Source organism: Battus philenor, unplaced genomic scaffold, assembly GCF_028537555.1.
Source record: "Battus philenor isolate CCGP_79_NKW_IND1 unplaced genomic scaffold, ilBatPhil1.0.hap1 SCAF_16, whole genome shotgun sequence".
Taxonomy (NCBI): domain Eukaryota; kingdom Metazoa; phylum Arthropoda; class Insecta; order Lepidoptera; family Papilionidae; genus Battus; species Battus philenor.
In genome coordinates, this window is record NW_027181678.1 from 13,789,615 (window position 1) to 14,077,972 (window position 288,358).

General features: G+C 34.2%; 1 protein-coding gene across 1 annotated transcript; it reads right to left on the reverse strand.

Moving 5' to 3' along the window:
- Window positions 1-7,722: 7,722 nt before the first annotated feature.
- LOC137919116 (netrin-3-like) lies at window positions 7,723-221,553 on the reverse strand. Its single transcript, XM_068762076.1, has 7 exons — window positions 220,542-221,553; window positions 19,912-20,100; window positions 14,905-15,054; window positions 14,071-14,133; window positions 10,443-10,517; window positions 9,278-9,470; window positions 7,723-8,938 (listed from the first exon to the last, which is right to left on the reverse strand). The coding sequence occupies exons 1-7, from the start codon at window positions 221,551-221,553 to the stop codon at window positions 8,788-8,790; spliced, it is 1,833 nt and encodes a 610-aa protein (XP_068618177.1). The 3' UTR covers window positions 7,723-8,787.
- Between the last annotated feature and the right edge of the window lie 66,805 nt (window positions 221,554-288,358).

The window sequence follows — 288,358 nt, forward strand, 5'->3', positions numbered from 1 at the left end:
TAAGTTTCCGGCTTTAAAGTTAGTATTGACTTAATAACCTTTTTGTTTCTATGCGCCACCTTAGCCTTTCTAAAATTATTACGAGTTCTTTCGAATTGTCTCCCTTAACAATCCTTGCGTTGTGGGGCGTGGGCCCAACGCTGGGAAACACTGGTCTATAATGATTTTTGTAAAGTTAACAATAATTGATATTTCAAAAGTGTGTGTAAAATAAAAAATAGTCGATTGGATATGTAAATAATTAAAATTAACAATAAAGGTCGCGAGGGATGGAAGGTGATACGTGAATTTAATATAAACGAATGCCTAGAAAATTATAGAAAATATGAAAAATGGAAGAAGGCAAAAGGAGAGGAGTTGTGATGGATGACAGAGAGAGGAACATTTTTAAAAAACGACTCTGTCAATGAAAAAAAATTCGTGTAGAAAAAATATGTCAAGTGTGCAGTCACCTTTAGTTGTACTATCCAATATGAACACGGAGCAGATGAATTGAAAACAGAATCGTGAACCGCTCGGGTGCTCCCGCCAGACCTGGCGCATCGTGTTATAATCTAGAATTCTCATGTATTATTCATTTGCCGGTGTTCTTTTGAATCAGACCGAAAGGTTTCTCAAATGTCATAAAACGTTATATAGTCTTGCATGATATCGCGATGAAAAATTATTGTAATTATTCAGTTATTTTTTATATCCTTGTTCGATATTGTATCCGAACGTAACACTTTTTATTATTGAACTCGAGTGCGTGTATCGGAACGAACGGCGTCTTTTACCGGCTTCTGTCAAAGGCAATTTTTGCAACGTCATCCATCAACGGACATTACAAGTGTAACATATTTGATTTCTTTACATTAAAAAAATTAACTAAATGTGCTTGTTTTATATCGATACCCAACATCAAATTCTGGTCCTTCGAGCCACATTTGAACCAGCGACTTATGGATTATTATTATTATAAGCAAAATCTTTGACATCTATCGCAGCTGATGTAAAGCGATGAGGTCCACGAAGCTATATGCTTGCCTAAAAAAAATCTGTTTACTCTTTTCTTAAAGACACATTAGATTATCTGTAAACAATGATACTGGTAGGTTGTTTCACTCCTTAAGTTTTCGCACTATAAACGTACTAGCAAAACGCTTAGTACTGGAAGGAATTTCAACAGTGTACGGATGTCGTGAATCCATGCGTCTTGTTCGATGAAAGAAAGATACACACTCTCCAAAGTTTAGTCTCTAGCAATAAACCATTTATAGTTAAGTGTACGGATATATAATAAAGTTTTAAAAGAAATTATTTTTCTGTTTTTAATCTAAAATTAAAACTATATTATTAAATAAATATTATTGTAGCATTCAATAGTTTTTAGTTGATCTAAATTTGTGATATTTAATGGAATCAGGCGTTACCTTGTGGAAGTCCATACTAAGTAAGAAAAGGACCAATATTTTGCCACTTCCGCATATGCAATGGCAGTCGTGCAACAAAGTGCAGTCTGTGTGTGACTCTGTGTTTGGCACTAATCGGTGTAATTAACTAAACTAATAAATAACTCCTAAAGATGCCCCGTGGAGGGGTGAAATACGTGTTGAGTGATTTGACTGTGGCAGTTGTTTGAATAGCATTGTTTGCCACATACGCATTGATCAGCGTGCTGGCGGACGGTGCACTATGTTGCACGACTGCCACTGCATGTGCGGAAGTGGCTAAATATTGGTCCTTTTCTTACTAAATGTGTGAAACTTGGTTTGTTGACTCATTTACATGGTTGATATTATAATGTACACATTAAAAATTGTTAGATTTTATTTAAAAGAGCAACAGTTGAATTTCTGGGGCGTTTTTTAACAGATCAGTATTATCCGGTGGTACCTTATTGCTTATAATGTTAAAATAATCGACAATTCAAAACCGCATGTAAATGTCTTCTTGAATAAGCATATTTTAAATTTGGAACTGTAGTTGTTGTTTTATTTTCCAATCAATTATTAGAATTTTATAGCTTTAATAATAATACGGAAGGTCAATTTGATTCTAGTTTCAATCAAATTGAACTCTTCTATCATTTTTATATACACGAATGATCAATGTAAATGATTCTAAACAGGGCTTATAATACTGAACTAAAATTTGTATACCGGAATTAAAATTAGTATTATTAATAAAAAAATTAATAGTTATGTTTTACTTACTTCAGTTGTTATATTAACTTGTTAACAAATAATATTTTATATGAAATCCAATTAATATTGTTTTGAAATGAGTAGATATTATTTATTTTACTACATAGACAGTAGGAGTAGATAGATACAAAAACACGTGCAAGTAAAAAAAAATACATATAAAATTCTATGTTACAATTTACATATAATAGGCTCGTCTGGCATTATATAATCAAAGAAGCAAAAAATATAATTAAATTGAAAGTGTTTATGAAATAATATTAATAACTTGAGTTTTGTATGTATAATGTGATATTAAAATACCGGTATTTTTACATAAATACCGGTTTTTAATAGCGTACTAAAATCGTCCATAATTCTAAGACAAATAGTATAAAAATTTTTGAAAAAATTCAGTGTGAAGATAGGTGTGTATTTTTATATAAGAGAGGGTCTAAGGGTGTGATGGAACGTTTGCGATAAAGATAAATAGTTTTATGTTCCTCCCACGTGTGACCCTCCGTCCGAGCACGGAGGGACCTCCTCGGGGAAATCATCGCGAAACGCCACCCGGTGATGTTACTTTTGTTTTATTGTCTTCTATGTGAAGTTATTTATCGTGTACGCTACGTGTCGGGAATGTCATCTACTTTTATCATTCGATGCACTACGTTGTCAATAAAAACGGTGATGATCTAAAAAAGTTTTAATCTTCGTCAAAGTGGAAGACCACGACATGCTCTGGGCAGATCAGGTTCAAATCACGATAGCACAGTAACCGAAGAAATACACACACCAAAGATGGAGTAATTTTGAGCGATATATTTGCAAAAATGATCGATATGCCCAGAATAAGGTAAGAAGGAAGAGAACGTATTATTTTAAAATATTAACGTCCATATGTAGATATCAATATATTTACTGTAGTCTGAGCAGATCATATGGTATCATATGGTACAGTGACCATATGCTAGAAAATAGCGCGTAACTAGTGTACAACTGTTCCATTTGGAATATTGAATTAACGAACTGTTTACATACAAAGTGGTCAGTTCTAGGTGTAAAAATTTTAAAGGAGTGAACATTCAGCATATCAGCAATACGTCTTAAAGTTTTTCCTTTTTTTTACAATTACTCTGTATAAAGGGATCACTTTGAAATCCTGCTGGAATTCGACAAGACAATTACTTCTGGCAATCCAAAGTCTTTAATATTTAATGGAATCAGGCGTTACCTCGCAGAAGTCCATCCTAAGTAAGAAAAGGATCAATATTTAGCCACTTCCGCACATGCAGTGGTAGTCGTGCAACAAAGTGCACCGCCCGCCAGCCTGCTGATAAATACGTATGCGGCAAACAATGCAGTGCTTGACTTTGTGTTTGGCACTAATCGGTGTAACATAACTCTTGAAGATGCCCCGTGGAGGGGTCAAACACGTGTTGAGTGATTTGTCGGTGGCAGTTGTGTAGTATGGCTAAATATTGGTCCTTTTCTTAATTAAAATGTGGTTCGGATAATATGTGGTAGGATTGGATCCTAAAATTAATGGATTTAGAAATAATAAATAAATTAATAATGATATACTAAAAAAAGGCATTATCAAAATTCGAATTATCAAAATTTTAGAAGACTGCAACTTGAAACCGTGGGTCAAGGATTCGATTCCCACGATGTAATCATAAGTAATTTACACTTTGATCATTATTTATAGTTTCTATAGATAGCTTAAAGAAGATTTTCAGTGTAGTATTATGGACAAGGGCGGCTCCAGCTCGTGTAGCGCCCGTGTGCAATGAAACCCTGGCGCCCCCTAGGCCTGGATCCCCCCCCCCCCCCCTGCGGCTATAACTATCAACTTTGCCGTCGTAACAAGAAAGTTTTTTCATATTCCAACAAGCTATTTTATAAGTAGGTATAACTTACAGTATAGTATTAGTTACGGCCTTTCTTCTTATGACGGCAGAATAACACTCATTGTTTTTAAGCCTGCAGCACATCTCTGTTGCAAAACTAAGCGGCGAACCGCGACAGTTCATGTTTTGTCTTGTGTTTTAAGTTTTATGTACAGTGAAGTAGAAGCGAAATGTATCTTGACAAAATGGTTGAAAAAGGTGCCGCTCGCGTTTTACACTTTGCTTTTAAACTTTAATTACGTGAAATAAGGTTTTTTTTCGAGTTGAAACAAACTGTTCGAAAAAGAAGCCGCCTATGGGGCGCTCGTGTTTGATAACTGCCGCCACCGCGCTGGCTGGCCGCTTCTGTCATATCATTGTTGTACCATGATGGTACAAGGCGATGCTCTTAGCTGTCTCAGAGAGCGCCGCGGCGCTTCTTGAGACGGCGGCGCCCGTGTGCATTGCACACCATGCACTATAGGTTAGGCCGCCCCTGATTATGGTACGCAGAGGACTTTAGGTACTATAATACTACACTTCAATCGCCAACCCGCCTATCAAGGGTGGCGATTATGTTATATCCCCCTGTAGATGTCTTTGGGGGAGGTCATGCCTTCCAGTAGGCGTCTATAGAATCAGAATTTATAGACCAGACATTTTAATTAAGAAAAAATTAACAATGTTTTTCAGAGTGATCCCTAAATACAAAATGATTGTAAATAGGCGTAATAGCTTTAAAAACTATTATTGCCAAATAAGTTGTACATTCTATATATCTTCTAATCCGTTATTATATATATAACTTATATATATATATATATATATATATATATATATATATATATATATATATATATATATATATATAACTTTTTGTGTTAATTGCATTTTATTTTTCTATATTTAGATTCGACATTTTGACGTGTTCTTCCTATGTAAATTGTATGTGACTATAATAATATTACTCGTATATTAAAAGGAGAGGCAGTCCAAAAAAGTTGAGAAACATTTGTTGTAAATCCATCGATCTTAATGTATGTAGTATATGGAATGACTATTAGATAGAGAAAGAGAAAATTTAAAATAAGGATTTGAAAATACGAAATATCTGGAAGGATAATTAAAACAATGTATTCCGTATATTAATGTAATTTTATTTTTAAATAAATATAACCAATAACATTTATTACATCACAGGAGTAGGGTATCATAAAAACACAATTCAAGTTCGTCGCGAATAAAAAAAACTGCGGCCATTTTATTATCTGACCATAAACTTGTATTTTTTTTTCTCCAAAGCCGCCATCATTCAGTTTATGGCCCGATGAAAAAAAAGTCCGCCATTTTATCAATTGACATCCCTTACGAAAATAAATTAGATTAAACTACAAAATATAGTAAAAATAGAATCAATTACCCCTATTTCGTTTTTTATTTTATGATTTTTTATATATCAGGGTTTAAGTTAATTAGGTTATTTAAAAAAATATTGTACACAATGTTTATGATGACAGTAAAAATGAGAATAAATAGAATGTCGTTTTAACAGACCGTTCGAAGTACAAAATGTTAATTTCTCAACATCGCATTGTGAAATTAAAATAAATTATTAATTAATGTAACTGATTAACATATTATTTATCTTATAGCGAAACTAAATAATATTCACATGTATTATACTTAGTAGAAATACAAATCCTCTATATATTTACGATCAGGCATTATTCTATTATTATACTCTGGGAATGCGTTTTGGCGCGCTTTACAAATGTCATTTTCATTTTTTTTAAATTCAAGTAACAAAACACTAGAGAGCGTATCCGAACGGAGCCCGCCAAAACGCATCCACAATACAGATTATGAAATCTAGAGATATGCGTAACTAGAAACAGGTTATTAAGTTCAATCTACAACTAAATACACTTTTTACAATCCGTATTAAGTTCAAGCGAAATCTAAGTCGTTCGTTTTTTTTTATATTTTAACTAAATGTTCATGTTGGATTTCGTTTTAAATGTGCATTCATTGTAACCGCCATTTTGTGTGAAAATATTGTTTTTAATTTGGCGTTTTATGTCAAATGGTTGACAATTGTGGATTTAAAAATGTAATGAAAATATAAAGTAATACTTCTTCCTACTATTAAACTATTTAGTAATTGTTTAGTTTTGAAAAGTAATATTTTATATTCAAATATTCCATTTTTTAATTCATAACTGATGTCAAATGAATAAAAATAAAGATTAGAGAGAAGAATTTTGCAAAATGAGATGCTTAGAAAAATAAATAATTGTAAATTCAATGCATTGATCACTCATAAATAGGTATTATGTTAGTAATAATACATTATGAGTGCTCGAAACAATTTTGTTTGACCGATGGCCCATCAGCTATTGCCAATAGGCAGATAGATTATCTTGGATTGTTCCAAGGCACTTTAAGGTGATTTGTGCCATTGAAAGCCGTGAGATTGTACATAAACATTTTGGTCTCGCTATTGTGAACGCCTACTTGAGTTGGTTCGAACTTTCGTAACATAGTATTATGTTTATGGTCGTAAATTGAGTCATTGTAAAAACACACAATGAATTTGAATAAGGCATTTCACATGGGAACTTTAAGAATTTATTCTATAGTGTACGTGCTAGGGTAGCAATCATGTTGTTTATACAAGAAACGAAAGTGTGAAGTAAAATTTCTAAAGAAAACACAGTGCTAAAAATATCTGTGGCAAGATATGTCAAAAGAAAATAATTACAGTTACAATTTATACACATTTATAACGACTAAATACTAATTAATACATTTTGAACTTAGTAAAGCTAATAATACTGTACACACCTCCATTTGGGCAATGACATCTAGTTCAAAAATTCAAGCGCAGTGTAAACTTTTTCTATATTCGGGAATATAGTCTATAAATGTCGATTTTCTGTACAGACCGAATAGGCAACGAAGGGGCTTTGGCAAGAAAACTTTCGATGTTGTATGGATCCAATATATCTAAATTTCAACTTAAAAGTACAAGAGTTTACCAGCTAATGTATAAATAAATCTGTAACTTCTACGGTATACGTTTTTTTTTCCTTAACAAATGAGGTATGTTAAACCATTGTGACTATTGCTCAAGATGTTGAGATTCCGTAAATATGGCCTATTTTATTATATGTACAAACATGGCAAAAATGTCAAAATATTTGTCAAAAAAAATGTTTCCCGCCAATTGTCATAACCTCAAATTTTGACAGATTGTTTACTAGCATAAAATTGGGAATAACTAAATAAAAATAACTAAGGGAATAACTAAGTTAAAATGTTTATTTTAGATAAAATTTATTATTAAAGGTGTAGCTATAGGCATTTAAAAATATGAAGAAATAATTGATTTTCATAAATATTTAAATTAAAAATTATAATACTCGAAGGAAGTTAATTGAAAAGCGGTTTTGTCGCAATGGCCATTTTAAGTATCTCAAATAATTTTATTTAATTTTTTTTATCAAGGTACAATGAATTATTCAAACATTTGCACCAAGGCAGATATTTAAGCCGCCATACTGTGTTATGTAAAACAATATGTTAGATTTTTTAATACTTTCTACTATTTACTTTCTACTTATTAATACAGCAGTATGATTTAGTTATAGAAAATACACCTGACATAAAGACATCAATGTTTTTGGCCATTGCATTGTATGAAAAGATTTTTTGTCTACTTTTTACTGTCATTTTAATACAAATCATTGGCAATAAATACCACAATAAACAATAGAATTATAATAAAAAAGTGAAGATAAATAATAATGTGTACAGTAAATTTGTGCGTGTTTACATTATAAATCTGTGGTAGTTGGAACACAGCGGCCTGCAAAAAATTGTTACGGATCTACACGAATTAAGTGTTGCATATAAATTATTTTATATTATCTGTGCATTGATAATTGAAACTTTTTGCGACGTCATCGTGTTCGAAGCTTTTTGACAAATATTTTGATTTAAAACCGGCTTGCACTTCAACGTTTAGTTTTACACGATGTATAATAATCTAACAATTATACAAAATGCTTCAAATGGAACAAAACTTAGTTATTCTAGTTAAATATTGATAGTTAATAAATAATTTTCTCAACGTACATTCGTCAACATTTTATTTGAATGCATTATTAAAAGTCATTAACAAAAATGTTAATATTACATATATATGTTGACGACTGTACGTAACTGCTAACAAAATCCTAGGAAGGAAATTTACTTACGTCACGATTTCAGTAATTTTTGGCATTCATTCGTGAAAAACGTTCAGAAAAAAATCGATAATTATCTATTGTTCGATTTAGTTACAGGTTAAATGAATGTATTTTTTAATTTAATCTATATCGATATTAAAGAGAGCTGTCATCATTTCCCGCCATTTTTGTGAACTGTCATGTTTTTGTTAAAGAGGTTATATTATGTAAAACTTATTGGCATTCAAAGTTAATATAATAAATTCTAAAGTTATTCTTACACACGACTAGTTTCACATTTAATTGAATTTATATAAGGGAAAAAATTCTATTTTTATTTTAGCATAAAACCAATGGCAGTAGCAACGGATCAATTCACATTTTGCACGGATCATAGACGGATAAATGCTTTCGAATTAGACCTGTTTGAGTTTTTTTTTTACAAAACATTGTTCTTCCAGCTCCATTGCTGACCAGCTGGTGATGGTTGATTGTGACCAGTTAGTGGCAGTTGATGGCGCGGCGTTGAAGACGGCGGATGCGTCTGTGCCAGTCGTCGCGCCACTCCAGCAGTAGGGTTCTCTCGCCAACTGCCAGACCTGGTAGACCAGATGACGCCCCCTCTTTTTCCACTCCTAGGATTAAGTAAGACCTATACGGAAACAGAAACAATGAAAATTAGACATAAAGAAAGATTTTTTTTAGATAAAAAAACCGATATATAAAAACAAGTAAAGTTTGTAATTCTCCGCTGGTGTTTCTATCTGTTGCTGTTTCGAAAGATTTATAGAACCGTGCACGGTGGTAGTTCACGCTGTACTCTGCGATAGTCCAGCGAGTAGGTGACGGTTCTATTGCTGTCTTACCGTTTATATTGCTAGCCAGTAATTATTAACTCTATTTAAAGACACAAGGAGAGGCCATTTGGGCAGCAATGCAAGCCATTTAAAGTTAGTTAGAGACACCGGGATTAGAGATGGGGGTTGCTCACTTGTTAATCTTGATCTTGGGGCACTTGCAGGCCAGGTCTGCGGCGCGCACGTACAGGTGGGCGGCGCCGCGGCGCAGGCGGCTGCGCGGCGCGCGCTTGTACACGGCCTGCACGGCCAGCGCCAGCCGCGCCCACGCCGCGCCCGCCGCGCCCGCCGCGCCCGCCTCGCGGCCCACCACCCGCGCCATCATGACTGCGGACCACAAACTGCGCTCAGAAACACTTACTCATATGCATCGCCCAAAAACACTTCTTCACCTGCATCGCACAGAAACACTTCCTCGCATGAATCGCTCAGAAACACTTCTTCTCATATACAGTTCAGAAACACTTTTACACATGCATCGCCCAGAAACTTTCTCATACGTACCACTAAGATACACTTTCTCACATGCATCATTTAAAAACACTTTCTAACATGCATAGTTCAAAAACACTTTGGTGTGCCTCAATTTGGACAGAAATAAACTATACACGGAATCCAGGTTGTTAATGATTGTTTATTACAAAAGTTGCTTGACTAGAATTCGTTACAGCGAATGTGACGGTAAGTGACAGTAGTTTCTCTCCTTCGCTCCTATTGCGCGCCCACTTGCATACTAGGTAAAGCCTGGGGACATATACCGATGGGTTCGCCAATTGTATGCGAAGTGCTATCAGTTGACATGTTTTCGTTGGCGATCCTTCCTAACATACATTGTTTTACTGTTCAAACAGGCATCGCTCAAAAACACTTTCTTACATGCATCGTTCGAAAACACTTCGAAAGGGTAACCCGTTGAGTATTCAAGTGACCCAGTTCAGCGTTCCTCTAATGCCCGAGAAGAATGAATCTCATTTTGCTAGGTTATATATAAAGCTGGTGATCCAAGGACTTCATTTGTAGGCTCAATAAGAAGTGATAAGTGGGCATGCCATATAACTTCTAGAATAGACATCTGCTGGGATCTTATGGTTGTGGAGAAGTAGAGACCGATAAGACCAGCGTAGAATATCTGCCCACAAGACAACCAGGTAGTTGGAAGACACCTCTTGGAAGAAATCTGTGAGTGGATCTATGTTCAACTGTCAACGTCACAACTCAGATGTACCAGACCAGAGTAAAATGACTTAATTTCACGCTGAGAGATAGCTTGTAATTTGAAAATGGAATAAGGGTAATTACCGTAGTCTCGGCTGCAGTACTTGTTGAGATTTAGAGTTCTGGCGCCGGCGCGACACCGGCCGCACTGCTCCGCCGCTGTTTAGAGAAACGTTTTATCATTCGATTTTTAAACAACACATCGATATGAGATTTTTCAACATGAACTCTATTTTTTTTTAATTTAAAATAAACTAATGAATTTATTGAATTGTTTTAATGTTACCATGTCTACTACCTGTAGATGTTGAATTTGACAGAAACGAAAAAAAACTGCTATAGCATAATACGGGGTTTATTCGATGGGGTCGACGATGTTAAAATACACTACCGCGTAATGTTTCTAAACTATACATATAGTAAATTTCAAAGTCACTTAAAGAGCAATGGAGAGAGAGCTGTGCTCAGATTTCACTAGTAGATCGAATCGGGAATGATGACATACGTATACGAATAAAAAAGCTTTACAGATTCTAATAAAAGCATAAATTATTTTAAATTTTAATCAAACTGACTGCTTTTTTATTATTCTTCTGTAATCACTGTAGTTTAGATCGATGTCGATAGATGGCGCTAGCTGTTCTTAAACGTATAAAAGGGACGTCGCGCGGTAGAATCGACATTAATAAAGACGACACCACAATGACACGACAATTCTTCCTTAGATTGACGAGAGGTTCATGCTGCCCTCCAATCCTTACTCCACACTCACTACACGAACAGCAATACAGCCTCGACCATGAAACCTTCGTCTCAGTTTGGTATAGTTCACGGACCCTTCCGTTTCGTGAACTTATCTCCAAGCTGTAAAAGCCTTAAATCTAACAACAAAAACATCTCGAAACTGTTCATATATGACACAACATATATATAAATCAACGAGATATATATGAATTGAAATACAGAGTTCACATTGAAAAACATTTACAGTGAAAATATATATATAGATGAGATAAAACAGTTTGATAATAAATAAGGTTTCTAATAGATTCAGGCGTTACCTTGCGGAAGTCCATCCTAAGAAAGGGACTAATAAATAGCTACTCCCGCTATGCAGCAGTAGTCGTGCAATGAAATGCACCGCTCGTCAGCATTTATCAGCGAGCGGGCGGTGCACTTCTTTGCACGACTACTGCTGCATAGTGGAAGTAACTATATATTAGTCCCTTTCTTAGTTATAAGGTTTACTGAATCTCAGAGCAATGGTAGCCAAGCGGTAGAGGAATAACATTTATTCGAATTCAAGGATACAATGTTATGTAATTTATATTTTGTGCATTCATTACCATCGCTTATTAGTTTCCAGAGGATGAACAGCAGCGACCTCTGCTTACCATTATTCATATATAAGGATACAGATATCTTTGAGGAACATACTATGTCTTGCAGAGGTTGTCTATAGAATGAAAAAACTACTGAATCCAATTGTAATAAAGATACTAATGTAATTGAATTATACCATAAAACAAATAATGATTAACATTCAATAAACGATAAACATTAAAAATTTCAAAACGATAAAGAAACTTCTGTAATTAAATCACATGTAGATGAATTTAAAGATAAAATCAATGAATAAGTTACATTTAAATCTACAATAGCATGCATAACGAAATAATAAAATTTACCTGATTCACATGAAACGTAATAAAACAGAAAACGATATAGTTAAATGTGTAAATGGTATGATGGATTTTTAAACAAGCCTGAAATAAAAACTTCTGAGTAGTTTTAGAATTTTGAAACATGTCTGAATTTTGATTAAAGTGCAAATAAATATATAATGAAGTGATATTACCTTATGATCGTAAACAATTAGTAAGAAAGCCTTCGAAGGCTTCGTTAGTGCTGGGATATTAGAACAATTAATAAATTGTTTTTTTCTGGATATAAATTAACACTGTATATTTAAAAATACTATACTGTCTGAAAGAAAATTCCTTATTGCTTCTATTTTTATTTCAACACTAGCGGCCACTTGAAAGTTAAAAAATGACAAATAAAAATTAAACTATTGATAGAAATCGATTCCAGAATATTTTTAATATAAGAATAATTAACTGAAATTGTATTCCAGTGAGAAATACAGGCATTATTATCTAATTAAAAAAAGAAAAAAATTAAATTCACTTGGGCGTGAATTAACATCCGCGGGCCGCAAAGGGTTAAACATGGATTTAGATCAGAATAGTCAGATAGAAGCCTGGTTTATTTTTAGTTTAGGATTTAATCCTAATCCTTAAAACATATCAATCTCATTGTACCATAATAAGTTTAAAGAATTAACAATCTTCGTGGACGCAAGACGTGAATCAATAAAATCTTCCAGTTGCCTCTAGCTCTGGTTCCGACAAAATGATTTAAACTTTAATTATGAAGACAATGGCTTAGTTCAAAAAATCAAGATCTCGTATTTTTATACAGATAATATATAAAACCATGTATTAATAATATAAGATATATAAACTCTTTATAATTAAATATAGCAACAATAAAAATATCATATACTTTTTTTTGTATTATCTGTATACATTTTTTTATGTTACTATTATATAAATATATAATTGAGAAACTTGATAATTAAAAAAAGGTATTTTTATGTCAAAGTAAATTATATTTTTTTACATCCTAGATTAAATCAATGAAATAAATTATTATTATTTCCGTAATTTGCCTCGATTGTTTCCTATCGTAAAATGCTATTGTATAATTTATTTATAGTTTTATATGTATAATTTATTTTTTGAATACAATTATTATATTAATTTATTGTTATAATATCATTTTATTATTATCAATGTCATGGCATTATCACTTCTGTAGCGGGCGCTCGTTCACATTTAAATAATTTGAATGTATTTTTAATTTGGTATGTAAAGGTAATTGGTTTTTATGTCAGTATCTGTATTTTAAATTTGTGTACCTGAGAAATAATTTTCAGATTATTCAGCTAATATGAAAAATTAAAGAAACTAAAAGAGTTTAAAATCATATTCGACTATACAAATCGTTATTTTTAATATATTAACTAGAAAATCACTATAATTATATTGTCAATGTAATCATCGATATAAATTATAACTGGCCATCACGAATTCCAAAAAAAAAACTATATTATAAATTTACAGAGAATACAAAAGATTTTTCGATATATTTCGATCGAAGGTTCTAGACCAGTGTTTCCCAACGTCGTATCCGCACCTCACAGGTGGGCATTTTGTTAGTTAAAGTGGTAATTTGAAAGTGAACTCGACACGATTTTAACCTTTTCGCTTTGATATAAAAATATGCATGTTACATAGGGAGGCGTGAATAGAAAGGCTAAAATACAAAAAAGGTTAGATAACACTATTTAGTTTAATTTAGATTTGAATGTAAAATTATCAATATTATTTTACATATTTATAACTATACAACTGCTGACATTAGTTTTACATATTTATGTATGAAACTGTAAAATGTATGAGAGGAAATTTTTGTATGAAGTTTAAAATGTGTGCGTTATTTGTGAATATGTGTGTGTAGGAGTTATGTATTTACACATGTAGAGCAACGCACACAGGGATATGAAGGTCAGGGGGTTGAGAACCAGCGCCCGCCGGCATGCGGTGTCATGAGGCGAGAGTGCAATGGAGTTCCACTTACTACTTACCGCGGCCCGGCTCAGCATCAACCGCCTCCATCGCCTGCACCGCCGTCACCACGCGTGGGATGCCTGGGATGGATTAGAACACATATTAGTATACATCAAACTCGATCGCCAACCCCCTTCCAAGCGTGGCGATTATGGTATATCCCTAATAAATATGTTTGGTGGCCCAGGCTTTGCAGTTGGCTTTTATGGGCTGAAATGATATATAGGGTGATTGGTTATGTGTAAAACTTTTAGAGTGGTGAATGTATAGATTGTTTACTGTATAATTATGTATGGAACATCCCATTCAAAAATAATGATTTCGGTACTAATAAATACCGTAATGTAGTCAGTCTATTGAGAAAAAGCTTTTTCAAATTTGATTTACCATATTAAACCTTTCACAGTTATTATTTTATATAGGGTGATTGGAATTAGATATAGAAGCTTAAAAACTTTTTGTTGACACTTTAGCTATATATTTATACATATATATATAACACAAATTAACAAAAATCAAATGGTTATTAACGACCTATATATACATACATATATACATGTTTATATGTGTATATATTTAATTAAAGCTGTTAATAATCATAATCTAAAATCAAGTAAAATAGTGTAATACGAAAAAGAATCAATATGAGGGAAAATATACATATATGTAAATATATATATAATATTATACATATGTATATATACATTAATTCAGGAATATTTTAAGCCTTTTGGTTAAGCCTAAATTTAGTATTTTATATTTAATCTCTAAGTCTGTATTTATTTTACATTTCGAAAATATTTGACACCCCTGGTGCCAGTAAACGGTACCATATAGGGTTGTCAACTCACGTATACAGGGTGCGATGTGACTCCGTGACTGCTGGTAGCCCTTAGCGCAGCGGTTACAGGTGGTGCCAGTCACGCCGTCCTTGCAGGGGCACTGTCCGCTGGTCTGATTGCAGGTCTTGCCGCTCGCCCCCACCGGGTGACAGTCGCATGCTGAACATAAACGTTATATATATATATATATATATATATATATATATATATATATATATATATATATGAATTAGCGCCAATAGATATTGCTAAGCAAATGTCGTAAATAAATACATTTAAAAAACTTTTAAGTTAAACGGTTTTTTGATACCCATATTGTGGTGGTTGTGGAAAAATTTTTACCTAGTGCGCCATATTGGAACGGCGTCCATCTTGAATTTTAAATTTTGACATAATCATCGTGTTTTACTAGTGTAGCCCTTTCATTTTTATACCCATATTGAGGGGGTTAAGGAAAAAAACGTAATCCGCCATTTTATATCGGCGGCCATCTTAGATTTATAATGATATTGATTTTATTATATTGTATTGTCATCTAAATTAAATGTTGAGCGGGAAGGTGCTTAAATTTCATTTTCTAATTTTGACCCAAACAAATAAATTCCGTACGGGTCGAACTAAATAACACCGTTTAAATAGAGAAGTTTCTTATGGAAGGTTAAAATTGAAAAAGGTGATGATCTGTCTTGCGTTTCCAGCTTACAGCGACTTTCTATGTCTGTAAGTATGCCGTCGCGAGATCATCACTCGAGTGCCTCACGGTCCCAACGGTGGTCTGTGTTCTCCTAACACTTCAGACGACCAATTATTCTACATATTTCGGCGACCTTAGTTCTTCGAATCTCCGCATTTATAAACGAAGGCACTTGAAAATATATATAAATATTTAAATATAGAATATAGATAATCATCTTAAAGCGCGGTAGTTAGGTTCCTAAATGGAAGGATGGTTATGCTCTAAATTCTAATTAAAACAAATAGTTCACTACAGCGTGCGGCGCAGAACACTATGCTATATATTCCGTTTTGAACACTGTGTCCAACATAACGAAAAACATTTGGATAACATAATTTTTACAAAATATAATCCGCATTTCTGTTCTAACATGTGATACTTTTTTTAAAAGTATATGTCTAATATTATATTTTTAATTTAAGTTTGAAAACATAAATCTGCCATCAGACACCCTGTAAAAACAAAAAACAACTACCTATGATACTTAAGGGAAATAGTTATAAAGACCTCTAGCGCCATCTATCGGTTTTAATCAAATTTATCGTCTCAACCGCCATCTTGTATCAAATAAAAGAAACTATTCGTTTTGATACAAATTGTATTTGAAAAAAGAAAAACGTATTGTCAAATTTCAGAAAGGTCGAACCCGATAATAGGTAAGGGAATAAAAAACTAAACAAGTTTCATAGAAAGGTTCAAACCGAAATAACAAGGGACAAATCAATTATGTCCAGTCGCTTTTTACCTTATAAAACAAATCGACTCGCCGGCACTTGGTCCTCGGAGACTATGCCCGTAGCAATAAAACCGAAAAAAAAAACAAACGATGTTACATTTCCACAGTCCATTTCTTACGTTTGGGTTGTGCGAAATAGTTTTCCCATAAAAATCTTGAGGCGGGAACATAACGAGACCCGAGGGAGAGGTGGTCGGCTTTACGTGGCCGAACGGAATCAGCTGACGTTGAATTGATCCAACCTCGGGGGAACACAAAAGGTGAAAGGACATGCTATTTTAGGTTTTTATATTTATTCTGAGTACAGGGAAAATGTCGTAATAAAAACAGGAAAGAAAATATACCCTATTTATCTACGTAACATGTATATATAAATGAATGGACATAAAAAACAAAGAAGACATCGATGATTTCATAAAATTAGTTAACTTCAGTTTTAAATAAACTTAAAATAGCTAAATTGAAAATGCAATTATTGAGTACACACAATACAATTTATACCTCATTGGAACGTGACGGCTTGCTGTGACTCGTAATTATTGTGGTGTGATATACAGAATACGCTGGATCTTTGATCCCTGTTTAGTAATGTTTTTATTTGTTTTATCATTGATTGACTATAAATCATTAAATGTTCTTAGTGAGATAATAATAAGGTAACAATTGTAACTAATTTTATATTTCTAAGTTTGTACTTTCTTACTGCCTTTTGTTACTGTTTATCTCCAAAAACGTAAATAAATAGTATTATTAATATAATTTTTTTTGGAAATCAAAACGTCACATATGTAGTGTGGAACAGAGATAGTTCTCTGCGAAGCAGAAACTAGCAGATTGTCTCTTTCCAAAGATCTATGTGCAATATTTATCGCCAGATACTGTAACACGTGCTCTAAAAAATAAATAATTATATATCTTTAAAACTTGTGTTTCTGTCTTTCTGGACCTTGGCATCCTACCATCGTCTGCAGACGTCATACGTTGTGTCAGATGACATTGGATTCAGGTGGCTTCCAGGTCTCATTGGAAATCTATATGAAAGGCTTTATTGTCCAGCCGTGGGCGTCCAAAGATTGGCTTATTTCAACGAGGAATTCTTTTGAATTATTTATATTACTTTAAACATGTCTATATCCAACGCCATAATAATTAAAGGTTTTATTTAGAGTTTTTTTTTTTAATTTAAACACAACTGCGCGTTGTTTACTGGAAGTGTACAGGTGTATAACATTTTTTATGGCTTGACTTTTATTTATTTTATCTGTGCTCCGGTGTTGCCTGCGTCCATAAAAAAGGTTACCCGAATTATTTTTACCTCGCGCGTCGGAATTACGTTTTGAATGTCAATAAAATTGTTATGTGAAAAGTATTTGACTAAACAAATCGAGCCCTAAAAAGATTCTTTTGGGAGTTTAATCGTTTTTCATGTATCTTTTTTATACCGTTTTTGGCATATTATTGAATAGATACATGAATAACATTTATTAGCTGAAATACATAAAGACAAACTTTGTTTGTTTGTTTAATATTCTTTATTGTACACGTTAAGATACATTTAATAAGTTTTACAATAACATACAAAAAAGTACAATGGGCGGTCTTATCACACAAGGCAATCTCTTTCAGACAACCATAGTATGGAAAAGGTAAAAGTACTAATAATGGGTAATTAACATAAACATACATAGACATACATACTTTAACATACATACATACGTAAATAACATATATACTTGTAATAAATAAGGTTTAATACATATTATAAATATAATACAATAACAAATAAAAACATCTAACTGACTTCGATCAGTATTGGTTCGATCGCGCTTGCCTCAGAAAGAAACAGAAGAAGAAAAAAAAATGAATTAACAGATAGATAACCACAGGTCTAGTAAATGGTTCTTAACCTTTTTCTTGAAAATAGGTAGTGAGTTAGCACGTCTTATATTCAGCGGTAAATCATACCACAATCGAACGGCCTGCGTTGTGAAAGATTTTGCCATAAACTTTGTATATCCTCTCGTTTCGTATACAATACTAGATCTTCACTAATTTAAATTTAGAACAGCGTTTTTCCAATGTACATCGTCCCATATATGGGCAATTTGATTATTAAGACTGGCAATGTTAAATCGACATTAGTTTAATAAAAAAATTATGCATAACGTATAGGCAAAGATATCGGGCCAAACACCAGGAGTGTTTCAACCACCCTATACACATATCACGGAGCATGTTCCTGTCAAGTACTAAGGTATCAATTACGGCAGATATCTTCATCGACAAGGCTGATTGTACGGAGCAATGAACTTGTATACCAGCCTGAATATTCTGTTATTTTGTACACATATAACTCGTCTTTATGACCGATCAGACGTTTTGATGCTTCCAGGACATTGTTCCACTGCAAGGCATATGCCTTCCTCCTTGTCCTGCGCATCCAGACTTCGCACTACTTTAACTATTTAATGGAATCAAGCGTTACCTTGCGGAAGTCCATTCTAAGTAAAGGACCAATATTTAGCCATTTCCGCTCATTTGTTTGTTGCACGACTACCAGTTGCGGAAGTGGCTAAATATTGGTCCTTTTCTTAACTACTTTAAGTATGTCATCGGTCTACCTAGTGAGGGGCATATCCACGCCGTGTCTACCGATGTGGTCGCTCAAGAACATTTCAGCCACTTCAGATGTGCAATTCATCGAGTTCGATGATCTTGTTTTCTTTTCTTTTCTTGGTGAAACTTTGAGTATAGATCTAGCGTATTGCTTCTTTGTTAATATTAAATACTAAAATGTAAGATTTAACTAAACTATGTTGTATTATAAGTGTGTTGTAACCACTAAAACCATTTCAATAATTTCATATTTACCGACATTTAAAATACCACTAATAACTTTCTCTGCTATATTTATATAATTATATATATACCGATACCCCACTTTGCGTCGTGGTTACGTTCCAAAAAAAAAAAAACACGACGCAAATTGAAACGCCGCAAAGTGAATTAAGATTTTCAATAGCAAACCATGTAATTATCGAAGATAGGTTCCAGGGTTACGAAAATACTACTTTTTATAAAGAAAATTTGACAAAGTACACATATAAAAAACAAAAATAATATAAATCTGCATATAAATAAATTGGAAAAATATATACCTTTTTTGTAACAACACGTAAAAATGTATATAAATTTATCATTCTCTTTCAAAAAAAGCACAACACACTACATTACAACACACTACGTAATTGAAACTTAACTCTAAAATAAGCAAAACAAAGTGAAAATAAAACTGTAATAAAATTGCGTTGATTTTTAGTTAGAAAGGTAATCCCAGAGTTTTGATGGCATGGCACTATTAGAAACAAAAGTGTTAGAAACAAAAATCTTTTGGAAAAAAAGTTAGACTCAAACCCAAAACAACGCAACCTCGAAAATCTAATGACGCACAGTGAAAATTAGTACTAATTAAGCAGCGACGCAACTTCGAATAAAACGCAAAACGAAACGACGCAAAGCGAGGTATTGGTGTAAGAGGTCTTACGTTTGCAGGCTTTCTTATGGGTGATCGGCTTCGTAGGGTCCCTGTAGTAACCTTCGCGGCAGTAATGGCAGTGCCGTCCGGCGGTGTAGTGCCTGCATTTGAGGCAAACACCTCCGCTAGCTCTTCCAGACAGCTTGTACAACTCCATGTTGAACCGGCATCGACGAGCATGGCCGTTGCAGTTGCATTCTGCAATAAATCAGACATTTTTAAACGGTTTCATTTAGTTCGACCCTTACGGAATTTATTTGGGTCAAAATTAGAAATTGAAATTTAAGCACCTTCCCGTTGTCAGATTGATCTGAAATTTGGTACACATATTTAATTTAGATGACAATACAATATAATAAAATCAATAACATTATAAATCTAAGATGGCCGCCGATACAAAATGGCGGATTACATATTTTTCCTTAACCCCCTCAATATGGGTATCAAATGAAAGGGCTACACTAGTAAAACACGATGATTGTGTCAAAATTTAAAATTCAAGATGGACGCCGTTCCAATATGGCGGACTAGGTACATATTTTTTCACAACCACCACAATATGGGTATCAAAAAACCGTTTAAATTAAAAGTTTTTTAAATGTATTTATTTAAGAGACAAACCTTGAAATCTCACCCGCCTAGTGGCAGCGACATTATATATAAGGTAAATTACTTATGCATACTATTGTCTTATTTTCCTTTCTCTATTAGATCCACCAACGCTAGCTTGTACATTTTTTCCCGTATTTTTGTCTTTATTGCTTATTATCAGTTAGTATTTATACATTAATTATCTGTTCTTATTTATCTATTCCTGATTTATATTTTATTATTGGTATTTTATATCCTATTATTTATACATAAACTTATTTGCTTATTCCACCTATAATCTTATTTAAAATTTTTGTGTATTAAATCTATTATTCAAATAGATATAACTCTGGGCGATTTTTGTCCGGTATTAAAAACCGTTATTTATGTAAAAACGCCGGTATTTTATTATTACATTATACATACAAAACCCAAGTTATCAATATTATTTTGTAGATGCCTTCAATTTTATATTTTTTGCTTCTTTACATATATAATGCTATACCTATTATATGTAAAATGTAACAGAATTAAACATGTACTTTTTTTAACTTGCACGTTTTTTTGTATATATCTACTCCTGCTGTCTATGTAATAAAATAAATAATATTTACTCATTTCAGAACAATATTTATTGGGCTTCATAAATTATTTGTTAACAAGTCCATATAACAACAAAAATAAGTAAAATATAGTTACTATTTTTTTATTAATGATTCATTATTTAAATTACAGATATATTATTATTACAGATATTATTGATTCTTAGATATACAATTAGCTATATGTTTACCCCTGTAAATCTTTCGAACATATATAGATTCATCCTGTACATTGTAGATATAATCAAAGAGAAATGAAAAAGTAACATTTTTAATGTAATAACAAAACTGGTTTACATCGCGTCAGCTAGCGCCTGCGCATAAAACCGTCAACTTTTATACATGTTTAGTTGTACAAAGGGCAGATGGCGCTGTTCGCCCCTTTGTACTGGTGTCAACTATAGATTGATTTATTACGAAAGAGAATTATAATGTTTTCTTTTTCTTTCTAAATGCGCTTCCTGAAATAACTTTGTGTGAAGTTATATTAAGTAATGTGTTCAAAATTTATGGAGAAATTCACAGAAAGCTCTAGAACAAATTTCGGAGCTTTCAACCGATCCTTTTGGACATCTAAGTATACCTACCTATGTTCAGCAGTGGGCATTCAGTTATTTAGTTCACGGGCCCTTCCGCTCCGTGAACTCAGTACCGATGAAGCTGTAAAAGCCTTAGGGCTAACTGCATTAACATCTTCAGAAACATTTAATGAAATCAGGCGTTACCTCGCGGAAGTTCATCCTAAGTAAGAAAAGGACCAATATTTAGCCACTTCCGCACATGCAGTGGTAGTCGTGCAATAAAATGCACCGCCCGCCAGCCCGCTGACAAATGCGTATGCTGCAAACAATGCGAATCACACAACCGCCACCGCCAAACTATTCAACACGTGTTTCACCCCTCCACGGGGCATCTTCAGGAGTTATGTTACACCGATTAGTGCCAAACACTGAGTCTGAATGACTCGCATACGCATTTGTCAGCGGGCTGGCGGGCGGTGCATTTTATTGCACGACTACCACTGCATGTGCGGCAGTGGCTAAATATTGGTCCTTTTCTTACATAGGATGGACTTCCGCAAGGTAACGCCTGATTCCATTAAATAGAAATAATTAATTTAAAATAATATTTTTTTTAAATAAATCTTTACTATTAATGACTTAGGTTATTCAGAGAGTAACGGAGAAGGCTATAGTTTAAAGTTTCGCTGCGAGGTTGAATCATAAATGTGATCTGAAGAATCATCACCGACGTAGCTTCAAAATTGCTCGTCGAAGTGGCTGAAATGTTCTTGAGCGACCACGACGGTAGACGCCGCGTGGATATGCCCCTCACTAGGTAGACCGATGACATAGTTAAAATAGTGCGAAGTCGCTGGATGTGAGCAGTGCAGGACCAGTCGTGTTGACCTTTGAGGAAGGCATATGCCTTGCAGCGGAACAATATCCTGGACGCATCAAAACGTCTGATTGGTCAAAATGATTCTTCGGGCTGGTATACGAGTCCGTAGCCGCTGGGGCCGAAAGGTTCAATGAGCACGAGCCGGTAGACGCAGCGTGGGCAAGCTTCCCACTAGGTGGACAACGAGAGTCAAGTCACAGGAAGTATTGGAAGTACCTACCTATGTTCAGCAGTGGGCATTCAGTTATTTAGTTCACGGGCCCTTCCGCTCCGTGAACTCAGTACCGATGAAGCTGTAAAAGCCTTAGGGCTAACTGCATTAACATCTTCAGAAACATTTAATGGAATCAGACGTTATCTCGCGGAAGTCCATCCTAAGTAAGAGTCACTCTGTGTTTGGCACTAATCGGTGTAACATAACTCCTGAAGATGCCCCGTGGAGGGGTGAAACACGTGTTGAGTGATTTAGCGGTGGCAGTTGTGTGATTCGCATTGTTTGCCGTATACGCATTTATCAGCGGGCTGGCGGGCGGTGCATTTCGTTGCACGAATACCACTGCATGTGCGGATGTGGCTAAATATTGATTCTATTCTTACTTGTCATGTAGGTATTAAAATTCGGATCACTAGTAGAGGTAGCTTGTTTGTTTTCACACGAAGGCAGGCAGGGGCGGTTTCTTAACCAATAGTGCAGGGTGTGCAATGCACACGGGCGCCCCAGTCTTAGGGGGCATCGTCTTGGACCATCATGGTACAACAATGATATGACAGAAGCGGCCAGCCAGCGCGGTGGCGGCAGTTATCAAACGCGAGAACTCTATAGGCGTCTTCTTTTGCGAACATCTTGTTTCAACTCGAAATAAACCTTATTTCAAGTTTAGAAACGGCCAGACAGCGCGGAGCAATGAGTGTTATTCTGCCGTCATAAGAAGAAATGCCGTAACTGATACCATATTGCAAGTTATACCTGCTTATAAAAAAGCTTGTTGGAATATGAAAAAAAATTTCTTTATACGACGGCGGGGGAGAGGGAGTCATGCCTAGGGGGCGCCAGGGTTTCATTGCACACGGGCGCTACACGAGCTAGAGCCGCCACTACCCGTAACCTTCGTCTGAAACATTAAAAACTCTAAAAATAGTAAATTCTCGAAGCCAGCCGACTGACCATAGTGAGAAATTTCAAAGTATGACTACATGAATAGAAACATGCAAGCTTATATACGAGTATAGTACGTACACACAGACAGCGGTTCAATGAATCTTTCAGACGAATTTATATATACGCTTTGGTAGTGTAGCCAAGGATATCACCCGAATTACCTTCAAAGGATTTTTAAAAATGCTACCTTAAAGAGAGATTACGATAAAAATCCATGAACTCTTGTGAATTTAATTAAAAATATCTATCTGCCAGATTTACTCCAGTGTGTGGCGTAGAAAAAAAGGCTTTATCTTGAATAATCTTTGCAATTCCACGGAAGATACTTCGACGATTTACACTCTAAAAAGATAGCTGCATTTCTGTTCCATTGTTCAATACCTTTATTAAAGATATGTGTTGAGTACTACAATATTTACTTAGAAAAAAAATATATTATCAACTATTAAATATTTCATGCTATTTTTAAATAGCATTATATCCATAAAATTAATAATCGTTGTAACGGCATAGCATTAACGTTCATTGGAGAAATAAAATGAAACGTCACTCCTACTGAACCACGGAGTTTATAATGCCTCATGCTACTAGAGACAGCTATAATAATTTTAACAACACTTATTCATTTTATGAATAACTATCAATAGTATGGTTATATGTCCACTATTGGGATACATTATTCGTCGCCTCCTGAGCCAGCGGCGCCCGTGTGTGTTGTACACCCTGCACTATAGGTTAAGCCGCCTCTGGTTACGAGTTCTTGGAGACTTGGCTATTTAAGTGAAAATAAGTCTCGTTGCTACTAAAAATAGGATTTACACTGCGAAAATGTTTCAAGATGATTAGAAATTTATGCGTGAAACAATGTCACTTGATTTTAGTTCTTGTACAGTGTTAAATTTAAAAACACGTAACTTCAAATCCTACTTAAAACTTCATAAATTTGACCTTGAAAGTTCAAGCGAAGTTTCTCTTTTCCGTATTTAAAGTCGTGAATTTTCACATAAACTGCTTTTAACTACTTCAATGTTTAAGTAAGTCCTTGAAGATTGATTGGACCCTGGGCGTAAGGTTTATTCACTCGATTCACCACTTAACCTTCGAATATAGAAGTGTGAAGAAAATTTTTGACGAGCGACGCCAGAATTTCTATTCAATATACCTTGACAACACACGTGCGATAATTTTATATACTTTAATATAATGACTAAAAATCCGCACGATCTGTTATTCTAACAACATTAATTATTTTTCATATTGTGTATTAATTTTTTAAATAATCACAATTAAAAACATAAATCTGCCACCAGACACCCTGTATAAATGTTCTTTCTATTTAAATCTTTGCATATCACCTAAAGACTTTCATATCTAACGTAGAGATAAAAACACAAATGACTTTTCAATTTCGCAAACCCCTTATTTATATTCATGTGGTGTTTAGAGGATTTAGTATTCAGAAACATAACCCGGGTATATCCGGACTTGTTACAAGCTCGGGTATATGTGATTTTGACCGGCATTATTCCAAATTTAAAAAATACTAATATTCTTTTTTCGAAATACGATAGATTAGCCAGGCATTGCTATAGTCCTGAGAAGTTCAGGTCTTTAGTTATAATAAATAAATGTTTTTTTTTTTTTTAATTAATATGCAATTAAATATTAACATTAACAATGTTGTGCCATGGGGTCTTTGACAGCATAAAAATTCTAAAGGAACAAATTTTTTTTGTACATTTTAAAAATTTTTGGTAACTTCTTGAGTAAGAAGCTTCCTGAAGAATATTAGGAATCGTCTTGTAAAAGCTTCCGGAAGTACAATCTGTCGCGACAGCCTGTAATTTTTTTTTGTGATTCATTTGACCTCTACAATGGTATATGCTTGCATAAAAGAAACCTACTCAATAAATTCGATTAAGATATAAACACATGAAGTAAATTTAATGCATCGAAATATATTTATTATTATAAATTTTGTTGCAAACCGTACTTTTGTACACTTTTGTGAAGTTTAAACTAAATATATTACTACGTTTTAAATTCTTATAGCAGAAGATTTCAATCAGTTTGCGTAGGTTTTCGTACAAATATGGCATTACAGGAGATAAAATATTATGTATTTAAACTGTCAAATGTCAGTTACTTTAAAAAATTCACAGATAATAAATAGATTTATTTATCATTAATGACATTTACGATTTAAAAGCTGTAAAGAGTGATGGTATCATCTGTTAGTAAAAAAAACTTTTAATCTTTCATACCAATTTTTAATCACCTGTATAAAATATTGACTGCAATATATTACTGCAAGCTGCGATGACCACCACCTGGGTGGTGTAGCCACGCTGCGTTACCGCTGCGATTTTTGGGCGGGGCTTATATCTAGCAGTTTGAATTTACATTTATTGGTTTACATTCTCCTTTTAAGTTGTCTTTTCATTTCTGAAGGTAGTGTCTGTCGTGAAATTCCTTGATGGAATCGATGCCAACCTTCACACCATTCCATCACCTGCTTCCCTCAAGGCAGTATTAATTTTTCATCATAAATATACAGTAATACCCCGCTTTACGCGACCCCGTTATACGCGGTTTCACTATAACGCGAATTGCAGATTTCGCGCTCAAATGCCTCGAATTACGCGAAAGAGTGCGTATAAATATAATGTAGTCATCAACTTCTCTATGGTGTCTTGACCATCTGTTAAACAATTAAAAACAGTGTTGGGTGTTATGAATGTATTTTACAAGAACGTAAACAAAACGTTACCCAAAAGACAATAGATGTATTTTTCCGTAAAAAATAAGAGTATGTATTTCATAAAGTGTTCCTAGAATTAAAGTGATTGATTAAAATGATTTGTATTTTTTTTTGTAATAATTTTTGACTTTGTTCAATCATAAACCTCGTTATACGCGAATTTCAGTTAACGCGATTTTTTTCGGAACGTATCCGTCGCGTAAAGCGGGGTATTACTGTATCTATATATGTTATTTATGTTGGGTAAGTTATTACGTATTTAATGTGTGTTTAAATATTAAATGGTAATTTCGTATTTCAACGTCTAGCCGTCTGAAGGCTGAGACGAGATGAATTTGAAAGTGTTAGTGTAATTGGCTGTCGGCGCCACGTGCCCGGATGGGTCGGCGGACGTGAGCACGCGTATCCGGCGCCTCTTTGCCGCACGTGAGCACAGACAAAACTCGGGGGTTCCCCGTCACTCTCTACAGCTTTCATTTTGACAAATTTATCGCCGTATACAGGATGTTGAAATAATACAAAATAAGTTTATTATATAATCCAATTAAAGCAACCGTCGTAGGCTCGACTCTTTCAGATACTCCGGATTGCCAAAAGCGATTTTAGTGACTGCCCACGAAGATAGCTTTCTTAGGCACCAAAGAGGCTAGACCAGTGTTTCCCAACGTGGGGCCCACACTCCACAAAGGGGGCAATTCGAATTCGCAAATGGAATCAATATGAGTTTAAGCCTTGCGCTCCGGACCATTTAAATGCAATGGCAGATGTCAAGTTTAAAGTTAAAAGCAAATTCTTAATTAAATATAAATGTATACAAAATAAATTTGAAATGCTGGGAATAAGAATTTTTAAAAAGCTAAGGTGGGGCATGGCATAAAAAAGGTTGGGAAACACTGTCCTAGATACTCCATGTAGCATCTAGATCTAGGTTTAGAATTTGGAAGCCTTCCACTCAAAATTCGGTGAATAAATAAAGTAATGCCCAGAGCTGAAATTCCTGAAGGACCTCTCAGGTATAATCACATTTTTTGTCACACAATATGTAAAATTTAATGAAAAATCAAGGGCTCGATAAAAAAATTTATCAGCGGGCTGGCGGTGCACTTTATTGCACGACTACTGCTACATAGCGGAAGTAGCTATATAGTAGTCCTTTTCTTACTTATGATTGACTTCCGTAAAGTAACGCCTGAATATATTAGATATTTAGAAAACCGTGTCAGATATGATATCTAAATATCTTCCAAAAAATCCGTGCAAAAGAGGCTATAATGAATTTCATTTTAAATAAGTATTTATTAAACTAAAACAATGAACATTTTTATTACAATAACATGAAGATGTAATAATATTTTTAATTTATTTTTTATTTTGGAAATCTATGCGTCTGTCTGTCAATGGATGCGTTTTTTAATACGCCTTTTCATATCTAATGTTAAATGGCAGACTTATAAATGTGGGTTAATATTTTTAAATGATCACTTAATATATTTTCTATTTTTTTCTTGGCTGTACTCTAACAATGGAAGCTTGAATAATCTTCATAATATAATGTTCAATTTAATCTGCCTCCCTCCAAACAACGGACTTTAAATACAATTAAGACGAAGTGAAGTGGAGCGGTGCTAAATCCTGTTGAGTAAAGTCTGCCGAAGAAGGCCAGGCGTCGTCAACCCTCGGTAACATTGTTAAATGAACGGAAGGGGACGTCGGATCGGCGCACTTGAGATAATCAGTTTATTAATTCAATTAATCCACGCTATAAATGGATGTATCAAGGCTTAATTACGGCGTGGGGTTTGAGAGCCTCTGACTTGTGCGACGTGCCGTATAACGTGTGTTAATTATCGAATATATGAAAGCGACCCCAACGTTCGGCACACCTGGTATCACAGTTAACATATAAAGCATTTTGTGACGTACTTTTATTTGATTCAGAAGTAAATTCGACTTCTTTTATACACGATTGTAACAAAGTAGTTTACCAGTCGGAATGTATACGTTTTTTTACACGAATCTTTTGTTCTATCCTTAAAATTCTTAATGATGACACAGGATTTTTGGTATAAATCGTAATAAACACACTCTTATTATCGACTAACAAAAAATTATAATAAAAATTGATTTTTATTCCAAGCCACCTGTGCCTGAACTTCCTCCGCAAGGAAATAAAAAAAAAATGTTAAGTTTTTTTTTTTCGTTCAAGAATTTTTCTAAAATAAAATTAAGTTACTCCTTCTCTTTCACCTAAGTTACTCCTTATTATATTAGCTATCTGCAAGTATAAGTCCAGTTAAAATCGGTCCCGCCATTTCAGAGTTTAGCCGAAACAAACATACGGATAGACATATTAATATTTTAAAAAAATGTTATTTATGTATATATATATATATATATATATACATGCGTGTGTGTGTGTTGGTATATATCAACAAAGAGATCTATAGAAGAAATAAAATCACCGACTTATCTCGAAGAATTACTCGTCTGAAACAACACCCTTGTGTGGCGTCCAAGAGATGGTAAACGTGCCGTGGGTAAATCTCCCACAGGTGAACCAAGGGTACAGTAAAGGTTGGGATAAGTCGCAGGATGTGGGCAGCGGATGACCAGTAAACGTGGAAATCTTTGGGAGTGGTCTGAACCTTACAATTGTCGTCTGATGATCTGTCAATTTAGGAAGATTTCGAAATAAATAATCAATCCATCCATATATAGAAGCATTTAATGAAGTACCAAAACATTGGACACTATTCAATAAATAAACTATACGCAGTCTTCAGAATACGTACTTCCGGAAGTGATTCAGTAGTGAATTGACAATTTAATTTGAATTTCGAACGTCGACAGGAAATCGTGTGAAAAAGCATTTTCGACGCGGAAACTCATTTGTCAAAATCGTAGCACCCGCTTCAGACTGATCGTGCATCAAGTACTGCCGCTATGATGAACTATATAAATATATATACGATATATATATGTATATATATATTTACACAAGATAGAGACATACCTTACTTTCATCACAATATCTTTCATTTTGTTCTTTCATTCCTTCTTGCTTTCATCGCCTTCCTTCCATCATCTTATTACTCTTAGGTGGCTAGGTACATATTTTATTATTATTATTATTATTATTATTATTCTTGATTTCATTATTTACATATTCCATTTTTTTATCACAGTTTTCTTTGGGTTGTGCTTTCTTAATACATTACTACACTTTTCTTATTCTATTTTTCCTATTATTACTAGTCAATTACTAGTTATTTTATGTGCAGTTTATTAGGTACATACAACCTGTCATTCTGCTATATGTCGGTTACTATATCTCCGGATCTCATTATTCCTGGACCCCAGAAATACAGCCATGTTCATAGGTCATGACTGTCGTGGTTTAGTCCAAAGATATCTATGGAGGAGTTTTATCATAATCTTTACGCTGGCAAGTGGTTTGGCGATCGCAGTGTGGTTTTACGATACGGAAAGAACGCTGCTGTCCATCCTTTTGAAACTTATTTATGAGCAGTGGTAATGCGAATAAGGTACTTAATAAACTCTGCGCAAAATAAATTGTTTACTAATAATAAGAAATAGAAAATGAAATGTGTAATAAAGAATTAAGAAAGTAAAATAAATGTGTAAATAAAGATAAAATAAATGTAAGATAAAATTAAAGAATAAAAATAAATAAAATGTACCTAGCCACCTTAGAGTAAGAAGATGATGGAAGAAAAGCGAGGAAAGAAAGAAGGTATAAAAGAGCAAAACGTAAGATATTGTGAAGGACAAAAGTAAAGAATGAAAGATATTGTGACGCTTGAAAGAGAGTGATAAATAAAGAAAAGACTGAAAAAAAATTATTGAACAATAAAGTCTCTAATCCCAAAAAGTTAGGAGTACGAGAGGCCCCCAATAGCAGGGCCATAAAAGAAACATAAATAATGCACAAATTTCGAATTATATAAGATTGTTTTTCCGGAATCGAACCCGTGATAAATGATCTAAATTGTAAAATAATACGCAGAAATGAAATATAAGATACCGTTAATTGTTGAGTTATAACTAACTACATTAAATCAATCGCTAATCCGATTCCAATGACTAAACTCCCTGAGCCACAGCCAACTAGGTGCCCCCACCTATAACTCATGAGTTGGACCAAAGCCAGGAGATTTCCGGACGGATCTAAAATACAATAGCCCAGTTAAATGCATTGTGGACTATTAGCAAGTGATATATCACGTATTTAAACAGCGACCGAAGCAAAAGCTGCAAACGAAGGTCGCAGTTTCAAACTCTTGGAAATTCAAAATTGTAATTAAAAGGTATATGTTAAAAATAGAACTAATTGAAATACTTTTGACTTGTGAAAACTTAATATATCTAAGAAAGGGACTAATATATAGTTACTTCTTGTATGCAGCAGTAGTCGTGCAATAAAGTGCACCGCCCTCCAAACCGCTGATAAATGAGCTATATATTAGTCCCTTTCTTAGTATGGACTTCCGTGAGGTAAAGCCTGAATCTATTAGATACGTAATATATCTATTTATTGTACAATATTAGAAAAACTTTACGAATAAATGTTAGATAATAAATCATTAAAACAGTATACATGTTTACTAATAATGTGGGTTTTTATTGGAACTTACATACGTGTTCATCACTATATCGTTGAAACTATAAGAAATAGAGTTTTAAAATTTGGTGCTAATATTCCTTTTATTAAATAGAAATCAGCTAAGAAAGGATTTTACGAAATACCACCCAGAAGGAGGGTTGAAGGGTTTGAATGAAAAAAGCATTTTTTAAAATTATACCTATATGTAAAACTTATCCGGAATATTTTTGGCATGATATATATTATCACTTGCAATCTTAGATCGTGGGTTCGATTCTTTATGTAATCCTACTTACTACAATAATTATATAAGATTGCCTGACAAGACTGTCTGACAAGTTTGTAGAGGATAGGATACAGCGGCTTCTGCCTACCATAATACCACACTATGATCGCTAATATGACAGCCTACAGTGTCGATTCAACGACAAGGAAGCAACACCAATGTTCCTAATAATGTGCAGAACGATTGCGGAAAATGTGATAAAAAGAAACAAGAGTTGAGCTAAAATTAAATATTGTAAATATAAGTGTAAAATAGCCAATTAAATAAATAAGTAAATAACATAATACACGTAAGAAAAGGACCAATATTTATACAGAGACTCTGTGTTTGGCACTAATCGGTGTAACATAACTCCTGATGATGCCCCGTGGAGGGGTGAAACACGTGTTGAGTGATTTAACGGTGGTAGTTGTGTAATTTGCATTGTTTGCCGCCTACGCATTTATCAGCGGGCTGGCGGGCGGTGCACTTTGTTGCACGACTACCACTGCATGTGCGGAAGTGGCTAAATATTGGTCCTTTTCTTACTTAGGATTAGGATTCCGCAAGGTAACGCCTGATTCCATTAAACATAATACACATTAAAATGTATATCTAGAATAGATAAAAAATGTGACATACAATAAAAACAAAGAAATTGTAATAGTTAAGGTATGAGGAGAAGAAATAATGGTATCAAATAAAAGGAAAAATGGATATGAAAGGGAAAGAAATAAGAATTGTAGAAAGAAAGAAAATAAAGGAATGAAAGATCATAGGAGGAGTAATAGAAGAGCGCGAAAATGAAAATACTACATGAAAAAATTAAAAAATAAAAACAAAGTCCCTGTCCCACAATAGATAGGGGTACGAGTGGTCACCATAGCGTGGGTCATTAAATGAAACGTGGCGATTATGGTAAATCCCAAAGGTACCTTTGGTTGAGGTCTATGTCTTGCAATGGAGGTCTATGAAATAAAAGGTCTTGAGAAGAGTAAAAGTATTCATAAATAAAATCTAAATTCTGAAAAATAATTACAGGATAATGTAAAATCATTGCCGTAAACATTTCAGGGTTTTAACGAAGGCCTCTACAAACGGGACCTTAAAAATAATTTCTCGACTTGCAATCACGAGCTGATAGACGCACCTTCAATAATTCCCCTAGTAGGGGGTATCAAGGTAGGAAATCGCTGGATGCAGGCATCTTTTTTTTTGGTTTCGAGGGGGGGGGTAATCTTCCGGACGTTCAAGATGCCCCGCCTCTGGGGGAAGGGCAGGGGTATATGGGATTCCTACCAACTAAAACCCCTCCCCGGTGATCGCCCTCTGCGCTATACGGGGGACCGCGGTATCTCCCGGTCAGGGATCGCCACGCGGTCTTCCCTCGAGCCGTGCCATTTTGGATACAGGCATCTGTACCAACGTCAACGCAGGTAACAGTTCAGTGCGATGGTGCCGTTATGGAAAAAACAGCTCTCAACTCCCACGAACTAGACGACGCCATCTCTTGGGCGAAATGAATAAAACATATTGGAATTGGACACTGCTGCGTCGCGTCATTCGTGTATGGTACAAGTCACAAGATGAGGCGTTACAAGTTTTTATTTACCCTGTCATATAATTTGGCATATACGAGTACAGTCGAAAGTTATTAACGAAATAATAAATATACATGATGATTGGAATAGGTATTAAAGTTATTTATAAAGGGAAAAATGTTTCTCATTTTTTAAGTTTATAATACCTAGAAGGCTTTTACACCTATTTCCAATCTATAAAGTGATCACTATGAGATACGTTATATATTATTATTTTTTTTTTAATTTTTTTATTATTTTTTTTCTAGTGGAATGTGACAAGATAATAGCTTCTATCAGTACAAAATCTACAGGGACAGATAATAAACAATTTTTTTTTATTTTTAAATGCATAGAAGCAAATTTTGAAAACCACTTTTTCTTACTATATAGTCTTTACATTATTTAATATTTCTAAAAACATTGATTTATGGATAGCGTGTACTTTAAATATATACTCCTGTTTTATGCTTTTAAACTTATTATCAATCATCCTGTATAATATAGTTTATATTAATTATTTGTTACAGTTTCAGAAAATAATTGGTAATTTTGTTATTTTCCGTATAACATTTATATACGACCACTCTCATCTCTTTATGTATCCATATCAAATCATAATTAAAGTATAATGAATAAATATATTAGATTCCGAATCGCGTCAGCGTATCACTTGGTCCACAGCTCGCCTTGTATGAAATGCATTGGCTCCTTATAAAACTAGTGTTCCGTGGTTATCTAGAGAGATAAATATTACATAAGGGTACAGAAGCTGGCTCCATACGGATGCGGGGTTGAGGCAATTGAAATGTCGTCAGATAGACGGTAAAGTAAAAAACGAGTCCATTTTTTTTTGTTAAAAATATATACGTGCATATAAATGTATGGGAACATGACAGATAATATATGGAGTTCTGTTATAACGCGTTGCTTTGTTATGTATGTAATTAAAAATCTGAGTCAAAAAAATTATGATTTTTTTTTAAATCTTGTCGTAGATATACGAAGATTCTGCGTATTTTTTTGCGACCAAATGAATTATAAATTAATTCTGCTATGACCAGGTAGTTACTTATTTAAAAGATTATAAAAAATGTATTGATTATTTCTGAGACCATGGGAATTTGGTTGCAATGGCTGTCTTATGTTAATTTTCTAAAAATAACACACGTCAATGCCCGAAGTCTCATTTCAATTTATATTCACTCACTGGTGAAACCCCGAGATAACCTGGTGACACCATGTATATAGTGTTACACGAACGCTCGGCGTTTATCACGCTTTTAAAAGGTGCTGGTAGAGAAATTATATTTGAACTTTTACTGCTACATATTTTTACGGATTTGAGGGGATATTTTGGGTGTGTGTAGATATATATATATATATATATATATATATATATATATACTGTCATAGCTCAGCTCCTTCGACTGAGAATAAGTAAGCGGAAGTAAGAAAAGGACCAATATTTAGCCACTTCCGCACATGCAGTGGTAGTCGTGCAACAAAGTGCACCGCCCGCCAGCGCGCTGATAAATGTGCATGCGGCAAACAATGAGAAGTACCAACTACCACCGTTAAATCACACAACACGTGTTTCACCTCTCCATGGGACATTGTCCACGTTTGCCGCATATGCATTTATCAGCGGGCTGGCGGGCGGCGCACTTTGTTGCACGACTACCACTGCATGTGCGGAAGTGGCTAAATATTGGTCCTTTTCTTACTAAGGATGGACTTCCGCAAGGTAACGCCTGATTCCATTAAATAAAAGGTAATTTATCGATTAGTAGATACTACCTTAGTCATGCGTGCAGCGATACCGGAGGGGGTAGGGATAATAGTATACTTTTTTCTCGCTCCCCTTCCATCTCGCCACGCTTTTCTAAGGAGCGGTACAGTGTTTTCGGTAGCAATATAGTACTTTTAGGTTCACATACGATGATTTGTTCATATGGAATATTTTCTTTTTCGTGTATTATTATTATTAAAAGTAAATAGATGTTTTATTACGCTTTTAACAGAAAAGAATTTCGGTTCGAAAATCGGAAACGCTTTGAAGGCATTTAGAATCTTGTTTTAAAATTAAATCTTACTAAAATTATTTATAATAACTATGGCCGCGTATAAATTAGACCCGAATCCGTTATGAGAGAATTTAATAAAACCTAAGTAATATTACCTTTATACGAGTCGTAATTAAAGTTTCATATGAAAACTCTTTTAATTTTAATATGTTTTACGTTACCTTACGAATCGTTAAATTATTTCACGGCCGCTGTACAGTCGCGCTCTTCAATATTTTGTTACGTTCAATTAATAAGTGAATAATAATTTTTTAATTTTGTTTTAATAGGTTTTTTTTTTAAATGAGTCCCACTTTTGAGAGTCTCTCGTTCTCAATGCTTTGTGTGGGGAACTTTATAAATTTGGGTGAAATGAGATTTGAAATTTTTTCTACATTCTCTTTCGTGCTTTAAATTATCTTTTATACATTCCTTTTACGCTTCACTTGATCTGTCGTTCCTCGCTTGCAGATCTTTCTTGCATCTCCTTCCTTTCTCCGTCTACATTCCCAGATCACAGTTTTTTATTTCATTTATTTACATTTCTTTTCTTATTTTACTATTAAACGCTAAGTTGCTACTTTTTTCTAAAACCTTACTCTTAATACCATTTTTTTCCAATGCCTGAATAGGACAGATTGGAGGAGGCCTGTATCTTTTGGGAAGATGTTCACCGTTGGGTTTGCCGGAGTTTGGTTGGTCTGCATTCCAGAATCCCACTTAAAAATCCTAGCGGTCATCTGTTCTGCGCGTTATGTGGCCATTGCCAAACTACAACACCAATCCACTGGAATATATCGCTTTCTTACATTTGTCTACGGATTACTTCATTTCTATCTTATGTGAGAACTTAAGAGAAAGTCTCATTGTTTGACTATAAATCATTATATGTTCTCAGTGAGATAGTTATAAGGTAACAACTGTAATTAATTTTATATTTCTAAGCTTCTAAGTTTGTACTTTCTTACTGCCTTTTGTTATTGTCTATCTCCAATAAAGTAAACAATTAAAAATAAAAAAAATAATGATAACGTTTTCGTGCGCGATAGTACCGTTTAACATATTGCTCCATAAAATCTCACCTTTCCCCGATACGAACTGTATAATTTGACGACTACGGTGTGACGGGAGGAATTCGTGATGGCGTCATGTTACAGCTATCTCACTTAGCGTTGGACGAAATCAACAAGTTAACACTTGCATTCGTTATTGATTTCTTTCATTTTTAATATGATTCGATTAATTTGATTACAGGATGCCCTGATTGATTTATCTAAAAGATATCATTGACCCCGAAAAAAAATTAAATGTACGAAATGTTTTTTTTTTTATAATTTAAACAAGATACTTCAATTAATTTTTAAAAAATCTAAATGGAAGAATTTAAAGTGTTTATAAAACTCTTTTTAATAAATTCTAATTAGTGTCACTAGTGTGTGAAGCCTTTTAATTTAAGCGTAATTCACATTTTATTTAATGCTTCACTATTTATTTTTTTCTTAAATTGTCTCTCTTGTAACAAATTGTGCTTTTCCGACATTGTAATCATGACGAACTTCAGTGGTGAAATGATTGTTTATCTTACCTGTTTTAAGAAACGTTCAATAAGGACAGACAGGAATCAAAACTATTATATATATGTAAAAAAAATATACTTAAAGACACATTAAGGTAAACAAATATTTACACCGATACAATAGTTGCAAGTTCAACATGTTCCGTGGCGCGGCAATTTTTGAAGATTTTCCATCCAGGCCGCGTGGGGCGTATACGACCCACACTTTAAAAATTAAAAAAGTAGTTTAAGACATACATTTTACACTTTTTCAATACTGCAAAGCTATAATTACCGGGAAAAGATATCAATTTTAATATGCATTACGTACGCGCATGCGTGATGTGAAGTTATATATATTCGAGCCTACAATTCATTTGTTTAAGAATCTTTTGTTTTTCAATAAGAACTGCAAATGGCCTGAACGGAAAGTGCAGCGGGGGTCGAATACGCCTCACATGGCATGGGATGTGTTAAAGGCCAGTGTTGTGTTTAACTGTTTGACGGTCTGAAATTTATTTTCACACTGAAGATTGTGTTGGACATCCTTTTTCCACACCATCCTATCTTTTTTTAAAGAAATTTAACTTCACAAATAATTTACAAGGAATTACGTATGTATTGTAACGCTCTTTACAATGTATATATATATATATATATATATATATATATATATATATATGTACACACACATATATATATGTATATGTATATATAACCAAGGCAATCCCAGTCCGAGGTGAACTAATCGAATGCAGATGAAGAGTTAACTTTCTTCACCTGTAATGACACCAATATCTGTCTCTTAAATAACAGAGACCAACATCTGTTGTTTTAAAACGCCATGTGTAGTGTAGTGAATTTATATACGGTGAAGGTAGAAGGGGGATTCCCCTTCTAGGTTGACCAACGACGTAAGTGCGCAACAAGGGAAGTCACAGGGTCCAGGCAACGCATTACCGGTCGTCCTGTCGATCTTTGGGAGATGATGACATTTAAAGCGTAAAGGTATCTTGTGTCCATCCAAAATAATTCCTCCTTGATACCAAAAAAGAATGGGAAAACCAAAGATGGAAGTCGCTGCATATAGGCAACTCAGAACTGGTAGATCTATGGGGTAGGCCTGTACTTTACAGGGGGCGTCTATCAGCTGAAAACAAGTAAAAGGTAGGAACGATATATGATATCGAAACTTATTTATATATTGACTAGCTGATCCCGCAAACGTTGTTTTGCAAAAAAAATTAAAGTTTTTAATTAACAAATGTAAGATAAGGGTTGATCGTAGAGGGGTGAAAATTTATGGTTGTATGTATTCTTGTATGCTGTATCATAAAAAAATAATAACAAAAAATTTCGTAAAAAAAAAAAAAAATTTTTTTAAGTGTGAACAACCTTTATCACTTAGAGGTATAGAAAATAGATAGTAGCCAATTTTCAGACCTACTGTAAAAATCAGTCAAGCCGTTTCAGAGGAGTTCAAGTTCGAACACCGTGACACGAGAATTTTGTATATTAGATAAAAGATCTACGATAATATATTGAAAATCAGCTCATAAAGGTTTGGTATGATCATTAATATTCAGGTTTGGGAACAGCTGGAGTTTCGTAGATGAAGGTGAACACCAAGGCATCATACCCGGCGTCTTTATAATGATATCGACTCATCACTCGCACGCTGAAATCTTATCACTTGTACATAATCTGTGATGTATTTAAAAAAAAAATAGAAAATCGTTTTACTATGTTTCCGCCTGAAAGACGTACTGAATTTACAAACCCGACATTTATTACGCCATATTTTTACTGTTTTTAATATATTAGTATTTATTAAACCTAATGAAGATTAATATATAGTGTTTCCTTACGATGGATGGTTGAAAGTCATCCAGAGAGCAATGGAGAAGAATATGCACGGAGTTTCGCTGCTAGATAGACTCCGTGTTTGGCACTAATCGGTGTAACATAACTCCTGAAGATGCCCCGTGGCGGGTTGAAACACGTGTTGAGTGATTTGGCGGTGGCAGTTATGTGATTCGCATTGTTTGCCGCATACGCATTTATCGGCGGGCTGGCGTGCGGTGCACTTTGTTGCACGACTACCACTGAATGTGCGGAAGTGGCTAAATATTGGTCCTTTTCTTTCGAAGGATGGACTTCCGCAAGGTAACGCCTGTTTCCATTAAATAGATGGAATCAGATATGAGAAGATCTAAGAACCCAGGGTAACTGTTGCTTGAAGAATTGCTTTCTCGTGCAACTAGTGGACTTTGAGGCCGAAAGGTAGACGCGGAGTGGGTAGTGAAGTCATGGGAAAACATTAGGGGAAGGCTTTTCTTGCAATGAAGATTTATGAGATAAAAATAAGGAAGGAAGAATGAAGAATTTTATTATATTGGATAGAAGGAAGAAAAAATGATCGATACAAAAATTTCATGTCATAAAAATTTACACTTTCGTTAAATTTTACGACGATTTCTAAACCTAGTGAAGAGGTACTTAGTGAATTCGTTTTTACATCTTACTATTTGATATAACATTACCAATTATAATTGTAACCTTTTATTATAAAATTTAAGTTTAAATTTAATATTAAAAAAAACAAATATAGCTTTTTGGTTTGAACATCAGATATCGTTCGTGCAATTATCGTAGATACATTAATAAAGAGAGAACATAATGAATCCCAAACAGGATATTTGATCTTTTTGGTGTATGGTACAAGTTATAAGAGAATGTTGTTAAAGAATTATCATTATTTAAATTAAAATATATATGTATTGTCGTTTCGGCACATTGCAAGGCATTGGCTTGCCCCAAACGTATCTATGGGGGGATATATCATAATCACCAAGGTTGGGAGGCGGGAATCAAAGTATGGTATTGTGTTACAGTACCCGGCGATAAAAATTGCACATCGATCTTTGGAAAGAGACAATCGGCTAATTTCGGAAAGCACTATCTCTTTCCCACAATACCTATGTGACGTTTTGTCAGTCGTATTTCGTGCGACAGAGATAACGCTCTATGAAGCCGAAATTAGCAGATTGTCTCTTTCCAACGGTCGACGTAGACCATACTAGTTGATAAGTGGTAACCCTATATAATTACTGCACAAAGTGTGAATTATATAAGATTGTATCCCGGGTATTGAAACAGCGATCTACATTCGGAAGTCTAAGTTCTCTACAACTGGGCTACCATTACTATTTATTTACTAATGTCATAATTCAATTAAAAGGTACGAGGAATCCAAACTCACTGTGATCTGAAAAGAGACCACAATAAACTCAGACGGACTTTTACCACTTTCATAATTGTTCTTAATATAGTTTTGGTCAATTTAAAGTAATTTAAAAATGCTTCTCACTGTAAAAATTTTTTTTAGGAGTATAGCGTTAATTAATGTTTTTAAATACAATAGGTGGCGCAGAAGTAATATCATAGTATGAATGTGTCTTAATTTTTACAAATGGCGTCAAATGTCACTGTCACTTTGACATTTATGATGTAGTTATATATAGAATTAGTTATCATTTATTGATGGTTCGGTACACATTTCTCTTGAGATTCTTACGTGGAATAATTGTTACTGCTTATTTGACAATTTTTTTTAAGTTTTCTTTGCTGTTTTTCTCGTTGTCGTGCTCCATGTCTGTGTGAAGCGTTGATTTAGCTATCAAAAATATCACATTTACTGCAACAAACCATGCACCTTATAAGCCTTGAAAGTATTGAAGATGGTATCATCAATTTGGTGCCAAAGGTTTTGCGGATGATAATTGAAAATGAGATTAAACTAGCGCAATTATTCATATACCTGGGAGGAGGGAGGTCACTTAAAAAATAATCTTAGAATTTAAAATCTTCTTTTTGAAATAGCAGACCTCTCTTTTTTAATTTATAACGAAATGGCTGCCGGTTTAAATTATGACGTTACTTTTGCACCACATGTTATTATATTTATATTGTGATTTCACTCGGAACTCTCGGGACTTTGTGTTTGGCACTAATCGGTGTAACATAACTCCTGAAGATGCCCCGTGGAGGGGTGAAACACGTGTTGAGTAATTTGGCGGTGGCGGTTGTGTGATTCGCATTATTTGCCGCATACGCATTTATCAGCGGGCTGGCGGGCGGTGCATTTCATTGCACGACTACCACTGCATGTGCGGAGGTGGCTAAATATTGGTCCTTTTCTTAACTTCCATTGTTGTAAGTAATATATGAAATCGTAGGATTTGGGGCTTTTAAGCAAACACATGGAAACAAAAAAAATTTGTGTTGTATAAGGCATAGACTGAATTTAAACATTTGTTCGTGTGAAGTATTATATTTTTATTAGCTCTGTTTTTGGAAGCATCTCATATATCCTGTATATTGAACACACGTGGAAATTATTTTTCTTAATAAGTAACATAATAATTTTATTTTTTCTTCTTAATATCTTTCACAAATCTTTCTTTTATTCGTCACACAATTTGTCATTCCTTTCCGTACTTTATTTTCCTTTATAGCATCGCATTCCTTACTCAACTTTCATCTCCAGAATACTACTTTTTAAGTTTTTAATCTTTGTTTTATTTTTCTATTCACTTTTGTTTATTTTTACATTCCAGTTTTTTTAATATTTTGGTTAGTTATATATTCCATAGTCATACAATTTGTATATTTCTATTCTGATTTTGCCAAGTTGGAGTACAATCGTTGAAAGCAGGCAGAGCAAGGAACGGTGATGATTTTCAAACCTCCCCGCCTATGCCTGGCATGGTAATGATGAAAGATAATTCATTGTGAAAAATAGCGGATGTCATTTTGTAATATTTTTTTTATTAATTCTAATTTGTACCGCTGGTGTCTTTTTTTTACAGTATTTATCTTTCGCTTTAACTAAACGCAGACAGTTGGGAGAGGGTTGCCGCTATTTGATACGGATCTTTCTTCTCCCAGCTGCGAGGCACGACAGCGTTTTATATTTTTTTTTTTTACATAATTTTCACTTACGGGTAAATACAGCTAAAATTTATACATATTAACAATACAATATGGAATATATAATTATATATTAGTTGCTACATTATTTTATTTAAGTCGCTGCCCAAGCGCTACAGACCGTAAAATGCCTTGAGATTTAGGACAATGTGCGGGGCCAACTCATCAAAAGATTCTGCTGTAGATTTTTTCTTGAGAAGGTCCGGTAAGCTGAACGGAGATATATTAAGGTTTTCACATAAGGTCACGTGGTTATGTCTTTTTTGTATAATATTAGAGCCGCCATTTTGTCGAAGCAATTACGTGTCCGCCATCTTGAAATATCAATATTGGAGATACCGCACTGTCCGCTCGTGCATTGGACCGCTAGATTTATTTAATTTCTGTTTCGGAGTGTTCCCTTTGATGTGCGAGAGGTTGCATATTAAATTCTCTTACTCCACAGCCTCCGATCAAAGCGCGCAATTATTTCAGAGGCGCAGTTTCGACAACGCCGCTCCACCGCGGCCATATTTATTATTAAATGTGTTCATTACGTAATCGTCCACGCGTCTCTCGCTTCCGCGGTATATATATTAAAAACGGAAACGGAATCTCCAAAGTTAATTTCACATTCGAATTCAGAAATGTTTCAATTTTAACGTGATTTCTTACTCGACTAGATTCGTAGGTGATGTTTTTTTGACCCTGTATTAATAATGCTGCGATCAAAATGTAATGCTGATTTGTTTATAAAATGTAGATTCTTTATTTATTCATCCGAATCAATTTCATCACCTACATAGTAATCTTAGTTCGATAGTCCAGATTCAGTCCAGATGTTCTTCTCAAAGATAGGGGTATGGGACACCTCCAATAGCGGAACCCATTTAAAAAAAAAAACAAATAAATACCTGTTGTGAAAGGTAGTCTAGCATTGTTGAGGATACAAAATTTATTATTAAAAACAATCATTCTCAACAATCAACACGCAGGCCGTTCGATTGTGGAATGATTTACCGCTGAATATAAGACGTGCCAACTCACTACCTATTTTCAAGAAAATGGTTAAGAACCATTTACTAGAGCTATGATTATCTATCTGTTAATTCATTTCTTTTTCTTCTTCTGTTTCTTTCTGAGGCAAGTACGATCAAAACAATACTGATCGAAGTCAGTTAGATGTTTTTATATATTATAGTATTATATTTATAATAAGTATTAAACCTTATTTATTATAAGTATATATGTTATATACGTATTTATGTATGTCTATGTTCGTTAGTTTGTAAATATATATTTAATGTACACGTAAACTACCCATTATTAGTACTTTTACCTTTTCCATACTACGGTTGTCTGTACGAGGTTACCTTGTGTGATAAGACCGCCCATTGTACTTTTCTGTATATTATTGTAAAACTTATTAAATGTAACTTAATGTGTACTATAAAGAATATTAAAAAAATCATTGTTTATTAAAAATAAAGTGTCATATATAAATAGTTTGATATATCTTATGTGTTCAATATTTAAGAAAATGTTGAAGGAATCGAAAAGCTTGTAAAGTTGGGAGGAAAGCTTTATCTGGAATAGATGTTAACACTTCGGTAGACAGAGGGACTGTAACTGGATTAGACCGGATTTAGCGGACTCGGATCACGCCGCTTCGTTATACGGGGTAAACAGAGACCCTGTCCGAAGTTAAGCTCTGCGATCCTGTTTGTATTGTTCGCAGGCTTGTGTTAGTTTCACGCCGTTTGATTTGTAGACGTAACGAAGTTAACTTTAACTTGACGGCCCGCTAACTTTCGGACGAACTTAACTCGAGTCGTAAGTTTAACTTGATTATTAGGTCACGGGTACACGTGATGTTTTTATTTTGATGAGATTTGAAGGATATATATATATATATATATATATATATATGTATGTATATAAATATATATATACATATATATCTAACGGTGGAACTTTCACTGCTGTACATATACTTGTATCAATCGCCTTCAGACAACCTAAATAAAGTCGTGGGCGCACCATGTGATTACATTCGTAAATGCGTTTGAACTTGCAATGTAACCATGCCTTTATAGTCTAGTCTTATATTATGTTACCTTCACAAAGTCATACAAAACCACAATATGCCGAAGTGATAGAAGCCTTTAATAGGGGGAGCCAATCTGTGACACTTTGATGGTTTATGCTTTGATTATTTGTCGAATTTTAAACCTTAATATAAATATATGATATAAATACATAAAAAAACATAATATAAGTATATAAACCATAATATTTGATCCCTGTTTAGTAATGTTTTTACTTGTTCTGTCATTGTTTGACTATAAATCATTAAATGTTCTCAGTGAGATAGTTATAAGGTAACAATTGTAATTAATTTTATATTTCTAAGCTTCTAAGTTTGTACTTTCTTACTACCTTTTGTTACTGTTTATCTCCAATAAATTAAATAAATAAATGAATTATTTAAATACACCGTACAACGGACAACGTGAATCATTTTATTCCATTTTTAAATTTCGATAAATACACATATCAGATTTAAATGACCAACTTCTGAAAGAACTACTGAAAATTACTGTTACTGTTTATTCATGAATAATTCAGAGTAACTCAAAACAGATATTTTTTAATTATCTGCCAATTAAGAAGTATGACCACCACTGGTCTACAATATGTGTAGTATCGTTACCCAACAGTGGGAAATTATAAAACTGATAAATCTATGTCCATCCCGGCAGTGTACTACGTTATTTGGCTCCGGCAAAACTTTGCGTCTTTACCAATGCTTCCTTAATAAAACTTTTGCGGTGGAGCCCAAAAAAGAACCTTTGAAATACTGCCTCTGACCGCTAGCGATGGAACACGATACGTTACTATTTAGAGCTGTTGTCCGACATGACGGCTTGCAGCGGATACAACGGCTATAGTGATGTGATATATTCTTTATCAATATCGATATCAGGTGTTTACTATGTACAACACTATCGAATAAGATACCTTTGGTCGGTTTTTTCCAACAAGAGAACAATTGTTAACTCTACACGAGTTTAACCATTTCGCTTTTATATAAAATTAGCTGATCCCGCAAACGTTGTTTTGCAAAAAAATTAAAGTTTTTAATTAACAAATGTAAGATAAGGGTTGATCATAGAGGGGTGAAAATTTAGGTTTGTATGTATTTTTGTATGCTGTATCATAATAAAATAAAAACCCAAAAAATTGTCTAAAAAATTAAAAATAAAATTTAGGGGTGGACCACCCTTATCACTTAGGGGTATGGAAAATAGATAGTAGCCGATTCTCAGACATACTGAAAACGCATGTGAAATTTGGTACTCGTAAAAATCGGTCAAGCCGTTTCGGAGGAGTTCAAGTTCGAAAACCGTGACACGAGAATTTTATATATTAGATTTATCTGTTACATATGGGGGCGTAAGAATTTTGCAAAGGCTTTTGGAGGGGCATGGCACAAAAGAGGTTGAGAAGCCTTAGATCAGTGATTCCCAATGTGGTCTATATCGACCCCTAGAGGTCTACGTCAGCGAAAAAAAATTTAGGTGTCCATGAAATGAAAATGGGGGTCCACGATAGCGGATCTCAACACATACACTGATAGTACCTATTTACTTACATCATACTATCTTATAATATCGAAACATTTACATTATTTATAAAAGTACCTATGAAGTAAAAAATTTGTTTATTTGTAACATTAAATAAACAAATTTTTTACATGACAGATACAAAATTTTATTTTGAGTAGTTTTAATTTAAATTCAATTAATAAATGTATAAATTAACATGTATTTTACTTTAAGTTTTTAACACTAAACTTTTTAACACTAAACTTCACTACAGTTAGAAATTTACAGGAAATCAATATCAGGTGAGTTGGGGGTCTACCCAACACGGAAAAACATGGCAAGGGGTCTACGACACAAAAAAGTTTGGGGAACTCTGGTGTAGTTGAAAGCAGTCAAAATGTCTTTCATTCCCGTAAATAACTTTAAGTGTAAGTGAATATAGCCTGTGCCCGTCCAAGATGAACAATACGTAAGATAATGACGGGCCGCCATTCTATGTAGATTACTATCCCAAACTACAAAAACAAGGGTGGCCACGATTTTTATGTATGTACACCAATACTCTGCCTTAGATAGTTATTAGATTAAATTCAAACGTCATCATCATCTTAGGTTGACAGGTAGAGAATGCCCATAGGAATTAACTCCGACTTTAAAATGTAATAAGAGTAAATAAATAAATAAATAATCGTTTCGTCAGTTCTCTTCTGTTTTCAGGCCTAAAATATCACCCACAGGTAGTTTACTGTACTTGACGGTTATAAAATATGTGTTATACAGTTTTTTTTTAAATAAAGTATTCTTGATTTTGAACATATTGTACCGGCTTTTAAGTTAATCAATACATACACTTGAACCACCGATCAAGTTTCATCTTGAACCTTAACTTTGATTTAACGAAATAGAAAATCGAGATGTCATGTTCACAGTAGTTGATAATAATGATAGGAATGCTTACGACAATAATATCGGTGTGCCTTTTGGCATATACCTTCCATATTTTTTTCCATGGCGTTTTTTTGAATTTGAAGTTGTCACGAAAGACACCATTCAATTCAAAACCAGATGCAATTTAATTTAGGTATCAATGTACAAAAAAAAACAAAATGACGAAGTTACAAGTACTTTTGAATTTAAAGGTTCCACAAAAAACATCATTCAATTCAAAACCAGATGCAATTTAATTTAGGTATAAATATACTAAAAAAAAAAATACAAAATGACGAAGTTACAAGTACTTTTGAATTTAAAGGTTCCACAAAAGACACCATTCAATTCAAAACCAGATGCAATTTATTTTAGGTATAAATATACTAAAAAAAAACATAATGACGAAGTTACAAGTACTTTTGAATTTAAAGGTTCCACAAAAGACACCATTCAATTCAAAACCAGATGCAATTTAATTTAGGTATAAATATACAAAAAAAAAACATAATGACGAAGTTACAAGTACTTTTGAATTTAAAGGTTCTACAAAAGACACCATCCAATTCAAAACCAGATGCAATTTAATTTAGGCGTGAATATACAAAAAAAAAATGACGAAGTTAAAAAATATCGATAGTAATATTTTTATAAAAGAGGCAACCCTAGCGCTGTCGCGTCCAGACGCGTGGGCAGGTGGCGGCGTAACATCGCGCGCGAAAGTGCTAACCGACTCGATTACACCGCCTTGGCGGAACAAGAACTGTATCGTCGCGCGCAAAAGTGTTACAGTTTTTTTTTTTATGACCCCCGCTATTGGGAGCATCTCGTACCCACTATCTAGTTTGGGACAGGGACTTTATTTACACATAATTTTTATCTTTATTCGACACTCACTTTCATACTTCTCAATTTCTTTTATTCTTTCCTTTTATCCTTCACAATATCTTGCAATTTTTGTTCGTTCATTTCTTCTTGCTTTCATAGCCTTCCTTTCCTCATCTTTTTATTCTAAGGTGGCTAGGTACATTTTTATTTTCCAATCTTTATCTTTATTATTTGATATCTCAGATTTGTTTGGATTTGATCTTTTTAATACATCGCTGGACTTGTCTTATATTCTATTATTATTTGATAAGTTCATTTTTGGTTCCAGTTTTGCTATTTGGTTTTGTTCCTTTTAATAGCATTACTTACCACCCTGCGAGCAAATATGAAACTTATACACACGTTGCTTAGAATTAAATATAAAAGATTCAAACTGGTGAGTGCATAGCTCATTTACTGTTCATTAATATGTGATACTGTCCCAAAATCAAAGATTTCAGAAATAACATATAAGGTAATGATAATATAATAAAATTGAATATTGTTTACTATCTATCCCTGCAAACTTAGTACTGTTGTTGCACATGTAACGAACTTATCAAATAATAATATAATATAAGACAAGTCTAGCAATGTATTAAAAAGTTCAAATCCAAATAAATCAAAATATAAAGAAAGATTGGAAAATAAAAATGTACCTAGAGTACCACCTAAGACTAAAAAAGATGAGGAAAGGAAGGCGATGAAAGCAAGAAGGAATGAAAGAACAAAAATTGGAAGATATTGTGAAGGATAAAAGGAAAGAATAAAAGAAATTGAGAAGTAAGCACTGTCAAAAATATGTGTGTGAAAAAAAATAATAATTGTAACATACATAAGCGATCACTTTATACATGGTGATTGAAAATAGGTGTTAAAGGTTTATAGTTGATTGCTGAAAATGAGGTACACATTTACTCTAGAAAACGTTGAGTACAGGTCGACTCCATTCGGTCATTTTGGAAATCTATGGCAAGGTTTTCGTTCAGCCGTGGGCATCCTACGGCTGAAATAATGATTACCATTAAAACCTCGTTTAGCTGTATACGAATAATGATAAATATAGAAAAAAATGGATAGATATATAAGAGCTGGTGACATCTATTTTAAAGCTCTATAAAACAAGTAATTTATATCTAGACAATTGTTCAAATATTTACTGTAATATCTCTTTTAACGCCTTGGAATAATCACACAATTAATGTAAAAAAATGAATGAAAATGTACAACAAAAAAATATATTTTTTTTTAATTGAGAGCCGTATGACTTTTGTTAGCGACTGTACTCGCGAGAATGCAGGTGAACATTTTACGAGCTCATAAAGCACTGGCAGGCGTGTTGCCTTTAAATAGAATTAGACTCGCGCCACACCCGATGGCTCCGCGGACGGGCGCTCGCGTGAGCCGACCTAACAGCGAATCAAGCCCCTGTCTACCTGACAGACAGTTCACATATGAGCCAGGGCTGCCACATGAAGAAACCATCCACTATATACTCAAATTACTGGCCTGTACTTCTGTACCTCTCAAGTAGAATCTAGCCTATAAGTAGATCTATAAAAGCTTGTCTGTATAGTTCATTTGCTAGAGAAAACGCTAAAATGAACTTTTCATTTAAAAACTAAAAAAAAAAATATTCACAGATAGCTAAAAAAATATAGTTTTCGCAGAGCATAAAAAATTTTAAATAGAAAATATATTCAAAATCTTACGAAATAACTGTGAATCGCCATCAATATTGGTATCAAATGAAAGGGCTACACTAGAAAAACACGACGATTATGTCAAAATTTAAAATTCAAGATGGACGCCGTTCCAATATGGCGGACTAGGTACATATTTTTCCACAACCACCACAATATGGGTATCAAAAAACCGTTTAACTTAAAAGTTTTTTGAATGTATTTATTAGTAAAAAAATAGACTGCATTTTGGAGAGTGTGCGACGGAATTATACCGACTCATGCTGCCATCTCCTTTCTTCTATCTGACGACAAGATGTACGGAATCATAATATCCGTATACGGTTGATATTCCTTCTCGCACTAAACGTTTCGCTAATACTTTTATAGTGTGAACAGATATACAAGACAAAAATAAATAGGTTTCTTGCATATAGCATCATAGACCACCTCATCGCTTAACATCAGGCGAGACAGAGATCAAATACTTCGCCTGTAAAGGATTTAAAAAAAACATTTTTCAGGTTATAGCACTAAGAAAAAATTATCACAGAGTATTTCATACGTGTTGTACTTCAGTGATCTGTGTACATTCGCGTACAAAAGAACATACAGACAACTAAGCGACGTCCACTCCGACGTAAATCACTAACGAGGAAACGAAAGTGTTCTTAATTGCATTAGAATTAAACTAATCACCTACAAGACACGCTTTGTGTACAGTCGCGAACATCAATGTCCTTGTTACGAATAATAAATGGTACAGTGAAGAAAATAGAAAACATCGAACTAATGTTTGTTTGAACGCAAGTGTACTTTTAGACATAGTACCTCGTTTAGAAACGAGGAAGAATTTAAGTTTTATTCAAGGATCGCAAATAGATTTACAATATTTAAGTAGTACTTGCATATATTTTGAATAAATCTTACGATATAGCTATATAACCTATATTCATAATAATAATTTTTAAATAAAACCTTGATTCGGCTATTCCACAAGGCTTTATTTTAGGATCTATATTATTTGTGATATACAGGATGTTTGGTTACATATGCAAAAGTTAGAAAGGGATGAAAGTATATCTCATTTGATGACAGCTAATATATGATACATTCTATCTAAAAATCAACGGTTTCAGAAATAATTACGTATAAAATAATGATATTAACAAAAAAAAAATGGTTTCAAAATTCAAATTTCTGTATATTAAATTTATTTGATGTTTATATATCTGTTCTTGCAGATTTTGTACTGCCATAAGGCATTTGCCTGTCGATTGTCAATATAAAAAAGGTAACATATTTCAGAGCAATCACATACAGAGCGATTTGATATAGGCGCAAAAGATTTTTATTATTTAATGCTTTTATACGTATTTCAAATCATCTCTTATAAATTATTTTAGAGAAGCTACACTGGCGCATATTAAGAGTGTGTTTTTGTTTAATCATACTGTTTTTATTTGAGAAAGAGAAAGAGTAAGAGTGAGAGTAAGAGTAAAAGTAAGAGAAAGAGAGAAAGAGAGAAAATGAGAAACAGAGAGAGAAAATGAATGAATAAAAATTAACATTTTCCGTTTGATTCCGATGTACAGTAATGTTCCAATTATTGGAATAACACATACTAACACAATATCATCGTAATTTAGTTGTTACCGGCACGGAGGGAATTGTCATTTATTTTATTCATAGCTTATTTATTAGCACATCTAACTTCAGCAGTGATTATAAAATTTGTTATAAAAATGTATGTAGTGTAGTGTTCGTTGAAAACACTTCGTATTGCTGGCCACTACGACCACATTAATTTATTAAAATATTTCTTGAGAGTTGAAATTTAAATTTAGAACGAGGATTTAAATTTGACAGCCTCCATTAATGCTACCGTCGTCTTTGTATTGGGACTAATTTTTATGAGCAAATACCAACTACCCGCTAAACGCGTATAGATGAAAAATAAACACATAGTGTAGATTTATACAGAGAGTCACTCTGTGTTTAGCACTAATCGGTGTAACATAACTCCTGAAGATGCCCCGTGAAGGGGTGAAACACGTGTTGAGTGATTTGACGGTGGTAGTTGTGTGATTCGCATTGTTTGCCGCATGCGCATTTATTAGCGGGCTAGCGGGCGGTGTACTTTGTTGCACGACTACCATTGCATGTGCGGAAGTGGCTAAATATTGGTCCTTTTCTTACTTTGGATGAACTTTCGCAAGCAAATTTAATAATTAAAATAATTATTAATAAATTTTATTTTTTATATTTATTTTAGTAGTCATTTCAGCAAAGAAAAGATCACTGCAAGGCGGTGCCCGCATTCATAACTCAATTTAGCACTTTGCGAGTATTTAAATACAACAGTATATCAAACAATAACAGAATAATAGACGCTATTATAAAGTAATCTAAACCCGGACATTGTGGCAAATGACCTACGGGGTCGAAGCGGGCGCTAGAGAAAGTGTCAGAATTATCGTTTGTACCGCACCATCGGGAGAGAGATAAACATACAAATTACACGGACATTAAACAAGGATGGAAGATTGTAGCTGATACGCGCCTCGTCTTGGTATCAAGATTGATTGTCACGATGTTAGAGATTCTAACAATGCAGCAGTGAAATATTGAACCACTGCGTAATCATTTCTCCTTGTGGCATCCACTAATAATTTAGAGATATCGGAAGATTTATTTGTTTATAACAATTTCATTTGTTGCTTATAAATTGTTTGTTGCGTCATTTTAAAAATTTCTCTCGCTTTTCAGTAAAATATTAAATTTCTTTAACATATTGTCGGATTAATCCAAGTGCAGTTAGTTTTTTAAGGTAATAACAACACTAAATCTAAAGTAGATGTGAGTGTATTGTATTGTTTCTGAGATATTTTTGCTATTAAACCTAAGGCTTTTACAGCTTCATCGGAAATGAGTTCACGTAACGGAAGGGTTTGTGAACTACTAAACACATATTGTATAAACCTTGCACGTATTATACCGATTCTTAAAACTATCGAAACAATAATTGACCAAAAAAACAATCGGCCAATCACAAGGCGAGAATTGGAGCGCTCTCTTTCGCACGACGTAAATATAGAGCGCTCTATCGTGGGATTCCCCTGTTTGATGCGCCGTTGACTATGACGTGATATAGCTCCTATAATATATTTTTTATCATCACCATTTCAGCTAAAGTACATTACCTGTACATTGATCTCCTTCAGAGATGCAGGATCTTCCACATTCGACATATACGTCTATCTACTTTGCCGTATCATAGTAGAGTGCTATGTGTTCTGTACTCTGCCAATAGCTATCAACAAACGACGTGCCATTCCACATGCCGACTGTAAGAATCTATTAAGACATTATTCTCCCTAGTAGATAGTTTCTTTCCTCTTTTGATTCCGAGTATCCTGTTAATTTCTGTGTTATGATAGAGAGTTTAATCTAAAGATCATAGACTTCTTAACAAAGTTGTCCCGGCAATAAACATTCACGATAACCCTTTGTTGCAGTCGCTTTTAACGCGAGTACCTTACAAACAGAGGCTTTCGAAGGAAAATTACCGAAACACACAATAGAAGCAAACGTTCAAAGATAAATAAACAAGATTACATACGAAAGGGTTTACGCCTAACTAGGATTTTGTACAAAAGATAGGAGAGTCGTTCGAATTGGAACAGGATGAAGATAAATTTAATTACACTGTCCCTTAAACAAGGGTAAACATCCTGTACTATATACAGGATGATTAGTACAAAATAAGGAACACAGATATCGAAAAAACGTGTATAAAAAATGCACTTACCTATTCCCTCCAGAGAAAGTGGAGTTGGGCAGGTCACATGGTTCGGTGATAACAGGTGGACACAAAGGGTTACAAAATGGATGGGACCACGCGGTACCAGAGCGAGAGACAGACCTAATGCCAGATGGGCTGACGAGATCGTGGCTATGGCAGATCACGGATGGTTCCAAGTTGCAAAAGATAGCGTAAAATTAAAGGCTTTGAAGGAGATTTTTACCCTGAGGGATCTATACAAACTTGATACGAAATCAACAAACTATTATTTAAAATTACTAATTTTAAGTCATTTGTGTGGAATGAAATAAAGCTTTATTATTATTATTTATTTATTTATATACCCGTATATATATATATATATATATATATATATATATATATATATACGGGTATTAAATATTATATATATATATATATATAGGATATACGTATACGTACATACGTACGGTATACGTATATATAGCATGATTGTTTATAGGTGTATTCGTTTTGTTACTTAAAAATGTCTATGATAGACCAAAATCGTCACGCTTGGCAGTCGTGTCAGCAATCGCAGTGTGATGTTTTGGTATGCAGAGAAAGCTGCTGCCCATCATCTGGAAACTTATTTATTAGCAGTGGTAATCCTATATAATTAATGAACACATTGGGATTTATATAACATTGTATCCAGGGAAGCGAAATCGCGACCTACTATCGCAAGTTTAGTCCTTATTATTCCTACCACTGCTTAGATTGGGTGGGGTAGCTCTCAATTTATAAGACACACCCTGTGCAAAAATCCCGTGCTACCATATTTTCTGCGCGCTATGTGACCACTGCCATTTCAATTTTCTAATCCGTTTTTTATATATTACTTTACACTTTATTGTACACTAAAAATCTATAACACGGATAATTATTAAAAATAGGACTAATCTTATATATAAAATTCTCGTGTCACGGTGTTCGAACTTGAACTCCTCCGAAACGGCTTGACCGATTTTTACCAAATTTTACATGCGTATTCAGTATGTCTGAGAATCGGCTACTATCTATTTTCCATACCCTAAGTGATAAGGGTGGTCCACCCCTAAATTTTATTTGTAATTTTTTAGACAATTTTTTTGGTTTTTATTTTATTATGATACAGCATACAAAAATACATACAAACCTAAATTTTCACCCCTCTACGATCAACCCTTATCTTACATTTGTTAATTAAAAACTTTAATTTTTTTTACAAAACAACGTTTGCGGGATCAGCTAGTTCATATATAGGTACAAGAGGCGGTCCTATCGCTCGAGGCGATCTCTACCAGACAACCTTTGGATGGAAATGAGAGACGTGAAGGAGAGGGCAGTTTAGGGTGTACATACGAATACATACATTACACATGCATATATATAAACATACTTGTATAAATATATATACATATATGTTTTTCGTGGAAATGGTATTACATAAATACGAATTGATAACAAATGCTATACAATATCCTATTTTAGATATGCTGTTTTACAATCTTTTTAAAAGCTGACAGCAATTTTTTTTATTTAATATTCTTTATTGTACACGATAAGATACATTTAATAAGTTTTACAATGATATACAAAAAAGTACAATGGGCGGTCTTATCACACAAGGCAATCTCTTACAGACAACGATGCGATTTAGTGCATCTTATTGCTTCTAGCTCATTCCATAATCTGACAGCGACAACAGATTTCTGTATATATAGCAGAATGCACAGGCATTGTCAATTTCTGTAAAATCCGTTTTACTATGTCTGTTATATTAGAATATGTATAAAAATAAGAAAATTACAATTATAAGAAGCAGGTGTGTGATACCCTGCCATATTTTTACAACTGATGATTAATAAAACCATCACCTGTTCCTATCGTTTACAAAGAAAACATTACGCCACGTATCACAAATCCAACACATTTGTACTGAGAAAAACCGCAATGCTCTTCTTTAAGATTTTACTGTTTCGTGTTTATGGTTTGATCTCAATTAGCTGTTTTATGGGTTCCTGGGTTATATCGAGTTGAAGGAGATTTAAAATTGAATTTGATTGTGAAATCTTTGTTAAAAATACGCTATTCTCGAAGACGCGTTACATTGTACCTTGTTAGTATCTGACTTGTACATGAAACTACAGCTGACTATATCCGGACGCCCGGCGTTGCTTGCTTGGCTTTATAAGGCTTTAATTTCGTCACACAGTACTATTATATATATATATATATATATATATATATATATATATATATATATATATATATATATATATATATATATATATATATATATATATATTTATTATACATATATTTTTTATACAAAATTGACTTACTCGCTACTCGCCGCAGTTTTCAAAGTATATGTTATGAACATGGTACAGTTTGATCACTTTATAACAGGTGATTGGAAATGGGTTGCTGATGAATGTGGAATAGATTCACCCCTTTAAAGATCTTATTAATCACCCTAAAAACAAGACGAGATATATAAAAATAGAATCTTTTTTTAATAGTTTTAATCTATTTGCAATTAGTAGCTGGCAATAATTTATTGCAATTAATAATAACGCGTTAAAAAACTAAATTTTGTATCTGCTATAGCTAAAGCTTTTAATTATAGCTTTTAGCAATAGCTTTTCGTTATAGCTTATAGCAATAGCTTTTAGTTATAGCTTTTAGCAATAGCTTTTAATAATAGCTTTTAGCAATGGCTTTTAATTGTAGCTTTTAGTTATAGCTTTTAGCAATAGCTTTTAGGAATAGCTTTTAGCAATAGCTTTTAATTATAGCTATATAGCTATAGCTAAACTTTTTTCTATATAAATAAAAATATTTCCTTATGTATGTTGCAAAGTGTAAAATTGAACAACAGTACAACGAATTCGGATAATTTTTGCTTGTACACTTTCGTTAACATAAAAAAAGATTCTTAAAAAATAATAAATTTTAATTTTATAACCACAATGCAAATTTTAATAAAAATTGCACTATGCATATGTTCGCCACTAGATAGCGTTGTAAAATGACTACAAGATAATAAGTTTTAGCGGGAAGATTAGTAAAATGAACTTTAATTAATAGCCTTATGAAGCTGCGTAATTGAGACGTAACAAAATGGGTTCGTTTAAAAGCTGAACCTTGCATAAGATTGTAATATGAGCATGTTTTATGTTCCGCATACGATAGTCCCAGGATAAGATGTGAGATGGAGATAGGAAGTAAAACAGATGACAATTTTTACAATTTCTGTGTCAATGTCTTTTTCAATTTTCACAATTTCTATTGATACATCTTCTTTTATTTATCACATTTTCTTTTTTTCTCTTCTTTTAATTCAAAATCCATGCATCGTCTCACTTCTTTCGACACATTCATTGATATAATATATTAATTGATCTGATATAATAATTTCAAATTCCTTATTCCAGTGTATTATTTTATTACATCTTACCCGATCCTTATATTTCTTAATTTAATATTTATGTTTGTTCATAATATTTTTGTTTAAGGAGGGTTCCTTGACGACAATCATGTAATATCTAGGAATTTGCGGCTGTGTTCTTTATCAATCATCAGGTAAGTGATGATGTCACATTCCACCCTTCAGCTTCACTTCACACTCAACTGGTTTTGGTCGAGAAGGTGATACGTAGCTTTTCCGAAAGCCTTTTAAGCTAAGTTACAATAAAGGTTTTTCGGTTAAGCCTCCCAAATCGTATGTTACCTGAAGTAAAACCTTTAACGTCAGAAAGAATCTCTGGTCAATAAATAACTGTAAGGGAATTTATCACTAATATATCACGCGAATAAAGGGAGCTATACACTGAATATATTGCACAAGAATAAAGCTGCCCACACACTCACTAGTAAGGAACTGTTAAGAATTAGTTCTTGGTTACTCGGACCGGTTCAGTCGGCGACGGACCGGAAGCGATCGGTCAAGTCGGCTTGATATGGAAACACGTGCGTCTGCGCATTGCGACACAGTGAATAGCCTTTTACTAGGCTAGTGCCTTTTACCGGCTACGAATCACAAAGGTGAAATGGCAGTCAATAGCAAGTTTTATTTAATAACGAAAAAAAATAATGTTAAATAAAACGTTGTTAAATAAAACATGTATATGGTAACAAATGGCACATGACCTGCATACACACAATGATAGATAAAAAATAAAAAGGTTGTCATATTAAAAAAATAATAATAATGTTGCAATGATTAAACCTAAAATAGTAGCATTACACGTGCAAATATAATTGAATAACTAATAATAGTTAAACCAACATTTGATGTAATCATTATAATTTTTGTCCCATTGTTGGGCAATTTTCAGAGTTTCCCAACAGGACCCGTCGGAACCCTACAATCAGCGTTTTCCAATGATCTTAAAGTAAGAACAAACCGTGCGTAAATATATATGTATATATATATATATATATATATATATATATATATATATATATATATATATATATATATATATAGAGAGAGAGAGAGAGAGAGAGAGAAGCAGTAAGAAACTCGACACTTGCTCTTTTCAAAAAGCCAAAAATATTACATTAAATTTTATTACAAGATGTATTATGTCTTGTAATCAGATGTAAGCGGAGCTGGTGGTCCCTATGAACCTTTAACACATATATTTTTCAAATATCTTTAATAAGTTCTTTGTTTCTTATATTATTTTTTAACTTATATACAGAACTTATAAGTTGTTCAAAATGTTTTGAACTTGGTTTGTTGAAACATCTGCAGGGTTGATATTATAATGTTTATATCAAATATTGTTAAAAATTTTTTTTAAAAGAGCAACTGTTGAGTTTTAGGTCGGCTCTTCTCAACAGATCAGCGTTCCGACCCAAGGTTAGCTTATCTACGGAATGACAATTTAAAATTTGAATTTAAATCTAGAACATGTTAACATGGGCTATTACATTTGACCTGAATAATAAACGATTTTTTTTTTTTTTTTTTATTTTTTTTTTTTATACCCCCGCTATTGGGGGCCTCTCGTACCCCTATTTATGTTGGGACAGGGACTTTGCAAGCATTGAATTTTTTCACTTAGTTATTTTATTTTCATTCTCTTTTCTTTCATTCTTCACATAATCTTTCTTTTTGTTCTAATCTTTCATGCCACAATTCGTCTGTCTTTCTCTTTTCCTCTGATCATCTATCATTCTTCCCTTGCTTTTTACATTTTCAATAGCTTTTTTTATTTTTATTTTACCTTTTTGTTTCTTATACAATTATTTTTATCACAGATTTTTTATATTTTAATAGTTAATAATTATATTTTCTACTTTTAATTTTTTAATATATATTTATTTATTTATTTCTTATATTTACGTTTTGTTTCTTTTCATTGCACTTTCCGCTATTTCTCTGCAAAGGGATAGAAATGATTGTTTATATTCTCCGCCTATCAGGGAGGCTATTGATTCCTCCTTGATTTGCACACCAGACCGGCATTCAAAGCCGAACCGGAGTCCCCCGAATGCGGGACACCGGGCCACAAGGTGGATCACGGTCTGGTCCACGCCCGGTTCACAGAAGCACGAGGGGTCCTCCTTGAGCTTAAACCTATGAAGGTACTCAGAGAACCCCCCGTGCCCCGTGAAGAGCTGGGCCGAGACCGCGTCCACCTCGATGCTGCGGAGCACGCGGTAGGCTGAGACGGCGTCCGGGAAAAACATCCTCGTTACCGAAGCCGTCGTTCCTTCCACATACCTCCTGTTCCATTCGTCGAGCGACTCCAGTCTCAGTTGCCGCTTGACGAATGAAACAGGGCATCTCTCGTACTCTGGTCGTCTTTTACTCTTCAGGGCCGCTTCCTTGGCCAGCTGGTCCGCCCTCTCGTTCCCCTCCATCCCCGCGTGCGCTTTCACCCAAAACAACCTTACATCCTTCCCTTTTTCTCTCGCTTTCATCACATTCTCTTATAATAAACGATTGGGTGACGAATTGTATAACAAGGTTTGCGAAAGAAAATGCAAAGTCATTAGGGCTTCGCCTCTCTAACTGGAGGTCTTCACGGTCCATGAGATGAAAATTCTAACCCACAGATAAACCAGTCAACGTATATCCGATGAATTGTCACTTGTTACTGGTACACAGTTCATTGAAATTGAAACTCTATGTATTTTAAATAAGAATCCATTTAGAATAATACATAACGAAAGTAGAATTTATTTTAATAAATTAGTTCCGGCATTATAAGGTTTTCTCGGAATGACAAATGAATAAATTCAAAGAGGAAATTCGGGAAAATATTTCACCCAAATAGACGTTATTTTTCATTAAAACCATTAGTGATGTAAGAATCTATATATATATATATATATATATATATATATATATATATATATATATATATATATATACGATTTTATAATGAACTACCTATGACTGGTAAATTTATACATTACCCGGTGATAAATATTGTACATCGATCTTTAGAAAGAGACAATTGGTTAATTAAGGATTCGTAAAGCGTTATCTCTGTCGAACAAAATACGACTGACAAACGTCATAGGTAGAGTGGGACAGAGATAGTGCTCTACGAAGCCGAAATTAGCCGATAGTCTCTTTCCAAAGGTTGATGTGCAATATCGCCGGGTATTATATCTTAGTGGCTTCAGGCTTTCAGAAAGGTCGCTGGTAAAAGGAAGGTTGGTAGGAGAAAGAAGTCGTGGCTTCGTAACAATAGAGAGTGGACTGGAATGGCCAGCGCTGCTGAGCTATTACGCAGAACCAAAAATAAGGAAGAGAGCAGGAAGCTGATAGCCAACCTCCATTAGTTAGAGAGGCACTTCAAGAAGAAGAAGAAGGCTTCAGTTTGTTAATAAGCATAGGCTCTGCCAAAAGGTTCGTTCGTGTTAAAGGTTCATCAGGCGTGGCCCGTGTAACTCCTGAACGAGTAGTCCTCGCTTCCCAAAGCTACACCACACAGTTATAACACTACACACCTACACTGGTATAGTCCCCCCGTGTGAAAGTCATCGATGTAACTGAAATACAATAGAATTAATTTTTAACTCAATATCTTCTGTTTCCATGAGCTCGATTTCGATACAGCTGCACAAAGTCTAAAACGGCTAGCACCATAACATTACATCAATCGTATCAAACGCGCGATATATATATATATATATATATATATATATTAGCTGATCCCGCAAACGTTGTTTTGCAAGAAAAAATTTATTATCAAATGAAAAATAAGGGTTCATCGTAGAGGGGTGAAAATTTAGGGTTGTATGTATTTTTGTATGTTGTATCATAATAAAATAAAAATCCAAAAATTTCTTAAAAGTTAAAAAATAATTTAGAGGTGGACCACCCTTATCACTTAGGGTATGGAAAATAGATTGTAGCCGATTCTCAGACATACTGAATACGCATATAAAATTTGGTAAAAATCGGTCAAGCCGTTTCGGTGGAATACGGTAACTAACATTGCGACATGGAAATTTTATATATTATATATAATATATATGATTGATTTATTTTCTTTTAGAATGCGACAAGTTAATATCTTTTGACTGCACAAAGTCTGTTAAGACTACAATTAATTTTAATTTGACGTAATTTGACTTTTTAAAAAGCTTTTTATTACTGTAATATGTTATTTATTATTTTTGTGTATGATGTACCATATATAATTTAACAACAAATGAGCTATACATTAAACTCTTTAAGGCTTTTAATCCTATAACCAGTTACCCTGTGTTTCACTATTACCTGTAATTGAATGTTTTAGTTACGGCTGCAATTACCTGAAACAATTAATCAAAAATAATTAAAAAAATAGTCGATTTATTTTTAATTTCAAGCAGCTTTAATAATGGCTACAGATTTTTTTTTTTTGGATGAAATAAAAAATTAAAAACAATGTTCAAGTGACCGACATTAATAGGTAAATAAAACAAAACATGTAACAAATGAAACATAGAAAACAATATGAAACAATAACATATGAAAAAAATATATAGACATTTTATAATATTTTTAATTTCATTTATGAAGGATTTATAATACATTTATACTTGTACCTACAATTAGAAAATATTTAAAAAAACATTGGATAAATTGCAATTTTATAACAACTGTACTTCGGTATACGATCGCAAGAAACCGATATAGCCCATCAATCGGATTGTCGAAGTGGAATTGGATATATATTTCCCCAAGGAGGTGGTGCATTTCTTGAGTAGGCGTCCTTACTCTGCGGAGAATATCCCGAAAGAGAGAAACACCCTGTATATAACTCACACCAAGCCAAACAGGTACAGACAGGCTCGATGACGCTCACCATCTTCGAGGCTCAGGGCTTCACTTTTCCTCACATCCTTCACAAATACTTTCATTCTTCACTTTCTGATCTTCTTCCACACTTCGCCTTTATTTCCTCGTCTAAATTCCTAATTACACTGGTTCATATTTCGCAGCATATACTTATTTATTTTATTTATTCACAATTTTTGCTTATAATTTTTATTTATTTATCTATTCAATGGCACATATAATTGACCTAAATTTTTTAAAATTTTTATTGCCATTTACGTTTCGTTTTGGACTCGAACTTTACCCGACCATTTATTGTAATCCTTGCTTTTGTTCCTTTCAATGATCTGCTGCGCCATCTCCTTGAGGCTATGAAGATACTCGGAGAATACCCCGTGCCCCGTGAAAATCTGGAGCACAACCATGTCCAGCTTAAAAGTGCCTTCCACGAGATGGACAGACGATCATATTAAAGTTGTCGGAAGACGCAGAATTGCAATCAAAAAACACTTCACTCCTCATGCAATCGTGTACTTAGATGTCCTTATATTTCCGACTTTACTCACTCCTTCGCAATACAATCTATTCTTCTCTGGAAGGCGCTCCCCCTCGATATTAGGATGATCAGAAATCGCGGTGTTTGGCACTAATCGGTGTAAAATTACTCCTGAGGATGCCCCGTGGCCCTTCCACGGTAATTATTTCCCAAAATCTTAACTAGATCACCAACTTTTTATTTAGGTGCTGGAACGCGATTAGCATTATGTCTACGTATATTAATATTCTGGTCCTTTTCTATATTTGTACTGTGTACTTCTTACACATTCCACATCTTGTCGTGTGCTTACAGTTCACATTTTATCTAATAGATTCAGGCGTTACTTTGCTATATACCTACTTATATACCTACTTCCGTCGGTCGACTCGATGTTTGGCACTAATCGATGTAACATTACTCATGAGGATGCCCCGTGGAGGGGTGAAACACGTGTTGAGTGAATTAACGGTGGTTGTTGTGCTTCGCATTGTTTGCCGCACGCGCATTTATCAGCGGGCTGGCGGGCGGTGCACTTTGTTGCACGACTACTGCTACATAGCGGAAGTAACTATATATTAGTCCTTTTCTTACATAGGATGGACTTCCGCAAAGTAACGCCTGAATCTATTATGTGATCAGAAATCGTTGCGCATTCAAAGGGAAGGTTCGACAGCTTTTGCTTGAAAAGCTTACGAAATCATTGCGATAATTAGATTTTATTATTTATTATATTTGTATAAATACTATGTGTCGATATTTAAATATATTGGTATATTTATATAAATGAAAAAATATTTGCATCCAAAGCTCGACACATGACCGAGGTCTAATGTTGTCTTATATTTCTAGGATTCTCAAAAAAGTAGTACAACATACCATAAAAGAGAATAAGACTCAGAAGTAAGTCAATAAGAGTCGAACAATATCCCAAGCTAATCATGAATAAAGCAAAAAAAATATTAGTAAATAAGAAAAGATAAAAAAATAAAAAAATTGAGTCAAAAAACTGTGATAATTTGGCAAACTGTGATCTAGGATTGAAGATGAAGGAAGAAAGGTGATGCACGGGTGATGATTTGAATGCGGATAAAGATAGAGATTGTGAATGACGAAAGGAGAAAGTGAAATAAAACAATTAAATGATCCCACACATGTCAGGAGGGAACGCGAGATACCCAATAAGGGGAGGGGGGAGGGTACTAGAAATAAAAACGTTCGGTGCAACGACATAACTCAACCTTACCTTACCGCCAAAAAACATATTCAGTACATCGCATTAAAGAAATAAACATGACATTTACCACAACATTAATCAACTGACCACAACTCGGATGCTGCGCGCGCAGCTGTCTCACGCAGCCAACATGGCGGCGATATCGATTTGCGTATAAAAATCGATTTATCAAAGTCTCACATGCATCTGTGCAAATTATTCACGAAGACGCTAATCTTGATAAAGCACAACCTGACCTGATTGTCAAGACATTTAAACATTGCGTAGGAGCAACAAAAATCTTTTTAAAGACTTTAAAATGTGTTTTAGTTACTGAGGAACATTTAAACTAACAAGACTTGTGTTACTCTGAACTGTTAAAATTGTTACGAAAATTGTTTATAATAATAAAAAATTTAAATTGTGAACTAATTTGGAAAGAGAATCGAAAAATAAAGCTATTGTTTCACTATTATAAATTAATTAAAAGTAAAAGATGACATTTCTCGTCTGTTTTTTTTATATCCACCCTGCTGTCACGACGTCAATGCCACAGACTATACAGAACCGTATACAGTCCGCAGATAGAAAATATATCGAAGCCGTTACGCGGCAAAATTCTAATAAGTGATATGTCACGCACTTTGTTTACATATTTATAAATTTGTGATTAATAATCTGTATTTTTTCATGTTGTTTACGTCCTCATATCAGATAGTTCCAGGTCATCCAGAGGAAAGGGCTATGCTAAGAGTTTCGCTGCGGAGTCGATTTTTTTAAATGATCTCAGTTTCAGATGACCTCTCGTTAATTTCTAGTTTTTAAAATTTTCATTTACATACTCCTTTCTTCTTTTACAATATCTTCGCTTTGTTCTTCACATGTACTATCTTTCCTCATTTGCAAATCTTCAACAATACTTCGCCTTTATTACCTTATCTATATTCCCTGGTCACAGTTCTACATTACTTTTAGTTTTAGTTTCACAATTAGAGTTAAAAATCATTCTTTTTTTAAATGTTAATTATTTTGCAACAGTTTTTTCTAATTCCTTTGAGTCTAATCAACCCTTCGTGTCTTGGATCGAGTCTTATCATGGAAACGATACTCCAGCTGAATCAATTTAGGAGATCCAAGGTCACAGATATAGCACGAAGATTTGTCACATTCAAAGGTACAGGTCCAGGATGTAGGGACTGGAAGGTTCTCGAGGGGCGACCACAAACTGGTAGACGTGGCGTAGATGGACCTTCCACTAGGTATAGAGGTCATTTTTGACGGAGGTCTTCCTTACAGCGGACGTCTAAAGCGTGACATGAAGGTGACCTTAAAATTAGATTTTTGATATTTTAAAAATGTAAGAAAAGGACCAATATTTAGCCACTTCCGCACATGCAGTGGTAATCGTGCAATACACAGAGTCTGTGTTTGGCACTAATTGGTGTAACATAACTCCTGAAGATGCCCCGTGGAGGGGTGAAACACGTGTTGAGTAATTGAATAATGAAAATCTAGTGTGGAACATGAGTCAAAACTAGAGTTTTAAAGCCATTTATGGAAATTATATCAATATTTAATAGGCTTTTTTTCTTATATGGTTACGTTTTTGGGATGTCTCGTTGAACCCCTTTTTCATCTTTCGTCTTTCTCAATGCCTTTCATTTTTTCCTCTAATTACCTTAACAATAACTTTCACGCTTTCCATGCTTTCATTCCATACTTCACCTCACTTCCTGCGCCCTCCTTCCAGAATTCTACAATTTTATATTTACTATTTTTATTTATTTATTCTTTAGCTTTAATACATTAGTTTAACAATTTATTTATTCATAACTATTATTTATTTTATTACTATCTATATAGCATTTAATTAAAAAAAAACGCTATGTAAAGATAGTATCAGAAAAATTGTTGTTGGGGCGTTGGATATAAAACTAAAGTGTGTATCGATTTCCACTTGTTACATCTAGAGCTATGAAGCGAAAGATCAAGTGTGATAGAATGTCATCGAATAGAGGGCGAATTCGCCCCTCGAACCACTTCAGACGTCGAGAGCAAAGGGGGCAAAATTACATAGATATAACAACCAAATAACATCACAGTTTGAAACACTATAATTGAATTTGAAATCAAAGTATAATGATCAAATATGTACCTTTACATATTAATAGGCGAAGCATTTGACTTATGTCTCACCTTATGTTAAGAGATGAACTACAATGGTATACGCATACCTAGAAAAAACATACACCTATCCCCCGATTTACACGGTACTTGTTTTACACGTTTTCGCTTTTACACGGTTTTCGAAATAAGTTTTTTTGTTGTTTTAATAACCGATTTTATTACCATCTCTCATAATGTAAATATTTCTGCTTCAAACATCGACACAAATAACTTCGAGCGATGAAAGTGAATTCGAACATTCGATTCCGAAAAAAAGAATGAGAGCAATTTCTGACAGTGATAAAGGATAAACCTTTCGTTTCATTTTTTGTTCTTCTATTTAATGTATATTGTAATTAAATAAAAAAACAGCGTTTCCGTAATATATTAAATATTTTAACTTGTCAATGCATTTTATTTTTATTTCTGTGTACACCTAAAAATATTTGAAAAGAATCACAACTGTTGAATAGCAAAATTATGCATTTTCTGCAAGCTTTTCGATTTACATGGTTTTGACTTGAAAATTTTTAATTTTCGATTTACACGTTTTTCTCAGGGACGTTTCTACCGTGTAAATCGGGGGATAGATGTATTCAATTTTGTCTCGAGAACTCCCAAGTTCCTTCCTTGAGTGTTCGGAGTATAAAAGTATTAGCAAAACACTTAGGAATTTCAACCGTGTACGGATATCGTGAATCCGTGCGTCTTTTTGTCAGGTGAAAGAAAGGAGATGGAGCAATTATTTGGTGTAAATTCGACACACACTCTCAAAACATATGATACAGTACCAGGCGATATATTGCACATCGAACTTTGGAAAGAGACAATCGACTAATTTGGGCTTCGTAGAGCGTTATCTCTGTCCCACACTACCTATGTGACTCAGTGCAAGCCAAAGGTCCATGTCCATATATATATATATACACATATATATATATATATATATATATATATATATACACAGTAATACCCCGCTTTACGCGAGGGATACGTTCCAAAAAAAATCGCGTTAACTGAAATTCGCGTATAACGAGGGTTTATGATTGAACACTGTCAAAAATTATTCCAAAACAAATCATTTTAATCAATCACTTTAATTATAGGAACACTTTATGCAACACATACCCTTATTTTTTACGGAAAAATACATCTATTGTCTTTTGGGTAACGTTTTGTTTACGTTCTTGTAAAATACGTTCATAACACCCAACACTGTTTTTAATTGTTTGACAGATGGCCAAGACACCATAGAGAAGTTGATGACTACATTATATTTATACGCACTCTTTCGCGTAATTCAAGGCATTTGAGCGCGAAATTTGCAATTCGCGTTATAGTGAAACCGCGTATAACGGGGTCGCGTAAAGCGGGGTATTACTTTATATATATATATATATATATATATATATATATTTATAGCAGATGACCGCCCACTGCAAGGCACAGACCTCCAAAGATCGCCACGATGACCTGTCCTGCGCTGCTTGCATGCAGCGACTTCCTGCAACCTCAACTATGTCGAGCTACGTCGATGGTCTTCATCGGTCTACCACCAGGTGACCCGACGATAAAGATCAATTTTTTAAACTTAGATTAAAGATTTTGGACTTATAAGACAATCTTCTATTATAACATTTTTCATTAAGATTAGACTTATAAGAGAATTTTCTATTATAACATTTTTCATTAAGATCACTTAATGTCAATAAATAGAATATGTTTATTAAATGTATCGATTGTATTTCAGATTGATATGAACACTTCTGACGTTATTCGCTTGAATATTGATGATATTGTTGTATCGACTTTTTATTTATTGTACTCCATTAACCATTCGCGTGGGAGTTGCATCTTCTTTGCCGTGTGATTTATTATGGTCATCTATAAAGGATTGAATATGTTAATTCATTTTCTAATGCGATATCATATCGTTGTATCTTTTTTGATTTGTATAAAAATGTTTCTTTAACAATAGATCTGTTGAATATATAAATAATATATACATACCGAATCGACATATATGTGCGATGAGGCTGAATGTTCGGTTTACTTTTGTCTTTTTTATTTTTACGCGCCCTTTTATGACAGATGTCAATTAAACGTCAAATGAGTAGTGAAAAATTAAGACGTATTGTTTTAGTGAATAACTTTTAAAGTAATAAACAACCGTGATCTTAACTATGTCTTCGGCGAATCCAGTGGAGGCTTATCCACGCCCATCCACCGGCACATGGTCACTTTTGGGAACCCATAAAAACCGGCTCCAAATGCTGTCAGTAGCACGAGCGATGTGCTTTGCCTTCTGAGAATTCTGATGAGAATTCATTTTGCTACGCTACTTAAGCTACAATTTTAGCTACAACTTTAAGCTACAATAGCCTTCTCCAATGCTCTCTAGACGACCTTGAGCTTTATAAGGCTGTTGTAATCCACCAAGTCTTTGATCCGTATGTCATCACTGGCAACACACATTGGTTAAAGATCTTCGTCTTCAGACATTACGATATTTTGATGAGGAAATGTGTCATATAGGGTCCAATCATATTATATTACTAATAAAGACATACTGAAGTAGGAGAATAAACATAAGTATAGAGATTTGAATATGGAATGAATAATTATAAAGTTGGTAGTAAAAATGTTATAATTTCAAATAAAATTAGTGAAAGTGAACCTTTATTTTCGCAAATACCTTTGTACTTAACAAACGAAATAAATAACAATTAACGCTCTCCCCGTATATCATGTATAGACAACGCATTCGTTATCAGCATACAGGTTCCCGCCCGCGGCGTTGCGTGCGTAAATCTTTCTTTAACAGCGTTTCTGTCGGTTCATTAGCATAGATCTAATTAGCATGTACTGTCGTATTGATATTGCGTTCATTATAATTTGTCTACATAATATTGTAGTTTATGTGTATTTAGATTTATTAAAGATATGGGATTATAGTTAAAAGAACATAAGTCGTCGAAAAAAAATCTTTCAAATTTTTAATATAGTTTACTAGCGTGCCTAAAACAGATATATAAATATGGGATGTGCTAGAAAGTAGTGCGTGTTTATATTTTACGTAACATTTTCCTCTCTCTTCAACAAATTTTAATAAGAAAGCGCGATATGTTGTACATGCAAAGAGTTATTAGCAATTGTATATAAAATGTTTAGTAGAAAAGACATCGCATCGAAAGACTTTTCGTGGCCTCTCCGGAGTTCAGAACTCACGCCATTTGATTTATTTGCTACGAGGATCTCACGTGCCAAGTTTATTACAAAAAAACAATGAGGATTGTCCTGCAAAAACAGTTTTCACGAAGAAATAAATGTTCCATAACCAAAAATGATATTGTTATGACATATGATTTCACGAATCTGAGATTTTTCTTACCCGTGTTCTAAAGTTAAGTGATGACGTCACCCGACAGTATCTCAAGGGTGCATTGAGTGAACTTTTCTCACGTGATCCAAAAATAGAACTGTGATGCAAAAATTTATTCAGTTCTAGGTGACGTCATAATTTATGCTTGAATATATTATGGTGACTTATAAATTTGAGATGTGATCGATTATAATGGGATTTATGAGAAGCTTGCCCATCGGGGAGAGAGTAATGGAAGTGGACTACGATTGGAGCTCCAGCAAATATAATCAGAAACTAGGAGATCTGTAGAAGGAGTCGAAGAAAAGTAAAGTAAAAGAAGAAGATGATGAAGTCTTTATCCAAAGAGACAGTGTGCGGGGCATCGTTCGTGGAAGCGATGGTCTTTGGGGATGAAAAGATATCCAGAAGCAACCATCAGCTCGTAAATTCCACGTAGATAGATTAAGAAGTCTCTACGAGTTAGTAGAAGTTGAATATATCTCTTCAGAGATATAGTTAAAAATTAAAATTTTAATTAAAGAGAGAACTAGGCTTTAGGTTTCATAATGTAAGCACATAAGTGTAAACGAATGCTTAATAATCTCCACCTTGATATGCATGAATGACTTAAGTAAGAAAACATATATAAATATGTCCGCATTTCATTTACAAAACTGTCCAATACATTTGTACGGATCGTCAGACATAAAATCAACTTGTTAATTAGTTGAAACGTTTTGATTAACCATTAAAACTAAGCTACAATTAAAATGTAATATCGTTGAATCGAATTCCCCCCGTATTTTACAATTACAACAAAATGGCCGCCTTGTGTAATGGCGCGTAAATTTAAATGAAGTGTCAGTTATGTTTATGTTATCTGTGTTGAGAACAATTAAATTTTATTATCAACCGTTATCTTTATTGAAAATTAGAAACCGGTTTTATATTCGTTTTAATAAATCATTAAATAAACAGAATATTTTAAAATAATTTATATTTTAATTTAAAAAAACACGTCAGAATTTTTTTACCGCCGACTAATTTGGCTTGTGGTTTCCGTAAATAGAATAAATATCAAAAGTTATGGAAATCGAATCGACACGTGATTATTATAAAATTCGGCTGTGTTTTTTTTTAAATTTTATTAGCTTGTTTAAAAATATATGCACGAAGGTTATATAGCTGCATATACATTGTTTGTCAGACAGAATTATTTTTAAAAAAAATTCTAAAGAATGTATAGTTTGATAGGGATCTTGGTGTGGCCAAAATTTTATGAAAATATTATTTTTTAAAAAATCTATAATATAAAAAAATGTTTATACCTAAAATTTGAATCGCGTCACATCTTAAGACTTAGGACTTCCATTGATGACTTTTCTAGAAGCTTTATAAAGTTAGTGACTCTTTTTTAAGCAAATGTTTACGTAATTTTATACACCCATGAAAGAGTCCCTAGAAGTTAATAAAACAAAAACTTATATAATCACAGAAACTGTTTAAGAAATCACTTCGTTAAATTTGAAAAAAAAAATTGTTACTTTGGTAATAAAAATAAATAAACTGTTACAATATTGCTAGCACATTAATTACGTTGCATGTTGCCAGTTATTAATTTTTACCATTATTTTTTGGTACATTAAAAATAATTTCAATTTATTTATTTCTGTATATGTATAAATAAGTAATACCATTACAATGTAAATGATTCTTTATATTATAATAACGCTTTAAAATATATTTTTATGACTAACCGTATTATAAGCGATCACAAAAAAACCGTCTGTGTTTGTTGTGAACTTTAATTTGAATATATATATATATATTATAGAGGAGTTTAATCTGGATTTAGTGTCTATCATATTAGGTTATTCTGGTATTTATGACGTATCAAAAAATCACTTTGAATTTTCCTGTTTGGTTAATAACATGAATAAATGGTAACTAGGCCCATAGATTTTAAATCGCACTGGTAGGTAGAAGGTTGAATATAGCTTCCACTAGTGTATATCTAGACAAAAATTTACAAGAAACATTGAAGTCCAAAATATCAGAATCACGGTATTGTTCCGTAAAGAAAGAAACTATGCCTAATTTTAGATCGACACAATATTCTTATTTCAAAATAAACTTGACCAACGAAAAAGTCACAAAAAAACTTTGAAAATCTCCGTAAAAATTATTTACTTTTACCCTCATTAGTTAAGCACGTTTTCGAATCCGTGACGACTGCGCATTGCCTTTCGTTCAACATAATCCGTTAAACAAGTAATAATCAAAATTAGTTTTTATTATACAGCCTTAAAGTTTATTTTTCATTAACAACAATGCTACCTTTACAGTCGATACCGTGGCGAATGAGGGCAGAATCGGAACTAATAAAACAATGACCCTTCATTCGGCCTTGACTTCGGTTGTGAATGCAGAATACAGTTTCTCATGACGGTGTTTATCAGAGGAGAGATGAGCGTAAAATAAACTTGTTACTTCATTGAGTTATACTAAAAAGAGTTTAAAAATAATAACACTAGATGGCGTTGCTTGTATTATACATTGCGATTATATATCACGATTACATTATCTATTTATTTATATAAATATACACGCAACAAGATACAGACAAAGTATAATATTAAACGAGTTTTTTTTTAAATAAGTAATGTATCTACATGTTCTTAGAAATTAATTTTATTCTCGGAATAAAACTTACTTTTAAGAAAACAGTCGGAATAACCTTTTTTCGACATAGCCTTCAGTAACTATGCTTCCGTTTTTATCTCCTCAATCGTGTTACAACAGCGTCGCCGCTTTGGCCATTTGAGTCTGCTGAATAGCCAGAAGTTAGTCAAATCAGGCTGATAATGTGGTTGCAGAAGGATATGAGTCGAGTTTAAGGCAATAAAAGTCGCTAAGAAAAAATGGAGTATGGCATCGACCTGTGTCTTGCAAAGGGATTCATCAGCCAAAAAGAAGATGGTGCTGAGGCCCAGGGTTAGGGTATAATTTCATTAACATTTCAACTCTGGCCATTGGTTAACTGGTAGAGAATGTCTTTGGTATTAAATTAGTTATTGTACATAGTATAAATAAGTTAAATAAAAATAAACTCATGTACAATATGCTGTTCGAAGTTATTCGATATTTTTTCTTTTTGAATTCAGAACACTGTCCGATTAATCACAGAGTATAAATTGCTCGGACACATTTTTCCTTTGCCTAATAAGTGGTAAATAAATGGCGGGAAACGAGTACGTATCGGCCGTAACTCTTGCCGCCATCTTAAGTGGCGTCGCTGTGTGTACGCGCCGCTTCGTTTTAATTTTTTTAAATAGTGACAAACGGCTTCGATGACATGCAGCCATTGAGGCTAAATGAATTATTGTTTAAATTTGATATTGTTTAATTGGATTTGACGTGGGGAATAAATACTAAAAATCTATTATGCAATGTTCTATATATTATAAACTTATGAATTATAAAATTATATTTGTAACTTTAAGTGGATATTTTATAGGCACAAGTTTTAAGGTTTCATCGAAATTATTTTAGGCATTTTAACATTCACTGCTGGATATATGTTTCTTTCAAATTCTGAAATTCTGAGGACCTAAATAAGGACATAAATTCTTCTTGGGTGTTCGTCTAACTCTGCGCATACTGATAGATGGTTTCCAGAAATTTAAAACCCCCACGATCATCTGTATTTTCCACTAGGTGCCCCGCCCACTGGCATTTCAACTTACCAATCTTTCCATTCCTGATTCATTCTTATACAAGGTCTAAAAAACTGTAATATAAAGGCTACAGACCTTTTAAAAAGAGATATTCCATCAACGTTATTTTAGCCGTAGAACGTTCACAGTTGGACAAATGTCTCCTATAGATTTTTTTTATATCTTTAGACATAATTTTTTGCATATGCAATCTGTGGAATAGCTGTCAGCGGTATTAAAGAAGAGATACGTAACGACTTCCACGGATCATTTGAACGCGAAACGGGCGTACAAAATTAGCATTGGCCTATTCATTCGACTCGTTATAAATACCGTTACAGAACGTTATAGCATATAGCATTCGTTTTGTTAATTTTATTTTTACAATGTTTGCTATTTTAAACGCTATATCGATCACTTAAAATGAATTGGTTTAGATTGCAATAACCTTTAGGGTTTACTGTGTTTTTATTTTGTTAGAGCTTTTCAAATTCGAGTTTTTACAATATTGCTAATCTTTTAGGTATTAAAACCGAGTCTATAGGTCAAACTTAGCTAGATTTTACTTACAATTTCATTTATAGCATTTGCGGTGATGTAAAGTCGCGTGCATAGTGTAAGAATTTATCACAAGCTGAACAATTTTGACAACCAAACGATTGTAAAGTTCCGCAAGTCACAAAGACTAAAATGAAATGGTCAGTTGGAAAGAATATCTGATACCAGGACTGTCAAGATGATCACCTAATGGACTCCATAATAATAAAGACACTAGGAGAAGTTCTCAGGAGTCTAAGGAGAATATTTTGACAAAGAATGGCGAAGAATAGAGAGAGATTGAAGATGATTTTTGGATAGATTGTATCTAAAAATGTCACAATATGTGACAGACGTATATTCATACACACATACATAAAGTATATAAACCTTTAACCAATAAAATTGTATTACTAGCAATACGAAAAGAATGTAAGTAAACATTCAAAAATATTAATTACTCTGTGAAACGTATTTCAAAATGTCGAGTATAATTTAAATTTATCGCAGCAACCGAATTGCAAAAAAAAGAACATTAAAGATTATTCTAGACGTTCATAAAACGTATTAATGTTTATTTTTAAATGACATCGGAGTCAGAAAAAGGAAACGTACAGTGTGGGTGTCATTTTGAAATACGAACGCGCTCATGGCGAACCGAGATTAAAGATTGCGACCTGATGGATGGAAATGAGCTCTGGAGAACTGGAAATAAAAGGATAACTGGCGTGAAAAATGATCTTAATGCACAGGTAGCCATGATAAACCGGATACAAGGAATCTCTACACATCCTTGCTACTCCCGTCGACATTTACGTCACATTTTTACAAGTAATAAACTACATAGAGATGACGACCAATATTTAGCCACTTCCGCACATGCAGTGGTAGTCGTGCAATAAAGTACACCGCCCGCTAGCCCGCTGATAAATGCGTATGCGGCAAACAATGCGAATCACACAACCGCCACCGCCAAATTACTCAACACGTGTTTCGCCTCTCCACCGGGCATCTTCAGGAGTTATGTTACACCGATCAGTGACAAACACAGAGTACTTTGGCGGCGGGCGGTGCATTTTACTGCACGACTACCACTGCATGTGCGGAAGTGGCTAAATATTGGTCCTTTTCTTACTTAGGATGGACTTCCGCGAGGTAACGCCTGATTCCATTAAATACATAGAGATGACCTTATAATTACAATATGTAACTCTATTTTTTTACAACAAACTTGCAGTTCTGTAGACACTAAAACTTCTATATGAAAGCTTATATAACACACTGTAAAAAAATTCAACAAATGTCATATGAAGTTAACATAATCTAAACTAGATGGCGCTAGTGGTATTTTAACATCGCGATATCGTTTTTACGCAAGTAATTTGGACAAATATTGATTTGATATTTATAGGAACATCTTGGTAGGTGCACCATGCAGGTGCATTAAAGGTTCTTTTTTAAGGCTTCCGTTTTTTACCAAGGTAAAGCAGGGACTACAAACAATAAATAATTTTTGCCCAAATATTGTAATTGTCATGCTTCTCTCCCATTATTTTAAATATTTTCTGTTGTTTTTATAGCTGTAACACATCTCTGTTGCGAAACTAAGCGAGTATGATGGTAGAAGGCGATGCTCTTAGGTGCACTATAGGTTAAGCCGCCCCTGTGTTGTTTAAAACACACTCTATCTAGAAAGATCATCGCAGGTATATACGCAGATTTATATTAGTACGCATGTGTACAAAAGGAAATTAACTGTCCAATATTCGCTCCAATCGATGCGTTTGTTCAACAAATATTTATCTCTGAAAATGTTTATACTCGAAATACATCCGACATCAAAAGCTTCGCAACAAGTTAGTAGATATAACATTTGCATTCATTATTTTATAATTAAATGTGTTCGAATTTCGAATCGCATTATCGCATATGCTTTAAAAGAATTGTGTAACAAATTTATGAAACCAATGTTGCCATGTTTCGTAATTTTACATGATTATATTATTGAGTTAATTATTATATAATTATGGTAACATTTGGTTAAAGATGACAACAGAGTGTAAAAAAGTCAGAGGTGGGTAAAGCGTGTCTGTGTCTAAGGATGATTATTTAATAAATATTTAAATGAGATTTGTTTCGAATTCTGTTTTCTAACTACATCCCATACACAAACACACACACACACACACGCACGCATACGCACACGCACACACACACGCACACACAAGCACACACGTAAATGTTTGTGCATGTGCGTGTGTGTGTCCTGTACAACACAAAATAAACAGTCAATACGCTTGGTGATTTTAACAATAAATTTATATAAACAAAATATTATTATTTATTCGAAGTACTTTATGTATTAACCATTTTATAAATGTCAATTATGTTATTATTTAATACACAAACCATAAAGTATAATTTTGTAAACAATAGCAAATAACAATTGTACACATGCCGACACAAAAGCGGTTATTACTCGAATATAAATCACCGCGAAAACGTAGTAGAATACGAGCGGAGTATGATAAAGTAAATTGTACACAATTTGTTGATAATTTCGCCCGCGCGGGGGCCCCGGGGTCTGAGTGTATAGCAAACAAAATAACAAAATGATTGCCGACCGAGATGATATGATTGCATGAAATACGTGCGCCGTGTACATCGGTGAGTCTAGGATACAGCCTAAAGGCACTACAAGAAATTTTACCGCATCTAATACACCGCTCGTACAGATACGGATACGAAAAATGTACTAGTTATTTTATATCTAATATATAAAATTCTCGTGTCACGGTGTTCGAACTTGAACTACTCCGAAACGGCTTGACCGATTTTTACCAAATTTTATATGCGTATTCAGTAGGTCTGAGAATCGGCTACTATCTATTTTCCATACCCCTAAGTGATAAGGGTGGTCCACCCCTAAATTTTATTTTTAATTTTTTAGACAATTTTTTTTGGTTTTTATTTTATTATGATACAGCATATAAAAATACATACAAACCTAAATTTTCACCCCTCTACGATCAACCCTTATCTTAATTTTGTTAATTAAAAACTTTAATTTTTTTTGCAAAACAACGTTTGTGGGATCAGCTAGTTTTATTATATACCTATCATTAAATACACTAATCAAGAATTTACTGAAAATTTCACGGTATTTATGTAAAAAAAAACCTAATTTTTGGATTATTTTCGTCCTCTGCGTATCATAATACCACACTGAAATCCAAAAGCCTTTCCAACATATTGATCATAGCATATACCCCCATAGATATCTTTTAGGAAGACCTGTTCCTTGCTTTAAAATTGCCAGAATACAATCATATATAATTAGCATTTTGTTCATTAATTATATAAGATATACTACTTTTTGAGAACTTTGAGAGAGGCATATGTAACGCTAGTACGAAATGGTTCCGACATTTCGTAATAGCATTCGTGACTATAGTATATTCCCCAATAGATACAGTAGGCGTCAATGGTCTACGAGGACTTCTACAAATATTAATTAAATGCAGGAGAGAAATTAATTAATATTTTATATTTAATGGAATCAGGCGTCACCTCACGGAAGTCTATCCTAAGTAAGAAAAGGACCAATATTTAGCCACTTCCGCACATGCAGTGGTAGTCGTGCAATAAAGTGCACCGCCCGCCAGCCCGCTGATAAATGCGTATGCGGCAAACAATGCGAATCACACAACCGCCACCGCCAAATTACTCAACACGTATTTCACCCCTCCACGGGGCATCTTCAGGAGTTATGTTACACCGATTAGTGCCAAACACAGAGTCACTCTGTGATATTCAGTATATAGTCTGAAATATATTTACATATACAGGGTGATTAGTTATATGTTTAATAATATTTCAGAGTGATTCTATAGCTCATTTGCTTTCCAATAATATATGGCACAACGTATTCAAGAATTAATCGTTTTAAAAATAATAAATGACTTTACATATTAAAAAAAAAGCATTGTTAAAATTATCTATGGCAGAGTTTGTACTGCTCGAATTTACTGGCCAGTAGCATTATAAAATAAAAAATAAAATAATTTTAAATATTTCAGAGTGATCACTTTATTATATAAGATACTTTAAATAGGTGCAAACATTTTAAAGTTTTTTTTTATATGACAAATAAATTATATATACAATTTTATAGCTTTTATATCTGTTATCAATGTTCCTATTTATAGTCTGTGGTTATGTGTGATAGCACATTTTTTAAATATACTAGCGATATATAAAGTTATGCTAGTGATTTTATTTTTTAAATAGATAATTCGAAATTTAAAATTCGTCTCTTATTTCCTTCTCAACATGCGTGTAATAGCGTATATATCAAAGTAACTGTAGATGAAATGGGAAACAATGAAGGCTTCTAGTCAAAGAGCATATTCAATGATCATCACAGTACACTTGAAAGATAAATTGTAAGTCAAAGGATTCAACACCGAGGGAAATAGCGTTTATGTAAACATACATTCACCTCCCGCTCTCTTCTTGACTGTGAACATACCTTTATTTTTAAATATAATTAAATATTTTTGTAATATTTTGTATCATAAACACATACTCGAAAGACTTTAATTAGTTTTATATCTAACACAGATAATGTATTTATAAATAAAATCAAAAAAGCATAGTACCATTTTAAATTTTACTATTTTTATTGCAATTAAAACAAAGTTGTACGGACATCGATTGAAAGAATAGTCACATAAACAACTAAAATAATAAATAAGATATTTATTTGATAATATACATAAAATATGATGTAAAACTTTTGTCTGTGTACAATGATTATAAATATATTAAACGTTTATATGATTTGAATATTAAAATAAAATATAAATTCTAAATAAATTACCAAAATACCATTTGAATTATGCTACATATATTTCTATAATATTATATATTAAAGAAAATACAATATTAAAAGTTATTAATTGTATAACAATTATTTTATAATAAAAATCACATAAATAAAAATTTTAGAACAGCAGCTTCGATTCCCAGGACGCAATTTTATATGATTTACACTTGAGTATTATTTATATATGATTAATAAGTTTATAGGAGATGGAAAGCAGTATCTTCTGCACACCATTACTGCACTGCGATCGCCAAATCGCCTTCCAAGCGTGGCGATTATGATATATCCTCCCATTGATATGTCGATGATCACAAATACATTATTATTATTAGCATTGTTATTATCATCATTATTATTATAGCCTTTTTATTTCTATAATTAATAATATTATAATTAATTATTTCATAATATGTGCATGTTAAAAATAAAATATTACTATTAATTTTCATTGAATTTAAATTACAATCATAATAAATAATTTCAATGTATATATATTACAAATAATCAAAATCAAAATTCATTTTTATAGATCATAAATCATTATGGATCTCTGTGCGGGTAAAGGCCTTCCCCATTTTGTTCCACATCTCTGTCTTTTGTGTGATCCAGTTTTCACAAGCTTTTCTTTTAATATCACCAATCAATTTTTCCTTTGGTCTACCCGTTAACCTTTTATTTGTTGGTCCTTCCCAGGTTACCTTTGGTGTCCATGCGTGCCATATGACCTGCCCAATTCCATTTTGTTTTGACAATATTCTAAGCGTCTATTATTTTTGTCGTTTTACCTTATTTCTGTATTTCTTTTCCGATCCTGTCTTTGTATGTTTAGTTGATAATTTAATATATGTATACATAGACACTACTGTAAAGTTCGTAATGTTGATTATATCAAGAAGAATCAAGAAACTGTATAGGTAACTCAACAACAACAACAACAATAACCACAACAACAACAGTAACAACAATTCCACAAATACATTTATAAATCGACTGATTACTATAAATAAATCAGCAAGATACTAAACCAAGTCATCTATATCTCCTACATTAATCTCTGCTCAAAATAAGCCAGAAAATTGATTCATGGTTTTTAATATAGCATCTTAAGCCTTGTAACGAAAGAACGAAAACTCTTGAAGAACATTCTAGAAAAATTATTTGATTCCATTATTATTAATTTAAATTGATCTTTATAAGCCATACGTTAAGATTTAAATTAGCATGCATGAATATAATGATAGATTACTGTTCACTGAACTTACTGGTTCTATAAAGTTTTAGTCGTAAAAATGGTTAGAACGAAATCCCAAAGCTGTTGTTCAAGTTAAATGCAACCACTATAAGTTACTTCGTATTACCAACCTTATGGAGGTACAAATAAGGTCTAATTTTATAAAAGGTAATAATTTATGACTAAACAACGGGTCTGCAGATGAGTAGTGTTGACCTTACTTGTTAAAGAAATAAAATATATTTTTAATAAATACTTCTTGGATCGAAAAGTAGTAAACGAACCAAAGTACCTGACATAGTACGGCGGAGAGTCAATTTGAAGTTACAGGGGGCCAGGCGACATTGTAAATCAGATAGCAGTTGGATCCTTAAAGTTCTGGACTGAAGCCTAGTGTAGAACGACAACTTAATATCTCGTTATGATTATTCTTATATCGGCAATGAATCGAGAGACAAAAATCGAATAAATCGAAATACAGACAGTTGAGTCACGAATCGATGCAAAAGTAAATATTGTTCACGATTTTTAGTATTTTAACCACCCCTTTTATTGATTTAAATTGTAGCATAGATTAAAAATATAAATAAATGTTAAAATTATAAAATAAGTTATATACTTAGTTAAAGTTTGAATAAGTGAAATCACTGGAAAGTGATCACACAGTGACCATGCACAGAGAAAATAAATAAAAAAGTAAATTTAGAACAAATGTATAATAATAAAGTAGAATTACAAAAGTGAGGTATAAAATTGAATAAAAAATAATAAAAAAAACTGAAAGAACATGAGTAATAAAAGAAGAAAGAGTAATTGGTATTAAGATAGAAGAAAGATGAGGATCTAAATAATAGAGTTATGTGAAGAAATTATTATTTTTACAATATCCCTGTGTACTCAAGACAGAGAGGTCTTTAAAAAATTATACACAGCCAAAGACCAGTACAGATGGTGTAATATAATGTACCACAAATTTAAAAAAACCACAAACCTCTGTGCAGCGACTTGAAATAAAATAATGTAGCAACTAATATATAATTGAGTATTCCAAATTGTATTGTTAATATGTATAAATTTTAGCTGTATTTAGCCATGAGAGAAAATGGTGCAAGAAAAATTGTAAAAAATTATAAAACGCTCTCGTACCTCGCAGCTGGGAGAAGAAAGATCCGTATCAAATAGCGGCAACCCTCTCCCAACTGTCTGCGTTTAGTTAAAACGAAAAATAAATACTGTAAAAAAACACTAGCGATACAAATTAGAATTAATAAAGAAAAACCTGATATACGATGCAAAGAATATGAAGAAGTGGTGATCACCTGTATCTTACATACATCAACAAATCATCACTTAAACTCAACCATCTATTGATCTTTCAAAGAGACTAAAGACATTTAAAGGCACCAAATATTTATTTCTTAAATAAGACAACATATCAATTAAAAGCAGTTATCACTTGTATCTAAAAGACGTCATCCACTCATCTATTAGAAGCATAAAACATTTATTGGTACCAACAAAGTAAAAGAAGCTACAAACTCACCTTTGAAAAGAACTTACCACTCATCTCTAAAAATACCACTTATTTTCTTAAAGCAAAATCAAATAAACTATAATTATATAGTTCCCTGCTACCACATTCCCACCAAACACCATGAATCGTGACAAACGAAATAAAAAAAAACAAAAAAGTTTTTTTTTTAATTTAAACCTTTCGTTACCAGAGCCGGAGTTAGACGGCATTCACCTTGTAAGGTGTGCTTATGTCTAGATCCCTGTTTTAAGATTAATCACAGCCAAATAAATTACTAACAATTATCCTAACTTCTATATTTAATTAATATACCAGTGAAATCTTTAAATATGTAACACAAATGAGAAAATTAAAACATCAACCTACTGCCATACAATGTGCACACTTCGCGGCACATGCCCGGTTCAGTAGCGTCATTTCGGTGGAACGGACTGCGATAAAGAAAGAGTTAAAAAAGAAACTACCACTGATTTTTAAACCAAATAAAATAAACTATGATTATATAGTTTCCACCTACGTAATTCTCACCAAACACGATGAATCGTGATAAACTAAATCATTTATTTAAAAAAACAAAAATATATTTTTAACTGCGAGCAAAGTTTCAGCCTCTGGCACTTAATGTTCTCACGATCCTATCTATACCACGTTTATTATCTGTTGTAGTTGACCTATAAATTGTTACATGTGCAAAGAAATATACGTCATTTCTGGGCCAGCGTCAACGTCCATTGTTGGACATCAGTCTTCCCCATAGATTACAAATAAGCTCGGAAAGAATAGAGCTAAGATATTTCCTGTCTATCGGAAGAGGAGATTAAAATGGCATCAGGTTCGCAGGCGTTGAGAGTCACTAAGAAGGGGAGCAATGCAAGTGGTCTTGTGTTACGTAACAGCGAGGATATCGGAGTAGGTACAGCTTCCTTCTAGACAGCTGCTATTTCCGTAGGAGATGGTTTATTGAGTAAGAATCCCTCATAATCCTATCCTTCTTTCAGAGAGCAGAGTACCTAGTATCCATGCTGAATATTTCTCCCCAGACACAAAAATTAAAGGTCCTTTTGCAGGCGACCTGCTTCCAGCGTCTTACAAATACCTTTATGAGTTCTGACCATATTGTGGATGGAAGTTCAACACTGCCTTGGCCGATTTGTGATCTTTTTCATAGAACTTTAAGACCCCAGTGGCCAACTGCTATGTGGTCTGCCCATCTGTAGATCGGTTATTTGAAGTCGCTTTCAGATTTCCACATTTCTAATTTTCTAATTCAATTTCGTATCAGAAAAATTATCCAAAAAAAAGGGTAAAAGAGTGACAAGAAATACATTTGCAAAGGGAAGAAGAAATTAGACGAGAATAAAAAATAAAGAGAAGTTATGTCAAGATAATGTGGTAGTAGCAGACCATATAATATGTAGAACAGATGGCCGATAGAGCCTTAAGGTTGTGTAATGGAGACCTGGTTTGGCAAGCGCAGAACGTCCTTTGATAAGCTACTGTCCACTTTGTTAAGAACATCGGAAGATGTTGTAATCAGGCCGCTTCCATCTTGTCCTATTGTATATACATGGAGGAGATCTATGTACAGCTGTGTACGTCTTACGTCTGAAATAATATTGATGATAAATATTTATTCCCTTAAAGAAATTCCTGAAGAATTTTTATTATTTATAAGGTTGTAATAATTTGCTATAATCGTTGTGTTGTGTAAATATAATAATAAAAAAATGCACGAGAAACATTTATTTGACATGTTGCAGCTTCCTGAAGATTGTTTTATTATTTATAAGGTTGTATTAATTTGCTATAATCGTGGTGTTATGTAAATAAATAAATAATATGTTACACAAGGTACATTTTATTTGACATATTGCATATAGCATATTATATATCATATACAGGATAATTAATTGTAAAAGTTTTAAAGGGAATATACACATTTCTTATTATATACATTCTATTGATTTTTTGTACACCATAGAGTAACGTTATTCATATTACTATATTCATCTGTGCCTGCAGAATTTATACTGCCAGAAGTTGAAAACTAGTTATAATACAAGAGAAAAAAATATATATTTATTAACACTTTTTTTGTACACCATAGACAATAAAAAGGAGGAAAAAAAGGAACTATTCATATGGTACAAGAGGTGGTGTTATCATTCAAGGGGATCTCTACCAGACAACCGGTAGATGGAGATGTATATATATATATATATACATATAAAGACTACATACAAATAATTACATATAAATAGATAGAAGAGAGAAATAGAGAATAGAGAAGATACATACAAATAATTAAGAGATGCTTCACAATATCCTATTTAGGGGGAATTAATATAATGTTACACAGATTTATTGGAAATAGGTAAAAAAGCTTTGAAAGATTTAAAAGAAATATAAAAAAAATATATCATCGAAAAAAGTATATTATTCTATTCAAGAATACTATACTGATGTTAATGCGTGGAATTAAATGTGGTTGGTGCTCAGGAAGGTAAATATTGTCGCGCGCTCTTTGTACAACTATATTTGTAAAGAGCAACTGTTGAGTTCCTCGCCGGCTCTCAGCAGAACTGCCTTCCGAGCTGATGGTAGCTTCCTGTAGGGACAACAATGCCGACATTTTATGTTGATTGAGGATTCGACAGTTTTTTTATAAACAACCACACTGTAGGCTTGACATTGAACTTTATCTGTCCATATTTTACTTTATCTGTAATAAAATCTAAAACACCATAATTAGCAAAAAGGATCTAAATCAGATATCTATCGGTGTTAGCCTGCTCGCCGCCACCTCGGGCAAGCGTGAAACCTCCAAATTGGCGGCCATTACGCGTATCTGATCTCCCCCTCCGCCTCACCTCCCCGCGGCCCGCTAGTACCGTTACCGGCCAGCTGCCACCCGACTGGTTGCCCGGACGTTCGAATTTTAAATCTCGTATATTTCGAATTCGGAATGTCGATAGAATTCCCATTTGACGTTTTGAATGCATCTTTGTCATTTGTAACTGGCGTTTGTTTTGGAAGGAATTTCGAAAATTTCTTTTCTTTCATTCATAGATGTGGTTCTTTTGATTATATTTCATAAACATATATATATATGTAGATATAAATAAAGATATTTATAATCTATGGTTTATTTGTCAGATTTGTACAACACCTATTACTTGCTAATTTTATTTGTATGATATGTCTATATCTTGGAAATTTTGTATAATAAAATTTCGTTGTATCCCAGCGGTAGATGGCTGAGAATTGCGATCGTAGATCGCAGGTTCAATTTGGAAGTAGTCTTATATAAATCACACTATGTGCATTAATTACATTGTCTTGTCATTGGATTTGTCATTGCTTACAAACAAGTTTTTATAAGATGGACAGCAGCGTCTTCTGCCTTCCATAATACCACAATGCAATCGCCAACCCGCCTGCCAAATGTGGCGATTGTGATTTATCTCCGTAATATATATATATGGAGATATAGGCCAGTTGTGAGCGCCTATTGCTGCCATACAATTGATGACCAAAGTGTGAATTGTATGAGATTGTATCTCGGAATCGAGCTCTTGACATCAACAATCTGTCTTCTACCACTGATGAGATTTTCTTCTTCTTTTCAGCCGATGGATGTCTACTACAAGACATAGGCTGCCCGAATCCACCTAGCATGCACCCCATACCCAGGCTGCGTCTGCTGACTCGTGATCTTGGTTCTGTGATTCCTCATTTCTGATTCGATCTCGCAGTGAAAATCTGCTGATTATGATGATGAAATAGAATTATCACACTGAAAAAGTTTTCTTTTTCCTATCGGACTGCGATAGGTCAATGACGTTTGAGGGTACGACGTCTTACAGAACTGTTTCAAATTCATTTGCAATAAACAACGATAAGCTTTCAAATAGCAGACTACATGCTTAAGCATCGTCGTCCAGTTACCACCAGCCCAGTTTATCGATTTTTTATAGGATACACTTTGGAGAGCGCTCGAAGGCTCTTTTCGAACTGATAAGCTATCCATTCCTTTATCAGACAACTAGGAAAAAGTTTCATACATACATTGTTGACATATCCAAAAGTCGAACTAAACGGTTTGACAGCTCGTTTTTGGTGATAATCGCCAAGATTTGGAACGACCTGCCTATGTATATTTTTCCTGATAATTTGAACTATGAAGCCTTCAAGAGTAGAGTGAACAGGTTTCTTTTTTAAGAAAAGAACCAACATTCAGCCACTTCCGCACATGCAGTGGAAGTCGTGCAACAAAGTGCCACAGAGTGCAACTCTGTGTTTGGCACTAATCGGTGTAATATAACTCTTGAAGATGCCCGTGGAGGGGTGAAACACATGTTGAGTAATTTGGCGGTGGCGGTTGTGTGATTTACATTGTTTGCCGCATGCGCATTTATCAGCGGGGTGGCGGGCGGTGCACTTTGTTGCACGACTAACACTGCATGTGCAGAAGTGGCTAAATTTTAATCCCTTTCTTACTTAGGATGGACTTCCGCAAGGTAACGCCTGATTCCATTAAATAGGTTTCTTTTGGATGGGCGTGTACCACCTTCGTCTTCATCTACACTTTCCATCAGGTGAGATGGAAGACAAACGCCTATGCCATTATATTAATGAAAAAAAATCTTTTTAAGAGTGTATATTACAGTCGGTGTCCCAACACGTACGGAGAACATTAATTACGTATTTAACGCAGGATATAAGCGCCTGGGTTCATTTCCGACAAGATAGCCGATCTTAATTACGACAAACATGGAGCAACAAATTGTTATGAGGTACTCAGGTTAGTCGATTGAAGTTTAGACTGTAATAAAGTGATAAAACTTCGAGTTTGCAATTCTTTTGTGAAATGGTCTATTTATGATCATGAGATGTTGATAAATTCTTATATCTTGACTTCAGAAAACTATCAAATAGAACTAATATCACAGATATAATATATAATAAGGCGTAAGAAAAGGACTTGTGAAGATTGTAGAGTGCTCCGATTAATAATAATAATATTTGCAGAACGCAATTAATTCGACCGATGCTTATTATGTCGTTGTCACACTGACGTTCTTATATCATTTCTCATTACACTTAAATTTAAATGACATTTGTGGGGTTGCCCACAGACTAATATATAGCTACTTCCGCTATTTAGCAGTAGTCGTGCAATGAAGTGCACCGCCTGCCAGCCCGCTGATATATGCACATGCGGCAAACAATTTATTTAAGACAGAAGGAACGACTCGAAATCAGTATACAGGTGATTTGATATATTATTTTAACAAATTTTAAAAAATTTACAATCTTTGTAAGAATACGCAAAACGGCTCACACACAGGCTCGCTTGGTGTTTGGCACTAATCGGTGTAACATTACTCCTGAGGATGCCCCGTGGAGGGGTGAAACACGTGTAGAGTATATTAACGGTAGTAGTTGTGTTTCGCATTGTTTACCGCACGCGCATTTATCAGCGGGCGTGCGGGCGGTGCACTTCATTGCACGACTACTGCTGCATAGCGGAAGTAGCTATATATTTGTCTCTTTCTTAAACGCACACGAGATATTTTAAAACGGCAGTCGAGATAGATAAACATTACTTCGTTTCAGATCACCCTGCAGTTAGTTCCGTTATGTGAGTAGTAGAATGGGAGACGAAGATCAACGCCGAGTTATCTGTCTCAATTATCTCGTGTGCATCTTGTTAATCAAGTCATTCCCACCGTTTACGCACTTTTGGTAGTACATCCGCACACTACATCTGCAAGATTCATCTCCCTGATTTGTTTGTTTGACTCCAAACCTTGATGTATTGGATTTGATCAATTCAGTTTGCTTTATAAATAAACGTATCATTAACGCGATTATTCAAGAAGCCGCAAGTTACGTCTGTAAGTATAAACATAGACTTGAAACTGCGTGATTGATCTGTAACTGATGTTCGCTATCCATTTAAGGCGATGTATTGACGTGTTACTGAAATAGTTAAAATAACGCAATGTATGTAGATTAAATTGTTTTTGTTTATTCTTTAAATATTCCTTCGTATATTTATATTTAAATTGGTATATTTTGGAAATAAGTAAGTAAAACCGCGGTGTTTTATAGCTCTATTGAATAAATACAAAACTGATAATGATTTTTTTTTGTTTATGACAAATATCAAGCTATATTAAATAAATTTATGCTATAGTCCAATGTAGAATATATAAAATTCGTAAACGAGAAAAAGTGATCGACATAGCCAAGAGGATTGGCAAGTTAAGTGGCAGTCTCAGTACTCTACGAAGCCGAAATTAGCCGATTGTCTCTTTCCAAATGTCGATGTGCAATATTTATCGCCGGGTACTGTACAATAAATCCAATCGCAATGTGGTATTACAGTATACAGAGGACGCTGCTGTCACTTCTCTGGAAACTTCATTATGAGCAGTGGCAATCCTATATATACGCACAAATTGTGAATCGTAAAGATAAAATTCATTTATTCAACATTGGAACTTTTAGCAGAACTCTTATTGATTGTCGTTTTTTTAATCTGTTTTATATTTAACTCTACTCTGCTTCGCAAGATGTTATAGTTGTGGAGAAGAAGCAGGAAGAAACTGCATAAATATGTAAGAGAGAGAGATGAGTCTCAATTCATGCCGCAGACCTATCACTGTTAAAAAACAGTAATGTATTTTAGATCGTAATATACCAAACAAAAAAAAAGTTTTTTCGAATTCAGAAACTAAATTAAATACAGCGTACCCGCAACAATTCGAATATCGAATTCTGTTGGTTTGCTATTGGCGTTTGATTCATAAAATCCGATTGGCAAATAACGCGTATCCGCGCCGTGGACAAAGGCTTCCGAGCCAATATGCGGGTAGAACAACAAAAGCAGAACCGAAGCGCGTTCCGTTACACGAAAGCGCACGCACGGACGGACAAACCAATATTATTGTTTGCCGAAACACCGCACTGTATTTGTTCTGGCTTCCACATTAACAGATCCGTAGCGCTTCACCGATCGAATTCCACACTGTCATTCATATTTGTTCTGTTTTGATTTTTCTTTTTATATAAGCCATACGTTTCGTAAAACTGAAGAGTGATGCAATATATAGTTTTCTTCTTCTTCTGACCAATATATTTATCCCAGGAATAAGTAATTACATTGAAATTTATTACTCAGTATTGTCGGTCTTCGAAATCAGCTCACGGTGTATTTTCAACTGCAAAACATATGCTATATAGCGTACAGAACAAATAGCGGCTGGTGATTGAAACAGACAATGAACCAAATCCAACGAAGGTCGTCCAACCATAACGAGGATTATAAGAGAAGATTATCACGATAAATCTTCGATCATACGTAACATTCTCTCTCAAAGTAATTACGAGGTTGTATGAGGGTGTGATTCGAAGGGTTTTCAAGAGGCGACTATGAGGTGGTAAAGGCAGCGAGAGTAGGCTTCCGCTAGATGGATGGCATATGTAGGTGTCGATCTTTTTTTTTTTTGTTTTTTTTTATGCCCCCTCTATTGGGAGCCTCTCGTACCCCCTATCTGGTGTGGGAAAGGGGCTTTTTGTTTTCATTTATTTAGTTTTTCACCGTCTTTTTTATTTTCTTACTCTACAGTGGCGATCTTTGAGAAAGATCTTTTGCCTTGCAGAAGACGTCCATCGGGTGATAAGAAGTAGAAGAAAGGGAGACAGATAATTATGCTTTGGACAGGTAAAGAAAAGAGAAATATTCAAAGATTATTTGACGATATTTCATTTTTCTTGAAGTTTGTATCTATGTATTATGTTGAGAAGGAAGGCGTAGTGTGTAATAGACATGAATAAGGAAAACAACAGCTTAAACTGGTAAAGGAATCGAAAGAAATCAGTCATTTTCGCCTATAGAAGCCCTCTGATATGCATACGCCTCCCTCAAAGATATCTATGGGAGGATATACTACAATCGCCACGCTTAGCAGGCGGGTTGGCGATTAGTGTTGTATTTAGGTACGCAGGTGACATGAGCAATGAGAATCCTATATAATTATTGTACATAGAGTGAATTAGATAAAAATTTATCACGAGAATTGAATTCCCGACCTAACATCGTAGGTTTTAGTCTTCTACCGCTGGAATATCACTGATAAGGAAGAACAATTTTTGCAAGTTGATGCACCTTGTATTTACAACAATAGAGCTTAACAAAATTAATAGAATGAGTAAAAATATATTCATGTAAAAATTAAACCATCGATAAATCCTGACTGTTTGAACGTGCAACGTGTTCGCGTATTAATTACCGCCAAAACGGCGGACATTTTGTAAACGCGGTCGGACATTTTGTAACGGCTATGATTTAATGTCATCGCGGATATCGCTCCACCTGTTCGCGTGAATTATTGTCAGCTTTACGGTTGCGGTGCAACCGCGTCGATTGTAATTTTATAGATAAACGTTCATTTTTAAAATGATTTATTAGTTTTGGTACACTCTGTGTATATTTTACGACACAGTAATGTGGTATCTCACTCTGACTCTTATTGGGAAGCTTGCAATTTCTCAAAGAGTTATGGCGAAGGCCATCCTTGAGGTTTCCTCTCGAGAAATCAGGAAATACGTTGATGAAAGAAATTAACCGATATAGTCTAGCAGAATTACAAGCTGAAGTGATGAAAGTGAAGTCGGAATTGGACCATGGTACGGCAACGGTAGCATTGGTTTTCTGAGGTCCGGTTCCGAGGTCAAGATGAGAAGGAGATTCAAAGAAGGCACCACAGCCTTCCTCATGGGCGACGAGAAATATCGCCTTATATTTCAAGAATTCCCCAAAAGAGTAGAATAATATGTAATAAAAACGTATAAGATTTGGTAGTAAGTCAAAAAGGTCGAACAAGATCCCAAGGCAGTCAAGAGTAAAGTTAATATAGGTTTATTTAATAACAAAAGATAATTAAATCGAAAAATTGATTAAAATATTATAATGTAGCAAACTGTGGTCTAGTAACAAAGATTAGGGTAGGAAGGTGATGCACGGTGATGAATGTGAACAAGGATAGAGACTGTGAAGAATGAAAGGAGAAAGTGATATAAAAGAATAAAAAGCCTTCCATATACGGGACAGCAAGTAATTGCACAACGGTTTAGTCTACCGCTGGGTCACATATGCACGGTGGATTACCTTTGAGATTAAATATATACAGGTACTCTGAGAATACTCTGTGCCCTTGAACATTTGGGCCAGACACGTGTCCAGATCCACTGTGCAGAGAGAGAGAGAAAGAGAGAGAGTTACCTTTGGTCGAAGATTTGACGTGACAATCACTCTTATCATCCTGATTATTTCAGCTGTACCGCAAGATATAGGCCTCCCTCATAGATTTAAAATAAAACCTGCTAGAATTCGTAAGATCGTTTGTTTAACTTATTGAACGACGCCGTTCTCTGTATGACATTTAATTCATATATTGATTCTTTTAAACTTTTATACATAATTCAAATCAATATTTATAGTATACTAGCTGATCCCGCAAACGTTGTTTTGCAAAAAAAATTAAAATTTTTAATTAACAAATAAAAAATAAGGGTTAATCGTAGAGGGGTGAAAATTTAGGGTTGTATGTATTTTGGTATGCTGTATCATAATAAAATAAAAAAAAATTGTTTAAAAAAAATAGGGGTGGACCACCCTTATCACTTAGGAGTATGGAAAATAGATAGTAGCCAATTCTCATACCTACTGAATACGCATATAAAATTTGGTAAAAATCGGTCGAGCTGTTTCAGAGGAGTTCAAGTTCGAACACCGTGACACGAGAATTTTATATATTAGAGATATTAATAGCAGTCTGTGTGTATTTCGCAAGAGATGCTAATGCCTTCTGACGTGCTCCGAATGGTTTCGAATGCGATGACAGGATGACAAATTAATACGCGCTACACGATCCCAAATTACACAGCGGACGGTGACCGTCGCATTAGACTGTCCCACGTGTCCGATGGTAGATCAGGTACTCGACCATTACACGCAGTGTTCGACCTGATTGTACCCATGGCTTAACCGGAATGTATTACGAACATGACACATTCTATTGTGCGTTAACCATTGCGTGTTTACTATTGCATACATTAGCAACCCACTGTTAAAACCAGCAGTGGATATCTTACTTATCGATATCTAAGTTATTATGTATTATATATTAATAGTGATGTAAAAGTCAGGTTTACTATAAGTCATATGATTGGCAGAGTACAGTCGATAAGAAAAGTGGTTATGTTACTTATATTTTTAACAGTATTTTTTTTTTTAATATAAAAAACTACGTCAATAAATCATTACATATGTAAAAAGTAACTATTTTACGTATGTGTGTATACTCGTATTTCTTTACAATTCTTAATACCATCTTTAGTCATTATCCCTTCGCTTATAAAAGTGCGGTTGAAATAGTTCGATTAACTTGGTATATGTTATATAGTGTTCGTAATAATTGTATGGTTATGAAAGTACATTCGAAATGAAAAGTGAACAACATCGTCGACCATTTAATGTACATGATAAATATGCTTAATGTAGTATCATTGTCGTCGATATTGCAGCATTTAGGCACCCACTGGAACACCGTAATCGCTTAGAAAGCGGGTTAGCGATTACAATTCTGTTTTATGTTACGCAAAGGACACTGCTGCCCATCCTCTGAAAACTTGTTTTGAGCTGTTTTAATTTTACACAATTAACGCATGAAGTGTGAATTAAAAAAGACTACATCCCGGGAATCAAATTTGCGACCTATAATTGCAAGTTTCAATCCTCTACTGTCAGGGTACCATTGCTCGAACTAAAAAAATATATAGAATATCGGTGTAAAACAGTGTTCTCAACGAATGTATAGTTAGTTAGACAAAAGTGAAAACTACCTTAGATCAATTGGTGAAGTACAGATGGGAAGAAAAGTGAATAACACTTGACCAGTAGTTGAAGTCTAACTCGGCGTGAAGCATGTACCAGGTAGTAAAATGACAGGACGAAAGAGCAGTAATATTAGTGAAAAACATTATTAAAACAATGCACAAACGTTGAGGATGTACAATCGAAAACAAAAGCGAAAAATAAATATAATATTAATTACTTTTTTACATGTATACATTTTTTAACTCCAAATAAATAGGCTTTACATTTGTTCAATTAAATAATGATTTAAAAATATTATTGAAAACACAACGTTATCTTTTTTAGATAGCAAGCTCAGGTACTGTTATCCAAGTTCTATTTTTAAAAACGTGGACAGCACATATTTCACTTAGACATGTTTTAATTGGCTGTCCAATCGGAAGGAAGTTGCACTTCGTATAAAATACCTCAGAACGTTTTGAGCATCAGAGTAACTTCGAGCTCCAGAGTCAAGGATCAGGATCGATAATAAATCTGTGTTTCTCAATCTTACATAATACGTAACATACATAACACGTGTTGAGTGATTTGACGGTGGCAGTCATGTAATTCGCATTGTTTGCCGCATGCGCATTTGTCAGCGGGCTGGCGGGCGGTGCACTTTATTGCACGACTACCACTGCATGTGCGGAAGTGGCTAAATATTGGTCCTTTTCTTGCGTAATATCTGGTATAAAAACGTGAAGTTTTAATTATTTTATAGACTTGAAAGTTACATAGAGATGTGGTATTAAAGTTTACGGTTTAGTATTAACATTAGATTTCTATAGACCATGGACTCTAACCGTGGATAGCAAAAAATATTTAAGTCAATAACTCCTTGTGGCTATCGACGCTGTTTCAGTCCATAAACGCCCACAGCAGGGCAAAAGCTTGCCCCATAGATATCTCTGGAGGTATATACCATAACTGGGCAGACAGGTTGGCGATCACAGCGTGGTAGTATAATATGCAGACGATGCTGCCCATCCTCTGGAAACTTCTTTCTGGGTAGTTGAAATCCCAAATAATTGATGTAAAAATTGTGAATAATGTACAATAGTATTCGGGGAATTGAACCTGGGATCTACCATTGTACGTCTCAATCCGTCACCGCTGGTATACCAGTGTATATCAGTCTACCCGTGTCTATAGTAAAAATTAACTTGGAAACTTGAAGTGGCAGATGACAAGCCTTAGCGCGCAGAACAGGAAGCCGTAGTAACTTCAAGGTTCTGAAGTGGAAGAACAAGAACTTCCGGCTACAAGGTGAAACTACAAAACGGGGAATGCAGGCTGCTTCCTCAGGATGCTTTTGAAGGTATATGAGGAGGCTTATATCTAGCACAGGATATCCTATGGGTAAAGCGACGATGACAATAGGCACTAGTAATATAGCCTTAATGATTACAGCCTTCAGCAGAAAAAGACACCATGAAAAGGTATTTTTCGTTAACAACTTTTTTTCGTGATTGTACTTTTGTTGGTATGTTTACGTGTTTATCACTTGTACACGTTCATCCGTGGGAAGGCGTTTCGTATCCTCACCAAAACCTACGCTTTATTCTGTAAGCTGTATCGTGGATCTCTATGGTTATTGTAATGTTCAGTGAATTGCTTCCAGTTTGGATACATTTTATTTGTTAGAACAACAATATTTTGTTTCTGTTTTACCTTCATCTGTGATACATACTATTACACGGGTATAGATGGCATTGTTGTTTGCGTCGACATATCTATTTCTCTCCTAACTGAACCCTATTCAAGTGAATCTGGAGCCTGATTATTCAGGTGAAGATAAGAGAAACCTACATAAGAAAAGGACCAATATTTAGCCACTTCCGCACATGCAGTGGTAGTCGTGCAACATAGTGCACCGCCCGCCAGCTCGCTGATAAATGCGTATGCGGCAAACAATACGAATTACACAACCGCCACCGTCAAATCACTCAACATGTGCTTCACCCCTCCACGGGGTATATTAAGGAGTTATGTTACACCGATTAGTGCCAAACAATTTCTTTAACAAATTCTTACTTAGGATGGACTTCCGCAAGGTAACGCCTGATTCCATTAAATAGAAACCTACATGACCAAATTGTAGTGTGAGTCTGGTCCAAAGTGGAAGTAGGTGGATTGTGAAGCAAATTGGGTTCATCTCTTTTTGTTTTCATAGCAGAGATGGAGTCACGGAGGAAAAAGAGTTTCGGTATTTTTTTTATTAAGCTCCCGTTGAACGGACCATTTCACTGAATGTTATCATAGCCATGTTCCTCTCTGATCTTTCTTTATATCTTCTATTCAATTTAAAAAAAAACTATCTCTTCAGATTTTGTACTGCAAGTTTTCGGCCTGTTTTATTTCAATAAACAAAATAAATTAATTTTAGAGTGATCACATAATATAAGGTGATTGGAAATAGATGTAAAAGCATATATATATGTAAAAAAAGTAGTATATAAGTAAACAAAATGACGTTCAATCATATAAGAGTATGACAGACAACAAAAATAATTTAATTCCCAACAGTATATACAAAGACGTGGGCATAGCTTATAGGTAAGAGTAATATAAAAGAATGTGTTATTAAACTGACTTTAAACGCATACTACGCACCGGTTTTTATTGATAAGGGTAATAGACTTTCATAGTTCTGATAGAGCAGCCAGGGGTGGCCAAGCTCCTTGATAGTTCACGCCATTGTTCGAAATTTGAAATATTTCTCGAGCCGCAATTTACTACGCAACCGAATATTTTCACAAAAATCATATATATTGAAATTATATGACAAAAGTACAAAGCATATGTATAGAAGTTAGATATATTCACACGTATATGCAGCACTAATAATACTTGAGATGCCGGTTAGTTAATTACGATCTGTGTTTGGATTTCGCTTATTCTATGGTGGAATAATAATAATAATTATTCACAACAGTAAATCGTTTCGTTTTCCTAGAAACTGACTTAGGTAATATAAATTTAATTGTTGAAATAATTCGACAATAAATCGGACTCAAAAATTTTCGTAAGAGACGCATGTTACTCGCGGGCCACAGTTTGGTCACCCCTGGCATATGACAATCGAAACTGGATATAGTTAAAAACACATATATGTGTATATCTTCTTCTCCAATATCCCTAATATGAGGAAAGCCTACGAATAATGGTCTGCCACTTGGGGCAGTAAACGCATTAGGAAATCAACTCGAAAAAGGAAAAATCTTGCTCGTACGAATGTAGCCTTAACAGCCCAGCGAATAGGCAAGTAGAAATAACAGTGGATAGGCCATATTCTGGGCATAATACACCGCTAGAGCCTTAAGGCTTTGGATAACACGATTACATACAAGAATAGACTTCCTAGTTTAGGTCATCGGAAGTAGCTATACGTAGGTGGCTTATGATCAGTCTTATTGAAGACATAAGTGGGAAGCCAAGGACCAGCTGTGGGCTTCGTATATACGTTGACCTAGAATATTTTGTATATTTATCCATCGCACAAAAGTGAATTATTTTTTATTTATTTTCAATATTACCTAACGGTTATCGGAACCTTTATATATAGCATGGATGCACAGACCGCGGCCCGCCGGTCGAATACTGGTGACCCGCCGACAGCAAAAATAATACATTCGAAAATATTGAATTCTATTCCAGAATAAAACAAAAAAATTAATTTGCCCGAGTGGCCACTAGTCCTAATAAGTCTGTGCAACCATGATATATAGGGTGATTGAATATACGCGTAAAAGATTGGGGTGAATATACAGAACATAGCACTTTAGCTGTCAATAAATGTATGCAAAACCTTTATCAATGGTATCGGAAATAATCGATAAATAATGCACAAAAATCGTTTCTAAACCTGTATTATTACAGTATATATTAAAATAATTATTGTTTACTATCCGTCTTGGACATTATACTGCTTGAAGATATTGGCCTATAACACTCCGAAAGAAAAACATATCTAGCTTTTTTTTAGAGTGATCACTTTATACAGTGTGATAAGAAGGGAAATAAGTGTAAAAGTCTTATAGCTTTTCCTGAGCAATGATTGGTACGTTCATCTCCTTAAAGCCTTCCAAATTCAAAACTTATTTTTTTTTATTTGGTTAAAGCACTAAGAAGTTTATTATATTACAAAAGAAAATGGAATGACTTTCATATCTCGTACGAACTAAAGGATAAAATAAAACCTTTTTTTAATTCATCCCTTTAAAGCCTTCAATTCAAAACTTAAAACTGTTTATTTTATTTCGTTAAAGCACTAAGAAGTTTCTTATAAAAGAAAATGGAATGACTTTCATATCTCGTACGAACTAAAGGATAAAATAAAACCTTTTTTAAACTGTCAAACATTTGACATCAACAGTGTTACAACAAGAATATCTTTTAATTGTCATGTAATTAATATAAAATGCCTATTACCACAGTTTTTAGATTATTAAGTGAATATGAAGCTTATATAGTAAGAAAAAGCGATTTCAAAATTGGAATCTCACTTTGTATTAGCAGAGAAATAATTTAATTGAAAATAATAAAACCTTTTTGCTGAATAATAATCTATACGTTTAACATTTTAAAGATTTTATATTTGTGTTCAATCAACGTGTTTACATATAAAAATTCTGGTGAAGAAACTCACAGGAAACTATATTCAAATATGTCTCGTTTTGTAATATAAATATATACATATATGTCTTGATATTATAATGTTAAATAAATGATATTTTCTTTCTTTTCTATTATCGATGTGTTGCGATGGAAAATCGCAAAGTTTACTCCATTCGTTTCAAGATAAAATAACAAACAACTCTAACCATAGACGCAAGTTACGTGTTGACTGTCACAATAAACACAGTAACAAAATGCGATACAATATTCCGATACATTTATTTATGTAAAATACAAAGCAAAACGCATCCGACTTTAGTTCTTGACTGTACTTTTAACGTGAGAATAAAACAGAATGATTTCGTCTATGACTATAATATAATGCAAATGGAATACAAAATTCATATAGATTTGATTTTCGGTGGTTTTTAACAATAAACCCTTAAAATTTAATTACATATATCCAAAACTAATACTAAGATCTTGTAAACGATCACCAACGAATTGGACAGACATCAAACCTGTCATTATTAAGTAAGTAAAAAAAAGCTCCGACTCTGCCAAACACAGAGCTGCATGGAGACGGTGAGTAAGAGAAGCAGGAGCACCAGAACCAACCGAAGCATGACCGCGACAACTCTGATGAGTGCACGAAAGAGAAAAAGGAGATAAAAATTAAAGCAACAGAAATAGTTTTTAACAGGTGGCGCATAAACAATGTCAGAATGCGAATGTGCCTTAATTTTTACAAATGGCGTCAAATATCACTGTGCTTTTAGATTTATGATGTAGATATATAGAGAATTTGTTATCAATAAGCAATGGAATATATGTATATATTTATACCATAAATATCAATGCACAATATGTAAAAATTTATGCATTTTCATATTGTGACATTACTTTTGCGCTACCTCATATTTAGCCATGTAGTGGATTAGCAAGTTGAAGGCATTGGTCTTTTTGGTTCTGGAATTGAGAGCATGGACCAGCTAACGCAGCGTGGCATGTTGACCCTGATTACCATGACAAGGTCTTGGAGAGACACTGGGTGCAGGCCGCTTCTAACCGGTGTTATTCTTGAACTATAGGGGAGGCCTATATCTAGCAGTAGACAGGAGTCTTACGGCTAAAATGATCGTGTTGATAACTTTATTATACGTCATACAAAATAACGACAAACAAAAAAAAGTTACTTGGAAATTTTTAAGAATTTACCTTTATCAACACGAAAAGTTTTTTTGAATGAAGTGTGTTATATATAGATAGTACTATGAATGGTATCCTCAAGGTACAGTCATGCACGAAAGCTTCTAGGCAAAAGAATAAAATATTTATTACATATGCAAGAATATGCATGAGTGACCGCACGTCACACCGTCATGCGACAAATCTTCAGAATCGTTTCCAACGCGCGTTCGTTCCTAATCGCACGACAAACAAACATCTAAGTCTACTAGTAGCGTCACTATCTAAGTAATTTATCGTCGTACGCACGTCTCTATCGGACTTCGCATCTCTGTGTAGTCACCGCTTTATGATCCACTGTGTTTTTGTGTATTACTCCTTCCAGAAACACTACACGTATTTCATATATAAAAACGTACAAGTGTATTTAATCTTTTTTAAAAGACAACATCGGTGTCGTGATTTCTAGGCATGTAAACACTATTTTGTAACATCAAAACGTATCATTGTGTTACAAAGTAATTATTATAAAACCCGTGTAACAACGTAAAGCGTAAATATATAGTAGAGTTACTACATCTTCCACGTTCTTGTTTTTTGTTCACTCTTCTTATATCTATATTTATATCATTTACTCATTCTTCTTTATTCCGACTCATATCTGATTTCCATTCATTCCTTTACCTTTCATACATCGCCTCTTTACATTCACCATTCCTTCCGGACTGCTACATTACAATAGTACTTATATCTATATAACATAATTTCTTATGTAATAATTTACTATCTAATAGATTCAGGCGAAAGTCCAACCTAAGTAAGAAAGGGACTAATATATAGCTACTTCCTCTATGCAGCAGTAGTCATGCAATGAAGTGTCAAACATCGAGTGAGGTTCACTCGATGTTTGACACTGGTCGGTCTATCATCTCCTGAGGATGCCCCGTGGAGGGGTGAAACACGTGTAGAGTAGATTAACGGTGGTAGTTGTGTTTCGCATTGTTTACCGCACGTGCATTTATCAGCGGGCTGGCGGGCGGTGCACTTCATTGCACGTCTACTGCTACATAGCGGAAGTAGCTATGTATTAGTTCTTTTCTTAGTTAATAATCTAATTTTTTTCCAACTATTGTGTTTTATTATTCTTGATTTATACTTCTATAACCTTTCAGTGGGAATACAGAAACATCTTTAGGCTTTACTCTTTCATCACTAATGAGGTGATGTATTTTTCTTCTATATTTACGCGCAACAGTGACTCGTATGCAACCCTTAACACACGAAATACGGTAAAACCTGGAGTAAATATGTAATACAAAATTATTAGAACACCGCGAGGTAATTGCATCTATCTACACATATACGCAAATATCACCGTGTTACACAATAACCGGAGTGATGACATTTATTGTTACAAATTGTAGAGTATATGTAACACTGCGTTAAGATTGTGTAGTATTGTTACACAATAATTTTAATATCATGGAATAATATTCCTGTGATAACCTGTATGCCTAGACCAGTGATTCCCAAAGTGGTCTATATCGACCCTTACGGGTCTATGACAACCTGCAAGGGGTCTACGTCAACTAAAAACAAATTTAGAGGTCCATGAAATGAAAATGGGGGTCCACGATAGTGGATCTCAACACATATACTGATAGTACCTATTTACTTACATCATACTATCTTATAATATCAAAACATTTACATTATTTATAAAAGTACCTATGAAGTAAAAAAATTATTATAAATGTTTATAAAATTGTGTAAGTTGTAGGATGTTGGTATTCGCTTTGTGGTCGCAATACATTTTGAACTGGTAAAAACCTGAGAGTCGCAGTCTCAGAGATTCGCTACCTTGCACTGATTTGTTCAATTCGTCACTCTATAAATACGAATGTGGGACGAATATATTTATTCGTTTCCTGAATCTATTAACTATTTTATTTAATGTTACGTATATTTTACATAACAGATACAAATTTTTTTTTAGTAGTTTTAATTTAAATTCAATTAATAAATGTATAAATTAACATGTGTTTTTACTTTAAGTTTTTAACACTAAACTTTACTACGGTTAGAAATTTACAGGAAATCAATATCAGGTTAATAAGGGGTCTACTCAACACTGAAAAACATGGCAAGGGGTCTACTACACAAAAAAGTTTGAGGAACTCTGGCCTAGACAATAAATCTAAATTTATATCTACATAATGACGCTAGATAAAAAGTCTGTCTGTTTATAATCAAGTTTTTATCCGTCTGGCTACATAAAGCTCTGTTATTATGGTTGACGAGCAACCTTGACGTGAGGTGTGTTCATTGGAAATCACACGCGGACTATAGTTATCTTGTATTTCTTGCGTTGGTGTAAATCAGAGTTCCCCAAACTTTTTTGTGTCGTAGACCCCTTGCCATGTTTTTCCGTGTTGGGTAGACCCCCTACTTACCTGATATTGATTTCCTGTAAATTTCTAACTGTAGTGAAGTTTAGTGTTAAAAACTAATAATTCTACAACTTACACAATTTTATAAACATATACAATATTTTTTTTACTTCGTAGATACTTTTATAAATATTGTAAATGTTTTGATAATATAAGATAGTATGATGTAAGTAAATAGGTACTACTAGTGTATGTGTTGAGATCCACTATCGTGGACCCCCATTTTCATTTCATGGACCCCCAAATTTTTTTTCGCTGACGTAGACCTATAGCAGGTTGTCATAGACCCCTAGGGGTTGATATAGACTACTTTGGGAATCACTGATGTAAATGTAAATGTTATTTATGTGTTATCGTTCAACGGACTATATCGACTCAACCTAGTGGATTAGCAAGTGGAATGGGTGATATAGTGAAGGAAGTCGATGGAAGCGGGCAGCGCAGGACCGGTCATCGTGATGATCTTTGGGGAAAGCTTATGCATAGGCGCCAACAGTTGGCCGCTGAAACCTTAAGGATCTAAACTGACACTACAGACGGGCAAATCAAGATGGATCTTGGAGGCTCCGAAAGAATGCCGAAATTGAGACTTTAGTAGCACAGCCGAATATCATTGGCGAATATAAAGCTCAACGAATCCGCTGGCTTGGTCACTTGGAGCGAATGGGATCGGATCGGAGCGTGAAGGTAGCGTACCTGGAAAAACCGGGGGTCGAAGACCAGTAGGTAGACCCAGGTATCGCTGGATTGACAGCGTTGAGGCAGACTTGCGCGAATTGAATGTCAACCAATGGCAGACGATGGCGCAAGATAGAGGAAAGTGGAAGTCTCTCGCTTCGGAGGCCAAGACCCACTTTGGGTCACTGAGCTAGCGGAGTAGTAGTAGTAGACGGGCAAAAACAATGCAGAACATTCATCCACAAGGTGGACATACAAACTTTTTAAAGTCGTCGAAAGACGCGGGAGGCTTGAGAATTGTTCGTGTGAAGTGGCAATATGCGGGTCATACTACTCGTGCAACTGATGGCCGTTGGGGTCAAAAGGCTCTCGATTGGCCGGTCTGGTACACGCAGTGTGGGAAGGGTCCCCACTAGTTGGACAGACTACATGGTTAAAAGTGGGAAGTCGCTTGAAACGGGCGGCGCGGGATCGGCCTCGACTGAAGAAGAAGATGGGAAGCCTTATGATGAAATTAAATTAATTATAAACAAAATAATGTTCAATTTAATAAAACGCAATGTAGCAACTTTCTTTAATAACACTATTAAATATAATTTTATTAAAAAATAAAGCGAAAGTAAACATTATTAAATATTACACTGTGAGAATAACCAAAAATGGTGATAAAATTATTTGCGTCTTCATTAAATAACAATTTAAAAATAAATTGTGAACACATAAAAGGCGAATGACGTTGCCATTGGCGGTCGAAAAAAAAAAGTTTACACCTTGACATTATTTATGGCGCGAAATAATGGATACTGACATGAAAAGGCTGATACAGACATTTTATGAAAGAAAAAACAAAATGGTGAAGCGATATAAGAATTAAAAACTGCACCGACCACACTAACCGAATGCATTGGAAACGGTGCACGCGAGCGAAATCGAATTTATCAAAATGAAAAATTGTTTTTTTTTTTTTTAACCATAAAAGTTTTTTACGCGCGCTCTCTCCGGCCTGCGCTTCATCAATCATAACGCATAAAAAGACCTTTTAAAAACAAACATACTACGCAATTTCGGTTTTACCTTTTCGTTATCGATGTTAAATAAATAATTTTGAAGCATTACAATTTTAAAATAAGATTTTTTGTTGTTGTTTTGACCCTTCTGTTCCCTGAACTAATGTCAGATGAAGCTATAAAAGCCTAAGCGCTAAAAGAATTACAGTACCCGGCGATTAATATTGCACATCGTCCTTTTGAAAGAGACAATCGGTTAATTTCGGCTTCGTAGAGCACTATCTCTGTCTCACACTACCTGTGTGACGTTTTGTCAGTCGTAAGACAGAGATAACGCTCTACGAAATTAGCCGTTGTCTCTTTCCAAAGTCGATATGCAATATTTATATCCGGGTACTGAATACTATTATATCTGACGTCAGTAACTTTGTTTAATTGGACGAAAAACCTACGAGACGTTAAAATAGGATTAAAATCGACCGGTGACTTATTTCAATTAAAATACAAATCGATAATAACGACTATATCATTACTTGTTAGATATTTTAAATGTTATCGATGTATTACAACATCTTATTTACAGCTGTTGTCCACTACAAGGAATATGTCTCTCCTAAATCGCCACGATGTCCAATCCTGTACTACCAGCGACTTATCTATCTAAGTACGTCAACGATCTACATATTTAATTAAAAAAGTACATTTATTACTTTAACAACAGATATCTATATATTATTATATTAGTATCATATTTAATAGTGTTATTAAAGAAAGTTACTACATTGCGTTTAATTAAATTGAACATTATTTTGTTTACTATTATATTCCATCTTAAGGCTTACAATCTTCTTCTTCAGTCGATGGACGCCTGAAAGGAATAGGCCTCTCCAAAGATCGCTACAGAGGCCGACTTCCCACGTTTAACTATGTCGTCTGTCCAACTAGTGGGGAACCTTCCTACGTTGCGTGTTCCGGACCGGTCACTCGAGAGCCTTTTGGCCCCAACGGCCGTTGCACGAGTAGTATGATCCGCATACTGCCACTTGAGACGAACAATTCTCAAGCCTCCCGTGTCTTTCGACTTTAAAAAGTTTGTATGTCCACCTTGTGGATGAATGTTCTGCATTGTCTTTGCCCGTCTGTAGTGTCAATTTAGAACCTTAGGGTTTCAGCGGCCATCTATTGGCTCCTGAAATGCATAGGCTTTCTCCAAAGATCGTCATGATGACTTAACGCGACTTTAAGTATGTCGTCGGTATACATATTTAATTAAAACAATACATTTATAACTTTAACAACAGATACCAATAATCAACGTTATTTTAGCTATATTAGTCATTAATGTACCGTGTCTCAACGAATGTGAAATAGCGTGTTAAAAATAACACAATTCACATTAACAAAAATAGCTGAATCGCGGCGCGGTCGCGTCTGGCTGCTTATTTACGTTATAAATTTATTAAAGAGCTTTATTAGGTGCTAACGACACGTCGCATGCCGCTTGTTTCGGCGGGAAACGCTCGTGCACAGACTATAAAACGAAAAAGATAAACTAAACCGCTTGATACGTAGAAAATGTATATTGTGTATGTTTTAGAGTAATAAAATTTAATAAAGTATTATTTGCTTACACAGATACGAAATACACTAAACAAATAGATGTTAGTGAATGTAAATATAGAGAAATGTAAACTAAAACATGGTTAATGACCTAAGGTGGATATTGTTTCTAAAACTATTAAAAAAACATATCTATCTTTATCAATATATTTAATATAAAAAATGCTACGTTGCAATATTAATAATTGTAATAAAAAACGGATTTTTTTGTTATTTTTCGTCGCGGTTTTAACCCATCACGCCTCTTGTCTCTGGACAATGTCATCACCAACCGACCACACATTATAGTTGATGATATGATGATAAGTGACTCTTCAGTGATGGAAGGGTGTTGGTATTCATACCTATCTTTTAACACTGTTAATAGAAACAAAACAGTATATATAAGTAGATACCAGTAGTAGTAAAGTAGAAATGTCGTGCGAATTTAATTTAATAAAGCGACGTTACTAGTGTGAATTATATAACTTTATGTTCTGGGAAACAAACCCGAAACTTACAATCATAAGTCAGAGTCGTCTAACCCTTCAACTGTTCTAAAATAAACATTTTAAAATTAAAAAAATAAAGAGGTACGTAATGTTATCATTGGCGTCCAATTTAAGACTAAATCTGTGGTGTTCGTTTTTTAAAACTTCGTAAAAAAATGTATATTTATAAAAGTTTCTTCACGACCAGCGACAATGACATTATACAAGTCCACCACCACAAGCTGGCAGTTGTATAAACTGGCTCAGCGATGACGGATATAATGACTTTAGAGTAAAGAGATATATTCCCTCGAGCTGCCACCAGATATATTTACATTTAAACGTGTTTATAAAAATACAGATGAATAATTTTTTATCTTACTTTCGTACGTTTAATATTTTTAAATAAATGTCCAATAAATTATACATGTTAAACGTATATTTAATCTCAGGTTATTAATAATCTCGATATCAAAATAACATTTTAAAATATCATTTCTATTGTTAAATTTATGATAATTTTATTTATGACAACACTGACAAAATAAATGTAATTTGATACGAATCTATTGTCTGTAATTACGTGGGTGTTTTAACAAGATATAATTTATAAGATACGCGGGCATTCAATGAATAATAACTTTGTAAATATCTTATTAAAGTATGCAGTGTTGTATCAACTCTTCAACTGTATTATGGATATTTAAAATTTTTTATTTCAAAACCTTATCTGAGTTTGTCGTGCGTTCTTTTCAGATAAATGCTGTGCTTGGAACCTTCATAGGTTTATCTGAAACGATATCAGAACACAATTTAATTTCAACATCTATCATGAAACTGGAATCTTCTCTTTAGCTGATAGACGAATCAGTTTTCACAAGCAACAATATAACAGTTTCCGTTTTCTATTGCGGAGTTCTTTATACTCCTGGATTGAACTGCTCTGCATTGTGAAGTCAAGGAAAATTGTCAAAGGCAGCAAGGAATTTCTCGACTGAAGTAACAGTAGGAGGAGCACATCGTGCAACCGATAGCCGTTGGGACCGGAAGGTTCTCGTGTGATACCCACGAGCAGGTAGACGGGTGGGCAAGTTGCCCACTAGTTGGGCAACATTGTTAAAGTCGTGGGAAGTCGATACGGGCAGCACAGAACTGATCATCTTGACAATCTTTGGAACAGTCTTATGCCCTGCAGTGGGCGTATATCGGCTGAAAATAAGAAAAAGTGAAGACTAATTTACAGATTTAATTAAAACACCAGAAACTGGAATAAACCATGTCACTTCGTATACTTAGAACACATTAAAGGTAAAGTAATAGGGATAAAGAAAGAGAAGGTAGGAGAACCACGTGTGATTGTACAACTACCAGCTGGTCTGGTGAAGTCAAATCGAATAATTGGATTCTTCATAACTACTTCTATCAGGTAAGCAGAAAATAAGATGGTGTAGCTTGTCATGTCTTGTCAAGCTGCTTAAAGAAGAATAAAGAAATGACTAACATAAATTAAGAACAATTGTTGGTTTTTCTTCTACGATTTCATGATTAAATCATCTGAAGAAGTAAAATTTTAATTTATTATCTATGAAATGTCTCAGCAAATATAAATATTTAGTCTAATGCAGTATTTTTCAATATTTTATGTGACATCCCTTACCTATATATATATACCTATTTATATATATATTGAGAATAAAGCGAAAGACAAGTCCACTGTAGAATTGTCCCAAATTGACCCCCCGTGGGCCGTGGGCCTTTTGGAAACACTTGTATGTCTTACCTGAGGTTTACTGTCTTATAAAATATTGAATGTACCTGTAACAAATTAAAAAAATATTATTATCACTATGTACATATTATTAATTAATTAAATAAATAGTTCATTAAACATATATTTAATTAAAAGTAATTACGAAAGTCTAGAAAATAATTGACTAAACATAAAGTATAAGCATATAATAAAGATAAAAGTGTAATAAGTCTCATAAGTCACGTTTTCTATTAGATGATAAAATTATGGTGATGATGTTGAAATCAATTAATCTTATATAACACATTACTTACGTCTCTACGGACGAAAAATTTCACCATCAAGATGGGAAATTTTTAAATTCAATAAAACAACCAAAATAGGATGAAATAGTTTCCTATGAAAGGAAAAATAAAACAAGCCATAAACATTACAAGTGGTTCATACTCTTCTATTATCTCTGGCACGTTTCGGCAGACACGAAAATATGTCGTTATAAAAATACCGACGGAAGAAAGCGTCTGTAAAAATGACACTTGTCAAAATATAACACTGCGATACCACGCGACTTAATTCATAGCAGTTAGCGGGAGCGATTATTGTGTTTATCTAATATATAAAATTCTCGTGTCACGGTGTTCGAACTTGAACTCCTCCGAAACGGCTTGACCGATTTTTACCAAATTTTACATGCGTATTCAGTATATCTGAGAATCGGCTACTATCTATTTTCCATACCCCTAAGTGATAAGGGTGGTCCACCCCTAAATTTTATTTTTAATTTTTTGGACCTTTTTTTGTTTTTATTTTATTATGATACAGCATACAAAAATACATACAAACCTAAATTTTCACCCCTCTACGATCAACCCTTATCTTATATTTGTTAATTAAAAACTTTAATTTTTTTTGCAAAACTACGTTTGCAGGATCAGCTAGTATTATATATATTTATATTCCGCTGTTAGCACAAGAGACTTGAGACTACAAGAATTTTCTAGATTATTCTTCTTTTTTATGTATCTGAATATTATGTTTAATACAAGTATATTACAATATATATCTCTATATATATATATCTTACTTGTTCACACTCTCTTTCCCTAATTTCTCAGTATTGACAAAAACTTAAATTCGTTCTTTATATATATATATATATATATATATATATATATATATATATATATATATATATATATATAAATATATATATATATATATATATATATATATAAATATATATATATATATAAATATATATATATATATATATAATCTAAAAAATTGTGTCATAATAATTTTATTCTGCAAGATACTGCATGGAAATACTTTTTTTGCATCTTTTAGTAATCCAATCCAAAAGATTGTATTAAAATCATTCCGATAGAAAATACGCGGAATTAAAACAATAAATTCTTTCTCTCTGTAATTTTTAAAATAGTTTTCCCCTTGTCTCTATTGAATTTTTATTATGTTTCTATTACTGAAATAAAAACGTAACATTTGATGTCTTCTGTTTTCATCCCGAAAGGCCTAAATCGTGACGATTGGTGATCGCGGTGCTGTATTATTGTACGCAGAGGATGATGCCCATCCTTTTGAAACTTGTCTGTGAGCAGTGGAAATCCTATATAATTAATCCACAAAGTGTGAGTTATATAAGATTTTGTCCCAGGAGTGTGTAATCGAACCCGTGACATACAATCTCAAGTCTCAGTCCTTTACCACTGGACTACTAGTAAAATAATTATGATGATGTTACACATTATTTCTTGTACCACAGACTATAACTGCATTCGATAGCATCTCGGCCAATGCGTCTGGCATGACGCCTCACGACACGCGCGCGGGAACAAATGACACTTGCTAATGCTTTTTATTTTAAAAAGAACATAGACAATCGCTTCTTTATGATAATGCCACTATTGAAATATGTTTAAAGTTTACATTTTACATTTGCGAAATTCCAGTGACTGGAATAATTATGTTTACAATTTTCAACTCTTTAAAATTTTTTTTCACATTAATGCCACATTGGACAATTTTGTTAGATTCTTCCTAGGGCTGGTACCTCTTGAGATAGTAAAAACACAAGTCCTAAATAGTGTGTATATTCCTTCGAACTTCGCCCTTATTTATATCGACTTTAATGAATATAGGATTTTTTTACATTATTACTAATCCTTTTTTTATTTGATAATCCGGTTTTTGACCTATTCTAAATTTTCTTGTGTCACAGTTTCAAAAACTAATAGATCCTAAGCGAAATTCTGAAGCAGAAATCTTTGTTTTCTGTAAATGCTGACCGGTTCGTACAAGGTGTTTGGCATGATCAGCGGGTTACTGGTGATGTAGCTAAACTAAAGTTCCGAGTTGAGGTCCCTGCGGTATCGCTAAGGATTTTTGTAGAATTCTAGATGAAGCGTCATGTTAGATATGAGACAATACTAAACTGTTTCATCTTTATCCTGGTGTAGATGTAAACGCCATAAATCCGTAAACGACAACGCCGTAAATTATTTCCAAGAAGATATTTACCAATCAAATATTGATAGAAATAATTTTCTAAGATCATATTTCTTAAAAGATAAAATGGAAGCATTGACGTTATTTCTACTATCATATTTTCTCCTAGCTGCCACTTTCTAAAGTGAGGCTTGGCACACATGGGCGCTTCTGTTTCCAAATTCTTAATGGTGAATAAGTGACATCTATAACAGTGGTCTCCTTGACTAAGATCATTTCGTGAAGTGCGAAACCCATCTAGGAGCTCATCATCCTCTCCATCAGGCTCAAGTCCTCGTGCTTCAGTACTGTAAAATGGATCTTAGACTATGCTCTCTGCGGCTTGCCATAAACCTGCATAATGAGAAAATGTAACTTGGATAGAAGTGTAAGTCTGGTAAAAAATTCACCTTGACACGGATATGCTATATATCTTATGATAGATATGTTTGTTAATGAGATAACAGTTTTTCTTTGAAATTATTTTAAATAACAAATAACTTCTAAAGATATTTCTGCATTAAAGTACGCATCCATAATTATTTACCGATGGTAGAATTAACGGTAAATGTTGTACAAGTTGGTCGTTTAACATTTGTCCATTGGTCACGATCGCTGGAACTCGACGGCGAGCGGCCATAGCGAATGCAAATTTATTTTCGTTCCTCAAAAGCTCGGATGCAGAACGCCTTTGTTTATTGTATCTGTGCGCGCGCGTGACAGAGCGCGGGAAACGTCAAACATAAAATGACGTTTGTTTACGGCACCGAGTAGATGAGTACGGGAGGGTCATTGACAGGTGTGCTATCTTGTGAATTATTAACCACTGTTATACAAGAAATGCGCAGAAATACATGTATCCACATTAGTATTACGAATATTTTAGTTTTTTTATCACAAATAATTGATTACTTAAAAAGAGTAAGTCTGAGTTTGTTGTGGAATATGTTTCTTCATTTTAGTTTCAATTAAATTGGGCTCTTTTGGAAAAGGCAAATAATCATGGGCGTTCTCTGCGTATCATAATAGCACACCGCGATTGACAATCTGCCTGCCAAGCGTGGTGATTATAGTATATCGCACCATAAATAACTCTGGAGGGGACCTATGTCTTGTTACAGTACGTTTTATAATTAAAGAATTGTCATTTGGAGCAATTTTAAAAAGTATATGAAAAAATCAAAATAATTTTTTTTTATCAACATTCAGATATTCATTATTCAGATATTCATTTCAGATAAGTGTACCGCCTGTTCGGATAATAAACGATGGACATTTAAAAAAAATATATTTTAGTATTAATATAAAAATAGCTTGAAGGCGAATAGATTACCAAGTGTGCTTTTATAAGTCATTTACATCTAGTGTTCCTCACTAGCACACGAACGTTCTTTGACATTTTTTAAAAAAACAGCAGTATTCTAAATTTAAATTTAAACTAGTGACGCCAGAACATCCAGGCTATCACTGTTGGATACACCAACCAGAAATTATATTTAGAAAAATTATATTAAAAAAAAAAGCAATTACTGCCATTTATTGCATAGAAACTCGGGATTCTGTATATATATATATATATACACACACACAAGGTATACGTGTGTACAATAAAATTCCACATTCAATTTCAGATCTGCCACTGGAGATTTAAAACCAATATTAAAAACGTATTATTCTAAAATATTATACTGATGTTAATGCGTGGCTTTAAAGGTTGTTGATGCGCAGGAAGCTAATTATTGTCGCGCGCTTCTTATAAAACTATATTTGTAAATAGCAACTGTTGACTTTCTCGCCGGCTGCAGCAGTACTGCCTTCCGAGCCGGTGGACTCTTCCTGTAGGGACAACAATGCCGACATTCTTTGTTGATTGATGATTTGAAAGTGCTTGTAACAGCTTTTTTAAATGTTTTGATTTTTAACTTATATTTACAGTTTTGCAAAGTTTTGTTAAATCTATAGCTTATAATTTATACTTTTAGACTCAAGAATTGTCGCTCGAACTATATAACAAAGGTAATGTAATTGTATCGAATAAAAATGCATTTGTTCACTAATATCTTTATCTTAATCAAATACTAAATTAATATGCAGCAGACAGATTAAAGAGCAAAGTTATTAATAATTGTTTAAATGTATTGAACACGAGCCATGCGTATTATTTCGTCTAAAAGTCGCATCGCATCGCTTCGACATTACCTCCGGGAGCACAACCGAAAAGCATTTCCGTCACGAATCGTTGCGATTGTTTCTCTTCATTCACAAAACAATGGGTTATTAGTGTTTTTGCCAATACAATAATAATGGACGGGTCCTCTGTCTTACCACAGACGTCGGTCGAGCGGAACTGTGTACGGTCAGAAAAAAAAACTCATAGACTAATTAAAAAAAATTGTTTTTTTTAATAATACTACTACTACTACTACTCCGCTGGCTCAGTGACCCAAAGTGGGTCTTGGCCTCCGAAGCGAGAGACTTCCACTTTCCTCTATCTTGCGCCATCGTCTGCCATTGGTTGACATTCATTTCGCGCAAGTCTGCCTCAACGCGATCGATCCATCGATATCTGGGTCTACCCACTGGTCTTCGACCCCTCGGTTTTTCCAGGTACGCTACCTTCACGCTCTGATCCGATCCCATTCGCTCCAAGTGACCAAGCTAGCGGATTCGTTGAGCTTTATATTCGCCAATGATATTTGGCTGTGCTACTAAAGTCTCAATTTCGGCATTCTTTCGGAGCCTCCAAGATCCGTCTTGATTTCTCGCTGGTCCCAAGATCTTCCGCATGATCATTTTTTATTAATAAAATAATATTTTATGACATCCACTTAGGAGATGGTAACACCTTGTTAAGGTCGGAAAACACTGGTACCAGGTCATCTACAACCGTTCCTGTTCCACCAGGTCCATTGCAGGTTAGAGTTGGATACGGTTCACGTTCAGGATCAGGAATACGATGCTGCATGCTTGCCCAGAAGAAAACCTATTCGCTTCTGTCTTGTGGAATCCTAAGTTATAATTGTCTAATAATAAGAAATAGAAAAAGAAATGTGTAATAAAGAATTAAGAAAGTAAAATAAATGTGTAAATAAAGATAAAATAAATGTAAGATAGAACCTTAGAGTAAGAAGATGATGGAAGAAAGGCGAAGAAAGAAAGAAGGTATAAAAGAGCAAAACGAAAGATATTGTGAAGGACAAAAGTAAAGAATGAAAGATATTGTGACGGGTGAAAGAGAGTGATAAATAAAGAAAAGACTGAAAAAATTATTGAACAATTAAGTCCCTGATCCCAAAAAGATAGGGGTATGAGATGCCCCAATAGCGGGGGCCATAAAAAAAAGTTATAATTGTCTGGCAAACAATGACGTCGACAGGTTGTCAATATTATTTTAGCAAATTTGTCTGCTGACGCTACATTATAAAGGTGTGGCCACAGACAAACCCATGTCATTAGAGCCAACGAGATTCAGACCGAACATAATGAAGGGGCTCGGTTCAACTGGCCAGATGGATCTTTGAAATTGGAGTACGTGTAACAGCTAAAGAATTGCATTATGACTTTCCCACAGCTGGGACAAAAGTTTTAAAGAGAGATTGGACGTTTATTAACTCCGTGGATACATTTAGAATTAGTATATGTCAGAAAAACTTTCGATTTTTTATTTTAAAACGTACTGATTTACGTAGTTTTGTGATGCGCATGGTTGTGTGATTCGCGATGTTGTTTGCCGCATACGCATTTATCAGCGGACTGGCGGGCGGTGCACTTTGTTGCACGACTGCCAATGCATATGCGAAAGTGGCTAAATATTGGTCCTTTTCTTACTTAGGATTGACTTCCGTAAGGTAACGCCTGATTCCATTAAAAAATTTTATTCTCTGTGTTTGCGCACTTACCGTGTTATACAGGATGATTAGTTATGAGTATAAAAAGTCTATAAGGGTAAATGTATAGTCAATGATTTAAGAAATAACAAATAGATTTCGTTAAACGTTTCCAAAATACCGATTTACATATATTACAGTAATCAAGTGGTAAAATGATACTTTGAATTTCAAGATACAATCTTATATAATTTACATATAATACAACACTTTGATCACCGATTCACCTGCAAAGCCTGTCGATTATGATATATCACCAATAGATATCTTTTAGGGAACCATATGCCTTTCAATAGGCGCCTATGGATTGAGTCGACGATATGTTAATATTAAATATTTTTTACTATGATTCCTTGCATTTTTAATGCGCATAGAAAATATTATGTCGCATTAAATCAATGTAACATATTACATAGTGATCATTATATACAGGCTGATTTGAAATAGACAAAAACTTTATAGCATTTGATTGACAAATGACCTACTCGCTCCTTTAAATCTTTTACACATGAAATTAATCAACCTATATATATTATCATTTTATATCTAATTACACTATGAAAGAATGTAGAATGAAATCTTTGCAAGTCAATCAATTTTTAAAAAAAAATAATTTAAAAGAGATTGCCTAAGATTTGATTTTAAATCATATTAATATAAGATAAATTCATTTATTTAATACTGATGGTCAACGTTTTTAACTCTATTTTATTTTGGATTTTACCCTGCTTCGTAAGGTGTTATAGTTGTGGAGAAGAAGCAGGAAGAAACTCAACAACAACACATGTTTTTAACATTACTTTAATGATATTTATTTATGTAGTTGCACATTCATTTCGTATTATAAATTTATATTATATTTTCTGTTAGATATAGCCTTTAATCTGAATAAATTAATTGATCAAAATAATTGAATATTAAACCTTTTTGGTTCTAAATTTAAAAAAGTGCGTTTATTAAAAATAAATAAGATATTTTGTTATTATTGAAATTGATGTCGTGTTAGTTCTCAGAAAATGACTAAATTCAATAATTACTCAACTGTCATGTGAAAGAGTCACTTGACCTTTTCCCCGATATAAATCATTACAACAAAACAACCAAAACATTGTCAACAAAACAACTATTAATCCACATGCAGACTCTAACGATGTGCTCCAAACATACAGACAATTATTTATCCATCACTCTTCCCCGCATAATTGAGCAGGAACAAGGGATTACATTATCTGAAGTGGTTACACCATTACAACCTTATTTCAAAAGTAACAAGTGCGGTTTTCAAATAGCCCGGTGATAAGGCAAAAGAGGTAGAGAGATACGGGTAAGATTTATGACCCTTAACTAGGGGTCGCTTCGGCAGATTTTTCTAAATCTCCCGAAACGTCCGACCCGTCCGGGACATCTTAACCCGTCTTACGAATGAAATTACTTTGTGATAAAATAAAAAAAGGGTCTAGTCTTGTAGCCGGGGAGTCAAGTGATATATAATCTTGCTTGAAGAAATGTTTTCGTATAAATAATTATAATAAAAATTATGGACCAATATTTAGCCACATAACAAGCTATATATATATGCGACGATGTACTGAGCTCACTCTGTGTTTGTCACTAATCGGTGTAACATAACTCCTGAAGATGCCACGTGGAGGGGCGAAACATATGTTGAGTGATTTGACGGTGGCGGTTGTGTAATTCACATTGTTTGCCGCATACGCATTTATCAGCGGGCTGGCGGGCGGTGCACTTTGTTGCACGACTACCACTGCATGTGCGGACGTGACTAAATATATGTCCTTTTCTTACTTAAGATGGATTTCCGCAAGGTAATGCCTGATTCCATTAAATATATACATCTAAACAAATGTCACATAAACACATTCATCTTTTCAGCTTACAGACGTCTAAAACTAAAAAGTTTGGAACTTAAAAATTGATGCATCATATTACTAAGAGATATAATATTATAATAATAACACAAAGCGGTGGTAGTCCAGCGGTAGAGGCCTGAAACTTGCGATGATAAGTCGCAGGTTTGATTCTCAGGATACAGCCTTATAATTTACACTTTTTGCATTCATCACATAGGATTGCTGTTCACAAGAAAGTTTCTAAAAGATGGGCAGAAGCGTCTTCTGCGAAATAATACGACATGCGGGCGGTGCACTTGGTTGCACGACTACCACTGCATGTGCGGAAGTGGCTAAATATTGGTCCTTTTCTTACTTAGGATCGACTTTCGCAAGGTAACGCTTGATTCCATTAACACGTTCGCCCGCGGTACGTCGGTGGGCGATAGAAGATAAAAAAACTAACGCGACACTACGTCGACAGGCGTTCAAGTTTGAAATCTAGTAATCCACCGTACGTCGACGGGCGGTATTATGATAGAAAGAAATCTGCCAGAACGCCCTAGGACGTGCGACGCCTGAAAACGTTCTGTCATTTGGTATGGTATTGATAAGCGGACCTACGCAAGTACGCCTATGGACTTAGTATGGAAAAAACGTGTGTCAAAATGCCAAAATTTGTCATGCATTACAGCGCGCGAACGTGTTAACTATTTATGTTGACGAAATTGAATTACCTGTAAAATTATATTTAAAAGAATTTTGATAAAAATAAAAGTTTAGACGGAACACTCAACAGCGTCATCCCTGAGCTTAATACAGATAAAAGCATCGTTGCGCTTAAAGCTCTCTGAATGCACGAAACAGAATAGTAACGGGAGACTAGGCGCCTTCACCTGAAGCTTTTCATTCACGCATCAACGGCTTTGAATCGACTCAACTCATACAGTATCACTTCGTCGAGTTCATGAACCCAAACTACTTTTCAAAACATCAAAGCGAATTGTATTGTAAACAATCTATTTTATTTCACTTTTAATTTTACAATAGTGCCTAATATAGTGACAGGTATTATCTCAATCGATATATGCGTCAACATCTTCTGCCCTTGGTTTAGCGTAGGGAGTTGGCAGATATCATGTATCCAGCCAAAATTCTAAACGCCTCTGTCGATTTCCTCGAGCTCATTAGATCTATATTTATACATGTTCCATCTTATAAGCAGAGAAATCCTAAGTCACTCTCTGTTCCTCCACGAAGGTTGCATGAATTATACGAAGAATTAAAATTTGACGTTTTTAGTGTCAATCCATATGCATTACGGTGCAAATAATTGAACGATTTCTTTGGTTCTCGAATTTAAAATAACAACTTTATTTTATTTATTTATTTGCAGATTTTATGCATGTGGATGCACATGCATATATGTATACATGCATGTATTTGTGAGTATATGTTTTTATGTATCTTGTAAGAGTTTATTCCTTATCCTATATGTGCTATAGAGTTTATTGAATAACTTTTGTATATGTAGTATTATGATCCTTTTGCACGTCGATTCAAGATTTATAAGTCGCCTGTTAAAATGTAACTAGTTTTAAATTTCCTGAAAGAGTAAAAATAAATAAAATGGAAAAATGATGTTTAATAACTTACAGAAGTGAAACATGATCTTTTGTGGTCGTCACTGCAAATTAGCTTATCAACTATCCTATTTTTTTATCCCCCACTATTGGAAATCTCTCGTTCCACCCCCTATTTTGTTAGGAACAGGGATTTAGTCAGGAGTCTTATCGACATTTAGTGTCTAGAATTGAGTTTTATTCCTGTTTATTGTAACTGCATCTCTATTTCACAATACTCAAGGGAGGCGATACTAACTCCCTCTATCATACAGAAAGAATTTTGAATACGGATTTTCAGCGTTTTCAAAACTCAGGAGATTTCTCATGTTTGTTGGTTAAGAGTTTAAAAGAGATATATTTATATAAAAAATCTTTCCGTGAATATCCAATTTCCTCTAACAAGGAGGCTGTGATCTTCATCAATATAATCGCCACCATTATTAACCCGCTCCACCAAAGCGGTCTCTGGACAGAAATACATCAACAAACATAAACACCTATCAAAGTCAACAATTCCATTGAGTACCGTCCCCGAGGCAAGTTCGTTTGATCGTTCTAAATTTAAATTGTCACAAAATTTGTGTAGACACGACTAGTCTGTGAAGTCATAGCCTATTAATGATCCGTATTTAAGTGTTGAAACACTGTAGAATTAGTTTCAGAGAGCATTAGATTAGTTTTAGTTTATATTGGTATCAACGCTTATTTTAATTTATTTAAAAGCAGTTCAACCAGTGATTTTTAAATCAATTACCGAATTGATTATAAATATTCCTCGATTAGAGTACTAGCTATAGATTTCTTAAATCAAAATTTTAAGCATTATTTATTTAAAAATGAATGATTGTATGTATATCCTTTATAGAATAGTATCCTATGCATTTGATCACGTGATAATCTTTAGCAAAGTTGTTGTGCATGTACCCACAAAGGTTTCTAAGTTAGTATGACCAATTTTCGACAGATGGCGCCACTGTCATACCAATGAATTACATATATAGCCGTGACAGTTCGTGTTGATATGAATTGAAACGAAAACATTGAACGAATGATAAAGCTTCGAGTTGTATACGGTGTAAGAATTTATGCAAATTTATTACCAATAAACTAAATGTTTTTCTATGTTAAATTTGATGCGGACGAAGTCACAGGCAATAACTAGTAAATAGTAAAATCCAAATATAGCGATGTCTCCGTCAGCTTGTCAAGAAATAGAATACAAACCTTTGTTTTAATTGTGCTTTGTTTGGATCAACATTTTATTGTAATTGGTCTAAAATTAATTTCGAAATAAGCCATGGTAATCGAACAAAAGGATGTTTGACTTGATTTCCCTTTTGTAAATCCATCGCGAATAAATCTCAAAAGCAGTCGACGTGTGAAACTAAGCAGAAATTCACTTGATTACTCATTTAAGATTATCCAGCGATGTTCGGTGGTCACGTTCAACGTCAGAGCTCATTGTTTTACTTTGAAGATCTGGATATGTTCTACCCGTAGATTAAGGCAGTATATTTTACGATTGTTTGACACATATGCTACTTACATTGTTTTCATTCTGATATCTGAAGTTACTTCTAGTGTTTCGAACTTATATTTAAAGAAACTAGTTTCATTAATAATTCTATTTGATACTGTGCCACGCGTTTTTAATGTCGGTAAAGCAGTGTCTATTTCACCTTGACACTTCATAGATGGCGCTGTTAACAATGGTGTTACGATAGCGCCTATTGCGGTCGCCGGTCGGTAAAGCAGTTGGTATTTGAGATGTTTGACATCTGTGATAATTTAAAATATTACAGAGTATACTTTTAAAATAAGAGAGCAGCAGGTAAATATTACTGCATACTTTGATTAACTAATAAAAACATATATGGTAAACATCTTTATTTTCCTTTTTTGTATACGTCTCAGCTTTTACAAAATTCATGCGTTCCCCTATGTAATATACATAATTTTTATATTAGAGCGAAAGGGTTAAACCTGTGTCTAAATTTTGAATTACCGCATCTTAACAAAAGTTGCCCCCTATACACGGTGATTGTTTTTAGGCGTAAAAAGTTTGAAAGGGTAAATGTATAGGTCATTTGCAAGAAATAATTTTTAAAATTTTTACACCTATTTTAAATCATCCTTTATAAAATGATATCTGTGAAATGGCTTATAGCTTCGGGCAGTAAAGTCACGGGAGACAGATAGTAAACAATAATTGATTTTAATATTTACTAATTCGAATTTTAAAAAAAAGTTTTTACACTACAATACGCTTTTTGTCATTTCTAAAAATATACACCGAACAGCACCAAGCCAATCACCCTGTATACCATGAAATGACTGTCTATATTCAATTTTGGCATTTACAGAAGAGAAAACAGTAGTTAATTAGCAATAAACAGCTCATAAATTCTCGCAATCTGCTTTCCGTTGTCGGAGCTACGTGTAATCAGATCAACAGGCGTGCTCTGCTTCTCGTCACAGAAACAAACAGAAAGACAAACAAACATTCGCAACTATGTTACGTGTGCCAACATCGCCTGTTTGCCGCCAACTGGTTAAGTATTAGCGCGCCAAACGCCATTGTTCCGTTTTGCTTCTAATTTTAAACATGTTTTCGGTCAGCATTTTTTTTAAAGTTTAGTTTCATTTTTCTTGTTTGCCAGTTAAAAAAAATATTCAGATAATACAAACGTTATAGATGTGTATGTGTGTATGGTGCTTAACACTCACACAGCTGCTGCTTTAGTGCAATAGGAATACATAGGTTCCAGGAATTTATTTTGGAAGTTCACGGAAGTTCCGATGAATCTGTAAAAGCCTTCCGGGCTAAAAAAAAAAACAACAACAGAAGAAATATATATATAAAGATTAAAATTAAGTATTTACCTAAAAGTTTTTTATTAAAAAAGTATAATTATAAAAATTAAAGTTTTAATAATAAATTCTCCTTACAATATGCTGAATAATATGCCGACTACGAGCATGAACAGAGACCTAAATACACGACCGTTCACCATTGTCAACCGATAAAAATTAAGTTTCACGGCACGTAATCGTTCCACGGATTCCATTTACAAATTCAAAAAATTATTTGTCCGACCACAAACAATTCTGTTAATGCTATTGACACATCAATGCACCCATAATCCACATCCTAAATAAACCGTTTCGAATAAAAGAAAGATATATTAAGTATTGATTCGAATAATTCAAAATCAACTTTATATTATGTAATATAGAGTTGAAATTTAATTATATATTGTACACGGATCGTTTAATAGCGAAAGAGAATTTAGGCAACTTTATGAATGGCCAGTCATGTTCGTATTTAAGAGAGAAAAAAAAAAGGTGCTTTTTGTTGCCACGAAGTCTGCCGTAAATCGTCTGCCATTGAGGAGCGACGAGCCGGATCGCGCCCGAGAAAAAATGGACGGCGCGCCAAGATGGCGTGCTAACTACCTGAATGTTAAACTAACTATGAAATTGTCAGAAGTCATCTTTAACGTTTCTCGAAGAAATAGCAGTAACGACGTCTTATTTATGTATTCAAATAATTATTTAATGTATTTTTACCTTGATTTATATAGTTAAAATAATCTCAAATAACTTATAATTACATATATGACGCAGTAGTTTTATACGAAGAATATGTAATTGGTTCATCACTAATACTATGTTTATATATATTTAAATATATATAACATCAATGTCTTGACTTGTCGATACTTAGCAAAGCATAATAAAGGATATATATCAGTTTCAATGTTGCAATTGATGATAGGATTTTATTTTTCACGTCATATTTTAGTATAGCTTTTGTATATGTAATTGTGTGTATTATTGTGGTGTTATTATTAAGATGAAACAAGTACAATTAACATAGGAACTATTAACAGAACTTTTGTTGATAGTCAACATATTATTTATTTATTTTTCTTTGCTTCGCAAGGTGTTATAATTGTGGAGAAGAAGCAGGAAGAAACACCACAACGACACATCTTTTAATAAAGTTTAACAACAGATTTATACATATACACTTTATCGGATATAGTCTAAATGAAGTCAGGCGACATCACTGCCAAGGATTCTTGTCATTTAAATATTCGTTTATTGAATATTATGCCTTTTCTGAAACTATTTTTAATATGCGTTTTAAATGTTATTAATAAATCTGACTCCGTTTATCACAAATAAGTAAGAGACTTTTTTCACCTTATAAATACATTATAGATGTCCCCTATTTTTATGATTTTTCATAATTATTGTAAATGTACAAAATATTATCATGAATATATTGTGAAGCCATTGTAATAATATTGGTATCTTTAAACCGATTTGTCAAAGAGATTCGCGAACATAACCCGTAAATAACTTTAAATGTTAACATATATCTATCTAAATTACTAAGAAAATTGACATGAACTCCCCGGTTGGATGTTTCAGAGGTAAAGATCGAAGAACTAATAGATTTTATTGCCTCCATATATTCAGTTTGTTTAAACACGCCGTCTGAACTCGCGTTGTAAATTTTCAAATTAATATATCTTCTTGTTCCACAGAGACAGCGTCGTGTTTTGAAATAATAACACGTTTAATTGCAGTGTCATTTTATTTTGTTTGTTTTCAGTACAATCGAAAATAACTCTCGTAATATAACTATAGTTGTGTGGTTTGAAGTAATTCATCTATAAACTAATTTATTGGTTTTGCTTACGTCATATATATATATATATATATATATATATATATATATGGCATGTAAAAATAAAAAGAACGAATGTAATTTTTGTCAAATCTAAGAAATGTGGGAAAAGGATGAGGCAGATCACAGCACAGATCGAATTGTGGTATGAAAGAATGGAATGATATACTGTGTGAAGAATGACAGCTGTGATTGAAAATAACAGAGACTGTGACAAACTAGTACAGATAATAAACAACCCTGTCCCAAACATCAAGAAATCGAGAAAAAAAACCCTGTCATATGTGGATAGGGTCTTTAATTACTTTGTAATCTTTTAAATAATTTCAATTAATCTCTATTCTCATCTTTCGTCCTTCTCAATTTCATTCTTTCCTGTAATTTTTTTCACAATTTCTCATTTCATTCCTTTCCATAATTTCCGTCCATACATCGACTACCGCTGTTTTTTATTACAGTTTCTATAAAACTAATCTGTTTTGGAATTTTTTTCTTGGTTTACTCAAGTGGTAACTGTAAAAGAAATATTTATGTATATATATATATATATATATATATATATATATATATATATATATATATATATATATATATATATATGTGTGTGTGTGTATATATACGAGTGCATACTAAAATTCCTCTGACTAATATTCACGCCTTAAAAAATATAACTTGTTTAATGTTCAATTTAAATTCATCATTACTTAATTTTTCAAACTTAATAGATGCTTTAAAAATGAAATCAATTTTATTCAAAATAAAATCTAAATTCAATTTAAAAATTCCTAACGAATTTCTGAACGATAATTCAAACTTCAAATTAATAATCGAACGCTTTATTAATTATCTGTTCAGGTAGCACCTGGCAGGCGAGAGGCGTAGCGGAGATAGTAAAAAAAAAGCAATATCCATCAAAACTGTAACACGTGTCAAAGATTAAGAGTGCTCATTTATCTTCTCGGCTATCGACGGATGCCGGGGCAGACTAAATTAATTACCTTGCCATCAATTAGCCATGATCTTGTGCAATAACATCTAACACGTCATCCTGTATATAGGACAAATGCATTTTCTCGCCACTTAAAGCAATTTTATACAATTATCAATTCAATCTGTCTATTAAATGTCGACTCTATTTGTACTACAACTTGTGTATTTTCTTGTGTGTCGCGTTTTACTCGGGTAAACTATCCCTTTTGTTCCTCCAGGTGGTGTTGGAGGAGCAGTCGTCGTTCCATAACTGCTGGTGAAGTTACCTTCTTATGTTTCTTCTTTCTGACGGCTCTCTTCTATCAGCGAGTCTAGTCCGTATCTCCTAGGAGACATCGCATGATTATTTTCGGAGTCAATCTAATAATCAATTCAACATACAGTGATAACGTTTTATTTGTAAATCATTTTTCACTTAGATTTACTATATATGTTCTATTAAATCGGGATGTAAATGTTGTTGATATTCTTCATATGGATAAGTTGAACCGTTAGAGAAATAAAGATTTGCTATTGACAGAACTAAGTAGGTAGTGCTACCTTCGTCTTTGACTAAGTTGATGTGACCAAAATGAATAAGCAATTTTTCAGGCTTCAGAGGAAGATATTAACATGAAAAATATTCATGAGAATACCACTCACAGGTCTAATCAAGAAGAAATGGAGAAAGAGAAAAGGAATCCTTCGGTATCAATACTTGAGATTCTTAGGCTATGCAAATTGTAACACAAATAATAAAAATTAAAAATATAAACAAAATAAAAATGATTGTAAATAATGGTGACATGTACATAAATTAAATTGTGTAAAATAAAATAAAAATAAATATTGTAAAACCTGAGGAATAAGGTGATAGATGAAAGGCATCAAAAGAGAAGGAAAATTAAATGAAAGATCTTAAGACGCATGGTAGAAGAGCGCGAAAATAAAATAATATATGTAAAGATAATAATTAAAAGAAAAATAAAAGTCCCTATCCCAAACTAGTTAGAGATACGAAAGACTGTAAAAAAATCAATACTCAATGAGAACAGAGCACCTACCGTTTGGTAGGTGCTCTGTTCTCATCGAGTATAATATATATATGGCACTAATATTCCTTATGTAAGATCATCAACATATACATATTAAAATTTAATTCAAAATATCTTTATTCAATAAGGCATTTGCATGCGCTTTTAGATCTTCGATTATTTTAAAATTATAAATAGTCAGCTACAATCGGCTCGGAACGTTGATCTGTTCAGAAGGGTCAAATATACATTAATACCAATAACATACATTATAATACCAAACATGTAAATGAGTCAAGAAACCAAGTTCCAGACATAGACTAAATATAAGTTCGGATTTTTTTTTTGGTTTTCCTTGATATTTTTCATTAGTGTTATTATTCATTACGTCAAATGGTTTATGTGAACATGACTTTCTAATCTCTAATCTCTTTGTTTGAGAAGCGCTGCTAAATTGAATAACAAAGATGAGTCATTTTTAAAGAGAGTAGTACGCTATAGTAACGTCTTTGACAATAGGATTGAATCTATCGACATCATTGCCTGCAATTTCCACGAATTAGCATTTAATGACGGTGTATTACGCAATTTCTAACTTGAAGACAGACCATTTATCCTTTGTTCGAAGGCTCCTTAAATATATAGAACCTTATTGTTATTTTGCAAACCTTACTCTGTTTTGTCTCACGAATTGTTTCGCAATCGATCAATGTTTTGAACTTCTAAAATGAAATGTTTATTTTTTTTAACAATACATTATACCATTGATCTCAAAGCTGTTAGAGGAAGAAGAAAGGCATCAAATCTTCTTGGAGTATTGTAAAAAGATAATGAAGTAAGGTGATCAAAAGCAACAAATTCCAGTCAGGTAAGACTAGAATGAGAAAACATGCTGTGATAGTATGCGATGCAGAATTTAATAAAAAAAAAGAAAAATGTCAAAAGTAAATGAATATGAAATAAAAAAAACATTTATGTACTCTTAGGTAAAGGTGAAGTACGAAAGGTGATAAGAAAGTAAAATAAAAAATGGAAAGAAATGGAAGATAATGTGACGTATAAAACAAGATGATAAACGTATAAAAAAAACAATGCAAAATTTATTAAGAACATATTGTCTCCGCGTACCTAAGACAGGGGAATATACGAAAGGGAATAACGGGGGCCAATTATATTCCGGACTGAGACTTCCGATCATAGGTCGTAGGAGGTCTAATAGTTTTTTTCCTAGATTGGTAGGACTGTCTATAACATTTTCCAAGCACGAAAAGAACCAATATTTAGCCACTTCCGCACATGCAGTGGTAGTCGTGCAACAAAGTGCACCACCCGCCAACCCGCTGATAAATGCGTATGCGGCAAACAATGCAAATCACACAACCACCACCGCCAAATTACTCAACACGTGTGTCACCCCTCCACGGGGCATCTTCAGGTGTTATGTTACACCGATTAGTGCCAAACACAGAGTTCTAGTTGGCACTAATCGGTGTAACATAACTCCTGAACGGGCGGTGCACGGAAGTGGCTAAATATTGGTACTTTTCTTACTTAGAATGGACTTCCGCAAGGTAACGCCTGATTCTATTAAATATTTTCTAAGCATCTGTTTGTCAAAAGATTTAATAATGTCTGAATTACACATATTTTTGACCAATATTTCAAAATTTTGACAAAGACGTCAAGTCCTCAAGAAAAAAGCGTCAATAACTCGACTGATATCGTTCCACAACCACCGTATTTGCCTGATTTGGCTCCGTACGACTTCTGGATATTCAGCAAAATCATAAGACCAACACTGGGATATCATTTTGACACTACTGATGAAGTAAAAGCCGAATGGAAGGTCTTAGAGGCTATTTCGGAAAAATAACTATTCCGTCTGTTGCGAGGACTGGGAAAAGCGTTGATAAAAGTGCATTTGCGATGGTGATAACTCTGATAGGTGATGAAATTGATATGAAAGAAGAAATAGATAATTAACGATTTATAAAGAAACTCACGTCACTTTTTAATCACTGTATTAACACAACAGTGTGTCATAATAAAACTGTAATGTTGGATTCGATCATTGGTTATTTGAAACCGAAATATGTGGTTAGGTTAAAAGGATACAGTTTAAATGTATTCGGCTTTGTTAAATAGGGTTAACCGCATAGCACAACAGCTTATTTGCGGTTTGTGGTTCCTCACTTTGTTACGCATAGGGATAACCACGAAAATGGATGCGTAGTATCAAGTTTCTATGCCCTTAGAACTGCAAATTAATACTGCTAAAACACATTGAAAATAGACCATTTATAGGTGCTCAATTAGAAATAAAGAGATCCGGAAAAGAACTGCATACACCGAGATAGATCGAAGAATTTTAATATCTACTTCTTGACCGTCAACTTATTATCTATTATTTTTTTAATCTATTTCATTTTTGACTCTACTCTGCTTCGCAAGGTGTTATAAATGTAGAGAAAAAGCAGGAAGAAACTCCTGAACAATACACCTTTAATAGTTTAACATAGTTTTATACATATACAGTTTCAGATATAGCCTAAATCAAAACAATCAGACGAAATCATTGCCAAGGATTCTTGTCATTTAAATATTCGTCTATTGGACAATAAGCTTTTTCCGTTAATTTATTTTTGATAAATGCAAATTTTGTAAATGCTAGTCCAATAATATTTTGCGGAATGTAATTTAAAATCTAATTACGTTTAAAACAAATAAATTAATTTCTTTCTTCTGCACTGCAAAGTTAATACAGATTATTGTGTTTCTAGTTGTGATACTGCGAATTGTATCAAAGTGAAACTGCACCATTCTGCAGTGGATGGGGTCAGTTCTCATGGCAACGGAGCGTGACAGCTAGCAAACCGTAACTGATATCAGATTTCAGAGACAACGTTTAATATACACTACTACGAATCTAAAACCACTTGTACTACATACGCACAATTTGTCTTGTCACTTACACCGTAGAGTATATATACGCGACAACTTTCGTTCATTGAAACCAAATAAGCTATAAAACACTATCTAATACAGGGGTGTCAAATTCGCAGCCCGCAAGATCTATGAGGCAGCCTTCGCACGGCTCCGTTCTGTATGGCAATCACGGATGCTAAGCTAGGAGAGTTAAGCTATAAATATTCCGTTCCAATATAAAAACCGTGTTGCTATATGGATGCGAGACGTGGAAGGTTACCAGAGATATCGGACTCGGTGTTTGGCACTAATCGGTGTAACATAACTCCTGAAGATGCCCCGTGGAGGGGTGAAACACGTGATGAGTAAATTAACGGTGGCGGTTGTGTAGTTCGCATTGTTTGCCGCATACGCATTTATCAGCGGGATGGCGGACGGTGCACTTTATTGCACGACTACCACTGCATGTGCGAAAGTGGCTAAATATTGGTCCTTTTCTTGCTTAGGGTGGACTTCTGCAACGTAATGTTTGATTCCATTAAATAGGAGAGTTAAGCTCTAAATATTCCGTTCTAATGTAAAAACCATGGTGCTACATGGATGCGAAACCTGGAAAATTACTAAAGATATCTGGCGTCGGCTCCAAGTCTTCGTTAACAACTGTCTTCCGCGTATTATCGGTATATACTGGCCTAAGAAAGTCTCATACGTATATCTCTGGAAACGCTGCGGTGAGATGCCGATCGGCCAGTAGATCAAACGCCGCAAGTGGAACTGGATAGGCCACACATTCCGAAGGCACCCTGATCACATATCAAGGCAAGCCTTAGAATGGAGTCCTCAATGCAAAGACGTGGCCGGCCAAAGCAAACCTGGCGACGGACGATCACTGCAGAAGTGAAGGCAGTTGGACAAGACTGCTAGGGATGGCGACGTACTGTGAACATCTTCTGCCACATCTTGGGGACATAGGAATAAATGATGATAAGGATTATTGCGTTAATTATATTATTCGTTAAGACAACGAGTTGGACAACGACATAATTAAGGTTGAGAGAAATCTCTGAATACGGACAGCGAAGGATCAATCATCGTTGGTTTTTTGGGAAGCTTATACCTTGCAGTGGGAGTCCACCACTGAAAAGAAGAAACAAGAAGTAGAAGAAAAATTATATGACCTACGGAGACCTCACATTGAGTCTCTTCCAGTCAGACTTAGTGCTGCAGCTTATGCCATTAGGACAACGCTAATCTGGTAATAATCTTGCTAGGTTAGCGTATTTTAATTATTTCCACAGCTTCATGTCCTATGAATTGATGTTTTTGGGTAGAGTTGCGGTTGTTGAAAATAAATTCAAAAGAGAGCCTTCGGTTTAAAGAGGTCAGTATTCTTACAGTGGCCTCAATGTATGATATATTTATGATAATATTTTGTACATTTACAATAAACATAATAATTTAAAAAAAAATATTGGACGTCTATAGTGTAATTACAAGGTAAAGTAAAACTGACTGTACCAAATTACGACTGCAAAATGTCGCTAATTCATTTGTAATAAACGTAATCCATTTTTTTAAATAAAATGTCGTGAATTGGACTAACATTAACAAAATTCAAAAAGCATATTAAAAATAAATTGATGGAAAAAGCTTATGGTTCAATAAACGAACAAGAATCCTTGACAGCAATGTCGCTTGATTGTTTTGATTTTATTTAGTTTATATCTGATAAAGTGTATATGTATAAATCTGTGTTAAACTTTATTAAAACATGTGTTGTTGTGGAGTTTCTTCCTAAGTAAGAAAAGGACCAATATTTAGTCACTCATTAGTGCCAAACACAGAGAGAGGCACTAATCGGTGTAACATAACTCCTGAAGATGCCCCGTGGAGGGGTGAAACACGTGTTGAGTGATTTGACGGTGGCAGTTGTGTAGTTCGCATTGTTTGCCGCATGCGCATTTGTCAGCGGGCTGGCGGGCGGTGCACTTTGTTGCACGACTACAACTGCATGTGCGGAAGTGGCTAAATAATTATAATTGGTCCTTTTCTTACTTAGGATGGACTTCCGCAAGGTAACGCCTTATTCCATTAAAAAGTTTCTTCCTGTGTCTTCTCCACAATTATAACACCTTGCGAAGCAGAGATTAAAAAATAAACATATAACAAGAGTTCCGTTTAAAGTTACTATGTCGAATAAAGTTATTTAACTTTATATCTAAATAAAGGTAAACGAAAATTAGCTAAATAAACAAAAAATTAAAAAAAAATTCTACCAAGAATATGGTAACATTAGAATCTAAAAGCAATAAACGTGTTAAACATAATATTTAGGTTAGATTTGCTGCGCTTTGTATGGAGTGGGCAGCTTTATTGCGGAAACATCGACGGTCAGCAAATTACGATACGATCTACCGGAAATACTAACATTGTTAACAGCCATGCTTATACAGGGTGTTCGGTTATACATACAAAAGTTTGAAAAGCTAATTTGCTGACAAATAATATATCGTTCACTCTATCTATAAATCAATGGATTCAGAAATAATAAACAACGTAAAACAAATACATTTAAAAAACTTTTAAGTAAAACGGTTTCTTGATACCCATATTTTGGTGGTTGTGGAAAAATATGTACCTAGTCCGCCATATTGGAACGGCGTCCATCTTGAATTTTAAATTTTGACATAATCATCGTGTTTTACTAGTGTAGCCCTTTCATTTGATACCTATATTGAGGGGGTTAAGAAAAAATATGTAATCCGCCATTGTGTATCGGCGGCCATCTTAGATTTATAATGTTATTGTTTTTATTATATTGTATTGTCATCTAAATTAAACGTGTGTACCAAATAACCAATTTCAGATCAATCTGACAACGGGAAGGTGCTTAAATTTCAATTTCAAATTTTGACCCAAACAAATTCCGTACGGGTCGAACTAAATAAAACCGTTTAATAAAAATATTTTGAATATTTCAAATTACATATTAAAATTAATATTTGTTTACTATCTTTTTTATAGACTTTTTACAGACGGAATCAGGTAACATGCTGTGATCTACCAGGCATAAGGAAGACAGGTTTTTATTTTCGTTCGTTAGTACAACTGTCATTTGCCTAACAAATTTAATACAGTATAAATATATAAATATAAAATAATTGGTTCTGTTCGCTGTTATGGTACAAATGTTCACGGGGCTAGGGGGATTCTTTTAGTACCTATATAGATATAAACTCAGGGAGAGTAACTCGTGTACTTTTGGCCCAGCTGTGGACCACGTTGCACGAAATAACGAGGATCCCGTATCCGCAACGCAAAAGTGGGACTGTGAAATGGAGGTTGAGGAAAATATAGAATATAAAATACATATTTATAAAATACTGCCACAAAATAAATAAAAAACATTAAGTTAGAAGAACTAAAATGTGATATTGAAAACAGAAAATTGTAAAATGAAAATTTTAATAAAGTTTAACACAGATTAATACATATACACTTTATCAGATATAGACTAAATGAAATCAAAACAATCAAGCGACATCGCTGCCTAAGGATTCTTGTTCGTTTATTGAACAATAAGCTTTTTACGTCAATTTATTGTATATTATTGTATTGTAAAACTAAAGATAATAGCGAAGAAAGAGAGGCGATATGAGTAAGAGTTGTAAACGAAGAAAAAGAGAATATAAGAGAATGTAATTTTTGAAAGAGAATAGAAGAAATTGTGATGGACGTGAGGAGAGAATGGTAATAAAGATTAAATAGAAAAATATTGCACAAATAGTCCCTGTTATTGCTATAAGTTGGGGTGAAAGGTAGGCATCCTAAATGGAGGCAAATTTTAAAAAATACAGTGTAATATAATATTATGTTTAAGTAGATATAAGTTACATCGATAAGGGAAGAGCTTTTACAACCGCTCATATATATACCGCACCGGAAATTAAATTTATACATTGTTAAGCGAGGAACTTTTGTTGCAGATTCTCAGCACATTGCGACCGCCCCATTAAACAGCTAACGGCTCATTCCAATCCGATTGGTCATTCTCACTGCAATGTGCGGAGATCGTAAAATTTGCTCATCTAAAATTAATCACGATTTATGAAGGAGTGAAGCGTTTAATGTTTCCATCGTATAAATCAGAGTTCCCCAAACTTTTTTGTGTCGTAGACCCCTTGCCATGTTTTTCCGTATTGGGTAGACCCCCTACTTACCTGATATTGAGTTCCTGTAAATTTCTAACTGTAGTGAAGTTTAGTGTTAAAAACTTAACGTAAATACATGTTAATTTATACATTTATGCCGCGAGTCTCAGGTTTTTACCAAGTTCAAAATGTATTGCGACCACAAAGCGAATACCAACATCCTACAACTTACACAATTTTATAAACATGTATAATATTTTTTTTACTTCATAGGTACTTTTATAAATAATGTAAATGTTTTGATATTATAAGACAGTATGATGTAAGTAAACAGGTACTATCAGTGTATGTGTTGAGATCCACTATCGAGGACCCCCATTTTCATTTCATGGACCCCCAAATTTTTTTTCGTTGACGTAGACTCCTTGCAGGTTGTTAAGACCCCTTGGGGTCGATATAGACCACTTTAGGAATCACTGGTATAGATGAACTAATAAAAAGAAATAAAAATTTTAATGTTCATAATCATTTCAGCCGTAAATTGACCACAGCTGGACATAGAGCTGTCCCACAGATTTCCAAAAAGACCGCTTGGAAACTGCCAGCATAGAGTAACAGTGTCACTGTCAAACTTGCTTAACGTTCTTCGTTACGCTTGTAAATTGAGACTTTAGTAAGAAAAAAAAAGGAAAGTGGCATCGCCTTACTAGCTATCCAAGATGGAGGACGCTAGAACATTCTGGAATACCGTAGAAGGATAGTATGAACAGTAATAAAAAGATATAAGACGTAAGTCAACAGAAGAGACATGAAGATTGCGAACTAATTGTAAAAAAACCATAAAGATAATTGTAATATACATAAGTATAAAAGTAAAGGATAGTAAAATAATTAGCTAATAAAAACATAGATAGATATATTTAATAAGCATCTTATAACATGACAAATGCGCCATCTTTAATTTGAAAAAATAAACTAAACTTTGACAGCTACCGCGACGCGTGCAATTGTCACAATTTTTTTTTTTTAAATTTCATATAGCAAAGGCAATGGAACCGCCGACAATGCGGCCAGGATCGCACAAAGGACACCGGTCTTTATTGTTCTGCGTTTTATGTGGCGGTGGGCGAGGAGATATCTTGATTGTTCCGCTCAACATGCTCACTTGTTACACGGGAATGTTTTTCAACGAAGTGCTGTCTTAATTTCTTATTTTTAATCTGTGGTTATCTGCGAATGGTTGTTGTAATCGAAAACTAGTTGACATGTCAAATTAAAAATCCAAAACGTTTTACTACAAGTTTTTTTAATAGGTGTTAAAATTATTCTACCGCCGAAACTAAAATAAAAGTAGTTTTATTTAGCAATATTTCTCTAGGAAAATCGGTGATATTATGACGAACTTAAAAAAATTTTTTTACGTAAATTGAGAAACAACAAACAATTATACAAATTGTTAAAATGTTGCTTTTAAATATCAAATACTGTACAATACTCATGTCTTATTTTGTTCATCTTTTAAAATTAGCTCTTAAAGAAATAACTAAAATTCAACCCCTCGTACTAAATTCTAATCCGCCATAATGAAATATTTAAGTTTAAATGAAGAATCACGTTACCCCCAATATAATCCAAATTCAAACATGAACGCGAGCAAACACGCCAAATAATAACTATGCAAATTTCAACAAACAAATCCGACAAGCGCAACTAGTGTAGAATTACGTTCGTGATTAAAGCTGGCAGTTAATGAAAAATCCCTCCGGCCCTCCGGCCCTCCGCCGGGAGGGTCCGGTGCGCGGCTCGGGTTGCAGCGGATCAGAGGGTTCGCAATAAAATGTCTAGATCACTGGACGCCGCGGGCGACTTGGTGAAGTACATTCGTGCACAGAAGTGACCGACATTTTAAATTTCAAATATTCACGAGCTGAATTTTAAATTGCAACAGACCCTGAGTAATTGAGAAATATATTCAAATAAAAAGAAAATAGACTGTGGACAGAATAATTTCTTTGCTTCTAGATATATATTTCAGCACAAAAACAACTTAGAACATATGTAGATTTCCAATAAGTTTAAGGTTCCTTGCGTCTAGTGTCTTCCGACAACCTTTACAAGGTTGTCTGTCTACCTTTTGATAATTAAATCAATTAAAGAGCTAGTTAATTTGTAGAATATACCGAAACACATAAAAATTTGACGCTGAAGGTCAGAACTTTATTGAGGATACACTAAGACTGAACCATGCTGGATAGGTGAACATTTTTCTTATATTGAATCTTCACGAAGAAATAAAATTTCCTTATTTTATTAAAGTTATGCATTTAGATCCGATCTCTTGCCATTTACAATGATAATAAATGTTGAAAAGAACACTAAATAATAATAAATATGGCGCGGCATAGTACAAGGAAATAAACAGAGATATCGTACGCAAATTTTAAGTACTCGTATTGACTTCAGCAAGTAAAAAGGCTCTGCAAGAAGATAAACAATTAATATTGATAATTTGCTGATTTCTGTAAGAAGAAAGACTACAGGACAAAGATATATAAAAAGAAATAAAAAAATCTGTAATGCTCTTACTTCAGTAAATAGAGAGATAGTTTTATAGAATCTTCTCTTCTTTATAGTCACTTTTCTTGTGAAAAAGATAAATAAAAAAAATTCTGATAATAATGTTAATATGAAATCGCATATAAAAATTAATATGAATGTCTGTATGACATTTGTCAGCGACTGTACATTGTTTGCAGTGATTGAAGCCACTCGTCCGCGGACTCATCGGGACCGCCTCTGACAGTTAACCGGGTCTTCCCCGCCGATCCGACACCCCGCCACCGGACACTTCACAACAACCAATTTATATTTCAAAGCGAAATCTCACTACATCTCCACTCCAACATATCGAGAGTGAAACGAGGAAAATATTTTAACATACTTGCTAATACATTTTATTTACAACTTCAAACTTTATGTTCCATATTCAAATTGTAAACGCATTGACAAAATATAGACTATATTAGGTAAAAATATATCAAAAACTGAAACTATTTCATCCACAACTAAACGTTTATCAGGTTCTTCAAGAATAAAAAAGGACAAAGGCTTATATGGGCAGGCCACTTATATTATAACACCCTACCATAAGTCTAGTAAATTCAAATACAAAATATATTTATTCAAGTAGGCATTTACAAGCACTTTTAAATCGTCGATTATTTCGATCGCCTATAAACTTTTGAATGCAAGAATAATTTTAAATTTAGATATGGCTTTCTATGTTCAAATTAAAAATATCTTTATTCATGTCGGCATTTACAAGCACTTAAATCGTCGATTATTTTAACATTATAAGTAGTAATCTACCACCGGCTCGGAACGCTCTTCTGCTGAGAAGACCCTGCTAGATATTTAAACAGTTTCTCTATTTAAATTAATTTTAGACAGAGTCTGAAGTACACATTATAATATCAACTATGTATATGAGTCAAAAAACCAAGTTCCACACATTTCGATCAACTATAAATTCTTGAATGCTACAATATTTAATGGAATCAGGCGTTACCTCGCGGAAGTCCATCCTAAGTAAGAAAAGGACTAATATCTAGCCACTTCCGCACATACAGTGGTAGTCGTGCAATAAAGTGCGCCAACTGCCACCGCCAAAGTCACAGAGTCTGTGTTTGGCACTAATCGGTGTAACATAACTCCTGAAGATGCCCCGTGGAGGGGTGAAACACGTGTTGAGTGAATTAACGGTAGCGGTTGTGTGATTCGCATTGTTTGCCGCATACGCATTTATCAGCGGGCTGGCGGGCGGTGCACTTTGTTGCACGACTACCACTGCATGTGCGGAAGTGGCTAAATATTGGTCCTTTTCTTACATAGATATTTAAACATATGTAGATATCGTTACAGAAGAACCACAGTAGGTAAGCAAATAATTTCAAGCAGATATAATATCAGCGTATTTCCGGAACATGAAAACAACGGAAGCATTTATTTTGATGTCAGTTTTACATTTACCTTTCGCTTTAAGACGTGAATCGATATAATTTATCAAGTAAACTTTGACCTGCAAATATAACTGGATTTTCTAAACGTACAACTGACGTGTGAATCGAAATGATTGATTTGACTTCGTTTGGCATATGTCTTAGGTAACTCGGTTTAATTTTTCGAAACCAAGTAGACTTTAAAGATGTGAATTTACAGTTCATTTTCTGTATTCCTTTTATTTTCTATATTAAATATAAAAAGTTTTAATATTTAGTTCACTATATATCTTATATAAATTTAATACTTTTTACTGTCTGTGCCTGCAGATTTACTACGAGAAGTTATTGACAGGTCGAATTCCTGATGAATAAAGAATAACATACATACATAAGCTACGACATAGTTATAGGCACGTGAATTCGCGTATAAGAGCGCAAGATTGGTCATTATAGAGGGCAACCTTCGGCTGAAAGGAAAGGAAGAGTAAATAAATTAATGTAACATACTTTATTCAATCCAGCTTCTTTCGAGTATCTTAACAAGGTCGTCTATCACCTTGTGGATGGGATGTTTTACACTGCGCTTAAAAGACGCCGGTCTCCACTGCGCTTAAGGCTCTCGCAGACATCTTTTCTGCGTGCTAAGCTACTTGCCTAAAGACACTTAAAGCTTTCAATCGTCTGGGCTATATCCCATGTTTTCGTTCTTCTAAGGATTGTCTCTCGATCTTCGATTATCGATCTTCGTTCCTTCATCGATATCATAGAAAAATCGAATCGAAACAGCTCTGTCCGTAACACACATTGCTCGCAGTATCGAGGTGGACGCGGTCTCGGCCCAGCTCTTCACGGGGCACGGTGGGTTCTCTGAGTACCTCCACAGGTTCAAGCTCAAGGAGGACTCCTCGTGCTTCTGTGAAGCAGGCGTGGACCAGACCGTGATCCATCTTGTCGCCCGGTGTTCCGCATTCGGGGGACTCACGGCTTCGAGTGCCGGTCTGGCGTTGAAATCAGGGAGGAGACAATACTCTCCTCCCTGATAGGCGGAAAAGAAACCATGAAAGAATTCCTCAGTTATTGCAAAAGAATTATACAATATGCAATAGAAAAAAATAAAAGTTAGGCATGAACAAACAAAAACAAAAACAAAAAAGATATGTAAAAATAAATAATATTAAACTGTGATAAAGATAAAGATAAAAATGTGATACAACAAAACTAGAAAATAAGAAAATGTAAAATGAAAAGAGGATGAAAGAATGGTAAAACAGAGCAAAAGGGAAAGAAAGCGGAATTGTGGTATAAAAGAACAGAATGAAAGATTATGTGAAGAATGAAAGAGAAGAGAATGAAAATAAAATAATTAAGTGAATAAATTAAATGCTAATAAAGTCCCTATCCCACCATAAATAGGGGTACGAGAGGCCCCCAATAGCGGGGGTCATTATAAAAAAAAACACACATTGCTCGTAGGTAAACATAAAAACTAAAAAAGTTTATAAACAAATATATATAATGGATCGCTAGTTCTCTTGGTCAACTCATAGCTTGAAAATGACTTATCAAAATTTATTTATGTTCTTTAAGGCTTTTTAGTTGGTACTTATGGGAACAAAAATTATCTAAAAACTTGAATATATTTATAATATATACCTATTATAGAAACATTGTCGCTTAAAAGATGAACTCGTCAATATCTGTAGATCAGATAATTGATTTATATAGGTCACATTAATAATTGAAGTGATCACTCTGAAATATGTCTTGACAGCTTTCACAAACAATAACGTTTGCAGAGCATAAGATGATTTGAAAGAGGTACAAAATTATACATAACAAACTGTAACATTTATAAACAATCACCTGTATAACATATGAAGCTAGCACGTCTAAATAATATAAATAAACAAATAGATAAAGGATATAATTTAAACTCGATGTCATATTAATCGTCCTTTAATCGCCGATTGATTGTTAATCAAAATTAACATCGTGTTCGATCGTTCCAATCGACTCAAATCGTGTTAAACAACGATTAACGGGTGATTAATGGTTGGTTAAAATTGACAAGGAAATTTAAGTTTAGTTTAATACTCCATGTATTTTCAATGTTGTTATTCCTCTTGTATATTTGCTTCATATGTATATTGAATTCACTTTTATTTTTTTCATTTGTAGATTCTGTGTTAAGAGGTTACAGAACGCGTTAGCGAACCTTGTGAAATGTCTATGCTTAGACCACTACATACTTCAGTTTTACCGGATTGGACGACAAAGGTCTTAAATCGCTTAGACGGGCTCCATAGAATGGTTGAATACAACAGGCTCTCTTGGAGACCTCGCCTCAGATTGACACCAGTCGATAACTTCCATTATTTCATAAAATTATTGTTATATAAATATGTAAATATTAGAACAAAATGTATACCCGTAATATTTTGGTAGGAAGGCGACTAAAGTGAGATTATGAAATAATGAAAGAATTTGTGAAGAAAGGGACTAATATATAGCTACTTCCGCTATGTAGCAGTAGTCGTGCAATAAAGTGCACCGTCCGCCAGCCCGCTGATAAATGCGCGTGCGGTAAACAATGCGAAACACAACTACCACTGTTAATTCTACTCTACACGTGTTTCACCCCTCCACGGGGCATCCTCAGGAGATGTTACACCGACCAGTGCAAAACACCGAGTGAGCCTGTGTGTGTGTATATATACTTACAAAGATTATTAATTTTTTTAAATTTGTTATAATTATATATGAAATCACCTGTAACCACTGATTTCGAGCCGTTCCTTAAATGTACTTACTACTTAGGTGGTACTGACACTTATGATCGTAAAACGCAGATTCGATTTTTTTATTTATATATCAGCCGATTCTGGCAGCACTATAATACCGTGATGGAAGTCTCCCAAAGATCGGCACAAGGATCAGTCCTGCACTCCTTTGCAGTTCCTCTCTTCCTTTGTCTTCTCTCCAGAACACTGTAATTGTAACTTTATTGCACGACTACTGCTGCATAGCGGAAGTAGCTATATATCAGTTCCTTAGTTACACTGTACAAGAGTTTGGAAGAAACTTAGATTTTTTTTTACTTACGTAAGGCTTGAATTTTTAAGTGCTATAGCTTAAACACTAAGCTTATCTAGTCCAACGTGAACAAGGCTCTGCATTATTAATGCGATATCGAGTCGTACGTGTCTACTCTCTTTATTGCACGACTACTGCTGCATAACGGAAGTAACTATATATCAGTTCCTTAGTTACACTGTACAAGAGATTGTAAGAAAATTGGAATATTTTTATTTTACTTACGTAAGGCTTGAATTTTCAAGTGATAAAGCTTAAACACTAAGCTTATCTAGTCCAAAGTGAACAAGGCTCTGCATTATTAATGCGATATCGATTCGAACGTGCCTACCCTCTTTATTGCACGACTACTGCTGCATAGCGGAAGTAGCTATATATCAGTTCAATAGTTACACTGTACAAGAGATTGTAAGAAAATTGGAATATTTTTATTTTACTTACGTAAGGCTTGAATTTTCAAGTGATAAAGCTTAAACACTAAGCTTATCTAGCCCAACGTGGATAAGGTTCTGCATTATTAATGCGATATCGATTCGAACGTGCCTACCCTCTTTATATATCCACTTTAAAAAGCGTACGCGACGAGTGGTGTTAGTTGAAAGGCTTCCGTTTCCCACATTTCAGCGATTTTCAACGCGGTTAGATGCAAATTTCCTTTTTTTTAATATAGGTTAGTAGTTTCAGACTACGATAGCAGGAGTAGAGAGTTCACAAACGATCCATAATTAAGTTTTTTTTTTTTATTAACTTCTTGCAACTCAAGTCACGGAGGTAGCTCGAAGAAATATTCGCCATGATATTAATTATAATATTGTTTCTTCTTCTTCTTCCTTCCCTTTTCCTTTTATTTGGGGTCGGGTCTCCTTATCAATTTGCGCCAGGCCAATCTATCCTGGGTTGTCTCTGCATCAAGTTGAAGGGTTTCCAGTTCCTTTTCGATATTAGACCACCACGTAGCTTTTGGACGCCCTCTCCCTCTTGGGAATTCTGGGAGGCTTAAGGCAGTTTTTACCACGTACGTGGTCGTCTGGTTTTCGTTAATTATAATATTGATTATTTTGATCACATTCTCTTTTTATTAACAAAGCCATTTTATATACTTTTTTATTTATTTATTAGACTTTAATTTAAGTCTAGCTTAATTATGGCCAGGGCTGTCAACGCCTACAATATGTGAATATTTTTAATTTTGCGCAAGATTTTTTTGTTTAATTCTGAATTACAGATCGAAACGGATGGTTGTTTAATGAAAATAATAATTAAACTTAATTGTTATAATAGAAATATACAATATTATAACTCAATATATATCCGTAGCGGTATATATATATACACACACACATATATATATATATATATATATATATATATATATATATATATATATATATATATACTTAGTGGCAATCCTATAAAATTAATGTACTAAGTGTGAATTATATAACATTGCATCCGGGGAATCAAAACTTCGATCTTCAACCACCTTTGCTTGTAATTTATTTTTTAATGCCTATATAAGAAATTAAACTTACAATGTTAAACTTGAACGTTTCGCACAAAACGCACGCTCCGTAGTTAAATTTAGACAACCAAGCACACTAGGTAACTTCCCTGTAATTAGAGACTTACCAGTTTAAGCAAGTCGGGTTAAACTTGACGGTGTGGCGTAGTTAAATGTAACTTTGCCAATATAGCCTATTTAATTAGGCTTTAGTATAATGCAAAGTTTATCGTCTGTCGGTTAGAGTTAAGGATTTTGATTTTTATGTTATACTACCTGATCCCGCAAACGTTGTTTTGCAAAAAAAATTAAAGTTTTTAATTAACAAATGTAAGATAAGGGTTGATCGTAGAGGGGTAAAAATTAAGGTTTGTATGTATTTTTGTATGCTGTATCATAATAGAGTAAAAACCAAAAAAATTGTCTAAAAAAATTAAAAATAAAATTTAGGGGTGGACCACCCTTATCACTTAGGGGTATGGAAAATAGATAGTAGCCGATTCTCAGATATACTGATTACGCATGTAAAATTTGGTAAAAATCGGTCAAGCCGTTTCGGAGGAGTTCAAGTTCGAACACCGTGACACGAGAATTTTATATATTAGATTATATTCATTTTTACACCAATTATAATAAGGTTTCTTATATGTAGAATATAGTAGAGATAATGGGACGCTTAGCTGGTTTTGTCAGGAACAGTTGCTAGGTAGATTCAGCTTTTCCTACCACGCTACTCGATACAGGTGAAACTAGCGACATTTTCCCGTTACATGTATAAAGACCAGTTTGATTTTCAGTAACAAAAGCAAAGGAGGACAGTGGAATGAAGGACAAACTTAGAAGTGAACTAACAAAGACTTTTGATTAAAAAAAGAGTGGCGACACGGTTCCAGCTTCATATGCAGCAGCTGAAGAAAGAAGCAGTAAGAAGAAACAGCTTCCTAAGGTGTTTAGTTAAAAGGTTTATTCTTATGCGGCCCCTGCTGTTGGAGGCCTCTGGTACCACTAACTTATTTATGGGTTAGGGAATTTTATTTCTTTTTAATATTATTGTGCTCTTCTTCCATGCATCTTAACATCTTTCAATATTTCTTTACATTTTACATTTCGTCTGTCTCACTCTTTCATTTCATTTTCCCTTTTTTCCGATGCCTTTTATCCATCACCTCGTTTCTCAGTTTTTTACATTTTTTTTATAACTCTTATTTCTTTTTATTACATTTATCACAATATTTCCACATAGCCTTAGAAACTCTGGTCGCATCTAATCATCCTCGATATGCGAAGCTATAGTGTCCTCGCAGATCTTAGTGCCTAACCGGCATTCGAAGTCGACTCGGAGTCCTCCGAACGCTGGACAATTGGCAACTAGGTAGACCACGGTCTGGTCCATGCCCGGTTCACAGAAGCCAGTGTAAAGTTTATAGCATTGGCTTACCAAGCTATAAGTTTTTGTCAATTTATACATGCAAATTAGTTACATATTCGATTCGAGGATTTTGATTTTTAGTAGCATTATATGCATTTTTACACCAATTATAATAAGGTTTCTTATATGTAGAATATAGTAGAGATAATAGAACGTTTAGCTGATTTTGTCAGGAACAGTTCCTAGGTAGATTCTTTATACATGAGAATTAGTTACATTTTCGATTCTTAATTGACACGGATACTTCACAATTGAATGCCTGTACTTATTTTCTATAATTTGATCTGTATCCCTTCTGTGGACACCTTATAAGGTTAGAGTGAAACTAACCGATGATTTAAATGACAATACAATATAATAAAATCAATAACATTATAAATCAAAGATGGCCGCCGATACAAAATGGCGGATTACATATTTTTCCTAAACCCCTTCAATATGGGTATCAAATGAAAGGGCAACACTAGTAAAACACGATGATTATGTCAAAATTTAAAATTCAAGGTGGACGCCGTTCCAATATGGCGGACTAGGTATGTATTTTTCCACAACCACCACAATATGGGTATGAAAAACCGTTTAACCAATACCACCAACCAAAATAACCAAAACCCAACCAAAATAATGTATTTATTTTCTTCTTAACTCTATATTTTTCTTCTCTAGTAATAAACGAAAGATTTTTTCTTCTTTTTCTTTCTTTTTTGCACGTGGACGTGGATTTGAAGTGGCAGGGTATAGATTGTCCCTAGCCAAGAACCTCTCATAAAGTAACAAAACTCAAGGTATCCCGGAAGAGCCTTACCTAGACTACATACTGCTATATATATTTTACTACTCTTAGATCGCTTCAGTGAACACTTGAAGTGACTAAGTTCAAGGGTCCCCACAAGGGGACCTCAGCTTGGAGTCATCGATAACACCCGTTTAGCAGTTACACAAGAGCGCCCAAGACCGTCGAACCTCATCTAGTCTCACTTAAGGCAGTTTTAGACTTAAACAATGTTTCTAAGTAACATTGTTATTACAAGTACATATAAGCAAATTGTTTTGTCTGGTTAATAAGCAATAGTATTGACGGTTTAACAAAATTGTTTTACGTCAGCTATTTTAGAACAACTAAAACAATGCACTCTCAGAATTCAATACAATAAACAATGTGTTAAGAAATTATGTTCTAGTAGAGAATTTAATGACTTTTCTTGCGAGGGTTTTATCAAGTATGGTAGCCTTCTCCTAATTATCATCATAATTTCATTATAAGTTGCCCACAGCTGGACATGAAACTACCCCATAGATTCTATAAGACCAGTTCGAAACGATGGCATTCAAAATCTTCCAATTACCTTAAGAAGGTTGTCTGTTTATAACAAGGTAGCCGTTCTACCTTTGGACACCGACCATGGATTCGGCGTAGCTTTAACTGGACCATGTCAATTACTTTAAATCCTAACCATAATGCTACCGTGACCGCTATACCGCTTCTTAGATATGCGCTATAGACGGAGGAGGCTGCTTCCTTCAGTCCACCCTCATTATTACCATAATTTCATCATTGACATTTCTATATATAGTATACGTTCTAATAAAAAAGGAGCTAAAGCGATAAGAAATAATTATAAAGTAAATAAAAACAAAACTATGTAACCTGTGATAAAATGTAAAACAACCAAATTATGAAATGTAAAATAAAAGATAAAATAATGTGATAGTAAGGAACGAGGCGAAGGAAGTGAGGCGACGAATGAACGGTAGAAAGTAAAAGAAAGATAGAAACTGTAGAACGTAAGTAGAAGAAAGATAGATCATGTGAAGTATGACAGAAGAGCATGGAAATATAAAAAAAAAGAAAGTGAATTATTAAAAGATTAAAACGTCCCTGTCCCATAAATAAAATAGGGGAACGATAGGCCCCAATCAATTTACTAAAGTTTAGTCAATCAATTTACTAAAGTTAGTGATTATTTCGGTGGACAAGACATGGATAGGTAGACCTATACCATAATTATGGTTGGTGGAAGTCAATGGAAGCTGGCAGCGGAAGCCTGTCTTGGCGACCTATAGGGGAGACCAATGCCTTGTAGTGTAAATTCATTCAGGAATAGGTATAAATAATTCCAAAGTTGTGTTATATATGAAGTCATTTAACCCTTAGTAGCCTAATTTACGAATGATTTTTTTTATATATTAGTGTTTGCCTGAGGGTCTAAATGAAGGGAAAGAAAGTTTTTTTTTTAATTTCGTTGTAAAGAATATTATACAACAGTAACATTCGTACAGCCAACCCATAAAAAAACTAATAGTAATGTGAACATTCGGTTTAAAAGATAGTTATCAAAATTGAAACTCTAGGTTATTAACCTTCTAACTGCCAAGCTGTTTTGGCATTGACTTCCCCAGGTGCCAAATGGAAATATCAAGTGTAGGCTTTCCTTATGTGAAAATTTGGGATCTTTACATTCTATGAATGAATATAACACATTATGTATATCATTATGAACTGAGACCGCCGGCGACCTTCATGGCACTTAAAGGCAACAGAGTACTCGGTGTACCATGAGGTCGTCGGCGGGTCACGTTTTTGTAACACAGAAAACACGATAGGTTTTCAAAGCCAGCTTTGAAATATGAATAAATTGTGAATTCAATACAAAAAAAAGCTTTCTATATACATATTCTAATGTAAAATTTATATAAAAAGTGAAGCCGCCCGCGGTCTCATTGGCACCCATTGTAACCGCTTCTAAAACATGCTGCAAATCGTATACCATCCCGTGATCCAGTTGCTAGGTGCCTAATGAAGCTAATAATTACCGGAGGGTCGAAAAAAAAATAATATTCCTTAGATGTACAGATGAAAAATTGTGAGGTAGCCGGCGGCCCTCACGGCACCTATTGTTGGGTATCGTGAGGTCGCCGGCGGTCCTCATGGCACTTAAAAGGTTAAGGGTTAAAGTGTAAATAGCCTTTGACACACAAAATTTCTTTATAAATCCAACAAACGGAAGATAACTGAACATTATCAGAAATCATTTATTTCTCGCGTCTCGCCCTGTCCCTTTCACCGTCGGTTTAAACGAGACAAATCGTCATTTCATTGGACGGAATTCGTTCGCGACAGAAGTGACATCACTCGTCTAGAAAACGACCACACTCTGTTCGCATTTGCATTGGCATTATAAATCAACAATTACGCAACAACACTTCGTATAGCTAAATTAAATTTTATCACCTATAACTTAAGAGAGTAAATGAAAGTAAATGTACATTTGTTAACGTAACAATCGTATCTAATCTTTGTTTTACATTTAAAATGGTGGCTTTGCAAAATATTATTATTGAATTATTAATAAAATAAACTTTATTGTTTTACGCAAGAGGATTTTATTTCATTGCACTGCCTTATATAATAATACGTAATGTTTAATACTATGTATATATATATATATATATATATAATATTCAAATCGCATCTTCACCAAGAAGATATTTATGAACTCTGAGATTTACCATGCCTCACCTACGGATGCCAAGCCAAAGAGTAGAATGGAGAGAAAATTTGGATATCAAATTAAAAGACAACATAAGGAACACAGACATTCGCAAAAAAACGTGTATAGCAGATGCACTTACCTATTCCCTTCAAAGAGTTGGGCAGGTCACGTGGCGAGGTTCGCTGATAACAGGTGGATACAAATGACTATAAAATGAGGGGACCATAAGGTACCAGAGCGAGAGGCAGACCTAATACCAGATGGGCTGACGAGATCGTGGCTACGGCAAGTCACGGGTGGCTCCAAGTTGACAAAGGTAGAGAAAAATGGAAAGCTTTGGAGAAGGCTTTTACCCTGAGGGTGTCCATACAAACAGTAGAAAATTATTATAAATTATATATGTATATATATATATATATATATATATATATATACACATAAATGGCTTGTTATGTGGCTAAATATTGTTCCTTTTCTTACTTAGATGTATATGTGTATAATTTTTATTATAATTATTTTTATGAAAATGTTTCTTCATTTTACGCAAGATTACATATCTCTTAACTCCCCGGCTACAAGACTGGACCCTTTTTTATTTTATCAAAATATATTTTATCATTATATATGCTATATGGCCACACTATATGCCATATTAACTTAGTTATCGATGTCATTTCTGCTCAAAACCGCCCACTGTAAGGCATAGACCTCCCCCAAAGATACCTACGGGAGCGGGGATATGCTATAATCGCCACACTTGGCAGTAGAGTTGGCGATCGCTGTGTGGTATTATAATACGCAAACGACATTTCTTTCGAACCTCTGGAAACCTTTTTGTGTGCAGTGGCAATCCTATGTTATTAATGAATAGTGTCTAATAAGGTTGTATCTCGGATATCGAATCCACAACCTATGATCTGGCTACCAATAAACTTTAATTCTGTATTTACTAACTTCGTTAAAAATAAATAAAAACTGTTTCAATGACACGATTACTCACATATTACATTTTAATTCAGAACACATTTCCTACTTTTAAAAGCCGTGCGTAAATTTCGCGGAATACGGATTGAAAATTATTTTAAATTCCTGTTACTCATTAACAACCTTCAACGGGAAATGAGATTAGCCGAGAAAAGTTCAAGGAAAACGAAGTGATTACACTCAGCGAGCAATTAGACTCATCCTTAAGCCTCGGCTCAGGGCGGGCGGGTAGGATTTATCGTCTCTTTGTCGAGTAACGAATGTCCTTTCTCAGGACGACGGATTATCTAGTGATTTATTTTCACAATATTTTCCAATAACAGAAAATTAAATCGGTTTTTATGAAAATAAAATAAAAATTATTTTACACGAAGATAATAACCTTTTTATTAATACATAATGGATGGGTGAATGTATACATCTTCTTTTCTGCAAATGGACGCCAACTGCATAGGCGCTGTCTGCATCTTGTAACTTCCTACGAACTTAATTGTGTCGTTGGTCCACCTAGTGGCACCTAGTGGCAGCTAGTGGCAGCCTGCCCACGCCTCGTCTGCCGGCTTTAGGTTGCCATACAATGGCTATCTGTTGAACGAGCAAAGTGCCCCGCCCACAGTCACTTACAAGCAATTCTTCGAGCAACGTCACTGATTGTAGTTCTTCTCCAGATCTCATTACTGATTTGATCTCGCAACGAAACGAGCATATCCCTCTCCACTGCTCTCTGGATATATAATGTATATCTCATTTGCAATCAAAGTATATTATAGCAATAGTAATGTAATGTATTGTTACGTACTGTGGGTTCTGACTAGAAAGAAACACTGATTCACAAGGAGTCCTTTATTCACAAACCAAATGTTCACCCTACTTTAACACAAAGTATACTTTCGCTTAGTCCAAACTACGCTTCCAAATCGCTCAAGAAATCACTGTTCAAATAACTAACCAAATAGTCACTTTGTATCACTGATCGTAGATCTTAATCTTATAACTAGAAAAAGAACACTGTACTGTCGAGATGGGTGTACACTTATTTATACTACGGATAAGGTTCTAGTAAGTTCGAGATAGTACTCGATTAGAATTTCCGAGAACCGTACACAAAAATCTATAAATAACTTCAAGGTCACGCGTGTTAACTACACTTCTTGATCCTAGGGTACATGTTTATTGTTTAGAGGGTTCTGTAACTCGTGCTTATATAATAATATTTTAAAGTGATCGCTTTATACATGGTGTACGATATCATTGTAACTTTTACACCTATCATACTGTATATATCTGAAATCTCTTTAATCAAATTTCTAGTAAAAAAGGAAACAAGCATCGGGATACGAATTCTTGATCAATTTTATATCGAATCACAAGAAGGAAGGATTGCATATGCAAGATATGCAAGCTTTGAAGTCACGACCAACAGATGTCTCGCATCCGAAACGCCGGAGACGCTTTTGGCGTACGGATACAGAAATACTTTCCGTATTTAGAACAAACTGATCCGATTTCAGCGCTGGGAAATATCTAATTGTTCTTTGGGCGAAAAGTTATCAATGTGACGTCATCTGTAATAGTCTTGTTTTTATATGCCCCTGGTCTTCGGTCTCTCGGGGAAGTACCCCTATCTTGGGTACAAAGGGGTTATATTTACAAAATATATACATTTTTTTAATATAATTTAAATTTATTTCGATATATACGTAATAATCACTAACAATGGAAGTTCATTTTTACACTTAGATAGATAGTGTCTTATTCAGAGTTCCCCAAACTTTTTTTGTGTCGTAGACCCCTTGCCATGTTTTTCCGTGTTGGATAGACCCCCTACTTACTTGATATTGATTTCCTGTAAATTTATTTGTTCGTCCCATATTCGTATTTATAGAGTGACGAATTGAACAAGTCAGTGCAAGGTAGCGAAGCTCTGTGACTGCGACTCTCAGGTTTTTACAAGTTCAAAATGTATTGCGACCACAAAGCGAATACTAACATCCTACAACTTACACAATTTTATAAACATATACAATAATTTTTTTACTTCGTAGGTACTTTTATAAATAATGAAAATGCTTTGATATTATAAGATAGTATGATGTAAGTAAATAGGTACTATCAGTGTATGTATTGAGATCCACTATTGTGGACCCCCATTTTCATTTCATGGACCCCCAAATTTTTTTTCACTGACGTAGACCCCTTGCAGGTTGTCATCCCTAGGGGTCGATATAGACCACTTTGGGAATCACTGGTCTAATTCAATAAAAAAATCTCAGTCGAACGAGAGGTTTGAAAACTAAATTAGTAATTTGACAGACCGTCACATCTGTCAAATTCGAATCTCGAACGGGCTCCTTGAGACTTATTTAATAAAATAAAAAACTCTAAGAAGTCACTTTGAGTTTTTGATTAAGATAGATTCAATTTGGACGAAGACATCGGATATAAAATTCACTCGCTTTAGTCCGGAGTAAAGTTTTTTCATAATGCGAAAGTAATATCAAAGTAATATTTTGCCGGTGTTGTCGATGAAAAAAACCGTTGCAGAGTGTATTTAAATTAAAAATATCTATATTCAAGTAAATAATTACACCCAAAACATTATACGTAGTAATTTACCACCAGCTCGGAATTTTGATCTGCTGAGAACTGAAAAGTAAATAGTTTGTTTATTTACTTTTGACAATCTTAAAAAACCAGCAAGTAGGTCAAGTTATCAAGTTTCAATGCATATTAAGTAAGAAAAGGACCAAAATTTGGCCACTTCCGATTAGTGCCAAACACCGAGTCATAAATCTAATTATCAATAATCGGTGTAACATAACTCCTGAAGATGAGGGGTAAAACACGTGTTGAGTGAATTAACGGTGGCAGTTGTGTAGTTCGCATTGTTTGCCGCATACGCATTTATGAGCGGGCTGGCGGGAGGCGCACTTTATTGCACGACTACCACTGCATGTGCGGAAGTGGCTAAATATTGGTCCTTTTCTTACTAAGGATGGACATCCGCAAGGTAACGCCTGATTCTATTAAATATCAATGCATATTATTTATTTATTATTAAGAAAGTAGTGTGGTAATTCCCGGCAAGTGATAGAAGACTAGGAACTGGAGGAGTCAGTAACCTTTTTAACACTTCCACACCCGTCTAGTCATATTGGTGTGTAGTTCCTCTGATTTGAGGAAGCAGCTAGCCATCGCAGCTTCCGAGCTGGTAATTTAAACCTGCAGCCGCATAGAGAACAAGGTGGAAGCGATGTTCTGCATCACGCGGGAAGCCAAAAAGGAATTAAATAAGTTTTTAAAAGATATGCATAAAGGTATTAAAAATACAGAACTCACATTGACTACATATAAATAAAGGTACGAATTATGTATATTCTTTCAAATATTAAAAATTGAACACGGTTTTATTTCTCACGACACTCATATGAATTTTAGTAAAAAAGGCAGCACTTATCTGTAATTTTTTCAGGTCAAAATCAACAGACTCTTTACCCAAATAGACTGTTACAGCCACTTTCGGATCCTCAATCAATATAAAATGTTGGCATTGTTGTCCTTACAGGAAGCTACCATCGGCTCAAAAGGCAGTTCTGCTGAGAGCCGGCGAGAAACTCAACAGTTGCTCTTTACAAATATAGTTTTTTAAAGAGTGCGCGACAATAATTAGCTTCCTGAGCATTAACAACATTTAATTCCACGCATTAACACCAGTATAGTATTCATGGATACATTAAAATACTGTTTTAATAGTGGCTTCTTGTATACAATAATATACTTTTTTTAATAGTGTAAAAGTAAAGTAAATACGATCATGTGATAGATATAGTATTACAAAAATATATAAGAAACTTGGTCACATTTATCGCGAGCCAAAAATATAATACAGAGCATGTGGCTAGCGAGCCGAAGGTTGACAACCCCTGAAATATAATAAAGACAAATACCGTTGGAAATTAAAAAATTGCAACGTCATTCATCTTTGTCACTATTTAATGATGAATTCATTCTGTCATTGATTTATTTAGATTTATTATAAACTATAGAGGAATGGGAATCGCTGAGACTTGCGATCATATGTCTTTGGTTCAATTCTTGTGATGCAATCTTATATAATTCACACTTTTTGCATTAATTTTTTTTTAGTGGCCCCCACTATTGAAGGCCTCTCGTACCCCTAATTTGTTGGGATCAGGGTCTTTGTTTACAAATAGGTTTTTCAAAATTTTATCTTTATTCTTCATTCTCTTTCATACTTTTCAATTTCTTTTATTCTTACCTTTTTTCCTTTACAATATCTTTCATTCCTTCTTGTTTTCATCGCTTTTCTTCCATAATCTTATTACTCTAAGGTGGCTAGGTACATTATATATTCTTTATTTTATTACTTATCCAATTTTTATATCATTTATATCAGTTTTCTTTTTTTTGGGTTACTTTTTTAATACATTGCATTAATTACATTGGATTACCACTGTTCACAAACAAGGTTCCGGAGGATGGCAACAGAGTCCTTTGCATAATAAAATACCATGCTTCGATCGCCAATCCGCCTGAATGGCGATCTTGACTTATCCCCCCCTGAAATTTTGGGGGAGACATATGCCTTGTGGTGTCTATGGACTGAAACGACAATTATCAACTAAATCAGAGTTCCCCAAACTTTTTGTGTCGTAGACCCCTTGCCATGTTTTTCCGTGTTGGGTAGACCCCCTACTTACCTGATATTGATTTCCTGTAAATTTCTAACTGCAGTGAAGTTTAGTGTATGTTCAAAATGTATTGCGACCACAAAGCGAATACCAACATCCTATAACTTACACAATTTTACAAACATATATAATAATTTTTTTACTTCATAGGTACTTTTATAAATAATGCAAATGTTTTGATATTATAAGATAGTATGATGTAAGTAAATAGGTACTATCAGTGTATGTGTTGAGATCCACTATCGTGGACCCCCATTTTCGTTTCATAGACCCCCAAATTTTTTTTCACTGGCGTAGACCCCTTGTAGGTTGTCATAGACCCCTAGGGGTCGATATAGACCACTTTGGGAATCACTGAACTGAATCATATTTTTTTTACTCGACTTTCACTGCTGTCATACTATTTGAAGATTCCATAGGTTTCCGTAGCAGTAGGGCTCAGATAGCGCCTAGCTCAAGACCTCTTTTAAAAAAGGAAGCCTTCGAGGTCTCCTAAAAGTGTTTCAGCCCAGGCCTTAGATCTCTTTACCTCTGTTTATATTACCATAATTATAGAGTTATTTAGACTCTTCCTAAATCAATTATCGAATTTAAAATGAATCTTTACAGGGTGTTTTCAAATTGATTATATGTAATAATTTTATTTAACTATACAGTAATACCCCGCTTTACGCGAGGGATACGTTCCAAAAAAAAATCGCGTTAACTGAAATTCGCGTATAACGAGGTTTATGATTAAACATAGTCAAAAATTATTACAAAAAAATACAAATCATTTTAATCAATTACTTTAATTCTAGGAACACTTTATGCAACACATACTCTTATTTTTTTACGGAAAAATACATCTATTGTCTTTTGGGTAACGTTTTGTTTACGTTCTTGTAAAATACGTTCATAACACCCAACACTGTTTTAATTGTTTGACAGATGGTCAAGACACTATAGAGAAGTTGATGACTACATTATATTTATACGCACTCTTTCGCGTAATTCGAGGCATTTGAGTGCGAAATTTGCAATTCGCGTTATAGTGAAACCGCGTATAACAAGGTCGCGTAAAGCGGGGTATTACTGTAATCTTTAATAAACTAACGATAAATTAATATTGGTGTTATAAATTAACACTATGTGGATTAAAATGATGACACAAACATTCTAAATATATAAATAGATCCACTTGACTTATAGACTCATTTCCAGACATGATATTATAATGTATTTGACATAGTTAACCCTTTCGCTAACGCCGGAGTTAGACGGCATCCACCTTGTAATGTGCGCTTATATGTAGATCCCTTTTTTAATATTTATCACAGCCAAATAAATTACTAACAATTATCCTAACTTCTATTTTTAATTAATCTAATATATAAAATTCTCATGTCACGGTGTTCGAACTTGAACTCCTCTGAAACGGCTCGACCGATTTTTACCAAATTTTATATGCGTATTCAGTAGGTATGAGAATCGGCTACTATCTATTTTCCATACTCCTAAGTGATAAGGGTGGTCCACCCCTAATTTTTTTTAACAAATTTTTTGGTTTTTATTTTTTTATGATACAGCATACAAGAATACATACAACCATAAATTTTCACCCCTCTACGATCAACCCGTATTTTTTATTTGTTAATTAAAAACTTTAATTTTTTGTGCAAAACAACGTTTGCGGGATCAGCTAGTATACCAGTAAAATCTTTAACCCTTAGTAGCCTGATTTACGAAAGTGATTTTTTTTAATATTACTGTGTTTGATTGAGGGTCTAGATGAAGGGAAAAATAGATTTTTATTTTAATTTCGTTGGAAAGAATATTATACAACAGTAATTACGTACAGCCAACCTATAAAAAAAAATAATAGTAATGTGAACATTCGGTTTAAAAGATTGGTATCAAAATTGAAACTCTAGGCTATTAAGGGTTAAAATTTGAATCTCTGGAACATCTCCGCTGTTGTGCCATACATCGGTATTAAAATTGTTTTGAATATTAAATGTTCGGTTTAAAAGATTAAAACTCTAGGCTATTAAGGGTTAAATATGTAACACAAATGAGAAAATTCGATCAGCATACCGCCATGCAATGTGCACATTTCGCGGCGCAAATGTTCAGTAGCGTCAATTCGACGGAACGTTCTGCGATAAGGAAAGGGTTAGATTTCATTTAAAAAGAACGACAGTGTCTTGCAGGATGTTCTTAATAGATCATCGACTTGAGCTGGAGACCATTTATATTGTTAAACTTGTGGGATTCTTCCTATGTCCGGTAAATTTTGAGGTAGTAACAACACGAAGTCTTAAGTAAGAGAGTGTATACATTCATTGCATTTGATATATTTAAAATTTTCTTGCTACAGGCGTTGTGCAGTTTTATCGAAATTGAGTCCGCGAAAACAGGAGGTCCGGGGACTAAAAATTTACGCTGTATGATCGTACTCCAGTTACATCCAAGACGCACGCAAGTAGAGAGACTGTACCCGTGTAGGTGTATAGTGTAGTGAATGACTATATAGTATATATATATATATATATATATATAACTATAGTGTAAGTTGTTCAAATTCAAGCTTCGCTTGTATTGATACCGATGTATCATTGTGCACTCTGTGTGTGGCACTAATCGGTGTAACATAACTCCTGAAGATGCCCCGTGGAGGGGTGAAACACGTGTTGAGTAATTTAACGGTGGCAATTGTGTAATTTGCATTGTTTGCGCATGCGCATTTATCAGCGGGCTGGCAGGCGGTGCACTTTGTTGCACGACTACCACTGCATGTGCGGAAGTGGCTAAATATTGGTCCTTTTCTTACTTACGATGTGTCATTGATAATTTGATTAATCTCATATAAACATTAATAAACACTAAACAAAAAATATACTAATATCTAATAATATATTAAATAAAGAAAACGAAGTATTTATGATATTCGTTAAAAATTACTTCTCTGTACTCATATTTTAAAATATTTAAATTTAAAAAAGGAATTAAAACTTCTATTTAACTATCGAAAATAAATTTACATCCGTTAAGAATAATGTTTTGAAAATCAATTTGAAATGTATGTTATACTAATATATATTTCTATTCCATCAAATACATAATAAAAAATAACAAATTATAATATATATTCTATTCGACGAAAATTAGTTTAAAACTAAATATATTAGATGTTTATAATCTATGCGAACGTAATGGCCGTCGGAGTTTCTGAAGTGTGTCATAGGAGAGAGAAAAAAAAAGTGAATTCCCGCGCTTTTCGCCGCCGCGTTCTATTTTCGAACCAATAACAAAGCGTAGAGCGCGTTCCGATTAATTTGTCATACTCTCACCGCGCCTGCAGCGCTGCTCTGGGTGGAATTATTTATTTATATTTTAAATGACGTACGCCTAATCTTTATCGCGTTGAAAGATAAACATCTAGCACCAGAATTGGTGCAGGGTTGTAGCATGAACGCACAAATACCGCGGCTCTCTTTAAAGTATTGCTCCGAACAACGGACTGAAGCGATATGCTAAAACTAGATATAACGTAAAATGTATAAATATAACAGTGAATACAAAATTCATTATATCAACTGCATTCATCTATTTATATCTGCTAAAACACGCTAAGAATGGCATAATTTGAAGTGAACCAATCAAGTCGTTCCTTATTAGAGAATCTATTCCACAAATTTTTTATCTGACTTGTTCTGTATACAGGGATGATTGATTATAAGTATATCTCCATACAGTAAGAAACTTTTACGCCTATTTTCAATCACCTGTATAAAGTGATCACTATGAAATTGGAGTAGCAGGAACACGACTCCAATAACTGGCAGTACAAAGTGTGCATGGACAGATAATAAACATTTAATAGATTCAGGTGTTACCTCACGGAAGTCCATCCTTACTAAGAAAGAGTCTAATATATAGCTATTTCAACTATGCAGCAGTAGTTGTGCAATAAAGTGCACCGCCCGCCAGTCCGCTGATAAATGTGCATGCGGTAAACGATGCGAATTACACAACTGCTACCGTTAAATCGCTTAACACGTGTTTCACCCCTCCACGGGGCATCTTCAGGAGTTAAATTTTTAGTCCCCGGACCTCCTGTTTTCGCGTACACAATTTCGATAAAGCTGCACAAAGCCTGTAGCAACAAAATTTCAAATACATCAAATGCAATGAATGTATACACTCCCTTACTTAGGACTTCGTGTTGTTACTACCTCAAAACTTACCGGACATGGGGAGAATCCCACAAGTTTAACAATATAAATGGTCTCCAGCTCAAATCGATGATCTATTAAGAACATCCTGCAAGACACTGTCGTTCTTTTTAAATGAAATTTAATGCGCGTGCGGTAAACAATGCGAAACACAACTACCACCGTTAATCTACTCTACACGTGTTTCACCCCTACACATCCTCAGGAGATGTAAGACCGACCAGTGCCAAACACCGAGTGAGACTCGATGTTGTGTCGCATTTATCAGCAAGGTGGCAGTTGCTATATATTAGTCCCTTTCTTAGATAATAAACAATAATGAATTCATATATATATAGATATACGAATGTTGGAAACGCTTTTTCTTTATCTACGATTGCAAGTGTCAGTCTTCTACAGCCAGGCTAGAACTGCCCAATGAAGAATATTATTTAAAATATTTTACTTAATTACATATGCCACATCTCCTGTCAACTAAATAAAAAAAAATATAGAAAAATATGGCCAACACTCCACGCCGAGAATCCGATGTGTTTTATGTTCGCTCCGTAATTTATAATTTCCGGCGACATACACTTTATGACGTTTCGCTGACAGTAAAATGTTGCCAGTATATTTTATATTTATTACCCGAATCATTTATTTAAATTAGTGATTTATAAACAACAATTTTTTAACCGCTTAGATGATATTACTTTAGAATCGATAAATTATGATTTTTTTGTTGTTCCTTTAAGAACAAGTATTTTTTTATGACCCCCGCTATTGGGGCCTCTCGTACCCCTATTTATGGTGGGATAGGGACTTTATTAACATTTAATTTATTCACTTAATTATTTTATTTTCATTCTCTTCTCTTTCAGTCTTCAGATAATCTTTCATTCTGTTCTTTTATACCACAATTCTGCTTTCTTTCCCTTTTGCTCTGTTTTACTATTCTTTCATCCTCTTTTCATTTTACATTTTCTTAATTTCTAGTTTTGTTGTATCACATTTTTATCTTTATCTTTATCACAGTTTAATATTATTTATTTTTACATATCTTTCTTGTTTTTGTTTTTGTTTGTTGATGCCTAACTTTTATTTTTTTCTATTGCATATTGTATAATTCTTTTGCAATAACTGAGGAATTCTTTCATGGTTTCTTTTCCGCCTATCAGGGAGGGTATTGTCTCCTCCCTGATTTCAACGCCAGACCGGCACTCGAAGCCGTAGAACAAGAATTTTAATAATTATTAAGTTTGTAAACCTTTAATGAATCTGAATATATATACACTGCATAATAAATCAGGTGTTTAAATATGGCGTCGCGTGCATTTGTGTAAACGAATATTAAACAGTGAATTAAAAGTCGACTGGCTGTATTTACATTTTTTATCTACGCCATGAATTGTCTTATATTTAAAATAAAAATAGTATATGTGTATTTTAATTATCGTATCATTATTGGAAATAGTATTGTATTCATCCGACAGAGTTAATAATTAAAAATTCATATTTATTTTGATTTTATTATAATGTTTTATTGTATTATTTGTTGTTTAAAAACTATTTGATGTGATATTTTTGCTATCTGACCCCGATTGCGTCTAAAGCAGAGTTCCTCAAACTTTTTTGTGTCGTAGACCCCTTGCCATATTTTTCCGTGTTGGCTAGACCCCATGCTTACCTGATATTGATTTCCTGTAAATTTCTAAGTGTAGTGAAGTTTAGTGTATGTTCAAAATGTATTGCGACTACAAAGCGAATACCAACATCCTACAACCCCTTGCAGGTTGTCATAGACCCCTAGGGGTCGATATAGACCACTTTGGGAATCACTGGTCTAGAGTGAGAAATCTTAACATGGTCTTTTTAACAAACATTTGTTTACTTCAGGAGTTACGGATTATTCTCTGTGCATAGCATGCATGAAAGAGGATGCGAAGGGTGCCCAATTTGAATCACCGAGCTGCCCCCCCCCCCCCCAAATCGCCAGCGATATAAAGAGGTTAGGTTAGCTTAAATAAGGCTCGACTCAAAATGAACGCAGTGCGGCTTGGTTGCGGTAACTGGTTCGTCAAAACTCAACACATACTTAGACTACATCAACAGGATACTCTACCCCTGTGTTTCCCAAAATGAAACCCACACCCAATAGGGGGCAATTTGATTGTTATCCCTTAAATCCATAATGATGTAAAACTGCAACATAACACTTAAACGTAAAATGAGTACTACACTTAAGAATAAATGCATAGTGTTGTATATCTGCGACAAAAGTTTTTTTTTTAAAAAGTAAGTAAATAAAATATTATATACATTTTATTTTATATTTATCCCTGCATTTTAGTGTACCCATCTGCATATATTTCTCAATATATTTTGTTTTTAAAAATATAAATAAAAGTCGTGCATTTAAGGGTTAAGAGGGAAAATTCATACTAGATACGATTTAAATTCTTTCGATTTAATTTAAGGGACGCAAGAATTATAGAAAGACAAAGGTGGGCCATGGATAAAAAACGGTTTGAAAATATTGTCTTACCCTGTGTGTAGCGTATAAATAGATAAATAAATAGATGGACTTCCTCTTGTCTATGGTCAAACCAACAAACTATTATATGTATTTTTAAACAGGAAAATACAATGACTTATTATCACATTTTATTGGGTTAAGGGAAATTAAATGTAATTTGTATTATGAAATTATTCACATGTAAAAGGATCTTTACAAATTATATACTTTTTAATGTACATTATTCCTTTATTATTACCTTAGTGCATATGTCACTGGCCTTACGTTTTATTTTACATTTATATTTAAAAAGAGTAAGAGTTTTACTGTTCCAAATTTAAATATGAATATTACGCAGTTCTGTCATTAATGTAGGCACTAGTTTGACAATTTGTTGCAATGTTTTTTAGTCTGTGTGTGTTATTGATTTGCATTATAAATATAATAAAATAATTGCTAATGCCATCTACAATGATTTGTTTCTTTCATTCAAGACGTGTGTAAATAAGAGCACTTTTATCTGTACATTTGGCTATATCTGATAAAGTTTATATGTATAAATCTGTGTTAAACTTTAAAAGATGTGTTGTTGTGAAGTTTCTTTCTGCGTCTTCTCCACTATTATAACATCTTGCGAAACAGAGTAGAGTCAAAAAGTAGTAGAGTAAGAGTTCTGTTAAAAGTTCCAGTGTTGTATAAACGACTTTTACCTTTATAAATAAATATTCGTTTAATTATTAGGGACATAGATCTATTACTAAATAGGTCTCACTATAGATATCCAATAGAACCGGTTGGTCAACCTGCGTAAATTATAACTCTACTAAATATTCCTGAGTGGAAGACAAAACAATAGAGTTTAATTGGTGAGGGTATATAATGTCGATAATGCCTTACGATGGTCAGACCCTGCGAGGCGGAGGTGTGATCCTGCCTTAGGCCAGATTATATGGTGCAAGTTAAAAGCGGTTATAATATTTAAAATATCAATGCGAGCAGTTGCAGCCTCACGTTATAAGAGGTCGCGAGTTCGATTCCCGGGATACAATCTTATATAAAACACTATTCATTAATAACATAGGATTTCTACTGCGCAAAAAAGGTTTCGAGGTTGGACAGGAGCATCGTTTGCGTAACATAATACCACACTGCGATCGCCAACCCAAGTGCAAAGTGTGGCGATTATAGTATATACCCGCTCCCGTAGGTATCTTTGGTAATTTTGGGCTGAAATGACAACGATGACGAAGTTAATGAAGACATAGAATTGCCACTGCTTATAAAGAAGTTTCCAGAGGATGGGCAGCATGCTCTGCGTACCATAATACTACACTACGGTCGCCATCACGCCTATCAAGCGTGGCGATTATGGTATATTCCTTCATAGATATCTTCGGGGAAGGACTATTTCTTGCAGAAGGCCTGTATATTCTATATTTGATAATGACCTCATTTTTATGGGTTTTTTCTTTGTGCAAATTTTTAATGTCCATTGCGGATTTTGTTGGTGCGTGGTTTTCGCCCTAGAACCTTAACGCTTCCTATGTAGCATACCATCTGCGACTTTAACTATAGATTAGGTATTTTAAATACTAACAAAATGTTAGTGACATTCATACCGTTTGGTAAACAAAGTTACTTGATGCAAACTCATTGGTGACAAACTTTTTTTATATTTATAGTGTTTTTGCTTTTTATATTGTTAGTTTTAATCAGAATGATATTTTGTTGTTCCAAATTTAAATGAATCTACATTTAAATTTGGAATCAATTTTAAGATTTACTGTGATCTAACAAATTACATCGATTTTCCAATGTTTATTAAAAAAAAAAAATTTAACGCTCGAAACTTTGACTCGGACCAAGCGTCAAATAAATAATTTGTACGACGGAGTCACGAAAGATGAGTTTTAATAGTTATTTGATGGGACCGGTGCCACTTAACCTTCGGTTATCTCGTCGACCGTTAACATCGACTGCCGACCTGCCCGACAACATTACCCTCCATTGTTAATCCCAACGATAATTTGGCCGCAGTATAGATTATACAAATTAGTTTCAATATAATCAATATAATAACTTTAGAGATGATAAATCAGAGTAGAAACGATCTATTGCTCAGTGGATAGGCACACAAACAAGGGTCCAAGTTTCTATTTTTTTTATTGCCCATATTTTATTTCATTTTTTGAGGCTTCTTGCGCTCCCCTATCAAGGAGATAAATTACAATTACGGAAATTTACCGGATGAGAGCAGCGAAAAACCGGACGATATTTTTATCGTTTATAAACAAAGCCTTTCACCACAGCCTCGCATGATATTAAGCGATGAGGTCTGCGATGCAACATGCTGGCGTGGAAGAAACCTATTCGCTCACGTTTTGCAGACTCCTAAGTTATAGATGGGAACAATAACGCCGATAGATTGTTTCAGTCCAGTTTTATTTAGTTCGACCCGTACGGAATTTGTTTATTTGGGTCAAAATTAGAAATTGAAATTTAAGCACCTTCCCGTTGTCAGATTGATCCGAAATTTGGTACACACATTTAATTTAGATGACAATACAATATAATAAAATCAATAACATTATAAATCTAAGATGGCCGCTGACACAAAATGGCGGATTACTTATTTTTCCTTAACCCCCTCAATATGGGTATCAAATGAAAGAGCTAGACTAGTAAAATACGATGATTATGTCAAAATTTAAAATTCAAGATGGACGCCGTTCGAATGTGGCGGACTAGGTACATATTTTTCCACAACCACCACAATATGGGTATCAAAAAACCGTTTAACTTAAAAAAAATCAAATGTATTTATTTTACTTAAGTTTAACTTTATTTTGCTTAAGGACATGTAACTTACAAATTTTTAATGAATTTTTTCACGTTCTCTATTTGTGTCTTTTCTTTTATTTTATTCTACTTATGATCATTTAGTTGTTCCACTCCTTATCTGTTCGCACTATAAGAGTATTAGCAAAACGCTTAGTGCTGGTGGAAGGAATTTCAGTCGTGGTGATCTTTGAGTGATTTGCAGTGGGAGTCAATCAGCTTACGTGATGATAATTAAATGATCAAGTTGGTGGAGTTAAGTGATCCTGCCAATGCTTTGGAAGTCTGTTACAGAATTCAGCTGAAATTTGATATGGACAGACCTAAATTCTTGTGCACAGGAAAGTTTTCACTGTAATACCTCTCACATTAGCTTTGAAGTCATTATGTACATTTATTTCTCAGACTAAGATCAATGTGCACGTATTAATGCTCTTGAATTTATAAATGAAACCCTTCTAGAAGAATTCACTGTCATATCTTCTGAGTAACAAATCTATAACATCAGATAGATTTTATATTTAAATCTTTTATACCTATAATCTTTAAAAGGAAGTATATAAATAGATAGATTAAAAATAATAAGAATATATAAAATAATAAACAGGAGTAATAAAATAGTTGCGATATTAGAAATGTAAGTGAAGTGCGATACAGTGAGAAAATGAACAGTTATTAAGAATAAATAAATGATAAGAATAATAAACGTAAAAGTTGTAGAATTCTGGACGAAATGCGAAGGAAGAGAGGCGATGTATAAAAAGGAATGAGAGATATCGTGAGGGAAGTTAGAGAAAAAATAAAAGACATTGAAAGGGACAAAAGATGAGTATTGAAATTAATTAAAATTACTTGCAACTTATTATGTTAATAAAGACAGTCTGCCCATAATAAAGGTTAAACGGGAGACGCCAAAAAATCAATCACCTTGTATATATATAACAAGAGACACAAAGAGATCGTGCAGCAATTGACAAAATATTTCGACTACAATGCGTTGACTTGAACAGAGTCACCGCATCTGATCTACATCTCAAGGTAGATAAGAATAGACACCACTTAGTTCTTATCTCCGATCAACAGATAACGTCACAGCGGCTCCCAGTCCGGCCTTAATTGTATTATTTACTACCTTTAATGGACTCAATTACTTATCGCCTTCGTAAATTGAAATGGAAGTCGGAATTGTTAAGTTATTTCAACTTAGAACGATTGTTAAGGTGACAGTTTAACATTTACACATAATTGTACTAGGCTTTACTTTAGATTGCGAAGAAATATTAATTTTATTTTACTAATAAAGTTCATGTAAATGCAAAGTTTCTGTAACATTGTTATATTGACATATATATTGTTTATTGCATCTTTATCGATATCAAACCAAAACGAGATTAGCATTAACTTTTAAATATTATGTCCCTTATTGGGACCCTTTGTACCTCTATCTATTGTGGGTCAGTGACTTTGTTTTTATTTAATAATTTTTTCATGTAACATTTTTGTTTTCGCGCTCTTCTATCGTTTATCCTATGAACTTTCATTCCTTTATTTCTTTCTTTCTACAGTTCTACTTTCTTTCCCTTCAAATTCATTTTTCCTTTTATTCGATACCATTACTTATTCTCCTTATACCTTAACAATTACAATTTCTTTTGATTGATTTAACGGTGGTAATTGTAATTCGCATTATTTGCCGCATTCGCATTTATCAGCGGGCTGGCGAGCGGTGCACTTTGCTGCACGACTACCACTGCATGTGCGGAAAGTGGCTAAATATTGGTCCTTTTCTTACTTAGAAATAAAACTGATACAGGACGGGTAAATAATCGAATTAACAGGAGATAGAGAAAAGAATATAAAACTAGAACTAAGAGAACTAGGAAGAAATAATAATAACCCAAATAATATTACGTAAATAAAATAAAAACTGTAAATTGTAATAAATTAGCATATTAAAAAATAATGTAAAATAGCACAAATAAAAACTCAAGGTAAATAAATGTGATATAGCCCTCATGTGTGCTATTTGAAAGAGGCAAAGGAAGCGAGGCAATGAATGAACGGAATAAAAATGGTATGAAAAAGAATGATAGATAATTGTAGAATGAAAGAAGAGGAAAAATAGATTATACGATGAATAATAGAAGAGTAGAGATATAATATGAAAAGAAAAGAGAAAATATCAGAATATCAAACCATGTATTACAAGATATGGAGTACTAGAAGTCCCCGGTGACGTAAGCCATAAAATAATTAAAATAATTAGTGTACTAGATAATTATTATTTGTAAACACTTTGATGCTCATGTTTTGAAGTTAAAACATTTTTGAAAAAAGAACAAATACATGAGAAAATAAATGTTTTAATTAAAAAAGTAATGCTAAGTTCATGTCTGTGGAATTAAAAAATAGATATGATTGAATGTTTAGAGTCACGTTCAGTAAAGTCTTTTACCGTATTGAAGTTAACAAACGCTCCGTGAATTTTATAGTCGTTTACCGTTATTTACAGCAGTCGTAAATGCTGGTGTAACGACCGTAAGGAGGGTCATCTGCGCTCGCGCATCCTCACATGGCCTGCACTTCCTTCGGACTCTAAACAACTGACATTGTTCTCAATGAATTGTTAGCCGTGAAGTCTTACACTTATAGAAATCGAGTAACATTTCTTGTAACGCATTTTAAGTGAATGGTAAAAAATATAGTACACCTATCCTTCGATTTACACAGTATATACGTTCCCGAGTAAAACATGTAAATCGAAAATTAAAAATTTTCAAGTCGAAACCGTGTAAATCGAAAAACTTGCAGAAAATGCATGATTTTGCTATTTAACAGCTGTTACTTTTATTTTCAATAATTTTGCATTGACAAGTTAAAACATTTAGTATATTACGGAAAAATTGTTTTTTTTTTATATTTAATTACAATATACATTAAAGAGAAGAACAAAAAAGAAATTATTCTCATTCTTTTTTCGGAATCGAAGGTTCGAATTCACTTTCATCACTCGAAATTATTTGTGCCGATTCGATGTTTGAAGCAGAAATATTTACATTATGAGAGATGGTAATAAAATCGGTTATTAAAATTAAAAAAAAAAAACTTTTTTGGAAAACCGTGTAAAAGCGAAAACGTGTAAAACGAGTACCGTGTAAATCGGGGGATAGGTGTATTCGACATTGATAATATATGTTGTAATATTTGGCGTGTGTACATCTTCCACTAGGTAGACTTATGGAGTAGTTAATATGGCAGGATTTCGGTAAATGAAGGTCATGGTGACGAATTTTGGGGACGCCTATGGAAACTTATGTGTCAGTGTGAATTATTTAATCGTATCCTGGAAATCGAACTCGCGACCTTTGATCCCAGACATCGACCACTGCACTACCACTGATAGTTTTCACTATATATTTTAATGTGGCAGGATTTCGGTAAATGAGGGTCATCGTGACAAATTTTGGGGACGCCTATGGAAACTTATGTGTCAGTGTGAATTATTTAATCGTATCCTGGAAATCGAACTCGCGACCAGACATTGACCACTGCGCTACGGATCGTTTTCACTATAAATTTTTCAAGTTTGTATTTCTTATATCCTTTACTTTTAGACCCCAACGGCCATAGGTTATACGAGCGATGTAACCACTGCGACTTCGGACGGGCAATTCTTCGTGATACATCAGTGACCTTGGTTCTTCCACGATCTCATTTCTGATTCGATCTCACAGTGAAACTACAAGCATAACTTTTTCCATTGCGTCGTAAGTAACCACCTCTCTGATCCGTATGTCATCACCGGCAACACACATTGGTCAAAAATCTTCATCTCTTTCTATTTTATATATCACGATTTCCAAATCAGTTTTTCAGGCAATGTTAATGATATTGGCAAAGCATGATATATATGTGATTCGCATTGTTTGCCGCATACGCATTTATCAGCGGGCTGGCGGGCGGTGCACTTTATTGCCCGACTACCACTGCATGTGCGGAAGTGGCTAAATATTGATCCTTTTCTTACTTAGGATGGACTTCCGCGAGGTAACGCTTGATTACATTAAATATGATACATATAAGAGCGCCATCGTAGATATTTTTTATACACGTTGATATGTACATATATAATAAATAAATACTTTAAATACCTTACTGTTTGATTCATATCTACTTAAAGCGATCACTCAGCATTTCATACCGTATATCACAGATACATTGAACAATACGGTATAATGATAACGTTTAAGATTTATCTATAATCAATTACTGACAAAACACCAGCGGCGAATGCCTTTGATATCTGACAGATAGAGTGGATCGTATTCAAGCTTTCTCTCGCATTGAACGCTTGACTCTAAGTAAGTTTCACTTTGTGTTAGTATCTACACATGCTTTGATACAATTATCTATATAAAACTAATTATATTTTTACACCCACTACCTGCGTTTAAAGTGTAATATATGAGACTATAAGTCCATTATAAATGGACAGAGAGTTTCGGACGCAGAAGAGAATAGAAGAAGAAAACATTGCCAAGCTGTTAGAGGATAAAGAAAGACGCTAAATCTTCTTTAAGTTTTGTAAAAAAAAGCAAACTGTAATAGTGTGTGACGTAGAATTTAACAAAAGCAAAAAGACAAATGTTATTTAAAAAAATTGTAAAGTATTTCAATAAACAAAGTTAAAAGTAAATAATAATTATAAAAAATGTAAAAGTATTGTTCTGATGGTGGAGGCAAGGTAAGGAAGGTGACTTAAGAAAGGAAAATAAATAATGGAGAGGAATGGAAAACGGAATCAATACATAATATGTGAGGTAGAATTGAACAAAGCAAAAGTAAATTGAAAAATTGAAATGTAAAACATTTTAACGAACAAAAGTAATTAAATAAAATTAAAAAGAAAATAAAAAATGTAAAGTAAAATAAATAATGGAAATGAATGGAAGAGAATGTGATAAATTAAAGAAAGATGTTGAGATGAAAGACTCTGTGTTTGGTACTAATCGGTGTAACATAACTCCTGAAGATGCCCCGTGGAGGGGTGAAACATGTGTTGAGTAATTTGGCGGTGGCGGTTGTGTGATTCGCATTGATTGCCGCATACGCGGGCTGGCGGGCGGTGCATTTCATTGTACGACTACCACTGCATGTGCGGAAGGGACTAAATATTGGTCCTTTTCTTACTTAGGATGGACTTCCGCGAGGTAACGCCTGATTCCATTAAATATTAAAGAAAGGTGTGTAGAAGACAACGTAAAAGATAAAAGATGTGGATGGAAATAAAAAAAAGTTAGTAAAATTTACTGAGAAAATATTGTCCACGTACCTAAAACAGGGGAACGTAATAAAGGCTCCAATAACGGGGACCAAAAAAAACCTATTACAAGACATCGTGGCGCCTAAAGATCGTCACAATGACGGAATCTGCTCACATCCTGCCGTCTATGTCGCTCTACCTAAAGTGGGGATTTGCCCACGCCTCGTCTACCGGCTCGTGGTTGACACTCGAGAACCTGTCCCAACAGCCATTGGTTGTATGAGCGATTTTCTCCACCCACTGCCACTTAAGACAAGCGATTCTTCGAGCTACCTCGGTGATCTTGGTTCTTCTGCGGAACTCCTCATATTTAGACGTATCATTTAAACGACTCCCTATTCATGTTTTTCTTCTTCTTTTCAGCCTATAGACGCCCATTGCAAGGCATCGGCCTTTACCAAAGATCACCACTATGAACGGTCTTACGTGATCTGCATCCAGCTACAACACGCGACCTTAATTATGTAGTCGGTCCACTAGTGAGGTGACTACCCACGCCGCATCTATCGGCTCAAGATCGCCACTTGAGAATCAGTTCCAACGGATATCGGTTGCATGAGCGATTCTCCGCCCACTCTCCGCCCACAGACAAGCAATTCTTCGAGCTACCTCGGTGATTTTGATTCTTCTGTGGATCTCCTCATATTTACATGCAAATCATTTCCGTGTATCATTTCACAGTTAATTTCCTTATCACGTCCGTTATCTTAGCCCCATATGAAAATTCTTCTCAATGATTCTTCCATAATTAAGGTCTATCGTAAAATCTAACATATATTATTTGTAAAGCCGTCCATTCACGCGCCCATTAAATTCGACCCAGACGTCTAATTCAAAGAGTATAATACACATAATGAGGCATCATTGGAACGACGGTTACTTGGTGTTGAAACCAGTCTTTGGGCCTTGAATGGGAGGGACGGTGGTAAACAAGAATGATTAAATAATCGTGCTTAGACAGGCTATTGATTTAATTCGATTGATGGAACATGACGTTGGGATTCTATTCTCGATCTTAGTAATTACAATTATAATTAATACGAAATGATTGAAGAGAAACACAGTTAATTTGAAATTTTCGTTTAAAACTTTATAACCTCAAAAACATCTCGTTCAAAATACCGCAATGCTTGAAAACTATGGTTGTTAACGCCGGGATATATTTTTTACAATTAGAAACATTTGAAATATATTAAATAACTAATATAGATTTCAATTTGACATTTCCTGTATTTCTTTTTCCACTCAGGCATCAATACGTCGAGTGAACAAGACAAAAAAATAAGATATGTGCTGTGAAATGGCAACATTGATGCAGAAGTTAAAAACTTTCTTCCGCTTACCATTGTTCTCAAACTTTGATCCTAGCCGCATCGTCGCGTGTATTTTACTGTGGACAATCAATACTACCTAATAGATTTAGGCGTTACATTGCGTCCATCCTAACTAAGAAAGGGACAAATATGTAGCTACTTCCGCTATGCCCGACTACTGCTGCATAGTGAAAGTAGCTAAATACTAGTCCCTTATTAATCAATACCACAACTAGGATCAAGTTCCGCGCCGCTCTCAGGATCCTGAGGGATAAAGAATTGATCTGATATGATAAGTTTCTTGGCCCATGGCCTCCTATCTATATACTGTATAATATTTCATACCGCGCAATTTACACAACCTCCCTGCGAATACAGTCCACTTATGCCGCGAAAAATATTATTATTCCGCAAGCGACCAATGGTCTTTTACCAGATACCGGTAATAACTTACAGGTCCGACACGCGTTACCTTACGGTGAGCTTTTTTTCTTTGTATTCCATGTCCCCCGTTTTTGGGTCTTCTCGTCCTTGCGTTTAATTGGGTACACAGGAACTATCTTTGTAAAATGTTTCTATCTCATAATGTTATTTGCCATCTCATCTTTTTTACTTCTAAATGTCATTTATTAATTCATCTTTTATTAAGTAAGAAAGGGACTAATATATAGTTACTTCACGCACATTTATAAGCGGGCTGACGGGCGGTGCACTTCATTGCACGACTACTGCTACATAGCGGAAGTAGCTATATATTAGTCCCTTTCTTACTTAGGATGGACTTCCGCAAAGTAACGCCTGAATCTATTAGATATTTATCATCTTTTATTCTCCTCAAATTCTGTCATTTTTTTTCTCACCATAATACTATAGGTTTACATTTTGTTATGTTTTGCGTTATTTCTATTTCTTTGTTTGCATTTTTCTTCATAATGTAATTTTTACTTTTCTTTTCTCACACTACATTTAACACAGACGGAAGGACTTATAAAAAGGCACAAGGTCATTCTGAGAGCTATAGAGAGAGCTATGCTCGGAGTTTCTCCGAGACATTGAATCTGATATGAGGAAATCCGTAAAAGAACCAAGATCATCGATGTAGCTTGAAGAATTGCTCTTTTGAAGTGGCAGTGAACGAGGTACATCGCTCGTGCAACCGTTTGTCGTTAGGTCAGGTTCCGTTACATAAGGCGCGGGTAAGCGTCCCACTAGTGGACCAACGATAGTTAAAGTCGCGGGATGTCGTTGGATACAGATAAAGCGAGGGTTTCATAGTAGCGATGTTTGGGGGAAACCAATGCCTTGTAGTGGACGTCTATACGCTAAAAAGAAAAAGAAGAAAAACTTGAAAAGGGAGCCGTTAACAAGATACGTCTAAATATGAGGAGTTCTACAGAAGAACCAAGATCACTGACCTAGCTTGAAGAATTGCTCGTTTAAAGTGGCAGTGAATAAGGTACATCGCTTAAGCAACCGTTTGTCGTCAAGTCAGGTTCCATTAGATGGGGCGCGGGTATGCGTCCCACTAGTGGACCGACGACATAGTTAAAGTCGCAGGATGTCGCTGGATATGGATAAAGCGAGGGTTTCATAGTAGCGATGTTTGGGGGAAACCAATGCCTTGTAGTGGACGCCTATACGCTGAAAAGAAAAAGAAGAAAAACGTGAAAAGAGAGCCGTTGACAAGATGCGTCTAAATATGAGGAGCTCCACAGAAGAACCAAGATAACCGAGGTAGCTCGAAGAATTTCTTGTCTGAATTGGCAGCGGGTGAAGCATTTTATTAAATACCTGATCTGAAATTATTCTTTTATTAACATCTCTCTCATTCGTAGTAACACTATGTTACACTTTGGAACCCCAAGAAACTGAAAAAAAGTCTAGTTCATGGGCAATGATGTGTGATCTCTGGGAGAGGCATATAACTTGCAGAGGGCATCTATTAGCCTACTTAATGATGATGATTGAAGATAATTTTTTTTAAATTATTACGTGATTTAAATGTATTAATAAACATCCGAAACAAATATATGTTTTTTGTTTCATTTGTCCTCGCGTATCACTCTAAGCTAGTGATTCCCAAAGTGGTCTTTATAGACCCCTAGGGGTCTATGACAACCTGCAATGGGTCTACGTCAGCGAAAAAAATTTGGGGGTCCATGAAATGAAAATGGGGGTCCACGATAGTGGATCTCGACACATACACTGATAGCACCTATTTACTTACATCATACTATCTTATAATATCAAAACATTTACATTATTCATAAAAGTACCTACGAGTTATTAAATCAGGTAAGTAGGAGGTCTCTCAACACGGAAAAACATGGCAAGGCATCTATGACATAAAAAAGTTTGGGGAACTCTGCTCTAAGCGATCCCCCGCTCTCAGCCGAAGGTATTTACGAATGGCCACTTAGATAACTAAATTATAATATAAAAGCCTTCTGACGGCAATATAAGGAAACATTACAATAAATGACATAACTGAACGAATAAGCATAATGCATTAAATGAAATAGGTTCTATAATGGTGACGTTGTTATTAATATGGTATTATCGATGTGTATTAAGGCTATAGGTTGGATGGACGCACGGGCGTACGGTAACAGGGCTTTCAGATAAATAACTTGACCCCTGCGGCCTCGGGTACCGGCCAAGTCATGAGCGGAAGCGATTTTTTATTTTTATTTTTTCATTAAAAATCCATAATTATTATTTTAAAGTTTTATTTACATCATTATTTATTCATAAATAGAACGCTTACACTAATTTAACTCACATTTATTAAAGTATAATGTATACATTGTATTTCGTAAAACATTTCATCGGTAACTATATTATCTTATTTCTTGCAATAGTTCCAGTTTTCAGTTAATTAAATGTATAAAAAAAATAATATTAGTACACCTATTTCAAACAACATACACATCTGTGACCAAATAAAGTAAAAACGTGAAATTAAAATCAGAACAAATGAACAATTAAACTTGGTTTTATCTTTCAGTAAATCAAATATTTCTTCTTCTTTCATAGCGTAAAGACTGCCATGGTACCTGGTCTGAACTATCCCCATCCATCATCATCTCGCGAACTTAACTATACCTTTGGCTCGTCTACCTGCTACCAGCAACTCAAGAACCTTTCGTCCTTTCGTCCTCAAAGGCCATTGGTTACACGAGCGATTTTCCCTGCTCATTGTCACTTCAAATGAGCGATTCTTCGTGCTATGTATCTTTTTCGATCTTATAGCAAGACTATTTACCTGCATAACTGCTGATATATTACGTAAAAGAATTATTGAAAAATATACTAGTTACAATTTAACCTAGTTAATAAATTTCATGAGTAACACATATATCCACTTAACATATTATAGTAGTGAATATTTTTTTAAACGGTTTTATTTAGTTCGACCCGTTCGGAATTTGTTTATTTATTTGGGTCAAAATTAGAAATTGAAATTTAAGCACCTTCCCGTTGTCAGATTGATCTGAAATTTGGTACACACATTTAATTTAGAGGAAAATACAATAGAATAAAATCAATAACATTATAAATCTAAGATGGCCGCCGATAAAAAAGGGCGGATTACATATTTTTCTTTAACCCCCTCAATATGGGTATCAAATGAAACGGCTACACTAGTAAAACACGATGATTATGTCAAAATTTAAAATTCAAGATGGACGCCGTTCTAATATGGCGGACTAGGTACATATTTTTCCACAACCACCACAACCCATATCAAAAAACTGTTTAACTTCAAAGTTTTCTAAATGTATTTATTTATATAAATGTTAAAGTAAAATTAAATATAAGTTACATGTTAGTGGTTATATACACACAGACGGCACGAGAGATAGTTGTCATTTGAACAGTCGGTTATTCAAATCGTTTCAACGTTGTTATACTGTTAATATATTATAAGATATCTTCTTAAACTTATATAAGTAATGTCTGCAAAGAGTCCGAAAATATTTAAAAAATACTAATTAAGCTATTTCATCAACATATATTTCTAATCCGCTTGTCGACTATAGCTTGGGACAAACGAAAAAGGTACACGAGTCGGCGCTGCCGTATCTCCATTAAGGAAGTTGTAAATAAAATGTTGCCGCTACAAATTTACTTATCGCTCTTAAATTAAAATTCTCTTATTATCTGTACGTTTCTTTTTTAAACATCTCTCGCTGTTATACTTCGCGAGGTACTAGAATGTTATGAACGTTCAAGAACCTTATATATCTAGATCTGTACGTGCTTGCAATGTTTTAAACGAATTCATAGAACCACCTTTAAAATGCATTCGCCTACAAGCCATTCCAATGTTTATTAAACATGTATTCCCGCTGAGTTTCATCCGAATAGGTCAACAATAGATGTAATCTTTCTTGTATTAAATAAAGTATCTAATGGATTCAGGCGTTACTTTGCGGAAGTCCATCCTAAGTAAGAAAATGACTAATATATAGCTACTTCCGCTATGTAGCAGTAGTCGTGCAATACAGTGCACCACCCGCCAGCCCGCTGATAATGATATATTGGTGATAGTTCTGATGTCTGTCGCTTGCCTTCAACTTCGCACCAACAATCGTTCCCTTGAGTCATCATTGTGAGTGACATCTCCAAAACACTTGAAATTACGTATTTTAATAATTTGCATTGATAAATACTCCTTTGAAATCTATTCTCTATTTTTATAATTACACATTACTTAATAATATATTATCTATAATTGACTCTGTGTTTGACACTAATCTGTGTAACATAACTCCTGAAGATGCCCCGTGGAGGGGTGAAACACGTGTTTAGTAATTTGGCGGTGGCGGTTGTGTGATTCGCATTGTTTGCCGCATACGCATTTATCAGCGGGCTGGCGGGCGGTGGACTTTATTGCACGACTACCACTGCATGTGCGGAAGTTGCTAAATATTGGTCCTTTTCTTAATTACACATTAAAAAATCATAAATCACTTGTGCTTTTTTACTTTTGTACATTACCAAGGTTACGTATTATTACGCATATATGTACTATAACTCTTTCGAACCGAGTAGAATTGCGATGTTTTTCCTCTTATTACGTTTATCGACTTCTATGAACATTCTTTAATGCATTATCAACTCTATAGTTTTATAATACGGTTGAGTTTACAATGTCAATTTGTAAGGAGATACGCTTTATTGAGCCAGCTTGTAATTAGTGAAGGACTTTTTGTGTCGATGTTACAAAACATCTATTTGTTTGCAGGATAATTATCGATACGCAGACGATGCAATCGCAACACTATCTGTCATGTTTTGGCGGTATTTCTCTGTGAGGTTCTTTCAAACCATAAATACTTTTTTCATTGTTTGGTGTAGCTTTTATGTTTGATTATCATTTTCAAATATAAGCAATATAAATAAACAACAAAAAATTTTTTTTTGTTTTCTTTGGTAAATTAAATTATCGAATACTACTTCAACCTTTAAACATATTCATCGTTTTAGCCCACAGATGCCCACAGACGCCCACTGCAGGGCATAGAACTCCACCAAAGATATCTATAGAGATATATACCATAATTAAGAAAAGGACCAATATTTAGCCAATTCCGCATATGCAGGGGGCATCCCCAGGAGCCATGTTACACCGATTAGTGCCAAACACAGAGTCACTAAGAGTCACTTTTGGCACTAATCGGTGTAACATGACTCCTGGGGATGCCCCGTGGAGGGGTGAAACACGTGTTGAGTAATTTGGCGGTGGCGGTTGTGTGATTCGCATTGTTTGCCGCATACGCATTTATCAGCGGGCTGGCGGGCGGTGCACTTTGTTGCACGACTACCACTGCATGTGCGGAAGTGGCTAAATATTGGTCCTTTTCTTACTTAGGATGGACTTAACGCCTGATTCCATTAAATATACCATAATCGCCACGCTTAGCAGGCGGATTGGCGATTGGAGTTTGGTGCGCAGAGGACGCCGTTGACCATCCTCTGGAAACTTGTGAAAAGTGTAAAATATATAATATTGTATCCTGAGAATTGAAGCTACGACATATGATCCCAAGACTTAATCTTCTAACACTAGCCTACATTAAAATAGGAGTGCCTATTTTAATATATTGTAATCAGAATTTTGAAGACATCTTTTATTACTATATTATCATTACGTTATTTACTGTTTATCAAGGGATTCGAACTTGTGACCTGTGATCATCAGTCTGTCGCTAGGCTACCTTTGCTCATCAGATCTTTCCTCAAAAGATTGAAAACATACATTATCTTTGATATGTTTTGTATTTTGAATATTGAATTTTCAATATTAAATAATGAATTTTGAATTTTTGTATTCTGATTTTTGTATTTTTAATATTGAATTTCTAATTATGAATTTTAAACATTGAATTTCGTATTTTGATTATTAAATTGTGAATATTGAATTGTGAATTTTTAATCTATTATTTAGTATTCTTAATACTAAATTTTGAATTTAGAATATTTTAATTGAATTTGAATCGAAGCATACTTCAACGATTAGTAAATAGTGAGTAAGAGACGCATTTGTTTAAAAAAGTACAAACTATGACCTCAAAGCAAGGGTCTTTAAAATCGTGGAAGTTTCTCGAGTAGCTATGTTACTTTGTGAGGCTTTATTTTTCGAGGTCACTGGCAAATGGTTCATGTAACTTCATATCGCATTCCACTCACGTAGACAAAACAACATGTTTGACTTATTCTTTCAAGTTTCTACAATGTTGCCCGACATGTTAAATAGGTTATCAGGTCTGTGTATACCACGCTTCGTGAACCTTTGTTCCCACTGTCGGGATACTGGTTGCGCGCGAGGTTCAGAACATAGTTATATATATAATATACTAGCTGATCCCGCAAACGTTGTTTTGCAAAAAAAATATTTTTAATTTTCAATTTAAAAATAAGGGTTGATTGTAGAGAGGTGAAAATTTAGATTTGTATGTATTTTTGTATGTGGTATCATAAAAAAATAAAAAGAAAAAATTTCGTAAAAAAAAGTAAAAAAAAATTTTTAAGGGTGAACAACCCTTATCACTTAGGGGTATGAAAAATAGATAGTAGCCGATTCTCAGACATACTAAATACGCATATAAAATTTGGTAAAAATCGGTCAAGCCGTTTCGGAGGAGTTCAAGTTCGAACACCGTGACATGAGAATTTTATATATTAGATATATAATTTAATATTAATGTGCATAAATGTTTCCCAATATGCAGCCCATGCCCCACATGTGGCTATTTGATTGTTAAAGGATGAATTAGAAAGTAGACATATGGGGGGTGTAAGAATATTAGAAAGAGTAAGATGGGGCATGGCACATAAAAGCCTTAAAAATATTGAGCAAAATAACCCACTCATAGCGAGCGCATTCGCTGTACCTCCCGGACCTCCTACAAGATCCTCAAGAGGCATCCTAAAGACATACGTCCTCACTGATTCCATCATATGGTTCTCACAATCCGAGCGCCATTCACCACACGCTGAACACAATACAAACGCTCTTCACTGTATATCAATTACCACTCTAACAGCATCTTCTAATCTCAGACACAGAGTGTGTCCTGAAATTCTTCAGGAAAGTTGAACAATACGCAATAGACAAGAACAAAACATAGGTTGATAAAAGTTATTAAAATAGATTCATTGATATAAAAAAAACAATTGTAAAATAAATCTGTGATAAAATTGATGTACACGAGAAAATAATTAAACCAATTAAAACTGTGATACTGTAATAGAAATGGATAACTGATTTGTTTGAGGACGTACGAAAGGAATGAAATGATTGAGAAAGGGAGATGGAATTGTAGAATGATAGAAGGAGGAAAAAAAGATATTTTGAACTATTGAAGACGAGAACGAAAATAAAAATTCAAATGAAAAAATTATTAAGGTATACAAAACCCTGTTCCCAATTAAATAGGGGGTGGAAGGAAAAAAATCTCAGACACTATTTACAAACTGATGTATATACGGAAACGTCCGCCCGCCCCCGCTTCCGCTTACAACAAGGGCCGAAGTAAGAACAGTATCCTTAGATATCCGAGTAGTCCTCGCTACACTCCAAAGCCTTACGTTTAAGTTTTGAATAGTGAAACCTTCCGTGAACTGTGTTCCAATAAAGTTATAAAAGTCCCAAGGGCTAAGTATTAACTATATCCGAGATAATAAAGCAGGGATAAGAATGCCATAACCACGTAACAATAATAAAACAATACTTACCTTATATACGTAAATTCTATCGGTAGACAAATTGTATTTCTTTACCTGTAATAAGAGAAAAGAAACTTTATAATTGAAATAAACTTTGACTCCAATAATTGTCGAATTACGAAAACGTTTATATCAATTTAACATTACGCAATACATTTGAAACACTCTTGAGATATTACATAATGATATTATTGCAATAACATAGTTACTTGTAATATATTTTTAGAACAAACAAATACTTTTGTAACGGTATAATATATATAATTTTCAATGATTTGACATTTGTCGTAACATTGTATGATCCTAAGTGAATAAACCTTCTTCTGTTCTTTTCAGCCGATGGACTTCAACTGCAGGCTTCACTTAAAGATAGCCATGACAGGTCTTGCACTACCTGTGACTTTACTATATCGTCGGTCCACTTAGTAACCTTTTGGCTCGCCCACTGCCACTTAAGATGTGCAATTGTTCGAGCTACGCGAAATTCCGAGCATAGCTCTCTCCATTGCTCTGTGTTACCTTGATCCTTCTTATAAGATGTGTCGGAAGTGATCACGTCTCGGATCCTTGTATAATCAAAGTGGTGTAGTGGATATGGTAGTTTTTACAATTATGACATATTTCTATCATTTATTATATATATATATATATATATATATATATATATATATATATATCGAGTTGTGGTAGCACAGCGATAGACTGACATTTGATCGTAAATCGCAAATTCGATTCCCGGAATACAATCTTATAAGATTCACACTTTGTGCGTTAATTATATAAGATTGCTGTTGCTTATAAAGAACCTTCCAGAAGATGAACAACAGCTTCTTCTGCGTACCATAATACCACACTACGATCGCCAATCCGCCTGCCAAGCATAGCGATTATAATATATCCCTCATATATCTTTAGTAAAGCACATATCTTGCAATGGGCGCGCATGGGCTTAAAAGAAGAAGATACATCTCTATTTGACTTTCAAATGACAGCTGTCAACTATAATTTGACAATGCGCCAAATGTCATAATTCATCTTTATTTTTATTTAAATTAAAGAATGTTATTTAAAGGGAAGTTTCTCTGTTACATAAAATGTAAGATAAAGAGTTTTCTCGGAAGTTGTCAATGGTAACCGGTGAAAGGTATCCTTAACTCAATGGCATGAGACACGCGATGTGTAGGCGAAGACAAGTGGTCTACCAGTCTCTGGTCTAGACTGCAACAGTCATTCTTTATCTTTGAACAAATCTTTACACCGCTTTATAAATAATTAATTTCAGATCTTGGTCTCTAATGTGGCGAAAAAACACAAGTTTGATTATCATATTTTGCAACAGAGACCACGGAACAATACGGACAGACATTGTTAAGGTTTAAGAAAGGGACTAATATATAGCTACTTCCGCTATGTAGCAGTAGTCTGCAATGAACAATACAAATCCCAGCTACCACCGTTAATCTACTCTTTACGTGTTTTACCGCTCCACAGGGCATCCTCAGGGGCTAGATAGTCCCTTTCTTAATTAGGATGGATTTCCGCGAGGTAACGCCTGATTCTATTAGATATTGTTAAGATCATCGGAAGACGCAATGTAAGCCGCTTCCTACTAGTCAATTTAAAAATGGGGGAGGCTGTTATACCATTGTTAAACCGTGTAACACTGTAGTCCAAACGACGGCTTCGGTAACGAGGATATTTTTCCCGAATGCCATGCAGGCCTACCGCGTGCTCCGCAGTGTCGAGGTGGACGCGGTCTTGGCCCAGCTCTTCACGGGGCACGGGGGGTTCTCTGAATACCTCCACAGGTTCAAGCTCAAGGAGGACCCCTCGTGCTTCTGTGAACCGGGCGTGGGCCAGACCGTGGTCCACCTTGTGGCCCACTGTCCGGCGTTCGGAAGACTGCGCGCAAATTTCGAATGCCCGATAAGAAAAGGATACTAGAAGATAACATTGCGGCCATAATGCAAAATTAAGAGGAGAAAGGATGCTTCCTCAGCTACTGCAAATTCAATTAAAAATGCTATAAATAAAAATAAAACAATATAGATGATTTAGATATTGCAAGAAATTATATTGTAAAGAAAGCACCAAAATAGTAAAAATAGTAAAATAATTAATTAATTTGTTAAATAATAATGGGTAATAAATAAAATCGTGCGAAATTGTAATAAATAATAAATAAAATAAAATTGTAAACTAGAATTAGCGTGTAGTGGCTGAGGATAGATGTAAGGATAACGGAATGGAAGTGAAAGACTGGGAAAACTGTAGAAAGAATGAAGAAGAAAGAGAGATAATAAGAAATATGAAAGAAGAGAATGAAAAACCCTGTAGTCCACTCCTCTCCAGGGCCTGGTAGACCCCTATGAGTGTATATAAATTAGTTACGTGACTAGATTATCTATCTAGTCTACACTCATACTATATTTCAATTCCTTTTAAAGTTACGCTACCGTTTTAGGAAAAAAAAAATTTTTTTTTAAATACATTCCCACCCCGTTTCGCATAACGGTGTGAAGTTTTCCAATATCTACGACTAAGAAGAAATGTTTGTATATTCCAATAAACAACCTATTAATAAACATCACCGTGTCATTATGGAAGATGACACGAGCGTCGCAGAACACGGAACATAACACATAGCGCGTTCCAATTCGTGTTCCGTATGTCAACAGAATACACCGGCCGGGCATAAAGTGGAACGGAGTCGCGTCCTTTTAATGGGTTAAGCGACGTACCATAAATAAATAATAAACCCGGTACGTGAATTTAAAATGACGGCAGTCTAGTGTTGGGATATATCATTTTTATGGTACTGAAAATAATAAAAAATACTGATTCCACTGACCGAGTCAGTTCAATAAAACTTATTGGATACGATCATAGCGATCTGTAAGGGAGCACCAATAATGAATACTGTAATGATATACATTAAAAATTACCTGCTTATCAAGCTTGGTCAACCGTGTTATAAATAAAACCATAGAACAGTATGTTGTCACCGCCGAACGTAAAGCTTGGAGTACACGACGACTGCACTGCCCTGTTTAGCATATAGTGTACACTCCGCTTGCATTAAGTATTGTGGTATCGCACTATAGACTTCTCAATAGAATTGAAATTCAAATTTCATTGCCGTTTGTAGAGAAAGCTCGGTCCATAAAAAATTAAGGCTTTTAAATACATATATATGTATATATATATATATATATATATATATATATAGCAAGGAAGACTTAAAACCCATCCAAGAAGTTTATACCTGCTAATAAAAGCTCAATTTTAATATATCCATACCAGGTCTAAAGCACGTGGTATCGACTTGAATTAAAACCAGGCTCGCCACAATATATCACTGTGTTCACTCTGTGTTTGGCACTAATCGGTGTAACATAACTCCTGAAGATGCCCCGTGGAGGGGTGAAACACGTGTTGAGTAATTTGGCGGTGGCGGTTATGTAATTCGCATTGTTTGCCGCATACGCATTTATCAGCGGGCTGGCGGGCGGTGCATTTTATTGCACGACTACCACTGCATGTGTAGAAGTGGCTAAATATTGGTCCTTTTCTTACAATATATCACCAACGAATCCTAGGTTATTTTAACTACATCTCCCGACGACAATATAACTTCAACAAACTACTGCGTGGTGGATCATATAAAGTGTACTACACCACAACTTATAGTTGCCAGGTAAAATAAAACACCTGTACATCACATCACTTCAGGAAGGTGAACAAGAAATACCTTGTCAATCTTTCTTTACTTATTACTTTAAAATATTTTAAAAATGGTTTTGTCATCATTTTTAACATAGACGGTCTTCTATGTCTTTGGAATTGGAAATTTTAATCATAAATAAGGAGATTCTTAGAAGAACCAAAGTCATAGACATAACTCGAAGAATTTCTCGTCTGAAATGGCAGTTGGAGGAGTACATCGCACGTGCAACTGATGGCTGTTGGGTACGAAAGGATCACGTATGGCGACCACAAGCTGGTAGTGAACTTAGTCACAGTTGGTTGGTACAGTAAGAGACCTCGGTTAACATTTCATTGTAAATAATTAATCGGGGGGAGATATGTTCTAGATTCGCGGCCCCCACTACGTGGACCGACAGCATAGTTAAAAACTTGGGAAGTCGCTGAGTGAGGGTATTAACGATTATCAGAAAAAAAAATATGTCATCTACACTAACAAACATTCGTTTTATATATATTTATTCACGTACGTAATTGTATATAAAAATAATGAACCAACAGACAATTATACAAGAACTTGAGCAAGCACGAAGCAACCGTCCGTCCTTCGCAGGCAAGTGTATTACTTAAATTATAAGTTACGAAAAGTTTTAACTTAGCAAATCGTGTCGAACGGATCAAGTTTTACGACTATTAATTTTTTTTTTTCGATGTATTATCTTAACCGGTGCGACTAAAATACTTTAGGTTAAGTAGATATACATATATTATTTAAAAAAGTGAATGTGTTGCTGATTTCGTGTCAATTATTGTATGATCTAGCCAAGAACCATTGGTTTGAGAAGTAATAAATCATATAATAATAACATAGTAAAAACAATAAATAATAATACTCAACCTTAGATCCTTAGTGTCGATGTCATCATTTAAATAAAAAGTTTTATATATATGTATATGTGTGTGTATATATACATATATATATATATATATATATATATATATATATATATATATATATATATATATATTTATATTTATATATATATATTTATATATGAATATATATATATATATAACTTTTTATTTAAATGATATAAAAACAATACAGGGAAAAAAATTGTTTTTTGTATTCTAGTTATAAAACTAGAAACAAAGTATATTAAATAAAAGTTATTCATTACAATCTGTTAGATCTAATGTAAAATTGTGATCAGAGAATGTAGGTGAGTGAAGAAAGCTGATGTATGGAAGAAGATTTGCAAATAGGAAAAGATAGAATATGTGAAGTACAAAAGGAACACATAAAGGATATTGCGAGGAAAGGAATATGTAAATAAACAAAAAATCTGAAAAACTTATTTACTCGAAATGCAACGGTGACCATAGATGAAATAATTAATTTTAATATATATTATCTCCATGCAGACTTTATACTATCAGAAGTACTTGTCTTGTCGCATTACAATGGAAACAATAAATCAATATAACTTATTTCAGAATTGATCATTTGATACAGGATGATTGTGAAAGCTGCTAAATAGTAGACCTAATGTAATAAAAAGGTTTCTATCTATACATAGCATATATGATACGCACGAATAATACAATACATCTATATAATAATCGAAGGGTGTATTAAAGTTGACTGTATTATAATACATTTGTAATGTCTTCACACCCATTCATACGTGTTAATACTGTGTATCTTCACAGCCCTTTAATATCATTCGCAGTTCGCCGAGACATTGTATTTCATGCGTCGGTAAAGCGATGAAGACGCTAATCTCTGAACGTGACGTGGGACACACGGCCCGCACGGATGGACAACGGTTTCGCGAGCCAAAAACACCTGAATACATTTTGTACTATTTATTTAAGATTTACAGCAAATTTAACGAGCAAATTCTTCAGATAATTATTTATTTTCTTGTCCTTGCAACAATTTATATAATTTCAGACTTCGGCTTATTGCAGTGTTGCCCAAAGTGTGGTCAAAGCCTCCCAAAAGGTGGTAATTTGTTTCTTAAGGTAGGCAATTCGAAAGTGTATCTTTTTGTGTCTTTCGATTTAGTGTAAAAAATATGTCTATATATAGGGTGACGCAAGAATTTTAGAAAAGATAAGATAGAGCGTGCCTCCAAATATGTTTGGAAACACTGCAATTTTGCAATCAATCTTATATTAACTGTCTAACCTCATATTATAAAAGTTACTAATATGTCGCTGAAATACATATATACGGGTATCATTTCAAATTGAAATATTTTTATTTATTGATTCAATGTTTTTTATAAACAACAATAACTTATATAAATTAATTTTCTGTTTCGTATAATACAAGATTGAAGCAATAATATTTGTCACGGTTTCAGTCCATCATCATATATCATCACCATCGTTATCGTGGTGATGTTTGGAATTAACCTATGCACTGCACTGGTCGTCGACCAGCTGATATGATGGTAAATGATTACTTCATTAGTTTAAAAAATATATCTGTTCGCCATTCTACACAGCCGTGTGTCACTTACGACAAGAGTCTAGCCATGTTCCCGGACTGAATTCCCCGAACGGAATAATAAACACGGCTCTTTATAGCGGCCCGGTGTGACGTCCAATGTAATTACAATCCCGGAACACTGTACACGATTTCTTACAACTACTTGCATATTTTATATGTTATATTGCGATTTAAACTTTAAATTTATTTTCTACTTTAATATCTTCTGCAGCTTGAAGGTTAAATTACTTAACACCTCGTCATATATCCCACAGTGCCGTTACTACCACTAATGTGTTTGACAAGTTATTATTTATTGCATTGAAATCATATATATCTATCAGTCTCTTACTTAGGTTTTTATTGGGAGCTCACAATTTCTCCATGAGCTATACAGAGACCCACGCTCGTGATTTCTCCACGAGATGAAATAAGAATTTTAAGTTATATCCAAGTACTTCACGCTGCTTTAATTGTTTTTGGTCCAACTAGTGGAGAGCCTGCCAACGTATACCTCGAGAACCTTTCTGCCCCAACGGTCATGGATTCACGAGCGTTGTGCCTCGCATACTGCCATTTAAGACCAGCAACTATTCGATCTACCTCTGTGATCTCGATTCTAAAATTTAAGTTATTTTTTCTGTCTATTATTTTATTACCCTCTACTATCATACATTTAAATATAACATTACCATTTAGTTTTATAACAGTTAATCGTGAGAGATTTAGTCGATGTAAGTTCCATGTTCGCAATACAAAGGCTGTCATATATAGACATTTTCGCCATGTAAAACAAAAGAGAGTAATGTATAAAATACGGCAAGTCGATCAAAAGTAATGAACATAACATAATACGGATATGAAGTAAAATAAAAAAAATAATAAAACTCTATGAAAGCGAAGCCAATTTCGCAAGCCCATCGCCTAACCGCTCGGGTATTGAGTAATAAATATGCTCTATGGTTTACTGCGGTCGCTTTGTATCAATTTAAACGAAATAAAAAAAAACTTAACTTCATAACACCGAAAGAGGACCTTTAATCGGATCATACATTTCCTTTTTATATCGGCAGCTTTTTATTACATGAAATGAAATTTAAAAGGATTATATTCACAGATATACGAGTACACGCTAACATAATAATGTAGTATATTTAAAAGTGATATACAGGATGTTTAGAAATGTGCAAAAGCTTCAAAGTTTTTTTACTGACAAATGAACTATACAATTATCCGTTTAAAGCAGTGATTCCCAAAGTGGTCTTTATCGACCCCTAGGGGTCTATGACAACCTGCAAGGGGTCTAAGTCAGCGAAAAAGAATTTGGGGGTCCATGAAATGAAAATGGGGGTCCACAGACTGGACATCATTAGCCGAGGAGATTTAAGATTAACCTTTACAAAATTGACGCCAAATGTTGATAATTTATTATTAAAGCATCAGGTTCATCCTTCTAACTAAAAGTTATCACTTATTGCTTATGTAATTTTACGTTTATTTTACATAACAGATACAAAATTTTATTTTGAGTAGTTTTAATTTAAATTCAATTAATAAATGTATAAATTAACATGTGTTTTTACTTTAAGTTTTTAACACTAAACTTCACTGCAGTTAGAAATTTATAGGAAATCAATATCAGGTAAGTAGGGGGTCTACCCAACACGGAAAAACGTGGCAAGGGGTCTACGACACAAAAAAGTTTGTAGAACTCTGTTTTAAAGTTTCACATCAACAATCAATCATCCTGTATAACAGTACAGATTAAACAAAGACAATAAGTTGCCCTTTTAGGCTTAGTGATCATGTTGACTTTCTCTCGCAGTGTCCGCTTTAAAGTATCATTTCAAAATAGGAAGTAACTTGAGAAGATATTTGGTATGCGGTGGGTAGACGTGATAAACTTTACTGCCGACCCCGTTTCTAAAACTTTCGCTATTTTAATCATTTTCTATATACCGGAAGGAACTCATATATTTATAAAGTCATTCAATAAGAGTTCAGTACTCCGGAAAGTCCAGCTGGACACGTGTCTGGTCCAGATGTTCACGGGGGATTACCTGAGTTCCTGTAAAGAACCTGACCGTGGTACCCATTATTGTTGGTTGTCCTGAGTTTAAAGAACTAAGCTCTGATAACGAGGTCAAGATGAGAAGAAACAAACAAGGAGAAAGCATCTCGTCCCTGATGGGAACGACAATCTGCTCTCTCCATTTCTTGAGTATTAGAGGTGCAAATCACGATAATTTGAAATAAGACTTAATCCTAAATACTAAGAATCATACGCATTTATCAGCGGGCTGGCGGGCGGTGCACTTTATTGCACGACTACCACTGCATGTGCGGAAGTAGCTAAATATTGGTCCTTTTCTTACTTAAATCTTAAAATGACAGTGGATTTGGTTTTAAAAATTTATATTTTAAAATTCTCTAATTGGGAACAACGACGGTACAAAGGAGTATTGACGTGTGTTTTAAAATTTAAAAATAAAGATATCTATGCAAGCCTGCCGTGACGTCACCCTTGCACAGAGCCTTTTGAAAAATTAACGAGACGCGATGAAAGGCGCCTTTCACGCGCTACCGTTGTTGCCAGTCTGCTCTTAGTGTCGCCAATGCTAAAATAATACGGTACTAAACAATCTATACACGTGTTTCTATAAAAAAAAACTACGGTATAAAAGATACTAAGTTATAATTATAGAGATATTTGCTTATTTTATTCGTATACTTACTTACTTACTTACTTACTCCGCTGGCTGAGTGACCCAAAGTGGGTCTTGGCCTCCGCAGCGAGAGACTTCCACTTTCCTCTATCTTGCGCCATCGTCTGCCATTAGTTGACATTCAATTCGCGCAAGTCTGCCTCAACGCGATCGATCAAGCGATACCTGGGTCTACCCACTGGTCTTCGACCCCTCGGTTTTTCCAGGTACGCTACCTTCACGCTCCGATCCGATCCCATTCGCTCCAAGTGACCAAGCCAGCGGATTCGTTGAGCTTTATATTCGTAATTATTTCGTATAATAATTATTTTTATTTTAAGCCGATTGACGCCCATTGCTGGGCATAGGCCTCACTCAAAGATGACCACGGTGACCACGATGATCGGTGCCACCTTGCCCGTAATCAGCGACTTCCTGCCGACCTTATGACGTCGGTCCAACTAGTGGAACGCCTAACCCATCATTCGTATTTTTAAAAATACACTATCCATTTTAAATATTTTTTTTCGCAACTCAATGTAAAAAAGTACCATGTATATCAAAGTGTTAGAGTAATCCCGATAAAATCGCTGAAAAAGTTATAGAATGCCGGTTTTCTTTGTCATACATGCGGAGCTCCTCGAGTGCGCCCTGCGATGTAACGAGCGCGGATACACGGCGAGCTTACATCGCAACAGTTCTGCACTGTCATTACTTAAAAAGGGCACTGAAAATGTTCTCATTGTTTGCATGGTACTATATTAATGAAGTGGTCCCTGCAGTTGCTGTTATGATATTGCATTTACGTAATTGTACATTTCGTATGCAATGCTACACATGCTTTAGTAATAAGGCAGTTACATAGAATATAATCTTTGAGACAATCGTTCTTGTATTTATAAATACATTTAAAAAACTTTTAAGTTAAACGGTTTTTGATACCCATATTATGGTGGTCGTGGAAAAATATGTACCTTGTCCGCCATATTGGAACGGCGTCCATCTTGAATTTTAAATTTTGACATAATCATCGAGTTTTACTCGTGTAGCTCTTTATTTGATACCCATATTGAGGGTGTTAAGGAAAAATATGTAATCCGCCATTTTCTATCGGCGGCCATCTTAGATTTATAATGTTATTGATTTTATTATATTGTATTGTCATCTGAATTAAATGTATGTACCAAATTTCAAATCAATCTGACAACGGGAAGGTGTTTTAATTTCAATTTCTAATTTTGACCCAAATAAATAAATTCCGGACGGGTCGAACCAAATAAAACCGTTTAATAACGGAAGAATCTTAGTCATTGGTTTCTATTACTGTGAAACATAAAGGAAACAATGTATTGATACTATAAATATCGTATAAGTTTTATTGTAACCAGAGCAACAACAGAACAAAGAAAAAGATTCATGTTTGATTTAATCTTTTCACATATAGAGTGATTATTTACAGGTGTAATATCTAAAGTGTGAATGTATAGTTTATTTGTTGTTAATTAATGTATGATACGCTTATCCTAAATGGCAGCGGGCGGGGTATAACGCTCATGCAACAGATGGTATTTGGGGACGAAAGGTTCACGAGTTGCGACCATGGGCAGGTAGACGCGGCGTAGGTAGACCTCCAATTAGGTAGACCAACGACATAGTGAAGGTCGCGGTGAGTAGCTGGATGCTGGCAGCAGAAGGCCTTTCATCGTAGCGTCTTTGGGGGAGACCTAAGCCTTGCAGGGAACGTCCATCAACAGAAAAAAAGAACGATAACATATTTTTATTTCAGGACATCTCTAACTTGTAAGTTATAATTATCCTAAGAGGCGTGAAAATTAAGTATCTAATAGATTCAGAAGTTACCTCGCGGAAGTCCATCCTAACTAAGAAAGGGACTAATATATATCTACTTCCGCTATGCAACAGTAGTCGTGCAATGAAGTGCACCGCCCACCAGTCTGCTGATAAATGCGCATGCGGTAAACAATGCGAAACACAACTTCCACCGTTAATCCAGTCTACACGTGTTTCACCCCTCCACGGGGCATCTTCAGATGTTAGACCGACCGGTGCTTGGCACTTCATTGCACGACTAATGATGCATAGCGGAAGTAGCTATATATTAGTCCCTTTCTTAGGAAAAATCAAGTGTTGTATATATATTTAATGTCAAACATAAAAAATTGTCGAAATAAAAATTGTACACTGTGCTACCATTATCATTTTTATTATTAATGTTTTGAAAAACATATCAGAGTATCTCTAGCTATCGAGCTATCTATTATTATGTTAATATTAAATAATTTAACTTTATAATCGATGTATTAACTCGGTCCAATAAATCAGTTCAGACGTCCGTACCGCCTGGAACCAACACCGGGACCGCTGCAGGCTAGACGGCCACAAATGATCTTTTACGACGCTGATGGATGGTGAATTTACTCTCAACCTTACTTACTATATATCACTAATAATTATTATAAGAAATAATTTTATAATCTGTGCATCAATTAACTTATAGATCGAAATAAGTGTGCAGGCTTCAATGTCACTTAAATTACTTCATATCTTTTTTTTTATTAAATCTAATTTGTATCGCTTGGGTGTTTTGTTGATAATGTGTGTTTTTCCACGTTAACTTGGGAGAGGGGTTGCCGATATTTGCTACGGATCTTTCTTCACCCACCCGCGAGTCACGGAAGTTTTTATTATTATACTAGCTGACCCCGCAAACATTGTTTTGCAAAAAAAATTGATATTTTAATTTACAATTAAAAAATAAGGGTTGATCGTAGAGGGGTGAAAATTTATGGTTGTATGTATTCTTGTATGCTGTATCATAAAAAAATAAAATCAAAAAATTTCGTTAAAAAAATAAAAAAAAATTTTTTAGTGTGAACAACCTTTATCACTAAGGGGTATAGAAAATAGATAGTAGCCGATTCTCAGACCTACTGAATACGCATATTAAATTTGGTAAAAATCAGTCAAGCCGTTTCAGAGGAGTTCAAGTTCGAACACCGTGACACGAGAATTTTATATATTAGATACAAATTTTTCTTATGAGTAAATACAGCTAATATATACATATAAATAATATAATTTAAGAATTTTACTCAATTATACATTCATTTCTACATTAATCCAATTGAAGTTGCTGCCCTAGCGCTACAGACTGTTAAATGCCTTGAGGTTTAAGACAATATGCCGGGTCGACTCATCAAAAGATTAAGCTGTAGAATTCTTCTTGAGGTCCGGTAAGAACGGAGGTATATTAAGGTTTTCTCATGTCACATGATTATATCTTTTGGACTCGAATCGAGAACAGTGTCTAAGTATTGAATAGTCTGTACTGTGGAGTTACACGTGGGCAAGTATTGTTGTCGATTATTTTAAAACGGTGCAGGTACCGCTTAAGTGAGTATGCCCGCTAAGCAGTTGTGTAAGATGGAGAAATGTATGATCAGTTTAATCACTCCATGTCACGTCGCAAATTTAAATTATTTACCTTTACCCTTTGAGACATAGAATTTAATAAAATAAAAATACCCATGATGCACAGAAATTTTATTTCGTTCAAAATTTAACTAAATTGGTGTGTTATTATTAATAAGGATATACAATGATATAAAAAACATAATTCTGTTATTAACTACTAAAAATTTTCGGTTTTAACATTTGATGAACCTGTTATATGATGATAAACCTTGCCAGCGCAATCGAGTATATTTTTAACAATTGCTAATGGTGTTGCCAATTACTTTAAATAATAAAGTTCAGAAACAAATGTATGAGCGCACAACTATTCCATTATTTCCAGATGGGTCAAGAAATGTCCCACCATGCGTTAGCACGCATCAAAAAGGTGGGACATTTTTTAATACCAGCGTGCCCCAAAGGGTTAAACGTGAATCTAATGGCATGAAAACAAAGCTATACTTTTTATCATACAATTGCACGTGCAATTGTCGACCCAAACTGAAAGGTGGCAAGAATATGCGTCGTGGGTAGACTTAGAACAATGCAAGACCTATAATCGTGACGTTCTTTGATTTTAAGTTCACAGACCCTACCGCTCCGTGAACTAGGCTCCGATGAAGCTGTAAAAGCCTTCGGGCTAGCAGCACTAACATCAACAGAGAATAAGTGTATAAGAGAGGCCTAACTCTTCCATTGGATATCTGTCGGCATATAGCTAAGTGGCAAAAATACTGAATTACAATGGAAGGTCGTTAGTTTGATTCCGAAAATAAATGAAAATTTTATGAAATTTTGACACTGCATTTGTTATACTATGTACATATACATAAAACAAGATTGATAATTACAATATATGTAAATAATTATTTTTAGGTTAAGCAATTGGTAGATTTTGTTAAATGATTGTTAAATAATTTAATAAGGTTGATAGATGAGGTTGAATATGAAAATATTGGATGTGGTATTCACTCTACGCCATCTATCCCATTGCCACTTTAACCAAATGGCAGTGAGATAAAGATGTGTTGTTCTGAAGTTTTTCCTGCTTCGAACAGAGTAGAGCCAAAAATAAAATAGATAAAAAATAAACAGAATAATCAGCTGACGATCAATAAGAGTTCTGTAAAAAATTCCATTTTTGAATAATAAAGTTTCTTAAAGAAATAATTGTGGCAATATTTAGTCGATACATGTCCATCTTGTGATATATATGCATATAATGATTATATACTACTGTGATCAAAAAGTATGGTTAAATTGTCATACAAAACTCCCGGGCTAGGAAAGCGGGCAATTTTTCGTATGTTGGTAGCACTGTCTAGAACATTTGCCAAGCTTCTGTCTGTCAAAAAATGGAATATCATTTGTCTCAGCTCAAACCATTTTGAAGTACGTTTTGTGTTTTAAACCCGTCAGGTTTAGATTTTTGTAAAAAAAGCTTCATAAACTCGACTAATATCGTTCTGCAGCAACCGTATTCACATTATTTGGTTTTATACGACTTCTGGTTATTCAGCAAATTCAAAACTGTTTCGACACGATTGAAGATATAAAAACCGAATCGAAATTCTTGAAGGCTGTACCGGAAAAAGACTACCAACTGTTTACAGGACTGGAAAAGACGTTGGTAAAAGTGTGTTTGCGACGGTAATTATTAAGAAGGTGATGAAATTGATATTTTTATGAAAGAATAAAAAAATAATTTACATTTTATTAAGAAATTCACCTTAATTTTTGATCACAGTAATATAAACTATGTTTGATGGTTTTGATTTGGTTTTGATAGTTTGATTTTGTTTGATGGAGTATTTTTTTACTTGGCCTTACTTAAATACACTAGGTATTTAAGTAGGGCCAAGTAAAAAAATACTCGACAGACATAAATTTAATTTAAGTTTTTAATGGAATCAAGCGTTACCTCGCGGAAGTCCATCCTAAGTAAGAAAAGGACCAATATTTAGCCACTTCCGCACATACAGTGGTAGTCGTGCAATGAATTGCACCGCCCGCCAGCCCGCTGATAAATGCGTATGCGGCAAACAATGCGAATCACACAACCGCCACCGCCAAATTACTCAACACATGTTTCACCCCTCCACGGGGCATCTTCAGGAGTTATGTTACACCGATTAGTGCCAAACACAGAGTGAGCTCAGTCCTTCTGTCAGTAACAAAAGGCGACGGACTCCTCCTCCTCCTTTTCATTGCACGACTACCATAGCACGTGCGAAAGTGGCTAAATATTGGTCTTTTTCTTACTTAATTTAGGTTATATATACGTAAGGTAAGATTCCAGGTTTAATTTCTTCCATAATATTGATAAATAAGAAAAGACGAGTTCGGAAAAAAATCTTGTATTAAAAATCACGTTAAACATATTGATTGAATGAATAAAGACAAAAAAAAAACTGAAGTTATTTTGAATCTGTGCCTCCGGTCCAAGTACAGTCGTCCGCGTGCACGCACCTCGCTCGCGGATTAGTTCGCCCCACAAAGCTCCAGTGTGTCACCACCCTTATCAACCTTGACATTGCAATTACGACACTATTATATCGCAACAAGGTTGAATTCACTATAAAACTTTTATGATTTACTTTTCAAAACGGAATGCCGTGGTGGATATCTTTTATTTTTTTTTTACAATCCTATCGATAATTTTAAAAACGATCTTATTTAAATGTAATAGAGTTGGTTTTAGTTTGAAGGACCATAGAGTAAATCGCCGGGACGCGTGTCTACGCATAATATCATTGGCATACAACATCTCGGTGATGAATTGTCAACTTTATACGTCACAGAGGAATATCAACCTTAACACGTTTAAATAGATTTTAAAATAACTTGAGCGGTTGTTATCAAAATATTTTCTTTGGAAGTCAAAAATCCCTTCGCGGTATGTTCAGTATGGAGCAGGAAATTATTTATAATATCGCTTTTGTATAGTAAATATAAGAGGTAGTGAACATAGGAAATAAATAGGTTTAACCACCAAGCTATCTATACAACTACTAAAGTGATTAATGTATGGTAGGGCCTATCTAATAATCAATTATTGCAGATTTATTTACGTAATGCTAATCAAATAAAAAATGATGTATACAAAATCCGTATTACTTCATATTAAAGTTAATAATTTTTTACTATTTATACATGCAGAATTTATTTTTACAGATATACAATTGTCTTGTAACATATTTCAGAGAGATCACTTTATATATATTGTTTGAAATTAGGTGTAAAATCTGTACATTCATCTCTTTAATTCTTATAAAGTTATAAACAATATATTTTTAAAATATATTATATATATATAATTTATAACCAATTATAAATTAAAAAAAGCCTTTATTAAATTTATTTCTATTGTATATCTGCCGAAATGTTTGACATATCTATGGCATAGTTACTAAACACGTTATAGGTTTTAATTGTTTAAATGATACATGTAAATAATTCTATCAAATTATTTTATGTCTTAAACTTCATGCATTTACAGTTTAAAATTCAAATAACTGTTGTATCTTTTGTAATAAAAAAAATATAAACAATTTTTGCAGAATGTTTATGCTATCATATCTACTTATATAAAAATTTGTATCTGTTTGAAAATTTGGTAAGTTATTAGTTGTTTCCCTGGAAAGGTTTTTAATTTTTTTTTACATTATCTTTGAAATGTTAAAACCGCCTTTTAGTTCAGATTTTTAATAAGGTTTTAACCACAGCAATGCAAGAGATAGTACATCTTATTATTTAATATATACATATAAACAAACACCGTTTTTATCTTATATAATAATGTGTTAACTTTAAATATATTACTGCTCTTAAATGTGATATAATTAAGGAGAAATTTTATTTACATTTAATTTATGTTCAAAAGAATTAGAAAAAATCTATGGTGTTATAAAAAACAAGTTAAATTTAAATTGCTTAAATCTCTTATATATAGTATTATTGAATAAAAGATTCATTTGTTTTATATTAATATCATATTTGTATTAAAATTAATATCCACACTAATATTAACTCATAAAAACACATTTTTTAAAAGTGTTTTGGGTTTAAATTAAGTGCAACTCTTATATGCCATAATCTAACATTTAAAAAAGATTAAAAATTTAAATCAATATTAGTAATTGTTTATATAAATATTTTAATACATTTTAAAAATTATATTATAGTTTTTACTTTACCTTGTAACAAATACACACACATCTGTCATTTAAACTATAGACTCCAACAGGACCACAATGTATATTAAGACACAAATAATATTTTCATCACCTCACTTTTATATTATATCACTTATTGGCGAATATCAAACTATAAAAGTAATACAATATAAATAATTCCCATAAAATTATACTCACCCCCGATTGTTGTGAACCTATTTAAGCCCAAAATTCTGACGTTTTGTATTAAGTTTTTCCATCAAAAACCTTTCTTTCGAACTTCATTCAATAGAAACTCCATTGTGATAGCTAAAAGGCAAATTGCCACGGCGACGTGTGCGAAATAAATCAACATCCGTAAACCGTTGGGGTGAACATTTAGGGACGATCGCCATTATTGAGGGATCATAAAAACGGGGAAGAAACCATACGTAACGGATACAATAAATAAATGCCATAATTAGTTCAATTCACATATAGAATTATCTATAGTATTTAGTAAACCGAATTCATTTCAAATAATCACGATAATATAACAATAGATTCGAATGCGCGCGAATTTCATGCGTTTGACAGTTGAGGGCGGCCATTTTGTGTCGCGTTCACAAATGGCGCTGTTACTAATTGAATGCATTTAAAACAGGACGTTCCTAACATCTGCGTGTTCGTATCTTTATAAATGTGCGTTCAATATTTACAAATTATCCGATAGTAAGAAACATTATGCTATTAATTTAGTAGATTACCCAATAATTTATATTTTATTCCAGTCGCTGGGTTGTGGCGGCGTAGAGAAATATTTAGTAAGATAAATTATGCAAAAAAGTGGTGATCGTGTATGGATATAATAATTATGTTAATTTATAACATCCATGTATTATTAATAAATGATAAGTATACGGAATGATGAAAAATTGAATAAAATTATGGTAGTATTTGTCGGATACTAGGTTCTCTTTGCAAAAATATGTCTAAATATACTCCGCGACCTTATATTTGCCTTCAGGCCATTTATTGCGTTTAACATTTAATAATTTAATATAAGAGACGTGTCTTGCCAGTACTTCATGAATTCATCGGGGCTGATGACTCGCTTAATATATTTGATCATACTTTATAAGCGTTCAACTTTACCGATTCTTCCCTCCACTTAACCAAGTTTGAAATGATCCTACCAATTCTTGTCTGAAAAGGCCGTTCTAGAAATGAGTTTACATACGCTTTGACTGGCCTAAATCCTTCGACAGAGTATGAAGATTTCAAAGTTATACCTCTCCCACCAAGAGAGAAATCTGGATGCAGGCATCACAGAACCATTTACCGTGGTGATGTTTGGTAGTATGTAGCTGAAAAAGTTTTTATATTGTTGATGATTTTTATATATTTCATCATCTTTCCCGTTTACGTTTTTATATATTTAATTTCCAATACAAAAATATTTATACATTTTGTTTTTATAAAAATATGTAGTTAAAATTGCAAAACTAATTTCTAAAAGCTTAGGATTTTTTGATTGTTATATATATAGATGAAATACGTTTTATTACACTTTATTCATAGAGTTAACAAAAAACTGTCTGCTCGGCCGCATAGTCAAACTGCCTTCACCTGTTTATCATTCAGAAAAAAAAAAGATAACGTTCGTGGCCACCGTAAATCCTCCAATCTGTCAACCGAAATGACTCATTAAAATTCCCGCGCAAAACAAACAATACAACAGCGTTTTTTTATAAATCTCTTCTAGCAAGAATCGATTTAAATATAATGTTATATTACATTCAAATAAATATATAAAATTTTGACACTTGGGTGAATTTTTTTAAAGTTGCTAATAATAAATCTTTTTTATTTTTATAGCTTATTTACTAAACTTTATTCAACGAGGTTCAGGGGCTAAAGAGCGAAGAAACACCCTCAGGCTGTGTAACAGTGTCCATCACGCCTACCATCATCATGGACAAGACTCAAGATGATCGCATCTTCATCGATATGACGAATACGGTAACTGCACAGACACTGGCGCACAACCTTCGGATGATGATTTCGAAAGAACCGTTATTCTAAAGACTAATATTATTAGGGCATCTTTAAAAATATAAAAGATACCTATGATTTAAAAAAAATAGTTTATTTCAATTTAGTTTTAAATGGTTAATGATTTAAAATTTAAACATGATCAAAAAAACTTCAGAAATATTAAATGTAACCGTAAAAACAAAGGCACGGACACCAAAGCCTTTAGTACATAGATTCTACGTAAAAAATTTACACTTTATTGCATATTTTCAGAAAAGAAATACATAAATGCACAATAAACAATTAAAAGAATACAATGGGCGGTTGGTTTACTCAATATAAGTTATTGCGTGTATTTTGCTACTCTGTGGATTACAGAAGATACAACTACGGTTGGATATGTTCTCTTCCATGCTCTTTCAATATTAAATATATGTAACTCTTTAACATATAATCATATAGCCTTACTGAGTTACTTTATGTTCTAAAATCTGAGGCATTTATAATTCAAACAGATGTCAGATATAACTTGATGTCAATAAGAGATAAAACCATCGTAAGAATTTTGTAATCTTATAAATATGTAATAGATTCAGGCGTTACTCTGCGGAAGTCCATCCTAACTAAGAAAAGAACTTCTTCCGGATGTTCATGATGCCCTGACTCTGGGAGGAGGACAGGGGTGTGGACATCATAACGGTACAATGGCCGGCGATAAAAATTGCACATCGACCTTTAGAAAGAGACAAGACAACTACTTTCATCTTAAACGAAAAAAAAATATTATAAATGTTTATCTAAAAGCTATAATAGTAATAGAATTAAGATTTATTTGGACTGCAGCTTTGATACAACGCGCACTAAAAACAAAGATAGTTTTTTTTATCTGTTTTGCTATGTTGCCCAAAGAACATTTGCAGATTTCGCAGGTGAGAGAAGGCAAGGCCCCGAGTGCTTAGCCTGACACCTCTTTTAAGGTAGCAAAGCTCGAAGGCTTTCTAGGAAGCCTCGGCGAGGTCCGCTAACTTTAGAGGTCAAAAGTCTTCAACTAGTTATTGGTGTAATAAAATCAAATCAATAATTACTCTCCGTTACTATTGCCTTACGGAAAGTACTTGATACGATCGTATAGATGTAAGGCCGGTTTAAAACGAATTAAACCAATCGGTTTAAAACGAAAAAAACCGTTTAAACCCAAAAAACCCATTTTTTTCGATTTTAAACGTTTAGTGTTGACGATTATGTTTTTCTTAAATATAAACATATTATCTATTCCAAGCGTAGACATTACCTAGCTAAGTTGAAAAACTATTACCTAGTTAACTATATTGGTTATTTTGAAAAGATTTATCAATCAGTTTCATTCGGTTTAAAACCAAACTCACACACTTGCACTTCTCACGCGGAGAGACGTCAAGATGCAACGTTGCCAGCTCGCCTTCTCCACACCACACACACACACATACATAGCGTGTTGCGTGCGGACATGTCAGTGTTGCCAGTATTGTAAAAAAATGTACAAATTTGGATTCAATAAAAAGGTACTCGTACCAAATATGCCAAACATTACTAAATAACTAAAATGTAATGAGCTGTTATAAAATTAGATTATTAGGTACCCGACTTTTTATTGAAAGTAATAAAAAAAACTGGCTAATCTTACACAGTCCACTCGACAACATGATGATCATACAGTCAAGAAAGTCATGAAAATTTATGAGGCGCCACTATCTTTGTAAAACTGACTGACATTTCTGTCCTAAAATTAAATATGGCAACACTTTATTTCTTTTCATGATTTTCTTGACAGACTGTGTGTGTGCATAGCAGTCGGCGGTGGCTCTCTGTCGGCAAACTCTTTGAACACAAATTGGGGAGTGGACCTTTGAGTAGACCTTAACTATTTGGAAATAAAGGTCAAAACTCCTATCCACAATTTCTTTATGATTTAGGTACATATTTTAATCTATTGTATGTAATATTGTTTCTTTATAATTATAGTACTTTATATGTAATATACTTACCTACATAGGTATAAACTGCATAGGTAACTAACACAAAACCAAGTATTGTAGATAATGATGTGTAAAAACACTGTTCTTATATTTTAGTAGGCGAGTTTTAAACCGTTTAAAAAGATTTATTTGGGGTTTTAAACCGCCACTTTTGGTTTTAAACGTTTTAAATCGGCTTTTTTACATCTATATACGATCGTTTAAAAAGAGCGTAACATCTATTCTGTCTAGAAATTTTAAGACTGACTTCCTTTACAAACGATTAAACATATAAAAAGAAAAAAAAGGAATATCTTCTGAAATTAGTTGTAGTATGTGCAAATAGCAGTGGAAGGATGTTATTGGCATTAAAATATTAAAGAAATGTTACACTTTATTGAAATCGACCCTTAAGGGAGTTATATGGATAGCAGTGGAAGTCAACCTTTATCAGAAGGGGACGATAGCAGTTCGAATATCAGCAATAAATCCTTCCCCCGGGGATAATAACTGGCTTGTAACTATAACCGAGCTATTCCCGGTAACGCTAGCCAACCGCCTCTGTTACGATTTACGACGTGTTTTGTAACCGAGCGACTACGCAGTCGTTTTTGAACGACGAAAAATGCGCGGGAAACGCTTCACTCGACTGACATTTTACACTTTAATGGCGGAGCTAAGTGGACGATGCTCAACTGTTTACGGTGGGTGTTTTTTTTAAATTGAGCAAACGGTGAAAAGAATTTAAACATACAAATTATAAAAAAAGTTTAAAAAAGTTTTAGAAAATTTTATGTCTACACTGTTCCATTTTTAATTCAAATGCATTTTTGTTATATTGTGAAGGCGAGATGGTCCTATTTTACAACAAAACAACTGACTCACTTTTAGTCACAGGCAGTAAATTATATATATATATATATATATATATATAATTTATAAATTACACTTAATATATATATATATATACATATATATTAAGTGTCCCCGCTATCAGAGGCCTTTCGTTCCACCCTCTATTAAGTTAGGAACAAGGATTTGATTTATCTTTATTACGTTTTCCACTTTATATTATTTACTTTCTCTTCTTCCATTCCTCACGACGTTTATCTTGCTTCTCTTTCATTCTGCAATTCGTTCTCTTTTTCTCTTCCACTCCATTTACCCTTCATCCATCCTCAATCACTGCAGTTTGTTCATATTGTTATATCATAGATTTTTAAGCTAATTCTACATCTTATACATATATATGTATATATATCACAGTTTCTCTGATTTCTCTAAGTTCAATATTATTATTTAGATTTTTAACTTATTTCTTTTTACATTACACTATGTTGCTTATGATTTATTCATATTTATTACAGATTTGATTATTGTTCTGCAGAAATTGAGAAAAGAATATCTACCTTTGTTCTATATATATACAACAATCGTGTTGTAAGTACTACAACAAAATTGTTTTGGCTATTAGAAATCGACTTTCACCGAGTCCTTTATTAGCTTACAAGCGATCAGGCAAAGGCAGTAGTGCCAGGATCGCGTGAGCCCACTCAGTTTCGAAGCCATTAATCTCCGTTCGTTTTGGTCTGTTCATTCGAATGACTATTTCAATCATGAATAAACACATATCAATATTTGTAACTTTTTTTTGCAACATTACCTTTTAAAAATTCTTACGCAAAAGGATTAAACTCGTGTAGATTTCACTTTCGAATTGCTATACTTAACAATCAAATTGCCTCACTTTGGGAAACACTGACTTATATTAACAATTATTAATACGATTTGTTTTTTCCTAGCTAAAATACGCAAGAATATATAGATAAAATATAAATTGATTATTCGTCATAGTTTAAGACGTTGAACGTCCACTGTTGGACATGATCTGTGGGTATCTCTGTCGACGTTAACAAGGTTATTTGTCCACCATGTCGGTGACCGTCATGCGATTGACGACCCCTCGTCTCAACTCCTGAAATTAAGTCCTCAGCGGCTATGTCCTGTGTATCCAGATACAAGCAAAATTAAAAAAAACCTAACATCCTTTCCACTAATGTTTTTACGACACATATTAACGGAGAAGTAATGATTATCATTAAAAAATAATTGGATTCTATTTTAACTAATATTGCCCTTATAAAATATTAATATTTCCCACGTAAGATATTACTGCCGCGCCAAATCAAATGTCGTGTAGTGTACTAAACGTGTCTATCAATTACAGCGTGTACGTAAAAAAGATTGCACGAGTTCTATTTTCGAATTTTAATTTTTTTTTAAACTGGCCAGTTCTCAAAATTTTAAGCGTCAACATATTATATTAAAAAAATGATGTATCTTATTTAAAAAAGTATATAACGTATATCATCAACATGTCAGTTGGTGGACGCCCACCACAAGCCCCCCCCCCTGCTGACCAGTGCTCCGCTGCCCACTTGCAGCGACTTCCCGAGACTAAACAATGTCGTCGTTCCACTTAGTAGAAGGCCTACCAACTGTGCATCTCTACCAACTCTACCAGCTTTACCAGCCCGTGGTCGCCACTCGAAAACCTTTCCAACCGCCATCAGCTGCTCAAGCAATGTGCCTTGTCGACTGCCATTTTAGACGAGCAATTTTTCGAGCCTCGGACCTCATTTACAAAACATTACATTTCAATAAACATTTTTTTAAATAGGGTGGGCCAAAAATTTTTGCAAATAGCAACACTTGATTTCTCCAAAACCGTGAGAGTAAGGGGCCAACGGCGAGACGGAGCACATCTCGACGATGTAATTTTTTAAAAATAAATTTTAATTAATGATAATTAGGGTAAATAAATCATAAACAAAATAGCATTTGTACTTTTATTTCTACACATGTTTCAAAAGTGCAAAAATTTATGGCCCACCCATATATCACTTGTGTGGTCCAAATATCACCATGAAGTACGATCGTCACCACAGGACACATCACCAATACAAACAAATTTATCGGACACACAAAAAAACATGTTTTACCTTACCTACGCCAACCAAGTGGGAGGGTATGGTCGCTTTAAATCAATTATATTGTCACATTACCGTTTACAATTTTATAACTAAAACACCGTAACAATGTACTGAATTCTCAAGCAATTATGATATTTAAACACTTTCAATTAAAGTATAAAATAGCGTAATGTTGTAGAGTTTTAAGTTATACAAAAACACACACACTGTCAATCCTTCAGTGATGGGTTGACAAACGCACAAACAAAATGAATGAATTATTACTTCCGCGGCTTTCAATTGATACGAAGAAATAAATGAAAGGGGCCGTTGATTGAGATGGGCTCAATTCTGTCAAATTACATAACTCTAATGTAGTTTTAGATGATATGATCAGTGGGTTGCCGGTGATGATATACGGTTCTGAGACGTGTTCACCTACGACGGGCCTCATATTATTATTTTTAAATTGGATACATTATTTTATGAAGAAACTTAATATTTTAGTCACGCGTTTTCAGAACTGGCCAGTTTAATAATAATGTAAAAAAAAGTATTTTTTTAATTTCGAATATAGAACTGGAATAATCTTTTTTTACGTACATACTATATTAGTTGAACAGATATAATAAACTACACGACATATGATTTGATACGTCGTATATATCTCTTGTAAAAGATATTAATGTTTTATATGCGAAATATTTTTAACTAATCTTTAAGTTAATACACTAGAATTTTTTAAAGCTAACCAGTTTAAAAATTAATTAAAATTTAAAAATAGAACTCTTAACCAATCTTTATTTTTAATATTTAATTATACGTTTTTTTTTTATTTTTATTAAGAATCATAACTTCTTTGTCGACAATTTTTTTTTACTAAACGTCAACTGTCAGCTGCTATGACGTTTAGAATGTTCGACAATAACGCGGCAAATTACATTCATATTTTTAAATATATATTTATATTAATGTCTTGAATTTTCAAAGATGCTTATTCGAAATAATAAAAAATAAATATGAAATAGACTTTTTTAAACTGTAACTATGTATAGTTTATTGACAGATTTTTCTCAATAAAATCGATCATTTCGAACTTATATATTTAAAATTGGAACATGTCATACTATGAATTGACATACGTAGTGACGCTACTGAACCGAGCATGTATGCCGCGAAGTGTGCATGCATGCACATTGCATGTCGGTAGGCTGATGTTTTAATTTTCTCATTTGTGTTACATATTTATTAATTTCACTGATATATTAATTAAAAATAGAAGTTACGATAATTATTAGTAATTTATTTGGCTGTGATAAATATTAAAACAGGGATCTACGCATAAGCCCACATTACAAGATGGATGCCGGCTAACTCCGGGGCTGGTGTACACGGGTCGTAAGTAGATAAAAGTTTTGACATTTCAAAGATGCTCGGCAAAAGGTATTAAAAAGAATAAATATTTATTCCAATAAGTCGTGTACCTAATAAAGATATAATTGATACATACATTAAAAATCACGTATAAAAGAAACTACGAAGTTAGTGTAGTGTCACACAGCGCCCGACGCGGTCGCTGTGTTTTTTTTAAACGGTTTTATTTAGTTCGACTCGTACGGAATTTATTTGGATCAAAATTAAAAATTGAAATTTAAGCACCTTTCCGTTGTCAGATTGATCTGAAATTTGGTACACACATTTAATTTAGATGACAATACAATATAATAAAATCAATAACATTATAAATCTAAGATGGCAGCCGATATAAAATGGCGGATTACATATTTTTTCTTAACCCCCTCAATATGGGTATCAAATGAAAGGGCTACACTAGTAAAACACGATGATTATGTCAAAATTTAAAATTCAAGATGGACGCCGTTCCAATATGGCGGACTAGGTACATATGTTTCCACTTTTTCCACAATCAACACAATATGGGTATCGAAAAACCGTTTAACTTAAAAAAAATTTAATGTATTTATTATCAATTGGACTCCAATCGGTCGTCTTTCATCGCCAAACTATTTACGTTCCCTTTCGTCAGTCTATTATCGTCCGACTAAAATAGCGGCCGCATCGCTCGACTCTACAAGACCGGCTTTATTTTTATTTATATTTTCGTGGGAAAAATTTATTATATACGTACAATAACTGTAACTGCAAATCTCTGGAAACGTTTAGCTGAATCTTTACTTGGTCAGTTGCTATTGCTTGTATATTCAGTTTTATTAGTGAAAGATGTAAATATTAGGGAAACCGGAAAGTAATATAGTTTCTATCGACATATTTTACAGAAAAATTGATTGATTTGTTACCGCACCGACATTGATTTTGTATACGCCTATCCCCCGATTTACACGGTAAATACGTTCCTGAGAAAAACGTGTAAATCGAAAATTAAAAATTTTCAAGTCAAAACCGTGTAAATCGAAAAACTTGCAGAAAAATGCATAATTTTGCTATTTAACAGTTGTGATTTTTTTTCAATATTTTTAGGTGTACATAGAAATAAAAATAAAATGCATTGACAAGTTAAAATATTTAATATATTACGGAAACACTGTCTATTTATTTAATTACAATACATTAATCAGAAGAACAAAAAATTAAACCAAAGGTGTTTTATTATTCTTTATCACTGTCAGAAATTACTCTCATTCTTTTTTTCGGAATCGAAGGTTCGAATTCACTTTCATCACTCGAAGTTATTTGTGCCGATTCGATGTTTGAAGCAGAGATATTTACATTATAAGAGATGGTAATAAAATCGGTAATTAAAACAAAAAAAAAATATTTGGAAAACCGTGTAGAAGCGAAAACGTGTAAAACACGTACCGTGTAAATCGGGGGATAGGTGTTGATTGCAAAAGGTTGTTGATAACGAAGTTAAATATATTGTTGATTAATAAACGCTTGTTAAAAATGTAGTCGTGTGAATTTAACTTAAAGCGACACTACTTTCCGATCCCTCTAATATTTTAATATTATTGATTTTTTTATACAAATAGAGCTTCATATAGAAATTGAATCTTGATCAACATAACGATAAATAATAAAGGTATAAAACATACGTAAATATAGTAAGGAGTGAATGAATAAACAGTTTGAAGCACCTAACGTCCCTCGAGGGACGGAGGATGGGAGGGAGAGGGAAGAAAGAGGTGTTTGCAATGAGCTGAACGTCGGGATCATTAGTGGAGGTAAACACGTCACGGAGACGCACAGACAAACGGACGAACATTCTCCGATGTGTGCACTTGGTTTATACCGAATTAACTGCAACACTAACATGGTACAGTGGTTAACATATCGTGGTTCACAGGTTCGATTATTTGACGAAATATTTGTCCTGATAAATCTTTACTATCACATGTATATATTTTTTTTTGTAAAAAAAAATACATTTAAAAAACTTTTAAGTTAAACGGTTTTTTGATACACATATTGTGGTGGTTGTGGAATAATATGTACCTAGTCCGCCATATTGGAACGGCGACCATCTTTTGACATAATCATCGTGTTTTACTAGTGTAGCCCTTTCATTTGATACCCATATTGAGGGGGTTAAGGAAAAATACGTAATCCGCCATTTTGTATCGGCGGCCATCTTAGATTTATAATGTTATTGATTTTATTATATTGTATTGTCATCTAAATTAAATGTGTGTACCAAATTTCAGATCAATCTGACAACGGGAAGGTGCTTAAATTTCAATTTCTAATTTTGATCCAAATAAATTCCGTACGGGTCGAACTAAATAAAATCGTTTAATAAAAACCGTTTAAAAACATACATTTTTAAAATTTTTCTTTTGAAATAGCGAGTTCTAACACCTTTCAGTGTATACATTTTATTTCCAAGTTAAATAATCCTTCATATGTGTATCGTATATTTAATAAAAATAAATAAAATAACATTTATTTAATATTACAATTGTGTCAATAAAAATTTAAAAATAGTACAGTATTTTCCACCACAAGTATTTGGTATATGAATATAAGTAATGTTAAGTTCCAGAAGATATCTTAGACCTACAGTTTCTTAGTTTTAAATCTAAAATTAAAACTATATTATTAAATAAATGTCATTATAGCATGCAAGAGTTTTATCGAAATGTGTGTAACTTAGTTTGTTGACATATTTACATGGTTGATATTATAATGTATACATCAAACATTGTTAGATGTTTAATGGAATCAGGCGTTACCTTGCGGAAGTCCATCTTAGGTAAGAAAAGGACTAATATTTAACCACTTCCGCAGATGCAGTGGTAGTCGTGATAAATCAGCGGGCAGGCGGGCAGTGCACTTTGTTGCACGACTACCACTGCATGTGCGGAAGTGGCTAAATATTGGTCCTTTTCTTTCTTAATTGTTAGATTTCATTTAAAAGTGCAACTGTTGAGTTTATCCTGCTCTTCTAGACAAATTACAGTTCCGAGCTGATGGTAGCTTGCTGCTTATAATGTTAAAATAATCGATGATCCAAAAGCGCATGTAAATGTATATTTATATAAAGATATTTCAAATTTTAATTTAAATTTTACACCTATTTCCAATCATAAATCATACTATTAGAATACGACTTTAACAATCAGTAATACGAATATTATCATTGTGTTATTTATTTTAAAAAAAAATTTAAAGCTTTTGCAATCGTACCGAGTACGCCGACGTGCCAAATCATATGCCGGTGCTATACTAATTCTGTAAGACACATGCAGTATGATACGATCATGTATAAATTATTTAAGGGAGCACACCCCACTTTATCAGCGGGGCGTCGGACACAGGGAAGATTAGTACGAAACGTTATCAACTCAAAGGGGAAGATTTAAACGTATTCCCGTCGTCTGATATTTCTGTAGTTCTAAATTTAAATCTACGTCATACCATAGACAAATTGGCAGAACATTTTTTATTAGTAAAAGCGTCTAATATTTCGGCCATATATTTTAAAAAAGGTTTCATATTTATGCTACCAGAGTTGGCTAAAAAAGTTGGTTAAAAAAAGGTAAAATAATATTTGCTATAATTTTAATGTATAATGTTAGTAAATATTTACTATATATATGTCAAAAATTCCGTTTTTTTTATACTGTTTCTTTATTATTTCCTAGATAAGTTCATATCAGAAAAACTTGGATTCACAGTAAATACTTTTATTCCACTTTTAATACTTTTATGGGCCAACTAGTATAGTTTCTACTAGACAACTTATCACTTCGATGCGCATGCGCATTTATCAGCGGGCTGGCGGGCGGTGCATTTCATTGCACGACTACCACTCATGTGCGGAAGTGGCTAAATATTGGTCCTTTTCTTACTTAGGATAGACTTCCGCAAAATAACGCGTGATTCCATTAAAAATATTTACAGGTATATACTTTACAATCGTGTATGTACACTCGTCTTTATAATCTTTTTTTTAGTATTTACATATTAAATTTATTTATTTATCTACGATCGCGAGTCTCTGTCCATCACTGGACTAAGATAGCTCAATGGAACAAGAAGAGTATTAATAATTAATCAAATAACAAAATATTTATTTATTATATTATAAACAGTTATATTGATTTCAGATGATGGACAGCAACATCTGCGTACCATAATACCACACTGCGATCACCAGCTTGTCTGCCAGCGGACGATTATGACATATTACCTCATAAACATTTTTGAGGAAAGTAATGCCTTGCAGTAGGCGTCGACGAAACCAACTTTTTCCTGTTTTCCATAACACTGCATTAGGTTTATAATGATCATACATTTTTGTCGCGGCTTGCTTTACATTTTTTTCTTAGAAATTTTAAATAAATTCTCTTTTATTGACAGAAAGAAATGTAAATAGTTTGGAAACTTACTAAACTTTTAATATCAACATAACTAATCAGATACAAACAGTACAGCCAAAAGTGTTTTATTACAAAATTGTAAACATATATACGTATACTAGCTGATCCCGCAAACGTTGTTTTTCAAACAAAAATTAAAGTATTTAATTAACAAATAAAAATAAGGGTTGATCGTAGAGGGGTGAAAATTTAGGGTTTTATGTATTTTTGTGTGTTGTATCATAAAAAAATTAAAACCAAAAATTTTGTCTAAAAAATTAAAAAAAATAAGGGGTAGACCACCCTTATCACTTAGGGGTATGGAAAATAGATAGTAGCCGATTCTCAGACATACTAAATACGCATATAAAATTTGGTAAAAATCGGTCAAGTCGTTTCGGAGGAGTACGGTAACTAACATTGTGACATGGAAATTTTATATATTAGATATAAATATATATATTTTTATATAAATTGTAACCAAAAACCTTTTTCTTTAACCTAATTAATGATCTCTGCTTACAATTCATAGGAAGTTGCACTCAAGAAATCATAATAACACAGGTAAGTTAATAGTTCTGGACATTTCAAGGCTAGACCATTTTAAGTCGACTACGCCCGCCCACAACAAGCATTCCTTTTGCTAAATTGTTTCCATTACATATATTAACAAAGTCTCCTATACACAGTTATTCAAGGTAGAGAGTGGTCGCATCTCAAAGTGGATGCCGAATGCAGCCATGAATTATTACAATACTACCAGGAGGTCAGAATGTTATGACAAAATCTAAGGCCAGTTAATTGTGATAAATACTGTGTTATAGTAATAAGTAAACAAATTTTAACAGCTGAGTAAACAAATGTAATAATAAAAATGTAATATTGTGAGTAATGTGGCAACATACAGAAGGCGATGTATTAACAGAAGGTAACAGTTGTGGAGAAGAAGTAGGAAGAACACAACAACATATTCTTTAATAAAGTTTAGCACAGATTTATAGATATACACTATCAGATCTAGCCTAAATGGAACAATCACGCGACGTCACTGCCAAGGATTATTGTCATTTAAATATTCGTTCATTGAACAATAAGCTTTGCCGTCAATTTATTTAAAAAATTTGTTTTGAATTTTGTAAACGGTAATCCAATGATGTTTTGCGGAGTTTTATTAAAATCTGATTTCATTTATTACAAATGAATTTATATCTAATTGCAGTCAAAAATTTATATATATATATATATATATATATATATATATATATATATATATATATACATTTTTCACGGTGCCTTGTAAATACAATAAGGACGTCCGGTATATACGTGAAAATAAACATTGCTAATATGAATTTGACAACGAAGATATAAAATACAGATAATAAGCTAACATAGTTATACTCACATACTTTTTTAATAAGCCATCAAGTTGCATAGACAAAGGTCAAAAAAAAAATTCTTCTCTAAAACCAAACGAATAAACGCGAGATAAGACTCCTCGACGTCGACCATAAAACAATCCGATACAAATATCTCTGTATTATCGATGCCCCACGCGTGGGCAACGAGAGTCAATAAAATAAATCTCCTGCCCAACCGTAAACAACGACCGAACATCTTCTTAACACTAAAACATTCTAATAAAACGGTTTTATCTATTTTTAGAGTTAACGCTTCAAATTTTATTCTAATTTCAAAATACGATTGGTTTTTTTTTTCTGATTCCGCGGGCTTGAGGAAAGAGAGATCAAAAGACACTTAGCCTGAACTTCTTTAAATAAATCAGCACGACAGATCCCTCGAGAAATTGAATTAAAGCCTCCACATTTAATCTCTGTGTTTGGCACTAATCGGTGTAACATGCCTGAAGATGCCCCGTGGAGGGGTGAAACACGTGATGAGTGATTTAACGGTGGTAGTTGTGTAATTCGCATTGTTTGCCGCACGCGCATTTATCAGCGGGCTGGCGAGCGGTGCACTTTGTTGCACGACTACCACTGCATGTGCGGATGTGGCTAAATATTAGGTCCTTTTCTTAGGTAAAAGTCATTTACCAACATTTTCAACAGCCAATAAGGTGTTTATGAAAATATATTGAAAAATTACCACCCTAACCGCAGAGAAAATTAAATTTCCTTCTTTTAAATATTCGTCGTGAATATAAATCTACAAAAATGGTTCTATATAAAAAATATCGTTTATTTGTACTACAATTAAAATATCATCATACTAAAGTCTTATAATGTACAAAATAGAAACCTTATTTTTGTTCATCACCCGATAGACGTTCACTGCAAGACATAGGCCTGCTTAGGGGTGCTGACTCACTCCAAGTCACAGCTCCCAAACTTTGGTCCTCAACCATCAGTTGCACCTGCGATATGACCTGCTCATTGCTTCCTAAACCTTTTAAGTGCCATGAGGACCGCCGGCTACCTCACGATACCCAACAATAGGTGCCGTGAGGGCCGCCGGCTACCTCACAAGTTTTCATCTGTACATCTAATGAATATTATTTTTTCCGACCCTCCGGTAATTATTAGCTTCATTAGGCACCTAGCAACTGGATCACGGGATGGTATACGATTTGCAGCATGTTTTAGAAGCAGTTACCATGGGTGTCAATGAGATCGCGGGCGGCCTCACTTTTTATATAAAATTTACTTTAGAATATGTATATAGAAACCTTTCTTTGTATTGAATTCACAATTTATTCATATTTCAAAGCTGGGTTTGAAAACCTATCGTGTTTTCTGTGTTACAAAAACGTGACCCGCCGGCGACCTCATGGCAAACCTCATGGCATACATAATGATATACATAATGTGGTATATTCATTCATAGAATGTAAAGATCCCAAATTTTCACATAAGGAAAGCCTACACTTGATATTTCCATTTGGCACCTGGGGAAGTCATGGCCAAAACAGCTTGGCAGTTAGAAGGTTAAACGAGCAATTCTTTGACCTACGTCAACAATCTTACTTCTGCGTATGCCAGTCTTTTTTATCTTTATTTACTACAGAGGTTTTTAATAATCTTTAATATTTGATATTTTTACTAATTTAAATAATAATATAGCTACTAATCTCACAGATAGATTATTACGTGTTCCACGATATGGACATATTCAAACATGGAATGTTTGGGCAATTTGGTGTAGATGTTTTACCCATTAGGTATGTAAATTTACGTAGTGGAATATATCCAGTGCTGTAAGAATATGCCGTCCGCAGATTACATTTTGCACAAACCAGAGAACACTGAGCATATGTGATTGGACAATCGTGTACAAAAGGCATTTAGATAATGATCTGTAAAGAGTTGAATGCCAGTTTTGGTTGTACGAAAAGATAAAAGTAAGGAACATCTCATCTTTTATTGGTGAGCAAAGAGGAAAGCTGCCAGATCTTTCTAGATTACTGCCGGAAGGTTTTAGGGGAAAAAATCAAAAATAATAACACACAATAATAGTAAGAAAAGGAAAAGAAGATAAATTGTCAAGTTTGACATAAGAATGTATGTGTTAAAAATGTGATATAGATATAGTATATAAATAATAAAAGAAAATTAAATATTGCAAAATAGCAGTGCGAAAAGAACGGTGAAGAAAAAGAGGCGAAAAGGAATGAACAGGAAGAATGAATAGGTATGAGAGATGAGAGGTAAAAAAGAAGAATGAATGAATGATATTAAAATGGATATAAGAAGAGTGAGCGAACAAAAAAGAACATGGACAAATAATTACGCCAAAATTGTTCCTAACTACCCAAAACTTGGGAATGTACTAGAGGTCCTCAAAAAATGGAGGCCACTATAAAAAAATTCAAAAATCGAAATAATCTCTCTGTGCTTTTTTAAATAATTTATTTACTAGATAGATAAAGGATAATATGTTAAAACAACATATAGATATGCCCACAAAGAAAGCTTCTTTGGTTAAACGATGTACTGTTATATTTTTTTATTACAACCTATTAACTTCTGATAGTATGACGTTTTGCCATCTGGACAGTAAGTTATTGTATACAACTCAATTTATATAAAATTGTCGTTATCCAAAATCATCTTCACAATTAAATCATTTTATAAAAACAAACGATGATTATTTTATTAAATCTCATATCAGCTTAACGGCCAATTCGGACGCCATGTTTGTTTTTTTAATCATTCAACAAAGCACGGGTTATGCGACTCGCGACAATCTCCCGCCATTTCTTGGCTAACGACCGCCATGTTTGAAGATCGTTACGTTTAATGATAAATTCAAAAGTAATTATAGCTTAAGGGAATAAACTGAATATTAGCTATCACTAATGTCAAAGAATTAATTATTAAATACTTTGTATTAATATCATCAAAAGTTCTACAGTACAAATGATAGATTATACAAGGTGTATAGTTTATTTGTTGTCAATTAATATGTTACACCTAATCTCTATATCTTTGAAATTACTGTTAATTTTATATCTTAGCATGTTCCGTGCCACGGCAATTTTTGAAGATTTTCCATTCAGGCCGCGTGGGACGTATACGACCCACTATTTAAAAATTAAAAAAGTCATTTAAGACGTATGTTTTTCACTTTTTAAATACTGCAAAGCTATAATTAGCGGGATACAGTTATATATTTTAATATGCATTACGTACGCGAATACGTGATGTGAAGTTATATTCGAGCCTACAATTCATTTGTTTAAGAATTCTTATTTTCAATGAGAACTGCAAATGGCCTGAAAGTACAGCGGGGATCGTATCATATAAGCAATAAATTGAGTTTTAGAAAAATAAGAAAAGAAAGCTACTTCAAATATTTGAACAAAAAATTAATGTACAACGGTCAAAAAATCAAAAGCTATTTACTAATCTGTTCTGTTTACAAAAGTAATTATAATTATAATTCGTGTTTTTCATGTTCGAAAAATCAAATTAGATTGTTGAAACACATAAACAATAAATATTTAAAATTAATCGATTGCATTTGTGCGTTTTATTCGGAATCGATTTTGTCTCGCCGTAAATTTCATTATCTATGGCCAATCCATAACGAAGACGCCGCACGCCCACGCGCCGCCATATTGATTTGTGTTCGGTGATCACGAATTATCATAAATTTACAAACGCATCATTTTTTTTTAACTAATTCTTTAAACTATTGTGTTCGTCGGTTTTCGTATAACAATAACAATTATATTCTTTTTTGTTTCCAATGTTTGTTTTTATTTAAACGCATTTAACTACTTACGTTACGAGGCGTTTATTCTTTCTGGAATATTCTATGCTCATTATTTTTTAACCGTAACCAAATTTTCATATTTTTTGGTTTTGTAAAAACATTTTTAATACCATAATTAACTGACAAGCGAACTTCTTTCCGTCAAACAGTCAATAAATTAAATGACGTCTAATTTTTATATTTACACAAAATTGTTGTTTTTTTTAACATGGCAAAGACGTTTTGACAAATGTTTTTTAAATTGTTAAATGTCATATTTAAACACATTATCCTATTACAGAAGATAAATATTAAACAAATAAAACATAGGTAAAGCCATTCTTGGGATATAAATTATATAACTTAGTTTTATATAACACGTCTGTTACCGTATACGCTCAAAATATACGTAAAAAGACATTTATCGATGTAATATTTACGAAAAAAATTATCTTCTTTTTTATTCAAATTTATTCCTGAAAATTTTATTAAAGTAATTACTTCAATCATAAGTAATGAAGATCTACATTCATATCTAGTTGCACTTTATAATTTATACAGTCAACTTTTAATTCCTTTTATCAGTTTAAATAAAAAAAAAATCACGTATTGATCGAATCTTCTGTTTCAGATCTACGAAATGTTTTTTTTTCTAATTTTCCAATTGATATTTATTTTCTAAAGAAATTCTAAATTCATTTTTACATATAATTAAAGTAAAAATGTACAGTGTCAAGTTTTAATTATTTTTATAAGTTTTATATAAATAAAATATGTAATGTCACGTATTGGACGACCATCGTCGGTATCCGATTCAAAAAACCTCGAGTTATGGATGCGACGGTAGCGTGTTTACTTATAAAGTCAGACTTAATGTCCAATAATTGGACGAGCTGTGTGGGCTGGAGACGAGGTCTGGCCCTCTGGGTGGCACGTGGGCGTTGAAGAAACAACATTTTCTACGCATAACGCATGTTCGTAAAACACTAAGATGTTTCAGATTTGGTTTTAAAAGTAAACAAATGTCTAGATGTAAGTCGCCAAAACATTATTGAACTACGATTAATATAACTCAAAGCGCAAAATAAAAATGCAGCAAGATAAGGCTGATTTTTAAATAAACAAATATTTAACCCTTAATAGCCTGATTTACGAAAGTGATTTTTTTTTAAATATTACTGTGTTTGCTTGAGGGTCTAGATGAAGGGAAAAATATTTTTTTTTAAATTTCGTTGGAAAGAATATTATACAACAGTATAATTCGTACAGACAACCTATAAAAAAACTAATAGTAATGTGAACATTCGGTTTAAAAGTTCGGTATCAAAATTGAAACTCTAGGCTATTAAGGGTTAAATGACCAGGATCCTTGACAGTGATGCCGCCTGATTATTTTGATTTAATGTAGGCTAGATCTGATAAAGTGTATATGTATAAATCTGTGTTAAACTCTATTGAAAGACGTGTTGTTGTAGAGTTTCTTCCTGCTTCTTCTCTACAACCATAACACCTTGCGAAGCAAAGTCAAAAATAAAACAGATTAAAAAAAGCTGCTGTGGTCAGAATCGCTGCCTGTTTCGTTGCCCGAATTCTAGAACATTAAAAGGCGTATTTTTGGTCGATCTGCGTTTCCATATCCCCAACAAACTATCGCAAAAATACTATAAACAAGAAAATAATTATAAACGTAATACATCATATTAAAACTTTTCATATTACGTCATCGTATGTACAAAGCACAAAGCTTAGATCAGTTCCTGACTAGTTGAGACAACTTTGGGAGCTTTAAACATCACCGCTAATTAAACTTTCGCTACATTTAAATACGAAACCTCTGGAATATTAAATCCTTGTATTTTTGAAACTACCATATCAAAGCTTTGTTATGATTAGATAATAATTTTAAAAAGATAATAACAAAATGAGTGTACAAGTATTATTTAAGAAAAGAGCCAATATTTAGCCACTTCCGCACATGCAGTGGTAGTCGTGCAACAAAGTGCACCGCCCGCCAGCCCGCTGATAAATGCGTATGCCGCAAACAATGCGAATTACACAACTGCCACCTTTAAATCTCTCAACACGTGTTTCACCAATCCACGGGGCATCTTCAGGAGCTATGTTACACCGATTAGTGGCAAACACAGAGTCAACGGCGGGTAGGCGTTGCACTTTTGTTGCACGACTACCACTGCATGTGCAAAAGTGGTTAAATATTGGTCCTTTTCTTACTTAGGATGGACTTACGCAAAATAACGCCTGATTCCATTAAAAAAAGTATTATTTATTTCGACAATACAAAATAGTCTATCAGTCGACTTACCAGTCCCTTGGTGTATTTCACATCTACAGGATGATTAGTTTTAGGTACAAAAGCTTTAGTTTTGGAATGTGTACATAAATAATAAATAACGTAACGATGATATAGAAAGATCGGATCAAAAATGAAATCCTCAGATGAATCAAGGACACTGATGTAGGTTTAAGAATTGCTTGTCTCAGGTGGCAGTAGCTGAAGCACAGCCTTCGTGCAAGCGATGACCGTTGGGACCGAACGGTTTTGGAGTGGCGATCATGAGCCGGTAGACACGGCCTAGGTACGCCCTCACCACGTAGACCGACGTTAAGGTAGAAGTCGCTGGATACAGGCAGCGCAAGACTGATTATTTTGGCGATCTTTGAAAGGAAAAAAAGGAGTAGAAACTTTCCATAATTCACATGCAACCTACATTTTTGTTAGCATATCTGGAGCTTCGGTCCAGTCTGCAGCATTGATTTATTACCGCAAGGTTGTGTGGCCGAGGAGATCGAAGGTTGCTTAGACGGAAACTCTATAGAACGATCCAGTGCAAGAGTCTTCGAGATATGACCATTGTCACCTTATTTACCCACAGATTCCTTAGGTTTAAGGGTAGAGATTGCAGATGATGCGAAGCCTAAGCCGTTTTTAGGTAAGAAAGCACAAGGGTTCTCCCCCCCTAGATCTTCAAAATGGTATCTCGGTATATGTATCCAGGGAATCGAATCTCAGCCCTCTAAAGCGGGGCTTCCACTGCAAGCGTCAGCTATCAGGTATACTTCTTCCATTTGTTCCGTTAAAATCAAACGACAAAAAATAAATTCCAATCCAAAATCTGACACGGTTAATCTTTATTTATATACGTTTTAAAACCTTTCGGACTTTGTTTGGAAAATGTCAATTAAAAAAACCCGAACACCTTATATGTACGAACTCATTTGCAATAGAATGATTCATAATTAAAAATATATACGGAATGATTATTGTATTACATTTTTATATATTTAATCTTAGAGTGAATGTAAAGGTTATTTTACAGCAAAAAAATTGTTAAAATATACATCTATTTCCGTTCATCCTGTATAAAGTGAAAAATAAATCGTTTTAAAATAACTAATAAACTTAATAATAAACTTACATATATAGCAATTCGATTTTAAAAACGTTTTCTTTTATATTAGGAGTGTACTATATATTAATTGAAGGTTTTTAAGGTTTCATGCTTATAACAAACCTATATACAGTACCCGGCGATATATATTGCACATCGATCTTTGAAAAGAGACAATCGGCTAATTTCGGACTCGTAGAGCACTCTCTCGCACACTACCTATGTGACGTTTTGTCAGTCGTATTTCGTGCGACAGAGATAACGCTATACGAAGCCGAAACTAGACGATTGTCTCTTTCCAAAGGTCGATGTGTAATATTTATAGCCGGGTAGTGTTCCTCTTTTATTATTACATTTACTTTGTTTTTATTTTAAGACAATTATGTACCCAGATTTCATTGTAGTTTATGCAATAAAAATTTTAACAATATAATTTGTTGATTTATTATCTGTACGTACATAATTTAAAGGCAAGCGGGAGACTGGCCAACGCTAAATTCAATTTTAGCGATAAAAAAAAAACTAATCGAAGCAGTGAGCAGAGCTAGCCTAGCACTAGAGGGCATCAGAAACGATTTAAATGTACTATTGAAAATAGTTTTGTTATAGAAAACTTTATGTCCTTTGTTTGTTTTTGATTCAAATGAAATTATGTTACATTGTGTGTGAAGGGGAGAGAGGCACACTCTGAATAAGGAGCGATAGCTCAACGATAGACGACTGAGATTTGCGATCATAGGTCGCGGGTTTGACTTTTTGCATTAATTATAAAGGATTGTCACAGCTCACAAACAAGTTTCCAGAGGATGGGCAGCATTGTCCTCTGCGTATGGAGGGTATCCGATCTTGCGACTGTCTGGAGGGCTGACCGCAAGTCACTCAGTATCGCGCATGACTGCGCCGACCCGCTGGCTGCGTACCCTGATGCTTCCGCTAAAGCCAGCAGCTCTGCCTGGTGTACCGTGCAGAAGCTGCTCAACTTAAGCTTCTTACTGTAAAGCTATACGGCGTCTGTCATAACGCAGAACGCCGCACCCACCTTGTCCTCAACGCGGCTGTGCAAGTTGAGCAGCCTCATCACCCACCTCCAGGCAGCAGAATTCCACACCAAACTGACCAGACAGGTGTCTCAGGTAGCTGACCGGCAACTCCAGGTCCCGGTCCCCGGCATGTATGGATTGAAACGACGACGAAAAAAAATTAAGTTAATTCAGGTTTGCTTATCCTTTGGTTCGGCTCTAACATGGCGTCTGTCAGTGTTGAGAACGAATTTATTTAAATAATGAAAGAAACAATATTGTTTATGGTCCTATGGTCTAAGATAAATCTAGAGTAAGCGATTTTAAACTGTAATTCTAAGGTAATTCGATATAATGTAGCATACTTAATTTCGAGCAGTTCTGACCTGTAAGCACTAGGACGTGAGGGGCAGATATATACAATGGTCCCTTGGAGACGATACCATGATATAACTCAAGATTTTCACATGATGTTTTGTGAGCAGTTAAACAGAGATCAAACACGTATCCAACAATTCACCACTGGGTTACAACTCCTGCAAGAGAACGTTCCTCTTAATACTCGTGTAGAGAAATTATGTCATTTTTAGCGACGTAAATAAAACGGGGGATACCACAGAAATAAAATTACTCATTTACGTCGATATAAATACGGGCGAAGCTCGAATATACACACTTCTAACTCAAGACCAACCGGCCCTAGGAAGAATCCCACACTTTCATAAAAAACCAGGGTGATCATGAAGATTGGACAGTCCTTCTGTTCATCACCAGGTCTTTCTAACCAAGATTCTTCTATTACACATCTTGAGCTGGTAACTCTACTAGACATCAAGATATAGTAATGTCTCCTCTTGCAGAAGATGTGTTTTAAAAATTGGTGAATAGAAGGATGGAGATAATACGTCGCTGTTGTAGCTGTGAAACACATTGCTGGTGCCACTGACCATGGGCGCTGAAAGGTTCTCCTGAGTAGCCACCACAAGCCGGTGATATAGTCAAGGTGACGAGAACAGTTATCCTGGAGGAAGCCTATCGTGATGTGGACAACAAGGTATATGATGCTGGTATATCGATATTCAGTAGAACAAATCAACCACGCAAATTATGGATAGTATTTTTTAACATGAATCACCGTGTTCGGTGTTTTAGTGGTGGCATTAGCTGGCAAATAGTAATGTATTACCACTGATAGTAAAAGGTTGGCGGTTGGACGTTTTTTAAAAACAGATAATGCCAAAGTTGGAATTTCGAACAAAACACATGGGTTATTTCCGAACTATAAAAATGATAAGAGAAGAATTCGTGGACTAAAATGAACGAAGTAAAAAATGAAAAATGTTATCTAAAGTTTTAGGTTTTGGCTCTGGGGATATCGCGTTTTTATTTGGCATGCCATGAATATTTTGTACAGAATGATTTGTTATAAGTATAAAACTTTGGAATGGGTGAATTTATATATCATAATTCTTAAAACTTTTTCGCCTATTTCTAATCAACTTTTATGTTGTGATCACTCTAAATATTCACATCTCATTAGTTTATTTTTTTCTATTGGTATACGAAAAGTCAATATCTTCTGTTAATTTTTAGAATTATCCCAAAAAGAAGTAGAACAACATACAAAAGGTCGGTCCGCTTACAAAATTAAATAAAAAAATCAAAATATAAAATATCTTTATTAAAGTAGTCATTTATGTGCGTTTTTGAATCGACGATTATTTTAACTTTACTATTAGTAAGCTATCACCGTATAAAACGCTAATCTGCTGAGCTGGTGAAAAAGAGGTGGTGTTCCTTTGAAGGCGTAGTATTTTAATTGAACGTTTCTGATCTGTCGGTCTAAAGGGGGACTAGTAAGCCAAAAAAAAATCCTAACTGGTGTAGCTTTCTTAACGGTGCTGGCATATTCTCCTAGCTTATGTTAGTTTTCCGTTGAACTTAAATAACTTGTGATGGTAAGGGTTAGCTGGCAGACCTTCTCTTTCCGCGAGCTAAACACCGATGCAGCTGCACAAAACCAAAATGGCAAAAACTTCAACAGAAACAAAGTTGAGTGACGGTAGGCTTATACACTTAGTCGTAATTTTGAAAAAGAAGCTTTAAGAAGCTTTAACACACCTTCTAGTGTAAAATACCGCAATGCTTGAAGACGAAGGTCTTCGACCAATGTGTGTTGCCGGTGATGATCTACGGGTTCAAGTCAAGGTCACCTAGAAAGAAATATAGAAGGCTTTATTCGAAGCCTCGCTGAAAGATTGAATCATAAACCAAATCAAACAAGGAATGTATATAATAGAAGCAAGGTGATGTGCGAAACATCAAAATGGGATAAATTAAGTAAATTGTAAAGAATGAAAGGAGAAATATGAATAAAAAATATAAATATAGAAATAATTATTGAACCAGATATTGTAACGTCTCTCCAAAACGGATGCTTTTAAAAACAAAAATAAAACCTGTGGAGGTCTGGGGAAACCTGAAAAGTTAATGAAACTCTGTAAACCAAGTCCCTATTCCACATGAAAGGATGAATGAAAGGTCTTTAAGAATGGGATCCAGAAAAAACTCTTTGGGGGAGATCTTTGCAGCAAATGTCTGTCACCAAATATGATGATAATGACACCATAAATGACACGAGAGATAGAGACAGAGAGATAATGGAGTGAAGAAGAATAAAAAATTGCCTATGGGATTTATGATAACAATAATAATTTAAATTATACATATTTTATGTACGATTTTTCATCTAATTCATCGAGTAATGGGGAAAAAAATATATTAAATTATGTACAAAACGTCACATAAACCGACCGAGAATCGAATTGCAACTATCTATTAAGTGTTATATATATTGTTTTCGTTACAGTCTTCATTATCAAGTGTAAATATTTACAATCAACACATTTACAAATTAGATCCATATTCAATAACTGGTATGACTAAGGAATGTAAATTCTACATATCCGGTTCACAAGATTGTCATAAAAACGATTGATATAAAACAATCATTTCCAAGACATATTATGGAAGTCGTTCTTATTATTGCATAGTTATTTTAGTTGAATAAAAAAGATTGGGTGTCATCTTAACACTTAAACTTAGAATATAACATGTGTGCAAAACACATTTACACTTATTTGTACCTATATGTAGTTTCTGTACCAAAATTATCTTTTGTAATAGCATCTATCTAAACTTGTCTTAATAATATATGATCCGAATTGTGTTTAAAAACACTTTCGTATCTATTAGTACATACATCTTTATATTACATGAACCTTAGTTTATCTAAGCAGCTATTGTACCTAATCGTCTTTATAACGTGTGTACATTATTTTCTTTATAAAACCTCTGTGCCTAATTGTGTCTATATAACGTATGTATATTATCTTATTTATGAAACTTCTGTACCCAATTGTGTCTGTGTAACACGTGTACATTATTTTCCTTATAAAACTTCTTTACCTAATTTTGTGTCTATACAACGTGTACATTATTTTATTTATGAAACGTTTGTACCTAATTGTGTCTATATAACGTGTGTACGTTATTTTCTTTATAAAATATTCGTACCTTACTGTATCTATATAACTTATGTAGATTAATTTCTTTATAATATTTCTGTACCTAATTGTATCTATTTAACGCATGTAAGTTATTTTCTTTATAAGACTTTTGTACCTAATTGTGTCTGTATAACGTGTGTACATTATTATCTTTATTAAACTTCTGTACCTAATTGTGTCTATATAACGTGAGTACATTAATTTCTTAATAAAACTTCTGTACCTAATTGTGTCTATATAGCGTGTGTACGTTATTTTCTTTATAAAACTTCTGTACCTATTTGTGTCTATTTAAGGCATGTACGTTGTTTTCTTTATAAACATTATTTTCTTTATAAAACTTCTGTACCTACTTGTGTCTATATAACGTGTGTACATTATTTTCTAAATAAAATTTCTGTACCTAATTGTGTCTATTTAACGCATGTACGTTATTTTCTTTATAAAACTTTTCTCCCTAATTATGTTTATATAAATTGTGCACATTATTTTCTTTATGAAACGTTTATTATTTGCAGAAGTTATTTATTTTATTGTAATATTTTAATTCATTTATTTAAATACAAACTAATTTTATTCATGTTATTCGCGGGACATATAAATCATACACATTGTATAATTGACTTAAATTAGCTCAATAATACAGCGTCTAATATAAACAAATATTTTAACAATCCGAAAAAAGAATATAAAAAAATATACACTCGAGTTGTCTATGGTAAGCTATTCACAAACAAAACCAGAACAAACCGTACGGTACAGATAAAATATAAATAAGATAATAAGAGTCAGAGATTTATCTGTCGTATCTCAGTGCCGTGCGCTTTCTCGGTTAAAAAAAAAAACAAATAACGTGCTGCACTGATAAGGAATGCGGCACTGTTTACTGATCGTGGATAGCAGGTTCTACCTCGCAGACCTGAGGTATCGAGAAATTTAGGTATTTCGAGTGTTTTAAAAATTACCTCTAAACGCAAAGTAACCTTACTTGATTTACTTAATATATGTCATGGCGATGAATTCAAAAATATATATATACTAGCTGTTCCCGCAAACGTTGTTTTGCAAAAAAAATAGGGTTTTAATTAACAAAAAAAATAAGGGTTGATCGTAGAGGGGTAAAAATTTAAGGTTGTATGTATTTTTGTATGCTGTATCATAATAAAATAAAAACCAAAAAAAGTTGTCTAAAAAATAAAAAAAATAATTTAGGGGTGGACCACCCTTATCACTTAGGAGTATGAAAAATAGATAGTAGCCGATTCTCAGATCTACTGAATACGCATATAAAATTTGGTAAAAGTCGGTCAAGCCGTTTCAGAGGAGTTCAAGTTCGAACACGAACGAATTTTAAATATTAGATATATATATATATATACACAGATGGTATACGCGTTATGCGTGTGGCAGTATTTAAAAAGATAAAGGATAATTTAGAAAAACTGCTTGATACCGAGATGGCTTCCGATTGAATCAACGAAGCATGCATCCGCAATAATGAAAGTAACAGCTGGGATATTGCATATGCTGTCAGATCGTATTGCACATGAGATTTAAGACCAGGATAGACATATAGTTTCGCCGGAATGCTCTACATATTCTACATACTCTATAATATTCTCACTCTCTCTTATCTCAAATCAAGGTTTCAATTTCTTCAGAATACACATTAGAGGTCTTTGAGATCATCAGAGAATCTCGAATTAAAAATACCAGCGCATTCTTCCTCGTTTATGGCCAAATCTTAGACAATGCAGGCCGTTCATTTGTAGAATGATTTACAGCTGAATATAAGACGTGCCAACTGACTACCTATTTTCAAGAAAATGGTTAAGAACCATTTACTTGAAAATAGGTAGTGAGGTAAAATAGGTACTTTACTTTACATTTATTTTTAGAGCTATGATTATCTATCTGTTAATTCATTTCTTTTTCTTTCTTCTGTTTCTTTTTGAGGCAAGTGCGATCGAACCAATACTGATCGAAGTCAGTTAGATGTTTTTATTTATTATTGTATTATATTTATAATATGTATTAAACCTTATTTATTACAAGTAGGTTGTATATATACCTATGTATGTTTAAGTATGTATGTCTATGTATGGTTTATGTTCGTTTGTTTGTAAATATGTATTTTTTGTACACGTAAACTACCCATTATTTGTACTTTTACCTTTTCCATACTATGGTTGTCTGTAAGAGATTGCCTTGTGTGATAAGACCGCCCATTGTACTTTTTTTATATATTATTGTAAAACTTATTAAATGTATGTTATCGTGTGCAATGAAGAATATTAAATAAAATAAATAAATAGTTTCAACCATTGTTGTTTGATACTTTACCAGATTTGTTCAAGTTGTCGTCAACTGTTGATTTAAGCCTATAACCTAGATTTATAATAGGACCGGAATTAAAGAACTTCTATACAATTGCCAGAAGAATAGTCTTCAGTCTCCGAAGTCTTTTTTATTCGGAATTTATTTCCAAAAGATCTTCCTATATTATAAATGAAAAGACTATTTTATGTGTGGTCGTCGTACGGTACGTTTGCCGGTCCTTCTTGCCGTCTCCACTAAGGAACTTTAAAACACCAGCGAGCATCTAATCTTCGACATCCTGCCTGGCCGCTGTCACTTTTATTAAGGTTATATTTAAAGACGTTATCTTTCCTCTTCCTCTTTTCTGCCGATGGACATCCAATGCAAGGCAACCTTGACTCCTTCTTGCAACCTTGACTATGTCTCTTTAGTAAAGTTGCACAATACGCAATAGACAGGAACAAAACATAGATGGATAAAACATTGTAAAGTTACTAAAATAGATTCATTGATATTAAAGAAAAAATTGTAAAATAAATCCGTGATAATATTGATGTACACGAGAAATTAATTAAACTAATTAAAACTGTGATACTGTAATAGAAATGGATAACTGAAGTGTTTGAGGATGTTAAATGAATGGAATGATTGAGAAAGGGAGATGGAATCGTAGAATAATAGAAGGAGGAAAAAAAGATATTGTGTACTATGGAAGACGAGAACGAAAATAAAAATTCAAGTGTAAAAATTATTAAGAAATACAAAACCCTGTTCCGAATTAAATAGGGGGGTGGAAGGAGAGGTACCCAATAGCGGGGGCCATAAAAAAAACCTTGACTATGTCATCGGTCCACTTAGTCCAGGTTTCAATCTTTCGCTCCAAGCGGCTATTAGTTGCACGAGCGATGTTCCTCATCAATTGCCACAACAGACAAGCAATTCTCGGTCAGGTCGGTGATCTTGGTTCTTCTGTGGATCCTCTCATTTCTTCCTCTAAGCTCCTCATAAATACTATAGAACGGGTATGCCTTCTGGCATTACGGGATTACTGCTCTCTTAAAGGGCACGGGATAAAATATTTAATGGAATCAGGCGTTACTTCGCGGAAGTCCGCCAGCCCGCTGATAAATGCGTATGGGGCAAACAATGCGAACCAAACAACCGCCACCGCCAAATCACTCAACACGTGTTTCACCCCTCCACGGGGCACCTCTGTGTTTGGCACTAATCGTTATAACATAACTCCTGAAGATGATGATGGCGGGCGGTGCATTTCATTGCACGACTACCACTGCATGTGCGGAAGTGGCTAAATATTGGTCCTTTTCTTACGGGATAAAATTTCTAACCTAAAAGACTTGTCTTGTGGATTTTGCACCCTTTGGCCATTTTTCAGTTCTTTGCATAACTGATGATACGTCATGCACCCTACCAGTTTTGATCCAAGCTAATTACATCCAGTACCAACTATATCTGAGTAGCGTACAATCTGCCAGCTGAAGGACGCGTGCGATAGAATTTCTGGCAACTATATTCAGTTTAGATATTTACGTGGGATATTTTGAAATTTTTTTTTCAGAAAAAATGACTTTGTATGTACCGGTGTTTCCCAAAATAGGGCCCAGACCCCACAGTAGGGCAATTTGATTGTTAAAGGGTATGAAAGTGACTGAACACGAGTTTAACCCTTTCGATTTAATATAATGAAAGTATATGTTACTTGGGGGAGCGTAAATATTTTAGAAATGCTAAGGTTGTATATAAAAGGTTGAATACTGGTATAGATAGTGAAATAACTGTCGAAATCACATTACGTTCGGTTATTCAATCTTAAATTTATTAATGCAAACATGCGTGTCGCATGCAACGAATATAACACGAGAAAATGCATGCGTTTGATTTCAATGGACTTAACATATTTTCTCTTTATTATCGACGCGTGAACATCAACAATTGTCTAAAATAAAGCCAAGTATCGAAAGACTTGTTCATTTTGTGATAGCGTAATATTTAATTATAACATAATATTGTCACGTAGTTGAGGATGACTTTACCGATTTCATCCTTTTTCTAATAGATCTTCTTATGTTAAAAAAATATGCATAGCGACTTGAATAAAGCAAATAAATATAAGTATTTTTGAATCTTTGTGTACTTGACAGTCCACGCGTTGCGATTTATATATATACTAGCTGATCTCGCAAACGTTGTTTTGCAAAAAATATTAAAGTTTTTAATTAACAAATGTAAGATAAGAATTGATCGTAAGGGGGTGAAAATTTAGGTTTGTATGTATTTTTGTATGCTGTATCATAATAAAATAAAAACCAAAAAAATTGTCTAAAAAATTAAAAATAAAATTTAGGGGTGGACCACCCTTATCACTAAGGGGTATGGAAAATAGATGGTAGCCGATTCTCAGACATACTGAATACGCATGTAAAATTTGGTAAAAATCGGTCAAGCCGTTTCGGAAGAGTTCAAGTTCGAACACCGTGACACGAGAATTTTATATATTAGATAATATCTAATTCGTCTATTTCTCTTAACAATATCTCATATTCTCTGACTTACTAGTCTCCTTCTGTACACCGCCTTTCTTACTTCTCCTTCGCTTCTATAATATCACAGTACGTTTCGTATGACAGTAAAATTTAATGCTTTGCTTTTCTAGTTATAATATAGTGGCCAATGCTGTGGAGATTTCTTATGAAACTTGAAAATTTATTAATTCTTTATATGTGAACATATAAAGTAGATTATCAGCGTTCTTTAGTAATCTTTTTTGGGCGGATAGAAGCCTTAACATAACATAGACCTCAGACCTCACCGCGTGGCGATCCCTGACCGGGTGATACCGCGGTCCCCCGTATAGCGCAGAGGGCGATCACCAGGTGGGATTTTAGTGGGTAGGAATCCCACATACCCCTGTCCTCCCCCCAGAGGCGGGGCATCTTGAACACCAGAAGATTTCCCCCACCGAAACCAAAAAAAAATTCTCGGACCTCCCACGACTTTAACTATTTCGTCAGTCCTCCTTGTGGAGGAGTTTATCCTCAGCAGCTCTTTAGACGAACAACTCTTGGTACATCATCTATTATTTATTTAATAATACAATATAACAAATCGTAGAGGAACTAGTGAATTATAAAAATACACAAATCCACACTAGAAGTACACAACACACATCACGAGTATGATTTAAAATTTTAATTTTGTTGGTTCATTACGTTGCCAGTTACAAAAAACCGGTCGCCAAATCTATTATTTTTTTATAACGAATCCAATAATTTGTTAGTTTCGCTTGACGTATAGCTTTGATATATTTTGACTAATGTAGCAATTGGTGTTGTAAATATACGATAAAGTGGTAAGCATTGAAATATATTATAAAGAAGGAACCCAATTCGATCCTGGAAACCTTCTCTTTCTTTCAGGTATACAGATAATTAATACAAATAATTTCAGATGGAAAATAAAAAAAATAAGTTAACGTATTTTGTAGTAAGTTATTACTCATATGTTAATTTAAAACTAACGTTTATTCCGGAGTTTGATTTTACATCATATTTTTGTATAATAGAAGCAAGTGTGATCGGAGCCTTATGTATTTTTATGGACTCGATTTTTACTGTTGTCTAAGTATCATTTACAGGTTACTAGGGCTTTAGCTGGTAGGGTGTTAGTTTAAGACCTTTTTTAAGAAGGCCTCGAGGGTTCTTAGAGGAGCTTCAGGCAGCTACATTATATTTCACTGGATTAGAAAAGTAACTATAAGTGTACAGTACCTTTGCACTCGTTGGCGTCGCGGGCCGTTGCTCGTCCCCAGGGGCGGTCGAAGTGGAAGGGTTTGCACCGCTCGCAATCTCGGCCGGCTGTGTTGTGGCGGCAGTCGCAGGCCAGCGGCTGTACCGCGTTGGAGCCTTCCTCGGCTTTGGCGGGTATGCAACGCGACGCGTGCCCGTTGCACTTACAGCGCCCGCCCACCGCAAAGTCCGAGACCGCGTAGTGCTGCGATCCCGGTGCCGCCTGCCGCTTGCCATCCACCTCCTCACCCTCGGTCATCATATGCAGCCGGTTGAACACCACGCGAACATCGGTCGCCGTCACCCAGTCCTGCAGCACGGGCGAGATGTCGAAGTTCGCCGCGCTGGGTCGACCCTCCAGCGTGCTGAAGGCAAGTCTTGCGCCACTTGAACCTTCCCCAGTCAGCCGGTGCGAGTCGGAACACCTCGCCTCCTGCTCATTGGCAGCCGTCACTGTCGCCTTATTGGGTCTCCCGTACACCCGCCGGCACTGGCTCGAGTAGAACTGGAAGGGCTGCCACGTGACGCCGTAGTCCGCGCTCTTGTAGATCGCGACGGAGTCCGGACGTGCGGCTTTAGGACAGAACTGAAGGCTGACGTAGGTGAGCTCGTACTTCTTGCCGAGGGAGAGCGTGAGGGAGACGTTATCGGGCGGGGAGTCGTAGGAAGCCGGTGGAAGGGAACCGGAGCGCCAGCAGGTGACGTCGTGAGGGTTGTTCAGGTCGGTTAGGTGGAGAGCCGGGTGGCGACGGTCGGAGCGCGCGGCGTCGCACACGCGGCAGGCATCAGCGGGATTGTCTCCGGGTGGATCGCAGAGGCTCTCGGGCCCGCGGCGGCCGCAGGTGGAGGAGGCGACGACGGGCGCGCCGAAGGCTGCGTTGACGAAGTCGGGGATACAGCGGCGCGGGCGCTCGTCCTCGTAGCAGGGGTCGGGCGGCGAGGCGGCGAGCGCCAGGGCTGCGGCGGCCAGCAGCGCCGCGGCGCGGACGGGCATGCTCACTCACTGTCACGCACTCGCGGCGGGCACGGCTCCAAACGGCGCGTGCTCTCGTGACGGGCGCGCGCGGCGTACTGGCGCCCGGCGGGGCGGGAGCTTGCGAAGCTCGCGCCGCACGCATTGCCCAAACGTTCCGGCGAAAGTTTTTTTTTTTTTCTTCGAAGCGGGAATGGATATGGCCAATATTGACAAACAAACGATATAGTTGTTGCGTCGCTCATGATACCATTTTATTTAGCTTGCAATCGTTTACATAACTTTATCTAGACAACGCGCGGAGCTTTTGAGACACGGTCAATATTTGAAATAGAAATTTATTTTTTTATGTTTTCAAACAGACGAACGAACTTGAGTACAAAAATTAGCTTTTACATATATAACTAATCAATCTGTATACAATGTTTCATTGACGTTTAAAATACATTATGTGTTACAGTACTAAAATAATGTTTTTCACTACTTCAATCACGTAAACATAAAATACGTAGAAGATAAAGAAAATTTGTCCGATCTTAATCTATACAGGCTAATTGAACACACGTGTAAAAACTTTAAATGAGGAATGTATAGCTCATTTAACAATAAAAAGCTTTAAATGAGGAATGTATAGCTCATTTAACAATAAAAAGCTTTAAATGAGGAATGTATAGCTCATTTAACAATAAAAAGCTTTAAAGGAGGAATGTATGGCTCATTTAACAATAAAAAAAGCTTTAAAGGAGGAATGTATGGCTCATTTAACAATAAAAAAGCTTTAAAGGAGGAATGTATATCTCATTTAACAATAAAAAAGCTTTAAAGGGGGAATGTATAACTCGTTTAATAATAAAAAGCTTTAAAGGAGGAATGTATAGCTCGTTTAATAATAAAAAAGTTTTGAAGGAGGAATGTATAGCTCATTTAATTCTAAAAACCTTTAAAGGAAGGATGTATAGCTCATTTAACAATAAAAAGCTATTAAGGAGGAATGTATAGCTCATTTAACAATAAAAAAGCTTTAGAGTATGTAAGGCGATCACTAATGTGTGTGTGTTTGTTTATAGAAATGTGATAGAATTATAACTTCTGTGAGTACATATTCTACAGAGACGGATAGAATATAATAATTTATTTTACTATGAAAACATCTGAAATTTATTTACGCTTTTTTACCTGTATTGTCATTATTATTAAAACAATTTATTATTATAAATGGTGTAGCATATGTTAATTGACAATAAATGATTTATACATTCACTCCCTCGAAGCTTTTACATATAACCTTCAAAGGTTTTAATAATATAACACAGCATTCAATAATTTTATTACGTTTCAGTTTCAATAGACTTCAACGAGTGCTTGATATGTTTTGGAACTTTTTTGGAGCTTTCTATAAGCTCAATTATATTATGGTATTTATAACACGAGGAGGCTTTTAAAATGGACCGAGCGGATTGAGCCTTAGGTTGTAAGTTCATCATATATATATGTCATATATAGCATTGGGACATCAACAGCTGGACATAAGAATCACTGATAAATTGCGAATATGACCAGCTGGAACTTGCTTCAAGTGTATAACGACAAGCCATAGAGATAATGCTCTTCATCTTTTTAAGATTGAAATCTGGTAAATGAATGACTCACTGACATCGACCAGGGGCTGGTGAGTAATGTTGGTAAGCAGGCTGTATATAGCTCAGAACAAGTGTCAAATAGAGCCTTAAGTTTCAGGAGTAAAGACCGCAGAGAGCTAGCGTTGAATACAGCCTTGATGATAAAATTACTTTTCTAAGAAATTTGACTAAACACTAAACCTTATAGGTTCTGAAATATGGAGTAAATAAATGATTTTTCTTCTTCCTTTCAGCTAAAAGATAGCGATGCTGTCCGGTCCTGCGCTGCCGGCATCCGGAATCAGCTTTTGGTCTATAGTCATGAACCTTTCGACCCTAATAATTGATAATTTAATAATAACCAATAAATGGTTATTATGTGCGTATCGAAAAATATTTAAAAATTATCGGTAAACGTAAAAATTTGAGTTTTGTTTTCTGGTATCATTTGAATCTAAATGAAAGGCAGAACAATAAGGCGTCATAAAATATAAAACACTTACTAACCGTAGGTTGGTTATCAATCTATCTATATTATATCGCCTATCGTTGGTGCAAAGTGACCGGCTGGCGATCTATTTTGAAAGCCTACAACTTATATATATATATATATGTATATATATATATATAATGATTTATTATATTTATGAAGTCAAACACAGTAATTGTTTCTGAAAAGAAAGTTTTATTTTCGTGAATACTGTACAACACATAAATTTAATACAACTAAACAAATTATATATAATTACCTGAATTGAAAGACACAATATTCAGAGCATTTAACTAACTATATATATATATACACACATACATACATATATATATTTTTATATATATGTATGTATGTGTGTGTATATACATACATAAAACATAATTTAAGAAACACAAACACTGACACCATTCTTTTCGTAACAATTAAGAGATATTTTTAAGTGTGTTTCGCTTTATTGTTAGTAGACTTTTCAAAGTTTTCTTTATTTTTTATTTTAAAAATTAATAATAAATTAGAAAAGAAATTCTATAGTATAAAAAATTAAGCGTATTTATTTACAAGCTATTCTATAAACAGCCAGGGTTCATGAAAATTACGTAGTAATAATTATTATTATTATTATATAACGACCAGCTACGTGTTACAAAATATAATTTACTGAAACAGTAGCAAAATTTAAAAATGTTAATTATTTAATTACGTGTTGCGTACTTCAACAGTATTTAGTTCAGGTAATTATCCGAGTATTTACGATTCATAGCAATAAACAATAGTAATTTTACCCGACGGTACGGATTGATACTTTAGATTGTAGGGCGCGGGTTCAATTCCCAATATGCAATCTTTTCTAATTCACACTTTATTCATTAATTATATAGAATTGTCACAGCTCACAAACAAGTTTCTAGAGGATGAAAAGCAGCGTCCTCTGCGTAAGAAATCATATTGCGATCGTAAACATTAAAAATTCATATACAAAACTCAAAATGTACAATTAAAATAAAATGACGGGAAATGCTTATTATTCAATAAATTTAAATGATAATCCTTGGCAGTGATGTCGTCTTGATCGTTTTGATTTCATTTAGACCATGGTTACACAGACTTATTAAGACTAGGGGCCATTCGGGCAAATCATGAACTGATGGCGGGCCGGCTGCCAGATGTATAAGTAATTAATTTTTTTTGGTTTTATTCTGGAATAGAATTCAATATTCTTCGAATGTACGAAAGTATTATTTTTGCAGTCGGCGGGCCACCAGTATTCGACCGGCGGGCCGCGGTCTGTGCATCCATGATTTAGACTATATCTGATAAAGTGTATACGTGTAAATCTTAGTCTTAAACTTTATTAAATGGTGTGTTGTTGTGGAGTTTCTTCCTGCTTCTTCTCTACAACAATAACACCTTGGGAAGCAGACCAAAGTCTTAAATAAAATAGATTAAATATGTAAATATATGACAAGTTAACGATCAATAAGATTCTGTAAAAAGTTTATATGTCGAATAAATAAATTTTATCTTTTATCTTAATTTTTTTCCTGCTCACATCTGGTATATTACCCCATAGATATCTTTGGGGCAGGCTTATGCCTTGCAGTGGGAGTTTATGTGTTGAAACGAGATTTTTATTTCTTGATCTTTGACGGCCGACTGAAAGAGTGTAGAGGCCGGTTCCCCCTTTCCCCTTTTCCCGCGCGAACACCTTTGACGCGGTACAGAGGTTTTGATAGCTCTTAAATAATTAATTTGATTTTTATATAATAATGAAAGTATACAATGTCCTATACAACCTATTAGGAACTATGTAAGGTTTGTAATGAAAAATATTTGAATTTTGAATTTAATATTAAGGTTTCCACTTGTGTAGGCATCTAAAATTGACAAATAACAAGCAAATATAAATCTAGTGAAACGTAAAATCGGTCTTGCGCTGCTTGCATCTTTCTGCCTTTTGCTTCTACCTTCCTTATGTCGTTGGTCCACCTTATGGAGGCATATCTAAGTCGCGTCTACAGACTAGTGGTCGCCATTCTAGAACCTTCCGGTCTTACCGATATTGGAACATGCCCCGCCCTCTACCACAATTCTTCGGGCCACGTCGGTGATCGATTCTCCTGCGAATCTCATTTCTGTTTCTAGCAACGAAACTCCGAGCAAATCCCTCTCCGTTGTTTTCTGGGTGACATTGGGCGTTCTTACGAGGTCTATCGCGACCACTTCTCGGATCCACGTCATCACTGACAACACACCGGCGTGCTCGATGGTGTTTTTGAGCCTTTTGCAATCCTCTGTCGCCAATTGGCAGAGAGCTTTCATATTGATTACATTCATTTTCATTTCCACTTTTCGCATTTTTTCTTACCGCCAATTTTTTTTAATTATTTTTTTGTCTTTGCCATGCCTAATTAACATTTCTTTTTTATTTACCTAGATTATTTATTACTAACCTATTTACTTTATTGCCTTATTATAATACTGATTTCCTATCTTATTGCCTTAAAATACATACTAATTCTTTTATCTATATTTACAATATTTGAATGCATTTTAAATACAATAAAAAGGTGCTCCATGCTTTGATAGTAAGATAATAAGATCTTAACAGGCTCAATAAGATGTAAATGTGCTTTTCTGGCTTTATTCTATTTCTGAATATTTATAATGATATTATTAAATTTTATTTCAGAATCTAGTGAGTCCATAAAATATAAGTAAAAATAAAATAAAAATAAAATAAAATATAAGTAAGTTAGTAACAAAATTTACTTGAAGACTATATTAGTTATGGATTAGTATGTCATACAGTTTAAATATAATATAATTTTTAATTAAGTCGCTTAATATAAAAACTTATTTACGATAAATTTAATAGTAGTGGTCATTTGCCATTGACACTCTTGTGTAGGTGTCCAGTGGTAGAACCGTTTTCGGGCCCATAACGCGCGACCACAATTAAAATGTCATTAAGTAAGAAAAGGACCAATATTTAGCCACTTCTGCACATGCAGTCGTAGTCGTGCAATAAAGTGCACCGCCCGCCAGCCCGCTGATAAATGCGCATGCGGCAAACAATGCGAATTACACAACTACCACCGCTAAATCACTCAACACGTGTTTCACCCCTCCACGGGGCATCTTCAGGAGTTATGTTACACCGATTAGTGCCAAACACAGAGTCAACGGCGGACGGGCGGTGCACTTTATTGCACGACTACGACTGCATGTGCGGAAGTGGCTAAATATTGGTCCTTTTCTTACTTAGGATGGACTTCCGCAAAATAACGCCTGATTCCAATAAATAAAATGTCATTACTACTGTTACGTAGCCTGTTCCACGCGCTAGTTATTTGACATCGCAAGATTGCGCAGTAATCAGGAATCCTGGCGTCCGCCAACATGCCTTTGATGCTTCAGTATCTAGTTTTTTTCATAATAATACGAAAAGCGTCATTATACTGTACTCTAAGTACATTGTACGATGCCTTCGTATAATTCGTCTAGAGTTGGCACGTGTAAAAGATTTGGCGGTAGGCTCTGATCAAAGTCAACTTAATATGAACATATAAACATACGGCATCTATATTCGGTAAGTTGCTCTGTTCGTCTATCATTCTTCCTTTTTCTTTTTACATTTTTCGATTTGTTTTTTATTTTACATTGTTACTTATTCTATAATTTTTTTCTATCACAGTTTTGTTTCTATTTACATTTTTATCTATTTATCTTTTTATACTCTGTTTGCTTTATTTCTTTCTATCGCCCTATTGGCTATCTCTTTACAAAGGGATATGAATGCCTGTTTGTCATCTCCGCCTATCAGGGAGGATATTGTAAGGGTAAGAAAATAGAAATGTAGCATGAAAGATAGAAAACGGACCGAAAGAGAATGTGAAGAATGAAAGAAGAGAGAGAAAATAAAAGATAATGTGAAAAAATTAAATGCTAATAAAGTCCCTATCCCACCACAAATAGGGGTACGAGAGACCCCCAATAACGGGGGTCATAAAAAAAATTCGGTAAGTTGACAATTAAAGCAATGTTGCCAACTTATAAAAGGGTTCCACGATTTCTATTTTATAGAACACTTTCAAAATTTTTCTGAATCTTTTGAATCTCCTGCAGTTACATGTCTAATCTATTCCTGAAGATTACATCGGTTATTCTAGATTAAAGTCGCTGAGTTCATAATTTTTTAGCCCTTGTTCCACCACTATTGGAACTGGAACAGGGATTTCATTTTCTTTATTAAATAATTCACTTTCTTTACATGTATCACAGTTCTTTAATTTATTACGACTACTGTATTGTTGTTTCTTACATTTTCACTTTTTCTGATATAATTAATTATATTTCTCAATTTTTCTTGAATGATGTACTTATTTATTTTTATTTATCACAGTTTTTGTTACCAAGATGCAGAACTTGAGAAAGGATCCTCTTTCTTCTTCTATCACGATGGCGATGGTCGCCTCCTCCATCTTCCCCAACCGGCACTCGGTGTTGATTCGGAGCCCTTCAAATGCGGGACATTCGGCTACTAGGTGGATCACGGTCTGGTCCACGCCTGGTACACTGAAGTACGAGGAATCCTCCTTGAGTTTAAACTTATGAAGGTACTCAGAGAATTCCCCGTGGACTGAAGAGCTGGACCAATACCACGTCCACCTCTTTGCCACAGGTTACGCCAGTTACTTACCGCAGCTTAAGCTAGGCTGCGGCGATTCGGTGCTGAATGTTTACTTCCAAGTCTTCTGAGGAATGTGACATTGAATACAGATATTTATATTCATCACACCTTGTGATTTGCTGTCCGAATGAGAGGGTATAATAATAATAGGAATCCGAATTAATAAAACAATTTTTCTCACTATGTTATTACTACTTTATTTATTATATTCTAGGCCGTGATGGCGTCCGGCATGCATTAAAATATTATGAAACAATCTGTCTTGATTTATAGGTTAAGTCAAACCAACATTTGGCTTATTCAATATATCTGATAAATTTTCGTGAGACTGGAATTCTGAACAACCAATTTTTTTGTCACATCGACGTGGGACTGTGTTAATTCTCCCGAATCATTTTAGGGTTTAACTCGATTCGTTTCTAGTCTAATTTAGCAAGTTAGTTTTGAAAAATACATTCTCACGGATAGAATCGTCTGCGTGTGGTGTTTTACGCAGGGCAAGGCAATCCATTTCAAGCGGACGGTGCAAACCGTTACTTCCACGCGACCGCAACAAATCACGCACTTTCTCTCGTATCCGAATAAATCAAAGCGGTTGAATCGATTTATTTAAACAATTATTCGATGTAATTAATTTAAAAAAATATTTTAGAACTACTTGCATTCGAAATTTGAATTAAACGTTATGTCATTTACGTACTCTATGTATCTTTTATCTACAGTACCAAATAGGCAGATAAAAACATGGCAAGACATAAAAAAGGAATCCTGAAGTATTCTGGAAGGAAGATGACTAAAGTGAGTGAGATAAAAGGATATGGAAAGAATTTGTGAGGAATAAAAGACGAATAAATAGATGACATCGTGAAGAAATAAATAAACACGTCTGTGAAATAAAAATATTGTTCTATTAGCACGAATTGTTACTAGTGTATTTAATGAAGGGGATGAAACACATTGTCCTAGACTTACAGGAGTCACTTCTAAATACACCAATACCTCGCTTTGCGTTTTTTCGTTTTGCATTTTTTTCGAAGTTGCGTCGCTGCTTAATTTGTACTAATTTTCACTGTGCGTCGTTAGATTTTCAAGGTTGTGTTGTTTTGGGTTCGAGTCCTTATTTTTCGTTTTAATTTTCTCTTTTTTCAAAAAGATGGTACCCCTTTTGTTTCTAATTGCGCCATGCCACCAAAACTCGGGGATTCACTTTCTAACTAAAAATTAACGCAATTTTTATTTTCGCTTTGTTTTGCTAATTTTAAGAGTTCAGTTTCAATTACGTAGTGTGTTGTGCTTTTTTTAAAAGAGAATAATAAATTTATATAAATTTTTACGTGTTGTTTCTGGTTACAAAAAAGATAAAAATTATTTCAATCTATTTATTGACAGGTTATATTATTTTTATTCTTTAAATGTTTACTTTGTTCAATTTTCTTTTTAAAAACTAGTATTTTCGTGACCCTCAAACCTACCTTCGATCTTTACATGGTTTGCTATAGAAAATCTTAATTCACTTTACGGCGTTTCAATTTGCGTCGTGTTTTTTTGAGAACGTAGCCACGACGCAAAGTGAGGTATTTATTGGTGTACAGGAATTCTGTATAAATGCTGTGTATGTAAATAGCTCGTGTTATCTATGATGACTTACGTCACAGGTTGAGGTGATGAAAAGATTGAAAATAAAGCTTAATTAGAAAATGTAAACCTGTAGTATTCTGAAGGTAAAGCGACGGAAGTAAGGTGATAAATCCAAAGGAAAAAAATAAAAGGTGAATGAATAAATGACATAGTGAAGAAAAAGAGATGAGATCGCTAATAGAAAGATATAAACAGGATGATTGTAAGCTTATAAAAGTTGTGCAGAGGATTTAGATGTATATAACCTTTATAGAGACTAAATTATAGCACATTTGCCGACAATTATTATTTGGTATCTATTTTTCACAAAACAATGGTTTTATTGACATATATAGACATTTGTGCTAGTGTAGTCTGCGTAGTTGACTGGAATATTAACAGAATAAAGGAAAAACGAGATCCGTCCTTTTTTGAATATACAGGATGTTTGGTAGCTGATAGAGGAAACTTTTACCTAAACAATGGTAATATTAGTGATACAGTAATAGCTTTTTATTGGCGGGGTACAAGTTTCATAAATATGCCGCGAATACAGAAATTGTTAATACTGAATGGTAATTTATATGGGATTATAGAAGATACAATATAAAATCAATATAAAAATCTATTTAATTAAAGTTTTAGAACATTTGTATTAATTATCTTAAGGCTTAAACAATGGACACCTGTTGGCATCCTTGTATTATTATGTGTAACCTTATTTGATCCGCGAATAAAAACATTTTTGGGTCGCATTTTTTAATCTCCGAATTGTGCAAACAAAAAAATTACTATACATATATTTATAAACATACATAAATAAGTATGTTATAGATCTGCCTTATGTTTATATCTACCTTCATATATTTCTATGTATACAGGCAGATTTATAATATATATAAAAACTTTAAAATGGTGAATATATAGCTCATTTGCAGGGACAGACAAACAATAATTAATTTTAATATAAATTAATTCAAAATTTATTAATAGTTTTTCATAAAAACGAGAGCTATATATTCACCCTAATAAAGCTTTTACACAGATAACCAATCATCATGTATAAGAATTATTTCAGTATAGATACACTTCACGCTAATAAAAAACGTTGTTATAAAAAAATATTTGTATCGAGAATAAATCATGTAATAAAACAAATATAACAACAATTAATTATTTCCATTTAAGTTACAACGGTCTCTGTAAACGCGCAATGCGTTTAATTAGATCGTTCGCCATTTAAGTCCGTGAAATGGCAACATTCGATAAGCGCGTCACTCGCAACGATTTATCGATTTCCCGCGCATTTCGCGAGCCCGTTGGCGCGAAAATATTTAACACAACCAAAACTTAATCGAATGAGAAATGTTTATTGATTCGTTTAACGTATTTATGCATCATTGAATATACTAATTACAAATGCGTTTTAATTACAATTTCTTATACAACATTATAAAAGCTGGGTTTACTTGTTGATATACTGTGCCGATAACTATGTCCAGCAAAACGGTTTTAAAATACAAAATCCTTCCCAAAGATGTCTATCTCTTTCACACGATAATATTCAAATAATCTGCTACGTAAAGCATGTAAATCTCTTATATTTGTAATAAACAATGTAATGATAAAAAAAATATTGTTGACAATCTATCCCTGCAGATTACTCCACCATACGATATTGGCCTATTGCATTATAATGAACAAAATAATGTGTCATATTTCAGAGTGATCACTTTATATGATTGGAAATGGGTGTAGAATCTTTAAATTTTTTAAAATAATCTAAAGATTCAACCTTTTAATGTTTATTTCAAATCATCCTGTATATTTATAATATCTTGGTACAATAAAGTAAATTATATTAAAACAACCATGTTCTTAATAGAATAAACTTGCATTAAAAGTCCAATTAATATTCTTAAATGTTATCTAAACGCATTTAATGCTCGGATCAATGCGGGCTATTTCAAATTCCGTATAAAATCTCCTCTCTTTTATAATTTTAATTACTTCAATTGAATTCAAACGATAATTATGTCATCCATCACAACCATCTTTATCATAGAAAAAAATTTTATGCCATAAATTTTATTGTCCATTATTTATAGCCAATAAAATAATGATACGTAATAAACTCGTAAACTCATATGACATTTAGTAAGCACTCTGTTATATCTGTGACGTTTGACAGTTAATATTGACAGATGTAATTAAAAAGAAAAAAAAGCGCGCCAATTTTTTTAATACATCAGAATTTTATCTTTTTTTTAGTCGTAAATAGTGAAGTGGTTCGCGAAAAATTATGCCAAATGTATATTAATCATGCCATGATTTCAAGATTTTTAGATTTAAATATTAAACTTCGGAAAATAGTTAAAGTCATAAGAGTGACAGTTGATCTTTATTATTTATATTTATACTATCTCGTACATTATACACGTCGACTGCCCGTTACTAATCCTTATTCCATTTCTTTACTATATTTGTAAGTAATAAAACCACAATGTTCTTTTTTAGTTATTGTATATCTATGTATTTCTTTCTATTACATATACAATTATAGTAGAAATTCAAATTAAATTATTATTGTTTAACTGCCACATCTATTCTTGGTTGATAAAATTAATTAATAAAATACCAATTATATATATATATATATATATTTAATTATATATGGGATCGCCAGACCGGTTATTGTGACGATCTTCAAATAAATGAATATTTTAAATTACGTGATCACTCTGTATTGTGCTACATTTTTTTCTTTTTTTTTAATTTTTCTATTGTAATGTCACTGGTCAATAACTTCTAGCAGTGCAAAGTCTCTCAAGTAATGTATATAACTAAACACTTAAAAAAAACATCACTGGTCACATCACCGATGATCGTTGGGAACTGAAGGTTCCTGTGAGACGATCATGAGATGGTAGACGTGGCGTGGTGAAACATACACATGTCCCATTAGGCAGACCGACAAAATTGATAATGTCAAGTCACTCAAAGCGAACAGCATAAGTTATGGCATTGCTACGATCATCAGACGAGGCTTATGCCTTGCAGTGAACATCTATCGACCGATGATGATCATGATTAAACACTCAAGATATAAAAGTAATGACATATTGACAAACATCTATACATATCAACAACAACTCTCCTTGCAAAAACAATTAAATGCAAGTTTACAGCGCTCTTCACCGAGCTAATCTGTACACTAAGAAATCAAGTAAGCAATTGTATAATTAAGTAAATTACTTAATCTACTTAAGAGCGTCCAACAGCGACTTTAAAAACAACGGCATTATTTCTTTAAAAGACAGATATATACACACAAGTTTTTATTGCACACAATTACAAATGCTAAACAGTTTTGTAACACATTTGTTTGTATTATAATGTTACGTACATAATAATGAGTAAACATGTTAATCGTAGAATTTAAAATTAATATAGATAATGTACATAAACTTTCTCATGCAACCGACGACTGTCGGGGCTGACGTTTTTTACATGGCGACACTAAGTTGACCGATGACAGTCGAAAAAAATATAAAAAATAATAGTGTAAAAATTATGGAGAAAAATTAGAGGTGATGCAAGGAAGATTCGTAACTAAAAGTTTGTAGTATGAAAGATGATAACATTCAAATTTTAAAAACCAGAAATTATTATATTATTAAAGAAATCAAAGTCTTCTATTATAACTATGGTAGAGGGAACGACATCAGGAACAGAAGATAAATTATCCCGTGGTTTGTTTTACGCCTTCATACTGTTAAATGGTAAAGACTTACATAAGCTCTCATTGTTTATTCTTCTTAATATAATATATTTATTTATCTTCTAATCTTCACACATTATTTTATTCATCCTTATTTAATTTTTACTAATCCTTTCGTCGCCTTCCACCAGAATACTACAGGTTTACATTTTGTTTTGTTTTTTTATTAAATTGTTTTGTATTTAATCCTTTTATCACCTCAACCTATGACGTAAGTCATCATAGATAACACAAGTTTTATATAAAATTCCTGTAAATGTGACTTCTGTGAGTCTAGGGCAATATATCTCATCTACTTTTTAAAATACACTAGTAACATTCGTACTTATAGAACACTATTTTTTTTCAGAGATGTTTGTTATTCCAGCCAGTGTTACACAAACAGTTATTTTTAGAAAAAGTTTTTATATCATTTCAGAAGCTCCCCACAGCAGTAGGTCTAGACTCGTAACTCCACAGATATTAAAATCTAATTTACAACGATCGCTGGTTATCATTTAAATCGTACAAAATTGTACATTATCACGTATGAATAGAGTTTAATATCGATTGTAAAAACAGATAGAGCTACGTTCCGTTTCGAAAAACGGTGAGATGTCTGAAAATTTAATTAAAAATGATACTGGCTGTAATAAAAGCGCGCCAACAGACACCGTCGCTCATTTGCACCTGAATTAAAAAAAAAATACGCACACGTAGACGCAGTCGAGGGAGAATTGTCGGGCATGGTGGCTGAGTGGAACTAAAAGAGGGCGCCACTATATGGGTGCGTAGATAACTATAGGGGTGCTTTGTTTGGAACCACTTAATTAACCGCCAGTTACCGGTACGGGTATTGCGTACCATGATTTCGGTACGATTAGGATTGAAGTTTCCTTCGTGAAGGAAAGAAAGTTACATTATCAATATTAAAAGGTCTAAGTGACGTCTTAGATCATCCGTTTTTTAGTTCTATATTTAAAATTAAAAGCTTTATAACATTCAAGAGTTTTTAGTTGATCGAAACGTGTGTAACTTGGTTTGTCGACTTATTTACATGGTTGATATTATATTGTGTACTTTAAACATTGTTAAATTTCATTTAACGCGACTGTTGAGTTTCTAGCAAGCTCTTCTCAACAAATCCTTCCGAGCTGGTGGTAACTTACTGCTTATGTTAAAATAATCGACGATACAAAAACGCATGTAAATGCCCACTTAAATAAAGAAATTTTTATTTTAAATTAAATCGTTTACAAGCGTGTAAAAGTAGATATTACTAAAGTTTATCTGATATAGAATTTTGCATTAATTATATTCAACTAGTATAAGTGTTAGAATGTAAGTATTTTTAAATAATTCATTTAGATCCACGAACGACGAAAACGTTTTCTCTAGCAGTCTTACATATTATTTAAATAATATGTAAGACTGCTAGAGAAAATGTCCAAGTCTAATGTAATCTTCTGTCATATATGTATGTTATAATAAGTATATATATTTAGGACAACTCGTATCTACAGAAAATTGCACACAGAAAGAATGAGAGAGACATAGAATAAAAGAGAAAAATATCGGGTTTAACATAGAAGCGCATAGCAAAAGAAAACCGAATGGAAAATTTCAGAGTTTTCAGATATTTATATTGTCTTGTTATTATTAAGGTTATTTACAGCAATAAAAGACTTTTTTTAAGTCTAATTTATTGCAAATCTAAATATTATTATTGTTTAAATATATTTGCTCAATATTTTTACACACGAAATGTGGTCTCATAGTTTCTCGGTTACACATTTTGATTTTAATATTTTATACTTTATATAAAAAACAAATGTAAAAATAACACCAAATACATTAACGTAAATAACGAATCATCTAAATACTTGCGAACAAAATTGGAGCGTTTATTTCGGCCGACCGATGTCCGACATCGTAAATGACAGCGAAAATGGCGCCAAAACGGACGTGTTTTTTTTTTAATTCAAAGAGACAAATGCACGCCTTCGATACAGCTTCGGAGTAAAAGTTTATGCGATACTAATACGACATGACAGGTTATGCGGTCAGAGTCGTTTATCGACTGCGTGGTTTGGGTTTGACATTTATTTTTTTATATAATTAAAAAAGTGTCTCAAAAATTTACTAAACCGCATGTCAAACTTACAAAATTGCCTTCTAATGTTATAAATTTATACATCGATTTAAATATTCTACTAGAATGGACAAAATACGGAACGAATATATCAGAGGTTCGTTTAAGGTAGCTCCGATCCCCAACAAATTACAGGAAAATAGATTGCGATGGTATGGCCACATTCAACGAAAACCAGATGACCACGTGGTAACAACTGCCTTAAGCCTCCCAGAATTCCCAAGAAGGAGAAGGCGTCCAAAAGCTACGTGGTGGTCTAATATCAGAAAGGAACTGGAAACCCTTCAACTTGATGCAGAGACAACCCAGGATAGAGTGGTCTGGCGCAAATTGATAAGGAGACCCGACCCCAAATAAAGGGAAAAGGGAAGGAAGAAGAAGAAGAAGGAGATCGATTTAAATATTCAACAGAGAATACTTGCTTGAGTAATTAAAAATAAAATTAATAACATTTAGGATCCATAATGAAGACAGAAAACGTCATATATATATATATATATATATATATATATATATATGTTATAATGAGTATTTATATTCAGGACAACTTCTATCAACAGAAGAGAACGCAGAAAGAAGAAAGAAGAGTTGTTAACACTTGGAAATAATTTTGGTGACTTAGTAGAAATAGAGATGTATATACGTGTATTGAATCTTATTTACTGTACGGATGTCAAACATTTAAGACAGACAAGGAGTGGAACAACCTGAGAAGAATGAATATGTTCCTTCTGGGTAAGCTTATACTGTCGTAGACCTTGTCATCACCTAACATCAGGCGAGACAGAAGATAAAATAGAACACAAATAATACCGTAACCTCTGTGCAATTTTTTTTAGTTTTAATTCTATTATCCTAACTTAATTAATAATATGTACGTTGTAATTGGAGTACTGTATCAATTAACTTTTGTATTATGTTATACATGGTGATAGATTATAGGTATAAAAACTTTAAAGAAGTGAATGTAGATAGTGAATAGATATATTTCCGGTCAATACATATATATATTACATCCAATCTGAAATTTTTTTTTAATTTATTATATATATATACTCGTGTATATATATATATATATATATATATATATATATATATATATATATCACAATCTTTCCAGGCTGTGTGTTAGAAGTTATTGACAATATCTATAGTTTGTGATTTATGTTTACAAATGATGTATATTTACCCCAATTAGTCGTTTAGATCTACAACAAATCATTCTGTATATACACGAAATAGTAAAAGATATTTCTCGCACAAAAATGAAGTCGTTGGCTTACAGAGATATCAGAATTATGAGAAATAATATCGTAAATCTCCCCTTCATGTTGTACTGCGGACTCAGGGGTGCATTTAACCCCGGGGATATAAACGGACAGGGTCCTGCCGACTAATTATGACTACTGTCTAAATTCATTTATCCAGATAATTTCTGGCTGGGAATTTCGCCATGATTTTATAATATATTTTATTTTATCTATTCTTTGTCTTTCAATTCTTTCGCCTAGTTCCTTACTATCACAGCTTTTGATTATCGCATCATTTTTACTTTATCTTATCTTTTATTTTACATTTTATAATTTGGTTATTTTACATTTTATCACAGATTACATAGTCTTTATTTTATTTACTTTAAAATTATTTCTTTTTGTTTTAGCTACTGTCTATATTAGTTTTGTTTACATTTATTACATGTGTTGCTATTTTGTTGTAATAATCAAGGAACACTGGCCTGTCGGGTTTTTCTTCTATTAATAAGGCGATGGTGTCGTCACTTATTTTTTTAATCAACCTTCTTTCGAAATCGTACCGAAGTCCTCCGAACGCGGGACAGTGGACTACAAGGTGGGTCACAGTCTGGTCCACGCTCGGTTCACAGAAGCACGAGGGGTCCTCCTTGAGCTTGAACGGTGAAGGTACTCAGAGAATCCCCCCTGCTCCGTGAAGAGCTGGACCAATACCACGTCCACCTCTTTGTCACAAGTTACGCCAGATACTTACAGCAACTTAAGCTACGCTGCCGTGATTCGGTGCTGAATATTTACTTCCAAGTCTTCTGAGGAATGTGATATGGAACCAAGATATTTATATTCATCACACCTTGTGATATTCTGTTCGTCAATAACGAAAGGGTATATAATAATAGTAATCCGAATTAATAAAACTTTTTTATTTATTATATTCTTCTATATTAATAATTTTACAAATAGTGTTTGAAATGAGAGAAGTAAATTTAAGACAGCTGGTATGTAATCTTAAATTATAAATAATACCCCAAATATATCTATAAACTACAATGAATCCAGTCGCTCATCGAACCATAGAAAAGCCTGACTTAAAAGCTAGGTATCTAATGGATTCAGGCGTTACTTTGCAGAAGTCCATCCTAAGTAAGAAAAGAACTAATATATGGCTGCTTCCGCTATGTAGCAGGAGTCGTGCAATAAAGTGCATCGCCCGCCAGCCACGCCATTAGTGCCACTCGATGTTTGGCACTAATCGGTGTAATATTACTCCTGAGGATGCCTCGTGGAGGAGTGAAACACATGCTGAGTGATTTAACGGTGGTAGTTGTGTAATTCGCATTGTATGCCGCATGCGCATTTATCAGCGGACTGGCGGGTGATGCACTTTATTGCACGACTGCTGCTACATAGCGGCAGTCGTGCAATATACTTTTCTTACTTAAAAGCTAGGGTCTTAATGATCCGGAGTGAAGATCACAGACCGGCACCTGTAGAACGTCAACTCACAAGGTAGACAGTCGACAGAATACGCTGGACGTAGATAGCTTCCTACTGGTTCTATTGAAAGCCTTTGGGGGAGGCCCACATCTAGCTGTGGTCATCAACAAAAGATATATAAGGGGATATATCAATCGCCACGCTTGGCAGGCGCGTTGACGATCGCTGTGTGGTATTATGGTATTGTTACAAACACGAGTTACAGAACTTCCCGTGACGACAGTTCAGTGTTGTTTTTCGAGTTATAACATTAAGATCTACGATCAGTGATACAAAGTGACTATATGGCAATTTATTTGGACAGTGATTTCTCGAGCGATTTGGAAGCGTAGTTTGGACTAAGCGAAAGTATACTTTGTTAAAGTAGGGTGACCATCTGATTTGTGAATAAAGGACTCCTTGTGAACCAGTGGTGTTTCATTTCGAGTCAGAACCCACAGTATATAACAGTATGAAGAAGACGCTACTGCTCATCCTCTAGAAACTTGTTATTGAGAAGTTGCAATTCTAGTTAATGCACAAAGTTTAAGTTATATTTAAGACTGTATCCTGGGAAACAAACCCTTCTACCGCTACTCTACCACCGCTGCAATAAGTAAACATTTAAAATAACGTTCCAATGATTTGTATGCTTTTTGAAATTTGTTCTTTTTTTAAACGTTTTTAAGTTTCGAATCATAACTATTGTTACGGGAGTAGATACAAAGAGTTTTGTTTAAAGTCGCACATAATAACATTTAAGCAAATTGTAGTTACAAGGCTTTGTCTCGACAATACCCCATCAGGGGAAGCGGTTCGCTGCTCAGAATTCCCGGCTCATTGTCTCGCGCGGCATCCTGTCTAATGGGCTCCATTAGGTTCCATTACCGCATGTCTTACATCCCACCACTGTCTCTGCAAAACTTAGATTAAATTAGTACCTCGTAAAGAACTGATTATAACTCTATTCATCTAATACATCTTATATCTTCCTATTCTATTTTAACACGTAACAATCAAAATAACAAATAAATATATGTGTATATATATAAATATATACATATGTGTGTGTGTGTGTAAGTTTTAATAGTTTAATTTGATTGAATTTAATAAATGTCACATTTTTGTACGTAATTATATACATAACAAATAAAACATGTTTTTTTACGTTAAAAAAAATTAAATAGCTTATCGTTTCACTGAACGAAATTTCTCACAGATGACTACATGGAAACATACAGAATGACAAGTAACAGGTAGCCGAAGGACACATATATGCATATATACGAGTATATGAGAGAAAAATGGCAACATTATAAAAAACAACCTAACCTAACCTGCCTGTTGTGTCTGTTATATTTGTATTGTTACTTTAGTGTTTTTATTGTGTACAATAAACTGTTAAATAAAAATAATAAAAAATAAATAAAGATGCAAGGATTAACACAGACAGATGACGGTTGTCGTGTGGTCAGGAGAAGGACTTTTAAGTAGTTGTATTAATTAAAGTTTTAGAAGTAAATTCGAGTGTTTTTCCATTGAGCATCCAACACACGTATATATATGTATGTTTATATATATATATATATATATATATATATTGAACTGTCTGTAGACGAAAGTCTTTGAGCAATGTCTGTTACCGGTGATGATATACGGATTTGAGATGTGAAGGTCCGCCAGAGAGCAATGGAGAGGGCTGTGCTCGCTGCGAGATCGAATCAGCAATGAGAAGATCCGCAGAAGAAAAGATCACCGACGCTCGTCATGCACGTCTGATGTAGCAGTGCGAGGCACTTGGCTTTTTTCTCATTTCGTCTCTTTCTCGAGTGGAGACCACTAGTGGGACCAACCACATAGTTAAAGTCGCGCGAAGTTACTGGATGCGAGCGGTGCCTGACCTTTGTTTAATATTGATTTAAAAAAACAAAGCTCTCATTGAAAATCAAAATAGTGACGTAATTTGAAACACCTGTCTGCAGCTTTGTAACAGTGGACGTTAATCGAAACTAAAACATTCCGTGTAACGTCCAACGCTGGTCATATACCTCCACAGCTCATTTAAGATCTGGTCTCATAAAGAAATCTCTAGTACAGACCTTTACTTGTATTAAGACAATAAAAGAATAAGCAGTATAAAATTAAAATCTATTATCTGTATTCCTGTTATACTGCGATTGGAATATAGCCTTTGACAGTGCAAAGTATTTTTGCGAAGCTTGCGGACAATGATGAGTAACTGGATTTAAAACACATACTGACTGTACCATATAATCTGCTGAACAACACTCTTGAAAAAAAAATTCGATTCTAAATATGAACAGTATTACTATATAAGTGTGATTATATTTAAAAAATTAAGAATTATATCTAAGTACACTCAACATCATAAAATATAACATGAAAAATTTTGCCACGTCCCAGATTTTCTTCGACGAAACGGCAAAGCGAACAATACGAGAACTTGGCCCCGAAACAAACGAAAAAGTTATTTAAATAAGAAAGCACTCTGCTCAAACACTCGACAGTTTGCGATATAGTTCTTTTACTACACGGGCTTCACGTAACAAAGGTCAGAAAGTCAGTCAAACAAAAATATAACGTACAGATCTTAACTTTGACTACTTATAATTTTTATTTATTATCTCTTTTATATCGTTTATATAAATAGATAATCAAGTGTATTGGCGATTTGAATTGACAGTAAACAGGCCAAATAGCACAACAGAGAGCTGTTTTTAGACCCCCTTTTGGGATCTCTCGTCCACTCCCTATCATGGCTGGACAGAGTCGGTATGTTTAATGGATTCAGGCGTTACATTGCGGAAGTCCATCCTAAATAAGAAAGGACCAATATCTAGCCACCTCCGCACATGCAGTGGTTGTCGTGCATGAAAGTGCACCGCCCGCCAGCCCGCTCGTAAATGCGCATGCGACAGACAATGCCAACTACACAACCGCCACCGTAAATTCACTCAACACGTGTTTCACCCCTCCACGGGGCATCTTCAGGAGTTGTTACACAGATTAGTGCTCACTCGTTGTTTAGCACAGCGGTTGTGTAGTTGGCATTGTCTGTCGCATGCGCATTTACGAGCGGGCTGGCGGGCGGTGCACTTTCATGCACGACAACCACTGCATGTGCGGAGGTGGCTAGATATTGGTCCTTTCTTATTTAGAGTCGGTATGAACATTATATTTCTTCTTTTTTATTTCGATATTCTTCTTTAAATAAAAAACGAAAGATGTGCATCTACGAAAAATATTTGCAAGTCTTTCTCTTTCCTCTAATTTTCTTCACTATTTCTCTCATTCTTTTCCACATTTTCCTTCTATACGTAGTGTGGCGATGATTTGTGGGTCTTACTTTATCGTTTGGACTTAATTAATGTTACATTTATCTTCTCGAACTTTCCAAATTCTTTGATTTCACTGGATTATCTGATACTTTCTTGGTGTGGAACTAATTCTGCAATTTCTCTCTGTAATGCTATCACAAATCCTTTATGAAATTTAAGTAATAACACAAGTTATATGATGCTTTTTTATTTATTGCAATAAATAAAAAAAAGGTTTTTTATAACCCTTTCTTGTGTTGCTTCTGGATATCAACACGCATAATGTAAAGCGACGATGTGATCATACATGAAACACGCAGACTCGATAGAACTTCAAATTAATTTTTTTATTTAATGTAATTTATTATTTTTAATTGTGCAAGCTAGAAAACATACATTTTTTTTATGGCCCCCGCTATTGGGGGCCTCTCGTACCCCTAACCTTTTGGGATCAGGGACTTTATAAGAATTTTTTTTTTAGTCTTTTCTTTATTTATCACTCTCTTTCACGCGTCACAATATCTTTCATTCTTTACTTTTGTCCTTCACAATATCTTTCGTTTTGCTCTTTTATACCTTCTTTCTTTCCTCGCCTTTCTTCCATCATCTTCTTACTCTAAGGTGGCTACGTACATTTTATTTATTTTTATTCTTTAATTTATCTTACATTTATTTTACTTTCTTAATTCTTTATTACACATTTCTTTTTTTATTTCTTATTATTAGTTAACAATTTATTTTGTGCAGAGTTTATTAAGTACCTTATTCTATACAGTTTTATTTCTTACAACCGTATCACTCGCCACCCCACGAGCGAAAGATAGGAATGATGGGCAAAGGTTGTCGTCGCCCATCATAGCGGCGATGCTCTCTATGTCTATCTTTAGCTTTTTAGAAAACATACAATTAGTTTCATAACAATAAACAAAAAAAGTATAATAGGCGGTCTTATTACACGAGGCAATTTCTTTCACACAACCTAATTATGGAAAAAGTAGAAATATAAATATATAAGTATAATATCTGACCCTGAAGAGATTACAAGGTAGATTGTGGTCAAACCAACCCAAACCTTAAACCACTTAGAGGTTTTTAAGTTCCGCCGAACCCACTTTGCAGTAGTTTCCACCTAAAGTTGCTGTGAAAGTCTCAATCAATCTGAAGAGATGCCACAAAAAGCTCAAACACCAATAGAACATTCTAGACGAAATGGAATCGTCAAGCAATCGTTCCATATGACGTATTGAAAGGTTGCTAAGTTCCGCCGAAACAGCAGAAACCACTTTGCTGTGGTTTCCACCTAAAGTTGCTGTGAAAGTCTCAATCAATCAGAAGAGATGCCACAAAAAGCTCAAGCACCAATAGAACATTCTAGACGAAATGGAATCGTCAAGCAATCATTCCATATGACGGATTGAAAGGTTTCAAATTTCCGACGAAACAGCAGAAACCACTTTGATGTGGTTTCTACCTAAAGTTGCTGTGAAAGTCTCAATCAATCAGAAGAGATGCCACAAAAACTCAAGCACCAATAGAACATTCTAGACGAAATGGAATCGTCAAGCAATCATTCCATATGACGGATTGAAAGGTTTCAAATTTCCGACGAAACAGCAGAAACCACTTCGATGTGGTTTCCACCTAAAGTTGCTGTGAAAGTCTCAATCAATCAGAAAAGATGCCACAAAAAGCTCAAGCACCAATAGAACATTCTAGACGAAATGGAATCGTCAAGCAATCGTTCCATATGACGGATTGAAAGTTTTCTAAGTTCCGCCGAAACAGCAGAAACCACTTTGCTGTGGTTTCCACCTAAAGTTGCTGTGAAAGTTTCAATCAATCAGAAAAGATGCCACAAAAAGCTTGACTACCAATCGAACATTCTAGACGAAATGGAATCGTCAAGCAATCATTCCATATGACGGATCGAAAGGTTTCTAAGTTCCGCCGAAACAGCAGAAACCTCTTTGCAGTGGTTTCCACCTAAAGTAGCTGTGAAAGTCTCAATCAATCAGAAGAGATGCCACAAAAAACTCAAGCATCAATAGAACATTCTAGACGAAATGGAGTCGTCAAGCAATCGTTCTATATGACGGATTGAAAGTTTTCTAAGTTCCGCCGAAACAGCAGAAACCACTTTGCTGTGGTTTCCACCCAAAGTTGCTGTGAAAGTCTCAATCAATCAGAAAAGATGCCACAAAAATATCAAGTACCAACAGAACATTCTAGACGAAATGGAATCGTCAAGCAATCATTCCGTATGACGGATACGGACAATTGCCAATTGATTGCTCTTGGATAATAAGGCACTTACTTTGCGATAGCCCCGACTGGGAACGCGAGGGACATATTGTAAGAAAAACACGCCTATTTTAATCACCAACCATTACCTCACTATGGACTGCAATGAGCACAGTGTAGTCAACAAACAGAGACCACATTTATTTATTTATCTTAATTACACCCTCCAATAGCAATGTTTATACAGCTGATCACTGGCTTTCCCGTATTAAGGGATTACCAGTTGCAGAAAGGGGTAGAAGAAAGGAAAATCACTTATGGACAGCGAGGAGAGTCGCGGGACCTTTCTAGAGTACTGCAGAATCTGTGATAAATGTTAATAACTAATAGATTCAGGCGTTACTTTGCGAAAGTCCATCCTAAGTAAGAAAGGTACTGATATATAGCTTCCGCTATGCAGCAGTAGTCGTGCAATGAAGTGCACTGCTCGCCAACCCGCAAAATTATAACAAAGCAAATATTATAACACTCAAATAAAAAGTCTATAATAGAATACAAAAAATCGTTAATTAAAATAAAAAAACTATTGATATATTTTAATATGTTTTTAAATATTACAATAAGTGTGTTAAATATAAATATAAAATTAATTTATTTGTAGCGAAATAATCACAGTTGTCAATAATGCTTTCGCTTATCTGTCAATCCATCGGTCTACGCATGCGCAAAAACTAAGGACGCGCGGCGTATGATTTGTAGGCGGCTGTCAAAACCGCGTCTCACGCCGAACTATATTATGAAACAATAATGGCGAACGGCGTCAAGTGACATATGTGTTGTTGTTTGTAAATTTGTATTAAATCTTTAGTGCTTGATGGAATATTGAATTAAAGACTGTGTTATATTAATTTTGAATCAATGTTTATTATGTACAAATGATTGGTAAAAGTTTTGTGTAAAAATTATTTCATTCGTATGACAAATTTATTACGGCGTTGGTGTGTCTGAAGTTGTAGGCGTATGACTTTTAAAATAAACCGTCTATTTCTCATCCAAGCGTTTTAATTTTTGTGCTCCAGCTCGTTAAGTGTTGTCTCTAACATTGCCTACCGAACCTTTTAAACTCCACCACAACAGGTGACCCCGACGTGATTTGAACACGCAACCTTATGATCAACATTGAAACTTTTAACAGAACTCTTATTGATCGAAAACTTATTTTTTTTAATCTATTATTTTTTGAATCTACTCTGCTTCGAAAAATGTTACAGTTGTGGAGAAGAAGCAGGAAGAAACTCCTCAACAACACATCACATGTTGTCCATTGTTGGGCATAGGCTTCCCCTATATATTTAACATATAAAAATATAAAACTACTGTGAATAAATATACGGAACACACTGTCCGAAAATCAACAATTAAAAAAAATAAACAACTTATAATGTAATAAGAAAAAAAGTTATCAAATTTAGAATAACTATATATTAAATTTAATTATAGTTTAGAATCTAAATTATTCACGTATTGCATTGCAATAGAAAAAATAATTTAATGTGACATATTTCAGAGGAACATAGGGTGGTTTAAAATTGGTGACAAATGTGCTATAAAAGTACCAAAACAAAAATTATAGGAACTAAGGGGAGAAGAAATATGTTTCTCTAATTAAATCGGTTACTTGGAGCATAATGTAATATGTACCGGCCGCAAATAAAATCGATAAAAAAGACCTTTTGCATGAAGTTATGTCGTCAGTGATGGGACTACTTGCGCCTTTTCTATCAGCCTCACCACTCCACCACCACAAGCAATTCTTCGAGCTATGACAGCGATCTTAATTCAAGCCTCGAGCATAACCTCCTCTATTGCTCTTTGAGTGACTTTGAATTATCATATAAGGCTTATCCTTTCACACATACTGGTCAAAGACCTTCGACTTCTGATACATTGCAATAATTAATATATAAATACATTTAAAAAACTTTTAAGTTAAACGGTTTTTTGATACCCATATTGTGGTGGTTGTGGAAAAATATGTACCTAGTCCGCCATATTGGAACGGCGTCCATCTTGAATTTTAAATTTTGACATAATCATCGTGTCTTACAAGTGTAGCCCTTTCATTTGAAACCCATATTGAGGCGGTTAAGGAAAATATGTAATCCACCATTTTGTATCGGCGGCCATTTTAGATTTATAATGTTATTGATTTTATTATATTGTATTGTCATCTTAATTAAATGTGTGTACCAAATTTCAGATCAATCTGACAACGGGAAGGTGCTTAAATTTTAATTTCTAATTTTGACCCAAATAAATAAACTAATTCCGTACGGGTCGAACTAAATAAAACCGTTTAATAAATAAACCTTATCCGGCATTGATTGTATATTTACTGGTAGCATATCTCACGACGTTTAAAAAAAAACAGTCGCCTAAGCGAAGGAAATAAAATGATTCTTTATATCGTATGTTTAAATCGTACACGCGGTCAATATTAATTTGTCGTCAGAACTACTCGCACCTCGCCTTATGAGTCGATCTCGTCGGGTTCTCGGGCAGGTACTCCGCCCCTTATGGCATCGGAGCCCCGACAAGAACCGGCGCGTTACCCGATTAGTCGACAATTACATGCCGACGCCTGAACCCGTTCACGGCGGAGGCTTAGGCGCGTTTTTTCCCCGGCTCGCTGTAAAGATTTCTTTATAACCTTTTTTTAGACCATCCGAGAGGCAACTGAATAAAGTAATTTTAATAAATAAACGAATAATTGATTGTTAAAAATTCAAAAAGTATTTCTCAACAATTCCTGAATAAGTTTTCTCATAAAAAATATCCAGATTAGATGTGTTAATGACCCTTTGCCGAAACAAAGTTTTTACTTCTATTTTTTCTGTTGATGTACTCGCTATTTAATGGAATCAGGCGTTACCTTGCGGAAGTCCATCCTAAGTAAGGAAAGGACCAATATTTAGCCACTTCCGCACATGCAGTGGTAGTCGTGCAATAAAATGCACCGCCCGCCAGCCCGCTGACAAATGCGTATGCGGCAAACAATGCGAATCACACAACCGCCACCGCCAAATCACTCAACACGTGTTTCACCCCACCACGGGGCATCTTCAGGAGTTATGTTACACCGATTAGTGCCAAACACAGAGTGATATAAATTGGTTCAATATTGGTCCTTTTCTTACTTAGGATGTACTCGCTGTTAGCCTGAAAGGCTTTTCCTACTTCTTCCGAACTGAGTTAACGGAACTGAAAGGTTTATTCGTTCATTTAAATACACCAGCAGTACATATTGAATTTAAATTACATTAAAAGTTGCCACATTATTAAAGGTTCTGTAATGTGTTCCTTTATAGGTGAAACAATATTAAAATTTTACTATATACAACATTGTAGAAAGATCAGACAACATCAAATCAATAATTGAAGAGAAAAGTGATCACACGTAACGGGAAACATCTTACAACTTTACACACCAAAAGAGATCTTAATTTGAAAATGTTTTCTGTTGCGATTTTCTTCAAGGCTGTGTATTTAAAATACTCAATTAAAATTAAAAATCTGTAATGGATACAGTTCTTTATTAAGATGTTTTATAAAGACTATAAGAGCAGCGAAATATATCGATAGCGGGCAAGGGTCCGTGGACATAGAAATTTTTTTTACTGGGCTAAACGTATTCCATTTGCAAGACGACGTTCAACAGGTAGCAGTTGTACGTATGTAAATATATAGTTATGTATGAGAGTGGCTTAAGATAACAGCGATGACCATTCGGCAATCTAAGATAGGATCCATATAAGATATAAGATATCTCGGCAATATAATATAGCTTACCGTACCATGGATCGCCTTCGCTATACACAGACACGAGGGCGGGCGGCTGCCTCCGGAAACGAATCTGATTTTGGATTGTGTGATGCCTGATTTTTTTTAATGGCCCCCGCTATTGGAAGCCTCTCGTACCCCCTATCTGGTGTGGGACAGGGACTTTTGTTTTCATTTATTTAATTTTTCATAATCTTTTTTGTATTTTCGCTCTCTTCATTTATGCATCCCATGTTCTTTCATTCGGTGTTCATTGCCTAATTGCCTGATGCCATACGCGTATGTGTGCAATATTTTATAATCATCAGCTTGCAGTGTCAGCGTCGTATGACGTGTGAGGCTGGGGTTATGGAAAGCCTGAAATGGAATAAGTGAGGATGTCTTTAGAAAGCCTCTTCCTGAGCTTGAGGTAGGAATAGCGAGGTGCATTCGTTAACAGGACATTGGGGCATACAGAGGCTGTCTCAAAGTACAACTTTGAGCAAAACCTTTTTAATAAATTCAGGACTCTCCAGTACATAGGCCTTCTCCAAAGATCGTCACGATGACTGATCCTGCGCTGCCTTCATCCAACGGCTCCGCGCGATCTGCAACTGCAACTTTAAACGAGCAACTCTTAACGTTACGTCGATTACCTTAGTTCTTAACTTGCTTGTCACTACTTGTTTTCTAAAATTAGTTATATTGGTTGAATAGCGTAATGATAATAGTAGATATAATTAAATAATTACTAATGAACCTTTCGTATTGTATTTCTGAATATATATTTAGCGATGCGATGTTATGTGGAGACAAATTGCAGGAAAAAACTGTGCCATATATGGCGTACAACTCCATCGGTACGAGCGGTGGGCAGCGAGCTTTTTGTTGGGTTGCAAGCTCATTTCTTTGTCTGACTGTATCTGTATCAAGCGGCATGGAATGTTGCCTATCTCGGAAGCTTTTCTAGTGTATTCCATAACATTTCCAAAGTTCATTATACACTAGTTTTGTCTGTGACTTCATTTGAAACATTATAAGCGAATGTTCTATATCAGAGTTCTCCAAACTTTTTTGTGCCGTAAACCCCTTGCCATGTTTATCCGTGATGGGTAGACCCCCTACTTACCTGATATTGATTTCCTGTAAATTTCTAACTGTAGTCAAGTTTAGTGTTAAAAACTTAAAGTAAAAACACATGTTAATTTTTACATTTATTAATTGAATTTAAATTAAAACTACTCAAAATAAAATTTTGTATCTGTTATGTAAAATATACGTAACATTGAATAAACATAAAATAAACTATAAATAAAATAACATAAGTTAATATTTTTAGTGAGAAGGATGAACCTGATGCTTTAATAATATATTATCAATATTTGGCGTCAATTTTGTAAGGGTTAATCTTAAATCTCCTCGGCTAATGATGTCCTGTCTGTTTCTTTATATTATTATTTATAAATAATATAAATGTTTTGATATTTTAAGATAATATGATGTAAGTAAAGAGGTACTATGTAAATAGGTATGTGTTGAGATCCACTATCGTGGACCTCCATTTTCATTTAATGGACCCCCAAATTTTTTTTCGCTGACGTAGACCCCTTGCAGGTTGTCATAGACCCCTAGCGGTCGATATAGACCACTTTGGGAATATGATAATAATATCGAAGAAAATATAAAAGGAAAAACTTTAACTGTGACGGTAAGTAAATAGTAGAGAAGAAAGAAGAGATGTATGAAATAGGTGAAGTAAAAAAAATTCTGAGAAAAATATTATAAAGACTCGTGTGATTAGATCAGTCATTGTACTTGTTTGTTTAGTATAAAACTATTTAAATGTATCCTGTACAATAAAGGATATTAAATAAAGACTGTCTGTCCCAATAGAGAGGTGAACGAGGATAAAAAAGGCACTTTTCATGAAATACTTAGCTCTGAAGGGAGAATGTGGGTCGCTTAGCGTAACTGTAAGGTTACACTCGGGCCAATAGATTCTAAAACGCTATGATCACTGTAAATAAACTTAATGGCGTATTATAAATATTTAAAAATATTCCAGAAACTTCTGGACATCTGAACGATAAAGGAATCTTATAATAATACTAAATTCTTTTTTGGATGATTATTTTCATATTGGTTAGTTCAGAGTGTAACGTATGACTAAGCGAGATGTTAACAAAGGTTAAATTTCAAAAAGGTTTTACGCCGCCTTTAAACAAAATTATATATTTTTTTTCTAAATTCGTACGTTTCTAATTACGTATTCGCTATTTTAGTTTTAATTTGCGTGTGAAATTAGTATTTTATTAGTTATTAATCTTCATCATTTCGGCTTTGACGTTTGACGTTTGACATTTTGTTTTTTTTTTTAATTTGAATTTATTAAAAAGGTTATAATACAAAATGAATACTCTGTGCAGCTACAAAACATACCATATTTAATTGTTAAAAAGCTATAAGCAATCACCGTGCGTAGTTGACAGAGAAATAGGTTATAGCTTTCATAAATAAATAAAGTGATCGTGTTCACCCTAATATGTCTTAGAAGTGCAATAAAAGTAACAAAATAAGGTAATGAAACAAAAATATATATAAAAGTATTAAAATAAAAAACAAAGAACCGTAACATACTATAAATGTACATCTGTAATACAAATAAATAATTTAAGCTATAATAAAATAAAAATAGACCGTGATACATTGTTAGGGATAGATCTAGACTGTGATAATTGGGGTAGGATGAAAGGCGATGCAAAGAAATGAATTTAGAACGAATGAGAATGAAACATTATGTTAGAAGAGTGAATGAAAGATTTTGTGAAGACTGAAAGAAGAGAGTGAAAATAAAATACACTTCAAAATTTTATTAAACATGTAAAAGTTCCTTACCTACAATTAGCTACTGTGAAATACTATATGTAAATAACTTCTGGTAGCACAAAGTCTACATTGACACGTGAAAACACGACGCAAATTGAAACGCCGCAAAGTGAATTAAGATTTTCTATAGCAAACCATTTGAAGATCGAAGATAGTTTCCAGAGTCACGAAAATACTACTTTTTAAAAAGAAAATTGAACAAAGTAAATATTAAAAAAGAAAAAAAAAACAAAAATAATATTTTATAACTCTGCCAATAAATAAATTAGAATAATATTTACCTTTTTTGCAACCAGAAACAACATCTAAATTGATATAAATTTATTATTCTCTTTTAAAAAAAAAAGCAAAACACACTACGTAATTGAAGCTGAACTCTAAAATTGCGTTGATTTTTAGTTAGAAAGGGAATCCCCAAGTTTTCAGGGCATGACGCTATTAGAAACAAAAGTGTTACCATCTTTTAGAAAAAAAAAGAAATTTTCAAAAATAAATTAAAGACTCGAACCCAAAACAACGCAACCTCGAAAATCTAACGACGCACAGTGAAAATTAGTACTAATTAAGCAGCGACGCAACTTCGAAAATAACGCAAAACGAAACGACGCAAAGCGAGGTATTGGTGTACTATATATACATGTTTAAAGATTATAGTTCACGTCAAAAGCTTCAGGTAACTGACACAGTTTAAAGAAACATAATATAGATACAGATGTAGTCAAACAGACAATCAGACAAGTAATTAACATCGACCAAACCTACCCGTTCTCACCCGGTCGCTAAAAAGACCGCCCCACGCACGCCGCAATGTAATTAAAAAGCTACCCACGACTCGCTTGTTGCACTTAGCGCGCAATGGATGGCGTTGTTAAGGAGGTTTTAAAAAACGATGCTACACGATCCAAATAGACCAATACAAGTGTGACTACACAACCTATTTGTACATCCTAGTCGACTCCGAATGCCGGTTAGGCACTAAGATCAGCGAGAAAAAAATGTTACACAAATAATGTAAAGAAATAAGAATTAAAAATGTACACAAAAAAAAATAATTGTAAATAATAGTAACATGTACATACATTAAATTCTGTAAAATAATATAAAAATAAATATTGTAAAACCTGAGGAATGAGGTGATGGATGAAAGGTATCGCAAAAAAGGAAAATGGAATTAAAAATTATATATATATTTATATGTATATGTGTGTGTGTGTGTGTGTTTTTATATTAAGTTTGTATGACTAAAATCCACTAGACCGAGTATTCAAATTATAGTTTTGTTACTGCTGAGGTTTTACACTGCAGCTGGCTTGCAAGAAAATTGACAATATCATTAAATACAAACTTTCAAATATCAAAATTATTACATACAAGAATGCATTTGATGACTACAAAAGCCTATAGTGGGAGCGTTCTAAGTCATTCTACATCCCGAACAGAAATTAAAAACAAGAAGACAGAGTGAGATCAGTAGAGAAATAGCTGCTGTGGTCATAATCGCTGCCAGTTCCGTTGCCTGAATTCTAGAACATTAAAAGGCGTATTTTTATTGTGTCTGCATTTCCCTATTTCAATCAACGGTCCTGACAATATAGATAAGAATGTAAATGAACTTTATTAACAAGTGACAAATAATTAGTTCCTCACACAATAGTAAGTTTTCTCAAGAAAACTTTAACAAAAAACCACTGCAAAATGTTACTAAAACAAAAGTAGATTATAACATAAAAAAGGGGTTACATAACAAAACGCACGCAAACAACGCAAAACAGAAATGTTTTGGCAACAGCGTAAGAGCATAATTGGCTATTAGCGTTGGATATTTTTTCATGTCTACTACCCTCGCTGGCGAACAGCCAGTATCAGGTGTATGACGCCGCCGGCGAAACGCGACGGAAAAAAAATAAACATCATAAATCAGGCTGAATGATGTTGCGGTCTTTGTCCTTATATAACATCTATGACGTTGACAGGAGAATTGGCGGGAAAATGATTTTTTTTCAACTATTAAAATTTTATTATTGACCCGTACTGTGCAATCGACGGTTATTGGAACCGAAATGTTTTCGAGTAACAACCACAAGCTGGTGGAAGTGGCAGATATGCCTTCTAGGTGGACCGATAACATAATGAAGGTCGCGGAAAGTTGAATGCGGGCAGCGGAAGATAGGTCATAGTGGCGATCTATGGGAAGACCTGCGCCTTGCAGTCGGTGTCTACCAGCTGATATAATGAAAACAAAAGAAAAAAAATAATTGTTTCATAGTGTAAAAAAACACAAGATCATATAGAAAACATATTTTCTATTTCATATATTACTTTAGTAATTGTTTATTTACTTTAGTTCAAAATTAAATTTATTGAGGTAGTAGTAACAAGCAGTAATGTGAACATATATACACACAAATTTTTCCAATGTGTAAATAAAACAGATATATATTTAAAAGGCAAAACACACGATGATTTTTTAAATGCAGTGCCTGTTGTCAAAATTAACAAAAAAATTTTTTTTTGATTATATCAAAATACAACTTTCGTATAGGCTTTATTTCGTAGTGTTCACAATTTTTTAAGCAATTATTCCATTTTTTCTCCCCACTTCGTACTTTTATAAAGACAATTTAAAAATAGCTAAACTTTTAGTGATTCATTTTTGTTTATACAGGATGATTGAAGTAGGTGCTTTTAAATTGTGAGTGTATAACTGATTATTACATTTATTTCCAATAAGCCTGTATAACGTGATCGTTCTGAAATATATTTAACATTAATTATCTTTTTTCTATTTGAATTCAGGAAAATAACTTTTGGTCGCAAAAAGCCTACTGGAAAAGATATTTCATTAAATTTAATTTTAATATACAGGGATTCGAATTTCGTCAACGGTTTTTCTTACAATAATATCATTACTTTATTTATGTTTTGTCCAACTTGTCAACCAATTTGTCAACAGCAAATAAGCTATTCATTCTTGAATTAAAGTCTTTAAATCATCCTGTATAAATTTGCGCATCGGAAAGCTAGTCATCATTTAGATAAGTAGACACGAATAAAAATAAATCAAAGTTTTTTTTTTTTTCAAACATCCGATATCATCATTGGAAAATAAATCTAATTTTAAATTTCTCAGTTCTATTCCAAGCGGTTGTTATCGGGTGGCGTTCATTGAACGACGGCCGACTATTTTTGCGACTGGCAACATTAGGTGCGGAAATAGACGAGAGCTTGCATTGTTAGGAATTGTTATTACACTTGCCCAAGCCCCGGCTTCACAGTACACACTTTTCAACACTTAGACCCTGTTCCCGATTCGAATCCAAAAGACGTAACTACGTGACCCTATGCGAAAACCTTCATAAACCTTCGTTCGACTTACTGGACCTCAAGAAAATATCTATGGCAATCTTTTGATGAGTTGGTCCGGAACTTTGTCTTAAACCTCAAAGCATTTAACGGTCTGTAGCGCTTTGGCAGCGACTTAAAATAAAATAATATACAAATGAATATATAATTTAGTAAAAGTCAAAGCCTTAAATTATATTATTTATGTATAAATTTTAAGTGTATTTGCCCATAAAAATTGTATATAATAATAAAACGCTATCGTGACTCGCGGCTGGGAGAAGAAAGATCCGTAGCAAACAGCGGCAACCCCTCCCTCAACTGTCTGCGTTCAGTAAACGCGAAAAAAAAACATTGTGAACAAAAACCCTAGCGATACAAATATGTATTCCTAAAAAAATATAGAAACTTGTTAGGATCAGGTCGTTCTGTGCTTCCTGCTCCGTGGTCTACAGTCCAGAACCATCAGTCCCGACCTGCTTTCTGTACCGATATGTACCCTACCTACTGCGATTTCAACTCGCCACTCCCCTCGGCTATAACATTTACCTATTTTTTAATGTCTTCCATTTTTGGTACCTCTTGTTCTCCTCTACCATGTGTGGGTCATTTTATTCTTTTATTTCACTTTCTCCTTTACAATCTCTTTCTTTGTTCACGTTCAAATTGTCTCCCGTACATCACCTTCCTTCACTCGTTTTCGTTCCTAGACCACAGTTTGTTACATTCTTTTCTACATTTTCCTATTTGTTATAAATTTGATTTCTAATTCTTTACAACTATGACTATTTTATTATCTTTTCTTATTTATTAAACCTTTAATGCTTTATTCAGGACTAACTTGGAACTTTACTCGACCATCTTTGACATACATGTGATCTTATTTTATCCTATTGTATATTGTACTACTGTTTTGGAAAATTCAGTATCTTCTTATATCTTCGCCATCTTGACCTCGAAATCTGAATGTAGTTCTGTAAACATTGCCGACAATCTCAGTTACCTTTGTTTGTCTAAGGATATACTGTTTTTGATTAGATCTCAGAGATAAATCCCGGGCAAGTCTGCAATTGTCGTTACGATGGTAAATGTTTTATGTTTATAAAGAACTGTGACAAAGTTCGATATAGCACAAAGTGCTGGTAATCTTTTTGGAGTGCAGTGCGGTTTAGGGATAACAACGATCGTACTGCGTCCCCGCAAATAGCTTCGATAAAATACGACGTGAGGATTGATATAACAAAAGGATAAAATCGATGAAAAGACACGCCGCGTGCGCATAATTTTAATCCTTACTTCCCTTCGCATTCTGTCTCCATGACACGCAGATAAGCAGGCATTTTTTTATTATTCTTTCATTGACTTTATTTGCGTCGTTTATTTATAGTACAATTTCGTCTGGTTATTTTATAATACATACATTTATGAAAAAATTATAATTCTTTGACGTAAACTTAAAATGAAGTAAGGAACAAATACATGATGTTCGCGATAGTATAAGGTATAAGTAGACATAAAAGCAGTAAGGCTTTTTACAATTGTTGAAAGCAGGGAAAGGGAAGATGTAAAAATAGAGATAGGTGTTAACCTATTTTAATTTCTACATCTTCTCTTGTCAACTTATCTATTTATATCAATAAATTACTTAATAATAAGAAATAAAAGAGACCAGAATGGACAAAGATAATAATGTAAAGGAAGAAAAGAACCGGTCAGATTGGTAGTATTAATAAATAGAATAAGTAATAGTGCTAACAAAAACCTTAAAAATTATTAATCCTTTATTATTAAGTCTATTGTATTTGACGATAAAGGTGTGAATGCGTAAGAAAAATAAAACACCCAATATTTTATTGTCTATTTTAATTTAATGTCGGCTGATGATTTGTTTTGACCTCTCATTCCACCCTTAGGTATGTGGGAACAGAGATTTTATTTTTGTTATAAATATTTTAATTCTATTTTATTATTTACTTTGTCTTCTTCCATTGCTCGCAATATCTGTCCTGCGTCTCTTTCATTCCATAATTCATACTCTTTTGCTCTTCCACTATTAATTACCTTTCATTGGAGGTCCGTTTCTACACAATAAGGTAGTAGACATGAAGGAAGAGCTACTCTAAATCCTTCAAGTCATCTGCAACAGCAACACGGCTGATGATTGGAGAGGGCTGGTGTTATTTAGGAAGCAGAGGGAGGATTCAACTGGGGTATGTTGACTAAAGGAATCTTACCCGATGAGTAGAAAGTGTATGTACTCGACATAAGCAAATATAAAAATATTAATACAAGAACAAGTAAATTTATGTAAAATAAACAGTACTGTCATGTGATTTCTAAACGAAAATATGTTACGTGATACGTTCAGTACCCGAAAATGAAGGTTCGTGAACGTTTACGACGCCGTAAATATTGTTGTAGCAATAACACGACAGCTTGTTGAAAAGGGTAAACAGAGAGTCATAATTATAAATGCAATACCGACACGCTGTCACGACTGTTGAGTTATATTTTGAATAATAAAAATATTTGTGCTTAGTGTTTAAATATATTATATGATTTATTTGAGGGATTAGTTCTTACACTGTGAATTCATAGGTGTAAAAGGTACATTCAGGTGCACAAACCAACAGAAATCCTCGGGCTGTATACCAGTGTCCATCAAGCGGTGGTAGCAATATCACGTCACACGAACTCGTGTCTATCTCGTGTGTGTCGTGTCAGTCTTATGAAATAATAAAAATATATCCCTTGTTACATATTTCAGAGTGATCGTGTGAGTTGAAATAGATGTAAAAACTTTATTTTTTTATGTTGAAAAAATGTTAATATTCATGTTAACCAATGTGCTATACATTCACGCTTTATAGATAGCTTCTACATTCTGTACTAATCACCCTGTATAAATAATAGTATAGTGTAATTCTACGAAACGTCTGTGGATTTTAAACTATTTGACAGTACGGCGCCATGCGGAAGATTTCAAGTCTAGAACAAAACAAAATCTTATCCAAGACGACGATAGATGCGATCGCTAAATATTCCACGTTAGCTGCATAAACTACAGGATGTTTATAAAAATACATAATAGTTCCAATGTGTTTTAATATGTAAAAAGTAACAATTTTTCGTATGTTCTCTCAAAAGGATATAAATAATAAATAATTGTAAATCAACATTGACAGTATGGTACAAGACAATTTTAAATTTAACGAAACATGCTGTGCATTATTTTTTTAAAAATTTGAAAGTTATTAAAAATAAAATCCTAAAAATAATTTTACATACACGTACGTTATCCGTTTTTGTTTGTATGAATACATTAACACTCGTAGTTTAGTTCCCCTACATTTGACTTATCTGTTTATCCTGAACCTCATGATGTTTCTTCCTCCAGACCAGCAGGGCATCAAAGCAACAATAATAACTTCCGATGTGATTGAAGTCGAAACTGGAAGAAGAAGCCAGTATCTGTGCAGTTACCGTATTCGTCACATCGATGAACCTTGCGATCCCATCTTGAGTCTCATCCGTGTATACACGCACGTGTGTGTCGTGGTATTGCTACCTCCGTACGGACACTTATACAGCACGAGAGTGTCTGTTGTTCCACGGACATCGATGACCGACTCGCTCTTTATACCCTGAACCTCATGGAGCCTGGAGCAAGCCTATAGTTTAAGATTTGGAAGTAAAGAAAAACAGAACATATGAGAAAAGGAAGCCATAAAAGATATCGTGAAGTAAAGAGTATATAAATGAAAATTGAAATACCTAAAAGACTAAAAATTAGTTACTTTCATGTATACTACTAATTTGAGTAAAATATAAATTAATAAATAAATAAAAGACAAATTTATTCACATATAAAAAATATGGCTACCGTTTTTGACGGGCCTCTCACAGTTCCTCAGTCTTAGGTACACAGGGATGTTATAAGTATAATAATTGCTTTACAGATTTATATTATATACATCCTCATCTTTCTTCCATCTCAACGTCAATTATTCTTTCTACTTTTATCACTCTCGTTTCCTTTCATTCTTTTATTATTCTTTATTCGGTTCATACTTCACCTCACTTTACTTCTCTCACTAAGGCAAGGACCAATATATAGCCACTTCCGCTCATGCAGTGGTAGTCGTGCAACAAAGTGCACCGCCCGCCAGCCCGCTGATAAATGCGCGTGCGGTGAAAAATGCGAAACACATCTACCACTGTTAATCTACTCAACACGTGTTTCACCCCTCCACGGGGCATCTTCAGGAGTTATGTTACACCGATTAGTGCCAAACACAGAGTCAACACTAATCGGCACACACAATAATAACCTTTATCAGCGAGCTGGCGGGCGGTGCACTTTGTTGCACGACTACCACTGCACGTGTGGAAGTGGCTAAATATTCGTCCTTTTCTTACTTAGGATGGACTTTCGCAAAATAACGCCTGATTCCATTAAATACTTTCTATAACGTTTTACGTTTTTCTTTTCTACATTTTTATTTTCTTTATACTACCGACCTATTAGTTGACCAATTCCCTGGTTGACCGATTTCTGCCTTGCTCTCTCCTCAGCACATAAGATCCATTCGTTCTGTAGTTTCGTACAACGCGATGAACCACATGTCGACACATTCAATGCGCGACCGACTGAACGGTAGGTATGCCCCTACTCGATCATGGTCACTGCCCTAGCCGCTGAAGTTGCTGGTATATCACTCATTTTTATCAGAACATTATTCACTATTGAAAGCAAACAGTTAAATGTACCACAGTTACAGCATGCAAAAAAGTTCTTATCAGAAACAATTAGAACACTCGATATCTACAAATTCTTAAAACAACCATAAAAGCTGTCACTTGAAAAGTGTGAAATTTAAAAGTATTTTACTTCCTAAGTTGTCACTTACACGTTAATAAAAATTAGTTCTCAAGATTTACAAAAACTTTTTTTTAAAAATCAACCTTTTTTGTACCCAACTGTACCGGTGGGTGTATATCACAGTTATGTGCAGATTTACTTTGTTTATTCCGCCTATTTGTTTAAATTTATGCACTCCTATGACCTTCCTGCTATATATGATACTCTAGAAAGTTCCGGCGGCCATCTTGTCTCTTCACCAACGAGGCGATGATGTCTTCACTGATCATATCTTGAAACTGAGACTAATGTTACATTTATATTAAATCATGTAATAATAAAGCAGGCCTGTTTTAATATTATACAGAGGCAATCGAAAAATTATACCAAATTATATTTAACTGATTAAAATCCGAACTATGTACCTGTTAGATGTCGCGCAGTTTATGAGATGATAAAGTTTACGACTAGACACTTGCCTATGTCCGTTGCGCCGGCGCAGGTTGTAAATTTTATTACCTTTAAAACTAGCTCGAGGTGATCCTGTTTACGAAAGAGCGAAGTAATTTTTTAATCGGAATTAAGTCTGTATAGATATGCGATGGTATTTCGATTTGGACTATAAACTTCATGTCGTGATCTAGATGTTCACGGGGCACGGGGGATTCTCCGAGTACCTTCACCGGCTTAAACTCAAGTAGGACCCCTCGTGCTTCTATGAACCGGGCGTGGACCAGACCGTGGTCTTCCTGGTAGCCCACTGGCACAGTGCATTCGGAAGACGCCAAGTCGATTCCGAATGCCGGTTAGGCACTAAGATAAGCGAGGACTCAATAGTCTCGCTAATTGAGAACAATCAGATGCAACCTGAATTCCATAGGCTATGAAAAAAAAATTGTAACACACATAAAAAGTAATAAGAATTAAAAATGTAAAACAAAAATAATTGTAAATAATGATAACATGTACATAAATTAAATTCTGTTAAATAAAATAGATATAAATATTGTAAAACCTGTGGAATGAGGTAATGGATGAAAGGCATCGAAAAAGGAGGAAAATTGAATTAAAGATCTTAAGACGCGTGAAAAACTTAAATAAAATAAAAATAAAAGTCCCCGTCCCAAACTAGTCAGGGGTACGAAATAAAAAAGAAAAAACATATTAGTACATATTAGGCTTTATAAGATTTGTGAACTACTGTTTTGATAGTGTCTCTTAATTACAAATAATAAATAATATTATAGTGTGATGGATTTTAGATATAATTAAACTTGGGAATGAACTACACCATACCTACATTAAGTACTAAGTAAGAAAAGGACCAATATTTAGCCACTTCCGCACATGCAGTGATAGTCGTGCAGTAAAATGCACCGCCCGCCAGCCCGCTGATAAATGCGTATGCGGCAAACAATGCGAATCACACAACCGCCACCGTCAAATCACTCAACACGTGTTTCACCCCTCCACGGGGCATCTTCAGGAGTTATGTTACACCGATTAATGGCAAACACGGAGTCAAGTAATAAGTAATCTGTAGCCCGGCTGTAGAGGATTTAAACTTGCGATGTTAGGTCGTGATTTCGATCCCGGGGATGTAATCTCATGTAATTCATTCATCAGTGTATTTTTTAAACCTATGTAGGAATGAAAATAAATGTCCCTATCCAAAACTAGTTAAAAACTAAACCTTTAACTAGTTGAAAAAAAGCTTCATGTCGCTCAACGAGGGATACGTGAGATTGACCGGAATTTCTCTACAACGAATCAGGAATTAGGAGATTCATGGGTTTTTTTATGGTTTGCTATTGGGGGCTTCTTATATCTCTATCTTACTTATGGGATTGGAGATTTAATTTACTTGTATATGTTTTTCAATTAATAATTTTTATTTTCGCGCTCTTCTATCGTTCCTCATATGATCTTTCATACATTTATTTTCTTTCTCGCTACAATTCTTCTATCTTTCCCTTTCATACATTTTCCTTTCGCACGGCCATTCTTTCTTCTCATACCTTAACTGTTACAATTCTTTTTTTTATTCTATTTTTTACTTTTGGTTTACACTTTTAAAATATTTTTTTGTTTACTTCTTTATTTGTTAGCCTATTTTAACAAATTTACAAATTTAAACTGTTATTTCTTTTTATCGCGTTTTATGCAATCGTTATGCACTTTTTTAGAAACGTTTGATCTTGTTTCCTCGTCGTTGATAACAAGACCATAAAGTCCTCGCCAACATTGATTCCTGGGTTTATCCGTTGGTTAGCAAGTTAAGATTTTTTAAGGCTCTCATTCTTGGACCCTTTCGCTCCCCCTGCTTTGTGTAAGGCAGTAACGCTACTATTCGAAGTAAAATATTTTTTAATCTTTCACTTTCATTTTATCACAATTTCTTTATCACTTTCCTTACATTCTTCACGCGTTCCGATCTTCTTTCACGTATCACTTTTTTTCTCTCATCTTCGTTCTTAGCAACATTATTGATATTACAGCATCTTTTTATTATGATTTACTTTTTTAATAATTTTAATTGAAGATGCGATGGCTGTTGGAGCCTTATTGTTCAGGACTTGAGACAATCGGCAAACACAGTCGGATTTTCACTCTAGGCCCAGCGTTGGAGTTCCATCGGTTAAAACATTGATGAAATTCGATTACTCTTCGACTGTTTGGTAATAAACACTCAAACTTTTGTGTTCAAAGTAAAGATAAATATTCGAACAACGGTTTCTCTAAACTTCGTGTGGCAAGAGTTACACTGCGATCGGCCGACCGTCAGTCTGGCTCGGCCCATCTCAAACGTAGCCCATTGAAACTGTCAATCACATCCTCCGTTCTCTTTTTTGAAAATAGAATTCTGATATTTCAAAATACTTAATGGAATCAGGCGTTACCTCGCGGAAGTCCATCCTAAGTAAGAATAGGACCAATAGTGCCATATGACTGTGTTTGGCACTAATCGGTGTAACATAACTCCTGAAGATGCCCCGTGGAGGGGTGAAACACGTGTTGAGTAATTTGGCGGTGGCGGTTGTGTGATTCGCATTGTTTGCCGCATACGCATTTATCAGCGGGCTGGCGGGCGGTGCACTTTATTGCACGACTAACACTGCATGTGCGGAAGTGGCTAAATATTGGTCCTTTTCTTACTTATTTCAAAATACAACATTACAGCATAATTTAAATAATTTTAAGGCTTCATATTGCTTAACTTTACGTTGCTAATGGTAAAGATTATAAAATATGACGTCATCGTTATCATTATAATTTCAGCTGTAAGATGTTCAGTGCCGCATACACCATAGATTTCCTATAAGACAGATTGGAAGCTGCATCATGTATCTTCCGACTTAACAATGTCCTGTTCATCTTTTATAAATATATAATGTGAAGTATAAACAAGTCAAATATAAAAACACTACGTTATTTAATCTATTATCTAAATCAATCGGTTTTTCACAAAGTTATTAGAAAAATAATTTTAATTGTTCAAATTATATTCTTTCGGAGAATATAATTTGAACAATTAGCTCCGTGAGAATGCCAAAATTGAGACTTTAGTAGCACAGCCAAATATCATTGGCGAATATAAAGCTCAACGAATCCGCTGGCTTGGTCACTTGGAGCGAAAGGGATCGGATCGGAGCGTGAAGGTAGCGTACCTGGAAAAACCGAGGGGTCGAAGACCAGTGGGTAGACCCAGGTATCGCTATCGATCGCGTTGAGGCAGACTTGCGGGAATTGAATGTCAGCCAATGGCAGACGATGGCGCAAGATAGAGGAAAGTGGAAGTCTCTCGCTTCGGAGGCCAAGACCCACTTTGGGTCATTGAGCTAGCGGAGTAGTAGTAGTTCAAATTATATATACAACTGTGAAACTAAAAGTGATCGAAAATCTTTTCTTCACAGCGCGGTGATGAACAACGATTGGTTCATTATCAAACAGCCTGACGCATGATGATTATGAAGAAACAACCCCCACCCCCCAGTTAATAACGGTACGCATTCAAAACATTTAATTAACACCGCGTGAAACGGAACGCGCACGGCGACACCCCCGCGTTCCATTACACGCAGGGAACTCTTCAATTGCATTCTTTATCGCAAACATTGAAATTCAACAGAAGGGTTGCAAATTACTGTTATTACTAATAAACTTTCGTGTGGGGTGAGCTTTATTTTCGCATGTGTACTACAGAATACAGTTTAAGATGAAAAGAACTGATTCTCAAACAATCGAATATAGAAAAGATATTTACGATAATTTCTAAAGAGTATTTGTAAACTTTTTTAAATTAAAACTTCGGCTATTCGATCTCTTTCATCAACACTGATATATAAAGACAAATAAAAATAACGAAGAATTTGACAATGCTTATAAAGAAATACAATACACTACGATATAAACAAAAATATATAATTTAATGGAATCAGGCGTTACCTTGCGGGAGTCCATCCTAAGTAAGAAAAGGATCAATATTTAGCCACTTCCGCACATGCAGTGGTAGTCGTGCAACAAAATGCACCGCATCTCGCATTATTTGCCGCATACGCATTTATCAGCGGGCTGGCGGGCGGTGCACTTTGTTGTAAAAATATATAAGTCTTATGATCTTTTTCTTCTACACACCAATCATCTTCAATATAGCATTGCATCAAGTTTAGAAAGAGTATAATATTTATTGTAGCAATTGTCAGTAGATAAAATAAAGAGAGATGAAAGAGTGTGGTGTATTACTATCTCTCTCTATCTACTCTAGTATCTTCTTACGTTCAGCCGATGGGCGCCCACTGCAAGGCGTAGGCTTCCGCCCAAAGATTGCCTCGATGACAGGTCCTGCGCTGATCGCATTTAGCGACTTCCCACGACTTTGACTATGTCGTCTTCCACCTTATGGAGTGCTTACCCACGTCGCGTCTACAGGCTCTTGGTCTTTTTTTTAATGCCCCCCTTTATTGGAGGCCTCTCGTACTCCCCTAACATGTGTAAAGTTAAGGATGTTTATTTCCAATAAGTGATTCACACTCTTAATTTATTTCTTCTATCATACATCACATTATCATTCATTCTCTCTACTGCCACACATCACAATATCTTCCACTCTTTATTAGTCATTACATTCCTTTCTTTCATCTTCTCTTATTCTTCACCTCAGTTCTTAATATTACAGCTATGCTAAGTTACATTATACAAGGTTATTTTACTTCTTTTCTTTATTTTTACAATTATACTCTTATTGCATTAGTGGTAGGCTGGGTGTTATTACTACTAACTGTTTTGTTTATAACATATTCGCAGAGTTTTAAGTGAATTTTCCGTGACTGGTCGTGGCTTGTTAAAGAGGAGATGCTTTCCCTCTTTGTGCTCGCACACAGTTCCATCTCGCACTCATACACCTGCCTTCCATACACGGGACAGCTGGTGAGAAGGTACACCACAGTCTGGTCCACCACAGGGTCACGTGGGTGCACGAGGAACTCTCCTTAAGTTTGAACCTGTAAAGGTACTCCGCGAACCCCCTGAATTTGGCGGAGTATTCTATACACAGTATCGGCGTTAGTTCGTGATCTACTCTAGTATCTCTTACAATAAAATAGGATAACTTCTCATTTATACATCTTAACAAGAAAACTTCTACCTCAGAGTTTTCATTAATTAATAAAAACAACCTTATTGATAAACTTTAAACATCTAAGACTGGTAATAGACTTTGTGCAGCTGCCTGTGTGAAGAAATTTTGTGCTCGCAGGGCGGGCGGAATGAAGCCGGAAGTGCAGGCGCTACCAATTTCCGGCCGTCGCTCACGTGACGCTGCTACGCATACAACCTCCATATGAAACTTCAAATTACTCCATCATTGTTGCAATGCTAGTATATATGTACAGTGTGCAATACAAGAAATTTTCCAATCCCTTTATATAGTGCAAATTAAAGTCGAATATGTAAAGTAACTTTAGGTTAAAAGCCATCAACGCTTTGCCATCTTGAAACCGCGGAATATATATATATATATATATACAATAATACATAAATTATACATATAAATTATTATAAACCTGCACACTATAAAAAATTTACCAAAAAAACATACTTTTTTTAATTACGATCTAAATTCCTATTAATATTAGTCTGTAAACTTTCGTAAAACAAAATTATTTTTTTTTCCTTTTACGCATTTATCAATCACCCTGTGTACAAAATAATGAATAGGCTTATACTATGATCCGATTTAAAAGCCAGAATTGATTGTTTCTAATTAAAAGCGTGACTTTAGACAATTCTTTTTATATTTCAAAAGTCGTAAGTTAAATTTTAGCTGTATTTACCCGTAAGTGAAAATTGTGTAAAAAAAAATAATAATAATAATAATATAAAACGCTGTCGTGCCTCGCAGCTGGGAGAAGAAAGATCCGTATCAAATAGCGGCAACCCTCTCCCAACTGTCTGCGTTTAGTTAAAGCGAAAGATAAATACTGTAAAAAAAAAAAACACCAGCGATACAAATTAGAATTAATAAAAAAAAAGCAATTGTTCTCTGTAAATAGAATCACCTACCGCCAATGAACAACCCCATCTAGTAATTGTTTGCTTTATAAAAACCAAAAGGACTCTTTATGTTGAGATGCAAATAAACTGCGCAAATCTCTGAATCAAACCGAAATATTAAAAAGAAAAACGATTTCACCCTTAGAGATCCGAAAATGGAATTAAAATAATTTCCCTCGTATTCCACCCCACGGAGGAAACGTGAATGCCTTCAAGATAACTTCAAGTGGCGAAATAAAAAACCTCCCCCGTCTGCCCGATATTTCAATAACTCCTAAACAAACCGGAGGGCCGGAGGTCGGTGGGGAGGAGGCAAATGCCGCTAACTCCGCGAAGAGGAGAGCTCAAGTCTAGACACGTCTCACACCCGAAAGTCTTAAATAAAAACTCCTACGCATAATGCGTCTAGTACCTTTTAACATGTTTTGTTTATCTATTTACTGCGGAACTTGATATCACAAAAGACACAAGAATATTTGCATTTATACAAATAGAAAAAAATACTGAAATAATTTTAACACGTTCACTGCGGCTTGAGGCCGATTCAGCCTCATGGTAGACTTTGCACTGGTGCGGCGCGTAAAACTCGTGTTTTCTCGTTAGTGCGGCGGCTGTTTACATTCAACCGAAACATGAGGCAGAAAAGGCCTCAACCGCACTACTAGGAAGTTCAGCTTGAGGCTGATTCGACCTCAGCCGCACCAGCTGAAAGTTCTTCAAGATTGGGCCCGCAGTGAACGTGTTAAATGCATAATAAATAACAATGAAATATAATAACTTCATTACTAATGTCTTGAAGTTGTAACAGAAAATTTGTGCCCTTTCGTTACCAGCGCCGGAGTTAGCCGGCATCCACCTTGTAATGTGGGCTTATGCGTAGATCCCTGTTTCAAGATTTATCACAGCCAAATAAATTACTAACAACTATCCTAACTTCTATTTTTAATTAATATACCAGTATAATCTTTAAATATGTAACACAAATGAGAAAATTCGAACATCAGCCTACCGCCATGCAATGTGCACACTTCGCGGCACATGCCCGGTTCAGTAGCGTCACTTCGGCGGAACGGACAGCGGCAAGGAAAGGGTTAAACAAATCCTCGCTGTTCCAACTCATACACGCACTGCAAGATATAAGCTTTACCAAAAGATATCTATGGCCAGTATATACTATAATTGCCACACTTGGCATGCGGGTTGGCAATCGCAGTGTGGTATTGTGGTTGCTGTCAATCCTCTGAAACAGAGTTCCCCAAACTATTTTGTGTCGTAGACCCCTTGCCATGTTTTTCCGTATTAAGTAGACCCCCTACTTACCTGATATTGATTTCCTGTAAATTACTAACTTCTCCAGCACTCGCAAACAAAATAACACTGACTCACTATAATTTTTGTGATATACTATATGTTTATATATTTTAAAATATTTTCTTAGCACTTTCCTTTTCAAGATTCAGGAAACGAATAAACGTTTTTATCCCACATTCGTATTTATAGAGTGACGAATTGAACAATTCAGTGCAAGGTAGCGAAGCTCTGAGACTGCGACTCTCAGGTTTTTACAAGTTCAAAATGTATTGCGACCTCAAAGCGAATACCAACATCCTACAACTTACGCAATTTTATAAACATATATAATATTTTTTTACTTCATAGGTACTTTAATGAATAATGTAAATGTTTTGATATTATAAGATAGTATGATGTAAGTAAATAGGTACTATCAGTGTATGTGTTGAGATCCACTATCGTCGACCCCCATTTTCATTTCATGGACCCCCAATTTTTTTTCGCTGACGTAGACCCCTAGCAGGTTGTCATAGACCCCTAGGGGTTGATATGGACCACTTTGGGAATCACTACTCTGAAATCTAATTACTGTAAGTTTGAATTATATGAGATTGTATCTCGGTATCCAAACCTATGTTCGCAAGTCTGTTCTCTACCGCCTGGCTACCACTGCTCGATTCTTTTACACATGAACAATATTACTAAATAATGTCTGTTTTGTTTTTTTCGACCACCGTTCACTCGACAACATTGTAATTTATCTTTAAATCAGTGACTCTAAAATATGATACATCAATTTGTTTTTTCGACTCGTATGCAACAGGTCAAATATTTCTGTTAGTTCAATGTATACAAGAACAGAGAGGGAACAATAATTAATTCTAATATGTTATTATTCGAATTTTGGCAAGCAAGGTGATCGTATAGAATTATGGTACGCAGAGGACGCTGGTTTTCATCATCTGGAAACTTGTTTATGAGCAGTGGTAATCCTATATAATTGATGCACAAAGTGTGAACTATATATGATCATATCCCGGGAGTTGAACCCGCGATCGACGCAAGTTTCAAGCCTCTACCGCAGAGATATCACCGTTCCACTTATTTTAATAGTCGGTGTTCATCATCACCATCATATCAGCCATTAGGCGCCCACTGAAAGCCTCCCCTAGATTGCCAAAATGGCCGGTGTTGCACTGCTCGCATTCACCAAAATTAATTATGATGTCGGTACACTTTGTGGGGGCCCATTCACACCGTGTCAATCAGCTCAAAAACCTTTCTGCCTTTAAATGTACCTAGCCACCTAAAAGTAAAAAGATGAAGAAAAGAAAGCGATGAAAGCAAGAAGGAATGAAAGAACAAAAATTGCAAGATATTGTGAAGGATAAAAGGAAAGAATTAAAAGAAATTGAGAAGCATGAAAGTGAGTATCTAATAAAGATAAAACTCTGAAAAAATTTTGTGTAAATAAAGTCCCTTTCCCAAACTAGATAGGGGGCACGAGAGGCTCCCAATAGCGGCACATTAAAAAAAAACCTTTCAGCCCCAACGGCCATGGGTTGCTCCGTCCCCTGTAATTTAAGACGAGCAATTCTTTAAACTACGAGCAGAAAACCGATCACCATGTAGATCTTTGGGAAAGACGTTAGTATTGCAGTGGGCGTCCATCAACTGAAAAGAAGGAGTAAAAGCAGATAATTAGCAATTAATAATATGCTATCTAAGAAAATAAATAAATAAATCGGGAATAAATGTACAAGAGTGCAATGGTCGCGCAGATAAACAAAAATAAGAGAGTAGTAAATACAGACATAAATTTTAAAATAAAAGTAAAAACTTTATCCTGTATAAAAAGACTTTGCCATTTGGCAGAAGATTTCAGAAGACTCAATAAAAAATATTTGAATTTATTGTTATGTCGTCTTAGTTATGTATTTATTTAAATTCAATTGCGACAAGACTGCAACTGGCGCCCAACATGGGACCAAAATCGGAGAGGCAACCAGGAGCAACTAGATGCCGGGCTTCGTTTCTTTATGCCTCTGGGGACAACTAAATATGTTCTTCAAAGAATACGGTCCCTTTATTATCCACATCTGGTAGCCTAAAAATAACATGCGTCCCACAAGTTACTTTTAAAAACGAATACACGCAAACGAAACTGCCAACCTAATATTCATAACCGGCGTGAATATATCTCCGGGTATACGCTAATGTGATTTCAGTGCATTAATTATTTCAGGCTGATGGTTGCATAAGGCAATTACGCTTCGAGACTAGCTCGGTCTCGCGGAGCGCCTCGCACGTCTGCGTCTGAGTGCACGGCGGTGACGTCACATTATCGCGAATTATGTCACTTCCGTAGCAAAGCCTTCGCTTGCGGAAGACAGAGCTGAAGTTGCGCTTTATGTAGCAACGAATGCTTTTGACGTGATACATAGTAGAAATATATAATATAAATATATAAACCATGCGTCTTTGATCAATGTTTAGTAATGTATTTATATGTTTTTTCATTGTTTGACTATAAATCATTATATGTTCTCAGTGAGATAGTTATAAGGTAATAATTGTAACTAATTTTATATTTCTAAGCTTCTAAGTTTGTACTTTCTTACTGCCTTTTGTTACTGTTTATCTCCAATAAAGTAAATAAATAAATAAAAATAGTAGTAAAATAAGTCAATTTTACTGTAAAAAAATAAAATGAGTATTTTTATTATTAATAATTTTAATTTGTATCGCTAGTGGTTTTTCAACAATATCTTTTTTCGCTTTTACTAAGCGCAGCAGACAGTTGGAAAAGGGTTGCCGCTATTTGATACGAATCTTTCTTCTCCCAGCTGCGAGGCACGACAGCGTTTTATAATTATTTACATTCTTACACAATTTTAGTTGGTATATTATTTTATTTAAAGTCGCTGCTCAAGCGCTACAGACCGTTAAATGCCTTGAGATTTAGGACAATGTGCCGGACCACCTCATCAAAAGATTCTGCTGTACATGTTTTCTTGAGAAGGTCCAATAAGTTGAACGGAGGTATATTAAGGTTTTCACATATGGTTACGTCTTTTGGATTCGAATCGGGAGTTTCTGCGTAAGTTGTGAAAAGTCTGTACTGTGGAGCCGTCACATGGGCAAGTCTTAGACCAAGAGAAGATATAATGTAAAATATAAAACGTCAAACTTGAGAGTCAGTCAAATCTAGGAAAATAATAAATGGAATAATTAAAAATATAAATAGGGCAAACGGAAAAAAATATTATCTTACATATAAAAGTCTTTGCCACTTTACGGTACAGATATAAAGGCGTGAAAAAAACATGTTGCCTACTACGAAAGAGTATTTCAACAATTTGTTTTTAAAAACAAAATAAAAGAGAGTCTTTATAAAGAATTATTGATCATAGATATAAAGGCTTTTAAGGGTATAGTTTATTAATTATAAAATAATGTATAGTTTATTTTTAAACAAAAAGCTTTAAAAATATTATATATACCTATTTCACTTTTATAAATTGATCACTGTGAAATATTATTTTATCTGTCGGAATTTGACAGGTCAATAATTTTTGACAGCACAAATTCTGCAAGGAGAGATAATAAATAATAATTTTAAATGTAGTAAAAATAACGTTATTAATTATTACTGAAACCATTGATTTTTGTATATGATGTACAATACATACATCAATTGACATTAATGTAAGCTATACATTCGCCCATTTATAGCTTATAGACTTATAACAAGTCCTCCTAATAAAATTCATTGAATTAACTGTTATTGAGTAAAGTGAGAATTACAAATAATAAACAAGTCGATATTTTTTAACAAAAACAGATTAATATTAATTGTTAAGTACAGAACATTAGTATATTAAAATATTTAGATTTTATTTATAATTTATTCGGTAAAATATTATGTAATTCTGGCAACATAGAAATTAGTAGCAACACTGACAGCTGTCACTTCTCTAATTTTGCTTTGTAACACAATGCGTGTCTTATTTAATAAATCTATATGTATTATTAAAAGTTAAGGCTTTGAAAATAGTTACTCTTTCATTGGGTCTTTAACTTATTTACACTTACGTCTAATGCATCAGAATAAGCACGCAATAAGTTTAATAAGTATAATTACAGTGTGAAGGATATTTAACCTATAATGCTGGGCGTTTGTTTTACTACTGTATTTAAGATATTATGAATCTGATCACATAAAAAGCCGTCCAAGTTTATTGTGATTTCATCTCTAATTAGGAAACGATAACGATAACGTTCTGTCTATCACTTCGTCAAGCTGATGAGAAGTCAGAAGACAAAACACTTTGGTTTCCTCGAGACTGCTCTTTAAATACCACTTGCAGGTAAAGAAATGAAGCCGTCTGAAGGACGAGCCTACATTGACACACCGCTTGTCGACTGCTGTGAAAGATGCAATACAACATAGGACGCACGGAGCCCGCATCACTTTATTGGTTTAACTTCGCCAACTACACCTTCTGATTTCGCGCCGTCAGCCCCGACTGGCTCGTTCGCTGAATTCATTCTTCTTTCCCGGCGGCTTTATGTCGGATTGATTGTTTAATGGAATCAGGCGTTACCTCGCGGAAGTCCATCCTAAGTAAGAAAAGGACCATTATTTAGCCACTTCCAGAGTGACTCTGTGTTTGGCACTAATCGATGTAACATAACTCCTGAAGATGCCCCGTGGAGGGGTGAAACATGTGTTGAGTAGTTTGGCGGTGGCGGTTGTGTGATTCGCATTGTTTGGCGCATACGCATTTATCAGCGGGCTGGCGGGTGGTGCATTTTATTGCACGACTACAACTGCATCTGCGGAAGTGGCTAAATATTGGTCCTTTTCTTACTTCGGATTGATTGATCGTGATAATTTTTTGCATAACAAAAATACATCTATATTAAGATACAAGTTTAATAATGATGTGGGTTTAAAAACAGTATTATGATGCTCACTCCATGGTTTTATTTCATATTATATATGTTTATGATATAGTTACTGTCACTCACAGATCTTAATAAATAAAATAAATATATCACGTCGTCTTGTTGAAGACACGTATGATTTTCTATCCGAAATTTCAGCATTACGTGTGTGATTGTAATAAAAAAGAAAATCCTCTTTTCTTTAGCAGAGACGTTACGGGTAAACGGGCTGTCGTTTCAAATCGACCCGGTTCTCCCTCGCGGGATCCGGATATAATTGGCCCGGATCTGATCAATTCACGGTGCACACGCGACGAGTGGACATTTATGGGTTTTACGCCCCCCGTTCTGACGCTCCCGCGCTTTTTCAGACGCCCGGGATAAGTGGCTGTCTGACTTGATTTATCGGTTATTAGATGTTATGTAGGTGGTTCCACAGTAAGAATTTATAAGGTCGTATTATAGATAATATATAAACTTTTACGGATTTATATTCAATTTATTTTAGAGCTTATTACATATCGATCGTGAAGAGGGCAAGCTTTTTTTATGTATTTAATATATTCAGGCGTTACCAAGCGGAGGTGCATCCTAAGTAAGAAAAGGACCAATATTTAGCCACTTCCGCACATGCAGTGGTAGTCGTGCAACACAGAGCTGTGTTTGGCACTAATCGGTGTAACATAACTCCTGAAGATGCCCCGTGGAGGGGTGAAACACGTGTTGAGTAATTTGGTGGTGGTGGTTGTGTGATTCGCATTGCCGCATACGCATTTATCAGCGGGCTGGCGGGCGGTGCATTTCGTTGCACGACTACCACTGCATGTGCGGAAGTGGCTAAATATCGGTCCTTTTCTTACTTTTTTTCTATGGCCCCCGCTATTGGAGGCCTCTCGTACCCCTAATTAGTTGGGATCAGGGTCTTGGTTTACAAATAAGTTTTTCAGATTTTTCATCTTTATTCTTCACTCACTGTCATACTTCTCAATTTCTTTTATTCTTACCTTATTTCCATCACAATATCTTTCATTTTGTTCTTTTATTCCTTCTTGTTTTCATCGCCTTCCTTCCATCATCTTATTACTCTTAGGTGGCTAGGTACATTTATTTTTATTCTTTATTTTATTATTTACATATATTTTTTTATCACAGTTTTCTTTGGTTTGTGTTTTTTTAATACATTACTACACTCCTCTTATTCTATTTTCTTTTCTTCTTTGTGAAGTATAATAAAAATTTATAAAGACCAAAAAAAATATTTTTGTGAAAGATTTTTCTAACATTCTTCTCACGTATATAAGAAGACACAGTAAATTATCCCATGTAAACATGAATAAATGAACTCAAAGAAAAAAAAAACCAGGGCTCAATCTTTGTCTAGATTGCAGGATTCTTTTTAAAGTCATTAGGTCAAGGATGTAATGACAACACGAAGTCCAAAGTAGAAGTGTGTATATTGATCTATTGTTCTATTGTTCCTAAAGATGTAAATGCTGTTAAGGCTGCCCTAAGGCTTTTACAGCTTCAGCGGTACTGAGTTCACGGAACGGAAGGGTCCGTGAACTAGATTTAAACTAGAAACTAAAGGCGCCTACCAGTTGCACGGGGACGCTTGCACGTTGTTAAGGCTCTTCGCGGTAGAGCTTTGACGGGGTGTGTTGCTAGAGTGTGCGGTTTATTGATAAATCTTAACCCATATATATACCGATAATCCTAAAATTATGAAAACAATATTCAACCAATAAACACCGTCAGCCAATTACAAGGCGAGAATTGTAGAGCGCTCTCTTTCGCCTGACGTACATATCGCGCTTTTACGTGGGATTCCCCTGTTTGATGCGCCGCATGACAATGACGTAATATCGTTCTTACAATATAAAAACAATAGTACTGCTGAATGACATATAGATGTCACTATGATAATTTCTGAAGTTCTACTGCTTGCAGGGAATGTCTTACGAATGAAATTATGACGATGACGTAATTTATTTACCCCTTTGCATATAAAACCTCTTTACAATGCTCGAAGGTTCACTCGGGAACCACGGCTTGGAATGGTAAGCTTCTGAGCTGGTTCTAGACCAGCTTTAGATTGTTACCAGACTACACAATATACTACCAACGAGGCTCAAGTTTTTTTGGTCACATCGCCTGTAGAAAATCAGATCATTTCATCAAACTAATGGCATTAGGAAGAGTAAACAGTAAGAGACCATGAGGATTATCCACCAACCTGGTCTGTTTAAGTCAAATTAATGACACTGCGTTACTACTGCACTGTAGAAAACAGATGATAAGGTAGTATGGAGAAAGGTTTTCAAGACAAACTCATCTTTCAGAAATGAAGAAGAAGATCAAAGTCAAAATCAAAATGACTATTAAAATTAAATTTATTAAATAAGTCATTTTACAGCTTCAAAAACCACAGACAAATTACGAAATATAAACTTTTTAATAATGTCAGTAGCATAACCGCAACAAAGGGAGTACGCAATTAATGTGCACTGGCATTGTACCTCGTAAACACGGTGTAACTTCACTTGTACACAGTCGGCCATTTTGAACGAATGTTTTGTTTTATCTTTAGTGGCTGAAAGTGAGCGACCTTTGTTCAGATAAAAAAAAGCTCAACGCCATGATGGTTGTCAAAAAAAGAAAAAAAATATTACATGACATTTATTGTTTTCATTCAGAAATGTTTGGATTTTCCGTAGTTTAAAAAAACATTATTTAGTAAGATATAAGTAAAATTTTTAACATTAAATTTTTAAAAATAATAATAACTTTTTTTTTACTGTGACTCCTAGGTAAGAAGTACTTTCGCCGCGTTATTTTGAATTCGGAAACAATTTTTATATGACAGTTCATTGTGTTTTCTTATTTTCGCGCCAAAACATTGCAAAATCTTTTGTAATATTAAAATGGAGTGGAGTGATAAAGAGAATCTATTCGCTGTGATTGCATTATGTAAAAGAGATATGACGCCAAATACAATTTTTAAAGTCCTCCATACGCTCGATATTAGTCAAATGTCTGTGTTCCGGGCTGTTGATAGGTACAATGATACCTCCTACGTTTGTGACAGAAAAAGATCTGGCCATCACCTATTGTGCATATAAAAAAAGGAGATCAAAGCAGTAAGGGAATGAATGCAAAAAAGCCTGTCAGACAGCAAAATATTTTATCTTGGTAGATGAAGATAGCATATAGAACCATATTGCGTTTTTTTAGATAACTTAGGACTTGAAACCTGTAAAAGACCTGATCATTTCTTAACTGATAATTTAACCCTTCATAGCCTGATTTACGAAAGTGATTTTTTTAATATTACTGTGTTTGCTTGAGGGTCTAGATCAAGGGAAAAAAATTTTTTAAATTTCGTTGGAAAAAATATTATACAACAATAAAATTCGTACAGCCAACCTAAAAATAAATACATTTAAAAAACTTTTAAGTAAAACGATTTTTTGATACCCATATTGTGGTGGTTGTGGAAAAATATGGACCTAGTCCGCCATATTGGAACGGCGTCCATCTTGAATTTTAAATTTTGACATAATCATCGTGTTTTACTAGTGTAGCCCTTTCATTTGATACCCATATTGAGGGGGTTAAGGAAAAATATGTAATCCGCCATTTTATATCGGCGGCCATCTTAGATTTATAATGTTATTGATTTTATTAATTTGTATTGTCATCTAAATTAAATGTGTGTACCAAATTTCAGATCAATCTGACAACGGGAAGGTGCTTAAATTTCAATTTCTAATTTTGACCCAAATAAACAAATTCCGTACGGGTCGAACTAAATAAAACGGTTTAAAAAAACTAATAGTAATATGAACATTCGGTTTAAAAGATTGGTATTAAAACTGAATAAACTTTATGAGTTCTTTAATAATTCTATATTAATGTATAAAACTAATATAATGTATTTGTAATAAATGTTATATACAATGAAAGATAATGTTTTTCTTTACAATAATATTTATGGCAAGACTGAAAACGAGTTTCAATAAAATTTAGTCAACTACAATTAGTTCGATATATACTTTTAAATATAGACAAAACAAACAAATTAGTGTTTTCTTTGATGATTTCTAGGTTTTTTTGTAAGATGAAAGAATTAAAAGTATATATTTAGTTTACTCTGTAAGCGTTATAATGCGTTTTTACATTTTTATTTTTAATTTCTCCTAAAGAGATTACACAAGAAAAAATAAGATTGTATTTAAAAAATTAATATTGAAAATATAGTACAACGTGTAACTTAAGTCTAAGAAGAAATGCAATTAATTAAATAAAAAATTCATTGTGAAAATATTAGGGAATATTAAAGTATAAACATTTAAAAAAAAAACATGTAATAGCAATATGCAACATTATAAATAAAAATACGAATTACCCGCCACCTTTTATTCCTTGTGCCGGTCAAAAGAAATCATTTAATAGAACATTCTATCATATCACAAATACAAAAAGGCGAAATACAACCGAACTGTAGCGTCATCTATTAACAGATACCGTTTCTAATCGTCGAGATTAATATGTTATCTGTGGCGCGTAACCTGACGCCTCGCTGCTTTATGGTCTCAATTGTTTTCCTTTTTTTTTTCATTTCAATTATTCAGTGAAGGGAATTCACAGCATACAGCCACGCACACGCATAGTTATGGTTGTAATTATAAGAATATTACTTTTTTAAAGCATCACTGTGTTGTGAGAGTATAATGCTGAGTCATTTTATATTCAAATCACGGTGGCCAATAGTTTTTAATCATACGTTCTTTTGTTCATTTTATTGCGTTCGGTTTTTGTACCGAAATGTTACCTATAAGTAGTATATTTACATATATTAACTGTACTTTCACGTTCCCAATTCCATTGTGTTCAAACATATGATATTTATAATGAAATCTTATTATTAGACAAATTAAACAGATATTTTTATCAATATAAACATAGTAGAAAATAAATAAAAAAAAAACTGAGAAATTTACCCACTGATTTAATTACTAGTTTCATATTTAATTGCGCAAATATAATTATATTTCTGAATTTCGTAAAAAGCTCCAGTGGTTGTAAATAAATAAATTGATAGATACTGTCTTAGTACAAGTTAAAAATGATTTATAAGCTGATTACTCCTACTTTTCATAATAAAATTAAATTAATCATTTATGGCAGAAAGTATACAATTGCACAATAAAATACCACATCTGCCACTGGAGAGAATTGAAACCAATATTAAACAGTATGTTATTAAAAAATATGTATATAATTCTATTCAAGAATACTATACTGATGTTAATACGTGGAATTAAATGTTGTTAATGCTCAGGAAGCTAATTATTGTCGCGCGCTCTTTAAAAAACTATATTTGTAAAGAGCAACTGTTGAGTTTCTTCCCGGCTCTCAGAAGAACTGCCTTCCGAGCTGGTGGTAGCTTCATGTAGGTACAACAATGCCGACATTTTATATTGATTGACGATTCAAAAGTGCTTGTACTAATAGCAAATTCGAATAAAGAATATTTTGATTTATACTTTTTAGTTTTAATTTAGTAGACGCGGCGATATTAAGAATATATTTACAAAAAATAGAAATTGAAATCGGCCGAAAAAAACGTATTCACAATTGAAATAACAATTACACCCGCAATGTTTATACGCGTTGCCCTTTGATCGAAGCCATCCGATCTATAAGAGAACAGACCGATGACGGGCGACAAGAGATGCGCACGCGCTTCGTGGAAATCCAGGAGCTCTGCCAATGGACCGGTTCCCCGTAATCACGTACGAAACGCTATGTTTAGCTGGTACTGAGACGGCAAGCTTTGAACTGATCTAGAACTGTTTTAGACATACATTACCCGCGTGCCACCGCGAGGAAGACACGCCTCCACTCAAAAGTATCAATGTAAGACAACTAAAACTATTTAATTATAAATATTATTATTGTACTAGCCCACAGATTAATTCTATAGTGAAGGTCTAGATGGCGCTACTTACTTTTAACTTTATTATTAGCTTTATTATTTTTTAATTTGTTTTTTTTTTTCAATTTCATCACAGTTCGATTAGAAACCGATCAAAAAGTAGACCGGATCTTATATCACAAGGGACGCTTATCCTCGTCGCCCTAGATAGAAATATTAACGGAAGCTCTCGCTCAAATCAAGTTTTGGCCCTCTCACCTGAGACCCTCAGGTGCTCGTGTGTCGGAACGCAACACTATTATGTGAGGAATACGGCTGCAGCCTTTCGGATTGCTTAACTAAGTTATAGCCCTACGATCTTGACACAGAAGAATGTTGTTCTGTTCGACTTATAAGTGATAATAAGTTAGTTTCTAAAAAACTCAGCCTTGAAAAAATCCAGCGTCTAGATCAGAGTTCCCCAAACTTTTTTGTGTCGTAGACCCCTTGACATGTTTTTCCGTGTTGGGTAGACCCCCTACTTACCTGATATTGATTTCCTGTAAATTTATAACTGTAGTGAAGTTTAGTGTTAAAAACTTAAAGTAAAAACAAATGTTGATTTATACATTTAATAATTGAATTTAAAATAAAAACTGCTCAAAATAAATTTTTTTATCTGTTGTGTAAAATATATGTAACATTAAATAAACATAAAATAAACTATTAATAAAATAACATAAGCAATAAGTCAATATTTTTAGTGAGAAGGATGAACCTGATGCTTTGATAATAAATTATAAACATTTGGCGTCAATTTTGTAAGGGTTAATCTTAAATCTTCTCGGCTAATGATGTCCAGTCTGTTTCTTTTTTTCGTAAGGAGATTGGTAACAACGCTGAACCCCCTTAAGACCTTATACCACCATCCCCGTTTCTCTATAGGATAAGTAGGAAGTCTACGCTACTACTATTACACTGAGGAGTTTCCTTGAAGGAATGCCAATCAAAAAGAGTTACCTTAAATTGACCCTATGAAGGCTTCGCCCAATCCGGTGAAATAGTAACTTACAGTACCACGCGATAAATATTGCACATCGACCTTTGGAAAGAGACAATCGGCTTATTTCGGCATCGTAGAGCACTATCTCAGACGAACACTACTTATGTGACGTTTTGTCGGTCGTTGTATTTTGTGCGACAGAGATCTACATAACCGAAGTTAGCCGACTTTCCGTGGGTACCTAGGTCCTGGATGTAATGAAAAAACGAAGTTCGAAGTAGAAGTATGTATAATCATCTATTCTATTGTTTCTATTGATGTTAATGCTGTTAGCCCTACGGCTTTTACAGCTTCATCTGTACTGACTTTACGGAGCGGAAGGGTCCATGAACTAGATGGTGTATAATCATTAAACTTAGTCCATATTTATACAGATTCTTAAAAATATGAAAACGATATTTAACCAATAAAAACAGTCGACCAATCACTAGGCGAAAAGTATTGTAGTGCGCTCTCTTTCGCTCAACGTAAATATAGAGCGCTCTGGTGTGGGATTCCCCTGTTTGATGCACGGTTGATGATGACGTAATGTAGCCGCTACAAGCAATATAAACAAATAGATGAAATTTCGCTGCGAGATCAAATCAGACATGAAAGACAGATCCGCAGAAGAACCAAAATAGCCGATGTTGCTCGAAGAATTGCTCGTTCGAAGTGGCGGTGGGTGAGGCAGGTAGCTGGTGCAACAAAGATCTTGAATGCCGACCATGAGCTCATAAACGAAGCATGGGTCTCCCATTAGGTGAATCGTTTACATATATAAGGTCATGGTAGTCGCTGGATGTCAAAGCAAGATCGGTCATAGTGGCGAACTCGGACATAGATCTGTCTTACTGTAGCCTTCTATCAGCTGAAAAGAAGAAAGAGAAGATTATAAAACAATTAAAAAAAATGTTTTATATTTACTTACCTTTACTTGTGTGGTTGACATACTCCTATTATATTGCAAATAGAATTAATATTAAAATATTTAATGATCTAAAATTACTTTGAAATAAACTACAGCCGGAATAAATTTCACAGAGAAGTGAAATACCTTCTCTTTATATAATTTAATTTATCAATTATTTTTATTCGCAAAATAATAATATTAGAAAATACGGACTCATGTTTTTTTATAATCAATTTCAGATCTGCCCCTATATATTAAGAATATATTAATTAAAAATGTATATTATTGTATCCAAGAATACTATACTCATGTTAATGCGTGGAAATATATGTTAATGCTCAGGAAGCTAATTATTATCGCGCATCTATAAAACTATATTTGTAAAGCAACTGTTGAGTTTCTCGCTTTCTCTCAGCAGTATTGCCTTCCGAGACGATGGTAGCTTCCTGTAGGGATAATAATGCCGATATTTTATGTTGATTTAGGAATATTAAACGCTTGTAAAAGCGTATTCTAATAAATAATATTATCATTTCAATTTATACTTAGAAAAGGTGACGTTTAAATTCTTTAAAAGGAGGTAAAAGTCAAAATCCTCGCAATTAATCATAAAGTTATTTTCTTTTTGTTTAACTAAGCTCCGAAGTCGCGGGCACAATTGACTTACCTAAGTCACGGGGGGTTGACTGAAAAACCTTATTACATCTATTCCTCATCGCAAGGAACGAAGGTGGGGTGACCCCCTGAAAAATGTCGACAATATTTCATTGAGACGGACTCCGGTCTTAGACGAGGGGACGCGTACTGGTTTAAACAAGTCTAAATCTATTTACAAAACACATTTACATTTGAATATAAACGTATTTAAAAAAGGAATTTTTTTATTAAAGAAATGCTTATTAAAAGAAGTCATATACAAGTAGATTAGATATAGGTAAATAAGGAATGAATGTATACATTATTTGTGAAGAAACTTTGATGCTTTTATTCCTTTTTCAATTAACACTTACATATATATATTTATACCTCAGTGCGTCGAGGTTACGTTCCAAAAAAACACGACGCAAATTGAAACACCGCAAAGTGAATTAAGATTTTCTATAGCAAACCATGTAAAGATAGAAGATAGGTTCCTGGGTTACGATCATACTACTTTTTAAAAAAAATTGAACAAAGTAAACATTTAAAAAACAAAAAAATATAACTCTGCCAATAAATAAATTGAAATAATATTTATCTTTTTTGTAACCAGAAACAACATGTAAAAATTTATATAAATTTATTAATCTCATTTAAAAAAATCACAACACACTAACATTACAACGCACTAGTAATTGAAACTGAACTCTAAAATTAGCAAAACAAAGTGAAAATAAAACTTTTCAAATTGCGTTGATTTTTAGTTAGAAAGAGAATTCCCGAGTTCTAATCGCATTAGAAACAAAAGTGTTGCCATCTTTAAGAAAAAAAAAAAGAAAATTAAAAAAAAATTAAAGACTCGAAACCAAAACAACGCAACCTCGAAAATCTAATAACGCATAGTGAAAATTAGTACTAATTAAGCAGCGACGCAACTTCGAAAAAAACGCAAAACAAAACGTGGCAAAGCGAGGAATTGGTGTATTATGCTAGTTATCACCATAATACCATTGATTTCTACATAAACTGTACCATACACATTATATGATTGCAAATAAGTTTAAATTCACCTTTCTGGAGCCTTTCCTACAACCTATTAACCCTTCCCTAATAAATGGTGCACCCTATCAAAAACTTAATGATTTCATAAGATAATAAATAGCTTAATGACAATATAAGAAGAGAGCTTTGAGGAAAAAGGCTTATTATTCAATATGCGAATATTTAAATGACAAGAATTCTTGACAGTGATGTCGCTTGATTGTTTTGATTTAGGCTGCCTGATAAAGTGTATATGTATAAATCTGTGTTAAACTTGATTAAAAGACGTGTTGTTGAGAATCTTCTTGCTTGTTCTACACAACTATAACACCTTGCGAAGCAGAGTCATAAATAAAATAGATTAAATAAATAAATAGATAATAAGTTGACGATCAATAAGAGTTCTATTAAAAATTCCAATGATGAATAAACGTATTTTATCATTATCTTTATCAAAATGTGTTCAAAATTCGAATTACTACTTAGTAAAAAAGCTATTAAAATTAATTATCGTTTAATATCTGTCCTTATAGATTTTGTACTGCCAGAACTTATCGGCCTCTTGCATTCCAATAGAAAAATGTATTGTTTTTAATAACATATTATTTATGCGCTATAATCCAAAATATTAAATTAAAAATAGTTACTTCATGGGAGTTTACGTATATATAATAAAGTTCCACGAAATACCTTAGATCTTACTTTTAAATCTAAAATTAAAAACTTTTTTTATTCGTTTGACCTTTTAGTTGATCAAAAATATTTAACTTGGTTTGTTGACTCGTTTACATGGTTGATATTATATGCTCACGCCCATCACAGGGTTGCCACTGAACACAGCTAGCGCTGACCATACAGCACCAGCGACCACTTCACCTGCAACACTCCGCACATCTAGGATCAGGACATCGCGTCATTCACAATAGATCAAAACACTACTCACCACACCACAACACCCGTTCTTAGGGCCGCACGCTCCCTAACAGCGTGGGCGAAACGAGGTTGGATCCGGATCCATCCTTGGCTCACCTGTGGTTCAAGCTGCCATCCAAAGCCGCAGACACAACATCAATACTAGATAGCTCTACTCGGGTAGAGCGGTTTATTACGTGCGAAAGTCATTGTACAGCTGGAATACGTCTATCCAGCTTCTGTTTTATTTTTAAATTCACGGACCCTTCCGCTCCGTGAACTCAGTTCCGATGAAACTGTAAAAGCCCCCGAGCTAACAGCATCAATTTCAGCCGAAACCAAGCAGTGATATTATAATGTACACATCAAACATTCTTAGATTTCATTTAAAAGATTACTACGTATAATGTTAAAATAATCGACGATTCAAAAATATATTTATTTCTCCCTTTAAGGATTTTACACCTATAACCAATGATCCTATTTAATAAGATACGAAGCCAAAAAGAATATCATTTTCAAGAGCTCATCACAGAAATATAGATCGCAATATTCTTTGTTAATACAAATAGAATATCACGAAACATTCAAAGGACTTGAATTTTCTAACCCGGCAGAGAACAGATATATTTCTAATTGAATTATTATGCGAATGTAATAATGTATTACATTTAAACACATGTAACTGGAAAGGGCACAGTTCAGCGAGAGAAACTAGATTCGTGTACAATAAATATCCTAATACAAAGACGAAAAGCAGTTGTTCTCAAACTTTGGGCCGCAGATTCAAAATTCCTGCCAAATATTTTTTTTATGCGAAACAAAACTGTGATAATATTTATGAGTCACTAGATGGCTCTGTAGGTCAATTATCTCGCGTTATATTATTTACCTCTAGTTGTTTCAAAACTGCATATGGAACCGGCTCCGGAACCTTGTAGGAAGACTTGAAAATTAGCGTAGCAACACCACTAGGTAACTACAGCACAGTGTTTCAAGCTAAATACATGGGTATCATAAATGTAACTCTGCTCTTACTGCTACCAGGGGAAACGGTTACTCTATTCAAATTCTTTTCGACAGTAGACCTTTGTTGCTAGTCTTTAAAAGTCACACTTTGAACTCTGGGTAAACATATGTTACACTACAATGGATAAATAGTCATAGCGGCTCCAGAGGCATCGATGCTGCTGATGAACTGGGCCGGAGGAGTTCCAGCATGGTCTTTTACGGAGCTTCTCATCACTACCAATGGGTAAAGCCAGATCTCTAGAAGCGGTGTGTACTAGGAGTCAACAAGTAAGTAATAGACGAGCCATGAGGAGTGTCGTCAAGCAAAAGAGACAATGCCTACCATAATCTGCCAGTTCTAACGTCCTGCTCCAGCTGCACCTGGTGGCAGAGATCATTACCGGTCATAGTCTTTTTAGCAAACTTCTATTTACATAAGGCGTTACGGACAGTCCTTTGTGCAGAGCGTGCCAGGAGGAGGACGAGACTGCTGCTCACGTACTACTCCAGTGTACGGATGTAGCACCCTACAGGGTTACCTATCTCGGATCGCCGAGGTGCTCTCCGAGATCGCTGGCAACATCAAGGGTCTGTTGGGGTTTCTCAAAGTTGGGTTGGCTTGATTAAGACAAACCACGACGCAAAATGAGCACATTGCCGCTTGGTTGCGGAAACCAGCCCGCTGAGGCAAGACAAAAGTACCCCTATCTTGTGGAAAACGGGGTTTTTTCAATTCAATAATTTTTTCACTTCCATTTTAATTTATATACTCTCTGGTTTTTACGTCGCGTTACAAGAGATATAGTATTCATCTTAGCTGAGTAGTGTTAGAGAAACTATGAAACATCTTCTCGTCTATCCCTAAATGTCTAAAAAGGACTCTACAACCAATGCGTGTCATCATTAATGAGATACGGTACACAAAGGTAGTCTCCTACTTTTGGACCCACTGAAATCCCACAAGGAACCATGGAGAGAGGGGTTAATCACGGGATTTCTCCGCTAGATCGAATATAGAATTGAGAGTTTACTAAAGGAACAAAAGTAAACGAGATAGCGCAACAGATTAGCAGGTTTAAGTGGCACTGGACATGCCGCATGGCGCATAAAACATTAGGGGTCTGTAGGTTCTGGGGTGAAGACCAGGGTTCAAAACGCATCGCGTAAAACGACCACCTTAGGTAGAGAGGCAACCTTGTTAAGGTTGTCAGAAAACACTGGATGCAGGCAACTTCCAATTGGTCTTATTGGAGAACTACAGGGAAGAGTTTAGTCCAGCAGTTGACATCCTGCAAATGATACTGATATTGATCCTTTAGAGCTATTCTTTCTTACAGGCATATCTTCCATCATTACTCTAGAAGAAGAAGATTGTGACAAGAAATAATGTTTTATTAGAATAACGTATACTTATAAAAAATTCCGACCCGCGACTTGTACAAGTTTGAGAAACCCTGTCCAAAATAATGTAGCCCCACGGCGCGGAGTCTGCGGACGGAATGCGGGGAATTTTAAATGAATCGAAGTGAAATAAAATGAAATCCGTCACAGGGCGCACGCGGGCCCTTTCGTTATAGTGATGTGCTATTTTTTTATTTGACAACTGTATCGATATAAACACCAACTGTTTTGTAAAAAATACAAATACAAAAATACAAATATCCTCGTTTAGGGAGTGCTTGCAAATAATGAAAATTTAAATGAGAGACTGCCATTCTGTACCGTACTTTATGACAGATAACAAACATTGGTCTTAGATTTTTTGTCTTTAGGCACTATATATTAAGGGTAGTACACAATTGTTCCACGTCCCCACTTGTTAACCCACTCAGTATTAAGGAGAACTAAAAACAGTAAATTAAACAAAGAACATGATTACATTTGATTAAAATTCTCTTAACTCGTTATATATTACAATAAAGAAACAATTATATTATTTTCAGCTGCAAAGCGTACGCCTCTCCCAAAGATATCTATAGGATATACAATAATCGCCACGCCTGGCTGGCGATTGTATAGTTCATTTGTGTGCAAGACATTAATGTAATATATATAGTATATTAGAATACGACAGGTCAAGAATTTCTGGCAGTATAAAGTTTCCAGAGGGATAGATAAATATCATATTATTTAAAGATAAATATTATAAAAGGGATAGATAATAATTAGAATATAAAATAACGCTTTTTCATACTAAAATCGTCGTTTTAGACCATACACGCTAGCTGCAAGACATTGGCCTTCCCCAAAGATATCTATGGTGTTAAATGTGCATGCAAAATTATAGACAGAAGTAACAAATAACATACTTAATGTTTTTTTTTTTGGAAATGTAATTTCGTAATACATTTTAAACATTTGACAGTTCAGTGTGAACTTCGCACGTTTGACAGTCCGATTCGAAGTTCGAATTGATTTATGACAGCTGGTATATAATATATTTTCATCTTATATCAACGATGTACTGTTTGATTAAAAATAGCGACCGCCATTATCCACAAGAACGAAATTATCTTGTATATTACCAGGCACCGCACGTATTTGTGATCAGGACCTCACGTAATATCCTCATACATCTTACTCCCTGGACAGCCGACCGCTCATGTCAACTCTGAATTAAATTACGTATAAAATTACACTTAAACGCATCGCGGACGAGTTATCTAAAGGTCAATGTAACTGGCAAAGATGGCGGATATACTTAACTATCCATTGTTGCATTTAATATAATATATTAAGTCTTAGAGGACAGTGTTTTATAGCCTTTTGAGAATTATAATAATGTTGCGTAGATAATAAAAAAGGTTTTATGTTATTTTTTCATGTATTTATTATTTGATATAATTTATAATATCACATATCGATGTCTAAGTCACAATGTGATGTTCACCATATTTCTTCTACCTTCTTGTACGTAAGCTCAAAGTTTTTAGATTTTCATAAGTTAAGCTACCACTGGAAGGCCTATACCTCCCCCCAAAGGCCTTCACAATGACCGGTCACGCGCTGCCTGTATGCATCGACTTCCTTTCTTAACTATGTCGTGGTACCACCTAGTGTAGAATTTACCCAATCGTCTACCAGTTCATAATATTAGTTCTTAACTATGTCCTCAGTCTACCAAGTGTAAAATTTACCCAATCGTCTACCAGTTCATATTAGTTTATAAATGATTTAATATTTTTTAAAATAGTGTTCTTGACAAACCATGAATCATTGCATCTTGTAAAACCATTGTGAGAAGTAATATAGAATAACGCCGGCGCCATCTATCGTGGCAACCGAGTACGAACTGATTGTGAGTGAAGATAGCTACGAGTCGCCTGCTACGCGCGCGATCCGCGATTAACTTCACACCTCTCACTTTTTCTCTCTTCCCATTGTTTCGAACGTCACACTCGACCTTCTTACTCGACATGAACAATACATGCCTTCACTATACTTGTATTGTAATTTTTAATTACTTTTAATAAACGTTATTGTGAAAGTTTAAATAACACCATTCATTAAAAGACGATAGTCTAGAGCTAAACATGGCTAATTTTTGGAAGTCTTTTCCACTACATTTTTGAGTGCTGCTATCGCTTATTTACCACCTTTAAAACTTTTTGGACTAAGTTTTTATTTTATATTTTGATAAAATAAATGTATGCCGCATAGTGTTAAGACGGAACTGTGAGGAGAAAGAAAAAAATCTTTATCATCAAGGTCAAATACATGTAACACCTCTAAGGGGTTGCATTTAGTTCATAGTTATTAAACTTCTACGAAAACAAACATTTCTTCAATATGCGCCTGAGAGATGCTCTGACCTATCTCGTGAATAATGTTGAATAATTTATTGAAAAAACAAAAACTTTTTATCGATTATCCATTCTGGATAACATATCTTTTTATTATTATTATTAGGATGTATACTTCACAGACATTAGCATTAACGTTAGGATTAACATTAAGTTAAATCGTAAACTATGCAAAATTGAGATGAATTCAAGTGAATATTATTATGATTTTTTGACTACCTACTTAGAAGTGCATTTAAATCGTTTAAAATGCAATTTATATGAAATAATAGAAAAAATATCGATAAAATTTAAGTACATCACTAAAACGACTTTAGTGTTCTACGACATTAATCTAAAGATGGAAGAAGTTAAATTCCAGATACTAGTTTGCATTCTGTTCGATTCGGAGGCGAAGGCCTGCGGGGCACCGTGTAGTCACGACCGCCTGCCTACCAACTTCTGTACATGGCTGGTGGGTGGTGACGGTATCCCCACAGACGCGTACCACACACATCGATAAGCAAATTTTATCTCAAAATCATGATTTACAGTTTGAAATGATTAACGACCTTTAAAAAGTTTTGTAAATATTATTTAGAGCAAGGAAAGGAATAGAAAAAGTTAGGTTAGCATTTGTCAACTGGGTGAAAATCAACAAATCACAAATATAACAGACAAAAATGCTATATTAATATACAAAAAAATAATTAATGAAATTAAAAAAGTATTGTAATATTTAAAAAAAAACTATTAAATTTTACAATAATTGTGTTAAAGATAAATATAAAATTAATTTATTCAACATTGGAACTTTAACAGAACCCTTATTGATCGTCAACTTATTATTTTTAATCTATCTTATTTTTGACTCTACTCTGATCCGCAAGGTGTTATAGTTGAGGAGAAGCAGGGAGATACTCCACAACAACACATCTCCTTAATAAAATATAACAATACAGATTTATACATATACACTTTATCAGATATAGTCTAAATCAAATCAAAATAATAAGGCGACATCACTGCCAAGGATTTTTGTCTTTTATATTAATTCTGTAGGAAACACTGCCCTTCCTTAAAATTATAAATTGTGTATAATGATATAGTTAGTGGTAAACATAATTGAACGATAAAGATTTTAAAATCAAAGTTAATTTTGTTCCTAATTTAAATAAATAACACTAAAGATTAATTTTCTGTGATAAAATATTTTCCCGCGCATTCGCC

Coding starts and splice junctions, on each gene's coding strand:
- LOC137919116 (XM_068762076.1), bottom strand. CDS start 221,553: ATGCCCGTCCGCGCCGCGGCGCTGCTGGCCGCCGCAGCCCTGGCGCTC. Junction 14,134..14,904: donor TCACATCGCACCCTGTATAC/GTGAGTTGACAA, acceptor AATCCATCCCAG/GCATCCCACGCGTGGTGACG. Junction 10,518..14,070: donor TGATGCTGAGCCGGGCCGCG/GTAAGTAGTAAG, acceptor TTCTCTAAACAG/CGGCGGAGCAGTGCGGCCGG.